Genomic DNA, 269236 nt, shown 5'->3' with positions numbered 1-269236 from the left:
ACTGGCAGTAAAGACAAAAAGGGGAAAAATAATGTCCTTCAGAATGTGACTGTCATGTTCAGAGGAGGAAAAGAAAAATAGATTGTGAACTTCTGGCAAGTTAAATGTGGAATCATAGGAGGGCAGACCAAAAAACAACTGTGGTAGGTAACTTCCTAACAGCATAAAAATTTAATTACAGCTCTTTTTTCAAGTGTTGCAGAAATACGACACCTTCCTGAGAGCTGGTGGGGTCAACGATGATGAAGGTGTAGAAGGAACACTCATGATAATAGGCCTAGAGTAGGAAAGTCAAAGTTTGCACCAGTGTTCCTGCAGAGAAGCCGAGGGAAGTAATTCAGCTATTTTCACTCAGAAGAAGGATCTCGGCAACTGTCCAAACAGTTCTTTGAAAATACCTTAGAGTTCAGTAACAAGGTAAATAAATATGAAAACTAGTGAATAAGACCACAAAAACAGTATTGCCACTGTGAATCCATGCTGCACTCACTCTCTTTGCTGCGGTGCAGAAGTCTTGAAAATAGAACCACACTGAGGCAGACAACTTGGATAATGAGGGGTCTGAGAGAGCTTCTACTCAAGTAAAAAATTTGACTTTTTCAGATAGAGAAAGAGGTAATTATAGGATCAGGGAAGGGATGGAGGGGTAAGAAAATGGTAAGTGGTATGGAGGTGGCAAATAAGGAATGAATTGTAACTATTCCTTTCTAGAAAACAACTAGAGGGCACACAGCAAAATGAGTAGGAAACAGGTACAAAACACAATGCACAGAAATAATGTTTAATGTAACACAAGACTATGGAACTCACTGCTGAAGGATATTGCAGGGGCTGGAAGCATAAATGGGTTGAAAAAGCAAACAGATAAATGGAGTATGGGTTCATCATGGGCTCTCAAACACAAAAGTCATACTGAAACCTTTGGTTAGAAAGTCCCCAAACCACTGATTGTCAGAAACTGGGAACACATTAACCAAACTCTGTTCTTAAACATTCTCCCCAGGTACTTGCTATCAGCCAGCATCAGGGGCTTTTGCTTTGACACAGCACAATCATTCTTCTGACAGTGCACCACAGCCTGCTTTTATTGTTTTAACTTTTAAAATTATTTTTAAATTTAAAAATAATAGGAACTAATAAGATTGCAAGCTGTTAACAAAAGATGAAAAATTAACCGCTTGTTTTGCAACTTTCACTCAGCAGATCAAACAAATAACCTGCTCCAATAGCTTTACCTGTCAAATAAGCCTTTCTGACCATTTGCTTTAAGCAAGGGGCAGCAGTTCCAGCAGAAATGGTATCTGAAAGCTAGTTCACACTGCTAATCACCCAGCAACTAACAGCACACCATGCCAGCCCAACTGACACCAGTCAATACCAGTCCCCTGGTCCTGCAACTCAATTGTACAAAAGTATCACAGATACTGAATAATCTCAGCTCTCCGCTAAATTAGGGCACAGCATTAAACTGGAGCCTTATCTTTATTCATGCTCATTTTACTAAGGTGCTCTCAATTCATGCCAAGCAACATAGGGAAAGGTAATGAATCATCTACCAGGCCACGATCTCCTCCAGCCTGGAGTCTCCCCCACCACAAGGATAAACACTTAACAAGCGGTAGTTCTCTTGGTCAGGTAACATCATCCCAGCGATGGCAAAACAGCATGCTTCTTTCAGCCTCAGCCACCTAAATGTAATCATTGGGATACTCACGAGATACCAATAGTTTCACGGACAGGTTTTGCTGCCTGCTGGAGAGGCTGGGAACCAGTGTGCAGAGCACCAGCCCAGCTCTGCCCCGACTAGCTGTTACTTGCCCTGATGGGCAAGGAAAACAGGAAAGCCTTAGCCCATCCGAGGCAGAAACCAGTTCAGGAATAACCATTGGTTTTAGGGGGAAGGGAGACTGAATAAGTTATTTTTTGAATGAAAAACACTCAACTTGGAGAGGAAGTCTTCACATCAGCCTCTGTTCCCTTGACCTTTCTGGCAGTTTTTACGTAGTCAAGTAGGGAAAAAAGAGATGGGAAGGGGGAATGGAGATGGAAGGAAGAAGGGAGAGAAGGTAAAGTAGAAAAGGGAAAAGCAATTGGAAAGTTCCCCCCCAATTGGGTGACAACAAATCAGCTTCTAAATTTGAAAATGATAATTTCTCCCAGAAAAATGACAGTATCTTTTTATTTACCTTTTTCTTTGATGCTGCCAAGCTCAGCTGCCAGGAAAATAAGTTTTGAATAAAAATGTTTTGGCCAGCTTTGCCTGAAACACTCGATGAGTGGTGAAGGGCAGAGCAGGACTGGGATGGGAAAAAAAAAAAAAAAAAAAGGAAAGAGGCCAGCAGCTGGGCAGCAAACAGAGCCAGTCTGACAGAGAAACTGGCAGCACCCAGGCCACCAAGCACCGGATGAATCTGTGTTCAAGTTAACACACCCAGCCCTTTACCTCAAGCAAGGCTTATCCTTTGAAGGATGCCCTGTGCCATCATCTCCAGAGAACCCCACCTGGCTGCCTAGGTCCCTCGGACCCTGACAGCTCCCCCAGCAAGGTCTGCAGGGCCTCTCAGGTACCTGGGTCTAGCAACAGGAATGGCTGGCACTGAAAATAAATCAGGAGGTTAGGAAACAGTCACCACATGACAGTCACCAAGCTGGGTTAATATGACTCCAACCATGCTTCATGCACTTCAGTAACTGCTCAGATATAGCTTGTAGGCCAGTTAACCTTTCAGTGCTCAGATGCACGCTCTTCCCTTCCTTTCTTATTCTCACTTTTAGTAATATAGTACATCTCTCTGGCATCTCTAACTTAACGCTCCATTTTGTTGGCTGGCTGACAGGTCTCAAAAAAGCACGTCTTTCCACTTCCAGCACAATTCTGTTTAATCTTGTATGAAGAAGGTGTATCACTTAAGTAACTTTTTCTACCCCTCCTTTTCTGAAGGAAAAAGGAGAGAAGTTTAAAATAAGAATGACAGCAATGTTTTAACCTAAACGGCAGCAATTTACATGCAAATCAGATTTTTCAGGTGCCACAGAAGATGTGGGGGCCCTGCCAATCTGGAGGAAAGAAATAAAAAGAAGGGTGAATTTGACACAAACACCATCAAATGATGAACCCACAACTTTTAGTTTCTTCCCTAGGGCAAAGTGTCCTGGAGAGACTCTTCATACTACCTAGATATTTATTTTCATTCTCATTGACACTACTATTGTAAGACAAAGAACATGCTGCTTCTTTTATTTATACGCCTTCTCAAATCCCCTTGCATGCAAGTCCTACAAATGTAGTCAATATGTGAGTAGGTGCAGCTGGATATAAACCCAAGTGGGAAGTGGTTTTCTTACCGAACTTGATGAGAAAATGAGTTATACAACCAATAAAGTAGCACCAGACTGTAGAGGAAGAATCATATGATGTACTAAACAGCACCCAGACATTATCACCAATAAATCATGGTACAATGAGAGTTAGCAGAGGCACAACAGGGGTGCTAAAGCTGCTGAGAACAGAAGAGCCGTGAGCACCCTAGGGAAGGCAGCAGTCTGCCACCAGCTCAACCAGCTTCTCCCAACAGTATTTCTACCAGCAGTTAGTGTTTGTTACAGATGGGGAAAAATCTTTACACTTCAGAGCTGGCACTCCTTGTGGTAAGTAGGGCTATTTGCACCTCTCAGACAATGATTCCTGTGGACATTTACGTTCTTCTGGCAGCACTGAAGTAATCTTTCTGGGAACCTGAACACACCGAGCCCTGTGGCAGGGAATGCCACAACACTCCACGCTTAGGACCACTGCAACACACCATAAAGGAGCATTATAGCCATTCCAACCAGATCCATACACAGGCAGACAACATTTTCACACGAGTCTTAACATCAAATTGACCAGTTTTATCTTATATTTGAAAACACAGCAACCAAGGAATACACCCTGCCTCTGGCTTCCTGTGGATTCTGCACAACAGAATGCCCTACCAGAAGAAAGTCTCCAACAACGTTAAGCAAGTTACAGCTGCCATTTCCTAACATGCACCTGGTCTTGGAAAACCTGTACTGAGTGCAAGTTTTGCAAGAATTTGCTTTCCCACTTTCTATTTCGACATTCCTGGTTATGCTAGTATAATGTACCACCACTGTTCTTACAAAAGTGTTACACCCTTTCTAAAATAAAACTGGGCTCTGTGACACATCTAAAACAGCGAAGTGCAACAGAGCAATTAGCGGTTCTGATGCTTTATGGCTCTGATTGGAATTCTGATCTCAAGCGAAAAGCCAGTTCTCCAGTGAGAAAATACGGTGGCTCTGCATACGGGCTCCATCTGCTGGCACGCCGCTCTCCTGGCTCTGCTCAGTGTATAGTAAACTGAAACAAAACCTACACAGCCATCAATTACATTTTTCTTCTCGCAGCCTATGAATTTCAATAAATACACCATCTGTTCATCTTCTGTGTGGGAGTTCAGTCATCTTCTTGGCAGCAATATTATTCTAGAGCAATTACCTGTGTCTTTATCACCTATCATTGTGCTTCATCATCTTTTCATCATGTGTAAAAACCAACCACTTTATTACTACAATTTCTGTAGGCAGCCCAGTCCTGTTAGTTACCATGGAGATGATCTGTCAAAAGAAGTCTACATTTAAAGAAGCAAAAGCTGAGAAAAGGAGGAGGAGAGAAACACAAAGAGCCTGAAATGAACTTGTTTCTCCAAGTCAGAGTTTAAACACAAAAGGCACATCTCAGGCAGCAACACTGAGATGCCACTAACAACCCAGTTAGGAATCCATCAACCTGCCAATACAGAAGATGAGTCAATGACTCACAGGCATTACAATTACGCTCAGAGGTCAGAGACTCGGCTTTAATCCCTCAGCAGAGTCCCATGACCTGCTCTTACAAAGGCCAATTTCTTATTACTATAAATCAAAAGATAAAATAGGGGGAGGGAGGACAGGCTGGAATGGCAGGCAGGTGGCAACAGCAATTTTCCCCTCCCTGGCAGTCACTAGCCAGACAGTGAATTTTACATCAGCTGCACTATAGTTTATAGCCATTCCTGCAAATGTCTTTGAATTAAACTCTTTCTTCCCCAACTTTACTCTGTGCTCCACATTCTCTCACTCCTTCCATGGATTCCTGCCTGGCTCTACTCTTTTGCTCCTTGCCTTGCAAGCAGGTTGCTCTCCTCCTTTTTCCATAAAACATCCACACACGTGCAGCTGTTCTACCTCTCTCTTTCCACATTCCTATATATTTCAAAAGCAGCTGTCAGTGCCAACTATTTATAGATGCTTGCTCCCTCACCCAGCCATGTACACCCCCAGTCTTCCCTTCATGAAATCCTGTTTTCCTCTTTGAATTTTTTCATCTCCTCCAGTCTTCCAGCTCCCATCTTTCCAAGCTGTAATTGCTCTCCTGTTACTGCAGGAAAAATATTATCAAAGTACAAAGGACTTGCTGATGCTCTGTGTTTCTAGGATGCGTCATTAGCAGCCTTGAGCTGAAACACACCAGGCTGCAAACTGCTTTGGTTCAATTCATCCTTGTATATCTGGAAGAAATAAGCAATCTCAGAGCTATCCAATTTGTTTAATATCAAGTACACATGCACTGAGTTTTAATGATGTGGACTGTCATTCTGAATTGCAAGAGTACAAAAAATGGCCACCTATGAACAGGCAAACTATGTTTGCAGCTATCTTCCATAGCAGAATTACCCCAATCTTGCAAATCATAGGAAGATAGTTAGGGAGGGAGAAAACATTTTCCCTAAGTTCTCCAGCATTTTAATTTCTGTCTGTCCACCTTGAGAGACAAGGTACTAAATCTTCCTAAGTGCTAATGCCCATATTTTCCATAGGTTTCTGCCTGCAGAAAACTTTCTACATTAGGAAGCTGAGTCTAGAGAGCATCAAATTTAGGTACTGCAAATGAGACAGATGTCTAGAAATCTGGGACTAAGCAACTACCAGGGTATTAAAAAAAGGCACTGTAGAAGAAATAATGCTTGGGTTCAGCAGTGAAAAATTCCAGTGCTTAACTTCAGAGAAAAGAAGGAGAGGACATAAAGTAGGAGGGGGAATTACAATAAAACAACAGGCGGGAAAGAAGAGTGACGAAAATCAAAAACCAAAAAAACCCCAAGGATATATCAGGAATGCACTGCCATCAGAGTTCAAAGTAGAAATCTCATGGACAAAACCAAAAGTATCAAATCCTAAAAAATCAGCATTCGCTGTGAAAATATGAACTAAACAAGAAAAATAACATTCTGATCTGAAATCTAATCTCCTCTGGAAGTTTATTGTGGAGCAAAAGTTCTTCCCAACTGTCCCCTTAGCAGAAGTGCTATTGAAGAGAGACTGAAACCACAGATAGATCAGACACTCCAACAGCTTCAGTTGCTGAGGAAATGGAACCCATGCACCCTTCTTTAACTTTAAAGGTGTGGGCCCTGTGTTTCCTCTCTCTCTTTAGATACCTTTCGCAGTCAGGTTGTGCCATCAGCTTCCATATGGTGCTTTACCTTCTACAAGACAGGCCAAGGGAGAGTCACATCCCTGTTCTTTAGCATGGCTGGTTGCTGCACAGATTGGATGTAGATGGAGATGTGCCCAGGCTAAAAAGTGGTTTCCAGCATCCTGGGCCAACTTGAGCCGCCACTCGGTAGGCATGCTGTAGAAACTTCTGCTAACCTCACTTCCTCCAGCCAAGCCAGACAGGCTCAGTGGATGCTGACTCCCTGCACAGGATCTCTATGTCCTTCCATGGCCGATGCCCTCAACCAGCAGCATCTGTACTGCCTCTGCCCTCTGCAGGTGCTGGCAGGCAGCCAGGGCAGAGGCTGGTTCTGCTCACCTTCTCCATTCCTCACCAATAGGTCTGCAAAGAGCCAGAAGAGCTGCCCTGACATGCCTGCCCTGCCTGCCCCTGCTGTTCTGTCCAGGGCAGCAACACCTGGCAGCAGAACATCCCGATAGTACCACCACACACAGTCCACCACTGGGACTTGGGACACGTTGTTTGCTCATAATAATCTCTTTTCTTTAAACCATTTGTGTGATCGTGACATATCATTCTCGAGTGGACTCTACTGTCCACTGGGGATTGGTGACAAAACAGTTTTAAGGAAACTGTTCTGGTTTAAAGTTAGTAAGGACAAAGAGAATGCACACAAATAAATCCAAAAACCACAGCCCCATGAAAACCATGGAGTCTGGTTCTATGTGAAATGCAGTCTTCAGAAACCCGGGAGAGAAGCTACTGACTCTCGCCAGGCCATCCATAATTTGACTAACCAAATACCAGTAGGAAAATCTTTGCAAAAGGAAGTCACTGTCCTAAAAGCATATAACCTTACAGCTTTTTCATGTCACTCCCATTCTCCAAAACCCTCAGCAGCTTTGCAAAAATTACTACTTCTACTAATTCCTTGGCTTGAACAGATGTTCCCCATCACTGCTGTGTGCTTGCACAGCAATCTGCCCTCTCTAGGGCTCCTGCAAGGGCACACAAGAGAGGGAGAAGGGAAAGCACTATGGGGTTTGTGGTTCGTCCCAGCCTGGCCACCCACAGCCTGCAAAAGACAGAAAGGGTGAGCAGCAGGTGATAATGAGCAGAAAAGAATAAAAATGTAGTACAGGACAAAGAAGGATTTCTTCTCTTCAGAGGAAATGAAAGCCAACTCAACACACATAATGCACCACCCCATAAAATGGCCAAAGCATCCAGCAGAAACAGGCCTTCCAGATCCCTTGGGGGGCAGAAGAGGGGGAACCAGTATGTCCCCTCTCGCTCCCCCTCCAAGGAGCCAAAAGCACATCTCCCCACTGGCACCCAGGAGATCCTGCAGCACCTACAACCCGGATTACTGGTCAGATCAGGCATGAATTGCTCCTTCAGCCAGGCCAGCACAACACGGGCAGGCTTGCCAAGGGGAAATGGTGACACACACAGCAACTCTGCTAATGCCAGCAGGCACTTTACAAGGGTCAGCAGGCTTGCACCTTGCCAGAGCAGCGTGCCACAGCCTGGAGCACTGCAGAGCCTACGCTGCTCCTCCTGCTGAGGATCTGTGCCTGGACAGTGAGCAGAAGGTATCTGCTCATCCCTCGGCAGCATCACACATCTCCAGCTTTCCTAACAGTCTGTATGACCTTCCAGCTGTGTGCACAGCCATCGCCTCCCCAGTCTTGAACTGACAGGGATGGGAGTAGAGAAAACGTGTGGTTTGGCTGCTTTCAGATGACATCTGCAACCCTACCTCCTCCATGGTCTTGTATGATCATCCCTTGGCACGATAACTAACATGTGGACGCAGCACAGATATTCATGAGCTGGACTGGCATTTGGCAATCCAAGTGTAAAACAAGCAATGGCTAGACAGAACAGGCTGGGATAACACATGGTACGACAGATGCTCATCCAGCACAAGGTCACTATTGCCTAATTTTACTTCACCAGTGGCAATCACACGGTCAGACCACCTAAAATGTGCTTTGAACTGTCATAAATTTATTCCATCCAGTGATCCAGCATCACTCTTCTTTAAACCAGAGGTTAGGGAGAGCAATGGGAAAGGCACACAAAGAGGAGCAGCACTGAGGGAGAAAAACAGATTTAATCACTTAACAAAGGGCATCATCAACTCTTTGTTCAGAATTGCTTTTTACCCAAGAACCAAACAGAAGGCAACCTTGTACCTTTCATGGTTTTGCAGGTATAAACAAGTCAACACAGCTAATCCAGTCATCCTGTCTGCAGGAGTAATCCAGAAACCAGAGCTCCTATTAACAGTACAGGCAGCTCTCAGTGAGAAACAGGTAGCCAAAAAGCCAGAGTCCCTTGCAGGCACAGAGGAGGCAGTCTGCCTTCTCACGGACAGACTCACTTCAGTTATCTGGAGTTCTGTGACAAATGAATGCAAATATTTTAAAAAAAGGAAAAAAAAAAAAAAAAGAAAAAAAACTTGCATGTCATTAGCACTTTCAAGATGTCAACCAAGACTGAGATGCTGCAGTTCAGGTGCTATATGGAGTGGCCGTATAGCACCTTTCTCTGTCTGTGTGCAGGAGAGCTTGCAGGTACAATGGAGATGGGGTGAAACACAGACCACACACCAACACTGGTGGTTGGGACAAAAACCAGGACCTAATACCCAAAATACCAGTCTGAAGGATTAAGTTAATGAAGAGGTATCATTAACACCTTTCACTTTTTTCCTGTAGCTCTGTCATATGGCCATACTCAAAGCAATCCATATTTCTGTGATCAAAGCAGTGTTAATTATTTCAGCTCACAGCATATTTCTATCCTCAGTTCAGCAGTAGCTTTGACTTGTCCCTTAAAAACTTAACAATAAAAGTATTCCTGGCCTCACCCTAGGGCAGCAGTTTACTGGCAGTGCTAGATAAAGTGTACAGTCAGCACCACCCACACCAGTCTGCCTGGCAGAGGAGCTGGGCTGGACTGGATTCAAAGGCAGCTCATGGCTGGGGAGATGAAGAGACTCAAATCATCAATTCTGACAAAAGCCAGGTGGAAAAACAGGAGCTCCTTCAGAGCTTTTGGGGAAAAAAGGTCAGAAGATCTTAGATGATCACATCCCCTGTTGTTCTCATGTCACTTTGGGAATGCACACGCTTTTTTATTTTTCCATATATATTACTGATTTATTGGTTGTTCCACAGGCTTTTTACAGCTTTTTCATTAAACAGCAATTAAAGTAGGCAGCCAAAGTCAAACTAGACCTGTGTGGTGAAGAGGCAGAAAGTCCTGACCAAACAGATTTTCCTTGCCCAGTACAGGTTTGAGGAAGATAGAAAGAAACACTAGATCTAGGTGACATTTTACCTTGTGTCTGCAAATAGCCACATGCAATCATAGTGCAAATTCTTGAAAATATCATTGACAATTCCCTTCAGATGATTTCTTGCCCTTGTTACTTACAGATATCTCAAGAACAGAATGAAGCTTTATGTTATCTTTTGCTAATATTGATGCACAGTGCCAGCAGAGTACTTCAGGGACATCCTGCTTTGTACCTCTCACATAAATACAAGCACTCATCTGACTTTCAGCTAAACTGATCAGCAATACATTTGCATACTTCAACACATGGGCTCCTGCACACGTCAAATCCAGGACCCTTCATCCCCAAGTTGTCAATTTTTCTTCTGCTTTAAAGCCGAAACTCAAGTTGAGATTCTCAGACAAGGGGTTGAAAGTCCTCAGAAAGCTCAGAGCATTCATCCTCTCCAGGGAACATCTCATCACACAAGTTGCTGCCAGCAATGAAAGGCAGCTAGGATTTTCCTGATAAATGTAAAAATAGTATACAAATACCTCCAGCAAAAACCATTACAATTGTGTCTCATTCTCTGGCCCTAGAGGAATCAAATTCTCATATGAAAAGAAGATGGCAGTGAATGGACCACCAAAAAAACCTAGATGAGTCCCAAGATAGACTGTACTTGCAAAAAATTTGGGACATTCTTGTATAAGGTGAACACGGTAGTCTTGGGGCAGTGCTGGGAATCACTCTTCTCTGTAAAAGCCTTCAGCTGTGGCAGAGCTCTAGCAAGGCACTCCTGGCACGACAGGGAACGATCCCTGCAAAAGAGGGTCAAGAGATTGGCTTGCTGTCTGCTTCGTACAGCAGAGGTTTCAGCTGGCTTCAAGCTAGTTTGCACAAGTAGTGGAGACAGCCTAGCCCTAGCAGAAATGCACAGCTAATTAATCATGCCAAGGATTAGTTTGCAGGATAGACACAGAAAAGCCTGCAAGCTTCTCTGGGATCTAGCTCTTTCATTTGTAGAGTTCCCTACAACTACAGTGCACTCACAGCCAAGAGACACCAGTGCCATGTCCAGCAGACACCACTAGGCTGCACATTCTTGCTCTTCCGCCGAGGTGAAATTTCACATGGAGGCATCCCATACAGTTTATTGCCTTTGCCAGTATGGAGCTGTGACCATCCCTGCAAGAGGCACAAGAAGCAGTTCCTCCTCTTTTCTCAGCACTGCTGCATACTGCATCTACTAGGGGTAAAGAAAACGACAATTTAAACACCTGTTTAAAAAAATACAAAAAAAAAAAAAATGTGGAAAACATGACACACAAGGAGATACAAAGAAAGGGGGACCGTTTAGGCTGAAAATATGAGAGGGAGGAAATAAAAAATCATTGTGGATAGAAGGGGGATTATCTGATCTCTGTATTTATTAGATACGACACTTACCTTGCAGCAAGAAAATCTGTCAAGAATGAGTTAGATACAGTTCATCTGGATGCGGGGCAAGGGAACAGACCTGTGGTCCTTTCCAGCTTTATTTTCTGTGATTATCTGTGCTCCTCAGCACTCATGGGTCAAGACAGTATCCTGCTGATTAGTGTACAAAGCCAGCCAAAACAGAATTTGGTTCCCATTTTATTCAAGCTAGACACTTTCTTCACAAAACAATAATGTCTCTGTTTAGCCTTGGGTTCTAAACATCCAAACAAAAAAGAGTAAAATTAACCACAACTCACAATGAAAGGAAGAGAGTAATTCTACAACAGGAAAGTCAGTATTAAAATCCATTAGACAGAGAAACACAGACTCTATTAAATTTATTGCTTGGTTTCAGGACTTGGGAAGAGTCTCTTCATTTCCTGTACCTCTTGAGTATTTACTATGTCCCCTATGAGCTAAGTCTTCCAGAGTAATTTTAATGTCATGTTCTAAGCACTTCTGCACTGTAAATCATCGATTTTTATCTCCTTCTCCCAATCAATGCAAAGATATTTATGCTGAACACATAAAAGCTCTTGACACTATAGAAAAACCAATTACACTCTGCAAGACGTTTGCTTTTGGTCATTGACATCATGGAATTATCCATTACACTTTGCACATGCCTGCCATTTACAGGAAAGCAGTGTGACCTTGCCTGCCTGAAGTTTGCATCTCTGCAACCTGGTGAAGCAATGTGGCAGGAGCTTGCAGCAGAGATAGTCATCCCTAGCTCAGGGAGTACCTGAACTGCAAATCATGAAAGCTGGGAGAAATCATGAAAGCAGAAGGAGGTCTCATGTCAGTCCCGCTCCTGTGCTCCTACCAGATGCTGCTTGCTGTCAGAGACAAGATGCTGGCTAGACAGATCTTTCTTCTAACTGCTACAGCCATGATTCCCACCACAGCCCCAGGGGCAGACTGAAAAACTTAATTATCTCTCCATGTTTGCCAGTGCTTTCAAGGACGGGTCCTGCATCCACCCTCTGCCAGTGTGCCCAGGCTGGGCCTTCCATCCCTTCCTACTCCTACTCACTGAGCTAGCAACAACCATATTTAAAGTCCAGGGCAAACACACACTTAAGTACCTGCAAACTCCTTTTATAATAATTGTCTAGAGCACACCATGATCTCTTTTTGCTTGGCCACCCTAATTTCCTTCTTTTGAATAAAGCTGCATCCTTCCTGGATGCAATCAGGACACTGGGCACAAAAATAGAGAGCACACTTGGATGGCTTCCCCACTGAATGCTACTGGCAAGACAGGTTCACGGGACGAGCCAGGAACCAGCCCTTTTATCTTGGCAAAACTGCAACAGACTTGTCAAGTCTCTGAGTGGTTTATGTTCATGACGCCCACCAGTCCCTGTCTTGCACTTTCTTCTTCTAGCAACAGCAATTCACACCTTCCTAGCAAAGCACCGATGAGTCTGTGCTCCCTGGAAAGGACCCACCATCAAAGGACCTCCCCAGGAGGTGCAGCCTCTCTAGCCTCAGCATCACACACTCTCTCTCTCTCCCATGTCACCAGCTCAGCAATGAAAAGGAGGCTTCCTGCTATGCTATGAGTGACACATGGATGTGCCCCACCGTCACACAACTTGATTCTTGCTTTCTCACATACTAGACAGGAAAGTGCTTCACTCAGTACTCAAACAGACGTATTTGAGGAACAAGCATGTTGAACAAGACCACGCAGGAGTGTGCTGTACCTTCCCTAGTTCTGATATCAACTTAGCCTTTTCATTTCAAGTGTTTGTCCAGATTTTATCTGGGGTTGACACATGCCTGTAGCCACAGCAGGTGAGGAATAGCCTTCACAACTAGCTCAAAAGAACTGCATTTCATTTTAAAACCTTTGTAAGATCTTCTAGTGTAGAAAGCTAATTCCAGTGAAGTCAGGGAGCTGTAATGATTATATCAGATCCAGCCTGTAAGCCAGGAGCACATCTTTAATAAGAGTATATAAAGAAAGAGAATAATAAATACCCAACGGTCATCATCAACAACTACAAAAGCAGTGACACCAGCAGAAGCTTTAGGGCCCAGAGTCATCATGCTTAATTCTCTAAGATCCCGACTGACCCAGCTGAGTGAGGCAGAAGTATCTCTCATTAGTATAGAACAATTAACTTTTTGTGTGTCCAGTAGATACAAGTTCCGGGTACTGCATGGGAAATTTATTCATTCATAGCCAAACCACTTATACTGAATCTATTTTAAGGTTTTGAACTTTTCCTTAGAGGGAGTCAGGGTTTTTATCTCTTGTTGTCAAAACAGGCAGAACTCAGCCAAGTTCACTGCAGACTGCTCCCATTAACAGGAGACCAAAATTCAGGGGGAAAAAAAGGCAATAAAAAGCCCCACTGTGTTTAAAAATTGACAACTTTGATTCTCAAATCTTAGGAAAAAAAATATTTCCCCCTACCCTGTTACTCACCTGTTTCTGAACATCTGGGGCATCATGCAGTCAAAGGAACAGTGTGAGAATGCCAAGTAGATACTGAGGGTAGAAGTGGGAGTAGAGAAGAGGTCCCTTATTTTAAAGTGGTTGACAGAGATGTGCACACAAAAGAAATGCTAAAGACAAGAACTTGCAGCATATCTGTTCAATGGCATTAGGCCCTTTGGCTATCTCTCTTATTCAAAAATCAAAGCAGTCTTAAATAATAACAGTATAAAATTAAGCTGAGTTCGTACTCTTTAATGTAAATCAAGTAAGACAGCACATGTGGCTCAGTTTTAATGTATAGAAGAAACAGCAACATTCATAAGGAGACTCTATAGCCAGGGATTTGGCATCGTTCTGTTAAACCACTTTACAGTCACACCTTAGTTAATTGGAAAACACACAGGGAAATTAATTGGTACAAACACAAATTAACAGTCATCTCTATGTAATACCTGTGCAACATTCATCAGGCAGCAGTCAAGACTCTTACCAGTAGGTCTCCTACTTGACAACACTACATTTCAGTGTCTGAAAAACAGGGTGGTCTGACAGGCAGTTTGTTCAGTTCACCTGGCCAGCTGAACAAACCAGTGCCACCGCCAGCCCTGAAAAACAGTCCGTACTTCCTGGGGAGGGGGAATCAATCAGACTGATGCATACCTGTTCTGTCACAATACCTGCCCCTGACCAGGCAGACATGGAATTTGAAGGAAGAAAACCCAACAGGGAAAGTCCGCTGGGCTCAAGTAAGGCCAAGGACAACATCTGAAGGGAAGAAAATGAAAGAAGGCTGTGTATTTGCAGTGGTCTGGAACAGACCATATCAAACAAAAATGCAACCATATTGCACGTCCAGTCACAAAGCACAGGTACCTTCATTGCGTTCTCTGCAGCACAACACATCCTCGGTATCACCGTGCTGTTCAACCATCAGTCTGCAGTCATTATGCCCAACTACAGCATCTTCCCTACAGGAGGCAGGACAGGACACCCCTGCACTTCACAAGCCAGGAACTGAGGGCCTGAGCCACATCACACAGTGGCTGGTGTCAAATCCTCTGCTCTGGCCACTCAGTGTTGACACTGCATGGCCCTGTGGAGGGTGGAAGAACAGGAAAGTCCCCTTAAATAGTCTGTGATCCCTCCGCTGTAACAGCTTTTGCAACAAGATGTTGTCTCCAGCCTTAGGCCACTAGTAGCTTCCAAAGACTGGAGAGATGGCAGAGAGGTATTGCTGCAACAAGAGAAATAAGACATGGCAGAACTGTGGCGTTTGTAGGTTTCATATACTTTAACAGCAGAACTGAAGAAAATAAAGCAAGCAGATAGAAGTGAGAGGGAAAATACTACTACTTTTTTTTTTTTTTTAATTACTATTCTGGAAGTATGGATAAGCAATTTTCCTTCACTCGGGTTGAAATGACAGCATGTTGCATCCTATTTTTCAGCTCAGTCATGTAAAGTCCTGTCCCCGTTATCCACAGCTCTCCTTTTCCTATCATCTCTAATTTGCACAGATGAACAATGAGCACTCTACTTCGAAAACAAACAAATAGGTATTTCAAAAGTATCAAAGAGCATTAAAAACATTTTGCACAGGGATATGCTCTATGTGATTTCCACAGCATATGTAAGGTAGCACCTGTATTTCATTACTTTATTGGAAGAAAGAGTCCCTAAACAGAAACGATGTATGGCAAAGCAGTCAGTTGTTTAATGCTGAGTCCACACACAGATTTTTGTATGCACCCAGAGCAACTATTTGGGATAATCTTCTCTTTCCTGCTGTGAAAGGCAGTCAATTTTAATTTGGAAGAAGCATTGCTACTGTGAAAGTTAACAGAAATCTATCATCCACTGACTTACAGAGCGATGTTGGTAGCACGATTCTTGCTCAAGCACCTGTCCTGGATTTCAGCACTGACTCCTCAATGCCCATCACTGAAGGTACCTGCAACGTGAACGAAGCCCTGACTGCGCACATCCCCAGTATGTGCAGCTGTGTGAGCAGCGTACAGGTGCTACACATGCCTGCAGTGAAAGGCAGCCTACGGCACCTCTGGAAGGACAGTGAAGACAAAGCAACAACACTTGCTGATGGCTATAAAACTGCAGATGTTACTGTACGTGCCTATTATTTGCTTCAGAGCTATCAGGGGAAGAGGGTCATGTAAGCCAAGTATGCCCTTCAAAACACCCTCCAAGATAAGTGTGTGCACGTGCACCTTTCCAAAGAGAAGCAGAGGCGTCTGACTGCGATTCCCCAGTTTAACTTGCTGCAAGCAAGTGCTCAGAAGACAACTGTGCTGCAAGGTCTGGATTTTGGTGCACTTTGCAGAGACATATAAGGTCACAGGCTGTAGATGTGAACTCTCCCATAAAGCAAAAATCCATGCCAAATGCTCATTAGATAATCAGCCAGCTGCACACAAACTGTTTATTGGTAGCAAAGAGCTACCGACTCCTTCTGACAGCATAAGCAGCCTCTAGGTTGTGGCTCAACATCCTTAAGAGCAGCTTGACATACCAAATCAACACCCTGTCATTTCGAATGCAACCTTGTAATATTATCTGTAGACATGTGTGTATGGCACATCTGAGCTCCCACCTAAAATTAATTCGAAACCTTCCAGCACAGAGAAATTTTGCTTCAAGCTGTGCTCTGCTGACACGATGATTTATTGATTTATCTCTCTACAAGGGAAACAGAGCACCTCCTGTCAAAGGATGTGTTACATTATGAGACTGGAGGAGTGGGGAAAGAAATGTGAAAACAAGTAGTTCTTTTGTGGACTGCTAGATGCACGGGACAGACGAGTTTTGGTTTCTTTGCTTCCTTAAATCATACACAAATATCCTACAAGCTTTTTCAAGAGATTAAAACCTTTTCAACATGAGTACATCAAGTCTAATATTCAAGGTTCCTCTAAAAAGAGGGTCGAGTCTTCCTGGTACAAAAATTTTCATTAATCAAAAGTTTCTGTGATAACAACAACTTTTAATTAATTCTATGTTACTTTTAACTATTTTAAGCAATTATCCTGCAGAGTAAAATCGCTATGAAAACAAAACCTGGAGGTACTCATATCACAGGGATGCTGCACTGCCCTCTAGAGTCTCTGTCACTCTCATTCCAGCATCTAGATGCAGATTCTTACAAAACTGTTTTTTAAAGACATCACAGAGGGGAGTGCTGCCTACCAGATATGAAGCACGGCCAATAATAAAGACGAGTTCAGATTCAAACTCTTCAAGTGGTTCTCGGTGTTATTTTGGACAATATCTCCCCTGCCCCCACCTCTGTTTAGAAAGGCATATCTATAAAATAAGGCATTGAATTTTAGGAAGGGTTTTCAATATCAGTATCTCTATATCCTACAGAAATACAGATGCTAACAAAGGTAAAAATAAATATTGTACTTTTTCTTACTTTATTCCTTCTCAGAAGCTACAACTATTCCTGTAACTCAGATCACAGAATGAAGAATCTACCTGGCTCCTTCCAAGATGAAAAACTGCTGCACTCAGACCTGCTGTGTTCAAACTGTGCAGTGCTACAGAAAGATAGATATTACTCCTATAAGCACTTTGTTTAGATTTTATTAGTTTCAGTTCCTTTCTCTCAAATTCATATTGAAATATTCCCCAACACAGCTCACTACTATACATACATATCCATCTGCATGCAGCTGATCACCATCAATTGTTTTTCCATTCACAAACTGGCAAGAGAGGACAAAACATACCTTAACGCTAGCGTATCAAAACTACATCAAGTATCTTCCACTGAGCCCACGTCCTAACAACCACATGCACACATTCGCATCGACCTTGTAGCAGGAGGCAGTCTAGATACATTTTGTCCTTCTACACATAATTTCAGAGCTCTTGCTTCACTCCCACTAGTTAGGCATCTGAGCAGCCCATATACTGTTCCAACAGGTGATGTCTGCCTTTCTACACAAATATATTCTTTGTACTTGAATAGTGCTCAAAGGCTGTAGCTGATTTCAGGATTCCCTGATAAAACTCCTAGTAAGAAAGAAAACCCTAAAAATCACCTAAAGCCTAAAGAAGGAACAAAAAGGGAATGAAATAAGGACAGAACCCATTTTGATTTGTCACTGTCCACACCAAATTGCAAAAATGCTGTGGGAGATGATTCATTTCAAATATGTAATAGATACATGCCTGAAGGTACACACACAAACTACCCTTGAAAGAACACAGGGACATGGCTGACCAAGCCTCCTGCTGTCCATTATCAGCTGACCTGCTGGCCCTTTCAGCATTCCAGCAGTAATATTGAGTTCAGCTCTGGAAAAGAAGATCTCAGCCTCATGAATCAGATGGGAGAAAGGGAGCAGAAGGGAGGAGTTCTGGAGAAAAAGGGGGGGGGAAGAAAAAAAAAAAAAAAAAGGAAGAAAAAGGAAGAAAGGACTGCCCAGTTGCCAAAAGACATGCTGCAAATTACAAAACTAGGACTGTCAGGACACCTCCAAAAGAGCATGGAGTTTATATTATGCAGCCATGGGAAATGAAGCATTGCTAAAAGATGGTTCTGAACACTATCCAGACCAACTACTAGATGGTAGTAGGAACATTGACGAATGTATTTTGTGTGTGTCATTTCTAGGCACAGAGGATAGGGGCAGAGAACATGTCATTTAGAGTTTCTCTGGCTACATGCCAGAGTCTGGAAGAGGATTGAGGTCTCCAGGAGACATCATGATCCCTTAGTCTTCAACAAACATCATAAAAGAGTGAAGAGGTTGGGTTTTTAGGGTTGTTCCTTGAAGTTTGGCTGTTTTCCCAAGCTCCACACTATCTTTGCTATTCCCTATCCCACAAGGCTTGAGGTTGCATGGAGATTACAGCACATTAAACTCACTCCATGCCCTAATTAAGCACCTTGCATGACAACTGAGGCTGCCCAGGGGATCTTCTATCACCTTTTCTATTAAAGTCAGAAAAGATGACTCATCTGCTACAAGGCACACTGTCCTGGATATCACAACCACAACGCTGAAGTCTTTAGCTTCACAAGGGTCAGTCTAACCAAATTCCTGCTCCACCTCATGACACAGTGACTTCCCAAAGGCAAACTTACTCTAAAATTACTCTCTCTGCCTCTCTCCTCCAGTCTAGGTCCCCATGACTGCCTTTAGCAGTCTCTAGGTTTGAGTTTGAACTCAGCTTGTTCTTCTGAGGCCTCTCAGATGGAAATGGGAAGGAGTTTCCACTGTCGGGAACAAGATGTGAATGGACAAGCATGTCCTGGTGTTTTAAATGCTTCCCAATGCTTCTGAAAGTGCTACATTCTTTTGGCCTATTCATCTTCACCTGCACCCTGTTTCCTGCACCTCTGTCCTCAAAGATATCTGGACATGTTGAATTTTGTCTTTCCAGCAGCAGCTCATTGGAGCTACAGGAACACAGCTGCCATGTAGATGTTACAGCAAGGGATAGCCTCAGTTCAAAATGAAGGCACCAAAACACAGTCTCCTGTAGGTAGGAATTCATTGAGCATCCCAGCTCCCATCTCAGTCAGTGGATTGTTACTCAGTACAGCCTGGGGAGCTCAGAGACTATGAGTCTACTTCAAAGTGAGCTGAATCACTTTCCAGGCCTCATGGACTGGCCTGACTAGATCTCCCTTATCTGTAATGGGAGATCAGATGCCTAACACACACCTTCACAATGCTTTATTCTCACAATGAATCTCAGACCCATCACCATGACATACACATGTAGGCTCTTTGGGAAGCCACACACCTTGCATAACATGCTGTGTACACAACATTATCATAATTAAACCAGTGCACATTTTATGCCTGGACATGACTTAAGTATACATTCCCTGTTTTCATCGTTCTAAAAAAATGGAGGATTTGTTTTGTGGTTTTAGTTTGTTTTGTGTGTTGGGTTTTGGTTTTTTTTTTACAAAAGATTATATTCCCTCTGCTAATTCAGTAGTGTCCCCCCAATGTTTTGTTACTCCTTAGGCAATGCTTTTGGAAACTGCTGAGCAAACTGCAAACACTGAGATACTGTTATCTCCGTCCAAGACCAAGTTGGAAAGCGTTTAAGTTGGCCAAATGTACATCACATTGAATCACACTCAATTAACCTAATCAAGTATTTCTCTAATGAAAACATACATTTCTAGGCTGGCAGTTTCTGACTCAACCACAATTCATTCAGTGTTAGGGAAAAAACATTAGAAAAACCATCTGTTCTCTTTAAATAGAGGAGCTATTTTTACCTTCATGATGAGCCCAAGTAATTATAAAACAAGTGGAGTAGGTTTCAAAAAGAAAAATAAAAAGAAAGGACAAGACAGCTGCTACCTTGTGATTATCACAATACAAACATGTTGTTAGCCATGTGCAGTTTAGGCCTTACACTCCTCACCCTGCTATGCATCATGTAATCTATTGTCATCCCATTAGCTGAAGCTACACAGTATGCTACAGGGAGGCATAGGGGTTAGGGTGCAAAAGAGTGAGATTTGGTGAATGAATATTTACATACTAGAATTGAATGCCAACAGAATCCCAAAGTTAAAGTTCTTAAAAAATAGTTGATTCTCAAAGGAAACGGTGACGAAGTCCCACACAATTGCTATTTTTAGGTATCAAATTCAAAATTTCAGTCCACAAAACCATCAGTCAGTTGACACCTAATCCTAGGGAATCTGACATTTTTTGCATTACAATTCCCCAGGCACCCACCTGCTCACAGAAACTGTGACAGCATTAAATGAAGCAGCAGAACTCCCTCATACCTAATCCTTCCCATAACACAGAAACTTCTGCCTACGTTTCCTGATGAGCTTATCTATTACCAAAGAGGTGAAGCACTGTATAACATCAAGTGGGCAGCACCTTTCCTCCAGCAGCTGCATGGCTATGGCTACAAGACAGGACAGCCCTGAGTGGAAGTCCTGGGTTTGCCTAGAAGAATGAACCCCAGCATCTACACTGCCCTAGCCTGAGGAGCCCTCCTGCAGCACAGTAACTCTTAGAATGCCCTGCTGAAGCTGCTCCACTGAAATGCTCAGTGGACCAAAGAGAAATGCCAAAAGAGCATAACTCCATCGGGCATTAGTGAGTTAGCTCACACAAGACAATCTTGACTTCTTGCTGGTGCTCCAGTGGTTGCTGATGATAACTGCTGAGAACATGGGCAACAGTTCAGGAGCCTGAAGGCTCCTCTTTCCAGCCTCATAAAGGAGCACATCACCATTGTATGCCGCTCCACGTTTCATACTGTCTGACAAAGCAATTCACACGCAGGCTGTTGGCTGTAGGGTTCCCCGTGGAGACACCTGGCCGACCACTGGATCTGTGTGACTATTCTGTTTATGGTCTCATCATGGATCTCGCTGCAGTGTGTAGGAAGGAAACATTCCTCCAGCATCTCCAACTCGTGAATGAGTACACCAAGTACAACTCCTAATTTTCCACTGCCCCAACTGTGGAACCATCTAGTTATGGATTTAACGCTTCAAATGAACTTGAGAAGTCTCAGACTGCCTATGACTCGTCTATTGGTTTCAGCAAGAGACACTCACGAATGATGCTCGGTGACTGGCAGGCAAGGGCTGCTGATCAGCATCATACGAGCAACTGCTCCTTCTCCTTTCCAAAGGCACCAGCTCTACTTGGCTCTCCTTCCCCTGGTCTCAAGAAAGAACAAAACACAAACTAAGGCAGCAGCAGAAGCTCTGATGGCATGCCTCTGCCAGGCAGGAGACAGGCAAAGTTTGGAGGAGAATAAAGAACTGAACCAGGAAGAGTCAAGAAAGCAACAGGAAGGCAAATGGGGAGAAGAATAGCTCTGGAGGTCTGTCCCTGTGCCTTCAGCACAAAACAAATGTGCTCACAAGAATCACTCCTCCAGTCCTAAGATTGACTATTGGGAAACCTTTAACCCACTCCTTTTCCCTTAAAAGGAGGACCTGCAGCTCTGTTGCCAGATTTTAGTTATTTGGTGTTCTGCTTAACTCTGTAACACTTGGAACCATGTAAGCACAAAACAGAAACTCAGCTTTGTTTTGTATTTTTGTTTCTAGCTCACATGGTCACAGGACAAATACCTAAAAAACAGAGATAGACAGATTAAAGCTCAAAGAGTCAGTCAGTATGTGTGCTCTTTTTGAGGCTCTAAACTAACTTTGCAACATTAGTTTACTGGCTTGGGAGGCCTGGATCATGGTTTTGGAGCATGTGGCAACCCTGTCACCTTAACCTCCTCACAGGGCCTGAAGGATACCCTTCAGACACACTCAAACCAATTTTCAGAGTGGCAAGGACACATCTCCTGCCTCCTCTGCCACTCCTGACCTTCAAAGTACACACTACAGCATGCCCCAGTGATAAAGAGGAAATCCATGAGCAGCATCAGACTGGGAAATCTTGAGTTATATCAGCATTGCCATACAACCATCAGTTTGAGGAATCCTCTCTCAGGGTAGCACTTTCCGTTTGTCTTTAGTAAATTATGACTCTGGTCATTTTGGAGCATTTTGTCATTTTGGACAGAACAGATCATGTGGCCAGCCATAGTGTTCTCAAGTAATCAAAAAGGTGGGAGGTTGCCAGTATTTGGGTTAAAATGAGAGGATCATCAGATACAAACAGTCAAGACTCTGTAACTGAGTGGTGGGATCACTACCTTTTCCCACCCATGAAGTGTCCCTTACCATGGCTCTCCATGACATTAGGTGCACATCACATGGTTCTCAGTTGCATGAAAACGTTGGCATGTGGCTTTTGGAGCCAGGCAGGTTGACCACCCTTGATGCACAGCATCAGGAATACCACAGACAGAAAAGCCTGTGGACTGTCAGATCTCTCATCGTGTACTGCCTTGAAAACATGGCAGAACTTCCCAACATAAATTATGGCAATAGAAATGCACCTTCATTTGTTCACAGGCTGTCTTCTGACTTCAGCATCATGAAATGCACTCTGCTTCCATTGAAAAGTCCATGATACACCATATACAACCACATAAAATCCACGTTACGGGGGGGAACACTTGTTAATTTTATACTGAAATGCAGGTAACAAATCAAGTAATTCAAACCGCAGTACAAAAGCCAAAGCACTGCTACAAAATGCTGTGAGCATTTGTACATGTCATCTATTACAGCTTCAGCAAAACTTTAACAAGCATTTATTTTGAAGCACAGCAACAGAACCGCCTGGATGCATTTCTCAGCAGGGCGCTCCACACAGTTATATCACCCACATGAGGACCAATGAACAAAACTGCAGGGTCAAAGATACAGAGTTTCTAAATTCATTTTTGCATCTGTAAAAAAAGTAACTTGTAACTCTACCCTCGTTTCACGGAGCATGCACATTTTTTTAAAGGATTGTTTAAACACAACTGTCACAATTTCACCAACTAAAATCTAAGCCTTCATCAAACAATAATAGATGTTTTACCTAAATGTGTGAATCCTGAAGTAAATGATGAGGTGACAATTTCAGTTGCTATAACAAATAACTTTCTAGTCCTTGTGGCAATGGAAAAAAATGCCTTCTTTCCTTTCATCAGCTCCTCTGGAAAGAAACTCAGAGGATTTCAAGTGCTGAAAAACAAGGAAGAGGACAAAAACCTCCCACACATTAAACATTTTGTGCATGATTTTTATGGTGATTGCATTGTTCTTCAGGTCTGACTCAAAGTTTTTAGCACAAAGCGTAACCATAGCATGTTATGCAAAATGGGCTTCAAAAAGCAAAGCTTTTAAAGTATTTTCAACAAAGGTTATTGATAGAAAATGTTTGGTTCTAAAGAGTTACTAGGAAACAAGAGAAGAAATACCCACTCTAGAACAGACCGCATTTCATCCCCCACTGCCATTCTCTGATAAAAAGTTTTAGGCTCATTTTGCTCAGTACAAAGGAGTACCAAAAAAATCCACCCCAAACCAACCAGCCAACCAACCCTACTGCAGCCTCAGTGGAGGAAAACCACTACATCTTCTCAGAAATTCATTGGAAACTCCTGAGTTCCAGATACTCCAACCCACAACTCTGATACGTGCCAAAATATTTCAACTAGCGCTTGTCATAGAAAGACAAGCCTCCTCCATACATAAGTCCCTCACTAACATCTCCCAAATTGATTCAAGCAGTGGCTTTGCTCCTGTGTAGGTAATTTTGAACTTTCCCCAGGATGTTTCATCTTGCCAGAGAATCCCACTTGCTAATTTCAAGGCTTGCCCTGTCCTCAGAGATGGAAAGTCTCATGACTGCAAGACCTCTGAAATAATTCTCAGAAACTGGGCCAAGTGAATTTTTTCATTTATTTAATACAACTCAAACATTAAACAAAGCAGTTACTTGGTTTGGAGATGCATGTAAAAATATTACAGAAAACCACATTTATAACCACACAGATCTTTTTCCAGCCTATAGGTAGGACCCTCACCCTAATTTCACTGAACTCCTTGGCTGGCAGAAGCAAGTATCTGTTTTCTCCAAAGGCTTCTGTTCAGTTCAGCATCTGTCCTCATTTACCCCCCCCTCCTTCCCATGTCTTTCTCCAATTTATAACCTCAGAACTTTGGAAATGACATTATAATACTTCCCCAGAGGTGAACTCTCTACATGCACTTAATTAAAACTTGTGTTTCCTGAGCATGACAAGCCAGGGTCTTCTACCAATGACTGTCCTGGCTCTTAGTTACTGATAGTTTGTTAACCAGTTATGAAAAAAACCTTTCCCCTTCACCCATCAGGCCAGCAACGTCAGTGCCTAACTTTCTTCTGCACTGCAAAGCACACCTTGTCTGAACACCTATGCACGAGCAGCAACTTATACCGACAGCCAAGAGAGGCTGTGTGTAGCTCACTGTTAGCTCTCAGAGCTACACAACACTGACCAAGTTAACTTCAGTGACAACTCACTGCAGAATCACTACAGCACCTGCTCTAAAATCACTAATGCACCACTAAACTCTTCAAGAAACAGGTTTAATGAAGCAGGTATATGGTATCTGCAGCTAATACAAAACACCGCAAGACGATGAGGTATCTATTATAAGTCATGCTTCTGATTCTTAAATAGTCCATTAAAAAGCAAGGGTCACCATATCTTAGCAAAACACAGACCCTGAAAAGCTCCAGAGATGTCTGCATCTGAAACTGCAATCCCACCTGAAATCAGAAAACACAAAGGTGAAGAGCAAACACTGCAAAATCCCTTTGGATGCTGCCACCTCCTTCAGCCAGCTGTGTGACAGTGCAGAGCACAGCAGGACACTGGACCTCTCTGCTTCCCAGGCAAGCCACACACATCTAGCCAGCACACAAATACCTGAGGCACACATGAGGTCCATGAACAAGGGCTGTGTGTTAATTAGTTAATTAACAATTCCCTTTAGCAGTTTAAGCAGTACAAACTATTGGAACAGCCTGCAACGAGCAAACCAGGCAAATGCTGCAGAAAGGGAGTGCCTGCAAGGCAGCCATAGACCTTAGTGTACCAGGCCAAGGAGCTGCCACCTCCTCCCAGGTCTGTTTGTTGTCAGGGCTTGTGGCCTCAACTAGCTGCTCCTGAGATTTACTCTTTGCTGCCAGCCTCACTTCCTTGTCTCTCTCAGTGAAAAATTAAATACTGAAAAAGAGAAAAGAAATCTGTTAGAAACTGCTTGCTGCCAACAACAACTGCAAAATCCTTATAATTACCTTTTTTAAAAGTGGCTCAAATGCTTATCTTCTGACCAAATTCACAATACCAGCAGGAATCAGCAGTGTGCAGATGCCCTCTATCTGCAGAATCCGCTCCCCGCTTGAAGAACTAATGCTTAGGAAAAGAGAATGTACCACACCAAAGAACAATAAATTCTTTTAGAAGGCTCTCGTCTTCCAATCACAGTGAGATACCACAAAGGGCTGAGTAGAACCGTGTAAAAATCACTGGGTTTTGGTTCAATCACCAAGCATTTTTGTTTCAACTGCACAAGTACTTGGTTCTCAGGATGATGTGATGGGAAACGTTTGGGGGATTTTTTTAAATTTATATACATTGTATCTGAATATGCTCTCTAGATACTTATGAGATTTAAACTGCATTCTGATTTTCCACATTTTCAAAAGAAGTTCTTAAGTGTTTCAGAACTGGGGTTTTTTTGACAAAAATAAGTAGTTTTGATATCCATAAAACTGTATTTTTTAAAATAGGAGCCATCTGAAAACATGTCTGCCAGCTGTAGGAATAAGCACTATCTGCAAGTTCCCAGATGCTCTCAAACTCTATCGAAGCCAAAGAAGGCTAATTAAGGCTGACACCTCCCACACACATACACACACACAGTCCTGGAAGCAACTAGTATCTTTTACATTTGAGTCACAAAAGCTCAATAATAATAATAATAATACTAATAAAGATAATAATAATACTTAGCTTATATAAAACTCATTTTATTACAAAGTACTACAGAAATAGCAAAGGGAAACAGGTACAGGGAGGGGAAGGAAAATGCCATGGTCTCTGAAGAAGTCAGCAACAGAGCAAGGACTGACGCCCAACAAAAGCCCCAGCCATGCCTCCTGCATGGGGCCAAGAGAGACTTGAAAGGTACTTGTGAAATGGAGGGGTCAGAATGGTGAGAGGTGCCCTAAGAAAGAAAATAAACCAGCCCCATTCCATCTTCACCCTTCCCCAGTGCTGCTTGGACCACCTGCACTCCTCTCACCGTGAGCTTCCATCAGGGAGCATCGTACAATTTATTCCAAGCCAGAAATCAGGACTGTGTTAATGAAAAGATGACATCCAGCTGTTCCGCATATGCATGCAATGCAGTGTGATCCCCCAAGCACAGGAAGGAATAAAAGTGTAATTTTGTGTTTGTATATGGAGAGTTGGCTCCGTGATATCCTTCCAATACCCCTTCTTCAGCCATCACTCTGTCTACATCCTCCTCGACCTGTCAGTTGCTTCTGATCCAATCATACACTTTGTTGTTGAAATCATACCCTCTCTTGGCTGATGCAACCCTCCTTTCACACCTCCAACCATTCCTTTGCATGACCTTCCCATCCTCCTCTACACCCTCCCCATCTCCCTGACCTTCCAAGGAGACCTATTCTTTCTTTTTCTCCCTTCCACCTTTACTTCCAGTCTCGGCCTCTATTTTTTGTTCACAACCCATCTGCCTCTGCTCCCAGCTTATCTCTCCATCCACACTAGATCTTGGCATGCCTTTCCAGTGCTCTTGCCGTACATCTTGTGAATCAGCTGAAACTTCAACGTGGCTAAAAGCACAGCTCCTAATTTTGTTTGGCCCAAAATCAGGACATCTTCCTCTCTCAGAACTTGCTCTGGGGCTTCACACAGAGGAAGCATCCTAGTTTTTGTACAATGTCTGTATGGTTATGCACTTTGAAATTTATCCATGCTCTTTCAACTCCCTTCGTAGTCTTTTCCATTTTGATTCCTGTGAGCTGCTCTTCTTGAGACTTCACAAATGGCGTCTTGTCTTCATCATACCCACTAAGGAGGATGCCGCAAAGGTCACTTTTCATTTCTTTAACCAAGTGCTGCAGCTGATCACACTGCTGGTGGATAACATTGCTGTTGGGAATTTTATCTAACAGTTTACCCACTCATTTAACCCTTCAATGTAAAACTACTCTATCTTACACATAAAAAGGAAGATATCCAAGAAGTCTATTCAGGATAGCACAGTTAACACGGTATCCATGGCTGATTAAAACATGTCTAATTGGATTTGTCTACAGCCACCACAACAGGTTGAGTACATACATATCAGATAAACGGATGATAACTAAATTCTCCTCTGATCAGGAATTCATCTCCCAAAACTACATGAAGAACAGCCAGTGCAAAGTCTAAGTGCTTAAATAGCAACTAATCACACCAGTTTGTAGAGTTAGTGTCTTCCCAGCCCCAAGACAGATTAGACTGAAGCCCATGCTGAATAATTGATCAAACTTTCTCCATGCATAATCAGATCACTCAGCAATAGATCATACAAATGGAAAGTGAACACAAGGTCTCCTTAATGACTACTTAACGCCACTGACGTCAACCTATCTAATGCACGTAAAAGGCTACTTTTCAAAATAAAGGTGCCCAATGTTTTTAGATAACTTCCCCTGATAATTAGGACTACTCTATTATACTTAAGAGTCATCTCTACAGCTGAGCAGCACCATGGAAGGACTTAACAAGGCCAGATGGTACACACTTGTTTCCCATGTGCACAGGAACCAGAACACTTCAAGAAAGTAACATGCAATAAATGTTATAGACTACTGCAGATGGGTCCCTCAGGAAGTGCTGGCATCACTACTTAGAGCAAAGGCAAACCACAGCACTTCATTTTACAAACCCTGACACAGCTCAGTGCTCTTGCCGCTGCAGTGCTTCTAGCACAGGGCCTCAGTGCATCCACAGACGCACCACCACCAGACTTCCTCCTTAATTGCCTGTCTGCACTGAACGGGACCCATTTCACGGTGACTTAAGCATACTAAATCAGTGCTACAGCCATTATCAGCAAGGCTCCAGGGCCAGATTTGATTTAAGGTTTCCTACATGCTTGGAAATGTTTGGTTTGGTACCTCACTTGTGTCTTCAAACCTCTAAAAATACTTTTAAAAAGCATGGCTCTAGGGTCCACAAGGCCTGTGGCCCTTCAGCTTTCACTTTGTCAAAGAAGAAACACTGCCTACACCTCTGCAACAGTATCCCAGTTCTTCAGCTGAAGCACTCCCCATCCTCTCCTCCCAGGCATGTAAAGTTGCCTGTCTTTGCAAATAATAACGCCCAAAACAAACTCTCCTCAGAGGCAGCGTCCCTAGAGAATAACCCCCACTTGAATCAAAACAGGAAGGAAACAGATTTAAAATATTCTCCAATGTATTTAGTAAGCTATTTTGAAGTCTGACTGTGTATATGAATGTTTTCTCATGGGGACAGGTGCATAAGCACAAGTACGAGCTCTTTATAAAAGTAACCATGTTGCGCGTATTTAGAACAGAACATAAAATTGCAATCAATATTTTCCACAAAGCAGGCATTTTCCAAGATTTGCTTTCAACATAACCAGATGTGATGCAAGTCTATTGTTAGCAAAATTTAAGCAACACTACATCAAAATGGAACAAAAGAGGTAACACTCAAAAAAAAAAAATCTAACAGCAGCAGGTTTTTCATACACACCAGTGTGGCAGAACTCAAGAAAGCTTTCCACAGTTACATGCAATTTTACAGTCAGGCATCAAACATACAGGTGCAGGAGGTAATTTCCTAGGGCAAGTGGCTCACAAGGTCAGCTGAGTCACGGCCTGGGGCAAGACACCCCAACCACTATGGCTTATTGTCAGAACAACTTCTCCAGGCTCCTTCCTCCCTGAGCAACTCAGGAGCACACATTGCAGGAGAGCTCACTCTCCTATGATGCCCTGAGAAACAGTACTGAGGGATCATCCTTGACACAAAACAGAGTTTTACCTGCACCTGAGAGACACTGAACTCCAGCAGGTAGATATCTTCCCAGATTGCACGTCAGGCATGCCAACTCCTAACACCACCATAAAAATTCAAGACCCCCATGTTCATGACATCCAGAAACACGTGGGAAGCTAATCAACAAGACGCCGGTTTGTTGTTGGCAGTTTATTCACTTATTTCTTTAAAGAAGCATCCACCAGTCTTGCCTGTATTTTCATATTAACAAGGATCTTAAGAGCCAAGAGGACAAGAGTATCCTCCTCTGGACTGCTATACCAGCCTCACATCCATTTCCTAGCATCTTCTTTAAGGGGAATAATTCACTCAGGATCTAGTTATGGTACCTTAATTATGGTTTATGGGTTTATAAGTTATGGGATCTTATTACTGCACTAATAAGTATTAATCCCACATTACGTCACTGTGATAGCTATATACATGAAATGATACAACACATAGGTATAGATTGTCTAATTAAGAGCTTGTTCAAATGACCAACAGACCTTTAACAGAGTGAAGTTGCCTTTTGGTGCAATACACACTCATCCATGCAACAAACACAGTGGCTGATGTGAAATGTGGTTAAGCCCAAATGCAACAGACCTGTGGTAGAAAACTTGGGCATCCCCTTAACACTGCCAGTTTCTCTATGCTCCCTAAGCCAGTACAAACAAAACCCAGACACAATGACATGAACTTTCAAATGAAAGTAAATATATTTCCAGTATTTAAAAACTACTCTGAACACTCACATGTAAATCCCCTCTTTTAAATATATTTTCTTAGAAGGTTTTTAAATTAAAAATGTTCAGAATATACTTGATACCATAAGGATACTATAGAATCACTGAATCATTTACGTTGTAAAAGACCTAACCTAACGTTAACCTAACACTGTCAAATCCCACTAAACCACGTCCCTAAGTGCCACATCTACACATCTTTTAAATACCTCCAGGCATGGTGACTCAATCCCTTCCCTGGGCAGCCTGTCCCAATGCTTGACAACTCCTTCAGTGAAGAAATTTTTCCTAGTATCCAATCTAAACTTCCCCTGGCACAACTTGAGGCCATTTCCTCTCATCACTTCTTAGGAGAAGAGACTGACAGCCACCTCCATAAAACCTCCTTTCAGGTAGTTGTAAAAAGCACTAAGGTCTCCCCTCAGCCTCCTTTTCTCCAGGCTAAACACCCCCAGTTCCCTCAGCTGCTCCTCACAGGACTTGTGCTCCAGACCCTTCACCACCTTTGCTGCCCTTCTCTGGACACGCTCCAGCACCTCAATGTCTTTCTTGTAGTGAGGGGCCCAAAACTGAACACAGTATATGAGGTGTGGCCTCACCAGTGCTGAGTACAGGGGGACAGTCACTTCCCTAGTCCTGCTGGCCACGCTATTTCTGATACAAGCCAGGATGCCATTGGCCTTCTTGGCTACCTGGGCACGCTACTGGCTCATATTCAGCCGGCTGTTGACCAACACCCCCAGGTCCTTTTCCACCAGGCAGCTTTCCAGCCACTCTGCCCCAAGCCTGTAGCGTTGCAGGGGGCTGTTGTGACACAAGGGCAGGACCTGGCACTGAGCCTTGTTGAACCTCATACAATTGGCCTCGGTGCATCGATCCAGCCTGTCCAGACCCCTCTGTAGAGCCTGCCTACCCTCAAGCAGATCAACATTCCCACTCAACTCAGTGTCATCCGCAAACTTACCGAGGGTGCACTTGATCACCTCCTGCAGATCACTAATCAATATATTAAACAGAACTGGTTCCAACACTGAGCCCTGGGGAACACCACTTGTGACCAGCCGCCAACCGGATTTTACTCCATTCACCACCACTCTTTGGGCTTTGCCATCCAGCCAGTTTTTTACCCAGAGAAGAATACACCTGTCCAAGACATGAGCAGCCAGTTTCTCCAGAGCAATGCTGTGGGAAGTGGTGTCAGAGGCTTCACTAAAGTCTGGGTAGACAACATCCACAGTCCTTTCATCCCCTAAGCAGGTCACTTTGCCATAGAAGATCAGGTTAGTGAAGCAGGACCTGCCTTTCATAAACACACACTGACTGGGCCTGATCACCTGGTTGTCCTGTATGTGCCATGTGATGGCACTCAGGATGATCTCCTCCATAACCTTCCCCAGCACTGAGGTCAGACTGACAGGCCTGCAGTTCCCCAGATTCTCCTTTCAGCCCTTCTTGTAGATGGGCATCACATTTGCCAACCTCCAGTCAACTGGGACCTCCCCAGTTAACCAGGACTGCTGGCGAATGATGGAAAGTGGCTTGGTGAGCACTTCTGCCAGCTCCCTCCGCACCTTTGGGTGGACCCCATCAACCCCATAGACTTGTGTGTATCTAAGTGGTATAGCAGGTCACTAACCATTTCCCCTTGGATTATGAGGGCTTTATTCTGCTCCTCACCCCTGTCTTCCAGCTCAGGGTGGCTGGGTACCCTGAGAACAACTGGTCTTACTTTTAAAGACTGAGGCAAAGAAGGCATCCACAGAGTTTTCCTCATACTTTGTCACTGTGTATCCCATATGTCACTATGCATCCCATAAAGGATGGAGATTCTCCTTAGCCCTCCTTTTGTTGTTAACGTATTTATAAAAAAAAATTTACTGTCTTTTATGGCAGTAGCCAGATTAACTTATAGTTGGGCTTTGGCCCTTCTTATTTTCTCCCTGCATAAACTCACGACATCCTTGTAGTCCTCCTGAGTTCCCTGCTCTTCTTCCAAAGGTCATAAACTCTCCTTTATTTTCCTGAGTTCCAGCCAAAGCAATCTGTTCAGCCAGGCCGGTCTTCTTCCCACCAGCTCATCTTTCAGCATATGGGGACAGTCTGCTTTTGCACCTTCAATACCATTAGAATTGTGTTCAAATGATCCACAGATCCCTTTAGCACTGACCTGAACTCTGTCCAACCTGTACTCATTTCAAATTGGGTTGAAGCCAAGTTACCAAAGTTCCCTCACTTCTGATCTTTCAGCCAGCAGGAACACTTAATTATTTAACAATAAAAATCAGAGCAGACTGTTGTAACATATATCTCTGATCACCCCAAGTCATCACCACCACCTCATTTGGCAGCCCAGAATCATAGAGGAAGAGAGACCCTCTGGCTATTATTCCCTTCTCCAAGGAACAGCTCTGACACAAGGACAGAAATTGACACTACCAGAACTATCAGGATGCCCCTGCTCCTCCCAAAGCTTCCCAATCAAGAAGAACTCCCCATTCTGCCGATGACTGCCACTGCTCCATGCAAGTACAGGCAGGGTTGGCATCTGCTTAGGTATCTGTTGGATATAAAGCTAAATGGAACAATCCAGATTTGCCCACTTCAATAAAAAACATAGTTTATATCTGAGTGGAATTTAATACAAGTACACCAAGTCCAAGGAATGACAGCTTATTTATTTTAATAGTAGGTTTCCCTCCAGTCTTTTTTACTTCAGGTCATGATTTCTCAATCAACACATTTAGTAATTTTCAAACAGATGAGGAACTGACTGTCAGATGTGCTTACCAAGATTAGATATTGCAAACTACCAAGTAACTTAATGAATGCAAAGCACACGGGTAGCCTTGAAATCAGGACACCCCACAGCAAGCATTTCAGCTCTACAGGGCAGGATAACCAAGGCTGAGATACACAGCGGGGTGGAAAAAAATAAGTTTGTCAAATCTGGACTGGTACACAACACAATGGGCAGTGCAAGATACCGGTTCTGGACCAAGTCAGATGAGTTTAGCAGGGTTTATTAGCTCGAGTCTCACTATGGCACCAGTGAGAGGCGGTGGCAGCCCTAGGACAGCAAAACATGGAAGGAACCACAAGGAACAGCAACCAACAAAGCACAGATTTTTCCAACTTTCTCAAGCAAAGCTCAGCTAAAATCAGGTTAGGAAATGATCATCCACACCAAAGCTTCAGCAGCTGAACCGTAAGACAATGCATATGTCTCCAGACTGCCTTCTTTACACTAAAAATCACTGTAACAACACTTCACCATTGCAGTGAACAATGCACTGATCATACTTCATGGTGAATTCCATCCCTCATATTTTTTAGGCTTATGAGGAGTCAACTTACAGCATCATAAGTAACTGCTTAACGTTCTGTTTGCTGCTCTCTTAGTTCAATTTCTTCACACTCACAATACGAGAAGAGCATAACATGACTTAAGTTAAAATTCTAGCAAAAAATTCCTCGAATTCCCCTTCACTAGAAAGAACACCGACATTCTGGGTGCCCAGGTCTGATCTCAAGAGCTACAACCTACAAAATGAACTCTCACTTGGTGCTCTTCTCACCCCTGCTACAATCCTAGGCTGGGAGAGCCTGTTCACACGGCTGATCCAAGTGCCCTGTACACCCAAAACCGAGAGCACAGGGTCAGGGAGGTAGAAGCTCAGCTGTCCTCACACCTTAACCAGTCGCCCCCCGACTACCTCAGCCCAAAGACTGAGACTACTACCAGAAGATGAGGTACATTAAACAAATTATACCTCTTGTAAGTATTTGGAGTTCTCGTTTCAGGAACAATGCGATACTTCTGCTGACTTTTGGGTCAGAATTACAACTTTTGGATCTAATTAAGTATTAATTTGGGTTAGAATTAAGACTTTTGGGTCTAATTAAGTAAATATTGTACAATTATCCATTTCATATTTGTGTAGCAGGAACACAGGTGAGAAGCCAACCCACAATACTTTTATTAATTTGTAAAATGCTATAAACCAATGATAATTCAATGATGTGCTGAGCACTATCAGTGCCTGTAGTTGTCTGCTTTGAGGATCTAACTGATAAAAGGGCAGATTCTGCTAGGTTCAAGCGTACTATTACTGTGAACAAACCAGGTCAGTTCCTAGTTCTCCTAAGGCCACCCTAAAGCACTGAATGACTCCACATCACATCAGCCTGGGCCTTGCCTGAGATGACCTCTCCTTAGGTACACAGCCTCGAAAGAAAACGCTGAACAGCAAACACAAATGAGCATCACCAAGTGACAAAAGGAAGAGGGAAACTAGACTCCCCATTAAGTCCAATGTTTCGGAAAAGCTCAAACCTAGGATTTTGTTCCTGGGAGCTTATCAACTGCTATGTGCCATTCTGACATCTCTTAAAGGTTCACATGATTATATTCTCCCAACCTGGCAAACAATACAGCAAGATCAACCTTGCAATCTTCAGCAAGCGTTGATGTTGGTGGTTCTATAGTAAATCTGAAGAAGACTGCCAGGACCGTGGCTAACAGCAGCGATACAGGTTTTAGCCCGCCCGTGCTGCCATCTGAAATACAAGAGAAGTACCTGCCCTCCGTGCAGCAGCAGCACCACCGCCGCGGCCAAGACCTAAGCCAGGGCGGTTTGTATCATCGGGCAACAACCTAATCGATCAAAACCACAAAGGCGATCATCCCTAAAATCATTTCTATTGCAGCTTGGGCAGAAAACCCAACAACTCCGAGTCTCTCGTAATTAGAAGAACACCTGCTCTTCGTTAGCATCTGAAGGCAGGCTTCCCTACTCCTTTATTCTCCCGAAAACCCCTGTCGGTGTGCACGCCCCTGCCCATCTCTTCCCGTGTGGGAGTCCCCGGCGGCGGGCGGAGGGGGCACGGGCGCAGCCGGGCCTCCCGACGGCGGACAGGCCCCCCGCGACCGCCCGCCTCCCGCCCAGCCGGGCCCCGCGGCGGAGCCTCCCCGCCGCTCCCGGGGCAGGGCCGCCCGAGCGGGGCCCGGTTTCACGCCGCCTCGCCCTCAGCCCGGCCCGGCAGAGGAAAAAAGCCCCTCGCCCGCAGCCCCGCAGCGCCCGCCCGGGAAGGGCGCGGCCGGCGGCAGGTGCCCGAGCCCCCCTCCCTCCCCGGGGAGGCCTCCCCCGCCCGGGCGCCGCCCGCACTCACCGTCCGTCGCTATGGCCGCGGCGGCGGCCCGGCCTCCCGCGCTCGCTGCCTGATGGCGGCGGCGGAGCCCCGCGGGGAGGCGGCCCGGGCCGCCGCCGCCAGCGGGGAGGGGGCGCGCTGACCCGCACGGCGCCTCCCCGCCTCGGGGGGGGGGGGGGAGCCGGGCGCGGCGGCGGGGGTCCCCCGGGGCTGCGGGAAGGAGCAGCGCTGCCTCCTCCCCGCGGCGGGGCCGCCCCCGGGGCAGCAGCGGGCGCGGGGAAGGCGCGACGGGCGCGGGGTGTGCGCAGCACAGGCGGGACGCCCTGCGGTTTCCCAGAAAAATGGGACTTGGGGAAGGTAAGCAGCTTCACCCCCTCTTCCAAAACGTTGCGCCGCCTCTTCTCACGAGTCCTCAGGGCTGTGCTGACCGGGCAGCAGGGGGGTAGAAGACCACACTCCGGTGTGTCAACACGCAGCTCTCTGCCAGAAACTAATCCGGAGGCACCGCAGGGTGCACCGAGCCCGTCACTAAGATTCAAATGCTACCGCACTTCTCGCCACACATACAAAACTGTTCTAAAGAAACAAGTTACTCCCCATCTTTGATAACCTCGAATAGCTGACAGCTGGCCCTTATGCCCATTTTATTTTCCATATCCAGGTTTACATTTCTATGACTGAAGAGGAAGCAGGTTAGTGTCCTTTACAGAAAGCTCAAGCTGTTGCAACATAATTTTGCTTCGCATATGTTGCTACTACAGCATAGCACAGGGAAGACTGACCCAAGCCCTCAAGTACAAGGAGCAAGATGGAATTTTAAGCACCTTTCTCAGCCCCTTCTAGCTCATAAAGTTCTGGCAGTCCTAGTCCAAGTGCTGGGTTGCATACAGAAGGAGGAGGGAAGTATTCCCTTACCAGGCTTAATCTGATTTGAGGACACAGTTGAGAATGGCTTCCTCACCCCAGGTCCACACAGCAGATTTGTAAAATCTGAACGGGCAGCTCCAGAGGTAGAATGAACTTAAAAATGAAACATTCCAGAAAAGAATATAACACCTGTCATTTGAAGAACTGGCTATGCATGTGTGATGAGAGAATATAAGCTCTCTGCATAGGCTCCTGTTATGTAAAACATGTAAAGTATAATATCAGAATAAACCCCAAGGTATCCTCTGGTCCATCTCCTGACTCCAAAGCAGGATTACGTTTATCTCAGACAACCAATGTTTTTCCAACATTGTTTTGAACTCCTACAGTGATTCTGCTGTTTAAGGCCAGACTGTTTACTTAACTGCAAAAATCTCCTATTAAGTAAATTCACGTTGCTGCAAACTGTATAGCTCTGCCTCAGTGAACATGGATCACCATTTGCATAAACACATATTACAAAGCTGTAAAGACCATTACCAGGAAGACTGTGCTATTCATTCTCAAACCCTTTCTTTTCCAGACTAAAGTCTTGCAGACTGTTTTCTTTGTTGCTCTTTTTTTTAGGATTCTCTAATTATTCTAGACGTGAGGTCTACATCCTCCCCGAACTATACACCACACAGATCACCACTGCCATCATGGTATTTGGAATTTTTCACACCACCACCATATTGCTGATCCACCTTCAGCTGGAGGGCTGAAAAACCCTCCAGACTGAGAACAGCTGCTTACATGAGCATGCCCGAGCTGGTATTTGCATTTAAACCATCCTTCCAAATGCAGCCTTTGGCACTTACCTTTACTTTGTTAGACCTTGTTGATTTCTCCCATTATAAGAATAAAAATTATACCAGAAGATGTCTTCCACTTAAACAGTTTCTAAACTGATGTAATCTGGTTTAAGTTTATTCTGCTTTTCCTCACCCACATTATACTTGTAAACATTGCATGGCACTAGCTCAAACCTCCACCTCAAGGATCCTTTAGTTTTGCCAAAGAAATGGCGATTACTGTAGTATGTAGTTCTTCAGTCAGTTGTATATCCACCTTAGAGAAGTCTCAGCTGAACCATATTTCTCTAATTTACTTACAAAAACTACAACAACATCCAGATACATACTGTCATGTTGCCTCACTCCCATCCTCCAGTTCAGCTGCAAGTTAGACCGACGTTACAGAGATGAAGTTTTCTTGCAGCCTTTGAGTACTGTATTAGCTGAGGCTATAACCAGGAGAGAAGTTAGATACTAGAAAACAATATTATTGAAGTCCTGTAGGTTTTTTGGTTTTGTTTTGGGGGGTTTTGTTTTGTTTATTTTTAATGACAGCTGCTTGTTTCAATTAAGTATTTTAGAAAGTCCCTCTCGTGTTTTTAAAAGCCTGTAATTGCCCATCAGACTGCAGCAAGGGATTTTTATTTTAAAAAAGAAAAATTACACCAGAGTATAAAACTTGCTTGCAGATGCCTTTAAATTCTCAGGATTGCTGTTTTGAAATATTACCACTGTGTATAGTCAGCAGTTCTAAGTTTATCCTTAAGCGTAACTTCCATTTTACATCTATGCAATTTATAAACAAATTAAAGAACACTTGTTTTCATCATGACAACGTTAAAATAACTGCTAGTTGAATGCACCCATTTTCACGCCTAGTCAAGCCTTTGCATGCTTCTGATGTAGACTTACAAATCATTTTCAGAAGTGTGTCCAGCAAACTCATGTCACTGAGTATTGAAAATTCTGAAAAATTCTACTCAGCTCTTAGGGCGGTTCAAAGATATAAGAAGCAGCAAACAAGATGGTGATGTTATGAAAAAGTGCCACTGCAGGGAACAGTATTAAACAGATTCCTTAAATACATTAAAATAAACTTATGCCATATATATGGGATAATAATTTAGCTGAAAATAGATTGTCAAGAAAGTGAAAAATAAACCTTTGTAGCTGTGTTTAATCTTTAGCTTCCTTGAGAAATATATGTGCAAGTTGGAAGAAAATAGAAAAAGAGGTCACTTTCAAGTTTCCCTTCAAGGGAAGAATCCAACACCATGTAGCTGCAAAGCCTAGCTCAACCTTGGTGCCTAAAAACAGTAGATGAGGATTGGTCCTGTAAAGTTCATCATTAAGCAACTTCCAAAGTGAAGAAACTTCAATGACGAATTTGAAGCTGCAGTCCCAATATCTGCTAGAGGGAACTCTCCCTCTTCACCTATACCTTTCTTAGCCATCCAGGGGTTTCCCAAGATGAGACTCAAGTACTCCACTGCACCTCATCTCCAAACTGCTCCCCTATTAGACCTACACTGCTATCCATCCCCTGCAATGTCAGGATGCCAGAAAGCTTCTCCATCAGCCTGCATACCCACACCCACAGCAGCACCTCAGACGGACAAAACTGACAAAGGTAGTATTACCAACAGGATCCTAACTGCATTAAGAGGAGCAGAAAATACTGACCAAAAAAAGTCCGGTTAAGTTTTTCTTGAGAGGTCTCTATGTCTCTTGTATCTGCTCACCAAAAATTAGGAGCAGAAATGAATAGAGGGGAAATGAGTTTGTGCTGGTCAGAAAAACAAATTAAAACTAAACTGTTCAAAATTTACAGAAATGATACCTCCTGTATCAGAAACCTTTCTGACTACAGATGAGCCTTTTTAAACAGACGGCATGTTCTAGCCACAGACTAAGCCCAGCAACCTTGGGACCAGAAATACAGTGGAGAAGTGAACATTAAACCAGGAAAAAGGGGTAGAAACTAAATGCATGTATGATTAAATTTAACTATATTATTACCACTACAGAGTTGGGTTTTTTTCTGTATAGAAGTATTCTTTTTCTATAATAAGTAGATTTGGACTAATAATGACTTTTGGATTAGACTGTAAAATTTTGATTATTCAACTGAATATTCGATTGTTCAGTTTACTATAAAGTTTTGGCTTTATTATAAAGTGTTTCCTCTTTTCCCATTAAGAAGGTTGAGTGCAACACTGGTGCTTAATTATTAGTTTTTCCAGTGTCCAACCTGCTTGTCATTTAGGCCCGTTCCTCCTTATCAACCAGTGTATTTAATACAGGCCCCTTTTATAGTCAAATCATTTATATTTCCACTTAGTGTTTTTTCTTCTAGGAAAGGGTACTTCAATTCCTTTGGCCTTTTTTTGAGTCATACTACTAAACTAATTCACTCAGTTTAGGTCCCTTCTATATTTAGAATCTTGCAAATTAATATTTTATATTTCTTCTTGTAGGAGAGGACAGCTCAACTCCTTTGGCTTTTCTTGATAGTACTGCTATGATCCACTGGAGAAAATACTAAGGAGAATAACTATTCATATTCTTCTCGAATTTTTGTGTCAAATGGGGTGTTTAAGGCTATGGCCTTTTAGGGCTGAATGACATGAATTCTAGTGCTTGTTATTGTTTACAGAAAACGCTCCAGCTTATGATTCTCAATCCGTTTGCTTTTTCTGCAGTACTGTTGCCTAGCAATCATCTCCCCATTCTGTACCTGTTCTCAGTACTGAACTTCATTTATCCCCACACCCACTTCTTCCACTCCTCTCCAATTATAATTTTGAATTCCTGTCCTGCCCTCATACAGCTGAAGGTCATCTGCAGAATTAATAAATGCACTTTACATTTCTTCATTTGAATATACAATTATTCCAGATCTGCTGGAGACAGAATATGATAAACTGCTTCTCGCGAAGTTCGTTTCCCACACCTGTGGGATCAAACCATGATAAACACTGATGAAGTTACACACTATGAAATGGAGCGAGTAAACTGTGAAAAACAATTTATTGTACTCATTTTCAACAGTCAGTAACCTTAGTTTTATGTTCAGTGATAAAGATCATAAACATGTCTCATATGGGCAAATATTTTGTGAGCTGTTCTTTTAAAACTCTCAGCTAAAACCATCATTGCAGATTGACATGAGTTCCAAGTGATAACTCACATTGTATAAGCTAAATACAAGAAGCAACAAATCTTCTCTTTCCATCTCAAACAAGACACAGCAACTTTGTCTCCGACAAGAAGCATTCACCAGGTGCTGTACCATAAGACAGCTAAGGTATACCAGTCACTACCAGTATTCCAGCACCACCTGTAGTTTCACTCCCACTCACCACTCCTTGTAGGTTCAAAGGCATCAAAATAAGTCCTTTGTGTTACCTCTGATATTTGTATTTTGTCATTAACTTAACATTAGTGCTTCTCCAACTGGATCCTCTAACATCTTCTTTTCTTCCTGGGGAGAGATACTTCTGAAAGGAAATAAAGAGATTTTTCTGACAAGCTTTTCAATCTATCTTCCCTTATGGGAATGATTAAAGTCACATTAATTTTGCCCAGCAAAGGAAATAAATTAGATGAGCTCTTGAGATCCCCTCACAATCCCTTTCCCCATGGTTTTAAATATGAAAAAATACCTTTCTAGATTCTACAGCACACTATCATTCAATACATCAATTAAAATTTTATTGTTGAACAAAATACTGTACTTCAAAACTTAATCACACTTGAGAGCTTTCTGCTCATTGTGAGCACTTTAAGATTTCACTGTGAATCTGACAAATGGAATACTCACAAAATTAAGCACAAAATACCTGAAGAGAGCGCTTGTGGGTATTTTTAATGCTTCAGAATTTGCTGGCAAATTCTGAGAAATGGAGAATGATCCTGATTTAGAAAGCAACTTTTTGTCCACCAGAACTTGAAGTAAATAAAGTACAGTATTAAATGCACCACTGTGCCTTCAATCTGACCATTTAAAATTGAACGAATTCACACTGTCTACAACTAAGGTGATCAGAAAACATAATCTCATTTTGGTACTACAAGATGCTATTTTACTTTTAAAAAAAGCAAATATAAATGTGCTACCTCACTACAAATGTATTTTAATAGTTATTATGCTTCCTTGTATGAAATACCCTTCCATTACATACAATTTTGTGTAGTAAATTAACTCCAAAAAATATACTCCTCACACTCATCTATGTCATTAAAGCTTTCCAGAAGTTGTACTCAACCCTTTGCTCCCCCTTTAAGCAACCTAATTAAATCCTACTCTTTTTAGGTTAAGAACCATTACCTCTGGTCTACCAAGTCTGCTTTCCACTCCGTAAGCAAGACCCACCAGTCTGAGACTAGCTAGAACTGCCAGTGGAAACTGCGCCTTTAGCTGGCCAGGTCCTCTTCCCAGGAATGCCACCTGTGTTTGAGACATGGCAGCAAAGCAGTACCCTGGGCTCTTCCCAGAGCACAGCTAGATAAGGCACCTCCAGATAAAGAGGATGCAATTTTCTTTGTACAGCGTCTGTTCCACAGTGTTTATGTTCTCCTCAAGCAATACAGAGAACAGACCCTGAAGCTTCTGAGTTGCACAGCACTTCAATATCATCTAACATCTCAATCTGTACTACTTGCATTTGGTGCGTCTGTAGAGCAACTCCAGCATCAGCTTTGAGAAACCTGCTTTGCCATTGCTTCCAACTAAAAAATTGTATTATTTCCAGTAGCAAGAGTGATAGCAAAGTCATCCACTCTTCTGCTGCAGCTCCCAGAATCCTACTCCAGCTGTATCAGACAACTTCTAATACTGCAGAGGACACCATTACTGTACATACAGGAACTTAATCCTTGAAGCACTGCCCAGCTGAAATTAAGGCTAGAGAGGAAACTTCTATGTCCTTTCACTTCCACAAAAATGAAGGCAGCAAGGGCTGTTCTGACCTCGAGCACAGGTTACCTAAGTTTCCAGAGCTACTGGAACAGGTCTCCTCTAAGTGAGAGAATGACCAAAACCATCACTTTTCCCTACACTTGGAACTCTTCAAGATAGATCTGTATTACAGAAGAGTAAGTCTCCTTTTAACTGGACCAGTTTTAACTCTGAACACTATAATGAAATCAATGTAGAAAAACATGACTCTCAGGATTTTGCCACCACATGTGTGCTTGTAACAAAGTCTCAAATCAAAGCTTCAATTCTCATGCAACAATTTACACGCTATAAACTAATCTAGCTTTTGCAAGGCAGCAACACCTGAGCCAAAATACCAGCTTTAGTTTCAGAGAAGTACAGCACAGTAGAGAACTATTAAAAAACAAGTAACTAGTTTGTTAAAATTTCATTGTACCTTCCTCATCTGAGTTCTCTTCTGTGATTATAGGCATCCCAATATGCCGAGTAACAGTTTCCTTTGCCACTTCTGTTTCACCTGCAAATAGATTTTTAGGAAAAACCATCAGCTGCTTTCTTTTTTCTTCTACATCTCAGGTTCAGCAGTTAAAAGACTGTTCACTTGCTGCTCTCTAGACTTGCTTGTCAAAGGCTGTAGAGAAGAAACACCTACGTTTCACATACCTTCATATGGCTCACTAAAGAAACCTTCAATAACAAGTAATTAACACTACAAGTTTAAAGCATATCAATCACCAAATCAGTCCCGAGATAATTCAAAATGCCCTTATTTCTCTTCAACACTTCATCTACTGTTTTAAAAGGAAGCAAAGACATTTCCTAATGCTCACCACTGAAGAGGGATGAATTTCTCAGTAGCTTTTTTTCCTAACGTAAATTGAACAAGTCAGAAAAGAGTCTGAAACTCTGAAATTAAATTCTTGTCTTCAAAATAAATTCAAAATTATTTTGCCGTTCAATTTCATTTAACCTTTAATAAAAAATAAGTAAATGAAAAACTTAAAACAGAACAACTTCTATCCGTTTAAAAGTTGGATATCAGAAAGATGATTTCCTTAAGAAAAGTAATTTCCCATGCTTTCAGAACTGGGAGACAGAGATCTAAAGAAAGTATTGGAAGAGAAAAAAAAGATGCATAAGCAGGGATGTGCAAATACCTAGAAAGTAAAACCGCACCAATCCAGATGACATAAATGCTATGATAGTAAAATAACTAAATTGATCACTGGTCCATATATGCGAAAGATCAGCAACACCAGATAGGATCTCTCCGACAGAGAGACAGAAAGCAATAGCTGACTTCCCTCTCTTCCTCACCTCCTCTTTAGATCTAGCAAAGTACTCACACCAGGTCTCATCTCACACTGAAATGAGTCGGTCCTCAGGTTCTGAGACTCGATCTCTTTCAGAATATATTAACATAAATGATGACACCATACAAGAAGAATCCATATAAATAGCTAATCCTTTAAGTTGTTGGTCTCAGCATCATACTATCAACAAACTTCAGAAATAAAAGAAATGAAAAAGGTATTAGCAGCTTGGGATCTGGTAAGTCAATTTTTTTGAAAAAACTTCTCATCTGAGGCAGAAAGGAGTCCCCAGTCCAATTTTCTTACTTTTAAAAACATTTACCATATCATCACTTACTCCATTACATTCTGTTTGTTCTTATTATCTCCATAGGCATTTTTGCTCTGTAGGCAACCATTCCTGACACGAACAAAACTCTATCCTCTCCACAGCATTCAAAGGGAGACTGCAGGCATTTGCATTTAATATTTCATAATATTTCTTGTTAAAAGTTTGAAGTCTTGCTGACTACATTAAGCAAGAGCACATACAGGGACATACCAATGCTTATTATATCAGCATAGATAAACCAGAAGGATATCGAGTACAGTTAAAGGTATTTCCTTCCAGGATGCATTTCAAAGTAAGAAAAAAGGTCCAAAGACTGGACAAAAGTACTCTGTACCTGTTTTAAAAAAGTTTGCTCCTTGAAATTGTTTTTATTCCTAAATTATAATGCTCAGGAGAAAATAGAATTACACAACAGAACCACAAAACCCAAGTCACAGGTGTATCAAAAAACCCTGCTGTGAAGAAAGAAGTTAAGTCTAGCTATAAACTAAACAAATCTCAACTGTTGTAATGTAATAATAGCAATTCTGAGATTAAGGAAACCATTTGAAAAGAGTTTTGAAATTACATGAGCTATTGACAACAGATTTGTATTCACATGGAAATACTGAAAGTTTCATAACAAAAGAACAAAATAAATAACAAGTATCAGATGGAAGAATGACTGATGTGACAGTGCAGGTACTAGTCTTACAAAGTAATCATTGTCATTAAGACATCAGTATCGTTTTCTCTTCAGAAATATTAGAAGATATTCCTTCAAGAGCTCAGGGACAGAATAGAAACAGGCAAGGTTTACTCTGGATTTCATGAAAATAATGTGAATGATCAAAGTCATCAGATAAGCTGATTTTCATCAAAAAGATAGCTTCAAAAGTAGAAGCCACCTGTCAGAGAAGAAACAGACACGTATGTTACTCTCCGGTATGTCTGTTATATGGCAATTGGAAAAATTAAGACACTGCCACACAGGGCATGCTTTTCCAAGGTCAGGCCTTTCCAGAGAAAAATTAGCAGGGCTACATACGAGACTTCAGACTAACAATAAACCGCATGCACTCATGTTGCCTTTCTACCTCACCAGACTGTGGAAAACAGACAAAAAGGTTCAATTATGATACCGGCATCACAGAACACTTCTTTAATCTTCTACCTCCACTGATCAACAATAAAATTTAAACCAGCTATCTCAGCTAGCAAAGTAATCTCTCCAGGTTCGAAAATGCAATGGAGAAATACCTTTAACTTCCAAAGCACCTCTTTTCCTTGCTGGCTGTGGTTGCCTGCTGTTTTTTTTACTTCGGCTTGGAGATTTCCCATAATTCGATCCTGATTCAGAAGATTCTAATTTTACTTGACGATGTCTTCTGGATTTGGAAGCCTAGAACCCAAACATATACATGGATGATACAAAAAAGCTGTACGTCTGTAGCCAGACAGTACTGTATGTCACCCAGTACTTCACAATTCAGCAAGGACCAAAGCATCAACTTCTATGTCAGGGTAGAAAAGGGATGGGAAGAGAGGGAGGGAGGATTCCCACTAGTTACTGTTCTTCAGGTTTAACAGGACAATGTGCCTTAATGGGAATCACTTAAAATTTAGGTAATGAAATACCATTTATTTTCAAACCATTCTCTGTTGGTACCAACCTACATCATATTGCACACCACTGTGTGCAAGCAAACAGAACAGGTCCAAAACCAGCTGCACCATAAAGCCTCCTTATTGTCATATTTTGCTTAGGTGCCTAGAAAACATTATCACCACATAGTCACAAGTCTGGACTGTTATGCTTTCCAGAGCTCCACTTCATTTAATAATGCAATTTTCAATAAGATATTTTAATAAACAATGAAAGTTGTGATGTTTCTCATAGGCCTGCTCTGAAAAAGACGAATCAACAATATTGTTAAAGTAGCAAGTTACTGAAACAATGTTTCCAAGGACTTCCAACTGACTTTAAACCCCTCAAATTCATATTCACAAACCTCTTCAGAGATTCCAATACCTAAGCTTCAAGGAATTTGAACAATTAAATTTGCAAGTATTTTTATTCCATCTACTTAAGCGGAGCATAGATGTGAAAAGATACCTTGTAAATGAGAATCCCCCAAACATAGATCATACCTGCACTGTTCCCACAATCTAACAAGAATAATAAGAGCTTCAGGTTTCCCCAATGCATTAAGAAAATTAGAACGTTCAAAGGTTAAATTAGCATGCCATTTTAACTCATTCCCTCCTGACCCAACGTTTAAAGTGGTACTTAAAACTGTTCTTTAAAAATAAATACAACCCTATCATCTAATTTTACACCTACCTCAGCAACTGCAGAGTAAGACTTGTATTTGATTCTAGCCAATGCATTTGCTCTTTCAGAACCCTGCAAAGAATCAAAGAAATTGGTCAGAAAAAGTTTTCATATTCTAGTATAGCAGTATTGAAATAGCACATCAGATAATCATGTGAGCAATATCTCCCTACAGCTGTAATTCTATAATCAGAATTAGACTGATATAATTAGAATGCCATTGAACTGTTACTTAAAAAAAAGTTCAAATTTCATTAAAAAGGTAGACCATAATTTTGGTTGCCTTCACTGTTACGAAGCCCAGGAGAAGAAAATCAAATCTGAAACGTCACATCTTGCTCAAATTCAAAGTTGAAATAAGCAGGTAAGTACCACATTAAATAATTTTGTAGCATAAAAAATGGACATTGCATTTAGTTGAAACTCCAGGAGCCATACAGGAGTCTGGCCAAGGACATACAGGGTCTTCCCCTTCCTTACCCAAAAGAGACTTTATTACAAGCATCCAAGAGCTATCACAGCAGTGAATGTTCACAGCTTAACAGAAAACAATACAATTTAAAAACAAAAACAAAACCAACCAATCAATGAAAAAACAACCAGCCCCACTAGCTATTCCTGGAACCTACTTGGACACTATCAAGACTTGACATACACCGCTTAGCCTGTGATCTGAAGCCAAAAAATAATAGATTTGGCCTGCACAATGTAGCCAACTAGTTCATTTTTCTTACCTCTGATTCTAGCAAAGTCCTTTCTTCCTTTTTGTTTGATATTTCATCAGTTTCTTTAGCATTTAAGAATAATTTCTAAAACAAAAAAAGGGAATCTTTTAAATCTCTGGCATATACAAGGCAGCTAACATCCAAGAATTGTGAAAAATGAAACAATTATTTACACATATGACCATTTTCTTCGCCTTACACTACGGCCTTTCCTTGATTCAAGAATAAGTGTTACAGAGTTATTTCGTATGGTCATTCTAATACTGACCAAAAGTCACACCTTCCAGGGCTTACCCCTCAGCAATCATTTATGTTATTACTGAGGCAGTACCACATACAACTCCAGACCCTTCCCCCCATAGCATAACTCTGCCTAGGGTCTTACTCATTCCATGTCTTCAGTGTTACAGTTCTACTCACATCTGAGATTTACAACGTATGTTCAGGGTAATTACACTAAGACAGACAGTTCTTACACATTCACACAGTCTGTTAAGTTATCAGAGCACAATGGTTAATATTACCTACCATTCTGTTCTGCTGCCATTCCTGATGTTCCAAAGTTATGTCTTTAAGAGTATCTACAAATTCATCTTTTATCAAGCTCAGTGCCTTGTCTGGCTGGGATTTGTCAGTTGAAATGACACACTTCATTTTCTGGTAGTGGTCATGAATATTCATCAGTTCCTAAAATAAAAAAATACTCTTTTCAGGAAAGAAAAAAAATAAAATACCAGCAGTAAAGCAATATTGGTCCTCAAAGAACAAAAACAGGGTTACACAAAGCATTCCAAGGAGACCATGGAACTAGCAGGAGTGTTAGAAACAGATTCTGTTTAGCTCAGCTCAGTTTTAGGGAGCCTAGCAATACTGCTACCTAGCACTGTCCCATCAGTCCACCAAAAAAGCAAAACAAGAAGGAGTATCTTGCATTATTTAAACTAAAAAGGAAGTCTCAGCAACACTAAGGATCAGTGTTCATAGAGGTCTCATTCTGATATGGTGGTCTATTTTCATCTCTTTAGAGAAAGCATTTTATTTCTTCCTTTTGAGGAAACAGGTCTTCTCATCCTGCCATTTCACAGATTTCTGATTTTTGTACCACTGTAGTCAACCTCACTGATGATATGTATTTGCTAGCAGCAACTGGAAAAACCCCTAAACAAAGATCTATTACGGAGTCATAATGAGCAATATAAGAAACTATACCCATCTTGAATTACTCCAGTTTTTATAAAATGTATTATAAACAAAAGCAAGTTTTAAAATAAGAAATAAAGGTTAGAGAAGGCTATAAACTTGCAGATAAGTAAATTCAATATTACCACAAGTATCAAGCTTTCAGCTGCAATCTGCAGACACATTAAAACATGCTTCCCCTCAACCAACATTTTCCATTTCTAAGTGACAATTAACCATTTATACCATTCCCCTTTTACATCTTACTGAAGCAAACCCACAAAACCTTAGAGCATATTGCAAGTACTGAAAACGGTACCACAATTTTTCCAAAATAAAAGCTGTGTTTCTGAGTGTTGGGTAAAGTGGCTGGCACAGATTATTACCCTTGGCTGGATTCCATAAGAGGACTTACAAAGGACAAGACTGTGCTAATTAGATAAGTTATAGCCCTTGAACAGCAGCAGAAGAAAAACAAAACTACAACAAAAAAAGCAGTGATTAATTTGTAGTTTAAAAGGTACTGTACCTCCAATACATCATTAGTGATGAGGCTGTTTACTCGGTTACTTGGGTCCTTAAATTCTTCTTTAAATTCGTTTTCCTGCATCACCATCTTAGTTCGGTAGTTTAGCTAAAACAAGAGACAATGCTTTGTAACTTAAAAGCAAACTTAAAATGGCACCTCCTCTTGAAAATTCTTACTGCATATCCAACCATCAAGAGATGCTGAAAGGCATAAAACCATTTCATCGACAACACCATGCAGCTTTACTTTCAAGTGCTGAGTCAGCCCTTTCCAAAAAATTATTCCCTAGTCAAGAATTTAATCCAGCATCCGGATTCAAGAGTTTGACATTTCTAGAAATTATAACACATCTCAAACCTAATTAGAACATTAGTTACTGGAAAAATATTTTCAGGTGAGAAGCTTGGTACATTCAAACATCCTCTAAGCTTTATGTCCCATACTTAGCTACAGAGCAAGATTTACTATGTTTCAACACAGCCTCAAAGCTAGACTAAATATGTGAGTGCTGCTGAACTGTCAGTCATTGAAAGCTGAAGATATTTTATTAAAAGGTAAGATATATATGTAATAACTCACTAGCTTTGGCATTGCTGTGAAATGGAATGCTCTGTCAAGTCGCAGTGTCCTAAAGATGTATGCTGCATCATAATGCTGGGAGTCTATCAGATCTTGTTGAAATCTTTGGATGTCAGGCCAATCCTTGAGCGCAATTCTGATCTGCAACAAAACAGCTCTATATTGTCATATCGACCTGCATATTTCAACAAATAAAAATGAATTCAGCTGATGACTGTGATCATGTTATACTATGCACAGTACCTGGATGCCTAGGGTGTGGCATGTCACACAAGCACAGAGCTACAGAGAGGATCCTACTATAACATTTGTTACTACTATCAAAATTTTATGCAGAGAAGTTTATTATACTGTTGTACTAAATATTCTCACTGCACTTGCTTTCTTTAACAGTGACACAGAACACAAGCCCTCTTTGACATCTGACAAAGTTAACTCTTCACATTCCAAGATACCTGAAACAATACGCACCTAGAAGACTCTCGCTCACTAGACGATTAGGAAATAATACTCCTACCATGATTTGCTGCCAGTGAAATGCTCATAAAAGTATCCTTGCTCCTTGCTTTCCTTCCTCTCCCATGTGCTCTGCCCGCTTCATTTTCTCCCTACCTCAGTTAGCTTCTTTGATAATTCCTGGGCTCTCTAACAGTTCCAGCAGTGGTTTTAAAATTCCCTAAATTCATCCCCATAAAATGGATTGACTTCTTTGAAGTTAAAATATGAGATATAATGGCACCATTGTAGAATACTTCAACTTTAGTTTCTTATTTAAAGAATCTGAACTCAATTGCACATATGCACACAATATACATCACACAGTTTCTAAGTTCAAACCACTTCCTGCACTGAGTTTTCAACTCCTTTATATACTGATCTCCTGTCCCAGAAGCAGCAAGGAGACACGTCATTCAGGCATTAGCCCTTTCAACTATTTGTGAATTCCATTTCCACTTCTGGTTAACAGGAATTGGAAATAATGCAGCCAGTCTTCATCATGTTGAAATTCTAAGGAATAGCTAAGGCTGTAATGGAGTTCTGCGCAGAGCTGAGCACATTTTCTGTCCCCATTTTGAAAGCTCATCTTTTTCATTTTTGAACAGAGAAGAGCTTCCTATCTCGCAGACAAGATTTCTGAGATCCAGCTACAATTTAGAAGGCACACGCAATATTTTAGTCACCACTGTGTAAATTCTCAAATCCAAAGGTGTTTGAACGGTGACTTTTTCCAAAGGGACCATCTGGTTCTAAATATTTTTAAGAAAGTGAAAGAAAACGCTCTACCAATCTATGATGACTGTGTACCACATATCCTACGTCTAGTATCTCCTGACAATAAAACATCAAGAACAATTACCTTTTGTTTTGGTTGGCAAACCTGCGTACTGTAGAGCCCGTACAAAAGGTACAGAGCACCAACTCGAATCTGGAAAGCATAGGGGGGTAAGAAGTACTGCTGTGCCAGTTCTAAAGTCTTCTTTGTGATCTTATTTCTTTCCAAAGCTCTTATTCTACCACTAAAGTAAACAAAAAAGAAAGCATGTTAAAAGCAAGTAACTATGAAAGTGCAGGCTTTAGAAAATCCATAATGCAGAAAAAAGTTTTAGGTATTTTAAAACATATTACCATAGGGATCAAGTTTTGGGAAGTTTTCAGAGATGGCCAGACCTTAAGCTCTCACACAACACTGTGTGTAATTTCTTGTATTAAATTAGATGTAAAAGGAAAAATTAAATATCCTTCAATCATATTTTTAATCGCATATAATGAACACTGCATCAAACTCCCTGAAGCATCAGTGTTCAAACCACACACATTACTAATATACAAAAGAAACTGAACTAGTAACCGTTTTTCAGTATTACACGGGGACCGACGCTTCATTGCCATTTACCTAGACACCAGCCAGGCAAACCTTTCCCAAAAACTCCACCCGGAGGGAAACACGGCTCACCAACACCCCCCATGAAGGCTCCCACACGCTACCAAGGGGCAAGCTCAGCAGCGGGGAGCTGTGGGCTTTGGGAGGGGGAAGACAGACTCCCCGAGGCCAGGCTCAGCCGCCGAGCTCGGCGCAGCGAGACGCCAAAGGGTGGCCGGAGCCGGTGGCGCGGAGGGCGGCTGGCAGACCACCGGGGGGGGGGGGGAGCTGGCGGGGGCTGGGCAGGCCGCGGAGGGGGCAGCCCAGCGGCGGCTCCTCACTCACTAGAAGATGGTGTGGAAGCGGCGCTCCCGCCACAGCTCGGCGAAGCGCTCGAAGCGGACGGTATCGGCCTTCTGGAAGGCACCGAGCAGCTCCTCGCAGTCCGCCTGCAGCCCCGGCACCGAGCTCATCCCGCCAGCACCCAGCTCGTCCCGCCGCCACCCAGCGCGCCTCGCAGCAGCCATCTCTCCCCCTGCGCATGCGCGGCCTCCCCTCAGTGCTTCGGGGCGCCTGCGCGGGTTCTCCCCGCGCATGCGCACTCCCCGTGGCCGGGGCCGCGGCTCGGGCTTCTCTGTGAGGGAAGGGGGGGCCGCCCCGACCTCCCTGCGGCGGCCCGGGCCCTGTTACCGCCGTGGCGGGGTGAGGCCTCGCCGGTGACAGGAGCTTGCTCCGCCTGCCCCGGGGGGCGCTGTCCCTCCTGCTCCGTCCGCGGAGCACACAGCCCGGCGTACCCCTCGGCCGGCCCCGGCGCGCAGTCGGGGAGCAGCCCGGGGGAGGCGGGGGTTTGAGCGGGAAGGAGCGGGCCGGCGGGTTCGGCCTGGCAGGCGCCGCCGTGCGACAGCCCCGGGGAGGCTGGGGACACCGGTGGGGCTTCGTCGTTCCCCGCCCCTGTCCCCGCAGGAGCACCCCCAGCGAGCTCGGCGGCCTGCAGCCCGGCAGGCCCGGGAGCGGCGGGGTCTCCTGAGGGAAAGGGGCGCTCGGTAGCGCCGCGGCGCGCCCGCGCTTCGCGGCCGTGTAGACGTGACGCGCCGCCACGCTCCCGGCCAGATGTGCCCGGCGAAGGGCTCCCGCCCGCGGTGCCCCCCGCTGCCGAGGGCCGGGCCGGCGGCTGCCCGCCCCCCCCGCCCCGCTCCCAGCGTTGGTAGCAGGCGGCGGGGAGCGGGGCCGGCCCGCGGGGCTCGGCGGCCGCGGGAAGCCCTATTTCCGCCTGAGCGAGCGCGGCGGGCGGGGGATCAGCCGGCGGCCGCCCCCTCGGAGCCCCGCATGCAGGGCCACACGTAGGCGGCCGGGGCGAGCAGGGCGTGCGGGGAGGGGGCCGCGGCTGCCGAGCCGCACGTAGGGTGGGTGGGCGCGGCCTCGGCGGCGGCGCGGAGCCGGGCGGCGGGGGCTCTCCGGCCCCGCGCACGTCGGGACGAGCGGCCAGCCAGGCGGCTGGGGAGAGCAGCGCTAGCGACGGAGAGTCCCCGCGCCCCGAGTGAGTACGGACCCGCGGTACCGGCGCAGGCGGGCGAGCGGCGAGCAGCTCGGGGCGGCGGCAAGGTGTTTTCTGTGAGCGAGGCGGGGTTGGTGCTGTCTTCCTCGGGAAGCCGCGCAGCCCTCCAGCAGTTCCCAAGGGGGTTTAAAGACGGGGCTCTGCTTTCAGGGCGTCGTTGCCGTGACCGGCATCGCATCTGCGGTCAGAGCTTGGCCGGAGCCGGGCTGCGGGCAGCCTGCGGTCTTGCGGGAGCGGGGCTGGGCAGCAGCAGCAGCACCCGCGCTGGAGAGGGGGTCCCGGACTTGGCAGGAGGGCGCCCGAATGCTGCATCTGTGGGGGAGAGGACGGGCTGTGAACTCAGGGTGTGGAAGATTACCCCTGCGCTGGGGGAACCTTAACGGATGAAAAACGGCATGTAGAAAAAGTACCGAATGTGCATGGGGTGGTGCGTCGAGTGCTGCCTTTAGGATATTTAAACCTGCAGGAGTTTCGCACTGTGACCGGGTTAAAAAGTCACATTCCGCTTTCTCAGATAATCATGCACTGCAAAACGAATTTTAAATTCTGCTGGCTCTGGTGCCGTGATGTTGTCCATTTCACCGTTAGCATCAACTAATTGACCCTAAGTTTGCTCCTTAAAGCTAGGCGCTTCAGGCTGTCCGCTCCTACAATGACAGTAGCTTCCACAATGCTTCAGGCACAAAAGCGTCTTTCCATATTTATTGTATTTCCCAAAAGGTTGCTGGAATCCAACCTTTAGCAGCCTTTATAGATGAGTAGGAAATGAATGGCCATCAGCTAAACAGCACCACTGATTGCCCGTCATTGATTATAGGAACAGAAGCACTAGCAGATCTGTTCCGTTTGAACTGGACAGGGTTTAGCATCTGCAGGGGGAGAGCTGCCCCTGCTGGGGTTTGGGTTGGCTATTTTTTTTTCCTGGAAAGACATTTTCATCTATCATTTCGATTATGTTTAGAGACATAGGGCAGCGACCCCGTTCATCCAGTATGTGACCCTATCTTCAATAGATTGTACTAATTTTGAAACGGAATGCTGTTGGGAAAACAGTGTACTCCCCTCCCCCCAATGGACTTAAAGATGCAAAGGACAAGCAAGTTAATAACTGACACATCATGGAGCCAGTTCATCATTACTTACAGGTCAAGCCAAGCCGTACTTAGTTACACGAGTTAATTTAAAAGGAACAGAGGAGCTTGGCTCTGGACTGATGGTCGAATTTGTAAGGCTCGAGTGTGTTTTCTGGTTTTTATATTTTGAGCGTGCAGTGAATGATGTGATTTCTCAGAGATGGTGTTTCAAGAATGCTAGATGAAAATATCATTTTTTCTAAGGCAGATGGGGCTCCGTGTCATGATACTTCCATTGTGTAAGATGATGTAAAATGTAGTGAGGATGAGGCTGCTGTGCCCGTATGTTAACATGTGCCAAGTCTCCTTGCAGAAAATTTGACTGTGTAATGAATGAAAATACAGAGGAAAAAAAAAAAATGCAACAGGGTCTCTTAGTAGAATTCCCCTTCTGTGGTGTATCCAGTGAAATAGAGTCAATTTTTAGGCTAATTAATACTCTAATCTTCTTGATAAATTGTGTGTTTTCATCTAGTGCGCCTTCAGATTTTTCATTAGTATATTTTAATTCTTAGTAGACTACCTTCCAAATGGAAAAAAAAAAAAAAAAGAATGGCGTAAGGAAGAGTATGGTGGTTACTGTATCTTTTTTGTATTTTTAACCCCTAAACAAAAGAATGAAGTCCTGTTTGCCCTATTTAAATTGAAAGTTAAAAAGCCATTTATCCTGCAGATATAAATGACAGGGTTCTCCAGTTGCACATGGCACAAGACAACTTTTTAAAAAAACAAAAAAGAGGTTGTATGATTGTATTAGAACACATTCTCAAATTTAAAACAGGAAAATAAATGTTTTAATGGATTTTCATGAAAATAAACTATGGATATCTTTTATTAAATACCGTATTCAAACTTCCGTATGTACAAACTTATCACTAACACCAAATAACACGATCATACTCTATGATGACAGCACTTGCACATGCCTTCTGCTTTCAGGCTTCCCAACCAACAAAAAACATTGCAAAAGATTTTTAATCTATGCAATAGGAAGAGACATTGATTTAACAAGACAGCAAGTCACAAGTTCTTGTCAAGTTACTTGCACATACTGAGAGCAACTGAAATCACCTGGAGACATCATCTTGGATTCAAACTAGTTTCTGTTTTGCTACTAAGGACATTCTTGATGTGATTACTCAAAGAGGTTTCATAAGAGTTCTCTCAGCCCCTGGCTCCATATCTGTTGCTCTCTTCTCTTTAGCTTCCCCCAGGAAAACCTACACCATCCCTAATGTCTGACTCCTTACATTGTATGCTTAACCTCTTTGTTCATGCAAGTAGTCTAGTTAATTCAGGGAGAATAACCATTGTGTCTAACGTGAACAGAGTTCAGCTGTAAGGGCAAGATGAAATTTATACAGGCTTTTGGAAAACAGACCACATCTATGCTTAGTGTCAAAGTTTGACTTCAGAAGCAGGCAAGTCAGACCTCAAACATGCAAAGTGTATCAGTTATGCTGCATAGTGGTTATTTAGTTCACTTCAAAAAATGGTTTTGCCACCAGCCATCTCCATCTTTTAGAACATAATCTTCACTGTGAGGGTGGTGGACCTCTGGTTGTGGCTGCCCCCCCCCCAGCAGTGTTCAAGGCCAGGTTGGACGGGGCTTTGAGCAACCTGGGCTAGTGGAAGGTGTCCCTGCCCGTGGCTGGGGGTTGGGGCTGGATGATCTTTAAGGTCCCTTCCATTCTATGAACAAAGGTAACAGATAAAACAGAAAGGTCACAGATGTCACAAATTAGAAACAAACCCTCTCTTTTATTGAATCTTTTACTGTTACACAATCAAAAAGAAATACAGTCACAAGTATGTCAAAATGTTTAAAGAGAAATATCAATTGCAATACGTTGTACTTGGTTCCAAAAAAAAAAAAAGTCCATTAAAATATACCACTTCTTAATGAATACTGCTATTATTCACAAAATCTACCATACTGTATAAATCCAGTAGCAAACTCTTTAACTTTTGGTAACTTGGCAAGCCTTGATCAAGGTAAACAGGGAAGCAGAAGGAAAATGACAACTCATTTCTAGAATTTAATCAAAAATCACAGTTCTCCAGAATGGAGTTTCTGAGGGAGTCAAGTGCCTAATTGCTAATGGTATTTTTAATGAAAGCTGGATACCCAACTCACATGAATTCCTATGAAAATGGTCTATGAAATGGAAGATATTCCTGGCCTCTGAAATGTTTCTTTTCATGCTGGACAAACACGGTTTGAATAATGTGCGTAAGTGCAGTGACATTTGAGTGAGACATATTCTGTTTGGCAGCAGCTAATCAGCAGGGATGGGAGCAGATGGCTGACCTTGGGCTTGTCCAGCCTGGTTGACAGTGGTAGGGTACTCACAACTCCCAGCTTCCACAGCACCATTTGCAAAGGAAAGCAGTGTAATGGGTAAGAAAGTTTGCCAACTGATAGGGGTGAAACACCCCACCTTTCTGCCTTTAGGTCCCCTTCTTTAGCTGTTTAATTAAACAGATTTTTAAAGAAAAATTACTATTAAATATGGGGTAATTTAACCTGTAATCAGACTTTTTTGATCCTACAGCTGTATTTCATGGGAAGCAGAGCTGATCAATTAATCAAAAATAAACTCTGAAGTCTTTAAATTCTTACCAGTGTTATGTGCAAAGTTTTAATTGTTCTTTCTGGCCTTCATCTGCAATTCTTTCCTTCTATAATTACTTTGATGTCTGTGCACAGACACACAGGAAAGGAAACTTAGTAGTAGATTGAAAACCTTTGGGTGAAACAAACAAAAATAAACATAGTCCAAGCTTATCTCGGTACATGAGAGCAAGGTATGTTAGAAGGGTGTAATTTGGACTCCAGGCTACCTTAATTTACTCAGTATGTTACACCCGAGATCAAGTTACTGGACAGCAGACTTCAGTGACTTCTTGGGAGCTACAGCTGTCGTTACATATAACTACTTTCAAGTAAAGGAATGATATCATATATACTAGTTTTAAAATTCCTTTACCTTTTAACAAAACCATCACTGCTGTTGATAAAAACATCAATTAGAATTCATATGTAAAAAATAATTGTGCTATGCCACGAAGAAAGCATGGCTTGACTACTGCTGAAGTTACAATAATCTTCTGGAAGTTTTGTTATTCTCCTCAGTTTATCATTTCCACATAGTCGAGCATATTTCCTATGCAGAAAGAAACACTGTATCTACCTATAGTTTCCTCTTTACTACTGGTGAAGAATAAATGCTCTAGGGTAATACCTCAACATCTTAAAATGTACTTGTCAGCGAAGAAATTACTCAAAAATCACTAAAGAAACATTTAGAAAGTAACGTGTTCTAGAAGTTTGTCCTCCAAAGTAGATTTAAAATCAGGATGTGTATTCCAACAGTCTTAAAAGAAAAAAGTAAAACACAAACAGGAAAAAGCAGCTAAAGGCATACATCTACATTTTGCAAACTCACATCTGCATTTAGCAAAGACTTTACAAGGCCAGAGCAACTACTGTTACTTTTCCATGCTTTCTTCAGTATCTCTAGGAGGTTTGGTGGGGGGGTTTTGGTTTGGTTTTTTCCCTAGAGTAAACCAATACAGCTACTGCAGTGCATGCCATTAATTGCTTGTTTCAGTCACTTTTACCAGGACAGGGAACAAAATACTATGCCTTGTTATTATGTACAATAACAAATATGAAAGTTGGGGAGATTCTTAGATGAAACATAGCTCATTTAAATCCACAGCTGCTGTCATTAAGACTAGAGATAATTCCAGCAGGCTCATAACCATAAATCATGTGGGTCACTTAAGTCTTCCTTCTCTTTTTAACATGGATTTTTCTCTGTGGAAATTTACTGCCCTCTTAAAGTACACTGAAGAGGTCCTGACACATCCAAACCAGTCAGGGTCCTCCAAAATAAGGTCAAGAGAGTAGCAGAACAACATCAAGCAAGATGGTACAAAGTGTCTCTTGGGAGATGAGAAGGGATAACCCACCAGGCCAGCAAGAACAGCAGAACACACCTGTACCTTTCACATGTCTGGGAGACTCTCCTCACTATCTCACAGAAGCATCATGTCAATCCATGCAGACCTAAGCATAAGGGGTGCCCCTAACAGCTGGTGCTTTACCTGAGCCTTCAGCAACTTCACTATTAAACCTTTTAACTGCTGACAGAGAAAAAAATGCCATGATAAGAATGTCATCCAGGAGACCTCATACAGGAGGCATGCAGTAGCTCTGCTGCTTTTATCTAGAGAACTTCATAAGCTTTGTACACTTAAAGGCCATGCTAAAAAACTTTAATATTCAGTACCAGCTGTATATATTCAAAGTGTTCTCTGCACAAAGCTACAACTCTGGCCTAGCACACCTAGACACTTTCTTCTCTCTTTGTGCAACTTATACTCAAACTTTAAGAATTATGCAACCATCTTCTGCTACACCAGTGCCTTAACTGTTTTTCAGTTGGTAGCTAATAGTCTCCATTTAGTTTTATATAGTTATATCAGTTTGAAAAGTGCTCATCTCAGTGAAACGGTAACAATTTTAGAAAACTTGTTAATCTTATGTGCCATTATATTGATCTTAAAAGACTCAAGAGTCTAATGAAACCAAAGTTTCCAAAATAAAACCAAAATAATTCTTGTGACACTCCACATTTGATTTCCTACATCAAGATAAGTTTTTTTAAATAGTTTGAAGAACACACAAAATATCTTGACCTCATTTACACATTACAAGGTTGTATCAGTGGCATTGTGTTTTACGACAGCGAAATGAGAAAAGTCACCTAGTCAAAGTTACTGAGTCAACAGCACAAGAATATAGAACAAGCTTTATCATCAAGCACCAGCTTAATTTTTAAATCATGCAGTTTTGTGATAAAAATCCATCTTGAGTTCATCACTCCTGTGAATTTTACTTTTTCCTGCTTTCCAATGTTACCTTGATAAAGCTTCCAGAGACAAGACTTTAAGCTGTTCATAAGGAAGAATCTTTCCACTCCAAAGTAACACAAATATGCTGTCTCCTCACTTTCAAGTTTGCTAACTGGTGTGATAACAGATTTAAAAGTTTAACATCTTTGGCGAGCGGTAGTACAACACTGTCTAGGAGACTTCAGTACTGAATAGGCTCAAATAATTAACGTGGAGATGTTACAATCAAAATAAGGAAGCAGTGATTTCCAATCAACTCTAAGTTAAAAAGGGAACACGGATGAACAATAACCACTAACAAAAATATAAATTATCTCATTTCTCTCAGATAACACACTCCCCAAGGGGGCCTGGTCCACATATAGTTTATTGATGTAAGAAAACAATACAGTTAGTGTTAGATCCAACCACAAAGAGCAAAAGAATGAGTGAATGAAGGTTTTGTACAGTACATATAGGAAAATAAGATGTTTGTGACAACTATATATTTCTAAATAAAAAGGCTTCTAAATATATTCAAGTTACTGAAATCTACATGAAAACATATGGATGTTAATAGCAACAAGGTGCATAAAACCAAAACATCAAAATATTGAGCAACTCAATGATGTACTAGATAAAACTTTGCTAACAATGCAAGATGTTTTACAATCTGCTTGAAATATCACCTATACCACACAGGGTAAGCTGAACATTTAAATTTAAGATCATACACAATATTAGCATTAACTTCAACAACTACAGGCAGGGAATTTTTTTTTTAAGCTGGCAAAGTGACTACTTTAAGAACATCAATCTCTCTCTAAATTGAGAACGTATCCAAATAAAATGCTGCTAGCCCTTTCCAGATAAAGCCTTTCCTTTGACTAACCACACTCATTTAAGTCAAAAGCATAAGACAGCATTTAAGAACAATTTATATTACAACGTGACTAAAATAATGACATAATCCAGGTTTAAACATGATTTCATAAGCGAACAAAAGATTCTTCTTAAAAACTAGTTTTTATAAATGCAGAATATATTGCATGAGGAACTGCTGGTATTTTTTAAGAAAATATATTGTGCGATTGTGGCTACAATGCACTGCTGCAAAGCATTGTTGTTTCTTATAAAAACTATTAAAAAAAAAACCTTATTTGAACATAAAGAGCAAGAGAGCACAAGTCTTCCAACTACCTATGAAAAGCAGGATGGAAGTATTGCCAGTTTTTCCTGTGTTGACATTTTACTCATGATAAGTTTTGGTGACCAACTCCCCAGCCAAAAAATAAATATTTTTTTAAAATTAGGTGCATATTTCAAAGCTGCTATTGCAAGTGTGTTTTAAATGTAATGGACTTAAAAGTGTATGTACCAAAGAATTATAAAAATGCACTGTAGTTTGAGTTATTGTTACATAAAGAACATATTAAAAAGACTGTCAAAATAAGTAGAAAGGGGATCAAAACTGAACTAACTGAATTAGTGCAGTACTGTAGCCAGGCTTCTAAAATCAGATATAGAAAATATAAATAGACTGCTTTAGGTGATGATTCACCAGTGTCCAAAAAAGGAACAAGTATTGTGAAAGCTCAGTTAACTTGATCCAGAGCTCTGAGCAATTCTTCCCCCTGTAGCAGGTTTCTGTTGCCTTGTATGGGAGCGTTTACTTCGCAATCATAACTCGTGAGTTGGGGTAGTCCACTTTCATCCATCGACTGCCCTAGAAGTTTACTTGCTATGTCTAAAGAGGGAGGGGAAGGAGAAAAAGCACACTTTATTCACCATGCTTAACCTTTCCTCCAAAATTGTTCATAAAGGAAGTAAGTTTGGATGTTGTTGTCACTCTGTTCTCTCTTTCACACAGCCCTCTCCACCCCCCTCTACATATTAAAAGAAGATACTAACCAGTTGATAGTAGAATGATTGTCTTTTGCTCCACTCCATTATGACCATTTGTTTTGCATCCCTTTACACGTTTCCAAGCAAGTGATGCATTTCCTCCACGGTCACCTGTCTGCTGGAATAAAGACCCCTAGAAAGAAAGAAAATAAATCTTCTTTATTGAATACTGTATCCTTCTAGCCCTCCACATCCCTCTTCCAAGCTAACAATTCCTGTCACTAATCACTGATATAGGCATTGTTACAATTTAAAGCGAACTTCATTCAGATCTTGGGGAGAAAACTATTTCCAAGTACACTGGCCTTGAAAACTATTTAAAAGAAAACTGAATCAAATTAAGACCTTACTTCCCTTACAGAAAACAATTACTGGTTATCATCAGTTACCATGCTTAAGATTAGCATGTACATATACACACCCATTTAATTACCACTGCTCTTGTGTAAGCATCAGGTTTTCACTGAAGTCCTGATGGTTTTCCACACTGGATTTAACAGCGTAGACAGGAGATTCAGAAACCTTGGTAGATTGATTCTATCTAAATTTAAGATGTAAATTCTGCTTGCACTCCCAGTTACTGCCACCAAGCCATCTGACCCAAGACTTGTGGGGAATGCAGTCCTAAGCCATTCTATTGCAGATACGGCTCCTTAGCATATTGTTTTGACAGCAGCATAGAAGATATGGAGATTAGAAAGCTTTTAAGAGCTCCATATAATTAGGATAAGTAAGAAGAAGCTGCCACTGAAACAGATGGGATGGAAGGAAGAAACGCCATCTTAGTACCAAGTTTGCTAGCAAAAGTAGTTGAACCTGCAAAGTTTTGTCTTATTAGTGGTACTGACTTGTAAAAAGAGGAGAAGGTATTTCAGAACACTGCCATTGTCCTGAACACTTAATAAAGAAGATATGTTTTGAGGTTATAAAGCATCCATGCAAGTCAAAAGGACAGTTGTATAATAGAAGCTATAGTTAAACAAGCTGCATTTCATAGTATTGTCAGTCACCTAACATTGTTGATGTTTTTGGGGGGTTTGGTTTTGGCTTTTGGTTGGTTGGTTGTTTTTGTTTTTGTTTTTTTTTCTCCTGTGAATTCAGTACAGACATTCATAATAAGAGAGATATAGCTCCTATCTTTTTCAATGTAATGATTTGTGTCATTATTTTATAATCTTACTATAACACATCTTGCCCTTGTCTAATTCTCCTGTTTTCTAGAAAACTAAAGCAATATTTTACTTTGGTCTTCACTTATTTTCACCCTTTGCAAAGTCCTGCTTCCTTATAGCTAAGCAGCTGTGGCAAGTTTTTGCACAGTCCCAGAATATTATAAGCCTGGGTTTAACATCATTTTTCTTCTGTCCATGTGCAAAGCCTAGTTCATCCTCTCAGAAATCCACTGTGGAGAAAGAAGGCAAACAACAAAAGCACTTGCTTGAAATAACATCCGTAAGACCCAGCTACATTGAAAATTCAGCTTCTGACTGCAGAAACCATCAAAATATTTATCACGCTTTTGTCAGATACCAAAAAAAGAAAAAGGTCTATCAAAAGATGAAGTTTGAACCTATAAGCATTAAAAAAGGCACTAAGCATAGAAGCCTGAACACTATTACAGCAGTTAAATACAGAACTGCTTAAGTTTTGTGTATATAATGACATCCCATGCTATTTTGAATATTTTATTAGCAACAGTATGAGACAGCTGTAGCACCATTGCATGAGAAAGGCATGGAAGGCAATAAAGTTTCTTGCAGAGCTGTGAATTCTCATAGGGCTACTGGAAGCAACAGAAAAACATGCATGAAAGTGCAAAGCATTTAGCAAATTAAAAGAATGTAAGTATGACTTTTTTTAATAGAAGTTTGCTTGCCTCAGAAAAAAATGGGACATATAAAAGCTTTCTCAGCTCTTCTAGAGGAGAACAATGATAAAGACTGTATACAGTTATTTGTCTCATGCCCAAATCAGAATGCAAATACAAGAATAATTCATAGTTCAGAAAAAAAATAATCCTGCACCGTAAGACACGATGGATGACGACACCTAGGAGATTGACCAGAGAAACAAAGAATCTCAAAGGCTACATTACAGTAGAGGACCTACCTGCGTAAAATTTAAGAAGTGGGAATTTGCAATGAAGGCAAGAAAAGAGAGAACCGTACGTAATGGCAAAACTCACAAGATTTAAAAATACTAAAAACTGACAGTAAGAGACAGACTATGGAGCCAAAATACCCTGGTAGAAAATAACAATCTGGCTAGCCCCCAATTAAGTGACACAAATTTAAGAATACCTAAAGAGTTTCTTTTGAATAGCTAGGACAGATGATGATTAGCTACTCAATCATACACACTAAATACTAGAGAGAGTGTGCATGAAATGAAGTGGTAGTAATACACATTTGTGAGGTTATATGAATTTTATTCCCTTATGGTTTAGATGGTCTTGTTATCTGATCAAATAAAAGAATCTCAGACTCAATGGAAAAATGAAAGCATAGATAGAAGCATAAGAACACTAGCTCCAGTATTGACAAATACAAAACTGAGTCTGAAATCAAAAGTGAAAGAAATACAGCAATTACAAATTCAAATGTGATGTCTTACATTTGTGCATATTCTACTGAAGAACATATATGTTACAAAAGAGTATCTTCTACCTAATCAAGAAATGTGCTTGGCTACACAGGGCACTTTTGAAACAGCTGACAGTAAAAGAACTAATCTCCATATATGTGGGAATTTCCCAATTGAACAATTATCTCTGATCCCAAGATTCCACTGCATACCAACAGCTAAACTCAGGAGTCTGCACTGGTGCCTCATTTCAGAAATTGCAAGGTTAAAAGTGAATATTTGAAAATGGTAAAACAAAACTCACAATTCCAACTGCCTGAAAAAGTGAACCATCATGTTCCATTTTTCGTTTTCTCTGAGCATTATGCAAAGCTAGCATCTTTGGATTTAGTTCTTCATCCATTGCAGTAGATCTAAGAAAAATTGATTCAGGCTGTTAAGACGTTTCTACTATCCTCAAGCCGTTCTTCTTTTGTGGACACTTATATACAATATCACAGAACTGAATTTATGAACTATACTACTTTTCTTCCATAACTGACTCATTTCAACAATCATTGTCTACGAGCATAACAAATGTTAGCTTTTAATCTTGCTGTGAAGCTCAGAATGAGTTATAACAAAAATTTTAAAGTCTTTGCAGAAAAAAGCATAAAAGTTCAGCAATTCACTTTCAACAGAAAGAAGGGAGGGAAGGGTGAGGAAAAGTCTATTCTGAATATTTCTATGTGCAGGTAAATCTTCTATGTATAAAAAATCTGATGTTGGATTTTGTAGTTTTCCATCATGATAAATATCTAATACATATGCCACAATCCATCATTATGAAAGACGGCTCATTTTAAAAGCAATACATGTAGCACACAGACTGTAGTCACCTCTTACCTCATAACGAAGTGAACAAGAAAAGTACCAGAAATACTGTGTGGGTATAACTGCTTGTAAATTACCTACTGCATTCTTTTAAAAAAGCTGCATGTCAGATACAAGAGCAGAACAAAATTACGAACACAATTTGCATGTAGTAGCTGCCTCTGATGTAAAATGTTTATGTAAAAGCTACTGCAAAATTAATTTTAGAGAAGCTTACTATAAAAAAAGCAAACTCGTTTGAAATGTCCAAATTTAAACGTATCAGTTTCTACTTTGAAGTAGAATGCCAAAGACAACATACAACAGTTGGAAGTACTTAAAAGCATATCATATCTAATTTCTTGAACAGATACTAGAGCTTAAGCTTCTCTTTTAAAAATACCTTTTATTCAGAGTGACTGTTAGCAAACTGGGTGCTCCTGGACAAGATTTTTCCGTCTGATCCAATGTTCCTTTTCCTGCTCTGATTGGAGACGCAGTTCGACTCCTGTTCCCTCCGTAAGGTGATGCTGGGGCACTACTCGTTTCATTCATTATGTGGACAGGAGATGAAGGAACAATTAGTGTCTTCACATCATCCACATGTTCCGTCACTGGTTTTATTTCATCAGCAGTACTTGATGGTGTCTGAGTCTGCTGAAATATGGTAATGGTGGCTGCATTTTGAGAGCCAGAAGAACTGCTTTCCAGTGGAGATAGCTGATCAAAGGATCGCAACTGGAAGTCATCATCCATTGGGATGTAAGGAGCCAACATCTCCAAATCTAAATCAGTTTCCTGAAAAAGACAAGAGTCAAGAATTAGAAATATGTAAGAACATCTCCGCTATGGCTTCATTAAGGCTATTCTTTTTACCAAATCCTTACAATATTTTTTTGCAGTTTAATGAAAATACTACATAGAAGAGGAAGGAAGTTCCTGAAGACATTTTAAGAGAAAGAGAAGCACATTGAGAATAAGTACTAAGATGATACAAAATTTTAAGTTATGTACATTACCTGAGTAGAGAATGGATTTTTTGCTTCTGTATCTATTGCAAAGAGTTTCTCCACTAATTCCAGTTTGAATTCATTAGCCATATCATTATCCACATCAAAGCAGTAGTCATTGGGACTACTGGGCTGTGAAAACATTTTGAGCGCAGTTTTAATTTTCTGTCATTACATTGTTTTGCATTGTATCTACAGATTCTCTGAAAAATGTTCTAATGTAAAAACTAATTCCAAGCTATAGTTGCACAAAATTAAAAAAAGGAAAACACATTTATCGGTATACATTCAAATTCACCCCCCTTGGGAAGCACACAATTAGCTGGAACCTGGAAGTAGCCTCTACAGTAATTTACTGGAACTAATTTGCTGTTTAGAGAAGTTGTCTCAACCATTCTTTTCTAGAAAGACCAATCCCAAGCTGCTCTTATTTCTATCAGGTGGTTTTGCATGCATCTGTAAAACTCACTTTAATGAAAACATATTTCTCAGTGTGAGATCCTCAGATCATGGCATAAGCTTAGGTCACAACATAGAAATAATTTTCAATTCCTGTCTTGGCTGCATCCTTAACCAGATTTGCTCCACAAACCCAACAGCACACACATTTTAATGACAGCACATCCAAATTATGTAACTAACCTCAGGCGAACTTTGGCTGGTACTTGCATCAGAAGGGCTGGTCGGTTGCTCTTGCACCTGAGGCATGGTAAAAGAAAGTTCGAGTGGCTCTGTGTTTGGCTCCAGCTTTGATACAACTTCTCTATTGAGTGCAGGATCAGCATTGCTACGAAGTGGCTTCGTAGTTTCAGAGGCAGGTAATGGGGACATTGCCATATTTATATTCTGCAATTTCTCACTGGATGAGGGGAGCATTACATCATTATACAAAGGAACTTCATCACATTGATGTTCATCAGACTCTATAAAAATTAAAAGAAACCATCAACCTAAGTAACAATACTGTGCGTGTCTATGGACCTCATTAAATTTAAACAGCAGCTGAAATACCACTAGGCAAGTGATACTGGGAGAATATTTTTCAAAGTTTACTGTAAAATACTAAACTTTACTAATTAGCATGCTCTCCAATTTAAATGCACACCCACCATTACTGCTGAAATCTAGAGAGATAATTGTGTCTCCAGCAGCTGGGGCCAACACAGTTAAAGCATCTGGTTCCTGTTTAAGTTTTTCAAATAGGTTGTTGGTATCATCCAGGTCATCTTTACTAAATATTTTGGTCATTTTCATATCAGGAGACTCCACTGGTTTCAGCATACACTCAGTTTGTCCAAGGGAAAAAATCAAGTCCTTCTGAACAATTCCACTGTCAGACAGAGAGGAAGATGACTGTTAAAGAACAGCTAAAATGAATAAATTCAGGCTTAACAGTTTCATAAATTGGAAAAAAAAAACCACACAAAAAAAATCCCAAACAAGAACAACCAACATCCCCAAAACACCACACCACAGAGTTATGAGGGTAGGAGCTTTAAGAATTGTATTTTTCTTACTCATTCTTTCCTCAAATATAATAGACAAAGCAAGCACTAATTGTGGTGCCATCAAAAAGGCTGCAAAAGCAAACATGTTTTTCTGAAAGCATTGAGAAAGAAAGATAAACAAAAAAAGAAAGTTTGGTATTTCCTAAAACACCTTCTTTGTTTTAAATGAATGCACAATATGTTGATAGATTGATACTGGTACATTCACTCAAGTTTTGAAAAAATAATTCAGGACTATTATACAACTGCACAAAAGTCAACAAGTCTGCCTTCAGTAGAAGCTTTCAATTAAAAAAGGCATTTTAAGGAATAAAAAAATAAACAGGATTAAGACAGACACCATCACTACTGCTCTGACTCCATGACTAATAGTTATTAGCAAAATTAACTGCTTCAGACTGCAGACAGAGATGAGAGAGTTGTCTAGAATGCACATAAATTCTCAAATGCTTCCATTGTGATAGTACAGAGGAGGCTGGCCCTACACTTTTGTCTGCAGAGATCTTCCTACTGACATCGCTAGATCAAAAAAGTGTTTTGTTTTCAAACACAACGCATAATCCTAGGACTGGTGGTATTCTAAGCAAAATTTCATTGGTAGGAAATAGTAACATCACAACATATTCAACAGGGGATCACATTCTCAGCAAGCTGGAAAAAAAAAAAGATGTGGTGCCATCAGAATCTGACTTTGTCTTCAATAAAAATGATGACAAAGAATAGCGACGTACGCTCAACTTACCTCAACACATAGTTTACACACACTATGCACTGTGGCTGAGAATTCTTAGTGTTGTATATAACAGTTGCTTGAGTTTCAACCCAGACATAGCCACCTTGTTTAGCAAGCATTCTGTACTGTCCTGTTGTCACCTGCCCTTTTGTGAACACTAAAAGCAGAAAGAACACCAAGTTTAATTACAGGCAGAAAAAACATAAACCATTTAAGATAAGTATTCACTGCAGATTTGTATCTGCAATTAAAAGAAAGCCCTCGTTCTTCTGTTGCTTTTCCCCGGTGCTGTATCTCATCTCTTGTAGTTAGAGGGCTTTAAATCCATCTTTTCACTTACTGTCGTGGTGTGTTTTGGTCAGATGATCAGAATCCAGCGCATGATAGTACTCATAGATCGAGCGACCCAAGAGTTCCTCTGGCTCATACCCCATCAACTCTGTAATTCTTTAAGACAAGTGAAAAAATTGCTAAGTAAAAGCAGACATGGACTAGCACAAATACTAGAGCATTTGGATGCTTGCACATCTAGAAAAATCCTATGAGTCCCTTCCATACACACTAGCAGCAATTTTGGTTTACTGCAAGTTTTCATTTTGAAATAAATTGCTATTTTTTATACTTCTTTTTAAAAAATAATAAAATAACAAAGATAAGCTTCAACAGTTTTAAACCTACAACTAAGAGAAGTAGGACTCAGATTTATTCTTCCCACTCAACCACTGCCAATTTTTCCAGAAAACAGTATTTTCTTCAGCCCCTAGAGGGCAGTGCTAACCAAGGGAATGCATTTATTTTGCCCTATTCTCCATGCAGAAAATGACCAAATAAGTACCTTTCGTGGGACACCAGCAGTCCTAGAAAGGTAGTTACTGCAGAGGGTGGAAAATAACCTGCACTAACATCTCTTTGCATGTAGCTGCAGCAACTAATTCGAAGTTCGTTTTTGTTACAAAAAAAAAAAAAGGAAACAGTAACAAATAATACGCAATTAAAAACACAAAAAAACACCCAAACAACAAAAATCTCAGGCCAATTATTTCCTTCGCTTCTGGTTTTTCATATTTGTCAAGCTAAGTTTACAAAGTACAGTAAAAGCGTCATGTATTTGCCTACATCCATGATCTGTACCATTACACAAAATCTTATTTTCAATAGCGGATGTATTGCATTGAAAGTACAGCTGAATTTCTGGGGATTTTTTGGACTGGACAGAGCAGAAACTGATCTCCTGAAGACCAGAGAGGGAGGGAAGTGGTAGCAATAAAATGCATCTGACAAGTATTACACACACATTCTTTTTGGTCACCAAAATGCACCACCATCTTTGACAAACCTAAATCCTTTCTGTTTTTTCAGTGTCCAGAAGAATCTTCTCATTTCCATTTAATCACTGCCACTACACTAAAGACCAGTTTGAACAGGCAGTTAACTGCAGGCAAAAGATTTATTCCAAAGTAATAATGCTGCAGATTTAAAAATCTAACTTTTAAAACAAGACATGCTGGCCAGTCAGTAAAAGCCAAAGTATCCCACCGATAATTCTCTTCGCAGATGAATCAAGTTAACAAGTAAGACTATGTAAATGTACAAGGCCCACATTAGCAAACATGTCCCAACCCTGCAAATCCTTCAAATGAATTTTTTTGAAGTACAAAATATATATTACCTTTCATCGCAATAGGAAAATTTCATATCAAGACTGTGACGACTGAGGAACGTTTTACTGTCCAAAGGGACCTCAATGTTTGATGGATGAGGAATAGGTTCACAGATCAACACCAGACACGTCATGGGAGGCTTTTTGTAGCCACAGTGAGTTTGATTACCACATGTGTCATATACACGAATGTGTCCAGTGCAGTGGAGTACCTATGGGAAAGTTGTATTTTATAAAGAGACCAGGTTCTTGTCTGTCAGACAACACAATCATGCCTCCATTAGCACACCCGGAGCAAAGTCCTTCCGCTCCCCACCTGTCATCATAATAGCAACAGAAAGGCAGCAGTGCTTTCAGATGGCTAAAGGAGAGCAGCAGTTCTCCTCACACTACACAGAGTGTGATGAACACACAGGATACCAACTCTTTCTTCTTGGGCACTGGCTGAAGCAACGTTAGACATTTCTGCATTTCTGTGAACGACACTAGTAAGCAATTCCCTCAGTATAAAGTATCTTACTATTTAAATTTAAAAGTTATGGTAATAGTAGCAATATCCATTTTAGATCTTCTGCAGAAGTTATGTGAGAAATCAAATATATTCTTCAAGAAGTTTTGCCTGTTGTGGTTTGGGGTTTTTTTAACCATTCATACGTAGAAATTGTTTACAGACAGCAGCAAAGAAGAAAAAAAGTTGTTTGATCCAGAATAACTAAATTAAGCTATAGGAGAGGATTGTGAGCCATAATACCAGTCGATACAGTAATAGGTTACTTTCTGTCCAAAGGAGAAAATGCATTCACTGCAGAAAGTTACCAGGCTGGGCTCTTTGTTCCAACTGTTGCAAAAGCAATAGCCCAGCAGCTTCAGAAAGAATGATACTGAAGTCCTTCAGAGAGACCCCAACTATCACATTTACAGTGTCAAATCAAAAGAAATCAGGTATCAGCATAAGTGGTGTTGAGTATGTTTTTTCTCAGAGGAGAAGGCTTTATGCAAACGTATTTAGTAATTACAATTTCTACTAAGTAAATTACCTCTAATTTAAAATGGAAAATAAAGAGTTTTGAAAAACTAATTTTAAAACATTGTTTCAGTTACCTCCATGATATATTCAGTATTAAAATTCAGCATATTGAAGCACAATTATTAAATTAGTTAAGTACTTAGTGAAACTCGAGCTCATTACATGAAGTAAAAATGTTGAAACAGTGTTACGACATCTGAAGAGGAAGCTGCCAAACTGCATAAATATTCCTTTGCATTAGTTACCTTCCATGTAGCAGACTTTATATTCACTGTTCTTCCCCTGCTAGTCAGTGTACACTTCATTCTGAGAAAAAAGCTGCGCTCCGTGTTTTGCTCTTTGCCCTTTTTCACAGGACCTAGCAAAAGCAAATAGTAAACCAATTCTTAAGCTCTTGGATCATCTTCCAAAGGCATTTAAAAAATCCACCATGTTATAGAACTCAGACTAGGGGAAGACCCAAAAAATAAATTTAAAAGGTTGATAAACCTAACAACACTTTTCAGAATGAGTTTTACTGTGAGGTAGGCAAAAAACTGAAGTTTCAATGTTTTAAGATCAGTATCATATTTGTAGCCAACTCCACACTCCCAGATTTCAGGAAAAAAGGGGTGGGGAGAAAGACAAACTGATAGAAAATTTATTCTATTTTAAAATTGTAACAGAGGACAAGAAAGGCATATGCAGAATGAGAAGTACTGTTGATGGTTTCCACTGAAATGAATCAGTAACTCACTGTGGGGAGGTTCAAATGAAATACATTTTGGCCCTGTAGTTCTTCGGGACCTCAGTATTTTAAGTTTTTCAATTCAGAATTAACAACTCTGCTGTTCACATGCATCCAAATATTTCCACAGTGATTCACATTCTTAAACACGGACCAAGTTTTTAAACACATTATTAGCATTCTTGAGGGGAAAAAAAAAGCCAAAGAAATCCAAACACAAATTAATATTAGCAGCACTTTTCCAGCCTTACTTGCTAACAGCAGGCTTTAAGTTACGTTTTTGCCTTTACAGGGGAGAACCTTTCAGAGTTGATTACTAGCTAGGCTATTCTGGGCAAAGAAAATGCAAACTGATCCTATCAGGAGAGCTGCAAGCAGCTCACAATGTGTGGAAGGAGGAAATAAAGCACTTAGGATAAGGAGCAGTGGAAGAGCGAGTTTGCCAAGGCGTGCTAAGGAGTGAGGACCAGATCATGGCAGATGGTGGAAGTTTAGAGCGTGTGAGCTTACTTCTGATACAAGTTCATACAATGATTTGCTCTTATCTTCCATAGACAACAGTAGCTATGAAATTCTTCATAGTGGCTTGCACTGCAGCTAGGTTTGACAAAATTCATTAGAAAAATGTTAAAGCTCCTATGCTACATTGTCTATTGCTCCTCACAGAAGCAAAGACTAACAGGGGCAAGCTTACTTTATGCCACATCAAAATGTCCTCAATAAAGGAAGGGAGGAAAAAAGAAAATAAAGCAGAGTTCAGAGAAGCAGCCAAAACTTACCTAATTCAGTATGTTTTTAAAAGAGTTAAACCCATCTATAAATTCAGAGTTGAAGATCACACAATATTATTGTTACCAAGTCCTGATGCTTAAGGCTCTGCTTTAACAAGCAACTGTAAAAGATGAGGCAACATTCTCAAGTCTGATCCACCATGGGACATTATTTTTTAAATCGCCAGCTTTGAAAGTTTTAAAAGCAACTTTGTAAAATCAGAATGCAGTTCAGTTTCTGCCAATCACATTTATATTCATTTGCACCTGTACAATCCCAAAGGGGAGTATTTAATACTCAATTCAAACCCAAAATAATTCCACTGATGTAATACCTGCAGTAGAATGAAACCTGGGAATATTAATAAATAGAAAAATTTACTATTATTACTGTAATTTAGACTTTTGTCTGCCAACTTCATTTGCAAAACAGATTTTGTAATAATGCTTTCCAGACATCTTATTCCAGCCTGGTCAGTTTAGACACACTAGAGTTGGTTTGCATGAAACTCGGTAATATGACATTTTTAACAATAAGCTTTTGCAACAAGACCAGATTTTCACACTGCTTTGATGAAGTTGTTTCCCCAACCCTCAGATGTATTCCAGAAGTGGGGGGGGGGGAAAAGTCTAATTTAACCTTAGAAACACAATTCAATACTAAGGGCAGACAAGTTTAGAAAATGCTTACAAAATCAAAGTCGGTCTATGATATCTTATCAGGTCTCTTCCATTGAATTAAATATCTTGACAACATAAAAGACTTCTGATTTACAGTGCTACACAAAAGCAGAGGTCAGGCTTGGTATTTTATCACTATCTAGATTCAGAGTCCATATAATTTCTGTTTCATCAAACAAGGGTTAAGAAAGGTCAGATTTTAGATTTCTGACAACAGAGTAAAGCAGATTTGTTTGGAGGTACGCAGGCTGCCAAGTCTTTATAGTCATTAAGAAACCTTTAGAAGACATAAAAGCAGTAATTTATGAGCATTTGTAACATTCAAAAGCATACAGAACATGTGAACACAGTGTTCTACTCCCTCAGATGGAAAAAGGAAGAGTTAGAAATCTGTGAAAAATACCAATTTCATGCACCAATTAAAAGGTGCAGAGAAGCATCAATACCAAAGCCCTTTTTCAGACTTTCCCAAGTATTCCCTGAATAGTTTTTCAGTATCCTCAATATAGTATCTTTTTGTGTCTTAAGAATACCATCACAGATTTTGGGAAGAAAGCATATGGTTTTAAGTTGTCCTGTAAAGGCAAGTCAAATACAACTTAACTTCTCCGTATCCTTCTATTCCAATTGCTTGAGATCATTCTCATTCAACCTATCTCTAATCTTATTCCTGTAGGCATGCTAATTCTTTCAACCCTCAATAACTCTGTTTCAGTCATTAATTTTGTTTTAGATTAAAGAATACTAACGAAGTCTCATCCCTTTTATAATTAGGATATTGACAAAACATTCTGGTTGTTTCTGTTGTTAGTATCTCTGAACAAGGTTTATTTTGAGATTCAAGCAGTGAAACATACTAGTTTGTTCTCTCAACACCTTCTTCTGGCAGATATCCAACTGTACTAATGCCAACACGAACTACCCATAAGTAAATTAAATCAATTTTTTCTCTCTCACCATTTCTGTGTGTAAGCATTTCTCTCAGCTCTTCATGATCACATGGATGAGTGAAATCAAATACACTATGCCCCGTCAACTCAAACTGCAAAAAATAAAAGGTATATGTGTGTCTAAGTTTACATACTCAAAAATGTAACAACTTTTACAGATTTGAAACAGTCTTAGAAAGTGTCAGTGTTTCACCTGAGTGAGTCCCATACACTTGTTCACGTTTTCAGACATGTAAATCATGTCCCCATCTTCGGATAGAACCATGACAAATCCATCAAGAGCTTTCAAGTAGAAACAGTTCAGTTCCTTCTCCATTTTGGCCTCTGTCTCCAGCTCACCTACAAGCAGTCACATATTTTTATTTAAGTAAACATCAGCCATTCTTCACTTATCATCAAGAGTGACTTCTGGCACCAGTCTGCAAGGACTCAGTCTTGCAGGACTGTTCAAAACCAATATAATTCACTTAGATAAGTGATCAGTTAAATTCTTCAAGCTCTAGCAATGGTATCACAAATCACAGAAAAATCAGTGAGGTTAACCCTCTGTGCTTTCATGTCTAAAGCAATAAAACTTCCACCTTAAGGAAGAAGTCTACATAGCAAAAATACTACGATTTATCTCAAAAAGGCACTATAAACTTTTCTCAGGGGCTTCCTAGGAGACATTTCAGAGTAAGGCTACCACAGTCATTCCTTCATATGGTATAGATAGGCATACATGAGTACAAATAACCAGTACAGCATTCATGGCATGCTGTACAGACACTGATTCATAAGCTAACTCAGATACTCCTGCAGCTGCATGGGTAGTGCAACTGCAGACACAGACATATCCTCAGCTAACTTCACCTTCAGTGGAGTATAAATTACAACAAAACTCCTTGCGGTTTATATTAAGGAGAAACACCTACAGTTAGCCACGCCAGCCTTGCACCAACCACCTACATTTTAGTAAAGCACAGTTGGAACAAACAGCTCTCGGGGGAAAAGAGGGTTAACTGAAAGAAAGTAAATTGGGGAGAAGGGGCAAATGAGACTGAAAATGGCACTATGGCTGTGATGAGCCAACTAGGATCATCAGATTAGAAAGGGAAAAACAAAGTCTGTTGAACAGTAGCCATGTTTTTCCTGTGTCATCACCGATAGCCTATTTCTGTTGTAAGGTCTTCCACTTTTCCACAGAAAGTATGCAATGATTCATGTATTTAACTGCTGATAGGTTTGAGAAACAGCTTCTTCCTCAATTAACCTCCAGCCCCTTTTTCCAGATTCTGCTACGTTCTTCACTCACCAGCATCTAGCAGCTTTCTCATGCGCAAGTAGCTGATGGTCAGTCTCATAATGGATGCCTTGTCCAGGTGTGCGCTCACGGTGTGGGGCAGGGGCAGCTGATGAGCAAGCTCGTAGAATACTTCTGATTCCTTGCTCCTTCGGCATCGGGCTGCATCTCTTGACTTCTCTTTTCTGCGTTCTGAGCTAATCCTATATAAAACAAAGTTTGGGGTTAATATGAAACAGAGTTCTCTGTGCAAGTTAAATTTGAAACTAAGCTGCCCAGTAGCTAATTAACCAGTTATCAAAGCTGAACAATTTAAAACCTCTGTTTAAAAGTGTAAATATAATTCCGTGTATAGAGTTCTGTCAGAACTAAATCCCAACCCAGAGTCTTCAGCTGTCTGAAGAACTGATCTTGTTATGTACTCAGAACCATGCCTGAAGTGCTTACCTTGTACCTTGACTGCTGCCTCTCTAGCCTCCAAATCCTGCTTCCCTCCTCTTTCCTAAGTCCATTCAAAATACTAACATAAGTAATTTCCAGCTCCATGGCTCCACTAGTAATGTGTATACTCTCCAAGTTCCTCCCTTTCTACCATCCTTACAAAACCCACCTAACAGGTCAGATAAGCAAGGATATTGATTTAACATGAGGTGTCCTGCTTTTTGAGTGATCCAAAAAGTCTCCTTTCCCAGCTCTCTCCAGTATAGTCCCTTCCACAGTCTCCCCTATACTAGAAAACTCTGGCTGTTAAGAAAGTTGCCTCATGCTCCTTCCATTGCCTCTGTTACATTCACCTCCCCTAGGACACATGAAGTAAAGGACAGTTCAACTAACAGCAAGCACTGAAACAACTGGGACTCTGTCAGTTGGTAATACAGACGATTCCCTTTTCCCAGTACCCACATTGGTTCATGTTTGTCTTGTGCATCTGTCACATGAGTTTTGAACTCAGCATTCTGAGACAGGAGGTCCAAATTTTTCTTACATTTGAACTAGAATTCAATGCTGCTTTGGTCCCCAGGGAAATTGTGCCACTGCAGTTAAGGGTGCTTTTATTTTTAAATAGATAATAAAAAAGCATATGGTATTGTTGTCCATTTTTCTTTTTATACATTTATGTCTTCTGAAGGCACCCTATCTTCATTTTGCATACACCTGTGATATAAAAGGCAGTTGCACTAATCTGTAAGAATCCCCTTTTCCCATGGACTTACGAGAAAGTTGTAAAATGTATGCCTATAAACATTGCTTTTATAATTCAAAGTTGCATGCTTTTTAATGTTATCAAAGAGATTAAGTGTCACTAGCTGGAAAAGACAGAAAAACAAACCACTGCATTATTTACTACCAACAGTTTAGGAATTACTTTTTCAAAATTTCACTATACTTAAAAATCACATACTACCACTGCCAAATTCACATCTCTCTGCAGATCTGTGAAAAAGCTCCTTTTAATTAGCACTCATCTTGTGAAAGGTACCACAAATGATAAAGGAAAGCAATTCATGAGCTGATATTGCCTGGGAAATAATGCACCAGATGCAATCTAAGAAGCCAAATATATACCCAAAAGAACACATTTTCAGTCCTTTACCTGATGTGCTTCCCCCAATAGCCAAACACCTGCTTAGTTTGTGCAGAAACATGCAAGCAACAATACTATTAAGACTGACACTGGAAGCATGAATGGCTCAAAAGACGGAATACATTTAGTGAGCTGTGATAAAGACAAAGCAAGCCATCAGAACCTCTTCTACAGTTATCTTCATTTTTTCTAACTTTGTAAGACTGTACAGAATCTCCACCCATCCACAGCCCCACCATCCTCTCCTCCTACCCGCTACCACTGCCAGCAGAAGGAAGTGCTAGAAACTTGGTTTTCAGAGTTGTAAGTTTTGTAAGAGCTAAGAATAGGATTTATCCTTTGGTGGCAAAAGCGAGGCTACAAGATCACAGAAATACTGTTTCTATGTAATGATAAACATTAATAAATCCACATAATAGTAACGGAGATCTTTGGAAAACTAATTTATGGGTATTACAGTTGTAAAAAATTCCGGACATACAATAGTTCTATCAGTTTCTGTGAGCATAAACTCATGTTCCTCAGAAGGGTAGCCTAAAACATCTGATAATATTTCCCATCTCGCAGATTTCTTCACATTCAATTTCCCCATGACAACAGATGTTCCTGCTCTAGTCATGGATATCTTGGTCTGAGAAGCTTGAGGCTCCTGACATACAGGTATATCCGGAAACAGCCATTACAGTAAGTCAGACCTTCAACAATACTGAAAGAATATTTTAGCTATATAATCTGATTGATTAAACATTTCTTACTGAAGATAGGCTTAAAGTACCTTTTCTCTTGGTGGAAAACTAAGTGTGGAGGTAAAAAAAAACAGCTGGATTCTCTCTGTCCTCTTTCTTGGACCACAGATTTCACTGACAAAGGTAACACAATCAATTATACTGCCTTAGGCAGATTCACCTTTATACTTCTGATTTTTCTTTGTCAGCTACTCATTCAAGATCCCTTCACCTGCAGAATGTTTGTCCTACAGTAGAAACTCAAGGGGGAACTACTGGAAGTAATCAGTCTCCATCTGCCTAGATGCCTGCAGTTTTGTCATGGCTTCCTTTTCAACTGCAGACACTTTTAAGTTAAAAACCCCAGGCTTTGGCAATAATGCTGCACACTTAAAGTCTTCAGGTTTGTCAGGCTTGTGTGAATCACAAAGGGCATGTACAGAAGGACAGTGCAAGAGATGAAAATAGATGCTAACCTCAGAAGTTGTGATTTCAGTCCTTTCCCTTGTATTTTCTTTCTGAAAGCCTAATGTTCTGGAAAATATTTCAGCTAGTTTCTAGATTTTTTTTGCCTGGTTTTAGCATGCTTCACAGCAGACATCAACATGAATAGTCAAAACTTCTCACAACTATTGAATTACTAAGTACTGACTGAAACACTGCTCAAACAGAGCTCTTAGTGCTTCTGCTAAAAATTAATCCTGGAGAAAGAGAATCAAGTGTTGCATGCTAGAGCGCTGCCGGACTTTGCAATGGGCAAAATGCAAGGAAAAGTGCAATGCTGGTACCAACCAGCGCTGTCCAAGCAGCAGAGTCTCCTCTCCCTCTTACTAGGTATTTCCTTTCTAGAAAGGCTATTACTATAGATAGATATTTAAACTGTACAGCACAACAGTTTGCTATTTTTAGATGCTGCTTAAAGCTAAGCTGTAACCAATCTGAGTAAAACCCAGCAATTTAAATAGGAAGATTAACTACCAGCTTCAAAGAGCATTTCTTTAATGGATCAAATTAATAGGGAAAACATCTTTCACAAATGAGGTTTAATTACCAAGTGAAGTCAGAGTTGCCTCAACATGGGAAGCCACCAAATTAAAAAAAAAAAGCCCCCCAAAATAAAATTCTTTACTGTTGCAACTGCTCTAAGCTTTGTTACTTACAGTTGCATAAAGTAAATGAAAAAACAAAATCAGCATGTGTAGCTGACACAAATTTCTGTGTAGTCAATTAAAGGATGTTGAATTCCTGTAAAAAAAAAAAAAAACACTTTTCCTAAGTGAGCTCTCTCTCTCACCTAGAGAAAAAACAAACCTGAGCTCAAGGAAGAGAGCTTTAGACAGCGAGATGTGAACTGCCACAAAATCAGCTTAAATAAATTGTACCATTTATGAGAGATTTTCAGAACTGCCCATGCATAAAGCTAATGGTCTTCACAACAAAAATACCATTCTGTAGAAACAGGAACCCAAGCACTATTTAAAACAAACCCCAAACTTAAGAGCCATATTGCAACCTTCTGCTATCAGTCTTGCATGAAAGAAAAACACCTAAAGACTCAGAAGAAAATCTCAGCTGAAGGGTGGATTATACATGCAATGAAAATATCAGAAATGCCGGTGCTACACAGGAAATTGCATGCGTTTTCAGGTATGATGTTTCCTGCACAGTTTCAGTGCCAGACATTCATTTCCATTTTGTATTTCTGTCACCAGAATACAGAAGCAGAAAGCAATCCAAAGCAGGTTATGCATCACAGCTCACAGAAAGCAGTGTTCCACTGACAGTTTTAAACACAACACTTTTTATATGGAAGAGATGTTTACATGCAATAGCTGAATAAACATCTGAGTTCCAAAAGATATTCAAGTTTGAGACCCAGAGCAAAAAAATATTTCACAATCAGGATTCACTGCAGCTGAACAGAGAGCTTGGCTGAAGTATATTACCCAGGCTCCTACTCACTGCCTCAAATCAAAAAGGTTTTAAAATACAGCAAGGAAAATATAAACAAAGTTTACAACAAGCAAGAATTGGCCCAACAGCCTTCAGAACAAAGCACGCCAGCAGCAAATCCCTACACAGTTACAGATGTTAAGACAGCCTCTCTCCTCGAATGTGCAGCTCCTGCCATATTGTCTCTCAGACAATATAGTTCCTCATACCATCACAATGACCCCTCCACCCACCACTGCATATTTCTACAAGCGATTCCCCAATTGTCTAAATAGAGCCCACAGTTTTCATCTTCTTGAATGTAAAACTAATCAATGACCACATTTAAAGATGACTTGTTCCTGCTTATTTACCACTGACAGACAAGGCCAAAAAGAACCCTGGAAAATACCATCAGTAACTGGTAAGTTTCAAATAAAAATAACTAGATTAAAAATGGTCAAAGGACAGATCTTAAAACAATGCAGTATATGAACTTTGTCTCTTTCTAGCTTTTTTAATCACCACCCAGTGTCATGAAAAATTTTACATTGTGTACACAATATTACATTAACTCAAAAAATCAGGGGGTTTCCTGTATGTTGTTTTACTGCTGTTATCCGTTTTCTAGCCTTTCTCCCATTCTCACTTACTGTATCTTTAATTAGGCAGACTTTGCCCTATAGGTGTTTTCAATTCCCATGTAAAATAACTATTGTGCATGTATTAATTAATCCAGACTCATCTTTCTTGATCCAGGTTTTGAGAACATTCTAAAAAAATTACAAGCATCTTCTGCTAGCAATTCACATTTTTCTCTTTAGAAGTGTTTTCTACAATCAAGTGGCTTTGTATTTAGCATGGTAACAGTTTCACAGAAGCATACCATGTGGAAACAATGTAATCCAAATGAATAATGTGTCTCAAATCTATTAACAGCTCATTATTGAACTAGTTTTCAGTTCTGCCATTAATTCCCATCATTTCCCACTACTTCGGTGTTAGATACAAGCTTTCTCCTCAGACTATAAAACTAGCATGGGAAATACCCGAGAGTCACAAAGACCATATCCACTATAAATACACCTTCAATTTTAATTCCTTAAAAAAATAAAATGCAGCTATTACAACACAATAATACATTAACAGCATATGTCGTCATGACAGTATTGGAACTTAGAAAGTAAGCAGCCTTGTATTTAGCTTTTAAGGTTGAAGTCATTGCTGCGGTTGGTACAAAACTTGGTCGTCTATTCATGCCTACCCTGAACCAGGTATTTCTGCCAGCACGGCTGTATGGGACAGAGGTGCAACTCCCACTTTGCAGCCATACAAACACCCTAACACTGGTAGCATTACACCAGAGTAACTTTAGACTGTGTTCACATGGGCCGTCTGAAGAGCTCAACCCTGGGCATGTCCATGCTGACCACTCTCACCTAAAGCACACCAAGAAAATACTGACCAGATACAAGCTCATTTAAAAGGCGCATGCTGCCAAAGAGTGTGTTATAACAGAGCTCTCCTCTTTTGACTGTGCTGAATATGCAGCCATTCATCTTTTTTCACTGTTTGTTAGATCTTTATTTTGTCCACAGCTGCTAGATAAAATACTTAAATTATTCTACTATAAAAAGAAGTCCCAGGCAAGCCCAGCACTTAGCACAAAGAAACTAAAACTGTGTAACAACTTCCCTAAAAACTTTACATTATAAACCCATTTTTCATATAAGAGAATACTGCTGAATCAAATCCAGTTATTTAAATATAATACATGGTGAGCTAACAATACAAGTATTCTTCTAGAGAAAAACAAAATCAAAATAACTGACCCCAAACCCAAAAGCTCCTCATCTTCCACCTGGCATAGATGGAGAACATGCCAGTGAGCCCTCTGACCCCCTTAAAAATACTTTTTATTTTAAGTTGATCAACTAGGGGCAACAGAGCTGTAGTGTTAACATTATGAAGTCGAGACAGACCTGCACAAACATTGCCTCGAGTTGCAGGCAGCCCTAAAAGCCCCATTTCCCTCTTGCCTCACAGCCCAGCAGTAGCATACTTGTCTGGCCTGACCAGCAGCCCAGCAATAAAATAGGTTACAAGTAGAGCCAACAGGGTCCACTACAGTTGGCCTTGCAAGGGAGTCCCAGTCTTTGCTGTTTAAAGATGAGAAAACCCAGGCAATGGGGTGGGGAGGAAAAGGGCCAGAGGACCAGCTTCATCTCGTGTGCTGGCTTATAGGACTATTCCTTTCTGGTATCCAAATACTCCTCCCCATGATGGGGGAAAAGAGATTTCAGCCTGCGCTCTCAAACACTTACTGCAAAGTGAATTTTCAGTTGAATAGGCAGACTTTCCAGGAAAAGCAATGTATTTGCAAGTTCTCCACAAACTACTTTTTACAAATTGGTAGGGGTGCTCCTTCCTTCCACAGCTGCTTTACAGAATTAGCACAATCTCTCGGCTACCAGTTCACAATGAACTTGGGGTTACAGCTTTCTCTCTTCTTGCTTTTGACATGATTTAACTATTATTGCTTTCACCATTATGGTCAATCTAACAATTGTGCTTATTTTACAGTTTGTGTAGAGAGTTCTTGTGAGGAACAAAAAAAAAAAACCCCACACCCAAATCTCATGTGTAATCACAAGCATGTGATTTTTCTAGAATAGAGTCTTGCTCATTATGAATTAATGAACACTAGAGCACAGTAATCCAACTCAGGAAAAGAAATCAGAAATTCCTTACATACAGTAAGAAAAATTTAGAAGAGATTTAACTGCAGAAACTAGCATAATATCCAGAGAAAACACCTCTGTATGTAAAGTATTAAAATTCATTTATTTGTATATTACCTTCTAACATAGTAATTTAAACCATTTTCTTTACATCATTAACTTGATTACCACCAAAAAAAACCCTGACTGAAAAAACCCTAACAAATTAAGAGAGCAAGCAGGCAGTTCAGACTGAATCAGCTGCAGCAGCACAAACGGACGAGCGAACATTGAAACCCACTGCCGTTTGCAAAATGACAGTGGGGAGAGGCAGCGAGAAGAGAGTCCACTGAGCTATGCATTAACTTACAAAGTAAAGTCTTACTATCAAGACCATGAAGCCTGTATAAACAGCCATTTTATAGGCAGGTAAATTATGGCACATAAGAGCCAGCAGCAGAGCCTGAAACTCCTGAAGCCAGCACAGGACCACACTGCCAAGATTAGCCGTCACCTGGTTTGGCCTTGAACTGACCTGAAACCCCACCTCCCTCCCCACTTAGAAAGTGTAAGAAGGTAAAAGCTTCCAAAATTAGTATTTCTAATTCAGGACGTGGTGAGGTGATTCTGCTGTGTCTTACTACACACTGTAACCCACTGATATTTTACCTTTGCATCATAATTTGCTGTTTTAAAATAACCACGTGGCATACAGTGGTTGTTTGTAGGAAAATTCTAACATTTTTTCAACTAGGTTATTTGGCTTTTTCCTAGAATACAGCATTATTCTTTTTTCTTTTAATTAGCTGTGCTCTGCCCTTCAGGGTGAAAGATACATGGTAGTTAAACTGTGTTTACTAATACAAAAACCCCACAGCTATTCAAAAGAGAGATCTGGACATGGGCTTGACAGAACTAGCCACTAAGTGCTCCCCTCCCTCCAGCCCTCCTGCTTTTGCTTCTACCAAGCTCACAGAAAGGATGCAAAACATATCCCCAAGGTATCTGTCAGGCTCTCAGTTAACAACATTTTAGTTAAAAACTAGTCTATCTTCAGACAGATGCAGACTATTGATAAAGTAACTAATTTTAGTCTAAATCATGGCTTTAAAATATATAATTTATGTCATCACATTCAGGTTTTCCAGACTGGATGCTGGACATTTTGCCTCACTGCTTTCATCCAAGTTCTCGTTCCTTCACCTCGCATTCCTCAACTGCTTTCAGTTAACAGGGTATTTTGTGATCAAAGAAACTAAACAAACAAGAAGGTTTAAAATTTTATTTTTCTGGATGAATAAAGAACAAAAAGATCCACTAAGCAGTCAAGAAAAATTCTTACAACAATAGCTAAGACAAAAAGCCTGCAGCAGTGTCTGCTCAATATCCAGCAGATTCAATAGGGTGCAAGGAAAAAGTCCTTTCTGAAGGACTGAACACCAAATACTCCCATCTCCAGCTAAACCATGTAGAGCTTCTCATTTCTTTATCTTTGCTAGTAGAGGCTGCAGCCTTTGTATCTGAAGTGGATTCTTCTGTTCCTTGCAGGACACTTCCATATCTTCCAATGGATGTGAGCAGGACACAAATGTAAGGAGGTAAGCCTCTAGTAACTCTCTCTAGCGTAACAGTTCATTTACTGTTCTCACTTGCAAGCAGCATGAAATAACTTCACAAAAACAGGAGCCTTGTCCTCAAATTCTTTTGCTTCTTGAAATGCAAGAATTGTCATAAAACCGATCTGGTTTTGGTTTAGGATTGACAGTGAAATGACTCATTCTGGTAAACAAGACAGGTCACCTTTTTCAGGTAACACTTCCAGGATTATTACAAATTGAGTTGAAAAGGTTATTTATTAAAGTTACTTGGTAAAGTCTTCCACTGTTGTAAATACAATAGCACAGTTCACTGCTGCTGATTCAGTTTCCTCAGTTCTTCACTTGAACTTCAGGCTCTATTTTAATGTAGTGAATTACAAGAGCAGTTGTAACAGTTTTCCTCAGAATGCTTAACAAGAACTCATTCACACCATACCAAATTAAACAGAAGCTGTGCAGTGTCTCTCCTAAAACACAGAAAGTTTCTTATGTATTGGGTATCTTTAAGGAATAACTAATGGATCATCCTGAAGCACCTGTTCTTCAGTGCAGTAGAGCCATTTCAAATGTCTTGGTACTAAAATATCTCAACATTTTAAAAGGCTACATTTTGTACAAGTCCCAGTACTACCAGTCTTCAGCAGAAAGAAATGACAGATAGTGCCTACGATCAAACTCCTCTATCAATGCACTTACTCGGAGATCTTGGACCAAACCCCCAGGCTGGTATGAACAGGCACAGCTTCAACCGAGGCTATGGCTCCACATCAAAGAACCCTGAAGTGTTCATCACCTACATAAACCGTATTTAAAAAAATACATATGCTGGCATGTATGTATTCACTTGAATTCATGTTGATGTTTCTAATCATTTCAGAACTTAATTTTCATAGAGACTTTTACTCTAAGCTTTAAATAGAGATCTCAGTAGAGGAAAACCTTAACAGCCCTTACATCCAATGGTAATTAGGAAACCTGTATCTTTCCTGAATTTTCAGTCATTAGTTAAAGTAAAAAGGCTCACCTCCTTTCCTGGGTGATTTTCGTAGTTCCCAATGTCATAAAACCCCCAAGCGTCTCCCATTTTGGAACAGTACTCAATGGAAAATTCAGATTCTCTTGCATGCTCTTCTGCCTGCTCTAATAGAAAGGAGGTTTCTCAAGAGAGGCTCAAAATGCTCAAGCTTTCTCGGACTCAAAAGAGAAAGGGCTGTTATAACATGAAAAGATGATTAAGGTCCAAGTTCTTTCCATGCATTACCTAGGTGGTTTTTTTGAGGCATGTAAACACCTGCCTATATAACTGTGTATATGAAGATAAAAGGAGCATCTGAGCTGATGACTTTTAACCTGGAACATTCCTTCCTTTTGGACATCAGCTTGCTAGAAATGGGCTACTGCACCTTCTTGCTATGGTTCTTGCAAGATTTGGTTTTGTTTTGAAGCTGTTTGTTTCTTAAAGAACACATCTTGTAATCAGATCAGTATTTGCATCTCCTTGAAAGAACAGTATCATCAGGAAAATCTAGATGCTCTCGTATACCACCAGTGAACCATGGAGTACTTCCCTCCTGGGTTTACTTAACAATGCATACTCTACAATCATGTAAGAATTATTTTGTTGGCATATCGTAACACCAAGCTCTTCAAGAATAAATTGAGATAATACTGCCAAATTCTCTTCCACAGTACAAAAAAAAAAAGGAATACTCAAAAATCAGTGGTTTCTGTCATTCAATGTCCCCTCTAATCAAAAAAACAATCTCACATGAACCTACTTGAAACCCAGCTTTCTAACATAAATTGGTGTAATATTACTGTTGATCAGTATGAACACACTGAAGAATTTAAGCCATTGTGTTACGTAGGCTCAGCAAAAGTCTTCAAGGCTTTCAGGTCAGAAGCACACCAAAGGGAACACATGCACTCAAAAGAACCTCAGAAGAGTTTGGGCTAACACTGCAACACTGCTGCTAATGTTATTAATATCTATTGACTTTTCTTTCACTTCACCATCAGCAATCAGTGCTGGAAACAGCCTTATAAACTCCACACATTATAGTTCAAGGATAGGGAGGTACAAAGGTCTGTGGCTGCTTCCACGATGTGCAGAGGAGGAGGCAAGCACCTGTAAGTAAATGCATGCTGTTACATTGCTGACTGAATTCTTACACAAGATAGCAGGACAGTCTTCTCCGGTGGCATGCAACTACACTGCTCAGCTTCTCAAGGCTTACAAAGTAAGGACATACTTTAGCATGATCTTAGCCTAACCTAAATAAATCCTTGACAGACATTTCCGAGAAGACAGAAATCAACCAGAAAATGGGGTTGGCAATTAAATGGAGTAAAATGGATTATCCACTTCACACCTCCACCTTTAAACCAATAGTTGACTTAATTGCCAGACTTAAATTGCTGATAACAGTGCGCAGCTACATTTGTGTCCACATCCCCACGCCCCCCTGAAATGGTCTAGGGCGTGCATCCATAGACACCAGAAAGGAAGGCAGAGTTGCTAAAAAAAAAAAAAGCTTGAAAGTACTTGAAATAAAAACTTCTTACCATCCCATCACCCCGTTACAGACCTTTCCTTTCCGGTGTTGTCAGGTGGTCTGTTAACAGAAGGCGGAGTTGTAAAAAAGCTTGAAAGGACTTGAGATAAAAATCTCCTACCATCCCATTACCCAGTTAGAGACCACCTGACAACCTGGACCATCTGATCACATCTACACTAGACCTCTCTGCTAAGTGTGGACAGGTTGTTGGTATTTCAGGCATGCCAACCAAGAGACCCAGACTCCACACTGGAGATACTGTGTTTTAAAAGGGCAAGGCAAGCATGACTGTAAACAAAAATCAGAAAAATCTCCCACTGCTTCCATTAATATACTGCCAAATACTCAGACCTTCACTGTTAAAAGAAAATCAAAGCACCAGAGCAAAATTATGGAAAGTATCTGCAGTAGGCAAATCCTCCGCAGCTATTCTTCCCTGATTTTCAGTGCCTCAGTAACAAGGAAGAAGGGAGCACTATGCTGTTGCCTTCATCTTTAGCAGTCACTGGAAAGTAATTTCTGACCACTTTTATCGAAGGAATTCAACACTGTTTCATGTTTGAGAAAATGGCAAAGAGCAGACAATACAGGCACTACCATCAGGTAAGCCCTACGGCAAGACAAACAATACAGAAAAATCCAGAAAGTAGTAAAAACACCATTCTGTAAATCAAAAACCACTCTGCCCTCCCCGTACCTGCAGGGAGACTCTACAGGATATTTACTGAAGGATTTCTCCTCCTCTTACAACACAGAGAGGTACAGTTAGAGTATATACACAAAAGGGTTTTGTATTCGTTTTTGACTCTAGTAATGGTGGCTCAGTTCCATCAGCACTGAAAGAAATTAACAGACAAAAAGACATGACAGGTACAATCCTAAAGACCTCACACAGGTTTAAGAAAAACCAGCAGCAGCCACTGCTCCTCAGAGACAGCAACACAGGACCTGGGCTTCTCAAGCAGAGTTTGGAGGTGGACCTCAGCAGCAGAGATCCAGCAGCAAAACCCTGGTCTTTGAAATCATCCCCTTAGATACTAGATGTTAAGTTTCAAGTCCCAACCCTGAGAAACTGAAAAGCTGAAGTTTTTCTGCAGGGCACTCAAGTCAGGATGTTAAATTCCACTGGTTTACACCATCTTAAGACTCAGAATGAGCACTCAGGAAATCATTTTTACAAATCCTCCCACTTCTCTTTTTTATTTAGCACCCATACCATTAAAAATATATATGCTACACATAAGGACTTAAGACTCATTTTTCAAGTGTATCTACCAGTTGCAAGCCACCATCAAATAACCCTAAATGGCTCGCTCACTTAAAATGGTACAAGAATTACTCTGCTAATAGAAGATGTCACACCACAAACCTGGGGAAAAACTTTTCATAGCATCAGCCACTCATGCACTAGAGTTTATTAAAAGAATAGAGAAAAAAAAATCAGCATACTTCCCAACAAAAGCCTTAAATTTGAATGACAAGCAATAAGCAAGCAAAGCTCCCAATAACGCTGTTTTATTCACTCCATGCACCAAGATAAACTCACCCCTTGTACCACATGGGGGAAAACCCAGAAGCACATGAAAGTGATATAACTCCTGAAGAATAGCTAAAGCCCAGATAACTCAATACCCAATCATGTTGCTGATACTCGGTTTCTTATGGAATCATGACCCTTGTATGGATACGAGAAGCCTGGGACTACATCAAAGGGTGGATTAAACAAAACAGTAAATGAATCCACACTTCCAGTTACTATTATGACTACATTTTACCTGTATAAGACTGAGACACACACTTGGTCAAATTCTGTAATTTCTGCATCTTACAGCACATAATTAAGCAAACAGGCCTTACTTTAACTATCAAGAGCTACACACTATCCAAACACAAACACAGGGAGAGACAAGAAATAAAAGAATCTGAACATATGCCAAAATTGAGGTGATCTATATATACCATCGGCCAAAGTTTTATCATTGAAGAACAGGTCTGGAAGGTCTTCTCCCTTAAAGGTATGCCTAACATGGACCCTGTCAAACCTAAACCCTTCTAAACCAACCCAGGTTCTTGAGAAATGCTTGAGATTTTCAATAAATTCTCTGGTGAACTCATATCCTTCCTTTTTTGCTTAGCCATCTTTGCTTAACTGCACATTCACAGCCCTCAGGATGAGCATACCAGATACAGCTTTATGTTTTCGATTAAAGGCCTACAACTGAAGTAATCTGAATATTCCTTACTGTTTTATAAGAAACATTCCCAACTTTGAACTTGGTCTACAGGAAACAGAAAACAACAAATTCTCTTTCTTAAGCCCTGCCTTTAGGAAGGAAGGATAAGCTTTGCATACTGATTCTTACATTCTGAAGAGAGCAGATTACATCCAGGATAAGGAAATTGCAAAAAAAAAAGTAACCAAGTGGGACAGAATGGTAAGTAAAAAAATAACAAATGCTCAAGGGCAGAAAAACCCTACAAAACCCAGCAACAGATAGCAACTTAAGTTTCAAACCCTCCTTCTAGATCTGCCACTAAATTAGGGCAGCAGAGCAAAGCACAGAATAATAATTTCTGTTGCAACATTTTCTCCCAGGCTTCTCAATAGCCTTTAGCTTCGAGTAGAAAAAACAAAGGTTACGGACTGGGTGCCAACCCCAGGTGCCCAGCTGCAGGGATTTCATTAGACTAAAAGCTGCTTCTCCCCCACCCCACGCCCTGCACCGCTGTAACAACTCCACATCCCCGCCGAGATGCTGCTGTCCTAGAGGTGAAGCGCTCCTTGCTCACCAGCCCGGCTCAGCACAAAGCTCACCATCCATTTTAAAAGCCAACCATTCTCCTCTCCAACACAACACGCTTTCACACTCGCTGCGTTTAACCTACTCAGATGGCCCTTTGATACAAGAGCAGAGAAAGCCCGTCTCAAAAAAATGAAAAAAAAAAAACACCTCTCCCAAACCCCTCAAAAGGTATCGATATCAATATAAACAAACGGCGTCTTCTGCAGATGGCGATTACGGCAATTAATCCCTCCACAAAGCGCGCCGGTGAAGCACCAAAGCAGAAATCTGGTCACCCAAATACTCAAACTCCCTAACTTCACCATGGAACAAAGGCTTTTAAGGCGTTTATTTTCCCCTCCTAATTTAAGCTAACAATCCTTGGTGAATTATTCATACTCAACTCACATTGTCCAGCCGCCATCCTCCCCGCCCCCCCTCCTCCACCGCCGTGGGTTTTGGAGGGGGTTTTTTAACCTTAATATTTCCAGATTCCAAACCGGCTCTTTTCTACAGAAAACCAGACCACCACGGTTCGGGGACCGCCTGGAATAAACCGCAATGAACTCCTACCCGCGCATTTTCAGGGGCGAAGGCAGCACCCCGGGCCGCTCCGCGGCCCCGCCGAGGCCAGCCGGTTGCCCCGGGCCGCCCCCCCGCCGCGGCCGCCCCCCGGCCCTGCCGCCAGCCCCTGGCCCGACCCGCCTGTCTCGCTGTCGGCGCGCAAGGCCGCCCGGGCGCAACGGCGCGGAGCGGGGCCCACGCACACCCCACGGCCGCGCACTCCCACCCGCGGAGCCGAGCGCCGCGCCCGGGCAGAGCAGGCCGGCGGGACAGCTCCCGCCGCACCGCAGGGAGGGCACACACACACACACACCCGCCTCCCCGGTGGCGGAGCCCCGGCCCGCTCCCCCCGCCGACAAAATGGCGACGTGGACGGCGGGGAGGAGGAGGAGGAGGGATGAAAGAGCGAAGCGCTCCGCGGGCTGGGGGAGCGCGGAGAGGGAAGGGAGGGGGACGGAAAAGACGCGGCGGTAACAAAGAGGGGGGCGGCGGGGTGCCCGGGGGACGGCGCCGACAGTACCGGGGAAAGGGGGGGGGGTTGCCGCGGGCAGCGCGCCGCTGGCGCGGGCCGAGCCCCGTCCCGGCGGCTCGGGAGGCCGCGGCGTCGGCCGGCGGTACCTCTTCTTGTCGGTGACGCCGCCGGGGCTGTCCATGGCGGCGGGGTGGCTGCTCCTCCCGCCGGCTCCCTGGATGCGAGGCGGGCGGCTCCAATGGCCGCCACGGGGCGCGGGGAGATGGCGGCGCGGCCGGGAAGGGGCCGGGTCTGGGGCCGCGCGGGCTCAGAGCATCAGGGCAGAGCTGCGGGGAGGTGCGGGCGGCGAAGGGCGCAGCGGCGGCGGTGGGCGGCGCGGGGCTGGGCTGGGCTGGGCGAGGAGGAGGAGGAGGAGGAGGAGGCGGCGGGGGCGGGCGCGGCCGGCCCGGGCCCCGCGCTGCGCCAGTGAGGAGCGGCGGCGCGGCCCAGCCCCTCGGCCGGCGGGGTCAGCTGAGCGCTCAGCTGGGAGGGGGCCGGCGCCTCACGTGTGGCGCTGTGTGCGGGGCGGCACCGGCAGGCGACCGGCCCGCGGGCCCCGCACCGCCCCGCACCCCGCTGAGCGGCCGGCAGCCAGGGTCGCTTGGTTTCACGCCAAGCACCGCCGGTGCGGATTGTTAAAAAAATCGCCAAAAAGGAGACCGCGGGCCCCGAGAGCCCGCCGGCGCGGCGGCACGCTTAGGGGGAATATCGCGCATTTTCTTTTGTTTTTGCACGGAACTTTTTTTCAGTGCTTGACTCCCTTCCCAAACGTTTAGTGGTCCTAAAACGAGGACGTTTTCAGTTAAAGTGTCCAAAACCTCATGTTAGTTAAAGGGAATAGACAGCTGCATCGCCGGGCGGGCCAGGAGGATAACGCACGGATAACTACGCGCGTTTCGAGCAAGTTTTACAGCTTCACCCCAACACGCAAAGGCAGAGCCGGACGGGGGCTGCGCGAAGGCACCGCGCCCCGATGCCTTCCCTCTCACCCAGGCAGCCCCGATCCCCGCCGGCCAAGCACCAGCTCAGGCTCTCGGGACGCGGGGCCTCCACCCGCCACATCGCGATCTCCGCCGGGGCGCGGAGGGCGAGCGTCCCCGGTGCCTCGCCGTGCCCGGGGGCGGTGGGCTGGCGGGCGGGCGGCGCTAGGACCAGCGCGGCCCCGTGGTGGCGTTGCCCCGCGCTGCCCCGTCCCCACCCGCGGCCGCTGGGGGGCGCCAGAGAGCAGCCGCCGGGCGGGGCTGGGGGCCGCGGGCCCGCTCCGCGCTCCCCCGCTCCCCGCACGGCACGGCCGGGCCCGGCCTCGCCAGACAGCCCCAGGTGCTGTGGGCACTGCTCACCTAAGGGCTCCGGCGCCTCCTGCAGCCGTGGCTGGCTCTGGATGCTCCTCAGGAGCGGCTGTACGGGGGACAGGGCCTTAACCAGCAGGCCCGGCCTTGACACGGCCACGCAGATGCTCACGAGTGGCCCGTCAGATTGGGAGCCAGGCCACAGCCATGGGGGCGCAGGGAGAGGAAAACTGAGGCCTGAGCCCACACATTTAAAATTAAAGGCTCCACAGCGGCCTTAGGTATGTCCCCTTAGTCATACGTGTCAGCGCTGTGGGGACACGGGAAAGGCGGTTCCAGGTGGAGGGACTCCACAGAACTCACGGGTTCCTTTATATCTTGTAGGCTTCCTCAAGCAAGGACTTTAAGTGATCACATGGAGCTGAACCTTACAAGACTACTCGGTTTGCAGCTCAGAGTTAACAATACCTATTAAAAAAGCAGCTTTGACAGCCATAAGTAACATCCTTGCACTGCGGTGTGCACATGCGATTGTTGTAAGAAACACCCGCAGGGCAAAGTGATGTCGTTTCAGTACTGCACCTTCCTAACACTTCTGCCGTGGGGTCCGAACTTCCAGGTAATGAGCAGTCGGTTTTGCGTACAACCATGGGTGTTTTGTGGTGGGTTTGGTTTTAATTTCTGTTGAAGAAAAAGCAGTGACCATGGCATTTAAGAGAAATTACAAGGAGTTTCTGTATGAAATGAATTGCTTCTGCCCGCAGCAGTCAGATAGAAGAGGCAAAGGTGCTATAAACTCCTTTTATTCCTTTAAGGTTTCTCATCCAAACACTGACAAAGCCCAGCTTTACTTAGCTTATGAGATGTGACAACACAAGGGCCCGCGGCACTGTGGCTGTGGACTACTGATATTTCTGTTGTTCTGTGTTCACTGGAGCCTCGAGAAGAGAAATAATCAAAGCAAGACTCAAATTCTTGCATAAGTACCAAGAAGCCCCACACAAGAGCTCACGGAGAGCTTCATCTTTCAAAATGAGGTGCAGGCGGTTTAAACATAGGAAGAAATTCACTTGTGGATGGCAGCCGTGCACTATTTTAGTGCAGTCACAGAGCCACCATAACAGCCCCTCACAAATTTCTGTGGTGAAATGGGGATCTCCTGGCAGGTGCAGAAATTACTTACCCAGCTCTGTGCTGCCTTCCCCATCAGAGCCCCTGCCAGAGGGAACTCATCGGGGGAGTTTCGGTAGTGAAGTGGTGCTACCAAAAGTACTTCTCTTGTCTCAGAGGAGACCAGTGCAACGCAGAGCAGACACAGCTTCTCTAATCTGAGTGCGAGGATGAAATGGTTCCTGGTAGCCCACCACACTCAGAAGTGAAAACCTCTTTGGCACTTCAACTGCAATCTCGGTGCTCACACTCCCTCCAAAGACCAAGTATCACCGATGCAGGCCAGACCAGAGACTGTCTAGCTGTAACACTACAGGACCCAACTTATCCTACCCAGTAAGGTCTTATTTTCAATCCTACAGCTGTCACTCCTTTGAATGACAATTTTGGTGCCCATAAACATGGATATCTTAAGATCCACTTGTGCACCTTTATTACCATTATCCAAATTCACATACTGTGCAATATGTCAAAAGGGTTCCTTGTTGAGTATTCTCACACTAGGTTCTGATTGTTTTAAATCATTCAGGCACAAAGGCTTGAGATGTGTTAGCAATCCCCGAGCAAAAGACACTGCAGAAAAATCTCAGTCTACAAATTACTAACACTGTTCGAGTTGATTTTTTAAAGATGTCAGACTTCCCAGCATGAACTGGCTAAGGAGCTGTGAGTAAGTGTTGTGGTCTCCTTACTAGACACATTTCTTTCATGCCAAGCATGCTTACCCCAAGCTCATAATAAAGAATACTGCTTCAAAAACCAACTGTGTTTCAGAAGGATGTTAGTGGAAACTTGTTCTGCAATTAAGCATTTCATACTATAGCAGTTCTAGAGAGATGTTAAACACTCTCCCCCACACACATCCTCCCCCTTATTAAACTTTTGCGTCACTCCACTAAAATTCTACATATACATTTTCTTTCCCGCTTTGCCAGTGGCTGATAACAGAAACTTATTGCAGTATATAATGGCTTAGTCACTTTTCTTGACCTTTATTGCTGTGCTAAGTTCATGCTCCAACTTACATCAAGAGAACTTCCTGAATAAAATACTGTTTGCTTATGACTAATTAGGTCAAATGCACAAGCTGATGAGTCAGCAAATGGCTTGGTGAGGAGAGTGGCAGGGATTCAACAGCAGAACAATGTGAAGGTGTGAGATATGCTCCTGCCTGTGGCTTCAGATCTGTCTGCTGATGGGTCAGATCTCACTGTGATGGGCTCTGTAGGCATTAACTGTCGGTACCCAAACGCATCCCCATCAGTAACGATTGGAAAAACTTCTGCTGACTTCAGTGGGAAGAAGATCAGGGGCTTAATTGTCTCAGGCATCTTCCCTCTGAAAAACACTTACCATTTCTGAGCATGGACTTACCAAGTGGAGGATGTTAAAGAGAAGTGAGGGCTCCCTCCATTTATCTCATTTGAGTTGGCAACTCGCATCACATGGAATGTCACTGTAACAGCCCATCTGCAGCACTGGCTTTCATGGGCTTTTGCTTCATAGCACAGTCCCTTACATTTAGGGAATTAATATGCATTGATTCAATAAATAAGCATGGTGCTATAATGAAGGGTACTTACTAATCTATTGATATTTGACCACAAAACCTCTGTTACCCATGGCACCCGTGTGGGGGTGTTTACTTGAAAGAGAAGTGCCATGAGGTCTCTAACGCTGCGCAGATCTGTGGCTCTGCTACACAGGCTGCCAGCAATCCAGTGCTCCTTACGATCACTTACTATGCTTAACAGTGCAAGAACCTGAGATTTCTAGTACTTAACTCATTTCACAATAGAAAATCAAATTGAAATTTGAACCGAATTCAAACCAAAACATTGGCGATGAAAGCCTAATGCTGCTGTTTCTCAAATACGAAACATTGCCTGAAACAGGGTACGTGTTGGGAGACACAATCTCTCTTTGGCAATTGGTCTTTCCTCTGGTCTGTTCTAACCTTAGTGCTGCTTCTCTCCTTCTTATGCCAGGATCTTATTTATTTTTTCTTTTTTGCATTTGCACAATCCACATTTTTTAAACTATGACCATCTCTTAAAGCTTGCTTGACTCAGTGCACATTCAGCCATTTGGAAATATTCTCTTGACTATGATTTCTACACAGAGACGTACACCAATGTGGGTAACAAATTTTGCAGTATAATAAAAACACTGTGTTCGGTTCAGTGTAATTAGATTTGGGGGAATGATTTTCTACCCATGAAAGGAATTTGCCAGATGAAAGCATAAGGCAAGCAGGTGCTCAGCAGACTACACCATACAGTTTCACCAGTCGGCTGCATCTTGCCAACACCAGGCTACTCCTGAGCAGATATTGCCAGTTGTGTGGTGGTTTTCCTGATGTGGACAAAAAGCAGGATGGAATTTTAAAATTGCCCTTACAGAAAAGATGGGTTTGTGGTCAAAGCCCTGAATGAAGACTCGGGGAGACGAGGTTTGGTTCCAGGCTTCCTGTTGGACTCTGCAATCACTTAGAGAAAGGCTTTCAGGTCTCGGTGCTGCAATCCTTTGCCACAGTGCCGAGCGGTGGAGCTGACTGCGTGCCGGGCGTGGAGTCTGGCTCCCCACGCAGTGCACCAGCAGATCTGAGGATCTGAGCAGGAGCCTCAGAAACCAGCTGAGGAGGGAGCAACCGAGATTACCACAATAGAAACATTGCAAAAAGAAGTGCTGCTTGGACCCATGGCCCTAACAAGGCCAGGCCAGTTTTTGGCCTTCAAAATACTTCTCTATACTCAGGATCCTCAGCTGGTAACTCCACCCTCCAGCTAGGCACAGTGATGGGATTTGGAAAGAGTAGCCAAAGTGCAGTGCTCTCTTGGAGGTCAGAGATGGTTGTTCAATCTCTGTCCTGTCCAGCTCGGACACACCTGGGCAAAGCTTCATTTCTTCTTTCCTCTGGGAGCTTTAGAACCTTACCTGTTGTTTACAGAGAGGCACTTGGGATCCTGAGGGAGCTGGGTTTAAATCCTCTCTCCAAACCAGGCAAAAGAGATTTGGGCACAGGTTTCCCCCATCTGGCGTTTGGAGGGTGCAGGAGTGACTAAACAGCAGGTTTGGTGCTCCTCAGCTCAGTCCTGAGTGCTCTTGAGCATACTAAGCGCTGTTTTCATGGCCATTGGTCTTACTGTGTAAGTGTACATTTCCTTTTCCTCCCCCTTGCCTGTGCTCACACACTCTAAGCACAACTTTCTCACGAGGCCATGGTGACGAGTGCAGTACAGTCTGTCGTCACACCGGTAAGCAGGCCACTGGCTGCTTTTGCTTGTGACCCACAAAGTGTTTTAACCTACATCTCTGAAGCCAGCAAGACACTCCCAATATGCCAATCAGCCCATAACACCTCATACCTACCAGGCTAGTTTTACTTTCTTCTTTGCCCAGCTTCCCTTTTGAAGGTACTATAAACACAAGTGAAATTCTTTGAGGACACGTAAGGGAAACCAGACAAGCAGTCAGCAGATGCAGCGTGAACTGTGCAACAGTCTTTGCATAAGTTAGAACCCAGAGCAGAGGGAAAATGTGCTTCTCAGGAGATGTGGTTTCAATTTCATGCAGATTTCTGACTCCTACAGCTAGTTATGATCCACAGGAATGTTCTGAAAGAGGTTTCTTTTTCCTTTTTTTGATCCTTTTTGTCCCTCCTAGCAAGCCCTTTGTTATTTTACAGCCTGGACCTCAAGTTTCTCACATGGAGAGAGAAAGATTCAGAAATAAATCAAAAGAGAAAAATTGAATGGGCTTCACTTGTAATTAAAATGTAAAGGGGACCAAACTATTTTACCTGATCCAAACTTGAGAACTGTTTCAAATTCTGGGGTTTTTTTCATGTTTTGACATTAAACCACGTTTTCTTTCCAATGATCCAGTTTAAGTGTTTCTATTTAACATTTCCCCAACTTGGATCTAGCTAAAACACAAAGGGCTTGAGGTTTTATTTGTTTGTTTGGTTGTTGTCCCGCAACACATTAGAAAATGCAGTGCAAGCTTTAATGACTATGTCTGTTTTAACATGCCTTTTGGAGGACTGTAGACATTTATGGGGGAATGAGGTAATTAATATATTACTTAGACATGCAAAGACAAGTTGGAAGCATCTGTCTTTCTTCTCTTGATATGGCAACACAATCATTAAAACAATTGCTTCTTACATCTTTTTTTTTTTTTTTTTTTTTCCCCCCTCTGTGTTCACAGACTACTCAAGTTGCTTGTTTAAGTCAAAGCTTTAAGAGTTCACCATATTTTCAGGAACAGTAATTTCTCTCTCAAACACACTGTTGTCTCTTACTTATTTGAAGTAGCAAATCGAAAATCAATATTGCAATCCCTTTAAGGAAATTTTGATATTCAAGTAAACTCAAGAATTCCCATGGTCTCATTTCAGGCTCTAAAAAATTACTTTTATAGTAGATCCATTTCTCTTCCAGACTCAGTTTTTCCATCTATTAAGCTAGAACCACAGCCTTCAGAGATGTGGTGAGAAGATGTGAGTTTAGCCGATCCAGCCAGCTGTGAGAGGTGTCAGTAGCCCAGAGTCTAGGATCCACAAGCAGATGAAGGAAGGATCAGGTCACATGGCTTCCTGCCTTGCAGAGGGCCAGGTGGGTAGGTGAGGGGGGCTGCCTAGACCAGTGTTTCTAAATTGCTGGGTCAAGGAACCAATTGTTGCTCTAGGCAAAAATAAGCACTTTGCCAGCTTGATAACAGAGCTGAGACACAGATTACAGTTCCTTTAATTTTCTTCCAGTTAATTAAATGATCAATTGCAGTATTGGCTTTCAGCCATAGCAATGCCAGCTGAAATGAGCTCTCCAGTTTATGAGAGGCTAATCAATAGGCATCATTTGCAGCACTGATACAGGTTTTTATTTTAAAGCCAAATATCAAAAGGCAAAGGCAAAATATTGCTGTTATTCACAGCAAATCGAGATCTTCTCCTGCCTCCAGAAAATCCCAGTGAGGGAAAGAATGGCACAAATAGTTACAGCTTTAGCTTGGGTTGTGTTTTCACTTCTCTGCTTACCATAGACTTCCGTCATGACCACAGACAAAATACTTAGGTCCAGATATGCGGAGATATTCAGGCAACTGAGATAAGAATCAGTTGGACTTAGATAAATAAATAATTTGTGGATCTGGTCCTTTGGAAGGGAGACTGAGTTCTCCACTTACGAATGGGATAATAGGTACTTTCCAGCAGAACTACAACAACTCCTGTCACAGAAGACAAAGGCCAAGCAAGAGCTGAGGAAAGGCAGCAACTGAACAGCTCCAGGGTATTTGACCACAAAGCAGCATCTGAGCACTCTTCCCAGAGTCTTCTCCTTAGTGCTACCCACCTTGGCCAGCAATAACAGAGACCGACGTCCCCTTTGATCGCTTTCCAGCTGTTACTTGGTTCAAATTCTTCATTCCCAAGGACTTTAGCTGGAGACACTGTAGAGTGCAGGAAGAGTGAAGTGCAAGGTGGTGAAACAAGGACTATCAGTGCTGGGTTGTTAGAGCACTTTGGCAGGGGGGAAAATTTAAAAAAAAATAAAATAGTTGAGGCATAGAATGGGCTGGGGACATTCCTATGTTGTTAGTGAAGAGTTTGGCAATCCTGGCAGATTACGGTAGGAGCTAATAAGCACAGCATTTCAGAGACCAGGAAAACCCAGGGTTCATATGTCAAAAGATGTCAACACAGGATGGAAGGATTTTGCCAACGAACTGAGTAAGCAAAATTCAGAACCATAATGACAAAGCTGGTGCATCAAACCTCTCTTTGCTATCTGAGATCACATGTTAAGTAATGAAACTGCTTATCAATAAGAGGCAATTCATGAGCGTGGGAAACAAAGATCTCATAGGAACTGGATCTAGATAAGAATGACCACGGACCTCACCATTTTCAGAACCAAATGAAAATTTGTTTATGCTGCCAGCTTTTGCTCAGTGCAAGCCTTTAGTACATATAGGTATTCATGCACCCAGAGAGATACACACTAGCTAATTGATTTTTCTTTTTCCTGTTGTCTTGGAAAGGAGAAAAAAAGTTAGTTCATGGATGTAATTTTCATTTTTAGACAGTTGAGAAGCCCTCAGTTCATCATGAACAAAATACCTCATCAAACAACTGCACAGCAAAGTCAGAAACCAGTTAAATTTCACCACTATTTCATGGCTGCTGCATTTATTTAAAAAAAAAAAAAAAAAAAGCAAGAGGACTATGACAATAGCTTTTCTACCACTCATTTATATTACTAGAACTGTTATGCAAAACTGAGAGAAGACAGTACTGCCTGCAATCTTCCCCAAGTAACATCAAGAGAAGGCCTGAGTACAGCAGCTCGTGGATTATTGATAGAACTAACACTGAATCATTTTCTTCTAGAGCAGCAGCAAAAGAAATTTAATTGGCAGAGTAGAGCATGGTTTCTGGAGAAGGAAGGATCCATTCTGGTGTAACAGGAACGCTTTTGCAGGGGTTTAAATTGATGTAAGCTTGAAAACAAACAAAAGTCAGCCCCTTAGGTACCAAGATTCATAGGAGACATCACTGAGGTGAACTGGGCCAAGGAATTCACAAGCCAAAGAGTCTCAATAGCTGTTAGAGGTTTATGTATTGGGCAGGAATGCACAGTCTGACATGTCTGGAGGACCTCACCCTCACCCATCTGCCAAACATCCCTAAGGCTCAGACAGAAGAAGTTCTTCAAGGCCTCTATCAAGTTAGGGGGAAAGAAACACCTCACTGACATCTCAAGCTCCTCTATAGCCAGCCTCCCTGACTGAGCAACACCTCTTATGTTGCATCTTGCCTCCCTGCAGTTACGCAGAGAGGAGGGGACAGAGGAGAGCCAGTGTGAGGCGCCTCCAGTGCATCAGGCTGCAGGACAGGCAGGGACAAGCAGGCTGCTCTGACTGTCTGGCTTCTCAGTGGAAAATTGGAAACATAGAAACATAACCACAATAATAAAACTCAACAGAAAACACCCCTTCCTCCCTCAAAATACAGACATGCAGGCTTGGCTCAATGCAAAGGTCAGCTCATTGCCTTCTTCAAGATCATGTAGGCAGCCAGTCAGCTTCTTAGGGATACGTCCCAAGTTTCCAGATTCACAGATCTGCGCGGTAACCACCAATCTTCCTGACAGGGATTTTTTACAGACAAAAAGTCCCTCACATGTTTTTACCCCAAAGAAAAGACAAGGAGCTTGCATTGTACAAATTTTATTATTTTTGCCTGCAAAGCAATCTCATATTGAAAAACGGGCTGAAAATTACTTAAACGAGCTGAAAACTACCCAGGAGCAATGTTTATTTTGCAAAACATAGTTATCTCATGTCCAGGAGCTCTCATTAATTTAAAAAGTTTCCGCATGACCTCAGAGTTTCTGTAGCTTGTGTGAGCGTCCTGCAGCCTCTGCTGCATATGAAGGCAAATAAATTGCTACTACAGCCCCTTGGAAAGAGTAAATTCTGTCTATCACATCTGAGACAGCATAACCAGTCCATTTTTTAATGTAAATTATAAAACTGCACATCTCAGTGCAAGTACTTAATTCGTGCATACACATGCTCACCTGAAAAATGCTGCTGAGCAGAGGTAGCTGCTGGTCACGGGGTGATGGCCTGTGTGAGACGCAGGTATGCTTTCTGAGATTGGATGTGGCCCGCTTTGAAGTGCTGGGTGTCAGTGAAACCAGGCCAAGCTCTTGCAGGCTCATAGGAGGGGTGTGAGGAAAACATAATTTCCTGGAGTTAGCTAACACATCTGACCAGAGAAAGTCAATCATCTCATTGATTAGTATCTCTTCTGCTGGCCCTCTCTAATCTCTCCTGCCTGGACAACTCCTCCCAGACACCTCATGGCTAAACAGCAATTAAAGCACACATAGATTAGCAACTCTGTATTATGAACTCACATACAAGCCACACGGTGCTGCCAAGCCTGGCCGTGATAGTGGGACTCTGCCTCATCGCTGGCTGCTTTCCCATGCCAGGAATATCGATCACTCACTCTGAAACAACATCAGAGTTCATGTCCCGTTATAACACGATTTTGACCTTTATGAAATGACTGTGGCCTCCACAGGGCGTGTGGTGTTAAATGGGATGGGTTCAGGTGACTGTCCTTGTTCCCTGCTCCCAGGCAGCTCCTGCCCCAGCAACCACTTTCTTCACTTTGACCCAGCCAGAAGTTGTCCTTTCTCCTTTCAGATGTCAGGAAGCATTTGTAGCCCATCATACATGCGATGGCATATTGCAACTCTCTGGTTAGTGCTCACTGCAGCACCCATGCAGACACTCAATGTGCTGCCTGCAGAGCTCAGCGGGGCAGGGAAACCCTGGGCTTTATCCTTCAATATTCAGCTTATCTACAGAAATATAGGGACCAGCTGTCAAGACATGTGTCTCCATTTACCTCGCTGGGTGTGAAGCAGTTTAGAGTGGGGTTTTTGTGAAGCTGAGGCAAAGGGGTTTTGATGGGGAACCATTGTCTGTGGTGCCTGAGAAGGTAACCAGCTGTGATAACCCCTGCAGAGCAGGGACTCTCACTGCGGAGTCGAGGGGATGCTCATGGAAGAGGGGAGGGTGGGCCTTGGGAAGGTGCTGACTCTGTAATCCCTCCCATACACAAATAATCTCTGCTTTCCCAAGTCAACTCTGTGAAGTTTTGCTGTGGCAAGTCATAAGCAGCAGTTCCCCAGGTACAAAACACCACGCTTCTCCAAAGCATGTGGAGTTTGACTCAGTGTGCCAATGCGGCCGAGTGCAGGAGCTTCCAGGCAAGCCGTTCCCCCTTTGCTGCTCCATTACTTCTGCATATCAGCATGGTCAGGTTCATTTCCCCTGTGGTGAAAAAAGCAGATAAAGAGTTATTTTAAAGTCCTGGAGACTTGTGTGAGAGCGGGGTGAGGGCCTCCTCGCTTGTTTACACACTGTTTTAGTGGAAAAGTGAAGAGGTGAGTCTGGGAACAGGGAGGCTTTCCTGGGGCATCCTGCTGAGCTGTCCTTGGAGGTCCCCAAGCTCCTAAACCACACAGAGGATGGGTAAAAGGACGGAGGCAGCTGGGGAGTGCAGGGATGGTAAACACATGACTCAGGCATGAAGTGGTTTCAGCAGAGGGATGGTAATGCACAAGCAATAAAATGGGAGCTACCAGCACAACATTTCTGTTAACCACATACCAAACTCGTTCACCTTTCCAAGGAAAAGACACGAGGGTGAGGAAGGAGGGATCTGCTGAGGAGCCATGGCTCAGTCTGTGCCAAAATATTACGCTAGATGTAAAAGATGAGAAACTCCCATCACAACCCAGAGGGGTCTGGGTACACACGGGAGTTGCAGCAGGCAATAAAAAATAAGTTGGGGGCAGAAACAGGGGCAGTGCTGGAGAGAACAAAGTGAAAAAGCCTGGCAAAGGTCTGGGCAGCGCTGGGAAAGAAACCCACCAGTCCTGTGCAGAGCTCGAGTGTGAGCTGGGGCTTTCCCAGGTGGGGTCCCCTTGGTTTTCCTCTCTAGAAAAGAGAATTTGCATTGGGGCAGGTATCTGGAGCCGGTTGCTATGCACTGCTGGTTTTGGAGCAGCACTGCCATCGCTGCCACCACAAAAGCCAGCCTTGTGGGTTGCTTTAATAAATGCTTTCTGCAAGCAGCCTTTTAATGGGATCTTTTGCCTCTGGAGGATGTGACGTGTGGTAAGAGTCTGTCTGCAGAAACACTTGCCCGTCTGTCTGCAGAACTAAGCCAAATGCAGAGTTTTTCTCCTCATTCATACAAAAAAAAAAAACCAAAACAAAACAAAAAAAAAACAAAACCCCAGGGTGGTTTTTTAACTTAAAAACTCACGTGCATTTGCAGAGTGCAGACACAGTGCTGTCAGCCGCTGGGGGAGAGATTTTCTCTCCATCACACACAGTGGGATCTGCTGCCAGGCTGCTGTATAGTAACTGCTCTGAGTGTCTCTGTTTATACTTGTGGAAGATATTTTATGCTTCCCAACGCCTGGATTTACTGAAGTCCAGCACTTACAGAAAGCCACCGGATATTAAAAAAAGGCACTAGGATTAAAACTGTAAAAATGTACAATATTAATAGCAGCACTGATTTTTAAAAGAGTTAACATGCGTAGAAAATATAGCTGACCACATTTCATAACTGTTTAAAAGATGAATGGTCTTTTGCGGCAAAATACTGCTCTCTGTGACAGGTGGGGAGGGACCGTTTAAGGCAAAGGGACTCAGTGACATAAATTTGTCTTCCTGTGTATTTTGGAACATGATTTATTTGTATTCATTGAAATGACAGATTTTCTGGTAATTTCTTCCTTTCCCAGCAAAGAAGCCTTAATCTCCTTACTGGAAATTGTACTATTTATGCAGAAAATCCTGCCTCTGAGATTGCTTGAGATCACAAGTTATGTAACCCAAACAGATGGAGCTGGAACCTTTTTTTTTTTTGAATGTCAATTCATATTATAATCCCAACAGGCTGCAATCATTTATCAGCTCATTTGTAGCACAGAAAAAAAAGAGACTGAGGATTTTAAATGTTCATTTAATAACATAGGAATGCTTACACCAGTGACAAGACAGTCGCTAAATACCAGTAATACTAATAACGCTTATTAAGGACTTTCCTCATTCTTATGAACAGAAGGACTCTTGTGTGATACACATAATAATATGTACATGATATTATGACCATCACCCTGCAAAGACATGTATATGATTGTATTTATGCATTGGATAGATGTGGTTATCTGCAGCTCTGGTATGAAGTTAGATCTAAGAGTACCTGGGAGATCAAACTGGTGAGTAAGCGGGAAGGAGGAGCTAGAGGAGAGCTGGAGAGAAGCAGGCCAGGGCAGGGCAATCCGTGTGAAGAACCTGATTTATGCTGCCCTGTTCAACTCTTGAGCAACAGTAAGTCTTATAATGATGAATCATTCATCCAGCTCCCAGCTGATCACGTGCATACACTGTAGAAGCCAATATATAATATACAATACCTAATTTTAAAATTCACATTAGCTTAATAGTCTTTCTGCCAACACAGTCAGGCAGATAAAATCCTAAAAGGCTCGATTACACTTGCAGAGATTTTATCCTGTTTTATTACTAATGTAGCTGTTCTTATTTCATGTGAGTTTTAGCTAAAGTGAATTAAGACCACAGGAAAAAGAGGATGAAAAGGGATAGGAGGGAAAGGTAGCAAGCAAAGGTTATTCCAAAATAGAATTAATATAAATGGAGTATCTGGGTGTTCTTGAAACTTAAGAAGGCTTGATCGGATGAATTTGGGAGGAAGAAGAGAAAGAAAGAATAATTTGAACACAAATCTGATTTTCTATCAAGCTGAAGTTCAACCAGGGCTAAGAAAAAAGCCAACAAGTTTTAATAGGGTCTTAGTCCAACCACATTATTTACTTTTATTCCATTCTGTGGGAATTCCCCATGTGACACACATGCATATTTGGGCCCAGACTGTAATCTAAGACTCAAACCATGTCAAGGAGCTTTGCTAGAGGAAAGCTTTCAAGAAAACCTCAGCAGAGCTCCTGGTATGAGGCAGTACTTTCTGCCAAAGCAAAACCAAAACAGAGGAACGGTGTAGCCACCGAGGCCAAGTTCAGGGGTCTGTGCACAAAGCTTGACCCCTGTGGCCCTGGCTGTGTGTTGTGTTCAGTTGTTATTGCACAACCACCGCTTTGTTCCAGCACCCTGCCTTATTATGCTGGGGCTTGCCAGCAAGGGGTGTAGGTGGCTGGAGCAGGCTCTGGTCCAGGGAATGTAATGGAGACCCCAAGATCTGGTATGTCTCCAGTGCTCTTGCTACCCTGTCACACATTCACATTGGTAGTTTTCCCTCTTTTTTAGGGCTGTTGTGGTGCTCACCCACTGGGTCATCATTCCCACGGGCACGCCTGAGTGGGATGCTGTGAGAGCTCACCTCTGTGCTGCAACCAGGAATGACGGCAACAGCCCAGACCCTGTTGCAAGGCAAAACATTATGTTTTAATCCCGTCTTTCATTTTGCTAGAACCTGAGCAGCTCCTCTGGTGAATGTTTTCAGTGAACCAACCTAGAAGACTGAACTTGAGAGCTGCTTGCGGCCAAGCGCTGCACCATCAGCTGTTTTCAGGTCTCCCCATCAACAGATCTTCCACTAATAGTATTTCTAAGCAGGACAATTAAAAACAAGTCTGCAGGAGTTAAGCATTTAAATCCTGATGTGGTTATGGCCTCTAAATTCCCTCATCTTCTCAAAGGTCAATTTTTTTCCTCTCATATTTAAGACTGCAGAGAGTACAAGATATTTTAATGAAGCATCAAGTGATGGGAGTTGTTATGAAGACAGTCTGACAGTAGAAGCAATGTAACATTTCAGAGACAGCCCAAATTTTAGCCAGGGTCTTGCCATTTCTTATATGCAATGCTATGCAACACCTTAATCTCCTTTCTTCTGGACTGAGGGCTTTACCTACTTGGTGCTACTAACATGAGAAAAATTCTAATGTGTTTTTAATTCATTCTGGATCTTGGCCAGTGATTAATTCAGTCAGAAGGTTTTCTGTTAGCTAAAACTTCAAAGATCCCATATTTTTTTTTCACAAGGAAAGAAATGAGCTTCTGCTCCTGCTTGTAAATATATGTAAATGTTTAACTGAGCAGGATTTTGCTCAGGCTTATAAAGTGTGCTTTCTTTAGAATAGCTTTTCCCTGGATGATGTAATTTACTTGACTGGGTATTTTCTACGCTTGCACAACTGTGTTAGTCGTTCTAAGCAGATTAATCTAAGCACCAACCTGGCACTTGCTTTGTCAAACGGTTATTCAGTGCTCTGCAGAGAAGCATTGTTATTTTAGGGAGGCAAAAGGATCACTCCTCTGTGCCCGAGATGACTTTCAGATGGATGTTAGTCTGTTTGTGTGTAAATAGGTCTAAAAGCCCCAAGGACCAATGGGCTGGATGAGCCAGATACTGTATTAGCAGTTACATAACAGAAGCAGCTCTAAGAGAAAAAAATGCTGGTTTTTCCCCCCATTGTTACAATAACAGTCCAGAGTCAGATGATTTAAAGGGCATAGAGATGATTTTAAAGAAACCATCCACAACACTGGCTATGCTTCCTAAATCTTCAGCCCCACAGAGTTCTTGACATTACAGTCTGGGTTTGTAGGGGATGGTGGATAAAAGAGGGAGAGAAGAAATAAGAAGGTTTATTTTTAGTAGAAAGGAGTCTCTGACAGGGAGAAGTGATAGACTGATAGCTTTCAGGAAACATTTTGTTTAAACCTAAAGCATAGACTGCGGGAAGTAGATTCAAGTCATCTCCATAACACGCTCCAAAATGCTTCAACATCACTCGGTCAGTCTGCCCTTCAGGGTGAGATAATTATGGCTGTGCTGTCTGAATGAAGGAGTTTTTGGTTCACTGATCAAAAATTTATTTTAACTCAACCTGAAACAAAAATGTGACTCCTTGTTTTGTTAAGGGTTTTGGGGAAGTCAATAAGTTTGGGGAAGTTTCCCTCTTTGCTCTCAAAATTATTGATGTAATTCAGGCAATATTCAAAAACCCACAATTTTTCATTAGGACTAAGGAGATTTTAGGGAAAAAACTTCATCATGAATACTTTTGCCATTGTAAAAGAGTACTCTAAATTCAGTTAAGGTACTTGGTCACGCCAAAACTACAGGCTCCTGTGATGAAATTTCTTCCTGGGCTTCTAGTGATCTCTGAATGAATATTCAATTCCTCGATATTTCTGCCTATTAAAGACATAGACTTGGTACATCCAATCACATCTCCCTCTTGTGGCTACTTCCCAGGACTAAAACAACCTGCTATTTCCTCAGCATTGTATGGGACACTTTGGTGTCCAGCCTCAAACGCTGTTGATGACAGTACATGGGTGTTTGAGAGGCTACACCATCATTTCTTGCCTTGTGCTCCCCAACAAGATGCCACTAACTGCAGCTTTGCACTTGGGAACACAGATGTCAAACTGGAGAGTCCTGCCAGCCCCACACCAACCAGCTCATCCTTTAGACAAGCCAAGAGAAATGTTACCAAAGAGAACGCTCCTGTATCTGTAGGATGGGCAGCTGAACAAGCCCACTAGCTAGACAATCCCGATGAAACATGGGCTTTATAAGATATTTTGCCCTCCAGAGCTCTTGCAGAGATTTCACCCTAAATTACAGCATTTTGCTGCTCCCCACTTGGTTTTTACAAATAGCTGCTTTTATAACTACATTTATCCTCCTGCTAACATTTTCACAGCAAATGATATTTCATTTTGATGAGAAAGCTTTTGAGCAGAAGCCAAATGGCTCCAGGCAAAGCAGATTTTGTTTTCCTACAGTTTAATCAGTAGGAAATTAAGAGGCCAATATTGTGCTGCCACAGACATGGAGGCAAGCAGCCACCTTTCCTTGGGTGAGTTTTTCCCCTCCCTCCCTCCCTGGGACATAACCAGGAGTCAGAAGTCACACTGTCTAACATAAATCTGACAGTCTCAATCCTCAGCCCATGAAATCAGTGTTGCTCCACTGGGACCAAATTTACAGCCTTGATCATTCAGCAGGTGCTCAATATCCATCACAGACTAGTCCACGATCAGCCAACCTCTCTAATTTGTTAAAAAGTCAATTCTAACTTTTAAGAGGAAATTGAAGACATAATACATATTCCTGTTTGTGTCCTTGCCTCAAGCATCATCTGGCAGCTGGTCAGACAGTATGAAAAGCCACTGAAATTATATATATGTATATTTTCATGCTGTCTGAAAGAGTCAAGGCTGGTTGTTCCAAGGAGAGGTGTTTCTAAGCAAACATTAATGTAGCACTGTTTGCAAGGGATGACTCAGCTACAGAAATATGTGCCTTTTATCGCACTTTTCTAGCTCTGTAAAAAAAAAAAAAAAGTTTAGGTGACTTCAGTCTCCTTATTCCACAGTGGCACTCAGCTCAAATTCTCCATCCAAAAGATGTTTATCTCACAGGCTTTAGCTAATGTTCAACTGTATAGACTAAATGCCTTCTGAGGGCTATGTAGTTTATATTAGGAAATACAATACCTGTGTTGTTTTAAAAAGGACCCAGCATTGTTATCTAAGTGATGGTTTTCCAGCACATGGCTGAAAGATGAACAGGGACCTGCAAATCCTGCAAAGATTTGTCCCCACAAAGTCTTCCTTTACAGCAAATGACCAATTATACATCCAGTGCCCCATCCTTGGGACTGAAAACTCCGCACTGGGACCCCAGGCTCCTTCCAGGGAAGTTTTTTGTGGGTCGGTAAAGAGGAATGCTGCCAGCAGCCACTGGTCCCTGCGGCTGCAGAGCTTTAGCACTCAGAATTTTACATGGAGTCATCTGAGGTTAAGAGCAACGGAGACCACAATGGCTGGGGCTCCCTCTGCCCTCTTCTAATCAGGATCAAACCGAAACTCATTTCAGTGCTGGGCCTGACCCCCCCTACTTCAGCCTCGGGAGCAGGGAAGGATTTCCCACCTGCTTTACCGGGTTTTTAAGGGAAGACATCTGCAGACTCCAGCTCTTGCCCTGGCTCTCCATGTGGAGTGTGTGTGTGTGTGTTTGAGCAGGCTCAGCCTGCTGAGACCCAGCAGGCTGGAGATGCCTGTGCTGTCCAGGCACAGGTCGGATGTGAATAAACGCCGTTGAAATGAAGGGGCGGTGCCGTGGCACTAAGCAAATCCAGCTGAGCAGCCTCTGATCCCAAACAGGTCAGCCCCATGCTGCCAGTGGTCCCCTCTGCAGCATCCAGAGCCCACGGGGGATCAGCGCATTCGACAGGCAAGGAGCATATTCCAACACTGCCTCAGCATTTCATGACTTTCCTGGGAAGGCATCTGCTGATAGCTCATCGTAGGAGAGGAAAGGGGAGGGTGGTGGCATAGAAAACTCTGTCACCTTTCTCCAGATTTCCTCATCTCAGGAGTCAGCACTTTATCATATCACTGGTGGAAAGTATTTCAAGGCTCCTTAATTAGTCTGTGGTCTCAGACAGTTCCGGTGCTGACTGCTAGATAGGCCTGGGTGATACCACAGGGTTCATTTTGCCAGATGGAAAAAGTTTTCATGTAAAACACAGCAAAACTGTGTGTTTGCCTGACTACCAGGCAGGCTGGGAGGGTGGCGAGTGGAGGTGGAGAGGGGACAGTCATGTCAGATAGGATTTGTTTGTGCAATGACCTGATAGGAAGTGACAGGCTCTAGAATAGCTGGATTTCAGCAGGTCTCACCTCTGAAGCACTTCTCTGCTCCTGAATCCCTTTGCCTTGTGCCACAGCTGGTGGGAGGAGGATTGGAACTGCTGCTCGGAGAAAAGTCGCTCAGCATCTGAAACAACCATTCTGTGTCTTGTCCACCACATCCTGCCACGTAGCTCACAGCTGGGGTAGCTGAGGTTTTTCCTTTTTTTTTTTTTTTTTTTCCTGACCTGAAGTCTCACAAAAGCCTTTTTCTGTAGAACCACCCCCTACCACAAGCCATGCCTCAGGTACCACCACTGCTCACCCCCTGCTCGCAGCAGACCTCCTGGTCACAGTGCTGGGGAACTGAGGGTCGGAAAAGGCCCTTTCATCTGTTTCAGATGGAGTTAAAGCTTTTAATCACTTGCTAAAATTATTGTTAAATTAGGTAGTTAACTCAGCTGTTTACCCAGCTGAGAAACCTGCTTTTCACCTGGGACACCTAGCTGCTTGCCCCTGTGTTTGGGCCAAACCCCAAGCAAATCTAAGCTACAGTTCCTGACTTAGAAGGGGATCCAAAACCAGAGGCTTGGGGACTTTTCTTTGTTGCTCCCCTCCTCAGGGGTATGCTCCCTGTTCCTTATTCAGTCCCCCCCATCTGTTGCTCATACCTCCGTAGGGGTGGCTTCCAGAGGTGGCTGATCCTGCCTGTAGCAAGCAGCCTCCTCCCTCTCCTAGCCCCCAGCACACCTCCCTCCAGCCCCCCAGAATCCTTCAGCTGGCATGGATATGTATCATGCAGCTTGGGGCTTTTCCTTACGCAGAGAGATGCCCCTGAATACATCTACATCTGCTGTTGTGCATAAAAAAGCAGTTGTATAGAAGTATGTCCACACATGTGAATATGGTCATATATTACAGGGAAAGTTTCTCCAACAGGTGTCCAGAAAAGAGTGATCTGGGACCGCCTGTTGCTGATTTTTTCTTATCTTTTCTCCCAAACATGCCAAAGAGGCTTTCACAGGCAATAACAACTGGAAATAGATTTCCCAAGAAGTTTAAATTAAGAATATTTTCCTTTGCTTAGGCAGGCGTTTGACAATGTAATTCTTAAATATACTTTATTGCTATTAACTTTAATACCTGTGAAGGATTACATATCTGCTTCATTGCAAGTCTTGCAGGATTAGTAGTGTCTGCTTAGTGTTTTTTAAACATCAAACACTAACAAAACCCTCAGCAAGAAGCCTTTTCTAAGGGCTGCAAAATGCCAAGGGTTCGGGGAATTGCACCATGCCAGGAAATCTGATGGAGCGCCTTTTGAGGAGCTCCATGTTTCAGCTGCTGAAGCGTGGTGACAGAGACACAGCCACTGCAGAAATCCTCTCTGCACCCAAATACTCCAAATTCTGCTCCCTGGCAGCATAAAACTGCTGGCTTCAACCCAGGAAGCTGTCTGGGAGAGTGGGAGCTCACACCCCTCTGCGGGATGAAGGATTCTAGGATTTGGGATTTAAATAGTATTTGCAATATTCACATTGCAAGTTATTGTTCGTGATGATCTCTCCCTTCCTCAGACCTACACATGGAATGAAAAGTCCATTTCCCTAGTCCTGAAACTACAGATTTGTAGTGGGGATGTTAAATCCTCTTTAGAGCAGGAGGTGCAGCCTGGGATAGGATGAGCCAGGCATGGTGAGGAGATTGGCACAAGGACCTTTGAAGGATCTGTCTCTTTAAAATGATCCTCAGTTTCTTAAAAGAGGCTGAAAGTCAATATTGTTTGCTCTAATTAATGGCCTTTCCAGCTCAGGCACTAGCCTTAGGCAAATCCACCCCAAAAATCCCCTGGAATAAACATCACCACTTTGATGATAGTGTATGAGGTGACTTGCCTTGTCTTACAGTAAATTGGCATGTGGGAAGAGTAAACCAGCCTCACCGCTTCCCCGCTCCCTCCGGAAAGCTCCCGCAGAGGCATGGGATCTTCCACCATCCATATCCACCGTGCCCTGCAAGTCACAGCCAGCCCTTGCCAGGCTCTGAAGCGCCCATAAGCACCACATATAGGTATAATACAGGGGCAGGGAAACACATTTTTGATTTGGCCGCTATTAGGGTGACTCTGGCCTCTATAATGATGAATTAGCTCTCGATATTTCCAGGTGTAAGGTTTTGGCACTGGAACCCATAAAAAAACCCCAAAACCTTGAGCTACAGCAATGGTTGGGTTTTTTATATTAATATTGTGTTTTCCTTCTTACAGTTAATGAGTATTTGCCCCTGGGGAAGGGAGCATGCGTGGTAGGAAGGCTGTGGGAGCTGAAGGCACCTTTGCAGGGAGAACTGACCTACAGAAGGTGAATGACAGGGAAGCAGCACCTCCTGATAGGTACCATAGAATCATAGAATCATTCAGGTTGGAAAAGACCCTTGGGATCATCGAGTCCAACCTCCAACCATCAGCCCTACTCTACAAAGTATCTCCAGGTAGCAAACCAGCAGCAATTCCTATCTCCATATAGACATGTTGAGGAATTGCCCATCTCTAGCAAGATGTAATGGCCAGGAATCCCTAGAAAGCTCATTTTCTGCTGCAAAGAAGAGATTAGAAAACAAAAATTACTCTAAGAGTTGCCTTCAGAACTCCAGCAGCAGATTTAAATGTAATCTCCAATTACTTCTTCACCTCCACAGCTCAGCTTAAATTCCTCATAACTGTTTCCTTTACATCAAAGGCACAGAAACTTGAAAAAAAAAATAATCAAAGCAGCAAACAAATTATGAAGGAAAAGGACTTCTTAAAGCAGTGAGAGAGCCAGGTCTCTCTTCATTTGCCTAAGGAGGGCCCAAAGACAGAGCCTTGCAGTTGCCTACTAAAAGATAGGGTCACACAGGAAGGCTCTTGGCTAAATCCTCCACCCCAAAACCCACAGGCAGGTTCAGGTGAGGGTGTTTTAAAGCCATGCTTCCAAACCCAGCTGCTTGCACTGAAAAAAAGCTGGGGGCACAGGAGAAATGCCAGCCAGACCCAGAGGCAGCAGGGCAGAGCGCTTGCCAGGGGCTGGGAAAGGGTCTGCCAGGGGCTCCTAGTGGCTGAACCTCACCGCAATTACCCAGCCCTAATTAGCCTGATAGGAAACACAATTTCTCATGAACAGGGCCCAGGGCAGGGGGGTGTCACCATATCACAGCTTCAGTGACACCAAATCATCAGCTCAAAATGAGATAGCAGCATCAGCTGAGAATAAATATTTCCATCCTCAGCTCAGATTTGTTGTTATTGGAGGCTGATGTGAGCACAAGAGGACTCAAGGCCACCTGATACGGGGCACAGCAGATTTTCACAGCTGGCCTGGTGGGGAGCAGACCTCTGAGCTACACTCAGGATTTGTGGATAATTCATTATCCAAACTGCAGTAGTAAATTACTGCACAGCGTAAGCGCACCCAACACAAGACTGATTGCTCTGGCAGTGACCAGCGCACTCCTGGGAAGCTTCCTTTGCATTAAGTGCTCTTGACACTAATGTTGGTGCCTAAGCAAACACATTAGGATGACTAAAACAGCCAGGCTGCAAGGAATGACAGAGCACACATGCTGGAAACACAGCAGCAGACCCAGAGCAAGAGGAGAGCAACGTGCTTTTGTTTTTAAGGCTGGCCCTTGGTCTCTCCTGCCTTTGCACAGTTGAAAGTTGGGTTTGGTAAAGTGCCTGTGGGTGAGACAATACTGCCTCATGACACTTCATTGCTATTTATGAAGCAGACCTAAATATTCTGCATTAAAAAGTCGCGTGTGTGGATTATGCTCATGTGAAGAGTAATTGTATCTGATTGTGCTTTTTACAGATATGGGAAGTAAACCTACAGCCTGCACTCAGTAGAGTTACAGCGTTGTAAGGACAGCTGAAATGAGAAGAAATTCAAGTTCACTGCCCATATTACTTGGTGCTGCCACACAACACTAAAGGTTTTGTTGCAGAGATCTGCAGCCCAGATACTCCCATTTGGAAGAACTTGAGATTCAGGGGATTATAAAGGATGCGTGGGAGTATTAGGCAGTTCTACATGTCGAAGATGAAAAAGACTCTCATAGAAATACTTAATGGCCTTTGAAACAAGAATAAAGCATGCAGGATATTTTTAGAAGCCCGTCTGCACTTGCCAACACCTGCATCTGCTGATGGCAGAGGATCCCGAATGTAGAAACCTGGCACCTCTCGTTGCCACACCACTCCAAAGATTTATATAAGATTATTTGCTGCAGCCAGAAGAAAAGGGGGAGTGTGAAGTGCACGTGCTTAGCTGAAGCAGGGAACGTACCCCGACTAAAGCATCCCTGAAAAATCACCTCTGAAAAACTTTGAGGATGTCGGTTCCCTGTCTGCAAACGGAGAACCTGTCTGAGCTTCGAAGATGCCTCCCTGGATCACCATGGTGGGAATATCCTGTAGTGCACGAGAAGGACTGAGGTGGGACTTGTCTGGCAAGACTGACAGTGCCCTCCTTTGCTCATCTCTTGTCTTGGTTAAGGACATCTCCAACTAGGTCATCTGGTTTGGACTTCTTTCTCGAAAGCCAAATGGTGGCTGCCACGCAAAGACACCAGCACTAGTCAGTTATGGAAATGCTGAAGTGATGCAAGTTAAAATTTCTTTGGAACTCACACTTCAAAGCAACATAAAAATACAGAGCGGTTCAGTGTTTTGCATGTTTACCTACCACTCCAAAGAATGATTAGAAGCAGGCTGATAAGTGGGGGTTTGTAATTATTCTGTGTGTTTTTCCTTTCACCCCATTTGCCATTAATTTCCTTAAAAATAGACATACATACTGGAATGAAGCATTTTCCCATGAAAGACTACCAGTGCCAGATTGTGTGAGTTCTTAGGAAATTACTTGTTATTACTTGTTTGGTTTTTGATATTAAAAATTTGTAGTGTCTGAATCTTCCATCAAGAGAAACTTAATCTCATTGTAGAATTATCCCAGGCCAGGAATAACATTTCTGAAGAAACCAGTCATGGAAAACATGTTTCTCAGAACTGTTCTCGGGACAAGAAATTTCTTAGTAAAATCAAAAACTCGAGGGGAAAAAAGCAGGAAAATTGAAACCAAGGGGTCAGGATAGAGGAATGGCAGGAGATGCCCTTCAGGAGTTGTACATGGGAATTTATCATGTTGCTGCTGCTAATAAGAGGGTTTTTCTCCTTCACCAGGATGGCTCACTGTTGTGCTTTAGATTACAAGGGGTCATCTCGCATAGGACTAACAACAGTAAAACTATTGGTTTATAGGGGTTGTGCCACAGAAATCCACACAGCACTACCCAGCACCCCTTGGGCTCGGTGTGAAAGTCCAGGATGGTTTTCTCTTTGCATGGTCACCTCTCCAGTCCCGAGCAGAGCTTTGGAGAAGTCACCTCTCCATCCCAGTGCCTTCTGCTCCAGCTGGGCGGGCAAAAGTGTCCCTGTCAGTGGGCCTTGGCACTGGGGAAAGCTAACAGGACCACTCGGGAAAGCTAACAGGACGTGTCACCCACTTAGCCCTTAGGGGTGCTCTGGTTTTAGGGGTACAGCCAGGCATCTCCCTTGACATCCACTCCCCACAGAGGCTGACTGGCTGCTCCCTGACACCCTCCCTCTCCCCAGGACCTCTCCTTGCTTAGCTGCTATGCAGCTCAGCATAGTTACAGGGATGGGCTCTTTTCCTACCCAGAGCCATACATGGAAAATACACTTTGCTGACAGTGTCATATCTGTCAATTCTTCTATTAAAAGAGGAGACATGAGTTTTGTCTCTGCTAAGGCTTGTATGTGCAGTAAAAGCCCTTCTATCAACAGAAGCACCAAGGAAACGAGCTGGCTAAAAACCAGCTAAACTGTACAAGATCCTATCTACCATCTCACGGCCTGTTGCATTATTGCCTGCTTGTGCTGAGGGTGTTCAGCTGGAGCAGGGCCTGGGACTAGGAGGCAGGGAAGAAAGGAGACACACTGCCCTCAAGCTCTCTTCTGGATTTGACTTTGTATCTGCCATCTTCCCATGCTTTGTACTCTCTGGACTCCTTTCCATGGAGGCAGGGCATCCCTCCTTTCCATGAGGGCATCCTCACACTGCACACTGAATATCCAGAGAAAGTTGGGAAGAAGACTAGACAAGGAGGAGAAAAAGAAAAATAATAGCATTGATAAATGCTGTTCACTAGTCACAGTAATGATTTGTTTGGGAAACAGATTAATTTGGAGCCAATCTGACACAGATTGTTCTTTTCCCCTGTATTTTTTTGTTACTGCTCAGAGTCTTTCGGTGTGATCTAAGGGCATGTTGCAGAGCTGAGCACTGCAATAAGCATGGCAGTCTTGGATTATTCACTTACTGAGCCAACAGGGAGGATCTTTGTAACAGGAGGCCAAGGGCAATTCCAATCCCATTCTGCAAAGCTGCATTTCATTCAGGCATCCTTTGAGGATCAGAATTTCTCCATCATCAGAAGCTATTGCCTTAATCTAAATTGTTGGTTCAATTGCTTTCCATGAATTTAGCACTTAAAGGGATTAGGGCAAAAAAAGCTCTAATTTTCCTTCTGACCTTTTAACATCATCAAATGGAAGTTGGGACATCAGCAAATGGATTTTTAAGTCAGTAGTTGTTTTGGTGTGACTGTATGATTGTGATCCAAACGCTGCCCCTGCCCTAATCCTTGCCCCCCGTATGGAGCAGAGTCATCTGCTGTAGTCTTTTTGGGTCTGGCTTTACATTGGCCTTACCAACAGGACAGAACTTGCAAACAAGGCGAGAGAGCAGTAATCCAAATAGAAATCAGAGAGATGAGGCTGCTCTGCTTGAGCCCCAGCAAGTTCTCTAAATGGGTTGTTGCTGAAATCCTGACCTTGTTTGCTCTTGGGCTGCCTAAGCTGCTGCCTACCCTGTAGCCAAGATTAATTAATTCTCATACTGATGTGTCGAGCAACTGCCATGAAATCATAAAACAAGCAGAAAGCTGTCGGCATCCTGTAAAACTTGAGGAGGAGACAGGGAATGAACATTTAAGGATTTATAGTGCAGCACACCAAGCTAGCACAGCTATAATCTCAGGTTGTGTTGCCTAAAAAGAGGCAGATCAGGTCCCTCATTCTGCTCTGTGTTACCCTGGGCAGAAGCTAATGGATTTACATGGGCATAAAGCACATGCAGGTGAATGGAGAGTAACCAAGGGGGCCAGATCCTTATTCCTTTGATGTTTCATCTCTTAGACCAGGTAAGAAGCTGGACTGTGAAGTTTGATTTTTGCAGACAGGTTTAGCTAGTGTTGAGTTGCAGGTTTAGATTTCCTTTTGGCCCTTGGAGCTCATCTTTGTCTCTTTCCTGGGCCTGTGTGGCTCCCTTTGCTGTCACTTCAAACAGTCGTGATCACGCTGCTGGAGTTAGCAAAACTATTTTAGAGGTGTGGTTCATGCTCATGGAGGGGATGGAGGGGAAAGCTATGCAGTTGTGCAAGCTGTTAGTGGTTGCAAGAAACAGCAAGGCTGGAAGGAGGCATAACCCATGGCAGGAGCCTGTCATCACCATCCCCTCAAAGGAGAAGCTCCGCAGGTCTCTTGGGCAGCATGTGGCAGTGCTGGCACATGTGGTATGGGGGTTGATGGCTCATGCCACAGTGGGTCTGTGGGGTTGGAACGAAGACCCAGATCCATGGCAATATTGCTTTGCAGAAGGCTGCACACGAGGTCAACTCCTTTCTGCTTTAGGAAGTCTCTTAGACCCTGCCTCCTTGGGAGGGAACCGTCTCTTGCAACATCTCTGCATTTTCTAGCACAATGAGCCCCTGACAGGAGTTTTCACTTACTCCAGTACCAAAGTACAGGGGAACCACAAACAAGAACTGTAGTGTTGCAACACCATTGCACTGTCACAAGCCATCTCAGATAAAAATAAACTGCCCAAATAGACTGGCAGTCTAAGCAAGCTTCAGATGGTCTTTCACCAAACGCCATAAGGAAGACACCCATCAAGAGCACTAACTCAGAGCGTGAATAACTTCAAATACTGTGATGAGTTTAATTTTTTGCTTCTTTTCTGAGTGTAAGTGCGTGCCCCCTAGCCCTCTCCTGCTTCTCTGTCCTAAGCAAGTAACCTGGAACCCCTGGGATTTCTCCAGAAGCTCTTCAATTTGCAGATTATTTTCCCTGCTCTCATCACTTCAGAGTATTCATGTAGCCCCCAGGAAGATAAATCCCCATGTGGGGATGGGAACAGCCTTCACCTTTGCTTTAAGTTGAGTTCAAGTGACCCGTGAGCTCTGGTTCTTAGCTCACCCCTTCACGTTTTGTGGCAATATGCAAGTTTTGCACAGCTTTACAGGGAGCAGGGGAACCAGCCTTGCGGAAAACTGCCCACAGACAGACAAAAGCTGGCAACAAAGCCTAGCGAGCTGTTTTGTCTGAGCCAGGACTGCTCTGTCTCTGGCTTTTGCTGGGACTGGCAGCAGTCGAAAGCCTGGCTAATTTTCTCAGCTGATCTTGCTTTAGTCTTACCAGGTTATCTAAAGTTCAGCTCTCCACGCCCCCCCTCCCTGCTCCCCGACCCTGTGTGAACTGAACGTAGTGTGATACCTGCCCTGAATCACAGCCACGCCTGGCTGCCCACAGCACCATCCTGTTGTTTGTGAAGAGCCATGCTAGGCAGGTTCTTATCAGCTTCTCACCTTTTAAGATGAGCTGGAGAGAGTAAAGATGTCCTGTGATTCTCCTGAGGACACTTTTGCAAAGCCGCTTGGCGTGCATCAGGCTCGGTCCGGCTGCAGCAGCAGCTTCCCACGAGACCAAGACAACAGCTCCCAACTTCAGAGGCCACACCATGTGTCTCACATACAAGATTTTCCTTCCCTCTCCCCCACACTTTCTTTTGCATGTTTTCCAGCTCTGTGAGAAAGCCAAAGAGGCTGGAAACAGAAAGCTGGATCTCTTTCCCTCCCTCTCCTGCAAATGCAGAGGTGGGGTGCAGGCTCACAAGACCCACCAGCTTCACGAAGCTGCCACGAGGCTCAGCAGGAATCCTACAATCTGCCTTCAGTACCTCTTTAGTCCTGCCCTCCTACAGAACTGCATAACGACACTGGGATGTGATACAGAAAGTTTCTGGATTTCACCAATCTAAAATTGGTGAGGGGTCAGCACAGACCCCACCTCAATCCTAACTCCAGCGTGTCCCCATGAACCCCAATGATGGCAACAGAGACATCCCCAGTGCCCCTTGCTGGGTCCAGGCACACGTGGCTGTGTCACCAAAAGGAGCCATCCCTTTACTGCTCACTCTTGTCTGCTTTGTGTCCAAAATAGCTACGCTCAGGTGCGCAGCCCACAGCATCACTGAGCCATGCCCAGGAGGAAATCCCCCACCCTTTATCCTCCCACTTTGCTTTTTGACCATATAAAAAGACTTGGACCAAGTAAGGGGACAGGATGCTGGCAAGTGGAGATAAGAGCAGGCTGCAGGTGGCAAGCAACAATACTTTTTTCCTCTAATATCAATCAGGCACGGAGCTGGGGGGGCAGGTCAGGCTGCCTTCCCACGCCACCCAGACACTTGCAGTCCCACACCAGGGAGAGGAGACGTTCAGTCCCCAGCTGGACCAAGGCTGGCAGCAAAATTATGGGCTGGCTTGTGCTGATACAGCACGTGGATTGCTGTAAGAGAGAATGCACACTGGCTCTTCATCTGTCCTTGTGCAGTGAGTCTCCTTTATCAGTGCAGAGCAGTGGTGGGCAGTGCAACAGTGGGAGATGCCCATGCGTCAGCATGGGTGCCCAGTTGTCAGGAAAATTTACACAACATACCCAGTTTCAAGTGGGACCAAGTTCTGGAAAATTTTTGATTCAGAGATGCCAAACCACTTCTAAGTTAAAGCAAAGGTATTGTTAATGATCCCTCATCCAAGGGTTGAGTTTTTTAGCTTAGCTCAGCATGACACCTCACTCGGACACCACTGTGTGAGGGCAAAGTGGGCTTTGGTGCACAGATCTCTTTGCTGCGGGGCTTTGGAGCTGCAGGTGGGATCATTTGCAACTTTGTCAAAGCAGTTCATCACCAGAGTCCCTCTTGGGGCTGCTTGGCAGAAGGCAGCACTGGGCTATGTCTTGGGGTACAGGGGATGGGGCCAGACCACCTCCAATCACTGCTCCCACTCCAATCACAGTTGGAGCAGGCACAGGTACAAGCTGAGACAATGTTAACCAAACAAAAAAGAGATTTGACAGGGGCCTAGCGAACAGCAAGTGAGGGATGCACTTCAGCTCCTTGTAACAAACCATTTCAGCTTCAAACTTTCAGAAAGGTTTGCTCTCACAGAAATTGCAGAAAAAAACAAGGCACAGAAATTCATGGGCAAGTCCACCTGTGACCAGCATGCTTTGAGTCTCATTTCTTCGAGTTATTAGCAGATATTAGAGAATATTAAAAAGAACTCAGTCCTGTGGTGGATTTGGGAGTGAAACCATGCCCTGGTTGGATCAGACCCTGAGAAAGGCAGAGGCGGTGAGGGTGCAGGAGCGGGCTCCCATCTGCCTGTGCGTGGCTCCTGAGCTGCAGCCAGCCCGAAAGGCAGAACAGAAGACTATAAAGCCACACACAGCTGATTATGCCTTTCACTCACCTTCATTTGCTGATTGCAAGGCTGGGAAGAAAGGAGGCAGACAGTACAATTAAAACAGCTAAAAGTTGTTGTCAGAGATGCAAAGCAGAGATGCAGTTCCCCAACCTCCTGGCTGGCCTGTTACACCCCGGTCCTCTGAGACCTCTGGGGACAGACTGAAAACCACCACCTGACGGTGCTCTGCAGCATCAAGCCCTTGGTCCTTACAAGATAACAGAGACTGGGATGTGCCTTTGTAATGATCCTGGAAGAAACAAAGCAATAGCTGGAGCTGGCGCTGGTGCTGGAGCTGCCGCCCCCTGCCACAGATGAGTTATGCCTTGCTAGAGAGGCCCATGCTCACAGTGTTAATTCACACTAACAGGAATTTGGGTCTGTGTTTTTGAAGGCTCTGTACCCAATCCCTCACTGTTTGTTGGCTGCAGATGTAGCAGCAGTGCATCAGCACCGAGGGGTGAAGCAGGGTCCTGGCCTTGAGCAAAGCTCCTTCAGTGTCCAGGAGAGCAATCGGCTCCAGTTTGAGCAAAGCTCAGCACCTTCCAGGTTGCCTATAGAAACACCACAGGACTGCAAACAATCCTTGGGTTTTTGCATTTTTTCAATCAGCAAACAGCTCAGCCTGGCTTTTCCCTGTTTCTGCATAAATGCTTAAAATTCTCCTGAAATGGCCTTTTAAAATTTTCCATTTTAAACACAATCTGGTGGGTAAAAAAAATAAAATCTGCTTGTAACCAAGACAGACAATATTGGCTGGCTATAGGATTTATGCTGCATCATTGTTATATTTGGCTCTTCCTAATGTCAATACCTACTGCGCTTTTAAGGCTGCATTAAAAAGACAAAAAAGGAACCAGACAAGGACAGTTCAGGCCAAACTTTGTTACTGTTGATTTGGTCAAATATACAAAGCAGCTGCCTTAAAGTCCAGAATCAATATTTTCACATCAGAGCGCTGCACAGAACCCAAACCAGAGAGATCGGGGAGGTTTTGACAGGATTTTCTTTAGAAGGTCTGGCTGGGCTCAGGCGGCCCTGGAGGCTGGGCTGGCAAGGAGTCAAGGCTGCAGGAAGCCTTTACAGGAGCTTTGTGCAGGGAAATATCCAAGTGTTTTACAGCTCCACAGCTGTATGGGCCAAAGTGGAATTTGCTGGGCTACAGCTATTTTCCACTGGATCTACTGGGAGCTATAGCTGCTACTCTGTGGGACAAATTTGGTCCTGTGGTGACTTGAATTTCCTCCCATGAAGAAAAACATTTCCCCTCTAGTTTATGTGTCCTAAAATATACCAAGGAGGAGAAAGTCATGCCAGACAGTGCAGAGTAGATAGTAACCCCATTGCCTGCACCCCACGTTATCCTCCCAGCTGACTGCGCTGCTGAGTAAGTGGTGCTGCCAGGATGATAAGTTGTGATGCCACCACTTGAAGAGTAAATTACTGCTTTGTGAGTGAAAGCAGCAAGGTTAGTTCATCAGATATAACTTGTTTCTGTTAGGAAGGCAAAGCTCAAGCCAAAGAGCTTCCCTCCACAAAAGCAAAATTTGTAAAATAATTCATGTCAGCAAGTCATTACTTTTAAAGTGCGTTTAAGATTAATAGAGAATCTCTCCATATACAACATGTATATGCACATGAATACCATGTCTCAACTGCTCTCTAGCTCCAGGAGATGGGAAGGTGGGGCAGCAGTCAGAAAAACTGGATTCATCTAGATGGAAGCCAGCACAGCACACAGACAGTTGACTTCTGAGGAGAAAAAAAAAAAAAAAAAAAAGAAGAAAAAGCCAAATAAAACCAACATCAAAAATAAAATAAGCCCTGAGATGTGAGAGGGATGCTCAGTGCCCTGGTCCTAGGCTGGGGTCACCTTTCCTTCTTTGAGATTATCTTTTATTAGTTCACTATTGCAATTTGAAAAAAAGTCCTTGAAAATAAAATTGGAGTGAACTCTTAAACTGTAAGAGCAAAGCCCACTTGGCCATGGTCCACTTCTGCCTGGATGCCTACACGAGGAGGGCCAGGCTCTCTGGAGGCTTCAAGCATCCCTGCCAGGAAGGGAAGACACCGCTAATTCAGGGACACAAAAAATCCCTCAAGTCCAGTGCTGACCAACACAAACCACTACTGGAAATCACCGTCCCATGAAGGTGACCCAGCAGCTCAGGCTGGGTATGAGTTGGTGTGAGAAAGGCAGAAACAAACCCCGAATGCACCCCCAGATACTCTCCAACAAGGTCGAGCAGCTCCTCTCCCCAGCCTGCGACACACCAGCACCTCCTATTTATACACCCTGCACCCTGTAATTGCCTCGCTCAGAGCTTTAATCAGCTGCAGCATAAATTCATGGGTGCAGTAAACTGATGCCAGCAGGGAGGCAGCCTCACCTTGCTCAGGCTCCCTGATGGCGGGGAGGAGAAAAGGGGCTGTGTAGGGTAGCCAACACTTTGGTGGGGCAGGGGGGGAAGAGTTGCACCCCTCTAAGATGCTGCAGGGGTGCGACCGTGGCTCTGGAAACATCTGCTCTATAAATACCTGCTCTACACACCAGCCTCTTCAGGATACGGCAATGGCTGTTCCCACCTGCCATCCCCAAGGGGGAAAACACTCCATGCAGTTTCACCTGGGTTAGGGCTACATCCGAAATTTGGGCACACTCCTGCTGGGATGGCCTGTGAACCAGCTGAGGTCTTCCATCTTGAGAAGGGCAGCCATGAATCATGCTCCTGAGGACACTATCCCTTTCGCCCTGTGGAGGGGAGAAAAAATGAGACACTGGGCATGTCCACATGCTTGGTGTTTGGGCCCATTTCAGGGTGAGTTGAGCCTCTGGGATACTCTCACCTCACACCCCAGACATATTTTGCTGGCAGAGCACACTGAGGGGCATCCAGGATGCTGTGGAGGGTAGAAATGTCCCAGAAGAGACTTGACTGGAAAAAACATGTATTCTGCGGTCTCCTGTCCGCACCCATTCTCGGCTTCTTGAGCAACTCTAGTTGCCCGATTTGCCCTATTCCTGTTCCAAAACAGCGGTGGTTGATGTGCCAGTCCAAGCTGAGGGGGTGTTGAAGAGGTCAGGGTGAGTCAGTGGGTGCAGAGGGCCGTGACTCACATCGGATGGTGGATTTCACCTGAGCCCTTGATGCCTCGCTGTCTGCCCGCTGCTATGCTGAAGGTGCTGGCTCTGCACTGGGCAGCTGCCGGCCTCCCAGTCAGCACAATGATGCCAACTGGGATCAGTGGCATTTTGCACTGATAACTTGGATTTGCAAACCAGGGGCAAGAAGGATCAGAGCACCATGGGAGTGGCAATGCCAACATGCAGGGTGGGTGGGCAGGAGCCAGAAACATGCTGAGTGCTGCGGCTAAATCCCCTGGGACAGTGAAGCAGAGCCCTTAGCCAGCTCTGACACACACCACGGGAAGGCGATGGGAATGCCGAGCCTGCCCGCTAACAGGGCCAGGATGGAAACCCTGGCAGTTTGCAAACAGAGCTCGGAAATGCCTGGAAGGTCAGGAGATGAACCACAGTGTTCTGGGAAGGAGGAAACAGAGGGTCAAAGTAGTAAAAAGCTCAGATAAGAAGGGCCTTGTAATCAGAACAAATACCGAGTGATTCAACAGCAGCTGATCAAGGAAGGAGTAAAGTATCCTTCTTGCAATGTTTGATTTGCTGGCTGCTACAGTGCAACAGCCTTGGATGAAGCAAAGCAGCAAATGTGGGGCGCAGGCAGCTCCCCTCTTTGCCGTGGCACCTGCTCAGCTTTTGTAGCATTGGCCCCCAAAAAATGGCCTCTGGGCTTCCTTCAGCTGAAGAGATGCCTCCTCCTGTGGCAAGTGTGGGTCCTTGTCCCGCAAGAATGGCAGCAGTGTCGGCACCGGCTGCCGGGGCAGGAGGCCAGGACAAGCAGCCGGGTTGTTCGCTGCATGTCCCGGTAGACAAATACTGCTGGCAAGCCACATTACCTGAGTGGGAGAAGTTGCAGGAAACATAATCCCCACCTAGCCAAGCCTTGCAACAGGAGTGAATGGCCAAGCAGCAACTAAATGGCCCAACAGCCTGTGATATTTGCTCACATCGGGGAGGTCTGTCCTTAGCCCTCATTTCACAGTGCTGGGGTGTGGTACCCACGGTGCTCACACCACCTCAGCTTGGCTCAGCAGCTAGGTCAGTGCTCAGCCTGTCTATTGCCTTTTATTTACCCCAAATCCCTGCAGGTAGTTAGGAGAAGACTCACTTGCTCTCTTCCCTGGGGAGGCACCAGGAGGTGTCACATAATGCTCCACGTAGGGCTTTGCTGGGCTCAGTCTTTGAAAATCCAATGGTGCTTGAGGTCATGGGTGGGCTTTCCAACCCCTTCACCAGGAATACAGGCTTGGAGCCCAGGCTAAGCAATCCCCATTCAGAAATTCAGACCTCTTGCATGAGACCTAGAGCTGCAACGGAAGAAAGAAAACCGGAGAAAAAAAGCAACCCAACCCCAGCACTTTCCAAAACCATGACCCAAAGTTTACTTCTGAAAATCCAAGCTGTCACCCCATATATAAAACACAACCATGCTTCCTGCTGGCTCCACCCTCTCGCTCAGAGCACATCTGTTGTTTCACAAGACCCATCTTGCAAACAAATCTTCATCTTTCTGAGCAGAGACAGACAGCTGGGGATCTCCGATGTGCAAGACCCCCACACCTTCAGCCCCTTTGCTCTTGGCTACCGCACATGGGCCATGACTTGGAGGAAGGCTGGTAGAACACCTCTAGTGCCTATGGAACACCAACAAAGTCAGGGGGGGAAACCAGCCTAAACCAGCAACAAAAAAATGGTGGTGGATCATATGGATCCCCACACCATGACATGGTGGAGATCGAGGAGGTTCCCTGATTGCACAGGTCTTTCCACATTCCCTGCACCCTTTGTGCCAGCACGGGCGGTTGGAAGAGCCCAGCGGAGAGGTGCTGTGGCAGGGCTGGGCTCTGTGTGCAAAGGGGCTGGAAGCTGCTCCGCCACAGCAACACGGGAAGAGTGGAAATAACTCCCTGGGCTGAGCGCACCTACCTCCTTTCACGGGAAAAGGTGAACGTCTCCAGCCCCACTATGGTGCTGAGTGAGGGGCAGCGCCTGCTGTCCCTGCTGGCAGTGGAGGGGGCTCCCAGCCATGCCATCATCAAAGCTGGCATTTCAAAACTCTGCTCATATGATGCAGACCCACAGAATCACAGAATCATCTAGGTTGGAAAAGACCTTGAGGATCACCTAGTCCAACCACAGCAGACACATCCCTACCCAGACAGGCAGAGCTGTGCTTATTTATGCCAGCTTCCAGCTCTGACTGAGCACAGGAGTAGCTTGGCAAGCTGGGTAAATGAACAACAAACCCCCCTCACAAAACAAAAACCAGGCACAAATAGTTATAAAATCAACTTCTCAGAGATCACATTTATACTTTCTCCTTGGTACAATGCTCCTCCTCCCCGGACAGGGAGCCAAAACGCCACTGAAGGATCACAGGTGGACAAAAAAACAAAAGAGAAAGAAGGATAAACAAGACAAAACAAAGATCATGCAAGTACTGAGCAAGACATGTCCACGGGCTGGCATTACTTAATGTGGATTTGCAAAGACCTGTCCAGTGATTGACCAACCTGTGAGTGCTGAGATGCAGCTGGACCTGACTTGCTAACCAGATTAGTAGGAGAATGGAAAGTCCCTACAAGACCTGCAGTCACTGGCTAAGAAGTAGGGAAAAAAAAGCAAGCAGCAATTTTACCCCTCTGAAGAGCACAGCTCATGCAACAAAAATGCACAGCCTCACTGCTGCCTGACCATTTGAGCTTTCCCGTCAGCATAAGTCAAATATTATCTGGGTTACGGCAGCCACGACCGACTGCAGCTCCTGGCAATACTCGGTGCTGCTTTGTGGCTGGGTTCATCACTGCTTCTCCAGTCCTGTGCTTCCCACCCCACCATACCTCCCCAGCCACCTTCAGTGGCTTCTCCAGTGAAGAGCGAGAGCAGTAAGTGGGACATGATGTGAGTCTGGGAATGTGTTACCAACGTGCTGGTCTGCATGTTAGGAAAACACAAAATGTTTGTCACAGGCTTCTTGCCATGGGTACTTGCTGCTAAATTCACTCTACATCAAGATTTTGTGCTCCATCGACAGAGTCCCTTGTCCACGGGAAGACAGATAGTGAAACCCGGGATCTACCAAGAAAGCCAATAGCTCTGGCAGCCCCTCTGGAGCCTGGTGAAGAGCTGCTGCCATGCTGCATATCGCCCCGAGACTGCCCAGTGCCTGCTCTGGCCACCATGGCCGCTTTCCCTGCCCATGCCCCAGCCCCAGCTGGCTGCCCAGGCTCCTTGGCAGTGCAAGAGCTGTGGCCCATTGCATCATCTTCTCTCCACCCCCTGGGGCAGGTCTCCATCAGTCTAAACCTGGCAGCTTCTCCTGGGGCATCTTCGCCAGCTGGCCCCAGTCAGCTGAAAGGAGCTGGGGCAATGCTTGCTCTGTGTCCCAGAAAATACCCAACGTTTTGAATAATTTCCAGGCCATGCCAAAGCTGAGACTTTTCCCAGTTCCTGGTGACCAGCGCCCATTCTTGGTGTTCTCCTGAGACAAAGAAGGAACACCCTCCTTCAAGACCTCTGCGCCTGCTCCTGCCTGCTTGCAAAGACTTGCCCCAGAGGGACAGGATTGATGAGTTTTCAAGTGCATGGAAAGGGTTGTTATGGGCACATATTCAGCTTTACCCATTGCAAGTAAGACAATTTTACTCAGATTCCTGGGAGACCAGAATTGCAAGCAGAAGTGGAGCAATTAGCTTCTGAGGAAAGGATGGAAAGGTGAAGGTTTAAGGGCAGGGCGGTTGTTTCTCAGCAAAGTGGGGCCCAGGTGCTGCCAGGAATGCCTCAGTAATACTGTGAGAGAAAAGCTGGCCCAAAGCAGTAGCTCCTCTTGGACTGGAGAGCAACCAGAGATGCTGCACGACCTTCACTGCCACCCGTTGCCTTTCTCCTGGTCTGGGAGGCATTGCAAAGCTCTCTGTTCTCCTGGCCTCTTGCAGTGGGATGGCCTGTGGCTCTGCCACCAGCCTGACACAGCAGAGAGTTAAAAGCAGATACAACCCCCTTCACATAAAAATAAAGTAATCAAGAGCTTTTGGCCTCAGGGAGTCCATGAACTCTTGTGGTGAACCAGCCAGTACCGAGCAAGCCGAGGACCTTGGGGCACCCAGCTGTGTCTCAGGGGGTGTGGGCGGAGATAGCAAAGCCATCACTGGGCATCACTGTATCACACCCACAATTTTTCAGGCCTTCCTTTGTGGGCTTTTCTATTCTTGATCTTTGATCTAATTGCATAAGCCACTTTCCAGAGTAACTACAGCATTTGCAGCTTTCATCAACTTCCTCCGAAAATGAGAACGAGGATTGCCAGGAGGGAGATGCCAGAGCTGCCCTCACTTTGATGGGGTTTATTCACCTGGATGGTCCACAGGCTTCAAATAATGCCAGGCAGGCAGGCAGATGGGCTAGTGAAGGGCTAGCAGTGGCCTGGCTGGCATTTGCCACCACTTATTTTGCTGGCAACTAAGAAGCAAAACATCTGATAAAGAGAGCGAGCTGTTTGTTTACTACTCTCCCCATGCAGCAGAAGCAGAACTAGAAAGCCAAATCACTCTCCACTCCACAATAAGCAGTGGGTGCTGGGTTTTAAAGAGCATCTCTCACCATGACCTCGATGGCCCATTTTATGCGTGGTGGCATGGAAGGGAGCCCAAAGGTGAAAAGGCTTAATTAGTAATACTTCAAGCTGATTACTACAGCCCATATATAGGATGACCTGCATCTACTATCACTTAGCATGGTAATGACTAAGTACAGCATGCGGTTTAAATATCTCCCTAATGCTAAAGCTAAATGCATCTATAGCTCTAACCCTCTAATTGACTGATTCTAAATATGATAGATTAGCTTTCCATCTCATTATATGTATCTAATCAGGGGATGAGGGCGTGTATACCCTCGGACACATGGTTTTTCATTTCTACGGCCCTATAACAGCAATTAAAAGAAAATTACTTGTCTAGTTGGGTTTGTTGCAAGCTTATCTTGTACCCTGTCTCAGAAAGCTGCAGGATTCACTTCATGATGGTAATAAAAATAAGCTGCAGAATCCTGCTTCTGTGTGGACACCAAGATTTAGAAACATAGGTGCTGCCTGCGTGACCTTTGCCTGATGACCCTAAATCAGTGCGGGGCTCTTGCTGCCTGTGGTCATTCCCCCATCAACAACCAGCTCATGGGCAGCAGTACCCAGTGAGAGAGGCTGGGAGCAATGAGCAGGGGAAGGTCTTGGCAACAGCTTAGGCTTCAATTGCCCATTCTCAACTAGGATGCTTATTTAGATATTGTCTAAAAGAAGTTTCCTGATTCCAGCAACCAGCTGGACAGGGTGCCTTTTCCTGTGGCCACCATGCCCAGCTGCAAGGTCCTGCACATCAGGTCCACTCCCCTAGGAGCTGCTCACTATAGCCTCAGCCTGAGGACACAGGTGAGTGGAGGACTAAGACAACGTCCCTGAATGACCTCATGTGCATCCTCCAGCCCAGCTGAGCACTAATAAGCTTGCTGCATTTAGGCTTTCACTCCAGGTCTGGGTAGCTCCAGGCCCCTCCTTGCTCATGCCCTGTGTCTGTGTAGGAATCAGTCGCCAAAGCAGGATGCCATGGGCCAGCTGCCTCGTGTTGAACTCCAGCTGCTGCTGGCTTCTAAGCCATTTGTTAGTGCTCAGGAGTCCACATAATATACTCATGCTCCACCAAAACTGAGAAACACCTACACAAGGTCACCCCAGAATCTCACCACTGTCATCAGGCCCCTTGGAAACCTCCCTCTGGCCTAGGAGGCATGTCCCTTCCTGCTGGGAGGAGAGAGCCTCCATACGTCCCTCCCAGCCCCTCTGCCCGGGCCTGGCTAAATGGGAGAGAAGAGGAGGTCATCGCCTTCTTGCCCAAGAGGAACAGACAATCATCCAGGTCTAACAACCCTCTGTAGTCAGCACGGTCATGGGTGCTTCACTTCCTCTATGTTTAACTCAATATAGAGGCTACAGAGCCAAAACAAAGGCCCAGATACCTTTATGATCATGCTTGCAGGTCCAGACCAACTGCAATAGGTCTATACGCAGACACAGAGTAATTCACCACGGGGAGATGAGCCATGTTATAATTTTGTCATTTTCCACTCAAGTGTCCCAGGCACTGATTGCAGTTTGGGGATTTTCCATCTCAGACAAATTACCGGGCCCCACCAACATAGCTGAGAGACAGCCCCATTTTGGGTTACATCTTCACCCGATCAGCACGAGCACAGCTCCCCTCTGCATGTGTGAGGGAAACGCCTGCCGTGGGCAGGAAACTTGGGGCCATGGTAAATTGTTGCAGTGCAAGGAAAATTAAAGGAATCAGGGTAACAGATTAGAGAAGGCATCCCAAGCTGGCAGGGGAAATTCTTGCTCATTAGAAGCAAAAATAAAAGACAGCCTCCAATTGCCAGGGTATAATTTAGACGCAGGCTCTACGTGGCAATTTTTGTGGGTCTGCAGGGAGCCCTGGTGAGACTTGGTGATGAAGGTTCCCACAAGTAGAAGGATTTTGCTAAAGTTCAGGCCTAGCTGACCAGGTTTAAAGGTCACACTTACCTCTTTTCCTCCAGTTAAAATTGAGTTTTAAGCTACTGAGATTAGCATTTGAAAGGGAATATTATCCTATGACATATGGCTCACTTGACCAGTTTCCTTAAGCAGTGGGAGGTAAGTTTTCTCCACTTTCCAAGGAAGAGTCAGGAGCACCAAGCTGAACAAAACCACCACCCAGCCTTCCCCTTGGAGAAAGGGTTAGCGATGAGTGAGAATAAAGGACCTGAGAAGTGGCAAACAGAAAGGTTGCCCCAAGGAGAGCAACATGTTCAGATACGTCTATCAGATAACAATACTTAAGCTCAAGCCCCAGAGTGTCTTCACACAGCTTAAAAATAATGGTGACTCAGCTCTAGGTGAAATACTTACTCACTCGTAATACTGTCCTCCTGCCTCAAGTCAGAAGGTTTGAGCTACTGAGCCTTCACTTCAAGTTTGGGAGACACCAACATCCCAGAAGCCAGAGGAGACATTGTCCAGAGTCTTGTTGGCATTTGCAAACCCAACAACCCAGTTCTTAGGGTGAACATGACGCTATGTCTTAGTTCAGAAGAAATCTGTGGTTAGCACCAAACTCCAATAAAGGTTCTTTACACCCTCTATCTTCTAGACTCTGTGTTTAGGAAAACAATGAAAGACTTCTGTGCAGAAGGTACCTTACAGGCCTGTAATGACTAGGAGGCCTGGAACTGCTTCCTGTCTGAGTCTAGAAGCAGATAAGATGAAGATACATAAAACTGACTCTCACTCCCAGTCCAACCACAGCACACCTTGGCTAGTCACACAAAATGGTTTTACTGACAACTCTTGCACTGTTCTTCTATCTTGGCATATGTGGTGGCTACAGTGGTGATGTTGCTGTTGTTTCAGTAGTTTGAAGATCTTGAGATCTTGTTCCTGGAATCAAGTGAGATGAAGGTGAAACATGTTTCATTTAAGAAGAAACTGTTCTATTTCTCACTGTTGTGAAAAAAACTGAGGCTTTGACCCCAGTCCACATTAAATGTTTGGAAATGAGAAACCAGGTGATGAATAAACCCCCCATTTGAAGGATCAGGGAAGAAAGCTCTGATGTAACTGAGTCACTAGTTTTGAGCAATCCTGAACTCACTGCTAAAATCTCTCATCTCCACTTTTATTAGACCTGTTGCCAACAACAGCCGTGGGATCTCAGAGCTGGGGTGGGAGAGCTGACACCACAGGCAAGTTAAAACTGTTTCAGGGCTAAAACCTTCATACTGACATGTTACCAGTGGGAGCCCACGCAGCAAAGCCTCCGTCTCTGTCTGACCCAAGCTTGTTTCGAGCTTCCTTCTTGTGATGAAAGGGTTTGGGAATGTTCCTTGGCAATTCTGCCTGGCAACCTTTGGCCACAACAGCTTCTAACTCCCACCATCCCTGAGATCTGTGGTCCCCAAGTCTCCTTGATCAAACCACCCTCATCGAGGCAAAGGCATCTGCCTTCCCCAGTGTGAATGGGGGCAGAGATGAAAGGGTGACTTTCTCGCATTCTTCTCTAGCTGCCTGCAAGTGTCCTTAGGCACTTCGAAAATATACTGCACCCTCTTGCTCACAGCCCAGAGTTGTGACCCCATTTCTTAGAGAACACCCTCCTGTCCCCTCTCTTTTCTAGCTTCTGATACAAGACCTGAGAGGGGAGATAGCCTGACCTTCTCCCATAACTTCCAGTCATATATAGACATCACTGGGACACTGGCTATATCAGAGTCCCCACCACTTCACTCAGGACCAGAAGATGCCCAGGTAGCCAACTGCCAACATTACTTATCGTTCTTCCGTGCTTTTTGACCTTCTGTTCTTCCTCCATCAGCAGGACACTTCCAGAGGGTGACGGCCCGAGGGGCGATGCAGAGTGCTGTGCCCAGGGGAAGGCAGGACAGCAGGTGTGGGTGGGGAACAGCAGCACAGGCTGCAGAAGGCAAAAGGTGACAGGCTTGTGCAAGGACTGATGCACAAGTTCAGAAATGCTGCTAAACAAGCCCTACACACAGCGACTATACAGGGTGTAAATGCCTTCCCCAGCCTTCCTCTTCTTTTTCTTCACTCCTGTCCCTCCTGTATGCTGCATGGCCTGTTACATGGGTTTTGAGACAGGGAGGCAAGGGACCACACCTGTGGTGACTACACAGAAGGAATAGGAAGAGGTGGGCAAATACATAAACCCCATGCCCTCTGTTCTTACACCCGTCTCTTGGCATTTTCCTCCAAGCCTGGCTTCACATCAATTCATGGACTACAGCTTTCATCTAAAAAAATTATAATTACATGACATTCCAGCTACTATTGATGTGGAGAAGAAGTGCAAGTCAGAATATGAAATACTCGTAATTCAGATGTTAAAAAAAAAAAAACCAAAAAAACTTTGACATGTATTATTTTGGAAAGCTCTTGATTTCTGAGCAAGCCATGATTTTCAGACAACCTGACTCATCATTTCTGAATGCTTCGGTTTGGCAGCCCTGTATATATTTAGTAATACAAACCCTGACTTGCAGCTTCCAATAAGAATCCTAATGGCATGATAAGACAGATTTTCATCTCACTCACGTCATTTCCAAATATCAGGAAATTTACTTAACAGCAAGAGTTGTAAAAGCTGTGAAATGGTCTCCCTGGGGAAGAGCAGCAGCCTCCTGACTACACACTTGAACAGCTGAACAAACCAACAGAGAGCAGGCAGCGGCAAATGGCTCCTTACTTTCTGGCCAAAGGACAGAGCAGATGATCCCAGACACGTTTTCCTCTTCATTTCTCCTGGCTCTGGGTATTGCTAGTCAAGTCCTCATACCACAACCGCTGGAGCCTCTCTCATATCCAACTGGAGAAACGGCAACTTCTGCAGGAGGAGCACGCAGCTTCAAGGGAAAATACTGTTGCAAACCACTTAGGACTTCACAAGGAGTAAGGAACCTGTGCCAGTCTTTGAGAATGCATTCAAAGCATCTTCATCCAGCAGTTAGGATTGCATTTTTTTATGTTAAAAGCCCTTAGGCACTTGGAGTCTGTGAGATTTTTTTTTCCATTGCCTATCAAGCAGTGGTATTAAAAAATGATGTCTTTGGCAGCACAGCCAGCCTGAGTAGGTGCAAGATGATTTTCATCTATTCATTCTAGACCATCTGTTTCTCACCCTTAACTTTCAAAGGCCTTGAATGAGATTTAGGCCACTGAATTTTATAGCTAAATTTCATGAACCTCTTTGAAAATGAAAGCATTGCACAGAACACAAATTTAGAGACATCAAAAGGACCTTCCCTTTTCATGCAAGCACCAAAAGCAGTGCAAAGGCAACTAATTATAATTTGCTCTATTGCCAGTTTTCACACAGGAGCAAATACAAGCATTTTATGCTTTAAACCTTACAAACTCATGGCTGCCAGCTTAATATACTCCTAAAGTAGGGCCAAATTAATAGACTAGAACTATCTTGCAACCACTCAGGCAAGCAATGGAGCCAAAAGATCTGGCAGGCTAGCTCACAGAAGAACTCTTTTTTTGTATCCCTGCTTTGTTTAAGAAAAAAAATAAAAATATTTCTTTACATGTTCAATGGCAGTGTAAACACTAATTCAGCTTTTTTCAAAAGCAAAGGTATTTCATAGATACTTTTTAATGAGCTGATCTTCATCCATGCTGCTGACAGAGTCTGGAGGGAACACGACTGAAATTGCAGCTTCTCATAAGAAGGAAGGGAGAGTTCTGGGATCTCAGCCAAACGTGGCTGACTCAGGATCTGCTGACTCGAGTGGCTGAAATCATTACGTAGACATGTGAGTTCCAGGCAGGCAATGGAGAGGAAGAGCTGCCCTAAATTATGAAGCAAGATCCAGGTGAAATTGTGAAAATCAAGGAAATTACTTTATAGCAGAACATTAGGCTTCTAGTCCAAACACAGATCTGCACATGTGCTTTGCAGTGAGGGTGACGGTAGGGTGGAGTGACCATGACGCCACTTGAAATCAATGAAAAGTGAAGCTGGCAATGAAAAGTAAAGCTGGGGAAGGATCTCCCTTTGATATTTGATCCCTGCCCCATCAAGTCTATAAGCCCTGGGCCAAAGCAGGTACTGGCTGGTCAGGGCATGAGCTTTTCCTGCTCCCTAGGGTGGCCTTAAACACCATTTCATATCTTCCAGAGATCTACAAGCTTTCTAATTCAAAAATCCTAAAAGAGCACCTACAGAGGTGTCTTAGTTTCCATTCCCCAAGCTTTCAGGACACAGATTGGTGGGTATTGCTATACCAGTAAAGGTCTCCAAAGGTGACTACTGCACATTCTTCATACTGTCAGTGGTGTAAGCAAAGCTGCTTGGATCCTGGGGTCATGGAGACAAGATCACATTTTGATGCTGAAGGCAACAAACACTATGGCACTAACTTACGCAGGAATGATTCCAGAAGGTGTCCAGAGCCCCAAGGAATAACACAACCAATGAAACCCTGGGATGATACCAACATGCTGACAAAAAAGTTCTGCACTGATCTCCAGGGAAGGAGAAGTCATTCGTAATCCTTGACAGTGGGGGAGTCCAAAAGCACTAAGCACAAAATTCATAGACAGTTTTGGTGGTCCCACTCCGGGTGGCCAGCTTAGCTGCACCTACCCCTTGCCAAGTGAGCACTGCTGCAGTTGTAACACTGGGAAACTGAGTGAGGAGCTGCCTAGGGTCATGTCTGCACCAGACAGCTGAACACTCCACTTAATTCACACGTGAGTAAGATGCCACAGTGGCCCACTCATGCAAAAACATTCATCCCTGTACCATTTCTTCCTATATGGAAAACAATTCAAGCTAGCCTGCATGACTGGTTCTTGGATCATTTTTCTGGATATCTGCTCTTCCTTCTCCCACTTACACAATATCAACCTGTCTTTCCTCCTCTCTTGCCCCACTTCGAAGGAGCTGGGTATCTACAGACTAGCAAAGAGACGAGAGGCTGACTGGCTGCAGTGTGGCCAGAAGATGCCCATGGAAGGGAGGGAAGACCAGTGGATGGAGCTGTGCTTACTTGGAAGTGGGAGAACTGGTATAGTACACAAGCACAAAAGGAAGAGTCCAGAGGTAACTGAACCTCTGCCCCACCTGCCAAAGAGTTCAGTGGATGGTTTAGGGGTAGAAGTAAAAGGGACTCAATCGAGTAGAGAGGGCTTGGGTGGAAAGGGGTATCACTGGTATGTGGATCTCAGCTTTGATTTCTTATTTTTGTCTTGGTCTCACAGAAGGTGAGCACATACATACTGGTGGGTCTGTGTTGTAACAGGGGTTGTACCTGTATAATTTCCTTGACAAAGGCTTATGCTCCCCAATGTCACGTCCACAGTTAGAGCGGTGCAAGGTCTGTGCAGAAGCGTCCCTCTCTGCTGCACCTCACCCTTCTCTCAAGTTAAAACATGTCACTAGCACTATCGAAACATGATCACCTTTGCAAGAGGTTAGAAATCCTTTTTCTCCAGTAATTCATACCTGCCCAAGGAAGAGATTACAATCCTGACGTACACCTTCAAGACTAGCAGGGAGTACAAAGGTGTGCCATGGAGCCACAGAAAATCATCCAAATTCCAGAAGAGCAGGGATGGCACAAAACCGTCTCATGGAGTGTCTGGTTTCTACAAACAGCACTGAAAAATTGTCCCAGTCTGCCTGTAGCAGAGGCTTGAGGCTGCAACTGATTAAGTGCCCTGTGAGTATTAAGCCCTTAAATCCAAACCAAACCAAGTCACCCTATTCCTTAGATAAGGTTTGTCGTTCTCATGGAAGAAAGTCATCCTTTTGTGTTACCTGTTGGCCAACAACTCTGCTTTCAAGCAGTTTTCCAGTTCTGCAGCTCCCATCGCAATCATGCTACAAATAATTTAAGCGCTACCACTTTGGATCAAAATTTTAATGAGGCACTAAACCCACAAAAGGGGCTCTGTATAGCATAATTAAATAGAATGGGCCTAAATAAACAGTAAGGTTTTACAAGTTACATTATAGTCAAAAACAGCTGGGAGGCAAAGAAAGGAGCATTGAAGATGCATGATGTAAAAAGGCATTTCACAGAATGCAAACACTAAAACTTTTCATATCGCACAAACAGTAAAACACTACGAGCATGTGACTTCCCTTTGATTTGGAAGAATCTGTGTGGGGCACAGGGCATTTGGTTTTTTCCTTCTGCTAGTCAGCACAATGAAATATTTCACGTGGAAACCCAAACAGTGGCAAAAGAGAGCCATTTGTCCTTCAGAAAGAAATAAATACTGCAGAAACAGGTAAAGTCAGTAGGAACATCTGGTTCAGTCAGGCCATGGGATGCTGGGTCATGGCTCCAAAACGCTGGACAGTGCAGGGACTCCTCAAAATAGTCTTGCAAACAATCAGAATTGTAACAAGTCTGTTTGGCTCAGAGCTGCAAGACACTTGTTTGATGCTCACACCCACTCCTCAAATCCATTGCAAGCGGTGGCATTCAGGCTGAGCCAACTAGCTCAGCATTCAATTTTCTGTCTGCACCAGCTACTTACAATATCATGTTTGTTCCACCCCTGTCAATATTTGATCCAAGAGCTGCATAAATCCTACAAACACAGGAAGGTTTCAATTTCACATTAAGGTAACATTGACAGTGGTGCTCTTGTATCGTGTAAAGTCAGTGCATGGTTACTCCTTGAGAATGAAATTTCTGGTAAACTTGATTTTCATTTCATTTACCCTTAGTCCTCTCAGCAGCCCTTCCCCAGAGCTGTAACTATTGCTGCAGTTCTGGGCTTGTGAATGAAAAGTTTCTAAATTCATCTTGGTTTATCATTGGAAGAATTCCTTCTTCAATGGGAGTAAGAATGGGCTCCTCTTTTATAAAATCTGGATCAAAGTTGCTCACGTCATCTTTGGACTTCTGTCAAACAGAAAAGACAAAGGAAAGATATTGCAAAAGTATGTATCATCTGCTTGATCCTTGCTCTGCATCTTTAGTCTAGTCTTGAGTGCAGTAAACCATCAACCCAGGCTGAGCTTACTGAAAGTTTTTTCTAGGGTTGGACTGAGATGCAGCTGAGTGCCCCCACAGAGCCTCTTACAGTGTCAATGATTTTAGAGCCTCTGCAGGCTTCTGAAAGGCAAACCCCTCTCTGATGAACTGACACCACCTCTGACGGGTCGTCTGGCAGGGCAGGGCACATAAATCAGTTCCTGTGGCAGCACAGACCCAGCCGTTCAAAGCAGTTATCAGCCACATTTCCAATGAGCTGACTCCACACAGTCCCTCCTCATCTGCAGTGTCTCAGCCAGGTTTTCGGGGGGGGTGGGGGGGGGGTGCATACACTCCTCTATGTGCGAGCCGTTAAACTTGCACAATAACTAATTACTGGGCCGTGGGAAGACAAATGGCTTGTCTCCAGGTGCTGGATTCCTTACTGTGCGCCACAAAGTGGGACTGTTTACAATGCACACACACAAACTGGGTCTGTGGCACATTTTGACAAGGTGTGTGTTTTTCCTGTGTCCAGAACAAGATGTTTTATTGACTCTGAAGTCTAACGTTCCTAGATCCTGCCCAGCTCATGGTGGACTGAGGAGGCTCTCTTAGCCTTTGATTCAGGTCAAGAAACAACTCAAGAGCCTGATCTTGAGCTGCCACAGCTCCCCTGAGTGCCTGATCCTGCACCCAGTGATCTTCATGGAGCAGGACTGGGTTGACCATTGCCACTAAGAGCTTGCAGAGTGACCACAGCATGAGACAAGGCCACTCCAGGTGACAATTTCAAAGGCAAGGAAGCCACAGACACAACCTTGGGAAGGCCCTCCATGGAGAGCAGCACTCTTCTATCACAGAGCATCCTTAGGGCTGTGTGGCACTGCTGGGAAAAGGGGCAGCACTGTGTCCTCTGCAGCCTGTCTGCCAGTTGAACCACTTGGCTGACAGTGGCCTGAGCAGAGAACACTGCACTGGGTGCTGTACAGAGACACACAAGAGAGAGACAGCCCAGTTGTGAAGAGGTAGGTGGAGTGGGCAGGATGAGGATTACTTACCCTGTTTTATATTTTGGGCAAGGCAAAGGGTAGTTAGGTGCCTAATCTGGTGCAGTTGTGTTTACAAACCTGCACCTTTTGGCTGAGCTGCCTTTGAAAATCCAGCATGGAAGGGAAAAGTGACCTGTACAAAATCAGGTGGCCAACCAGCAGCCAAGACCACAGACCTCACCGCCTGGCTTTTGTGTCAGAGTTGCCCTTCCTTCACCTCCTTTCCTGTCTCATAGCAATAAAAAAGGGTTCCCTTTCCCCCCACCCCTCTTTCCCACGTACAATTCGGGGCCTGAACGGTGGCTCCATCTGACGCTGGTTCAGCAGGTCCCAGTCCAGATCTTTGAAGTAGGGGTGCCGCAGAATCGCGCTCTCGCCGCCCAGCCCCAGGCTGCCCAGCCGCATGTTGGGGTTCTTCGTCATGAACTGCAAAACAAAAAGGGCTGTTTGTTTCCTCCCATCCGGCAGGGCCACGGGAGAGGGACCTATTAGCAGTCACACAAAAGCTTGTCCTCAGCTTTCCTGTTGAACCCAGTTGCTGGCCAGACTTCTCGATTTCATTCTACTGGAACTGCATGCAAGGAACTTGACTCATTCCCTAGAGGAAAAAGTCAGGGTGTATTTCTCCTTGGTCCTTTTTCTTTTGGTCAAATCCTTGGTTACCATAATAAGAAAATAAAGTTGAATTGCATCATTTGCAACATTATAAATGTTGCATAGTGGGTTCGGTGGTTATTTATTTCTGTATTAATTTCTCAGGAATACAAGTTTGTTCTCAAATGTTGCTCACCAGCCAGCCAGGCTTTGGACTGGAGTCAGTCCTGAGCTGTGTCTTTTTCCTAAACCTCAGCCTGCTGAAGTGCAGCCAGAAGCCTACGCTTTCCTTCCTGTCATCTCAGGAAGCAGAGGAAAATGAGCAAGGCGCTGGCTTTTAGGGCCCCCCAAACCCTCAGCAGATGAGAGCAGACAGGTGAAACTTTAAAAGAGGATTTCTTTTTGTAACATTTTTACACTGCTACCAGTGAAAAGAAATCTCAAACCTCAGCCAAAGCACCCTGATTTGCCAGGGAGCAATGAGAAAAGCTGTACGTCATGCACACAGCACGAGAGGGCCCTGGCGGGTGCCCTTTAGGTCCCAACCAGAGTGATGAAGTGTGAGTGCTGCAGATATTTCTTAAGGGGAAGGGAAATATTGAGAGAGGAGGGGAATCCCTTCCCCAGGCAGGAAGAGAGCTAGTTGGCTTGTTAATTTAGGATTAGAGTTCTTAAAAATTCAGAAAAAAACAATATTTCCCCTCCCCTCAAGTATTTCTAATTCATTAGAGAAACCAGGTTATGTTTAAACTGGGAAAATAGCTGCTTTTATTTGCCTATTGAAACAGCAGCATAAAGCAAGCCCCACTCTGGTGGAGGTGTCCAGACGATTTCCTCGAAGATGAAAGAGCATTATGTTTAGCAAATAGCTAAACCAGCTAAACCAGACAATCGGTCACTGTTTCAGGAATGACCAAGTCTGCTGCATCTCAGCAATGGGGAAATGAAAAGAAGGGGAGGTGCAGCAAGAGACCAACTTCATTCTGACTGTAGGAGATTTTCAGAAGGTACAAATTCTCCCAGGACAAGCAGATAAAAAGTCTAGTCATTCCCTACCTAGAGAGAAGATGGGGAGAAGAAAGATGACTGTCAGATTTATTTTAGAAGTCTCCCCAGTACCATCCTGAGGGGGTTTCAGAGCTAAAGTAGACGGGACATCTGCAGCTGAGACCTTGCAAGATCCGAGACTCTGATGATATTAGCACAAAAACTCCAGCTCCAGCCTGATCTCCTGTGCTCTTTGAGGACTCGTGTGATGCCATGGGATTCCCTAACAGCAGAACTGTTCCACCATTCCACCCAAAATATCACTAGAAAGAACTGCTGAGTGCATCCGGGTTTGTAAGAGCAGTCACCAGGAGGGGAGCAAACCTGACACAGCTCTCTACAGCTAGGGTCTCCCCATGCTTCTCTGGACTCTTCAGTCCTCAGTTATGCAGAATTTCCAGGGTCAGGCCCAAGCAGAACTTTTCTGCCTCCCCAACTCTTTCAACCTGTTCTTCTCCCTTTTTACCATCAGAACCCAAACACAATTTGTTTCCCAAGAGACTCTGCCCCAGAACTTCTGTGGGATACTGATCCCCAGACAACAGCTTAGTTTCCAAACAAGAAATGGGTCAAGCCAAAATCTGCTTCAGACAAGCTTTTGCAAGTCTTGAACTAAACTTCTTTGGTTTGCAAAACAGGCCAGAATTCCCTGGCAGCTCTGTCTTTTTCTAGAAATTCCCTGCCCAGCTTATTTGTCCCCACAGATGGATATCTGCACCTCTCTAGCTCCTATTTGCATTGCTGGAACACTTAGAAAGCTTAAACAAGATCAGAGCTTGCTGGTGCTGGGAGCGGTATAGACCAAAACAGTCCAAAAAGACAACACAAAAAGGAGAGAGAACTGGGAATAAGTCTCATGTCTCCTGGCTCCTGACCTACCACCACCTCCATTGTACCAGGAAGCTTCTGCTAAATGTGGGAAGGAAAAACAAAATCATTAAAGCAAGTGTCTCTGAAAAGGGCTAGTATCACAATTTGCTTGGGTTCCCGTTCATGCTCAACCATATAAGACCAAAACCTAAACTGGACCGCCCATTCCCAGACCAGTTCGGAGCCCTGGGATATAAAAGCATGTTTACATTCCTAGTTGTTTGCTTTATTCCACATGATGCCAAAATTGCATGAAGCAAAGGCATCCAATGCAACAAGCTGAGAGCCAATGTAAATGCATTCCTGGCTGCTTAAAACACCCTTTTTGTTAGGACAATGAGGATTAGGCAAGGGCCATCCCTTGAGGTGGGCTGTTTTGAGCTCTGAAAAAGCAAAACATTACATTCAAAACAAAATGTCTCTTCAAATTTGACCAGACAGCTCCAATTTGAGCATTGGACCCACAGATTAAGAAACCTCAGTTGGGTAACTCTAGACACCATCTACTCTGCATCGTGTGCCCAAAGGAGGCAGGAGGAGAGCAGAGGCTTCAAATTCACCTACTGCTGGATTATGTTCCCCTGGCTCAGTGCTGTTGCCTCTCTTGCTCTGTAAAATCAGGGCTCTGAAGCACAAGATTATCAAGGGCTGGAGTGACCCACCAGCACCACTCTGGACAGGTTTCTCTAAGCTTGTTTCCCAGATACTGCAAGCACCTGAAGTGCTAAGGCTTGGACAACCGGCCCAAGCCAGAGTTGACCTATACATGAATCCTGTATATTTTATAACTGAAAGCCATTGTGCTAGTAGGTATTGTACTAAGTTATAACAACCCACTTATGCTGATGTAAAAAGTGCTAAAGCATTGAAGTACTGAAGCCTGAACAACAGGCCCCAAGCCGAAGCTGTTTAGTGTGTAATCATTAACCAAGTACGTAAACTCGCTAGTGAAAGATGCAGCTTAGACAAAATAGAATCAGTAGTGAGGAGAGAATGTATCCAACTTCCCTTGTTTAGCCTCGTCCAAGGCTGAGAACCCAAGTGTTTGGCCTTGTTAAAAACTCCCTTGGTTTCCCCCCCTGAGCCCTGGCCAGGCTTTGGGTGGAATCCAACAGGAGAATGAAACCAGGAATCTTCCGCTCAAAACAAAGGTGCCAGCTATTCTGCCTGTCGATCTCTGGTCTATAAGGCTGGGCCCGTTTGCAGCGACTCTGGCAGCCTCACCTACGGGTGGAGGCACCGCGTAGGATTTCCCCCTTTCCGGGACAGGCTCTGCAAACCCTCGCTGTGACCGGGGCTGCCCAGCCACTGCGGGTCTGGGTGATGGTAATATATGCAAGTGGTGATGTATTTTTCTTAATCTCCATTCTCTCTCTCGTGTAGTAATGATTTAATGCATTACTCTGTTTTTTGCTGTTTGCTGCTTTAAGTGCACTATTCTGCTTTTTCTTACTGCATGCTTTCTGTATTACACTGTTATCACTAGTAAAATATGCCAGCTCTTTTCACTCTGGTGTCTGAGTGTAATTGGTATCCTTAATCAGCAGAACAGCACCTAACACAGGTGCCTAGCAGGACCTTGAAAGTGAATATAAACCATGCACTCTACAAAGAGTATCAACACAATGCAAAGATGCCTGCCTTTCATGGCAGTTGAACTCATATTAGTCTGCTTCAGCAAAAGGGTGGGATATCATTTCAAAGGACAGCCAATCTCTTATCCTTAATTTACATCTCTAATAGACATATTGTATGCTGCACTGAGACCTCTCAATTGCATCTGCGCATGGGAACCAGCACTGAAAATGTTGCCTTTAAACAGCATCATGCAGTACGTGAAATATGTTCCTGTATTCTGGGCAGCCACAGCATCCCGTCAGGGTACTCAGCCTGTGGATGTACACACACCTCCACACCTGGGGGCTGTGACAGAAAACAAGAGATTGGCCATTGCTGCTCTTCCCTTATATAAAATCTCCTGGTGAATTCTGGAGACAGCAGATGCATCATAGGCTGGTGAAGGTGAGGTGTTTTCTCTGGGAAGCGGTTCTAGTCTTTATTTGGCAATTGGGCTGAAAAGCAGGCATGCTAACAGTACTCCAACAGAGACAGTACTGATGCTTTACACTGGAACAGTTACCTGCCTTACTGTGAGAGGATGAAATTTTTTAAGCCAGTTTCCACTCAAACAAATAACTAACCCTCTCAAACACTATTTGGATTCACCAGAAATTATTGCACTGACAAAGAAACAGAGGAAGTTTCAGTTTGTGTTGTCCAATATGTCAGGAAAACCCAAAAGACTATAATGACCTCTCAAAGGCTCAAAAGCCCATGAATCCTCTCTCTCTGCTTTAGGCTGTACTGACGTTTCTCTTCTTTTACAGGGTAGCACCTGATGGCCCATCTCATGCTGCCTCTGCTATCTGACAGCACTCCTAGCAAACAAATAACTTGGGATTTCTGAGGAACTTGATTACAAGCTCAGCCTTCATCCCTGAAATTAGTAGCTGGAGCCCATACCCATGTCTCTGACCACATAAGAGACACTTCTGCAGCAGGAGGGATAAAGCTGAGTGACCAGAGCACACAGATGCTGCCCTCTGCACACCTGCAGGCTGTGCAGGTAAAAGGCTTTCAGAAGGGCAGCTAATCTTTCACCTGATCCCTTCAGCTGCATTCAGAAACAGCTGGAAAATGTCTTACAAAGTGTTGACTGTTCTTGGCATCCATGGGGAGGCCAGCGTTTGGCTCCTGCTTCACAGGTTGGATAGCCGTAAATGTCCTGCAAAGTACAACCCTCCAATGCTTCTGCAGGTGATGGAAGATGATGTTCACCAGAAAGTTTTTCATGGCAAAATGTCATCTCCCTACGTTTATTGACTATCTCTAATTTTGTATGATGATCCAGAACCCAGCAGGAATCTCAACCTCTGGCACACAGAACTCAGTGAAGAAACACAGAGGAAAATAAAAGCAACAGCAACAAGGCAAACCAGAGATGCCCCTCAGTAAAAAGAAACATGTAATCACCCAAATCCAAGATGCCTCCCAAGCAAAACCAACAGCAAGACTATTCAATCTTAAACCTGAACCAAGCCATCAAGTTATTGCTCTGTGATCACATACAACCATGGGGAACAATCCCATTCCCGGTGGAAAGAGCCCCTTGTGAGCACCCACAGACTGGGTTTCTCTGGGCCACACCAGTTTGCCGAACAGCAAACTTGAGCAAGGCTCTCACCTCAACTAACCCTCTCAGCATCGTTGCAGCCAAAACCAGCAGCTGGAATGAGCCAAAAACATGACTTCACGAGATCATTTGAAAACATGTACTAAAAGAAAATGCAGCAAGCCATGACAAGAAATTAAAAGTTGGAGATTAGTCCATGAAGGGGCTGTGAAGTTACAAGGAAAAAATGCAGACATAGCAGTGCCAACCATTAGGAAAAATGTGCGTCAGCCCTGGGAGCTCAGCCCACGAGCAGGTGAGGGAGAGCAGGGGACTTGCACCAGTCCTCCCCTTCACCCACTACATGGCTTAGACCATACTGGGAAGGGCTCCAGGTCTCTCAGTCCACTGGGCAAGGCTGTGCTGGACCTCTCTGGTGCTGCTCACCTGCAGCATTGCAACTTCTGTCTCAAGAGGCTGAGTTTACAAATCAGCCTGACAGCCTGGAAGTCGGTGAAGGGATGTTTGCACAAAACCGACGTTTCCAAGCATTAATTTCCTTGAATTTACAAGTTCCCTTTTCTCAGTACTGTAATTCCTGGGAGGTTTTACATAACTCATGTTTGTGCTATTTGCATCAGGATAACTAATTTCATAAGTGATATCGCTGTGACTAGATTACGTAAAATTGCATCGTGTTCTGAGAAAACACTAACAAGCCCAGATCCCTTCACAGAAGTAATGTACTTCAGGAAGAGAAATACAACTTTCTCCTCAGCCATTTCCTTCACATCTTCAGCTATCTGTACAAGGAAGAAATCACTATTTCTTGTATTAAAGAAAGTCTTAAGACGCACCAGCTCCCATCAGGACTCTGTTGCCTTGGGCAGGGTGCATTTACCTTGTTAGAGAAAGGCTGTGCCCCTGAGCAGATCGTCTTTAAAATGTAAACGCATGGCAGAGATGGAGGCTCTCCTTCATCTTACAGGCAGGGAACAGAGACCTGAAGAAATTAATCACTTTATTTTGCCAGGAACCCAATGGCAACCTGTCACAGATACAACAGCAGACCCTCAGTCTCACCTCCCCTCCATCACACCACATGCCACAGAGGACACCTATTCACGATTCTGCCAATGCAATAGTCAAGCCCAAACTGTTAAAGGAAAGCAAGATTTCCCTGTTCATGGTACTAGCATCTTCTGCTTGTTGATGTTTCTCCTGTGTTGCTACCAAAGTGAAAAGCAGCAGCAGCACAGGAGATTAATGCCCCACACTCTCCCCTCTAGTAATGGGGAGAGCAGGGAGATCAGGAGATACCCAACATGCCCATCTTCATTAAGATTCATGAGCTAAACTAACAGGGCAGAAATTAACTCAAAAGGAAATAAGATTTCTCAAAGATCTATTTGATCTCAGACAAAAGGGAATCGTTATATAAATAGAGCAATTACTCTAATTAAGGCTTCCCTCCATGAATCTCTCGACTGAATGCTGCAGTTGCTGAAAACAGTTTGGCCGCCTATTATGTAAGGCAAACAAACTCTCAGTCTGGGGTTTCATTAGCCTTCATCCACGCCTAAACAAAGGAGAAGAAAGATGGCTCTATGGCTCTGTCTGTTAATGTCTGTATTATTTTTAATGATTGGAAGCCTCCTGGAATTAGCATAGCAGAAAGACTTTTTTTTTTTTTTTTTTTAAATAATAAGCTGCTTGTTTTGAGCCAGTCTTGTCTTTTGCTCTCTTGGGCAAGGGTCCTATCATCCTCCATCACAGCGCTGCCGGGGCGATGCCCACAAGTGTGCCTCCCTTCCCTGCACAAGAGCAATCCTGAGCTCAGACACACAAGTGGGTTACAGGGAGCGAGAGAGTCAGCACAGTCCGACTTCTCTAAATGGTGTCAGCTAAAGCTCCAGGGCCCTGGGAGTAGGGCAGTCAGAGAGCTCTCCCATGGAAGTCCTGGTACTTAGGGCAGCTCAGCTGATGCCCGGTAACTTAAACTGCAGTGATTTGGCTGTGGGTGTGAGCCAGGCACTTGGGAGCCGGAGTCCTACCGACCTTCAGTAAGGACTGTGCTGCTGAGAATAGGACTTGGAGTCATTGCGGCTCTCTCGAATGCTACCTCTGTTTTACATTGGGGATTTGCTCTGATTGCAGCCATTAGAGGCCACATGGCATTTCAGCTTCAGCAGGATCGATTGCCGAAAGCCCTGATTTGTACCAGTGCAATTCTTTGTGATGCTGAGCCAGAATGTGACCCATGTGTGCACAGGGTGCTTCTACCCCTGTGATGGGGTCCCGGCTACAGAAAACTGTGAGCAGGTGAAATCCTTCAGTGGAGAGAAGGTCCAGTGAGTGCGATACCAGGCTCAGAAGTACAAGACTGCCCTGAAAGCATTTTAAGGAGGGGGGGGAGGAGGAGAGAGAGAGTGACATCTCCATTATCTTCTTTTCCAGATAAAAAAAGGAATAGGAAGGGAAGTAAAAACCAGTCTTCAGCCCTGCTCCTAAAAGCCAGAAGACTGTAACAATAAGCATGACAGAAGTCACATGTTTAATGTGCCAGCCGCAGGCAAGAGGACCAAATGTCAGTGCAGTGGATATTAAGCAGATAAATTTGATCTCGCTTTCCCCTAGTGTAGAAATGGCTGCTCGATGCTGCCCAGCTAAAGCTCAAGGGAACAAGAAGGATTATCTGTAGTGTAAACAGTGCTGAGCAAGAGAGACTAGCAAAATAAACCAAGGTAGATGGAGCAACTCATGTGTGGGACAGACAAATCTGGCTCCAAATCTCCTGGTGGTGTAAACTGATGTAACTTTGCTGACTATCACCAGGAGAAAACTTGGCCCAAAATATGGGAATTAAATGTTGTCTGAATAGCTACAGACTTCTTGTTGTGCTGAAAACTCCCTGTTTCCCTGCCTCTCCCCACTCATCAACACTAATACAGAATGAAAAGGCCACAAGTATCAAAAGCATATTGGCCCCTGATGATAGCTAGTGATTTTCAACACTTCCGTGTCTGGTACTCCTGTAATAAATGATAAAAAGCAGAAATTAACTTTAGTCATTAGATACATGGAATATTTAATGTAGGTTTTGGTCAAGATGTCACTACAGAAATCTGTGTTTTCAGAACTGATGAGTCAACCCCAGTTCCCACGTGGGTCACCAGCTGCATGGGCTGCTCAGACAGTATCAAACTCTGGCTGCTGTTTTTAAATTACCCCAATTGGACAATAGGTACAACATGGGAATATTCAGGTCAATTACTAAATCAATACATCAATCAGAGTAACACAAACATGGAGGGAGAATGAGCATCACACTTATTAACAGACTAAGGGCATGATCCCACTCGTTTTAAGCAGTGGTAAAGTCTCCCTAGGGTTGCCTGGGAAGACAATTAATCCTTTTCTGATAGCCTTGTCAATAGGAACCAGGAATCTATTACACAACCCTGGGTGGCCTATTTACATAGGGTCAAGTACAAAGGGGACTAAAGTGTCCCAGACAAACCTGTAAAGGCCAATTAAGAAAAAAAAAAAAAAAAAAAAAAGAGAAATCACAGGAAAATACTTCAAAGGAGCTTTTTTGTGGTCTTGGTTATATTTTGATTCTTTTAAATTTTAAAGTTCCTGAAAAGGCACAGCAGGTTAGAAAGTTCAAAGCTCGAAGGACAAGTAAGACCTGAATAGCTCGGACAGTTGGAGATTTGTTACCCCTGTAGCAGTGCTGAGACCTCCCAGTTAGACAGACCTTCCCGCTTCACTGGGGGCTGCACACCAAGAGCTGGTCCCATCATTCAGCCATCACTCCCATCTCCAGGCTGAACCCAGGTTCTCAAGGGAGATCTTCCCTCAAGATTGGATTTGAATGGACTTCACCAAAACCCCTTTGAGGGTCTATAATTGCACTGTTTAACTGTGGCAGAGCTGAGAAGGGAGCCCGGGCCACAAGTCTTAGGCTTGGCCACAGGAATTTCTTCTTCCTGAGCACCCAGGAGCAAGCAGAAAAAGAAGAGGGGAAAGACAAGTCAGCACAGTGAATGGTCCTTCACTTTTTTTCCTCATTCCTGGCAGGAAAGAGGAGGATGAGTCACACCTGACATTACAATAGCCTGGGTTAGGAGCTTTTGGTATGAAGCAAATCTGAGCCTGCACCCTGCTGCAGACTTAAACAAGAAACTAATTTCAACCTATCAGAAAGGGAAAGGTAAAAGATCTAATGACTACTTCAAGATGAATTTGGCCTTGGCAAGCTATATAGAGATGGGTTTAGTTTTCTTTCACAGTGAATTATTCAGAAGCATGGGACTACTACTGTGAGTAAGAAGAGCACTTCAGAAAGGGGTGTGATCAATCAACAGAAGAGATTAAAATCACTGGGGAAAGCTGTTTGTTGTTTGAGAATTAGGAGGCAAAGAGTAAGAGACAGCATATTACAGAGATGGATATGCAAGCTCAGGCAAAAGAGGTAAGAAGGCAATCTGTGGTGGAGCACAGCCTTGTCACTTCACCACAGTGTGTGTTATGGCAAAAACGGTCTAGACAAGAGACCATTTAAAACTGCAGAACTCCTCCCCAGCTGGGAAACGACAGGGTCCAGAGTCCTGCTTTTGCTGCAGAGGCTCCGGAGCCAACCAGGAAATGCAAGATGAAAGCATTTCTAGAACACAAAATAAAGAAAAAAAAAACATTTGCACAGATCCGGTAGAGTTTCACAGAGAGATTCAAATATTGGCCTGACTCTGGCAGCCAAAGCTTAATCAAACTGTGCAAGAGGATTTATGAAGCTTGCCAACTCTGAAGAGATGCCAAAGAGAATAATTTGCTGGCACATTTGAAGGCATTTTTAATATCTGCCTTTGTTAGCAGGCTCCTCAGCTCTGAGGACAAAGCAATGAACTCATCTAGTTCCCCCTCTGATTTCAGTGGGTCCACCATTGTGTTGTTCCTTTTCCTTTTTATCTTTGTCTAAAAAATACTCCCAGCATCTGGTTCATTCAGAAACAAGTTCATTCTGGCTGTTCCAGCACTGCATGTGAAACAGATTATCTGCCTTTTTCTGTCTGTTGGAAAGAAAGAACCTGGCCCAGATCCGTAGGATGTAAGTGCAAAGGAGAGACATATGCCTTGTGCGGAGTGATGTAAAGGAAACGCAGGCAACCTTGCACCAGCAGCATATGGCTGCCTCTTTTCACACCTTGTAACTGTTCAGGAGAGAACTGGGGAGCACAAACATGGGGGCTTGGTCTAGCTCACACAGTGGCCAAACCGACCGCCCAGGATGTAAGAAAACAGGTGAGGTACAGAGGCAGCAGGAAGCACACATGCATTGTGCTTGGATGTGCCAAGCAAAGCATGGCCCAGGTATTTTGAGTCATGTGTTGCTTGCTGTAGCGTGCAGGGAGGATGCAGACACCTACCGCAGCGTCTGCGCTGATGACAGCTAGTTCTGACTGCCCAGTGCCCAGAGGTGCTGGAACCAGAGCAAGTGCAGTGTATGACAAGAATTAACTTCTCCAAAGAACAGTTTAGAAGATCTCACCCTCTGTGCTGATGTTCAGGGTGAACAGGGAGTAGGCAGCTTGGACCATCCACATCTCTCCTGAACTTAGACATCCTTGCCAGCAGTCCAAAACCAGCCCTTTCCCCTTCACTCTTCTGTCACCGCAGACTGTTCACTTCAATTACGTTAAAAAATCTGCCTCTAAGTCTTTCTGCTGTGAAAACCCTGGCCTCTGACTTCTCTCCTCATGAATGGCATTTTCAAGTTGCTTACAGCAGTGGGGCCAGTCTGGTTCAGCACAGAGCACTCACCATCCAGAAAGCCCTTCTGAAAATAAGCCACAGCATACGCAAAAGTGGTCCTCACCAAGGGCTTGGGCAATCATGGTGGCATCCCTTTAGGATGGGTAGTTTACTCCTCCCATAGCACAGCTCAGTGATCACTTTGCTTTCTCTCCTTCAGCTGGGCCCAGGTGAAGTGCCCTAGGGAAATTTCTTTTTTGTATCTTTCCAATCTTCTTTCTTCTGACCCCGTTATGGTAAGTACATGCAGCACAGCCCAAGTGTCCAAGGGCTCTGCTGGAGCTGTTATCCTGCATCCAGCCAGACATGGGACATTAGTTCCTCAAACTTTCTTTGGAATGGCAAGAAATAACCACCTGAACCCTGTACTCCCCAGGGGTCCTGAATTTAACTCACACATGCACACAAACACAATAATCAAATTTATCTCTCATTAGGAGCCATCACTCAGGATTCCTGAGCAACGATGAGCTTGTTTTTACTGGAAGGAGGGACAGAGGAGGGTACGATTCTGATTTAGTTTTTCCTCATCTAGTATCACCTAGAAATTTAGAGAAGAATAAAACCCTAACATACACACACAACTGCTAACTAATTTATTTCTACATATGCATATGGATACAAAAAGCATTTCTACTCTTCACTATCGGTGCCCTCTAACTTAACCTCTTGTTATAAGATGGAATTGGGCCACATTTTGAAGTCATATACACAGGCTTCCCCCCCATCAACTTCAGAGAAATTGCTGGTGGAGCAATACACCACTCATCATAGTACCTTGTGGGGAAGTCTGTGTCTGATGGTTACCAGAGTGACTGAGGGACCTAAGGCAGCCTCATATTCACTCTTCTGGGCAGCAAAGGAATGACAAACTTCTGTAGAAAGTTTTGAGTGGCTTTTTTAATTAACAACATGAAAAGTGGCTGAGCTGTTGTGGAAAGGCTGCCATACCTCTCTCCTGCTGAAGATGAAGTCGCTGGTTGCCATGTGCACTGCAACATTCCTGTGCCCTTTTCTTACTCTACAAAAAAACCAACGTGTGCTGCCTCCTAGCAAAGGGGGATAAATTACATGGCTGGTGAGCCCTGGGTCCTGAATACTGCAGTGTGTGCTAGCTGTACAAACAAGCCAAAAAACCTAAGGAACAAACTGAAAAGCTCTAGTTTCTGGGTTTCAATCTGTGACATGGGCTCACAGGAATGGGAGAAAAGGATTTTCCTTTCTAGATCAGGGCTTTTTTGACTTCTTGATCAGGCTTCAAGGCAGTCTGGATGCAAAGGGGTTGGATTTAAACTGTGGCACATTTAACCATTCTCCCTCTGGCTGCTCCCAAGAGCCATGCACGCTCCCTCCTGGCTGCTGGCAGAAGCTGGGGAGGAAATCCCAACTCCCTCACCTTGCACTCTAACAGTCAAACAAGAGTCCATAAAGCACAGGTCATCAAATGCATCCATAAAGCACAGGTCCTGCTGGCCCACAGAGCATCTTTATTGCTGCAGCTGAGTTCAAAGCAGTAATTCCCAGACACAGCAGCCCCTCGATGTTAACATGGCAGAGCAAAATGCATTTTAAAGCAAGTCTGCAAGAGAAAAGTCTAAAAGAGGATGGGGAAGTGGTGGTCTGTGTGTGTGTTAAGACTCAGTGGTGTTATCGGGGTGCAGAGCGTGCCAGGGTATCTGTAGGGGGGAAGTGAACTTAGTGACACGAAGCAGCAGAGCGTTCACTAAACCTTTTGAGAAAGCGTCACTTCCAGGCTATTGTTATCTAGAAAAACAGATCAGCTTCAAGCTTTTCTTTTGCATCCCTGGCACTGTTTTGCCAAGGATGCAAATCATTTTTCTCTGAGATACGGGTCATGTTTACTCTCCGCTGAGCTCCCTCACCTTTCAATACCTCTAACTCTTCGCACTAATCCACCCGCATTTGGCTTCCCCTGTGCTGTTCCACCTGCACTGGGCAGGAGCACAGGCTGCTAAAACCAGAGCCAATTTCCTCTGCCCCTTTCTCTTTTCTTGTCTCAAGTTTATTTTTCACATGAAAACCACTTGGAGGGGGACGTAACTATTTTTGCCACCCCATCTCTTATCTCCAGTAATGTTTTTTTCAAAATGCATGTTTTTAACCAGCTGGAGGGAGAACAGGCTTTAGTCTTATTTGTGTCCCCAAAATACAAAGCTACAGGCAAAGCTGCCCGAGCCTCACTTTTGGAAGGAGCGATTCAGCTAGGCCAGAAGTGTTTCAGAGCTCATATTAAGACTGTAGGTTGGCACACAAATGCCAAGACATAGCCTCAGCTTTAGCAGACTGAGCTGTGACAGGAGTTCAGAAATCCAGGGTGAAAAGGCAGAGCAATTCTACCATTTTTCTGGGGAGATGCTGCTTTCTAGCCCCTTGCTGTTACCTGGCTCTGCACGTAAAAACATCTAAGCTGCAATTGCTCATCCAAGTTTCCAAGCCTTTGGGCCAGCCATTGCTACTTCAGATCATCAGTCCATGGAGCGACTCAATAGGCTTAGCCCTTCTCTCCTCATCTGAAACCAGACTTGGAAAGGAAAATCCCTGCAGCTTTCTGTGTGAATTTTCTTCCCATTACACCATCGACTTTTGAGACCCTATTTTCACTATGTCCCTTCATTCTCCCCTCCAACTAAGCCTGACTGTGAGCAAGACAGCGTGACTGAATTGCATTTGAGAAAGTCATACACATGAAGCGAGTGAAACATGCTGCCAAAATACCACCCCGCTTATGGGAAATGAGAGGATTGTATTTCATTTTGCAGTTCACTCAGCTGAATCCCAAAGCCTCTGGCTGCCTGGAAAGCCACCTTTTTGCTAGTGACAATTTACAAATTCAGAACACTGACATGCTGTAACAAAGCGAACTCCAGCTGCACTCTCACCATAAAAGATATGGTGTGCCAGTCTGTGCTCCCTGCCTGCTCGCAAAGTTTCTCCTTCACAGTCTCTTCATCATCAGGCACTGCTGACTACTCTGTCAGCTGATGGCAAAGAGTATTTCAAAGTACTTCTTTTACAGACACAAACCCAATAGCTCCTCTGGCATAAACTCCTTGTGACTGCATTCAGGTAGGGCTATAGAGAAACTTTTTTTGGGGGGGAGGAATCAAAATCAAAGCAAAACTTACATTTAGAATGAGCTGAAGTGGTCTGAATCCATTCATCAGCAATTCTCCTTTTTTGCACTTTTTTACTCCCACAAGCAAATACATGCTCAGTTTGACTTGCTCACACAAGCAAGGGGAGACCTCAGTTTGAGTTCTCTCTGCCTGACTTGAACCATCAATACCTAAATTCCCCAGTGACACACTCAGATGGGACAGGGTACATGAGTGAGATTTTCTACTTCCCTCCTCTGGGAATATCAACTCCAGCAAAATATTGATGATTTACACTGATTTAACTCTGCCCTACTCTTTCCCAGCTGTTAAGGGAAAATATCAAGGACAGAAAAAAAAAAAAATAAAGAGGGAAACGGATAAAAACTTCTTTTTCTAGAACACAAACATTTCTGCTTTCAATACTAAACAAGGTCTCTGGAGACTGAGGTTGGTTTTGTTTTCCTTGATACCAGTTCTCAAAAAAATGCCAGGAACACCCAGTGACCTAAATGAGGTCCTAAGGACATATTTTGGTTATTATCAGGAAACTGCAAAGATGAACAGGATGCAACCTTCAGAAAGCATGTGGTTTCTGATGGGGGAAATTGATGAAGCACATTTAAGGTAAATGAAAGTAAACCAAAACAGCAGCATCCGTGAAATGGGTCCTAAAACTATAATCCTTGTTTACAACGAAGTTCTTCATGAAGGCAAACAGATCGAGTGCTTTCTAAACCTAGATATATCCATTTGTAGAGCATCTCTAAGCACCTATGCCTAATTGCATCTTCCTGGAAGAAGAATTTGATTTTCATTTCAGAGCTTTTTATCACTCTTGACTAAGCAAATTCTCTCTAGTCCTGTTCAAGGTTAGAGGCCAGAACTTTTAGTGAGGGGATAATCCAGCTATTAAGGCTATTAAGGCCTTAGCCTGAAATACAAGAGACCCCATGTTTAATTCCCTGGTCTTCCATAGCCTTCCCATACCATGCAATTACTTACAATCATTTATGTCACTGCAGTAATTGAGTGGTCTGACTTTCCAGAGCTCTTAGTATCGTGGGTTAGAAAGCACTGTCACAGCTGTAAATCAGGGAGCTCGAGTTCACTTTTTCTTGGAGGTAAACACAGCAGTGATTAGAAGATGGTCACACAGCAATAATGCTGTATCGAAGAGAAATAATATTAGTCTGTGAGATAAAAATCTACACATTTAGCAGCTAGAAAATCTACTGTCTTTTCATAGAATAGTCATGAGGGGACAAAACAGCCAGGTTCACCGCTCTGTGTTATAGTGACACCTAAAAATACTGACCATACGTTATCAGTACACTCAGCAGTGATCGCATTTGTTATCATTCTAAAGAAATCAAAGTGTGTGGGTTTCTTTCCATTTTAATCTAGAGCCCCAGACAATCTCATGACAGGATGTTTTCTTCCTGTTAAAACCAACATGTTCTGATGCCTCTAAAAACTCAGAGGAGCTCTTCTAGTGAACAGCTCTTGATCCCAAAAGCAGTGGCTATAAAGCTGCAGAAATTCAGGCTGTAGCCTATAAAATAAGATGCAAGTGTCACCTCCTGGTAGCGGCCACCCAGGGAACAGACACACTGAAGAACTGAAGGTCCAGTAAAAATTTCTGGTGCAACTTCCTACAAGTTATCATGAGGCTCCTTGTGAATGCCCCAAATTTCAACCTTTTTCTCAAAGCAGACACAGCATAGTTCTTCTCTTGAACAACACGCGCATTTCAGAGAGGTAGTTTTGCTTCCATTTGGGTTTCACAGCACACAAGCAGAATGGATGGAGAAGAGACCCTTTTTCAGACAAGTAGTAACCAGCAACTGCGAAGTTGCCTATGCAGTTTTGGAGACACTCAGCTGACCTTTATTTAAATTCTTAGCTCCCTCCTCAGTTCTGGCCCTCTTTCTCTAGTGCTTCTCATCATGCTGCTTGCCTGTTAATCACAAAAGGGACTCGCTGTTAAAAGTCAGGCTCTGAACATGGGCTAGAGCAGCCTGGGGTGACTGCACAGCTTGCCCTGGCTATCTCCATGAGGTTCCTATCAGAACTAGGAAAATAAGCATTTCATCAAGAGGCTAAAACACAAATCATATTTTATTATATCCTGAAATTCCTGTTATGATAAGCATCTATCTGACCACATTTTACCTCCTTCTCATGCTTATGCAAGATACCTGCAACAAATTCACTCTATTACTTGTCACTGCAAAAGAGAAATTGGCTCAGGCATTCAAGAGTCCCAATCCAACAACATGAACGCTGCTCCAGAAGCTGCAGAGTCTGAACCTTTTTTTTTTTTTTTTTCCAAAATAGATGTTGCAGGTTATTTCCAAAACCCAAGGGGGCCTTCAGCATGACAATCACTCCTAAGCACAACCTATGACTTCAAAGCACAACCCTTTGCCTCCTCAAGAAGTGGATTTTATTCTCAGTTGATTTATGTGGAATTTATTAGATGCATTTTCAGATACAGAAAGTAGTTGCTCAGTTTATACACAACAGAAACCTTTCAGATTCTTGCTACTAAGGTTCTGATGGAAACAAACTCTCCTCTTTCCTTTACATGGCCCCATCATTCATTACCCCATTTCCTTGAGTCAGCACTCCACAAGTTACTATGAATTACTATCTTACACAACTATTTCTTAGATCCCTCTATCACCACAATAATTAGTAGTATCCAGTCTTAAATGCATCTTTGTTCACTCTGCTTTTGCAAGGAAAGGGAATACTCTCTCTCTCTCCAAAGTGTGCTCAGAGATATTAAGTGATTTGATCAGGGGCAGGAAGAAGTCAGCAGCAGAACAGCCAAGTTAGGTCTCCAGATTCGCATGTTAACACCCTCGATATTTAATCACCTTATGATTCATTACAGTAAAGCCAGGCAGTTCCAGTGCACTAGGTGCTGTTTGTACATACACAGCCTGAAATCTCAGAAAGTTTCATTCCCATGTCACAGGCAAAGATGTGAGGCACACAGATAAGATTGGTCCTAAGAAAATTCAGGAATACATGGCAGAACAAGGACTAAGTGTAGACAGCAACAGCTCTCCTCAGCCTCATTTTTTTCCCCAAACACACAAAACTAAAAAACCTGTCTTTGTACGCAGGTAGACAGCAATTCCTGTGGGAAGGCTGATATCACCAACAGTCACAACAAAGGATTATCACAAAGACTTCACTTGTTCGCCATTCCAGTCTCACGGAATTCATATGGTCATTACTGATTAAATACTGTGCATACCTGCTGCTTCTGTTCTGGAAGATGACCATATGTTGCAAATTATTAAGTCAGCAGGGGAATGCCCAGACACACAGATATGCACACATCTTGCTTGCCAAGTCGGCTGCTGAACTGTATAAAGGACATAACTATACAAACACACCTAAGCGTGGCAGGAAATTTTTTTTTTTGTTTACCCTTCACTCCAAGATAAGAAAAGGGTCAGGGTAACTGTGATTTGTGAGTGGCCATACGTCAGACCTGTTTTCTTTTGCTGGATTTAGACTGAAGAAAGCCAGGACAGGAATCATGCAAACAGCCAAAGAAACTCACTGCTTTGAGGATTGCCACTGCGTCCTGCTGGAGCCAAGTTGGGTAGACAACTTCATCGTTCAGAATGGCCTCAAAGAGGTCGTCCTCGTTCTCTGCCTCAAAGGGTGCATGGCCACACAGCATCTCGTACAGCAGCACGCCCATGGCCCACCAGTCAACATCAGGGCCATACAGCATCTCCTGCAGGATCTGAAGGAGGGATGGGAAAGAAATATCAACCCCGAAGTTTCTTAAACTGAGCAGAGGAGGAAAAAGGGTTTGGAAACATTAACGCAGAAGTTTTTGCTGTGTCCTAACAGTGCTCTCTGCTAGGCTGGCTGGATGTCCCAGAACATAGAGGTGATCTCAAGCTGGGAACCCCCAGATTTGCACTAAGGTACATCAGATCCATTAAACAAGGGCTGAACTAGCTTGGCTGCTCACAGGGGAAACACGCCCTCAGAAATAATGCTAGGGGCTAATCGTGAGGAAAAGGGGCATTTCAGCAAAACTGTATGAGCATCCAAAATGGCAGAACAGCCATGTGTGTGGGTTGACACCATTTTTTCCTTGCCTCTGGGAAGGAAATATTTACCCAGCTCCAATGGCAAGGCTTTCAGCTGGAGAGGGGAAGGAGCACAAGTGTGTGAGAAAGGAACAGACAGCAATCACAGACAAAAAATCAATTGTGTTGAAGAAGGATCTGAAACCCTGTCAGAACATCTGGCAACATCTGGAGGACAGCTGTTCCTTAAAGAGGTGTTTAGTAATTTTGTAATGAGATTGGGGAATGACAGGGAAGGGGAGGAGGTAGAAAAAGGAACTGGGAAACAAGAGAGAATTCAATCTCCTTTCAAATCAAATTGGGTATTATCTGTATGTGCCTCTCAAGATTTTGCAGCTGTGCCTCCATTTTTCACCTCACATTTCTTAAAGAAAAACACAGACTTATCTTGATGTCTACAGCAGCCTGAAGATTTACTCGTGCTTTGCTTGCACAAGGGACTGATAATACAAGCATGCACCTAGGAGGAAAGCTTGCACCCAGCAGTCAAAAAAGGTGTAGCTAAAAACACCCGAGTACACTTGCTGTTCTAAAGCTAACCTATGCTTTTCATATTGTAATCAAGTTTTCCTGGCCAATAAAGGTTTCTTATACCTCTGGAGCGATGTAATCTGGTGTACCACAGAAGGTAGCAGTGGTAATGCCATCATGAATGCCCTCTTTGCACATTCCAAAGTCTGCCAGCTTGCAGTGACCCTCGTAGTCCAGCAGCACGTTGTCCAGCTTCAAGTCCCTGTAACGAGAATCATTCACCAAGTTGCTACGTGCTTGGAGCAGCCACAACACAAACGGAGGCAGCAACCCAGGCCTTAGAAGCTTAACCTGTAAACTGGACAAGCCTCATCATCATAAAAAACCAAACAGAAGTCATGCAGGAAGGGTTTTCTTTTGCTTCATCTCTTACAAAAGGGAGGGAGGAACAAACATCATTCTTCCGAACTGTGTTTAATATGGGCAGGTGCTATATAAGTTCGCCCACATGGCTTTCCAAACATACCACAAGCCTGGCTGGCAGAGCTCCTGCTCATTTAGCTCTGGGACCCACTGGAGCAGAGGTTGCCAGAGCTGTCAAATTGTGTAACGATGTTATGATGCAGCAAAATGCACCGCACAGGACATGTTCTGATTCAGCAAAGTGCCACGCTGGAAGCACACAGCAGGGAGGCATGCAAGGCCTCTGCAGAGGAACAGCAGATCCCCTCTTCTCCTGAGGTGTTGGGGGTTTAGTCCCAGACTTCCCTGTATCAGGCAAGCCCGACTGATAAACACCACCTGGAGTGTTATCCAAGCTGAGAAACCCCCTGCCAACACCATGCCACAAGGGCAGGGGGAATCTTTGGCCAACATGGGGTGCAGTCTTAAAGTCCTCCCAGATGTATCAACTCCACAGGACTGCACTAATGTAAGATATTAGTGTCCCCCATAGTGCTCGTTGGGGTGGGGACCTCCTTGTGACAGTCACAAGAGACCTGCAGCCAAACAAGCTGCAGAAAGGCATGTTTTCCGATACATCACCTCTAACAGCCTTGGAGCTCCTTGTCAAAAGCAGAGCTGCCAAAATGACAGAGCCCTAACAAAGCTTATCAGCTTGCCTGACCTTGAGATTGCTTGAAGGAATAGCCCACAGCCAGAAGTGCCATCAGGAACATGACCAGAAAGCACAGGGTCATCTACAGACTTAGGTAATGCCTTCCTAAAAATACAAACCAGCTAGCAGCACCTCTGCTTTTCAGCTGCCAGACAAGCTCTAGGCACCATCACAGATGGAGAAAAGGAGTTACAATGAGAGCGCTGTGCAATACAAATAGGTCACAGTTCATTTTTTGAACTGGCTCAGGTATCAGTCCAAGCACTGCACTGAGCCCTCATAGCAGCTCTGAGGCAGGGAAGTGCTACCACTGACATTGTAGGGAGATGGAGGACACCTTAAAGGCCTAGACAAAGGCACTTTCCAAGTCATTTCAGATGCCCCTTTAAGGATCAAATAACTACATATACTTGAGGGTCTTGGAGCCCCTTCATGGAATCCATGCTGGAACTTGATCCATTTTGGTCTCTGGTTGAACATCTATTTCCCCAGAAAGAGGGAGCAGCAGGGAGGGTGGTAACATAGGTGGTGGCACCTCCATATCAATATGAAAACCTATGGGTGAGCTGAAATCTGAACCCAGTTTGATCCTGTTCATCCTCCAACTATAATCTTAAAGTGAAAATCAGGTGGCCGATTGCTCTGTTATGCATTGGCATTTCTACACCCCACACCACCACTGGAAGCCTCTCTGGAGCTTGAGACAGCTCTCCCTCAAAGTCACTGTTGCAGTGGAAAGATCAATGAGTCACTGCGCTGGACAATCAGAGCCACATCCTGTCCTAAGAAGTAAGAAAAATTATTATTAGCCTCTTTTGAATGGATGGAAAAGTGAGGGGTAGAGGTTAAGAAATTTGCCTGCGTTCCCCAGAGTCAAGACAGATTCAGCTTCCTGAATTCCAGATCCTAATCACAAGATCATACATCCTCTCTTCAACTTTAACATGGCACGGCAACACAAGCCAACAAAAAGTCCTCTGCAATGATGCCTGATCCCAGCAGGCCCACCAGCTGTCCGGTGGCCAGTGAAATCTGGATGCTGAGGACGGTGCCTAAGCCTGTCTTATGCTGCAGTGTTTACTCTAGGTGGAATGTTCAGCAGAAGACACTTATTTTTGCCCTTCTGAGAATTAAAAATGGCTGTTAAGGCATGTGGGCAAAGGCTCATCCTGGAAAGGCTTTAAGTGAGCACAGTGAGAGGTATTGTATGTGCTCGCCCATGACAGTACCCCTTCAGCAGCAGTTTACAGCCAAAGCTCCTGTTGCTCTTCCTTGTGGTTCCTGGCAGAGCAGGGAAGCCCTCCAAGCATGAAGGCAGGCCTTGTTTCCAGGAATCTGCAACGATGCGATTGAAATGCGCAGTTTATTCTTGGCTTGGTTTTAAATCCAGCAAACATCTTTTTGGTCCTGGGCAAGTCTGACTGTTGGGGGTGCCCCTAAAGGTGCAACTGGAAGGGGAATTTTGGTGAACTTGCTTGGAGATCCCCCTTGCAAACCTCCCCCCACTCCGCAAAACATCTGCCATGTCCTGGCATGCTTTGGGAATATCTCAAAATACACCTTCCTTATATCTGAGCCAGCAGGAACACAGTCACATACACTGAGTGAGGCAGGTTGCAGTCCCTCACGGAGAGCCAGAGGAGCAGAGGCAAGACACAGCTACAAGGCAGGGCCAGTTCTGCAGACCACACCACCAGGCACTCTGCCACTTCTCAGTCTCTGCCCCACAGGACATGCTGCAAAAGTCCCCAGATCCCTGCTAGCTGTGTAACGCACCATGCTCACTAGAGCACCAAGATGGCATGAGCTTCTGCAGGTGCAAGCACACTGCGCTTGCTGCGTCCTCCCAGAGAGCATGTACATAAGTAACTGCCATTAAATTTAAACTGTCTTTCACTGAGTGAGTACAGTTTCAACCACACAGGCAAACCTCCAGCCCTTTGGCTTCTCTACATGGCACGTTAAAGCCATTAAGAGCGCCTGTTGCCTCCTCCTGCAGTTGGGATACCAGCTTCTCCTGACTTCTTTCCAGCAACATGAAACCCAAAACTTGCATTTTTATTTTCATGTAACCTGTAATGTGACATCAATCTGGTTTCGCTTGCTCAGGTGCTCTGGCTACATGCAGATCATTTTAGAAGAGAACCTCCCGTGACCAAAGAAGACTTCTCAATGCTCTTGGCTTGGCAGGGCCACAGAAGATGGCCCCACACGCCTCTCTCAGAGTAGGTCATGTACACTCAGCCATGCAGCTCCTCCGAAACCTGCTCTCTTGAGCTGCACTGTAAGATAATTTTCTGGGAAAGTTGTGGTTTGGTCTCATGTTTGAGCATTTGTCTCAAACGATCCCAGCAGTCGTAAGCTCTGTACTTGCTGCTCAGTGTTGACAGGTCTCCCCACGCATCGTAACCTGTGAACCAGCACAGCCACATGAGAGGAAAAACACTGACAGGTTTCTGAGATTTACAAGCAGCTCTTCATTTTTGCAGCAAGGATTCCGGGAAGCTGATGAAACTGGGAAGTCATCCAGCTCAGAAAGCCCAAATCTACCTCATTTCCTTAATACTTGCATTTTCCATTCAATATTTTTAGCAGTTCAATGAAGCAATAACAGCGGAGAGGTTTTCTGAGGGCTGCGTTTCTAAGGTCCGGCTGAGGTTCTGCCTTTCACTGGCAAACCTCCACTGGAAAACAGGCTTCATCCCGACTCAGAAAGGCCGCCTTTGTCCTCACAGGCAGCTACAGCACATCGGCTTAACGGCCTCAGTTTAGTCTAGACCCAGAAGAAATGACAAAATGAGCTGCTTCAGCGTCACTCGCTGGAAGAGGTATTCTTTACACATCTGCTGCTTGAGTTTAACATTCGTAAGAAACCCAAAATTACAATTGCAGATGATCCTGAAACATCTGTCAAATACAACTTCCCTGCACCAGGGAGTTTTGCCAGTGAATAGGCGTTACACACGTACCTGCCACTCACTCTACCCCGATCATCTTACTCATGATATAGAAACTATATTTGAAAGGATGAAGTTTTGGTTTTGGGTTTTTTCCTGCTTCGGTTGTACCACTCTGTGCAGTAAGGATCTTCTTCACAGAAGTAGGGGTAGCAGAAACTGGCTTCCTGCCTCAGTTCAAGGTTCTCTCAGGTTTGGTAATCCCAAAGAACCAGTTTAAAGCTCATGAAAGCCTTTTGTTCCCATCTCAATACAAATCATTTATTCATGAAAGACGTAGATACAGAACAGTGGGAGCTAGCCACAAATGTAGGTGTGACTAATGAAAAACCTCAGCCAAATGTTTTTTAAAAAACACACAATTAAAAATAAAATCTCCAAACCTGGATTTAGCTAAATTAGTCATTTTGGCATATCTGAAAGGAAAACATTTTGCTTTTTCATGGCATGCAAGGCCATTTAGACACTCCTTGGAAACACGTTTGGGTGAGCAAAGGCGCTTTCAAACCCCTTTTGCAAGTAGGGAGTAGATTTTGATTTTTCTCCACCTCTTCTGCTGAAGTCATTTTACTTCACAGAAATACTGAAATCTCCATCACGATGAAGAAAAATGTGTTTCTACTGCCTGCTCTGGTAGTCAAAGCAGTACACATTTCCAGCTCCTGTTCCAATGAGATTGTAATTACTTTTTGCAAAATGAAGCAACTTCAACAGAGGAGAACAGAAGACGCACAACCTGCAGAATAGCACAGTTGGTAAGATACTTACTGAAGAGATAGGATTTTTCAAGTTGAAGGCCTTGCTCCAAATAGAGTGGACAACAGATTTAAACCAGTATACTGATTAAATAAGGAGGAGAACAGATGGAGATTCTCAGTTTTATGTAAAGACCTAATACTCATGTGAAGCTAATATCGTTTCCCATTTTCCTTGGCATTCATTAATAACATCCAAAGCAAAATATTTTCTTTTATTTGAAAGCAATACTCTCAAGTTGCAAAAAAATACTGTTGCTTTAAAAAGGCTCTAGCAATTATTTCGGGCCCACAAAATCTGAAACCATTTCCTATCTTTCCACACCAAATTTTGGAGACTCAGTTACCAAACTCAAAGCAAATAATTATTTTCACAATTCCATTCCCATCAGCTTTAGACTAGGGACCTCCATGTTTTGTTCCCAAGATTTCATACAATTTAGGGAATTAAGGCTATTTCCAGTCTCTTGTGCCTTGGGTTGTGGAGAACTCACTTAAATATTCCTTCACAGAAGATGTTCACATCTCCCACATTTTTCTACTAACAACCAAACATTATTTATTTTTATGGTCAAGTAATGTTTTATAACCAAAAACTTATATACTCACAGCATCAAGGAAGCGTCAAGCAGATTTCCTAAGCAGTGGTAAAGCTGAGTGTCAGCAGGCAGCAGTAAATATGGGCTAAAGAACACACCTGAAATATATTCTATCAGAGCCAAGACATAAAAACACAGGCTGAGCTGCTTAGTTACTACCACATCTTTAGGGCAGGGGGAAATATTGAAATCACAAATGAAAAAAAAAAAAGTTACTGGCCTTTGAAAAAGGGAACAACAAAACAGAGATCAGAAAAAGATCAAGCTGCTCTGAGCTGGAGAAAAGAAGTCTGAAATCCTGCATTTTGCTGCCAAATAAAAGGACAAGCTGTTGCTCCCTTCCAGCCTCAGAGGTTTCCTCTAATTTGACTCCTGTCATACCTTAAAGGGCAAAATCGGGATAACTGGAGCTTCCAGAGGGCACTCTCTTGTGTGCAGAACCAAAGGTAAGACTCAGTGCTGTTACACGGCACATAACCAACATGTAGCCACTTACTTACACCACCACTCGGGGCTGACATGCTGAGATGGAAAGTGCTGCTTTACGCACCCAAAGCTTCACAATGCAGCCCCTAAACCCAGTGGGATTCAGTCCATGTGCTCTGTCCGTCCAGGCACTGAATGATGTAACATTGAAATACAGTGTAGGGACTGCAAAACATAACTTCAGCTCCCTGTTTTCTTGAAAAACATTCTCCTAGGTAAAGAAAATGTTCCTTCTAGTCTCCAATCAACTTCTGAGGCGCGGACCCATTCAGACCACCAGTGTGTGTGACAGCCTGACTACAGCAGGTGTACTGCAACTTGCAGTACAACGTAAGGGGATGGAAATGAAAGGAAGATCTCTCCAGGTATTTGTAATTCAAAACTACCAGAAAGCAGGAATGAAACATAGCAAGGTGCCCTTCTCCACTGTCCCAACAACCAGAAGTTGTTTTCAAAATCTGACCACACTTAAGTGGTTAGCGACTGTAAATACAGCCACAGCAGCTCCAGACTGAACTTCTGCATTTCTCAGAAACCATGAAAAAGCAGAAATGTGACTTAATGATTCAAGAAACCATCTCAGACCCAAGATAAGTGGTACAGGCGAGTGAAACTCCACTGCAAATTAACACCCATTGCTAGGCCATGTAACAGGAGACAGCTGCCTGTCCTTGCCAGCTGCTTTGCTCATCTGGGAGGCAGAGGAGGCTCGTGGGGAAGGGCGATACCACAGGCATCTCAGCACCTGAGCAGTTCTTCAGCCAGGAACCCAGCACCATTCCTGAGGGTTTTACAGCCTCATCTCAAGGGCAGCACATCCTACAGACTCCGCAGAGAGCTATGGAGGGGGAATGTGGCAGAATGTAACAGAGCTTCATGGCTTTCCTCCGCTTCACCTAGCCCACCCACACCGGCACACAGAGCACAGGCCTTTTGAAATGCTCTGTGCCCATGTGCTAGGATAAAGGCATGATGGATTACAGTCACACAGCCTCCAAAGCAGGCTCCACCGCTCTTGCAGACACCAGGATGGCAGAGGGTGATGCAACCTGTGCCCGTGTCCAAGGTCAGACACAAAGCCAGAACGTGTGGCTGAACTTTTCTGACAACTCATGTCAGAGCACACAGACAAGGACTGCTCTGGAGGGCAAGGTGGATGTTTGAATGTGTGCAAAGCAGAGGGAGATCCTCACACCCACCTGCATGTGTGCTCTTCAGTATGTCCAAAGGCACTCTATCAGCCTTACACACTCACAGGGATAAATCAGATTAAGCTTTAAAATACATTCTTGCTCTGTCTCTTGGGCTTCAGACTAAGCTCTGATTGGCAAGCACTTGTATCCAGAAGTGCTGTTATTACATTTTAAATTCAAGCAGCCCTTCAAGCATAAGGACAAGTTTCTGCAAGCCATCTGCCCAGGTTAAGGCAGCACCATGGGTTTTTTGGAGGAGATGGGCTGGAACCCAGTGCTGCCAGCTCCCCATCTGCGTGACCCCTTCCTGCTGGCAGGGTCTCTCTGGAAGCCGGTTTCCCAGACCACATCAGAGCACTGGTTTGCTCCCAGCGCTCACCAGGCTGCTGTTCCAGAGATGAAGCGGTGCCCAAGGCGTTGACTTCTCTTACAGCAAAGGAGCTGGCATTACCAGGATCCAAGACCTCTCTGATGGTTTGAAGTGCCAGCAGTCCCACCTACCCTCCCTCTGGGCACTTCAGAAAAGCGTCTGTGGAAGCTAACACAATTACTGACATGATTTCATTGCTATTGAGATGAATGGGCATGATTCATCTGCCAGTTAAATTAGAGTGGTAGGCTAAAGTACATAGGCATAGAATAGAAAACCCCTCAGCATACCACAATAGATTATCACAAAGCTTCCATCAGGTTAGTGGGTCTGAACCCAAGTGGTACAGATCCAGTGGGACCCCACGGGTGCCCCGAGTCGCTTCAGGGTCAGGCACACCTATAAGCTTCCCCTTTATTACACGCACAGCAGCTGTAAGAGAGGTAATGATAGTTTCCAAAGGCAGCTTTACAAGGTCAGAAAGACACTCTTGTGAAATGGGGCGGCCGAGAGCCGGAGCCATTACTGCTGAAACACAGACGCGCTGGAGATTGCTACGTTGGAGTAATCCCAAAGATGGCGCAATCTATATATATTTATATGTCCACATTTGTGTGCATACTTTTTTTTTTATATACATATATATAATATATAGATTATTTGCTACTCTTATGTGGGACTCTAGTCAGGAAAGAGGAGTTACACTTGAGGTATTTGCCCGAATCCCAGAGCAAACGTCCTCCCATTTACTGCGGGAAGGGAAAGGTGGACAGAAAAAGGCTTCGTGTCCAGGTCTTGGTATGCACGCCACGCACTCCCTCTCCGGATGAGCCGCCAGCCTAGTCCTGTGATAGACTCCTCGGTCCCACTGGGCAGCGACACTGGAATTTGCTGGCCCTGAAACATCACTTGCTGAGTTGCTCCCAACAGAGCTCCTATTTTACCCTTGCCAGAAAAAGAGGGAAAGAGAAAAAAAAACCCAAACCACAATGCTTCTTTCTGTAAGTCCCCTTGCCTGACATCTTCAGAAGAGGCATACAACAGACTCTAGGCCCAAATTCATGAACATGAATCAGATGTGGATTTATGACTGACAGTGCCAAGAGAGGTTAAAAAGTATAACCCTGTTATGTCACCTTGAAAAAAAATAGACCAACATTGATTCAAAACCCAATATAGAAATTAAAATTAAATCAGGCTTGTGCCCACAGTACAACATAGTCTCAGTGCTTCAAGATGGAGTGAAAGAGTTACCCAAGGTTAACGATCACCAACTGCCCACAACCCACCGTAGAGCTGCACGAAGGCCCTGTCCCAGATCCAAGCTGTGCTGGTAGGATCAGGGTTGGACTGTGCTGCTGAAAAGGCTCCTCTTTCCATCCTCACAGTGACATGTCCCCATTTCATCACTGTGTGCCACTAAGCCTGCCCTGAGGGAATTAGACAGTAGCTCACACCAAAGCCACCCTCCTGTGCTCTCACTGCTGATCTCACAGCTGCCATGAAATCCACCCTCCCCACACTTGAAGTCTTCGGAAGAATGTCTCACTCCAGGAAATATCAAAGAAAAAAAAAAATAAAGGTGGCCCTACTCATCTCAATCATGTGTGCAGACTGCCTCTTGGCAACAGCTTGGGCAGCAGACCAACCTGTGCTAGTATTAGTAATGTCACCAGGGCTTTGTGGGGAAGACACTCCTGCATTGAACCTGTATGTCTAGTCAGGCAAACTTCTCCATATTCATCTGATACAGATAAAATTCTCTGCTCTGAGCCTGATCCTGAATCCAGGGAAATCAGTGGAAAAAAAGTCCTTTGAAGATCCATTGATTTTGGATTAGGCCCTTAATAAAAAAAAAACCAACAAAAAAACCCAAAAAAACCATTAACCGTATTAAGGCTCTGAATTACAGATCCAGATTTATAAAGCTAAGGCTATAGGTGCTAATCTCCCTTCCATCATGGATGGAATGAACAAAGCTGAAGGCAGAAGTACTGTATTTTTAGATGGGATTTTTAAAGGTACTTTGCTTTGGCCTATAAGATTTCCACTGCCAAATTTACTATTAACTTTCGAAGGAGCAACACTGGGTCAGCACAGATGCTTTTGAAAATCTCACCATCTGCACTAAATTTTTATGCAAACAGCGAAAGAACAGTCTCCGTGCTAGTGACACATTGTGGGCACAAAGGACACAGGCACCCCAGCACGCTGCGGGGTGGGTACTGCCTAGCTCCCCTTGGAACAAAGTTTAAATATATTTCCTAGGAGATGCTTTCTTGAAAGGTGTTTCTTAAAAAAAACCTGAGACCATCACTGATATAATTGATTCTCTTTTTTCTAAGACTCCAAAGAACCTGCGGGCAAACAAAGTGCTTTTCTGACTGCTCTGATCTCCCTGCTTTTCACCACAACAATCACTTAAATAGCAGCAGTGAAATCAGATGGAAGAGGTATTTGTAGGTGCCTAGCAAATGGGTCGTTATCCCAAGATTTAGTTTCTCATTTCATGTGGATTACTGTTGCTATTCACTCATTACAGGTGATTCATCCAGGGCTGTGTGAAGCCCAAGTATCCTGGATAAGCAGGGCAAAGCCAGGTGAAACTCCTGGCTGGGCATGCTGAGCTCTCTGCAATCCCCCTCCTGCTTCTGGGGACTCCTCCCAAGCTGCCTGCCTGCAAGAACCAGTGACACTGAGCTTTGTGCCAGGCCAACGGGGCAGACTAGATCCCAAGTGTCACCCCAAATGCCATACAGGCAGCAAAGAGACCCCAAATTGCCCACGACCAATGCTGTCCCCACATCACAAGTGTCCCTGGTCAGAGCTCCTCCCCAGCTAGCACGGGGAGACATGGCCTTTCCCAAGGCAGTTCAGACCCTCTCAAATTCGACTCACCAGCTGGCAAGGCTAAATTCCCAAATTAGGTGCCTTAGCTGGTTGCCCAACTGAAAGAAAAACAGAAGTAACTTAGAGCAGAAGTCAATCAATGCTCAACTGACATGGCTACCATGCACAAAAAGCTTCCAACTCCCCTGCTTCTGTAATATATAAAACAAATGAATCAGAAAATAAGCACTGTCTCAACTGACCTCATCTAGATAAAGGATAGAAATGTGATCTGAATGAGGAAAGTCTGTCTTTATACTGCTCACCTCTTGAGTTTTTAGCACATAGATCTGTCAAGTCCCTGCATGAGAGTCACTGCAACCCCCAGTGGCACCTCCCCAGTGCCATAGGGCACACTGGCCTCTGCAACATGCGAGCATGGAGGAGGATACCCAGTGGTACACTCTGTCTTTGGGAATATGCTCCCTGGCACGACTTGGCTTTCTGTGGCACCACACTAAAAGACTGCTTTCCAGACCAAATATTATAGTCCTTCCCCTGACAAAACTAGCCAGTTCCTCCATTGACAACTACAGTCACATCTTTGTAACATGAAGAACCCGTGCCCCTTTCCTTTCATCACTCAATATCAACTCCAGGGAAGGAACTGGGAAGTTTGTGTAAGAGAAGCACAAGGAGCATCTTCAGGACAGGAATGGGAATAATGACTAACACTAGCGTGCAGCAATCTCCAGCTAAGATGGAAATTTGGGGGTGTTACCCATGAGTAGCATGTGCCTTTCAGTTGGCTGATTCAGAGTCAATTCAACGCTGTGACTCTGTGTGTTCACTCTTCTTTCCAGGACGAGGATGCCTTGTTTACTGGAAGGTACCTGGGACAACCATCCTAATGGCAGCCTTTTTCAGGCCAACACCACAGACTACAGGACACTCAGATTTTGCTATTTTAACTGAAGAAGATCTGAAGTTGTCAGGTCCCTCTTGCTTACACAGGCCTTGACTATATGCTTGAGTGTCTTGATCATAAATGCAGGAAATTTCTGCAGGAAAAAAAGATACCACAAATCCTCACTGAAACTTACTTCTAATCTAGGGGGACAAGAAACAGGCAAACCAGACAGAAATCTTTGCTGAGAGGTGTGACAGTACCAAATCAGATCAAAACTCAGGATTAAAGATTCTACATTTAAACTTCTCATGTTTACACAGGCAAGAATTGCACAACAATACACATTTTTCATCACAATACAAAAGTTAGTCAACTTGAAGGCAAAACATATTTCAAAAAACTCCTTGTCTGTGCTTGCTAAAGGTACACTTGGGTGACATCTAAAGCGCATTGGTTTTTAGCTCATGTCCTCATCAAAGTTTAGCACACTCCACCTACAAGGCTGTATTTTTATTTTGTGGCAGGAAAGCAGCTCTTAATGTTATTGACGATTCCATTGGGTTTGGTCAGCAAGTACTTCAAGCTCATCTACACAGTCAAGTGCTGCTACTCTCAGACTGCTGTTTTCAGATACTGTCCCCATGAATAAATAATTGATTGATGACTAATGGAAGACCTTAGAGGCTCAGGGAGAACAGAATGACTCTTTACTGCCCTGAGAAAAAGGAACAAAATGTGAATTATTTTAATATTAACACGCTGATGTGCATCACCCACAAAAGATACATTAAAGCTAATGAATTCCTGGAACTGTTCTAGGTAGACTACGCAGACAAGGAGCAATAAATGACCTGTGTCCTTCTCTGTGCTTTGGGGACACCATACACATGCAGTTTACCTGTTGCCCATTTCTGTTTTTAAGCAGACTTCACAGTGCTTTACTATAAAATGGTTTGCAAACCTCTTCATGGTTTTGCATGAGAAATGGTTTCATGGTGGGGTTGTGAGAGCAGAGGACACTGCATGGGGGATGGTGGTGTGGGTGCTGCAGCATACTTCATGCTAGACTGTAAGAGGAAATCCCACCGTGACATAGCAGCCACTTTCACATCAAGATTACATCCATGTGCATCGGGAATCAGCTTTTAAACACAGGGTTACTTTCACTTCCCACACCACATGGCCCCGTGGTGACTTGGGAAGCACCACAGTGATATGCGTGTAAACCCAACTTGCTTCCTTTCCAGCCAATTTGGTAATTTTGTAGCACTGGTTATAAATCTCTGCATTTCTATCACTCATGCCTGTGCCTGTACACCCATCCCTGCTAGGAACTCAACCTTTTGACATCTGATTTGCTGCCCCCAGACCAAGCTCTCGCTGTCACATGTGGCATCACTGGCAACCTTCACCATGGCTGGAATGACTCAAAACAGAAAATGCCCAACAAGAAGACAACCCTTATGAACAGCCTTTCCATTCCTCAGAGCAACCAAAGCATGCTCCCAGAGCAGCTCTGCCCAGACACGGAGCGGGTGCAGCTGACACCCACTATGATGTTTGGATGCAGCAGGATCTGTCTCAGAGTTAATCCAAGCTTCAGGGACCAGGCCGAAACTCCTTCTGCTGCGCATCCCCAGATGAGCCTGTATGGTGATTTTTTCGCCAAGTGCTTCTCCACCCCAGCTTTCTAGTTCAAGGTGAAGCGCTCCACAGCCCAATGGCTCTGGTGCCCACACCTTCATACCAGAGACGTCAGAGCTCTGGCACTAGTGACGCATTACTCAAACATGAGGTGACTTACTGTTAAACCAGCAGACAAGCAAGCAGAGCTCCCCTGTGTCCTCAGTTGCCCTGGGCAGCTGGGACTTTTTCTGGCATCTGACTAGCAACCCTGTGGCTTTTACCTCATGTGCAGAAATGAGACAGAACACGGATTCGGGCTTAGCTTCTTCATGCATCTTTAAAGGAAAGTGTTCGGGTGTAGCACTGGCCAGCCACTAAGGTGCCATCAGGGCTGCTTTTTAGAAGCTAAAGACAAGCAAAGTCCCTCTTTCTGGTGATTTAAGCCTTCTCCAGCAGCATGGCCACACTGCTTTCCTATCTGAACCTGCCCTTCCAAGCTCCGTCCCATTCGTGCTTTTTGGGGCAGCAAGGGTGCTGTATGCCGGCTACACATGGTGCCCTGCACGGATGTACTGCGATGGAGGGGGCAACCAGCGCTTCCCCACGTGCTACAACCACCTACAACAGCAAGAAGAAGGCCCTGTGCATGGCACAGCTGCAGCCTTCACCCTCGGTGGAGAACAGCACTTCACATTACTCGTGTCACAAGCAGTTATAGGAATTGAGAGATTTCCCAGGTCGCTCTGTCTGAGCTGTGTCATGGCTCTCTGGGGTGCTACCACAGGACTTCAGCTGGATGCTGTCCTCCCTATTGCACCCGCTGGTTTTTGCCAGATTCCAGCGCATTTGCTCACATCACACAGTCCCCTGCTCTGCAGCACTGTCCTCTTACACAGGCTGAGCTATTCCTAGGATCAAGTACCACTCAGATGAGCAAGACTGGAAACATTTTTCCCTGCTCCATGAGAGTCTCATATATTGGCCTGCTGTTGGTATAAACCACAGTTTACTTCATGACTTTCTGGCACCCACAATCTACATCATCAGCTAGTGAGTGGGATGGGTCATATACGCATGAGAGCGCCTGGGCGAAACCACAGAAGGGTTAACCCTGCAGCAGGCTGAGAGAAAATGCAACCAGTACAGAGAGCTCTCAGAAGAGCCAGAGGCTGTGACTCACCGGGAGGGGCTGCACAAAACAAGGGCTTTCAGCAAGGCCCACAGGAATTTCTTTAGGGAGATTCTTCCCCCAGAGACAGGCAAGGCAAGGCGCCTCACCTTTCCCATCACAGAGCGGATCCGGTGACTGCCCTGCCAGGAGGGGAATTACTATTGTCCAGCCAATTGTTTTCAGTCTAGCTAAAAATGGGATGACAGGAGACTAATGGCTTCACTAGAGGAAAAAAACACAAGTCTGGAGTGACCGAATTATTTTGTAGACTGTTGTTGTTTGGGTTTGTTTCCATCCTGGCTTAACAAGCATTAATGACTTTAATGGCAGGAGGATGGGGGGGGGAAAGCTATTAGGGTGAGAACATGATCCACATAGACATCTCCCAGCACACACTTCTGTCCCAGACAACCTCTACTGCCGTGCTGGCAACAGTGCATTGTGTCTGTCCATCCATCCCTCCCTCCTCCGGCCCTTCAGAATGAGGAAGGTGACTGAGAGCAAAGGGAAACACTAAGTTTTCCTTTTTAATCTGTCTGACTGGAAATGCCAGCCTTCCTGCAGCTCAAATACTTTATCATGTTAGCAATGCTCGGCAGCATCTCCAGAAAAACTACTGTCCCTTCTCAGTGGCAGGGAAACAAAGGGAAAATGTCCCAAAAGAGCGGATGCTCCCAGAGAAAGCTATAGAGCCCAAAGCCTGTAAAATAAAGTTTGTTTTGTTTGCAGAAGCCACACTGAAACTTCTGAGACTACTTCTGGTGTCTGGAGAGACAGAATTATACCTAAAGCCAAGACACGTAATTAATGTTGAAATTCTTCCTAACATAACAGTGCCTGGGTCACAGCCACTCACTTGGCTGATGCTGTGAACAGCCCTGCCAACACAGGCCAAGGAAAAGCCTGCAAACAAGTGAGCGAGTGATGCCTGGGTTATACACAGCGGCTACAGGCATCTTCATATACTCAGTGTGGGCTTCAGGGAATTAGGGATCAGGAGCCTATGGGAATTATGTGCTCACATCTATAAGCCAACTCTATTGAGGGACAGCCATCTTTTAACTGGATGCATCCCCCAGAGAACAGAACAGCTTGAACCACCCCAAACCACAGCAAGGTCTCAAGGAAGACACAAGCAGAGCAAAGACTTGGAAATTAGGAGCTTCCCTGGAGAAGAGGTGGAGAATTTCAGCATGAGTCTGGCTGTAAGAAAATGAAGAGAAAGCAGGGAAGGCTCTCAGTCAGCCAATTAACCTGTCCTAGACATGACCGAACATGGAGATACCCGATACTCCATGCCACATTCAACTTATGCAGAGGTAACAGCTAGGCCTCCTGAAACAGTCATTTGACATCCCCTCCCTTTCACACATCCGCAGTCCAATGTCAGCTTACTGGTTCACGGCAACACAGTTGGAATTTGCTGTCTTGCTTCCTGGCCAGTGGGGATCCAGAGATGCCACCAGCTGATGCTGGGAAGCAGCACCCGACAGCTCTGGCAGGAACTCCTGACTGCTCTGTGGCTTGGGGAAAGCTGTCAGTCCTGAAGGTCCCCAAAGGCAGCTGTGACTGGAGATGACGAAGTGCAGTAAATAGGACAGACTGCAAGACAGTTTTCCATTAATTTTATCCCAAAATACCTGTCTGTCCCCCTGGGGCTATCCCTGTCAGGGTAGTCACCAATTTGAGCATCAGTGAGCAGGACAGTCAAAAGACCATAGGGGAATGTGCAACACAGACTCTCCACTCATGAATGAGACTTCAGCCCACTTGAGCTGCAGACATCTTGTGGCTTTAGAGGTTTGAAAGCCTATTTCACTTTGCTCTGATTCCTTTCCAAAACATCATGATTTCCAACAAGAAGCACAGGTTAGTATTGTCTTTCTGAAAGCAGACAGAAAAGTATGTTTCAAGTGGCTCAGTCACAGATAAAAGCTATCCATTTAACAGTGCAATAAAGGCTTATTTGTGCATTTTCGCTTTGTGTAGGGGTAGGGAAAAAAAAATAAATCGAGAATTCAGGTATGAGTTACACTAGTCTCATCTCAAACCTACTACCAGCAGATTGGCTGCCATCGATCATCCATCACAACACTGCAATTAACTGCGATTCAATGCATGAGTTGGACCAGCTGAAGCTTCGCTGGCTTGCTGCATCTTCAGAAACACAAAGGAGATGGAGAGCTGCAACTCTCCTGTGGGGGTTGGCCCTGGCCCCAAAAAGCCCCCAGTGGGAACAGCACTGACAGGGCCAGCTCTTGCTCCATGCTCCGGGCAGTGTCACACTCTGACCTTCACAGTGGGTGGGCTGTATCTTTGGGAGCTCGGCCAGCTGGCACGAGTCAGAGCAGCTCCTTGGCTTTCTCATTTATCAAGGCTGGGCAGAGAAGCAAGAAGCAGGAGCCAGCTGCCAAGATCTTTGCTCCCTTCTGTGCTCAAGAGTGGCTGAAGGTAGAAATTCTGGCTGTAAAGCTGCTCTTTGGGCACCAGGTTTCAAACTAGTGACATGAGAAGTACTGAAATGGGAAGCTCCAGCTGGGAAGAATAGTTATAAAAGAAGAAGGAAAATCTAAGAAAAAGTGCATGCAATGGCAAAGGCTACATTAAGTTGATAAGATTGTGTCAAAATCCTCAAAACATAGACAAGCATACAATTCCTCAACTTACGGTCAAGAGATACTGACAACCAAAAATAAAAAGGACACTAATTCAGCTTTTAGGCACAAGTCAAAAAGGACATGCGACCTTGCTACATTCTCATACTCAGGTAAATGTCAAAAGGAACGTAACCAGATCCAGAGAAGGGAGGAGAAAACCCAAAGCTCGCATGCTAAATGTCACAGACACACACACACGTTTTAACATGGGTGCCACGGAGCCTGCACACTGCAGCCTCGCTACAACAGCACATGCAGGCTTATTTGAAAGCCCATAAAGAGTCTGAAGTGATCACTTCCTACCATCCTTTCTACCACACAGGTTTGCACTTGGAATAATTTCCCCCCCGCTACCTTGCACAGCTAACCCTGCTTTTGCCAATTTCCAGCCCTCCACCCCATCCCCTCCTTTTTCCAACACAATAAACAGAAGCCATGACCCACTTTGGCAAGGCACCATGACACTGCTGCCTTCCCCAAAACAGCATAGATCAGAAATGGTTCAGATGCAAACATTCACATCCTTACTGTATGGACTTTGCCACAGCAGTATGCCTGGATCAGGGATTTAGCTAGTAAATAACTTCTCCTAGCTGGAAGTAATTTCCTGATTCAGAAGCACTTCTTTACTATGCTGCCGAGAGATTTGTGAAAGCGGCACTAGATGTTAATAATAAATCATATTTGTGAAACTTTAATTGATTTGGAAGAAATCTGCTCAGAGCATGGAGGATCTCTGTGGCTTTGAATATATCACACCTTGTACACCGTTGAGACTTGAAGGGTTGCTCCCATTTCCATTGTTGTCAGCTGGAATACCGCCACCTGCTTTAGTGGAATAATAATCGGGTAATACAATTCCGAGACTAAATTGTGCCTTTAGGCACAGCCTCATAAAAGGGGAGGTTCTTGAACCTATTAACAGCAAAGGTGTTATGACTCAGAGGCCAAATGATGAGTAATGCTTTCCCCTTGCTCCATGGGAACAGGCTTCGCAATCTGCATCCTGGCCTGCACCAGCAGCTAACTACAAGCCCCAGCACCAGCCCCACTGCGGCGCAGAGGGCAGAAGCAAAGCTGTGCCCACTGTCCTGCCCAGGGTACCGCTGGCAGGACACGGAATTTTCTCCCACAGAAATTCTGAACTATAAACCACAACTATTACTGCAGTGTTGCAATGTAACAGTTGAAATTTTCTACTGTGTTATTATTTTTAGTTCATTTCTAATATCCTTAATTTATATCATCACAGGCAGTTGATGACTCTGAACTAGAATCTAAAGACAAGGCATTACAATGGTGCACCACTGATATTAAAAGCTGCTGAGTGACCTTACAGAATTCCACTGTTTGCATAAAACCAGAGTAACTACGTGCTCACTGGTATAAAAAAACAAAATCTAAACATTGGGATTATTGACCAAGGAAACATCAGGCACTGATCTTGCTACAGGTAAAAGAATAAGTCAAATTCTCCCTGTATAGCTACGGCAGCTGCTGCAGGCCAAGTATGTCAACAATACTGATTTTCTCATTGTCTCCTTTACATATATAGTAGCTTCACCCACCGCAGCATGTCATGTTGAAAGAGATCTTCCATTTCAGCAAGTCAAAAGGAGCAGATGCAACTGCATTTTGTTGGCATAATCTTTGTTTTAAAAAATTGTACAAAACATTTATTAAGGTTGACAGAGACCTTTTCCTCAGCTATATATATCAGCCTCCCTAATGTTAACTCAGGGGCCATATTCTCTGACATTAATATTGAAAGCTTCTTCAATTTGAGATGGGTGCAAAGATCAATAAAATGACAGGATTAATGCTGGGCAATTCTGGAGATCTCAGAGCAAAAGTTTTGAAAATTATGTCCTTAAAATCATAGGCCTGAATGCCCTTGATCTCAGGAAATATGTTAGAAGTCAGATGAGCAGTTCTGGCTAAAAAGGCAGCAATAATATTTAGGGGCAGTTTTTAAAAATAAATTTTACTTAACATCTTAAAATTTATTTCAGGTTTGGTTTTTTTTTTTTCCTTCTCATGACCTTCATACCTTTAAAAAAGAATGAAGAGGGCAGGAAAGGTAGAAAAATGGCCTTTCTGTAGAAAAGTTTCTTAGTTTCAGAAGTTCTAACCTAAATATTCCCAGGTGCTCTGGGATTTAGAGATTGAGTCTAATTCCAGGCTCCTTTCTTTAAGAACTTGTCTATAATCATCGTACATATCTATCTCTGAAATTGCATCTGCATGCTTTTTAATTGTGAAATACCATCATAAGGATGTATTAGTCAAGAAAAGAATGACAGAACACAAGTCATGTCTAATCACTTATCCCCTCCACAAATGAGCAGTATTATTTTTATTGCACCAGTACCAGAATTCCCAACTAACACTAAGCTCTCATTTCAAACGTTCAGTAAATGAGAGTCTGTGCTGGTAAGAGTATAGCACACAAGTTATTACATGCAAATGTTAACAACTACACCAAAGAAGAAGAGTGAAAGTACAAGAGACTTGCATTTAGGTAAAGGTTACCCAGCCTTGGGGCAGGTGGATGAACTAGACAAACTTGAGGCCCCTTCAAGCTCTGGGTTTTAATGATTCATACAGACTCATTATGTGCAGGGTTTGCAGGTTTCAAATCAATCCTTTTATATAACCATAAAGGAAAAGTAGGCACTAGCAGAGCCAATAACTTCTGTAGGCTATTCAGTAGTCCTTAGTCATGTGGAAAGTTGCATTAAAGTTCACAGACTATATACAGTGGAGTCAATGGGGCACAGAGATCTGATATGTGGATCTCAAAACAGGACTGCTCTTCGTAAGCATAACTGTAAATCAGGACTAAACTGTCCTCCACAGTGACTGATTAAACATGACATGGAAACGTGAGAGGCTGGGGTTTTTTCTCTGCACTTTCCATTTGATCAAGTGCAGAGAAACAACACTTTAAACAGTGCATGCCAGAGGCTGTAAAAGCCCGGCTTGCAAGCGTGCAACAACCACATTTGAGTGGAAAACAATGTGGAAGATGCACTGTCTAGAAGCATAAACCAGTCTACATGAGCTGTTGAGTGTCAGATAAGATATCCACAGACATTACTACACTCCTGACCCTTAGAGACATTCCTTTATATTTTCCAGAGCTGAATGAAGCATTTCCAGAGACTCCAGCATGGCAACTTCTTTTCTGCACTAAGCAGTTGTTGTAGGGATGGGGCTGCTGGCATGCTATTCTGTGCCAATTTGCAGCTTTTAGCTGATTTGCTTCACTCATTCACCATAAAATCAGGTTATATTTAGTTCTTTCCACTGTCCTCATAACACAGCACATCCTTCATTTTGTTCTGCTTACATATATCTACTCTCATCTTCAGGGCCCCAATCCAGGAAAGCACCAAGCCTAGGAGGTCTCAAGGTGATAGGGACCAGATCCCACGGCTGAGGTTACAGTACTCCACAGAGTGGAGATGCACACCCGTTTTGGCACTGGCTGAGCTGTTTCCCACCCTTTCCTCTCGGATGCAAACATGCCTCTGCTCACATGTTGTCGAATCAGGGACAAGAGGGAGGCATCAAATACAGCAAAGACTACCTACAGGTGCATCTACTGTAGCATATTCAAGCTAAAAAGCTTTCAGAAAAGCTTAAAACCATCTCATTAAAAAAAAATACTTATCTTTATTTGCTAAGAAAACAAAGCTATGCATAGCACCTAAACAAACGAATGGTAATCCCCGGATAGCCCCCTAGCCAGTCAGTTTGCCTTGCAGGGCACTATCAGTCACAGATCCAGTTCAACTGCTAATCTGCCTCCCTGGGGAAAGACCCTTGACCTCAGGGGAAACAAGATCTGGCTCCAGATGTGAAAAAGGGCATGACATAAGAATAAACAAATTCACCAGTTGCCAAAAAAAAAACAAAACAAAAAAAAAATCAGAGAGAAAACAGTGGGGATCCCGTGTCTACAGTGTCTTGACCCATGGAAAAAGCAAACAGCACACTAATAAGAGTTGCTCTGTTAACAGTGGCTGTATGTAATTAGGAAAAGCATTCAGCTTCTGTTTTCATCATGTAATTTTTAATTGATTTTGCTGAAAGGAACTTTAGTGCTGTTTCAGTTAATAAGAGTCTTTCCTGCAAAACTGGTCTCTGTAAAAGACTTAAGTAAACCTTCCTAAAAGTGTCACAGGCTTATTGTTTGCATTGGCAGAGAATTAACCTGTTGCAAAAAACTCATTCCCTATAAAAGCCAACAGTCATGAGACACACAGCTGCAGACCTGATGGGTCTCCTACACTAAGGAAAGGTGATGATTTCACAGACTTGGTCAGTATCCAGCAATCTTAACAGATCCCAGAGGAGACGGTGCTTTTCCCTGTCATAAGGAGTACCACACACATGAAGGTGATGCTTTCAGGTAACACACAGAAAAGTAAACACTTCTAGTTAATGAGCCTATCTTATCTTCCCCCCCAAGAGCTACTGTTTAGTCCCAAGGCAAGACCTTGTTCTCATCTGGTTAACTGTATAATTATCTTTTGCCTTCCAAAGGGACCACGCAACCTATTAAACACAATCAAGTCACGGGACCTACTTAATGGTGGCTGGTGCCAGATCAGAGCATGAGGACTCTGTGCACACCATCCTACATTCAGAGGTAATGGAGCACAAGCAGACCCAGACCATCTCTAGAAGGGCCAGTTGCATTAAAATTATTAATACAGACATAAAGACCAGAATAAGCAAACTAGCTTGGGCCCTCAGGCCAAAACCAAGGTTCTTCAGCCAGCCAACCACCAGTCCTTCTTCCAAGCTCTCTATCCCAGCCTTTTAGCTCCCCTGGCACTTGATCAGCTACATTACCTACATGCTACACTGCCTATACCCTTAATGATGTATCTGTCACTGTGCTGTGCCGAGCAGTGAGCTGGGGCACACAGGTATCTCTACTACCCAACTCCATGTAAGCCAATCTTATAGTAATGTTACATGGAAGGAAAAGTCCTGCTTTCAAAATAAACCCTTGTAATCATTTACTATCTCTTTGCTTTTTAGAAGAATGAGTGGACTAGCTCACTTGCATTGAGTAAGCCACTATGCAATCTAATACTGCTCAGATGTGCACACTGTTTTGTTTTGTTTTGTTTCCAGCCTGCCAAGAAGCCAAGACACGTTTCCCTTACCCTGGGAATTGCTGAACTGGAAAGTGAAAGTCAGGAAGAGCTGCCTCAAGAAAAATAGTACATACAGACTTTAGATAAAAGTCACAAACCAATCTCTTTATCTGCACCAGGACCCAGCATACTATTTTCCTTTAGGAGAAAGCTTAAAGAAAGCAGCAGTGCAAGAACAGTGCCCCGTGAGCAAAGATTTTATCTACAATAGCCTTGATTACTGCCTAACATTTTCCTGGCAACATCCAGCATAAGCTGATCCCAAATATGTCCTTGTCCTACTCCTCTGTGGTTAGAGGTGCACAACACACTATGATTTGACGTGTTGAAAAGCTTGCTTTCATGGGCTGGATGCATTCTAGTCCTACCCCCTGTATGATGGGATAAGGAACCACGCTGTGCTTGTTGACATTTTTTTAGGAAGCAACTATAAATAGGCGCTGCTGAGTTGACAGATAAATCTCAGCTTAAGGCAAGACAGAGATGTTTCCTTGATAAGGCCAGAAAGCCATCTCTCATTTGCAGTGTTGTAAATGGGAAAAAAAAAAAAAAAAGTAAAACTGAAAGCTCTCTTTTAAAAAACCCCAAATACACAGACGTACATTTATGGGATTTCTATTCTGTCCAGGGCTTAGTAACAAAGAGCAGAGTTTCCTCAAAGTGTGAAGCAAACTTACTGAAAATTTCAGTTGCATCATGAAAACCATCCTATGAGAGCATCAATCCAGCAGTAAGCCTGGTTTTAATGTTAAAAAGTCACATATAACCAAAATACATCATCTGCCTCAGGAACCCCATTCTCACAGACTCACAGTAGCAATTGCAGAAATACTGCAGTATGGTTATGTCAAAGTGTTTATGTGTGGCCAGAAAAGGAATCAACAAGCACCTGATTTTTGCTGTTACCAGCATTGTCACCCCATGCCAAAGTGACACAATCCAGCTACTTCTCGATGAACTTTCACTGCCAGCTCTCAAGCCTCTCTGGCATTTCAAAGCAGAGAAGACCCAGCTTTTGGCAGCACTTGTGGCAAAAGCAACTTGACTTACCAGGAGAACACTCATTGTGTTGGTAAATGAAGACTCTCTCCTGAACTGCTTAATCTTGAAGGGCAAAAGTAAAAATACGGTATTATTATGTTTAAGTTTAGCCCAGAAGAAAACAGGGTATTCTAGGCCAGGATTGACACTGGGAATCCAGAAAGTATGGGGACATTGAACAGCTTGTGGCAAAATACTTTCTGGTCAGGTTTTTCCTGGAGTCTCTTCCCCAATGCTCCCAGCTTCCTAAGCAAGCATTCATATTCTGATCATAAAATCTCCAAACTCTCTTACACAAGTGCAGCGATTCCCTTCTGAGTATCTCCTTCCATCCTGCAGACTCCCTCCTGGAGCTCCGTGTTCGTGACCTGACAGAAGCAGCCTCAGCTCAGTACAGCCGCAGCCAGCAGCTCTCTCCCCTTACAACTTCCAGAACACAGTCACTCCAACTAATTTTAAAAAACCCAGTCATCCCCCCACAAATCTGCCGCATGCAGCTGAAGCTACCTGACTCCACGGCTCAAACAGTTTTCCAGCAAGTTCAAAGACCATGCAGTTGTTCAAGGAGCTTTTCAATTACTCCTCCAGTTTCTATCATGAATTACAGCAGCACTTGAAGAGTGCCAAAACCCAGAGGGATCGATTACTCCTGCTCTGTGACAAGCAGCAGGCTGGGAGGATGGAACAAGCTGTAAGCACAGTGGCATTACATTATGCACAGACACAGTTTTGCTGCTGAATGATTGACAATAACTACTGGATGTCACTATTTTAAGGATAATGTCATTTGCGTAATTATCTGGCAGGGTCTCTCTTCAGTGGCTGGCATTATTCACAAGGGAAGAATCAGACTGAAATCCAGCTGTAGAGTAAGTAGATTTGTTATTCTATGCAGACAACCACGGTGCTTTAGAAGCTCAATACATTATGGTATACATCACTACCGATTTTCATACTCTTAGGACCCAGAGAATATTAAAATGAAACTCCTTCTCTATTTCACTGTACCACATATATCATAGGTTTTTATACTTAAAAGTAATTTAATATTCTCTGTCCTCACCTGACCATCTGTTTCTTACTAGAGTTCAAGCTAGGAAGAGAAAGACAAGTTGCTTTTACTTGATCTGTCCGAAAGTGTCCCCTGCACAGGTCCCAGCCCTTTGGCCACTTTAATCTTCAGATATTCTGGATTTAGTGTTCAAACCCGGGTTTATCTGATACTGGAGGACGTACTACTAAACACAGAACTACATCACCTGGGTTAAACTATGCAAAGCCCCAAACCAAACAGCATTTGGCCCAACCCACAGTCTGAAATGGTACTAACAAAGCCTGCCTGTGATCAGAACTGGTCCCATCCTGGACCCAGTTGTGGGTCCCGGCTGTACGACTGTAACCAAGCAGCTAAAAGAGAGAGCTGACATTATTTTTTGCAGTGCTGGCATGCTGCAAGCAGGACTGAGCAGGACTATAGCTGACCATACCCACATATGCATGCTTTGCTGCTGGAACCCAGGTACAGTATTCCAAAGAAAACAACTGACTGTTCCTCCTTTCCAGTGCTCTGGGCAAGAGGATGCCAGAAGTGTTCTACAAAGCATGTCAGAAAGAAACTTTTCTGTACAACCAGACTGTCTCAGTGATGACATCTCCCTGCTCTAGCTGTCCTGTTCTACCCCAGAAGAGGTCTTGCTCTGTCCCATGCATATATGGGACGATACTGGTCAAAAGGTCATCTTGGCCAGGAGGCCTCTGCAAAGCAGACTGGCTGTCTGATCCATGCTGGCTGGTCTATGCCTTGATGACTGAGCTGACAGGAGAGCACTTTGGCAGTGCAGAAGGGAAAAAATATAACCCAACTGCCCCCTCTGAGTACAGAATAATGACAAATAAAAAAAGAGAGCTACGTATGGTAAATAGCTTCCTGAGAACAGCCTTTAGATCTGGGAGTGGAGGCTGACGCAGGAAGGCAATGATGCTCCAATCCTGTCACAAATGAAAAGATGTCAACCATGGACAGGAAGGAAAAACTCCTGCTGTAGGAACATGGCAGGAATGAACAGACTTTTCGTGGCTGAGTGACACTGGATAGGTATGTCAAATAGATAGGGATTAAACACAGATCCATAGCTAATAGAGACATAAAGAGGCTTGGGCGTAACCAGCACATTTTAGCCTTTAAATAATGAGGCACACAGTGGCAAAAGCAACAGTTCCTTGTGTTTTCTCCCAGAAAATCTGGAAGGTTTCACTTGATGCCCCTCCCTGTGTCATCAGTTTGACACATGCTGTCCAGCAGCAGGTCAGGCCCAAAGCAGCACGGCAGAGGCTTCTGTCAGTCAGCAGCTGATGCCCAGCAGCCAAAAGGCACCTGAGGTGCAGACAAGGGGCGGTTCTGGGGCTGACATAAACCAGCTACGTAAATTGACACCAACACAAAACCTAGCCCCTGTTCCTCAGAAGGAAAACCTGTTTTTCTATGTGCTTGCACATACATCATAGGAAAACCTTCTCTCTATTCAATACTGGCAGCCAGAAACTTCACTCCTTCCCGGAAGCTGCTGCTGCACCTTGAACAACGTGCGGGGTGAAAGTGGAGGCACTGTTAATCCCAGCTGACAACTAGTTCCTAGTGGGCACTAGTTATTTATTCAAGCAGAAAACTCAAGCTATCATCTCAGCCGTGGGGTTCAGACAAAGAGAATGAATGAATGAATGAATGAATGCAGAGCTCACCGATAAATGATGCCTCTTTCATGGAGAAACATAAGGGCTGAAATAATTTCTGCAGCATAGAACCGGGCCCGATCTTCATCGAAGCGACGCGACTTCTGAATATGGAACATCAAGTCCCCGCCATTTACGAACTCCATCACAAAGAACAGGCGATCCTTCACACACGCAAACACAACAGATATGAACAGCATTAATCACATCCTCTGTCAGGCTTAGAAAATTCTAAGTAAAACTATTATCTCCCAAACAAAAACAGATTAAACACCCATGAGACATTGGGGTGGAAAAAAACCCCAACCCAACCCAAACCAAACCTGACTTTTTCAGGAAAGATTAAGTCAATACCAGGAAGATCTGTTAGTATGTCCTTCCCCTGTACTCTTCCCAAAAATTTTGCCCCCAAGTAATTAAATGAATTAGGATTAGGCATATCAGTAGGTGTGTGCTCACCACTAACTGTCTCCTGGAGGGTTTCCCAAACTTTCTTTAGCCTGTATCAGCAGAAAATGATACCCCTGAGTGAGCACAAGATAAATCTGTAAAAAGTCACTTGCTCTATACTAAACACTGCAGGTCTCTAGGGAAAGATGCTCCATAATATAATGTGCATAACCAGACTGCTCACACGCTGCAGCTTCACCATGACAGCACGATGTCTCGAGGGTATCCCAACACTGTTCCTGGGGAATCTGCATTGTTTTCCAGAATGGGATTTCCTGTCATACGCTTGCACAGCAGCTGCTTTTTGGGCCCTCAGATTTTACCTTTCCTCTGATTAATGTTCAGAGACCTCTGGGTGATGAAGGAACTGATAAGGATAAAGCATTAATCGAAGTTTCTGCTGGGCAGAAAAGCAACCTGTTCAGTAAAGTTCACCTCGTTAACCACAGATGCTGGTCTCTGAGGTTTCTTTTTTGGCTTTGTTCTGGTTTTTGCAAAAGTCTACAGATAGGGAGACACTTGCTTAAGCTGCATGCTTCAACAGTCTGGGTATGAGTTTAATGCATGTAAAAGGAGTGCTCACTTAATTGTGAGAGGAAGGACACACAGTGATTTGTCACAAAACTAAACCTCAGAATTATTGCAGTCTGGTTCAGAAATTTCTCCTAGTAATTGTTTCAGGACATTCAGTATTGATTATTTCAGTTTTACTCTGAATATCAGGAACAGCAGACCAGAAAAGAGGCGTACAATTCAGTTGAGACCAGTCAGCCTTTTAATGGTACTATTGCACTTCTTTCCCCACAAGCCCCTTCCCAAGTCTTGACGTTAATCATCTACAAGCTAGTTTTAAACCCTAAGTTTAAGAGGATAAGCATTGTTACGTTCCACTTTCTGGCAGCCAGCCAGCTTGAAATGACTACTGGTATTAACATCTTGAGATGCACACAGCTGAAGAAAAGCAACCACGAATCCTTTCATTCCGCTCTGGACATCAGCAGGAAAGCAAATGGCTTGTGACACATGAGGACAGCTTGCCTCTTGTCATCATCCCGGGCTCTGCTCGACAACTCCTTCTGGGCTCCTTCCAGAAGCTAAGATAGATGTATTCCCAGCAATCTCACAATAACACTGCATGTAGCAACAAAGCCACATTTCAAGTGCTATCTAAGTCCACATAAACAACAATACTTCACTGTTTCACTCTGCCTTTATTACAGGGCAGCTGAAAGACACCCAAGCTGACTTGTCTATGGCAGCAGTGTAAGCCAGAGCAGCACAAACTCTGCAAATCCACCAGCAACCTTGGCTCTTCAGTCCACATCAGATCTCTAACACCACCCCTTCACTGCAGTCGGTTAAATATGCTTTGCCTACCTGTTCAGCAACCCTTCCTCCAGCCACAGCGCAGATATCGCCTCTGCCTTGCCAGTCAGGCCAGATTTTACATCTTGTTATTCTTTCCTGTCTCCTTCCTCACTGTTCTCTCCATATGTCACATGCTTATCTAGCCCAGCTTGTCCAAGCATCTCTTCAAGCTCATACTTAAAAAAGAAATCCCTCTTGCCAGATCTCCAACAGGAAGTAATTTAATTTACCAGCCACATGACGATGGATGTGTGTGTATTTAGGTAAGTAATATATGTAATATATATGCTTGTATAAACATGCATACGGGTAGGTGAACATGCATATATTTTCTACTCTTTCCTTAAAGGTGAGCTTCAGGGAAACAAAATTAACTCTTCCTAACTTAAAACACATATGTTCTGCTTCTCCAGTGCTGCCAAAACTCCATGGCCCATCTCAGATTTCTGGATGTACTTGTCTGCACTATGATCCTTAAAGGAAGATACTACTTCTTTCTCAAATGTTCAAGTGAGCACAGAAACAGCAAGCTCTAAAATTCACATTACTGCTGACAGGGAATTAGCAGCTTTTTGTTACAAACAGTCTTGCTTCAGTCTAACTGCAAACCTGAGCAAGTATCACTGCATGTGTTAGGCGGTGTTTGCAAGCGTAACAGCTAACACCTCACCTCCACCCATGGTCTCATTTCAGGCATCAAGCAGAAGCATGGCTTATTTAATTACTGAAACTCTTCTATTTAGGCCTAACAGAACGTTGGACTACCCAATATTTATTTTTTTAAAAAGAGGTCCAGCAAATTATCTGCCTGGTTTCCTAACAGTTAGAAATCCCATAGGGTTGCTGGCGAAAAGAGTAGGATGGGTATTACAACTTGTTTAGAATACAATATGTGTGTATTGGCCTGCTACTACCTGGCAACAATTATTAGAAAGATCAGCATTAATGACCACCCTCTGGGGACCAGGATCTGAAAGCCAAGGAAGTTATTCCATTTTTACTCTTAAGCAAGGCCATCAGCTCGCCAAACTGCAAAGGATCAACCACTCTCCCAGGAATCATTGAGCAGTGAAATAAACTATGATATTTTATGAAAAAAAGGGATTTGCAGCAGGCAGAGTAAGAGTGAATAGATAGCTTAAAAAGGGGCCAGGAAAAAGAAGTCTTAAACCAACAGATAGTTCAGATACCTACAAATTTGATGGGACCTAGAGTGATGTGACTCCTTTCTTGGGGACTAACAGCAGGAATTAGGAGGAGTTGAAAGCTGGAGTGTTTTTTCACAGAGCTTAATGCTGAAATCCTCACATTTCTATTTTTCTATTTTGCACTGCTCAGAAGTCTTCCCTGATCTGTTATCTCTGTTTGACGTCGGCAAAAGTAAGAAAGAGCATTTGAGTCAACAGGAAATACTGACGCGAAAGTCTTTGCAGCAGCAGCAGCCACATGAGGAAATCACATTGCACCATTTCTGGACTGGGATCAAGATGAATAAAGCCGCAGAACAATTGTTACTGGAAATTAAATAAAAACTTGGAGGAAACAAATAAAGTCTGTAGGATCAGGTGAGATTGTTTCAAGGCTGGCCTACATCTAGAGATTAGCCCTGCCAATTTCACTGCAAGAGAACTGTTTGGGGTTTTTTTAATTTGTTTAAGTTTCAGTTTGCCATCTGTATTTGTTCACCTACTAGCAGGGCAGGAGCTGTTGGAAGAACATACTATGTCCTAAGGATAGTGTTTGATAGCAATTACATATACCCCCTTTATTTATTTGTTGTCTTAGTGAGGTGTTGATGAAGCCTGAAGAGAGTCCCTGACTGCAAAAGCTACTGGGTGGGAACAATCCACATACTGGTTACTGCCCCTTGCAAACACAAGCACCCACTGAAATCTAACTCAAACATCACTTTAGCCCTTTGTCCTCACCAGCTCTACTAGAAAGCTATTTTGAACCCTCATACCTTTCCTCTTCATCATCACAGGCTGAAAACAAACAATAATGCAGATTTTATTAAAAGAGCATCCTTTCCCTCCCCATGCCCCCAAAAGGCCAGTGTGATAGCCAACTTCCACCCCCTTCTAGTTAAGAGTCATAGGTGATGTCCATGTACAACTCACATAAGACCAAAGACCTCTGAAGAGAGCCAGGGTGAGACTCTTATCTCTGATCACAGGCTTTTATGCTAAGTCAATGGGACTGGGCAGCACCATCGCTGTGGTTCAGGCAGTATGGAGGGAGAAGATGGAGAAAGACAAGTGTTTCCTACGTGCAGACATGCAAGAAGATAACAGCAAAGCTGCCTCCCTTATCTGCCACCCTACAAGAACTGCTGTGCCAAGGGCAGTGTGGAGGTCAGAGTGGACTTCTCTCAAGAAAGCCATCAGTGGAGGCTCAGGAGACACACTGGATAACACCAGTGGGGCCTCTCCAGCCCCCAGAACCACCAGGAATAGGCTCGGACAAACTGCACATCCCTGTCACAGCAGAGCTCTCCCAGACACTGCTTCTGCCCACACTGATTCCTCTGCAGGACAAGGGACTGAGCTGCCCCACCAAGAACACATCCCAGCAGTAATTTCACCCAAGCCTCCTCTTTAGCTGACAGCGTATAAGGCAGCATCTGGAGGATATGGAGACCTGGCTAAATGCTGTTTAGAGCAATGATCCAATTTCCCCCCGTCCTTCTCCTCCAAAGAAATAAAATTTAAAAAAAAAAAAAAAAAATTAGCCTGGCTTGGGAATTGTGCTAAATTTGCATTTCAGCTTTTTGGAAATAACTCATGCACACAACTCCTTAGAAAATCAGCTTTGGGCTCAATCTGAGTTTACTGAAGCCAAAGGGTTTCCCCAAGAAAATGGTCATTTTTCACTGTTTTGGCAGTTTATGCTTTGTAGAGCAGAAGGCAGGCTTTCAAAATTATCTCCATACAGAGACAGCTGTGTCAGTGCTTCCCAGAGAAAGTTTATTGTTTCCAAAAAGAGTAGCAGGGCTTAGGAAGCTTGCAAGCAAATTATTACAAGATAATTACAAGAGCTGGCAGTCTCCCTTCGTGCTCCCAATGTTCCTGTTCTCCCTTCGTGGTCCACAACCCCCACACAAAGCAATCTGCCTCAGATCTTGCTCGAAGCGTGCAAATAAACCGTGCTGTCTCAGTACCCAGCTTCAGAAAGCCACATGTCCAACTCCCCCAGCAGCGCGAGTGGCCATCCGTATCTGGGTCAAGCCATGCCAAAGCACAGGACCCGGAGGAAGAATAATAAACAGGTTTGTTTCTAATATTTATCTTCATAGGAGTAACACAACCATGAAGCGTCTTCAGACGCTGCTCTGTGCCAAAACGCCTCCCCTCCATACGGAGCCCCTTGACAAGGCAGTGCTGCATCCTCACGAGCTGCCTGCTGCTCCCCGCTAAGAGGTTTATAGGAGGGGAGGCTGCTCAGGGGCGTTACGTGTGGCAGCGTTTCAAAACCAGAGAAGAACACAGGTGTCATAAGAAAGGGCTCACCAAGACGGAATCACCAAAACAACCTTTGTACACACACGCACACACGTGTGTGCACAAGAGCTGAAGCAGATCTGATTAGCTCAGCCCCAAATTCCCAGACACCGTCAAAGCCCCACTCACCTGACCGCGATGGAGCAAGACACTGACTTATGCTACGTGAAGATTTGGTCCTCTGATTTCAAATCAGAATAACTACATCAAGCAGAGGAGAAGAAACACCTCCGCACCCTGATTGCTCAGCTGGAATTACATGGATGTGTTAGAGATGCTCCTTAAACATGGCCGCAGCGATCGCTGCCACGGCACCTGCCACCACTCCGCTTGTCGCCGCGGCCCGACTCCCGGACAGACACGGCGGCAGCAGAAAGGCAGCAGGTTTTACAGCCATCTGCTAGCTGACTTTTGGTGCTCTGTTAGCCGTTCTACCTTTCTGCTTCACTGACTGCAGAAGTAGGTGCCAGTCTCAGGAACCACTTCTGCCTAGGAGAAATCAAGCCGTGGCGAGGGACCATGCCACAGATGGCACATACAGCCCTGGGGCTATCGAGACGGGAGATCACTGTGCGTGGCGCCACATCTGAAAGGCTAAGAAAGGGAAGGTTTCTTTCTTCCACTGGTTTTGGGGTGTTTTTTAGCTAGAAGTGGGTGAATATTCAGCAAACTCAGGAAGGGGGTAAGGCATATGAGGCGTCTTCTCCAGGCTGGGAAGCTGATGAGCACACTTCTGAGAAGCACAAGTCACTTCCCCACACCAGGCTCATTTTTAGCTCCTTTAACAGAGCCACCAGCATCACTGTCACAACTATGACAATGGGGCAGTTGTCACCAGTTATCACTGACAACCGCGCTCTCCTATCTGACGCTGCTGATAGCGGGCACAGTGCAGGCTTCCCTAAGCCGCGGCAGCGAGGCACATAAACATCGCCTAGAGAACAACAAATTGGCTCTTGCTATTTGCATAAATAAACTCTGCAGGGTCCCTCGGGGTAAAGCCTGCCTCCTGCACGCATGTGTGCACAGCACGGTATTAACGCTGAGCTCATTCCAGAAGAGCTGAACAACGACAACCACAACCCAGGGCAAGCTGATGGGAGTTGCGGGTTCCCACCTGCCCCAGAAAAAAAAAAAAAAAATCGCAAATCTAACTACACCCTCCAAATTTCTGCCCCTGTTTTCTTAACCATGTGGTTGAAATTTCAAGCTCACCAGCTGGACAGATTTTGTAACACACAAATTCAATCGTTTCTCTGGAACAATGCATCCTTTGGGATATGCGAGTAAACCATACCTGCATCCTTCCATCTCATCTCCTCCTCGCAAGATTGTCTAATTCACAGCAGGATTACATGATTAGCTCATCTTATGACCAGAAACTTTTACTCAACTTACATGTAAAAGTCTGATTTTTATCACTCTTTCATTTGTAACTGTTCCATTGGAAAAAAAACAAAAACCCCAACTGGGGTTGAGGGGAAAATCACTCTCAGGTACTAGATCAACCAATTAAATCATGTACAAAAAATGTCTGTGTAATCCAAATTAAAAAAAAAAAAAAAAAAAGCAAGCCAGTTTGGCCACCATTAAAACAAAATATCAAAAAGATACAGAACAAATTAAAAGAAAATTAAAAGAACAAATAAAATTAAATTTTCCCCTCCAGATCTTTTAAAATTGCATAGAAAGCTACATAAACACTCCTTCCCACTTGAAAGATAAAAAACAAAGAGCTGAATGAAATTAGAGGGGAATAAATTAAGGAATAAGGAACTAGAATGCATCAAGCTGTAGACATCACCTATTAATCAAAGATTTATGGGACATCTGCACCCCTCAGCTGGCTGCTGGTATCATTGTATATCCGAAGAGCATAGCTCTGAAAAGATCGCTCTTTTTACAGCCTTCAGTTCAGAAAAAAGCTACTGGAATTGCTGTTTCCTGTTTGGAGTGACCAACTTGAGGCAGCTCTAGCCTGTTTTTAAAAATACTGAACTCTGAAGTATGTGCTGGCCTCAGACTGTGAAGGGGAAGGCTAGAGACCTCTACAAGCTCAGCCAAAGGTCTTCAAGAAAACCAAAAGTGCCAGAACACCCAAAGGCTGATTGGAAACAGCTTGCTATGAGGGTTTTGTGGATCCATCCCCTCACCTTAAATATCATCTGGAAAGCAATACAGATGCAAAGAGACTGAAACCTGAAGCACCCCTGGGTCATACCTCAGGTGGTTACCTCTTCCCAGAGCTACCCTACCTTTCCACACACCCCCCCCCCCCACCCCCCTCCTCAATACTGACTGGCACCTGCTTGCTCAGGCTATTTGTGTCTTGGTTCCACTTTGACCCCTTTTTATGTCACAATTTCCCCTATTTGAAGTCCAAAGAAAAACAGTTTCACATACTGTGGCTAACCATAAGCAACAGCATCTCCTTCAGCTACCCTTGCACTAAACTCGATAATTTTGCTTAACAGTTACAATCTCTCTCATAAGCCGCTGCAGATGGAGACAGGCATTTTCTCAGCTTCATAAAAATGCAAGTATCCAAAGTCCCTCAACAACCAGGGGTGGGAAAGTTATGCTCAGGGGCTACAACAAGATGATGGCAGCTAACCCTTCAATTCATATTTTCACTTCAGCTCGTGTCACCTCAATGTGCAGCCTAAGTGTGGGCACCCAGTGTTTTCAGATAAAATCAGAAACGTCACTCTGGCTACAAAAAAAACCCTGACCCTGTATGTTCCTGCAATTAAGAGACCACCACAAGGTATGCATGTCAGAGAAAAGCCGAGCCTTTCAGACTGGGCTTTGGAGGCCTCACTCATCTGGTTTACCGGCAACTTGTGTCGGCAAAGATGTCATGGGGTTTGGGTGGATGTGAACACTGCAAAACCGCAGAAAAACGCGGTTTTGACCAGTCTGCCTTTATTCAGTGCTGGACAGGACAGGAGCCAGAGAAAGGCAGAAACCAACTGCCCCTCCCATGGTTGCAAAGCCAACATGAGGGCACCGTGGCACACACCTGCAGAAGCTGCACCAGAGAGGGAAGGTGAGGAAAGGAAATTCCCCTGTACCTCTCTGTCCAACAGCCCCCCAAAAAACCTAACTCAGTGCCTCTGCCTCAGGGGCCCAGGTAAAGCACAACTCAAGGTCCTTCAAGCCTGACTTTGGAAGGACTCTGCAGCAAGCTCCCAGGAGGGCACCTGTGTTTATGTTCAGAAGGCATCCTAGACTGTACCAAGCTCTTTTGAAAATGCCAGGCCTAGAAACAGGATGTCCCCATCAGCATGTTTGCTTGATTTTGACTGCAGCAACAAAACTGAAGTGTGCACTGGTCTTCCAGCAGAGTGGCTTGAAGCTAACAAGTCTCAGTGCTCAAGAACAGGGGAAAGAGTCTCAGTGCCTGCAGAAAAGCATCCAAGAATTGCACTCGTCTGTCGGGTGTATGCACATATGGAGTTGTGCCTCCCCGACGTGCCAGAGAGGGAGGGCTGGGTGTTTAAAACCTGGGAGGTGATCAAAGCTGTCCTCTCTGCTCCCAAGGGGCTCCCTCTACGCGCCTTTCAAAGAGAACATCAAAGAGGCTTCACTGCTTCCTTACCACCCACCAGCAGCCTCCAAGGCCTGTGTCAGGACGCTTGTTCATCTAACCAGAGCCCCAGGAAAGCTGCCACTGCCCTTCCAGCCTTCCTCACCTCCACCATGCCAGGCTCTGCCCCAGGGCTGCCCTGTGCTCTACCCATTTGGTGACAATAGAGTGGCTAATGGACAACCAGGCTGGAGATCCCCTGGAGGAACCACAACTAAGGGACTCCCCTGGACATACAAGGGCACCTTGACCTCTTCTGTGGCATCTAGGGACCAATGGGTGGGTAAGCAGCCAGCCAGCTGCCACTGCTCAGTCCCACCACTTTGGCTGGTGGGCCCTCACTTGAAATTACGTCCTCATCAAAGGCTCCGGGTTAGCACTTCTACAGGCTCATCTCTCTAAACACCTGGGTGATCCATGACAATGCCCACGCTGACCCTGGGAGAATTGCTTAAGTGCCCCAAGAGCCAGCAGAGACATGGAGAAACCTCTCCCTTCCATGTCAAGAGCATGACATCAGCCTGCAGCTTGTAAAGGGAGCAGAAAGCTGCGTGCCGGACAGCAGGTTGCCCTTGTAAAATGGGACCAGTTCAATGATTATGCTCCCCTGGAGGCCCTGTGCCAGTCCCTACTGGCTTCAATAGCACCCCTGCTAGCTATTATCTTGGAAGGACACTCATTATAGAAAATCACGCCCCCTCTGCCAAGTTCTCGTGTCTCACTATTTTTGGAACAACACGGGCAGGCTCTGTGCCTCAGCAACTGTCAGCAGAGCCACACGGAAAGCAAATCCATATAACGATCAGGTTAGCAGGGACAGTGCTGGAAACAGCATTGCCTGGGGGACGGTCCCTTGGAAGCACCCTGCAGTCATGAGAAAAGGATAAGGGCAATAAACATAAAACCCAGAAGCTATCTGACACTATTTGCATGGGAAGCTGATCTCCCCCAGCCCTTTTCATTCTCATGCATACAAGTGGAAACAAAAGGATTTAAAAGCAAACCACCTGTGGAGGAAAGATGGTTCCTAAACTCCAAAGAAGACAGGACCTACTTACTACAAACTCATTTTAATTAAAACATTCCAGGATCCACATTCCCAAGGGTTAAATTACTGACTTTGCTATTTATATATATAGCCTCTTTTACCCATTCTAGGACAGTATTGTTGAGGTGTTGGATCACACCAGTGTCAGGTAAATGGAAACAAGCGTTTTTTGGTGCTTGTGACCCCTAGCGCAGGATCCACGATTACCCGTAGGTCAGTTCCAGCACCTGTCAGCAACTCACAGATTACTGGAGCGGGAGCATAATCCTCTCTGACACTAAAGGATGAGTCTAAGGCCGTAGAAAAAGCAGAGGTAAATGGCTTAGGCAAAGTGGAAAGTTCCCAAGGCAAGGCTTTCAATTGAAAAAAAAAAAAAAATTAAAAAAAGATGTGGTGAGCAAGGAAGACCTCACACAGATGCAGCTGGAGCAGGACTTAAACTGCCCGCCCTGAAAGGGAGCAGCAGGACTCCTTCCTTGCCTTTCACAGGAAAGGAATCTGGAGGTGCAAGTCTAAAACTGCCCAGCCCAGCGCCGGGCACGCAGAGGGCCATGTCCAGCCTCTGCCAGCCTGCTGTGCAGCTAATATTTCCTCTTTAGGCTCCAAAAACTGTGACCCATACCAGGCAGAGACAACCCTTGCAGCTCCTACCACCTAGTGGCTGCAGTATTTCTCTGCAAGAGAGCAAGGAGGCTGTTTGGAGGTCAGGCAGCCTCAGCCCCCCTTGGCAGATAAAGCAGCCCTTGCTAGTGGGTATCACTTATGCTGCAGCCGAGACTAAATTAGGACCACAGTGAGCACAGAGGCAGCACAAGAGAACAGAAAACCTTTCTGAAAACCATCAGCAGCTAATGTAAGTACAGAAAAACCTCAGCTAGCTCTAAAACAAAAGTAGCAACAATATAGATGAACTCAGGTAATGCGCTGCTGTTTCTGTACTTGTGCCAGCTCAGCTAATGTTAGCTAATGCACTACACAACATCTCACCATGCAGCACAGACATGCCCCAGGCTGTTTAAGTTACCCCCAGGCTGCTTAAGTCAGGGGAAGAGTTTTCTGGTTTGGGTGGAATATTATACAAGAGTCAAAATTCAAATGGCTCTAGATCCAGCCAAACTCTCAAACCCTTTGAGCGCTCTGTCCTCAAACTGCTGCAGCATTTCAGGTATTTCAAGGTCCTTCCTCTCCAGTTTTCACAATTTCCTTTTATACTGGGGGGGGCCCATAACTGGACACCTCTAATCTAGGTGCAGCCTCACCAGTGCCAAGTAGAGTGAATAATGACTTCCCATGAGCTCCTGAAGCAGCCCAGTACATAATTAAACTTACGTGCAATGAGACTGAACTGCTGGCACCTACCATAAGCCCCAGGTACCTTCCAGGTGGGCTACTACCCTGTCAGTTAGTCCCAGACTGTCTTGATGCATCTTATGGGATCAGGCTCCGACTTTGCTTTGACAAATGGTAAAAAGCCTCAAAATGACTGGTTCTTGAAAAATTCCTAAAGGCAGGCCCAGTAAGTCATTATTTATCCAGGATCTCCTCAGAAGACTGGAGTCACGCTTTGTTTTTTATAACATAAGCCACATTTTAAGAGTGTGGACTGTGTAATACATGAAATGTAGTTTCCATGTAACTGCAAGTGAAACTAGGTATTGTTTTGTGTAACCTTGCCCCCAACTCCAAACATAAGTAACATTTTAAAATATGGCTGCAGGCCGATATTTTGAGTAAGTGGTTACTCATTTAATATATGTATATTCTTTTCTGTCAAGTTTGTGCTAATGGAGGGGATAACCCAATGCCATGTAAAGAATGAGCAGACACCCTAAGTACTGTATCAACCTGGTTAAGCCCTCCTGGAAGGGCTCTGTCCAGTGAATACCCTGCTGTTGCAATCATTCCTCTACTATAGCAAAGGGATTTAATTATGCTTTTATAAGCAATTTAAATCTGGTTATTCTGGATTGAAGTGGGTGTCACTGAGTGCAGAACATGGGCAAAAGACACAATGAACCACATTAGTCTGAAATCGACTTTTTTCTTTTTTAAACACTTCCCTTTTTGGTTTTGTTTATTATTGAAGTGGTTTTATGTTACTGACAATCCAGACAATGAAGAAAAATGGGATTCAAGTAAAAGAGGAACCTGGGAAAGACTGGAAATAGAAGGGTCCTCCTATGACAAGCACCACTCCCTTGGCACCCTTCCAGAGACTGACCAGCTCTGTGTTCAGGGCAGCAAGGGCTGCGGGGTTCTTCCCTCTGCTCCTCTGACAACAAGCTGGTCCAGAAATTCCTGTTCCAGGCTGCTCTACTGTTTAGCAACCTCCTTTTCATTTCCAGTCTAACTGTAACCATGGCCAGTCTAGACTCATTTAATCTTAGCCAGCATCTTGACAGTTTTGTTTCCCTCCTCAGTGTTCAACATCTGCAGACATCAATCAGATCCTCTTTTTGCTTTCAATTTGCTAGTCTAAACAGGCTAAGTTCTTCCCTTTTTTTCCCCCTTTGCAAAAGACTGCAATTACTTCATGAGCCTAGAAGACCTCATCTGCACCCATAGTAGATTGCTTCATTTTTTGAACATGATGGACAGTACTAGCACAGTGACCTTAAATCTTCACTAAATTCATGGGAAATACTCTGCAAAGCCCAGAAGAGCACAACTGCTATTTTCACATCTACATTGCAATTCAGTAAAACCATAAGACCATAGCAATGAGTGACAAAAACCACTGCTATTCTGCATCTGACCTCAAACAGTACACATCATTACAGGACATTTTTGATATTTTACATGAGAACTTCAGGAAATCCATTCAAATTCAGGCCCTGTGTCCTCATATTATGAAATAAAAGAGGAGTTTCCTTCATTACTAGTGACAATAGTGAGCTTTAAGTTTTGTTTCTGCTATACAGCACAGCTGCTCTGTGAACCATGTAAGCTGTATATAAAAAAAACACAAAACCAAACCACTTCATTTCTATTATGTGAGTCTACTCAAGGGTTCCACCCTGAATGAGCACAACTCAAACTCCGTAACTGGCTGTTGCATCACCCCAGTGAGAAGAGAAATGGGTAGGTGGCAAGATGCTGCTTTTTTTTTTTTTCTTTCAGTATTTTGGGCTCATGTAGGAGGACTGAAGCCACAGTTAAAAGGGCAAGTTTCTCCTGCCTCTTAGGAGAGGAAAACAAGCTCTATTACCATTTAGCAATAAAGCAACCGGAAAGGAGCCCAAGCAGTTTGGAACATCTACACTGCAGAAAATGCTTTACTCCTAATAACAGCTTAGCTCAGGGACTCCCAAACTTACCTTGCTGGGACACGGCTGTGACCACTGCCGCCATCACAGCCACTCCTTCCTCCATGACCTACATCAGCAACTAGCTCCCACCCACATGCACACACCAGAGGAGGCTCTAAGCTGGATCCGCAGCACGTGTGCAGTTCCTGGACAGGCAGTGCATGTGCTGAGGTGTACATACCACAAGTGACAGCAGTGCTATCATTTGTCTTATCTACATGAGAAGAAATGCCAACTGTCTATAGATATGATTCAGTGTCCACACATGTCGGAAAGATCCTTTCCAGTAACCCCAGAATGATCTTTTATTCAGTTCTGAGAAGTATACAATGGCTGGTAGATAGAGAAGGCTACTCTTGCTTCCAAGCACAACTCATTAAGTTTTCAGATAACTCAATGCAAATACAGTCCTTTTAAAATTCAGGTAGCCATACAGCAGCACCTGAGATCTCACACCAACTGGAGGACACTGCAGGTCTGTACACATTTGTACACATGCATTTGGAAATGTTCACTGGCACAAAGATGTTTCTAGGGGAGACACAAAGAAAGGCTTCCCCGTTATTACCGTTCTGTTAGGGAGCCTAGAACAAGCCAGGATTTTGTTTGCCAAATGCCCAGCAGATGTTAGAGGTGGATTATAGCAGAGTGCTCTGTTCAACCTTGAGCTGAGAGTTTCTCCTGTGGCTAAGGTAGATAGTTATAACAGGCCAGGCAGCAAATATACAGGAGAGAGCCTCTCTGTCCTGAACATGCCAGCCAGCATCAGAAGGAAGGCTGTCCACTGCCTGGGCTATACTTACAGGAGTCTGGAAGCAACAGTAGAGCTTGGTGAGGAACGGGTGGTTCCTTGCTAAGGAAAGGATGCGTTTCTCGGTCATGGTGCATTCAACATCGTCATCTTGAAGAATGACGTCCTTCTTCAACACCTTCACTGCATAGAGCTGCCCACTCTCTTTCATCTTGGCAAGCATCACCTAAACCAAAGGGGAGGATGAATCGCAAGCGTTGAGCCCTCAGTCTCTATGAGCAACATGGAATGTCTCGCACCTTCTCACACTAGAAAGGTCAGTTATCTCGTGACCAGGCTTGTGGATGCAGGTGAGTCAGCCTGTTGGCATTGGCATCAATAGATGACACATACGTTACTGCCTGCAGCAGGCTTCTCCTGATAGAAATACCCACACATGTTGCTCCAGTGTCTGGTGTGGAGCTATCTGATCAAAGCTCATCCACTGTGCCAGGGCAAGCCCCCTGAGCAGTGCCATCCATCCCACTTCCCTCTCAGTGACTGAATTCAAATGCACCATTTCACATTGGCTTTGTGGCAAAGCAGAGAAACGAAATCCCCATCTCACTGCATTTGAAACCACTGCCTTGTTTCCTTTAAAGGAAAAGTCTTTACATGCTCCAAGAAACACTCACAATTTCTGGTATGGGCCCTGGCATGTAGCTATTCTTTTGGTTGCTAATGTTTTCTTTTTTTGTGATATCCAATTCTTCGCTTTGCTGTCAGCTTTCTTCCCTTTTCCCCCTGCTCTCTGTAACCAGCTTTGCTGCACAAAGCACACTCCACTGGACAGCCTGTGTACCACATTATGAAATAGCTTCACCTGTCTTGGAGCTTCTTAAATGAGGAATGCGTTTTTCGCCAAAAGAGCCACAATAACTCTCACCTTTCCAAAACTGCCCTTTCCCAATACACGAAGGAAGGTTAAGTCTTTGATCCCAAGTTTGCTCGCTGAACTTTCACTAACATTGTTGACTTCTTTCAGGCTGCCTTTCCCCTGATGTCTCAAAGTAGATCTTGAAACCAGTTTCTGTGAAGGAAAGCAAATAAGTATCAGTCTGCATAGAAATTGTACTTTTGTCTGAGAGGTGTACACAAGTAGTCAACCTACCAACCTGGGGATTTAGGACCTGTTCAGATGCACTGCAGGGCCACTGGAACAGAAAGAACATTGGTACCACCACCCCACATAGCTGTTACGTGTGACCAGCCAACCTCAGCACTGCACAGGGCTGTGCTGGGATGTCATTGCTGGTTCCTGACCTGGGCATTTTAAGTTGTAAACCCAGCAGATTCAAGAGGCAAGCCTGCCTCTCTCCACCCTCACTCCTCAGAAAAATAAGACAATAAGTGTGGAAATCCAAGTCTCCTATCTAACATCAGAGCAAAGAGAACTGCATCTTTTCCGCAATTTGTGAAGTACTGATGAGATATAAAATCCAAGCAGCTTTCATCTGAATCTTTTTGGTTTCTGCCTGATTTTAAGACTCAAAACCCAGATCAGTGGGACCCAAACTTCCAAATATTTTTCTTTCCCACAACCAGGCTGTAGCTTCCTCCACTGCTGTAAATTCGACAGAAGGCTGGTCATTCCCACGCCAGCGGTGAGGTGTCTGCATTTTACCACTATTAGCACACATTTCTGGAGCTCCTATATTTGCAGTATACAACGATCAAGTAAACCTCCAGTGTCCCCTGTTCGCAGCCCTCCAGGCACGAGTATGCATATAAACCACGAGTACTTGTATTCAGTTTATTAGCCCGAACAAAGCCACACGGACTTCTTGAGCTCCACCTTGTGACTACTTCGGTGTAAAGCAAAATCCTTCCTGCACACAAGACTTGTCCGACTGCCACAGAAATGGCAACCCCAGCCATGGGGAAAGAACCAAGAGCATTCAGGACAGCACCCAATATAACTCCCAACAGATTTAAGCTTACAGCACAGAATGAACCCTTACCTAGAGCCTTTAGTTCATGAATAACGAGAAGTGACTGTTAAACACCAAGCAGAGATTTTTATTTTCCTGGTTCCATCTCCTTTTGACGTGCAGCTTATGCAAACAACAAATGCTAACGAGCACTGATTTTTACAGAACTGAGAAGGGAATCTGGGACTTGTGTTTCCCTGTATCTCCCAGGATAACTGTCCTCCTGAACTGCTGCTACAGCATGAAGAGCAAAGATAAGAAAGTCTCATTTGCTACAAACCAACTGAAATCAAAAGGGGCAGCACAGCCTAAGGTGCAAGCAAGGCTGATACAGGATCATGAGGTCAATTCATGAAGCTGAGTAACTGTGTGACAAAATTTACCACATCTGGGCAAGTATGTTTTGAGTTTTAATTTTTATTTTTTTTTGTCAATTAAAAGTAAATAGACTACCATTTCATTATGGGTTATTGTGGTTTCAAGCAAACTCACTTTTCAAAACTACCCACAAAGGAAACATGATGAAAACCTGTTATCAAATGACAGCTCTGATTTACATTACCCTTTACGAGCATTTTCACTCAAGCTCTTACAGTGTGTTTTAAACTGTCTGAATAGACTCAGATATACAACAGCTGGACTGTACACATATGTCCCAACCCTGGTAACAATCTCACCGGGACCCTGTCTCGGACAGCAAAGACAAGAGATGATGTTGTGTTGACAGGGACCTGGGCCCTGTTGAGCTGGGAAAACTGTAGCAAAGAGTGAAACAGTTTCCCCAAAATCACTCAGAAAAACAGTGACAAAGTGGGGAAGAGAACCTGGGCCTCTTGCTGAACTCTTCTTATACTCTATTCCAAGCCATGTGTTGCAGACAGCGCACTTGTGTTTGCAGGAAAGGTAGAAGAAAAAAAAAAAGGTATGGCATGAATTAATATTGACCATTAATTAGTCTGGGTTCTTATTCTCCTCTCATTCATGCCAAACAGATAAGAGTAAATGGAGTCACACCACTGTGAAACACAAGCAGACAGCAAAGCAACACCTATAGATAAAGCCTCTGTCAAGGTAAACATGGCTATAAGACATCCATTTTCCAGGTGAAGTCTTTGCCACAAGCCAAAGACAGCAACAACCTGCTCATGCAGTCCACCACCCAATGTCATCTGCGATAACTGAAGTCTCTGACTTCTCCTGCACCCATATAAAGATTCAGTTGTAAATGTTTTCAATGGGGGGGTGGGGGGCGGAGAGAGAGAGAGAGAGAGAGAGAAAAAAGACTCACCGAATTTGGGGAAATGCTTCCTGGTTGCAGACCCATGCATGCCAAGGTTTTAGCAAGCTCTGCTGAGTTCACCCCACAGTTCGGTGCAACATTTGCTTGGCATCGGATGTGGACGTTCATTTTACAGACTGACAGGGGTGATGGTAAGGATGGAAAGTAAAAGCAAAGGAACAATTAAAATAACTTGGAGGGATTTAATGCTGAGAAATAATTTAGCAATTTTGCTTCAGGAAATATACCCATCTGTATCTACTCTGCATCTTTAAACTGAAGAGATTTTTGCACTGATCTCAGCAAACAAAATTAGGACTCTCATAAGAGAATAAACTCCTAAAAATCAGGAAAATATCCCAAACTCTCCAAGTAGGATGCCACATTGCCTGAAGCTATTCACTAGCACATTTGACATGTATATAAATACCATTGCAACTATGCCTGCAGATAAAATTAGCATTTATAATGCCACAGAATTTGCAACAGACTTCCCCTGCATTTGCAGGCATCTAATTTTAAAGACATATTGTTCAGTGGGAAACTAAAATCTTTCTTGCTCTCACTCATGGACGCACACACACCCTCTTGTGGGAGATGAAGGCAAATGGAGACTGTTACGATTTTACAGTCTGGATCACTGAAACAAAAACATAACACCAGGACATGCTTTGTCATCAATTAACAGCATGACAGACAGGGTAGTCAGCCTAAAGCAATGACCTTCTTTTCCCCTTGGATGCCTTTTCATTGCCTTATCTCATTAGCCAAGGAAAAACCTTCAGGTAAAGGGAAAAATGAATGCAGGAAGCAGAGATGCCCAAGAATATTTTCAATAATGGAAGTTAAACAAAGCTGTGCTGAGAGCGCAAAGGAGAGTCCTCTGGAAGACAGAGATTAAAAAATAGATCAATGTTTTTTTAACTCTTGCAAAGATGAATATTCATTGCATGGTTTTCTCTTGAGGGTTACACAAATCAAGCCCACACAGTGCATCAAGAGTGTAAAAATATATGTATTTTGTGAAAAGGCTACAGTAAGAAGCTGCTCACTTTTACACTGTAGGCCCTGTCGCATGATTCCCCAGAGCAAGGAACCGCAGTGGTCACAGAAAGTCGGGACTTTGTAGTTGTGGACACTGAACTTATGAGGAATGTTGATTCCAAACCTCTGTTCGGTCACCTGAGGCACCAAAAGAAAAGCACAGATTTAAAATTCTTATACATATATAAAAGCTGATGTTCATTTACATACAGGCATTTAAGTGCAGAACTATGAAAATAATTCCAATCAGAAAAAGTCCCAATCTGTCACCTCACTGAGGTTTTACTGCAAGTGAACAGAGTCACCAACCTCACCTGCTGCAAGCCTGCTCTGGTTTCCTTGACGGGCAGGCTGAACAACCTGACAAAGCAGATGTTAAAAAAAGACTGCCTACCTAATTTTAAATTCTTAAAACCAAGTTAGAATTACAAATGTGGATTACCTCACCACAAACCTATCACACTGAAGTGCCACGTATAAATTATGTCAGCTACAGCATTTTGCAACTAACCAGTTTTCAAATTATTAACTTGCATACTATGTGCAAAGATGTAACTTTAGGTCAAACTGTTGATTTTACTAAATTTAATACAGAATGCTTTTCCCAGCTCCTCCTAAAATTCTCATTCCTCTTCTCACCCTACTTGTTATTAACAGTCTTTCATTTCAGGCCCAGGTTTTGCTTTATCACTTGCTCTCATCCCCTTTTTAACCTTGTTCTTTTCCAACCGTGAATCATTCAGACCTCAAAGACACCATAGAAAATGTTACATCGGCTGAAGAAACCCATCCCCATTGAACCTCTTCATTACTTTCCATTTTGTGTCTCAACAGGCAGATCTTGGAAGACTGAGGGTGAACCCACCACTTTACAAAGAAAAGTCAAGAGGAGTACTGAAACAATGAGTTTAAACTGAGCAGTACTTCCTCACCTTTGTCTTCTTTTAAAGTAGCTTAGAGGTGTTCAAAACCCTTCACGATCCTAAGAGGTGTGAGGAGACTCACCATTTAACTTGCACTTTAGCCTTAAGCACTTTAACTTATTTTCATCTGGTTTGGCAAAGGGTCATTTTAAGAAGTCTAGCTCAGCAGTTTGGAGGCAAGAAATAATGAGCAAAGGCAATTGTTTATCTGCACTGGAAAGAAGATTTCTGTATGGCACACCATAAAAAGCTACATCCCAATTAAAAATATTTCAATTGAATTTCCTTGCACAGTTATTAAACAATTTCCAGTTATAGAAATGAGACATGCAATGCACAGGACAGTTTTAGGTAGGGATGCTACTCCCATCAAATACAGCCAAAACTAGCAAGAAAGAAAACCTTCAGAAACAGAAGTTATGCAAGGGTTCTTTATTACAACAGAAATAATTTCTTAGAGTTAAGGTGTGGAGCAATGACTAAATGGGCACTTTAAAGTTACCAGAAGAGAAAAAGGAGGCATGACAAAGACCAGTAGTTTGACTTTAAAGCCAGAGAATTCCACATTAAGAATCAGGCACCAAATTTTGATGACAACACAGTTAATCACTCAAGAAAATTACCAAGGAAAACAGTGGTTTTACTGTTTCTTGATGACTTTCAATGAAGACACCCTGCCTTCCTAAACTATGTGCTAATCCAACCAGTTACTGGCATTAACAGAACAACCAGATGACATTGCACGACCTTTATACATGTCCTTATCACACTCTCACTTTTAAATCCACGAATAAATGTAACAGAATAAATTGTTATAGGACATCCCCCAGCAACCCAGTCAACCCTGAAGATTCACAAATTATGAAGACCCAAAACATGACTTTACCTTGAGATCGGTCTTCTTAGTATTGTTTTGGCACGTGCAAGCTGTAACAATTAGATGATGGCAGCGCTTGTGTACAACACAGGTGCATACTAGGAAATAAAAAAAGGCATGCTGAAAAGAGTTCTTGAAAGACTGAACAAATCAATCCACCAGCTGGGTTCTTTGAGGCTCAGCTGTATCATCAGGACACAGTAAAGATATGAAAAATAATCAGTGGCTTGAGATTTCCAGATCTGGAGATGCATTAACAGATCTAGAGATGCATCTCCAACCCATTGCAACAGAAATTCTGCACTGGACCATTGATATAGCCTGGAAAACAGCTACCTACATAAAATATGTGTGATGCACACAGAAACAACAGTATAACTTCTCAAATGAGCTAAAAAAAACCCCCGTTGTTGAAATAATTATCCAGTGGAGAGTATTTTGCACAACATATATACAAACAACATTAGAAAACACAGGTCTGAGCTACCCAAAGTCATCTCTGTGTCAGAGTGCTTCTTACGCTGGATATCCAAGTGAGTCCTGCCAAGGTTAGTTTGGCACTAAGGCCCAGTGCAATGCCTGCGTCTGGGAAGCTGGATAAATGCAGCAGAATGGTGCTGTGTCTGGGCTAATTAGTGAGTCCCCATCAAGGGGAATAATCAGCCCTAAAGCAGGGTTGGGCTTTCTCCAGGTCTAAAGCTGGGCTGGCTGGAATGAACTCCGATTCCTCCACTCCATAACCCAGTGTGCACAGTGGACACCACTAAGGGCTGTAGCCACTGCCTACATAAGGAGTTCTTTGTAATGCAAACTGCAAGTTGCAGGTACATTGCAGGGTCCCACACTATTCTGTTTGTTGCTGACTTAAGCTTGTGCTCATGAAGGGCTATCAGTAACGTTCACTTTCACCCAGAAATTTTATGCAGGATATCCATTTGGTTTACATGCAGCTTCCTTTCATACGAGGACACCAGTGCCCTACTATATTGCACAAGAAACAGGCTGTATTAGGTGGCTATACTGAATGACCACGCACCTGCAAAGCGAGTAATTCTGTCATCTTACCACAGAAAAAGGGAAAGGCAGAACAATAATTAAGTGCAAACAAGCACCACATTCATTTACACAGCCATTCAGACAAAGACACATTCAGACAAAAGTGCTGTGCCAGCCCACAAGGCTGCCCTTTGAAGTCACATCCCTAATTTCATTTTGTTAACTTCACAGGGAGAGAAAGGAAGAGGATGGCCATTCCAGCAGGGTACTTTGTGTCCCAGTACCAGCTGAACACTGTCCCGAAGGGACCTGGATGCCTCAAGCCTAGCTGGGAGTTGCATGTACTCAGCAATTCAGTGGATCTGCACAGGGTGAAGCGCAGCAACTGGACCCCTAGGTATCTGTATGAATGTAGGTGGTTGCTCCCACACGCATGCAAGCAAGCCGTCAGCCTGACAGCTGCTCAAATGCACAGCTTTGGCTGGCTGGGGAGGAAGAGAAGCGGTGGCTTCAGAGAAACTTGTCACCACAGGATGTCCCAGCAGCACAGGAAAGCACTCCCAAAACAAAACATCCCACAGACACACCACGCAGGAGCAGAGCACCTTACCTTGGCACTGGTATCCCTGCTTCCCAAATACGCCCCTGCCCAAAACAAAATATGAACATAATTTAACATCAGAAAGCCAGTCCTCTTGCAGATTGTTTGCAGAGGAGAGAGCCAATTTGCAAACGGATCCCAAATGACCAGATCCCTGGGGCAAAACTACCCAGCAATAATGGTGCAACTCAGCACAGGGGCGTGAGAGTGTAAGCACAAAGCACCGCAAGGCCGTAGCTTACAGGGCAGGCTGTCAACATGCATGTTATTCCCCATATTCCCCCTCACTCTAGTTTCTGAAATACCTTGTTTAATTACAACACACACCACACTTATTAGACTGATCCCAGCAGCCCACACCCTGTTATTACCTCTCCCACTTCATGCTCTTTTGAGACATATCTAAGTTTTTCTCTCTGCTCTGCCTACTCCCCCACACGTATCACCTCACACCTCTGATAGCTTTTCTGTTCTCAGGCATTTTGTCTAGTCTTTCAAGCAACTGTTTGTTCTCACTGTAATCTCAAAACTCCACTCAAGTTAATATCTGGGGTCTTTCTTCAGATTGCCTGAGTTACTTTTCCCCCACCCCGAAATAACATCTGTGCTTACAAGTGAGGAACATTGCCTCACCCCCACACCATCCCAGATTTTTTCCAGCATCCAAGATACACACCACCTCTGGCCTCTCTGCAGCAGACTCCAGTTTGCAGCATAAATATACCCTGCTACATCCGACAGCCAAACGGAATCCCATCGGTGGCCCTTGGTAAAGTGCTGGGTGACTGATTCAGGTTCAGGGATGTCATTGTCAATCCTCAAAACACAAAGGGACAGGCAGCTCCACACCACCACATCCGAGCCATTCTTACCAGATGAACTCCCTGCAGTGTGAGCAGTACGTAGGCTGTCGCAGGTAGGTAGCCATGAATTTGTGCCCATTCACCTGATGCACTCTCCTTCGCATTGCCCGCTGGCGTTTCCGAGTGAGGTTCTTAAAAATTCGATCCCTCTGGAGGGTCCCTGTGCAGGGGGCAGGGAAAAAAAAAAAAAAAAAAAAGAGTAACAAAACATTAACATTATCATGCGCAATTATTACTCCTGCTTTTGCTATGGCACAAAATGCTTTCAATTTACCACAGTTTCAAATGCCACAATTACATTCTTGGTTTAGAAGTCATGGGACCATGGTCAGGAAAGAGACTAGCATCTGGGACAGGCAAAGAAGTTAATTGCAAAGGCCCCTTTAGCTCAAAATTACATTCTTCATTTAGAAATAACTGCCTCTTCCCATCATCTTCTCGCTACTCTCCCACGTTGAGACATGTCACTAACCCATTAATTCACAAGCTGTAAACAGACTAGAATCTCAAGGCTAATGAGTTTTTACAACTCACAGCTTTTTGGGCAGTAACTCCTGAAAACATGAATGCATACAACCAACTGACCAGCACCACACTTGCTGAGTCAAAGCAGTTGCCTTGCTCAGTGAATAGTGTTTATCCACCTTCAGTGTTCTCATGCTACACTTCTGTATCACACCTGTAGCAATTTTGTTTCCTGTATTGGATAAAAAGGCATAGCCTAATTTTTCAGGGACTGTCAGTTTTTTGGTATGTGCTACTCGGTTTTCTCTAAAGGGCTCATTTTTCAAAGGGTAGATAATATTTTAAAGTTCTGTGAAGCAGGAACCCTAGAATTGCTGGCATTCAAATCTGAATGGTCTCAAACTTTATTTTTTTTCCTGAGTTTAGTTCAGCCATATAACAATTTCCTAGCAAAGTTCAATTCACACAAGTCATTCCTAAAAGGCAGAACTGAGCTCTAGATCAAGAAAGTCATTCCCATACAGCAGCAGCCATCTGACTTGCAAATCACAGCCAGCTGGTCTCTGGGATCCTTGCACAGACCAGGTCACTCAGCTGAGCTTCTCAGATCAAAGCCTCATCTGGGGCACACTCAGCTCGGAAGAAAGAAATTATATTTGCAGTTTTCAAGTCAGTTGCTTTGCAAAGTAAAGGCCCTGCTAACAAATGCATTTTGGGGACACACACTGGAGTTTGCTAGAGGTGACTGTGCACTGATGTATGTACTTAGGACTCTTGTTTTGAGCATGGACTGGATGGAAGACAAATGACAGCTATTGCCAAACCCTCTGCACGGATATAATGACACAGGAAGGGACAGGCGGTCTGTGAACTCCCCACCCATCTCATCATCCCAGAGCAGTGGATCAGCAGCAGTACCCAAACACAGCTGTTACCATCCCACTTCATTTACCCATAAAAAGAGGGCAGAGCATTTCCTTACTTTCAACTAGTTTTGTTGATTAACCACTGGGGGAAGAAAAAGGGGGGGAAAAGCTGTCAACCTGATCAAGGCTTGAAATGTAAGAGTCCCACATCACAAGCATATCTCCCAGTCCTCTTTGTAGGAGTGGAGATAAGGGAAGCCATCCTGTCAGTACTGAACCCAGCCACTTCAAAGGGCCACAAGCCACACGATGTATCCCTCTCAGTACTCTTGCCACACAGGTTTAGAAGCAAAGCTGGTCATAAAGCTCAAGGTTTATTTTTATGCTGCCGTGTTCTGCCAGTCATTTGTGTGTGCATCTCCTCCACAGGCACTAATGGAAACCTCTTACCCAATGGCATGACTGCAACATGGAGCATGGCTTGACTTTAAGAAAGCTTGCGTTTATTTTTAAAATGGAAGTGCACCCTATAAATTAGTATCATCCCATTAAAACAGAAAAAAGGATGTGGTAGGGCTGATCCAAGCACTTAAAAGAAACCCGCCTTCACTGCAAAGCTTCACGCAGCTGGGCAGAGACTGGCACAGAAAAGCCTGACCTTCTAGGGAAGTGCTTAAACATGTGTTTAATTCTCACTGAAGTCAACAGGACTCAGGGGACCACAGAATTGCCAGACTGTATCAAGACATTGGTCCATCTAGTTCAGCATCCTGCCTCTGTCAATGGACAACCAGAAACACATGAGAGCAAGATGGAGGAACCCTGCAGCTAGGAGCTAATTTGCCTCTTTCCCACACACAAGATGTCATTTTGATCTCCAGAAGTGAGAGCTGATGTGCGGAGGTTTAATATCCCTTCCAAACATTCAATCATCATCACACAGTTTCAATAGCCTCATTATCAACCGTAGGAAACATGGCTGAGAAGAACTTTGAGGTCAACCAGTTCATGCTTCTTTCCCAAAAGAAATATCAAGACCCAGTTGCTTCACTGAGCCCAAGACTCCTGCAACTTCACAGGACTTAAAAATTAAATAACTAATCTAGAGAATTAAAAAAAAACTTATAGTATTAGTATATAGTATAGAATTTGCCCACCTTTAAACTCAAGGGAACATCTTGATCTCGGTTTAAGCACACACTTAATTTAGTGTTTTCCTGGATCAGGGCCAAACACCTCAACTGGCAAAGTATCCTGACTTGGTGTACAGGAGAACTTCCAAGACATGGAAAGGGAAGAGCAGGGTTTGTGAGTGGGTGATGAGCACATAAGTAAATCATCTAAAGAGGCAGTTTGGTTACCACCTTGCTTCATACCAGCTGCTCCATTAGAAGCCCAACAGCTGATGCTGATGCCCTTTAAGTTCATGCACTCACATTTACCAGAGTTTGAGAGCATGTTCCCAATTTAGCTCATGTAGCTCCTGGTTTTGTTACGGTTTCCCCTCAAGGATCAGTGTGGGGTAATTGCCTCCCTGGTGCTCTCCCATGCACTGAGAAGCCCACACACAGCCAAAAGCAAACCCATCCTCTGCACCAGGAGTAGGGGACACCTGAAGGTAGCCCACAAAGCCACAGAGTGGAATGCTGCTGTGCATCCCTGTAGTTTGTCTGGCTTCAGAAAGACTGCAGTTTTGAAATGGTTCTGGAAGACCAAAAAAATGACAGGCACTCGCTTTTTCATAGGCAGTAGGGGAAGTCTCCATGCTGCCTGCACTGGTGGATCACATCCACAGCCAGGCTTGAGCCTTCTCCTCTGAGCTGTACTTGGCCTCCATCTCCCATTCCCCAGCCACCGACATCTCACACAGCACAACGACTTCTGTCTTACAGACCCACTTTTCATTAAAACACATGCCACAAGCTTTTTGTCCTTTTTTCCTCTAAAAGCACAATTCATATTCAAAACATTCCTCAAATTTCACATTTTCCCACACTACTTGGCTGCACTACCCTGCTAACTTTCTACATATGCTGCACATCTTCCTCACCCATGCTTACATCCACCTCACATTGCACTATAACAAATCTAAGTGTTACTAAGCAGGAGACTGACTTCAGCAAGGCCTGGATTACTTTTCACCAGCAAACAGCTCTTTTGGGCACTGCTTTTCCCATTTCCTGATGCTGTCTTAAGTGAAAACAAGAGAGAGAGCACAGCACCACTTCAGTCACACCTCGGGCCCAGGCACAGCTGCTAGAGACCATCCCCCACGTGATCTGGTGGATCTACATATACGGCCATATCCCACAGAATAAATCTCTTTCAGAGAGCTTGGGTGCTCACCCATCCCACACACCACACCATGGAACAAGCTAGTTCAACCCTTCAACAAGGCACAAGTGATTTTGAAATGGTGGAACATATCACTACCAAACCCACCTTCCTCCCAACCACCAAGACAGCAGCTCCTCAGCTCACACCCATCACGTCTGCTAAACAGCTCCCAGCACTGCTGGGGGAGAGGTTGTGTACAGAAACCATCAACGCAGCGCTGAAGTCTGCTAGTGGACAGGGTGGCCAAAGCAACAGCCCCTCATGCCTCTCACCTTTAGTGTCAGAGGATGTAAAGTTGACATAGACATTTTCCCTGCTCATGTTCTGCATTCCAGCCAGTTTCCTACAGAATATATATTTTCCTTCTGCATGTGGAGAGCATTTTACAAAACAAAGCAGCTCTAGACCACTTTAGGAGATCCAGACTTTTAAAAGCCTCTAATCTCTGGTAAAGCAACAACCACCATGAACGGTTCAAATGTCCAAATATTGCTATAAAAACAGGCAAGCAATTGTTCAGTGAAGGGAGTTTCCACATCCGTGGTTAAATTTGGACGTCTGTAACTATGGGGTATTTACTGTGCCTGGCTATGTGCAAAAGTAACTACAAAATTAAATACTAAAAAGCCTCTTCCCCTTTCCTCCTCTCCACTCATGCCTAACACGTGTTTATGACAGTGGAAATTATGCATGCCGAGGGAGAGGAGAATAAATAACCCACCAAGTCATCTGAGGACATCTGCATGCACTAGCACACTAGTCACCCACTTCACAGCCTCATTACACTGATTACACCTGCCCCCTGAGCTTACCTGATCCTGCCCTTCATGGCCAGAGATCCCCCCTTTCTCTCCCCCAGTTTTTTATTCTGGGGGGTAATTTCAAGTAGGTCTTTACAGTGGTGGCGTAACTACAGCAGTAAGACAAGAGGAAGAGCTGCAGGATGAAGTGCTGTGTAACTGTTTGCCTCGAGTAGCTGAAGCCTGTCAGGTCTCATCTATCGGAAATCAATCTCACCCTTGTGCTACCAACTGCTGCTGTAACACCAGCACAGCAAAGGTCATTCAGGTACATCCTGATACATGACCTTTTCTAGTGGTATGCTCCCGTACCCATCAATGGAATTTTCCTCTGAAAGAAAGAAAGATATTTAAAAAGCAATGCAAAACGCCTTAAGGCAATAACGCTAACAGATTAAAATTTAATTAAGCCTTTTTTTATTAGTAGCAGTAAGAGTATACATGTTCTCCCATGCTCCCCTGAGAGCACAGCAGGCAAGATCCCATTGTACTGAGTGATAAACAGGCTCAGAGCAGAGACCAACCACTGAACTTATCAAACTGTAAAAAGCAAGATAGCGGATTGACAGACCCCTCGCCTCTCAAGCATCGTAGCACCGAACAATAATTTCAGATCAGGCTAAATGCTCATCTAGTCCATGCCCTAGCAGTGAGTAGTGGTGGGTATTTTAGGAAAAGAATATATAAAACAAATCAAGTAAATGGGGGGGGGGGGGGGGGGGAATGAATACACACACACTCCTGGCTCCAGCCATCAGTATGTAGGTATTCTCTTAATATTTATCTAACATTCGGCTTCCTCACATCTACTGAATATAAACAGAGGCTAAACCAAGATGCACCAAGATGTTTATTTTCCAAGCTGGAAAACATGTATGTTATGACAAAAATCCCTTACAAAGGCTTGGTATCTTTTAACCAGGAGTTTTATCACTGTAATCCCGTGGATGGTCAAAACCACAGGAAGCCTGACTAATTAAAACATTATAAACCTAACACAGCATTGAAAAAGAGGCTGACAGCCTGACTCTGAAAAGGGAAAAGGATTTAAAGGCTATGACCCAAAACGGTATTTCCATTGCTTACTGTTCTGCTTCCCACTTCAGCACTGAAGAGGGAAAGCCTTGCCTTTCCTAATTACTGCAAAGTTTTTTCTTCAGTTCCCCTCAAAAGTCAGTTAGATGCATGGATCAGCCAGCTGGAAAACAGCCATACCCACAGAGATCGCGTTAACCACATGGGGCTTGTCTCCCACTTCATGTCTGTTGAAGTTTCTGTCCTTCTGCTGCTTTTGCCAGTCTGTGCATGAAACCAGAGTAGTTCAAAACCCAGGAGAGGCTCACTGAAAGCAAACATGTGGCACATCAAACACAGGCTGGGGCTTATGTTTGATCCAGTTGTCGTTTTCCCCTCTGAAACCAAAGTTTTGTACAAAGACCAGAAAAAGAGCCAGCTAGTGCTGGCAGGACTAGGTTGTCTTCTAGGACTTCACAGAAAACTCATGTTAATGGGCAGTTCATCTTTTAAGATGTCAACACATTAATATTTTCTGAAAGAATAAGGAACAATGATGCTCCGAATCAAAAAAAAATAGTTTTCCTACCCATGAGTATGAATCAGCGTTATCAGCAGTCTTGGAAATGCAAAAACATGTAATCAGCCCTGCATCAAATCACACAGAACTTCGCACTTGAGACAAGGTTTCTGTTTCTCGTCCAAGTGCTGAAGTAGGGCAGATCCATCTTCCTTGCTTCCCTACTAGGTCTAGGACATAAATTCATCTCAGCTGTCACCCCCAGTTCTCAGTGTTTAGTAGCACTGAGGACGATGATGTTTCAGTGCAGCAGCAGCGAGAACAGGATCAATGAAGTTCACACAACAATATTAGTGAGCGTAACAGTGCTCAGCTATTGCTGCAAAAGTCCATCATAGGTTTATTTCTAGAACTACACAATGATGCCAAAGCTGTGGTGGCACCAGTACATGAGATAGCAAAGCTGAGAGGAGATGTCTCCATGTTTCCCAGGCTTACCACCTACAGCTCTGCTCCATCCATCACTGATACCTTCACCATTCACCTTATCAGTGTGGAACTGGGGTCCAGGACCTTTTTGGGGGGTTCAGTTTTCTTCACTCACAGTCTCTTGCCCTTGGATGCAGCAGTGCCAGGGGCAGCAGGACAGCTCTGCAGAGCTGGAGCGACCAGTACATGGCTGCTGGGAGCCATCCACATGAGCAGGAGGGGAGAGGGCTGCAAAGCAGAGGGTAGAGCCTAGTGCTGCAGCTGAAGAGGAATAGCTGCTTTTTATCTGTTTGCATAAGGTCTGTGAGAACGTGAGGAGGAAGGCGGCAGCTTGAGAAACTCTTAAAATAGATATTCTGCTGCCACTTCCAGTCTACCGACCAGTTGTGAATACCATACAGGTTATTTTGCATAGAGTTTTAATTAAGGCTGTCACGCAGGTTTTCAGATATGTACAGGGCAGCTCAAAACTATTATTCCCCACATCTGTTTTTACAAGTTATTTCTGGGAAAATTTTTGTAGACGTCTGCTTGTGGATGTGGACAGCTACGAAGCAAGGCACTGCAGCATGTTGCGCAAGGCTGAGGAATATGAATGGAAAGGCCTTCCCATTCATTTCTGTAGTGAGTAACAATGAACTGAGCAAATGGGTTACTGAGGATAACAAAAGACTTCAGTGAACAAGAACAACCCCATGCCATAAGAGACCAGGTTCTCACACAAAGCATGTTGCCTGCCAGCCTAGTTGTGTTTTCCAGGCCACAGGCTGCAGAAATGCTGCTGGCTGCCAAGGAGGATGTGTTTGAAAGCAACAGCCACTTCACTGCACTTCCCTCTCCCTTCTCTTTACTGCCACACCACTGTGAGAGAAGAAAGGGGACAGCCCCATTTTTCACCCTCTGCTAGTTTCTCTGCCAAAAGCAAGAAAGGTTTTACCTGTGCTTCATTTTATCATTCTATCTATGCAAGTTTTTGCATTCATTTGGAGATGGTAACCTCATGATACTTCTACTTGCAAGAGAGACCAGGCTGGGTTGCTAATGGCAGAGAACTGTCTCAGCTTGCACAAAGAGGAGATGCCAAGAGAAAAGCATTACATTTAAAATTAGAGGAGGGACTTGAGGGAGGCAGCAGAAACCTGAGCACTGAACTGAGCCCTTCAGAGCCCCAGACTGGCACTGTAACTGGAAGGCCACCTTATATCTGCCCCATACCCAGCAGGAGACACACAATACTCATGCAGTTTGGATAAGCCAGATAAATTAAGTCACGCTGTAACCAGCGAGATAACAGATTCATGCATCTCTTTGGCTGTAACTGAACATGGGCTTCCAGAAGCAGTAGAGGTCCAAAAAGACATCCCAGCCCTACTACTCCCTCCTCATGATGGAGTCCCCTCCCTACCATCTCAGACCTGCCAACATGACCCCATCTGCAACTGCTCCGTAACCCACTCCTGTCACATTGATCTGGTGTAAGACAGGCCAACAACAAAAAAACCCACCCAAAACGGAAATCCCCTATTATTAAAAATTTAAGTTGACCCACACAAACAGTGAGAAACAGGCAGTAATAACTGCCTCTCCTCCTCAGCTTCAGGCAGAATGGCACATCTTCTTGCAGTCTCAATTTTATCGTAAGATGGGGACAATCCTCCTCCTTACTTTAATATGTGCAAATAATACTAGTACCTCGTACTTCTTACTGCATTGCTCATTAAAGCCATAACGAACTGATTCCTCTCCCTCCTCCCCTTGCCAATTATAATCATTATTATTTCCTTGTGCTTAGGCAAGTGAATTTCCATTGTAAAACCTCCTGTTAGTCCTTCCCACCTATTAAACTAAAGAGAAAAATGTTGAGATGTGATTTATTAGGGAAGGAAACCATTTAAATACATTATTCATTAAAAACAGGAAAATAAAACTAACAAAGCAACTTTGATCTTTTCCATGATTAATTCATGCACCAGAAGCCCTCCACACCAAAAGTTTTAGAAGATTTTGAACTATGCTGGCTACAGAGCAGAACTAGCGCTAACAGAATAACAGCATTTATAGGTCAAAGCTACCAGCACTTGAGCAAAATCCTTGAGAAAAGCAGAATTGGCAGCCTGGGCAAACAGCAGGGAGATCCTGAACCCTCCCCTGCTCCTGATGCCTGGGGCTCATGTGTGTTGTAACCATCAGCAACTCACACGCTCGTAGGTGGCTCCGTAGTGGGTATCACAACATGCTATTAGGAGGCCCTACCCACACAGGGAAGCACAAGCTCCAAGTTAAACCTATTTTTAACCAGATGCAGTTTAAAGCTATTTTTAAGTAGATGCTCTAAGGACATCCTTCTTTTGGGTTATGTGGCCAGCTTCAGAATTAAAATCAGCCACTTCGGTATTAAAACAAGAGTGTTCACGCAAGGTTTTACACTCAACTAAATCTGCTTAAAATTCACACCTGTATGCTTAGGCAGTGCAATTTTCCAAAGATATGGGCTTAACATCTGTCTCAAAGAAGGAGGGCCAAGAATATATTCTTTGTGTAACATGAGACAAAACACACAAAGGAACCAGGATCGACAGAAAGACAGTTGAGAAGAGAGTATCAAGCAGCTTGTGTCCAGAGGGACCCAAACTTTTACAGAATCTCCACAAATGGCAACAGTGTTCCTCAACACAGCAGCCATCCCTAGAACAAAACCTTAAGCCTTCCTCACCAGGGGCACTGCACCTTTCGGTGGGAAAGCAAATTGCAACCCAAAGCACAACAGGAATCTAGTCAGGAACAAATTAATTTGGAGAGCTAATTAAGTAGGACAAGTTAAACAGTCCCCTTTTTCTGCTGTCAGGGCCTCGGACTGCTGTCGTGCACTGCCTCAGCCTTTCCCCAGTCCCTAGAAGCGCACTGGCCTTGTGCTCACCTGGGAGAATGACCAACACCTGAATCACCACCCTGCAACCCCTAGATTCTCCTGGTCGACTGGTCACCCAACAGTGGCACAGACCCAGCCCAAGTGGTCCAGCCACATACTCAGCTCTGATTACACAGCCGATCCCCAGTACTCATGAGATTTCCATGTGGCAGCTTGCTAATAAGTTCTCTAATTGCAACAGCCTTAAAAAGCAGGTTGTTTACCATGTCGCTCTCCCACGCAGATTCCCACACACCATGGGCTGAGCAAGACGCTGCCACAGCAAAGCATCTGTCAAAAAAAATAAGTTCAGCCTCTTGTATTCCAAGCTTATTGCTACCATGAAGACATCTGCCAAAAAAGCAGCACTTCTCAAGACAGTCTCCACCTTGGTAATGCAGCTAGGAAACACTCGCTGCTCGAGCACTCAGGCTAGCAGTTGCACTTGGCTTCATTGCAGAGCCCATCCTAAAACACTTCCGCAGATGGCACGGACCATTACTGCCCTGCCATGCACCCCTCCCACTGCTGGCAGACTACTATTATTTCCCAGAGGGATTTCCCAAGGGCTGCAGGCCAGGAGGAGTGGCACGTTCAGAAAACACAGCTGTCCCTGACAGCTTCCCATGCAGCTAACACAGCTAGACCTGATCTATCCCCCTTCCCCATCTTTTCCCCAACAGGGTTTTCACCCTGCAATACGTTTTTCTCCATTTCTAAGGTTTCAAGAGTAGATATCCCAAATCAATACAAATACAGCTTTGAAAACACCAGGTGCCACGTGGAGAGGGTGTTGTTTGCCTTGGCTCAGTACCTCTTTACACACAGAGAGGGAAGGACCCTACCAGTTTCACCAGCTCTGTAACGGCCACCAGCACCACCGACCAATTTGATTCTTGCAAACAAGTGGCTCTTTCCACCAGGTGTAAGAGCAGCAGTAATAACTACATATTCTCCTCCCTGCGGGCTCTCCCATCTCACTCCTCTCCATTAATGAACAAGCAGAGGTGGGTGAGCAGGAATAAAGTCACTTTCTCCAACAGCTTGTGAGAGACACCTAAAACCTGCGCTTCTTTTCATCTTTTTTTCCCAGTCCCTCAATGGAGAAGGAACACACAGGGGAGGGAATTTGTTTAGGCTCAAATGACAGGAGATGAAAACCAGCCTGTGGTTTGATGCTCAGAACAGTCCTTGTGCAGATTTAAGCGGTTCTATCCCCACAAGGCACCCTGCCTTTCTTCCAGCACTCCCTTCCACACAGCCATTTTCCAGCACCCTAATCTGGTTTGCCATGCACCCCCCAGTGTTAACACAATGTGGGGCATGAAAGCAATCGGGGGGGGGGGGGGGGGGGAAGAAAAAAAAAACAAAAAACAAACAGTCAGACTTCCTTGTGCCACCTGCGGTGTCTGTGTCCTTAGCATCCAGGCTCTGCACTCCTCCTTACAGCACGGCCGAAGCCGTGTGTGCTGCCGGACTCAGCCCTGCGTGCCCACTGCACAGGACACAGGGTGCCTCTATAGATAAGGTAAGGCTAACGTGCATCATCAGACCTTTTGGATGCAACACTGGGGCCTTTAGAGAAAGGACTTGTTTTTCTTTCCTTACCTCATATTCACAAGTGAAATACAGGCCCAGAGACAACGCAGGTAAAAACCTGCATAGGACCAGATTGAGGCCCCAGACTCCTCACCTACCGCTTAAGCACTCTGAGCTGGGCAGACTGGAAGAAGTCTTTCTGCCTCTGTTTTTGCTGATCTGTGAGTCTGTATCGTGAACATATAGGAAGGACAAATTTTAGACACAAAAATTCAGCATTTCCTGACTTTTGAGAGTTTGATTTTTGAATATTAACAGTATCTTTCATGTGAAAAGGTTTCTGGGTTTAAGACAATTTCCTAAGTTTTCTGAATAAAGAAAACTAATTGGAAATAAGTTCATCCACTGGAACTGGAGCAGCCTTCCCCCTCCATGGTCCTGGTTGCCCGGCACAGCTGGTGGTCTCAAACACACAGGGCCAGGGAGAGAGGGTAGCACCAACAGGGGAATACTTCACAGAAAAGGACTACGCTCTGCTGTGCAGATTCAGTAGCAGCGACAGACTGACACACTTGCTCAGCAAGTTTGACAGCTAGACGGCAGGAAAGAGCTGAGATTCTGGGATTGAAAACTTGGTTCCAGATTCTAGAAAGAAATGGGTTTTGCTTAGCACAACTCTTCTGCTGCAGCCTTTCCTCGTCATCTGCAGCCCCCTCTATCATCCATCTGTCCATATTCTCCCCTTCCCACCTTCTTTAACCTGCTTCTTCCTTATAGCTCCTGCCCACACTCACCCATTGCCACTCCCCAGCCCAGTCTCCTAATTCCTTCTATCTCTCCTTATATTTCTTCTCTGTTCTCCTTCCAGACTCTTACAGCTCTATCAACTCCTCAAGAGAGTTTTCCCAGTGTTTTCACTGTTCACTGTCCTTGCCCTGTGCCCCAGCAGACAGGGCATGGAAAGCAGGACACACACTCAGCCAGACCTCCTGCCTTCCTCCCTGCTGCCCTGCCACAGCAGCCCAAGCCCATGCTGAGCTCAGCCAGAGGATAAATCTGGCCCAGAAACCAACCCAGACCCCTGCTCCAGATTTGCTCAGCTCCTCAGTCCAGCCAGCCAGTGCAGAACTGACCCCACACAAGGCCAGCCCAAGGGAATCCCAAGATCATCCTTTTCAGACAGATTTACGCTCAATTATGAAACCACCTCCACCCCTTATCTGCAGTGGCCAGCAGTGTCAGCATTGGCAGGAGGAACAGTCACCAAAGGGAACCTGCTCAGTGCAGGTGGTGTCCACAGCCCTCAAAGCCAGGCTGATCTCATGCAGTTTCTCCCAGAAGATCACACATGGGTAAATTTTCCCAAAGACAGCAAAAGGCAGACAGAGTTGGCAGAGGCTCTCATCCCTCCCACCCTCTCCTCTGTCAAGCTTGAGGTCACCCTAGCAAAAAACCATCAGGATCTCTTTGTTCAAAGCTGTATTTTGATTCAGCATCTCATTCTGGAAAACAACCAAACCATTTCAGCTGAAGCACTCCCAAAAATAAACCAAACTTTTTCAGCTGGCACCGAAGAGCAGGAAACTTAGTATTTTATGTTGGGCACACTCAGGAACAGCCCAAAACAGGGGCATATAAACTGCAAGCATGAGGATTTGCTTCTGGAAGCACCACTAGAAGATGAGCTCTGCTTCCTACTGTGCCAGCGTGCCTAAGGCTGAAGACCCCATTCTCCTTGGCCATCAATGAGATCTTGGCCCGCTCCAGTGAGCTGTGGGAATCGACTGCCACAACACAGAGCAGACTGATGCTGCTGGCCCTCCTTGTGTCTGCAGGGCCAGAGGGAACTTTGCCCCTCACAAGCACTAACAATGCACAAATACTTTGCAGGTAAATTGAGGTAATTAAACACTGTGACACAACAGCATCTTGTTACCTTGTGTACCCTCTCATGACAACAGGCCCAGCAGATCCACTGTTGCACTGAGTCCAGCACGGCCCCATAGAGCACCCAGGTTACAGGGAACCAGGAAAACCCTTGCCTGTGGTGGTACTGCCTAAGCTGGGAGTCTCCTCCAGCAGCCAGTGTTGATAGACCCAGATATTAAATGGGACACAGCCTAATTTGATAGTTGGCAGAGGTAAGGTTAAGAAAAAAAGTGTGCAGTTTTGTTGGTATTTTTTTTTCCTCTAGTTTCTCCTACAGATTTACAGGATGACCCTAATTAAACTACAGAGGCTTTTGGATAGCCTTTCACCTATTTCATCAGTCAGGCACCTCACAAATTGTGGCCTAGGGAAATTCAAGTGCAGCCATGAGGTGTGTTGGTGTGTGGGGCACCCGCTCTTCATCCCAGCCTAGAGTATCATCCAGGTGCCCTTGACCACAATGGGTGCATGATGGCCATGAAACAGCATCCCCCAGCACAGGGCGCAGCAGTCAGGGACAGGGCTGTCATCATCCCTGGCCACAGGCTCACGGTCCCAACTTGCAACAGCTTCATGCTCTGCTCCTTCCAGGCCACATTTGTCACCCTGCTTTGCTGCATCACAAACACCTGCAGTGCTGTCCTCCAAGGACAAAGTAGATACATTCAAGCTCCTCTGGAACCAACGTCACTTCTTCCAGGAATCACATTAAAATAAAGTAAAAATCTCTGTTCCTCATTACAGCCAGGAACACTGAAATCCCAGAGCAGATTGCAAGCTTGCATATTTATATCTAGGTTTCAGAGCCCAGACAAAACACAGGCCACTGAGGAAGTAAAGTTAACCCTGATACTGCCATTTGTTGGATTTTTACAGTGCCTGGATATCTAAGCAGTTGGCAGATCTTGGCAAGTAAAAAATTACTGCCAAAAACCTCTCAGTATTAGACATGCTGCAATAGCTGTGGAGCTTAAATGGATGGTTTTCCAAGAAATAAAAGGTGGTCTTGTGGATGTGTAGTGGGATGTTCACCTCCTGGCTTTGTATTAGACACCCTCCATAACATGAAGCAAAGCATTTCCCAGGGTCTAGATCTTATCAGGAATAAACACTTTTGTTTATTTGCTTGGTTTTCCCTGTTGAAATCCTTTTTTCTTGTGAAAATTCAGAATTTACCAAACTTGCCTTTTCTTTCTTTTTCCTTTTTTTTTTTTTTTTTTTAAATGGAGGAGAGGCATTTGTGAGTACCAGAGTGCAAAAATACTTGGGTTATCTCTGCAATATTCAAATGTGAAATGCAATATATACATTTTGAAGGCTTCACTTTAAAAAAAATTACACTATCCTCCCACCACAAAGAGTAATAATTATTCATTATCCCCAAGTTCATCCACTTTGTCTACCTTGCAAGGCAGAGTTGCCTCTCATTACAGTGGCCCCTTCTCACGTCACTGACAGCTTGAACAGGGCAAGTGAAAGGCAGTGCTCAGGAAGATGCAGTACAGCCCCTTCTCCTAAAGGCAACTCGTAGCCCAAAAGACATTTCTCAGAACACCCAAACGATCCTTCCTGTGTAAAGGATCTCCAAGAGGTTTTTCATTAAATTCTCTCCCGAGATCTTCAGTGTCACTAAGAAGTTTTATCATCCTTGTGCTTAACTCACAGAGAATCCATAACAAGGATAGAGCCGCTCTTGTTCCCCTTGGCTCGGCTGACACATCTCTGTTGGAGTGCAGGGTTGCAGAGTCTGACCTCCAGAAGAGCCATACCTGATCAGGACTTCCAGAATTGCCTTTTATTTTTTAACTTGATTGACATCTTCCAGAAAAGTTGGGGATCCAGTGAAGTTCACCTGCCTCCCACGCAGAGATGCACAACATCTGTGAATGACATTCCTGGTCTCTTCAAGGACTCAATCTTCTCCAGGGTGCATTTACAGTTTATTTTCTCCCCCACAGGACTTGTCATTGTTCTGACCTATTTCCATCTGGAAATACAGAGTTGAACCAACACGGAATGTGTCTGGAAATCCCTTGCCTGCAGCATGCACATGTGTGACAAGTGTAAAGCACCGGAAAAAGCACAGGCGTTGAAAAAAAAATACAGGGGTACAGAAAAACACATCTCCTGTTGCTCACTGCCACATAAAACTTTGAACTAGCTATTAAAGACTTCCATGTTCTCAGACTATGAACGACAAATAGCAAACCTTTCTTTATCCTATTCTGCACTGATACTGCCTATGCAGATCAGAATGTTCTCTGAACGATGTCTACTACATGTCTTAAATTCTCCTGCTCGGGCTAGTAACCCAAAACAGAAGAGTGGCCCAACTAGCCAGGGGACCAGAAGAGGGCATTTTTCATTCCTGGTTCCTATTTTCCAATAATAATTCACTTAACTATAAAAAACCAGGCTGAAAACATCATTATTGTAGTCCACAGGGTACTGGTAAACACCTTTATCTCGCTCTCATGCAAGAGCCTAGTAACATATCTGCAAAAAGAAGTTTTGTGGGGCTGAGAAGCTGTATTACAGTACAGAAGAAGGATCTTCTTAGCACAAAGCCTATGTATCATTTAAGACTTTAAGCCTGCAGATCTTTATTGGTGTTATTTCCTAAGACAAAAGCCGCTTCGTGTTAGAAAAAATGTATTCTAAGAAAAAAAACAGCAAAAGACTCAGAGTCTTTGTGCTTGAGAACAAACCATCCCAAACTCACGATGTGACAGCTGCAAATTAAAGACGCATTTCCTGCTCTAGAGTTCAGGCTTCCTTGCTGCTGCAAAGCCTACCAGCATTAAATATTTAGCAATGGGTGCTATATCTGCTCTACCAAGTCACTTGGCTTTTCAATATTCTCATTGTTCTATTTCTTGCCCAGAACTTAAATTTGTCTTTGTCTTTCCTGACAATGAAAGAAAAGAAACAACCATTACTTACCTCACAATGACAAAATTAAAATTAAACTTCAAGCTAGAATTACCACTTTAAGTGACAATGTAAAAAAAAAATGCAAATTGAAAGAGTTTGAAGCACTAAAATACAAGCACTTTATTTTCTATTTTCTACAGGACTTGCTTCATTCATTAATTCAGTCAAATAATTTATTTGCATTAATTTAATTAGCTTTGCTCAAAATTAAAAAAAAGCAAATAGCAGGAGAGTGGCAAACTGAGGGCAGAGCAACACACCTTGCAGGCAAAGCTGGGAGGGGACTCAGCTTGCTCTAGGACTCCAGTGTTGCAAGGAAGAGAGGTTCATGCCACCCTTCAGGCACATACCTGGGGCCTCTCAGCGTGCAGTCTGACCTCGCTTCAGCCAGACACCCTGACCCACACATAATCACCTGCTCTTGAGTCTCTCTATGATTTTCTCACACGTGTCCAGAAGCACCAATAATGGGAGTAGTTGACCCACACTCATTGCAAAGCTTTTTATTTCAAATCAATCACTCCCTGTCCAAGAAGAAAATAATTAATGGCTTGCCCTTTCACAGCTGAAACTGGTATTCAGTAGCAAAGGGCTACAAGTAATGCAGAGCAGGTCTGAATTCGTACCACCAACACCAGCTGTGCAACACCTGATGGGGCACCCCAATAGCATCAGAGTCACTTGCTATGAACAGCACAAGCCCCAAAGGCACAGTCTCCTCAGAAGCACCAGCTCACCTTCAACCAGAGCCAGGGGGACCTAGATGACACCTCAGGAGAGCACAAAGAAACGTGCTGGAGAACCGCAACGGCCCCCAGTCAATGGTGTCTTCCTGCCAGGGTGCTCCCAGGTGCCTTCCAGGAGTGGTGAGGAAGATGACCCTACTTGGAAGCTGCCCACCTGGAAATAGCCAAGGTTAGGAGAAGAGGAACATTAGGGAGCTTCACACCCTACACAGCACTACCTGTTTTAGAGAGGAATAAAGCAGAAATCTTCCTTTAAAAGAGGCTTAAAACAGAGCTGAGATGTCGTGGATTATCCCGGAGATCCTATCACACATAAGGGTCATCACAGGAAGGGAGGGAGGCTGAACACTAACGGTTCAGCTAAACCACACCTCCTGCGGTCCCCAGGGCTGGGCAGAGCTGAATTGCCTTCGGACAGCTACGGCTTTGCTTGGTCCCACACACAGCACACTGTGCCCTCCTCCCATCCCCAGCTGGCAACGCGCCTCACATCCCTGGAAGGGGCATGTCCATGGCAAAGACAGGCCTTTCAGAGAAGGCACATTTATTATTTTTAAGAGAGAAAGGTGCAAGTAAAAAGAGAGACAGAGAGACGTAAGAAATGCAAAACACACCACTGGGGTAAAAAATGTCTTAATATCCAGAGTAAAAAGAATAAGGAAAATTTAAGATAAATCATAATTTTGACCACTTGAAAAAAATGCTATTATCTGGCAGGGTGAAATAAAGAAAACCCAGGAAGAAGTAAATAAATTCATTTGAGGGAGGGAAGGAAGTGTTGGGGGAAAATCAGTCCCTAAGCAATGCCTGAGGTCTGGCAGGCAGAAGTCAGTCCTCACCTTTTCTATAAAGCAGCCTGGAGTGAAACAGTTCTTGGGTCAACAAGGGAGCTGGCTGGAGGAGAGGGTGCTTCCCTTCACCCCAGGCAGGTGCCGGGCCCACCAGGACCCAGCATGACCAGCAGAGACATGGTCACGCTTGGAGAGGTAATCTCCTCTCGACGTAAGGAGATTTTCATTTTAATTTTGTGCTGGTCGCTTTACACAGGAAATGTCAGCTGAATGAAGGGAGTTAATATAATCAGATATAGCTTAGCACAGCAACAAATATATCCAGCAGAGAAAATAATATAGGCAGGGATAATTTCGCTAGACCTCCCTTGCTTCCTATTGCTCCATTCTTTTCTCTTCCTAAAAAATTACATGTATTTTTAACACATGAATAGGCATATTTCCCTGCTTCAAAAGAGCAGGTTAACACTGATGGACAGAAGAGCCATATGGGAACCTACAAAGGACTGTACATTTTCTATACTGTCCTCATCCCAACAATACACGAGTGCTTCTGTTGGACATGCTGTGCCTCTCGCAGGAGCGCCACCCTTCTCCCGCATCCACACCGTAAGTAAGCAGAACAAAATTAAGTTTCTGGTAAAAAGAATTTTTGATCAAACCAAAAAACCAACCACTCCTGAAGCTAAAGAAAGTACAAGCTGCCAACACCACTGGGACTGTCTATTTTGGGTAAGCTTTCTAGGACAACAAAATAATACAGTCTCAGGTGGACTTAACACTGCAGTCTTTTTTCTTTGGTTGGTTTTTGTTGGGGTTTTTTTGTTTTGTTTTTATCCCCACTCTCTCCTCCCTCTCTTTGGCCACTTTTTTGGCTTTTACTTTATGGGAGTTAGATGATGGTGACTGACACCCTGTGAATTTTGCTATTTCCATAAACAAAACAACTAGCTTGGAATAAAACCTCTCAGAGATGAACAACATGTCAGCTGACCCTCCACCTTTGCTCAGTGGAGCTCTCAGAAGCTTCTCAAAGGAAGATGCTCCCAATGGTTCAGACCAACTCCATTATGTTATCCTTCTGTACCCATGGTCTACTGAAAGCGGTGAGGCAGAAACTGCTAAAAAACCCCATATGGGTGGCTGAAGAGACACTGCCATATTATTCTTTTTACTTGCTGGAATCTGGCTTTTTTTTCATCACCACATTACTACTGCTTGATCCCTTCCAGAGCAGGAAATGCCCCAGAGTTACACACTTAGCCATTTATAAATTGTAAGAAAATGACCAGAAGTCTTAAACATCATATTGCTTGAAACTCCACGTGGGTCTACATGCGACCCTGATGGGGTCTAACATGAGCTCATAGTTGGGTTCTCTGTGCACCTATAGACACACACAGGCTTCAAGCGGTCTCTGTCACGTCAGCCGTAACTAGCGGGGAGGATGTGGTAGCAGCTGCCCTTCAGATTAGGGTAAACAAGTGGGAAGGCACTTTTTGTGCTTTCAAGTTGTCAGTTATTCTCAGACGTCTTTCAAAAAACCACAGATTTCAAATACAATTCCGAGCCTTCACATTTTCAGTACAAGAAGAGAGAAAAACAGAATAAAACATGATGTTATGGAAGAGATCTCACCATTTTTCAGAAGGAAACCCCTCCCTGATGGATGCCTCCACTATCCAACAACTGCAAGAAGTCAGTATCTGCAATCAGGCTCGCCCGGGATTATGTTTATTATTGGAAACTCTAAATGTCACCGCACATGGGACTAACCAGTCAAGAAAAAAACCCCAAGAGCTGTCTTTGATCTTCCTGTTCTGTAAGTCCACACATCCTCAATAAATGACAGAGGAAAGGGAAGTAAACTATTTCCAACATTTCCCATTTTCCTCAGAAAGCAGTAGCAGTACAAACATTTGAGCTGTCCATCTCTCGTCTTTGAGACCTTGTTAGCAACATGCCTTAACATCTTAGCCACCAGCACAAGTTTGAAGCACACTCTGAATTTATGCCCAAAACCACCATCCCTGCTCAATCCTAGGTTTAAATGTCCAAGCATGACACACTTGCACATGGATACAAACTGGGATGCACGTAAGTAAATGCCCTCTAGTTTCTTCTCTCTTTCCATCATCAGCTCTGTCACAGGCAATTAAAGACAATTTCTAATATCCTTTTCACCCCCAAGAGCCATGGCCTCTGCGCCTGCAGAGAAGTCCTCCAGGCCTTCCTAGCACACCTTTGTACTCTTCCTGTTCTCTGGTCACAAATAGAAAGCTTTTCCCAAATTGACTTGAAAAAGTAATCCTCATGTTTCCCTGTCAAAGCACAGTTGTAGGGAGCATCTCCCTAGAGGAGAAAGGGTAAATGATATGTTAACATTTTAAGCATGGATAAATGAGACAGTCGTTCCTAGACCACAAAGTTGACACCTAGGCAGAGAAAAACATGCATTCCTACTTGACAGATAAAGAACTGAAAGTTGTACCAACAGCATATGGCCTGACCAGCTTTACACAGCATGTGATCATCACTGGAAAAGGGAATTCTGGTCCTCTCTGCCCTGCAGAAGTGCCAGGGTGTGATACCCCTCATCTTCTCCATGACTCCAAGACCATACATTTCTTTAGGAGTCAAAGTCAGGGTTTCTGCTCATGTTTCCCTCCTAATATGTGGATAATAATAATAAGTGGGACTATGCCCTGCCTGTGATTCCTAGGGGTAAGAGCAGCCGCAGCCACACAGGGAAGGATGTCTGCAAACCCTGCCACCACTTCCACACCACAGGCTTGGGGTGCTGCTGTGGAGAAAGACACATCTCTTGCTGGGCCCTCAGGTGTGGCTCAGCTGATCACTTCTGTGATCAGTTCATATGCTTTAAAAGGCCCCAGCCATCCTGCCAGGAGCACAGCACTCCTGGGTTGTAAACCACTCAAAGAAAACTGAAAGCTTCACCAACTCCTCTGATGCACCAGCTCCCCAACAAGCAACTTTCCAGGCCCCAGCACACACCAGGCTGCAGGCTCAGTAAGAGCGAGACAGCTCCCCAAAAGCATCCAGTATTTGAAACCTGTATTTGAAAAAGTCAGGGGCACTGAGAGGTCTGGGCACCTACCACGAGGCAGGAGCTAGGGGAACGGCTATGCAGGAGAGCAGAGCTCCCCCATAACCCTTGAAGCAAGCACCCCTCCAGCTTGCACCCTCCTTGTGTCCAAGACAGAGCATGGCAGGGCGGGTTATTCATGCTGCAGCCCCCTGGCACAGCCTTTGTGCCAAATAATCAGTATCTGGGGCAGAACAAAAGAAAACATCAAAAATCCAGCTCCCCCAGACAGCAGAGCAGATCCTGATTCAATTATTGGCTTCTGTACAGAAAACACCTCCCCAACAAATGCAGTTTGAGGCCACAGCTAAAACAAATAAGAACCATGGTATAGGTCTGAAGAAAACAAGCTTCTTCTGTGCCCCATCACAGATTTCCTGGGTTACTCCAGCACAGCTCACATCCATGTTCATAGCTGGTATCACAATAAACAACAGGGAAATTAAAAACATCACACTATAAAATATAATTACAGAAAGAAAATAAAATCTGTCCGGATACTTTTTTAGGGCAGCTGTCACACTAAAAACTTCTAAGTTTCCTGTGCAAAGTGAACTTAGAAAACAGAAATGCACATGAAATAGATGGGACTCATTATGCAATAAAAACCATCCAGATGTTTTAAACATGTTCTATTTTAAACATGTTCTACATGCTCCTTAGCTTGCCCTTCAAGAGGCACCCAGGTGAAAAGTACAGGTGACAAAAACAATCTGTCTGAAGGACAACTTCAGATAAATAAACCAGATAAAGCACGAATCAGCTCCCTGGATCCAAGACCAGAGCACCAGAGGAGCAGAGGGCACACACACAGAGTGAGCCATTACGAACAGACCCTTCCAGATTTCCCCCATTGCTCAAGAAATCTCCAGCGTGGAACAGCACATGGCCTGCATGAAGAATGCCATCCACTTATGTATTGCTTGGTAACTGATGGCAAGAATATACACCAGAGTCCAGTTCTTAATAGAAACAAGCCAAAATAATTCCCTTACCTTCTGTGAAGCTGCCTGTAAGAGTTATGACAACAAACACTTTGCCTTCTGGCTCCAAATCCACCTGAAAAAGTAAAGGAAACTTTAGAAGATTGTTTTTCAAGGCAAAGACTCTTCTTGGGATTTTGCATGATAAATCTTGCTAACATTTGATAATATCTGAAGCTCTATATATATCCTCATGCACACCCATAATTTAAAAAAAAAAAAATTTAAAAAAAAATCAAGCATCCAGGGCTCAAATTGTTAAACATTCAGGCCCCCATAAAAAGTAAGGAACTTAATTCCTTCTTTCTCCTAGAAGTGCTGAACAATCTCAACCTTGATAGAAGAAATGGAGATTAAAGAAAAATAAAATAAAATATGGTTAATAGTGTTCCAGTTTGTCAGGTAAATGAAGTGGGAGTGAGATTTAACACAAGCAATTCTCTTTAAAGATCCATGCATATCTGTTTCGTGAATTAGATTAATATTTCCTCCCTATTATATCTTATCTCATTGTTTCAGTCTCTCAAAATGCCATCAGCGCTGGGATAAATGCTGATTTCTTACATAAATCACCTTTTGACCTTAAGCCATAGAAAACAGGACTGTTAGTGTTGTTACCTAAGGACTTGTCATTTAATCTAAATTAGATAGAGATACAGAACATAATTTTAGGGATCAGAGATTCAATCCCAGTGTCGGTCAACCTGTCCTTGAAAGAAGGTATTTATTTTTAGGTGAGTAGATTTTTCATTACATTTTTTAGTTACATTTTTAATTAAGGTCTTGCTTCTGGTTTTGGGGTGGGTTGGTGGTTTTTTTTGTTCGCCAGCTAGTTTTTAGCAAAAATCACAGCTAAGGATCCCTGAAGTTTGAGCCAGTCTGTCACACAGAAAGCTCACTTAAAAAAAAAAGGCAGCAACCCCCATAGACCCCAAAATTTTCTAGGTAAAAATTAGCAAAGAGGAGCTTCCCATCTTGCAGGTATCGATAATCTGCGCATAACAGAAATTCGGAAAATAGAGCTCTCTGGAGGAATGACTAAACATGATGGTTCAAACCCTCTCTGCTCTTGTACAGCCACCTTTCCTTGGTCTGACAGAAACAGAAGCATGTCTTCTACATCAGTAGCACCAAGTTTCATCACGGAGGTACCCAGAATTAACACACCTTGGCGTGCACACTGTGGAGTAGAAAAATATTTCCCAGTTCTGCAACAACAAAAAAAGATGAGCCCAAGATCCCTCTTTTTTCTTGGGTAATACACAATGTATCCTGCCAACAGTTTGATTCCTCTCCGGTGTTAACACACATCACATCATTCAAATAAACCTCTAACCATACGCCTAAACTCCCAGAGCAACAGTGTATACATCACCACTAATCCAGACAACATTTGTCCCTGGCATGCAAAACCCTGCCATGCACCAACTGGTCCTTTTAAGGGAATAACATTAAGATAGAGGTAAAAGAGAAAGTTGAACTCCATGTATCTGACAGAGGAGGCAAACAGCCATCCTACAAATGGACAGAGAGGGCTGTGGGGTGGGTGAAGAGGTGTCCAAGCCAGGCTGGCTCTGCAGCGTTAAGGTATAGCAGCGCTTTCTGCTGGCACCTCTGCTCCTGGGGATAATAACTGCAGCTCCACTAACATAAGCCGAGAGAAAACAATCGCTGGGGTGAGGTGGAAGCAAAGACAGCACACACCATCACCATACATTTCCCTAGCCTACACTGTGTTGTAGAGGTAAAGAAATTGTTTTTTAAACTATTGGGAATTCATTAGGATAGGCACAGCAAATATTTTCAGGGAAAGGACAAGAGAACATCCTATTCGCATGACTCCAGCTGCAGTCCAGAAGTGACACACCTCTATCAATGGGATACAAAACAGGGAAGTTAGAACTGCTTAGGAAAATCCTACCAAAATGTTCATTTTATGGTCACTATTTTTTCCACTTAAAAAAAAAAAATCAAAAAAAAAAAAAATCAATCTCACTGGGAAAATTTAATTAAATATTTAGCATTGACTCAATATTAAATTTTGCATTTGCTTGGGCTGCTTACTACACTGACTTTAGGAAGCTGTGTTTGAACAGCCCTCTGTCTCCATTAATACAGAAGACATTCACCAAATAAACTTCAACTCCAGCTATCTCATGAATAATTTTTTCCTAAATTTCAGTTCACTGATGAGATATACAGCTTTGTAAAGAAATGGTTATTTCAAAAATATGTAATATCTATAATATATACATATACAGTCACCCAAATGGATTTATGCAATATCAAAAATTTAGATTTTATGGGAAAATCCTTACTTAGGTTTCCAAAATCATTCTTCAGTGCTTATCATTTTTCTGCCAGTCTCCATACACAGTGATTCACAAAGAGGATCCTTCTTCTCTTCTCCCAACATACACGGTCTTTGGTGGGATACAGAACGAACCCTGCACTCCTTGTTTAGTCTTAAAAGCAAAGGCTTGTCAAGACATGAGCAGCTGGGCTGAGAACAGGAGATGCAACAGAAGCATCATCCATCTTCAACACAGGAAACAAACAAAAATTGGTCCCAACTCTGTGACACACCTTGCTCTCCACCACTGCAAATGAGATTCCTCTGCCCAGAGTAGCATAGTCTTACAAAACAGAAACAAAATACTTCTCTCCCCTCCAGACTCCAAGACTAAAGACCAAGTCAAATCCTCTACACTAAGCAGCCATGCTCGTATTATAAATTTCTAGAGCACTCAATAAAGAGGATCTAGCTACACTCGATCATCTCACGGCACATGGTAGCAGGGTCTAATGAAAAGTTACAGTTGAAAGGCTCAAAAATGAAGACTGAAGCCCCAGCATACCAGGAGCTGCTGAAACTTTGGCACACTGGCACCCCACTGGATGCAGGACTGATAGTGAAATCTTGTCCTATACAAGAGGTTAAAACAGACAGTCTTAAGAGTTTCTCTGGTCTTAATTTGATAGCAATAGCAACAACAAAAGCTAAGATACAATGAAATTAAGTAATTAAAATTAATAGACCATTGGTAAAAGTCCGGCTTTTGGACCTGCTATGATCTCCTTTAAATACAAAATTTGACCAGTTAAGTAGCAGCCAACACAATATCAGAGATCAGCTCCCAGTTACGTGGAACGTGCCTGAAACAGAAAATAATCTCTGACCTAGAAAACTGAAAGCAAAATGTCTGACCACAGACCTGCCCTCCCATGAGCCTGCCTGAGATCAGACAATTGAGCAGCTCCCAGACAGCAACACTCCCCTGCTTCCTCTCGGCCATTGCACGGCCCCCCAGTACAACAGCCACACAACACGGAGGGCCCTCGTGCTGGCGGCAGTTAACTCCTCTGAGCTCATCACACTTGCTGGACCACAACCTGCAATGCCCGTGCAGCCAGAGGGATGCTCACATGCTGCTCTGGCGTGCACAGCCAGCGGCTTGCTAAGCCCAGGCCCTAGGGCTAACCTCAGCTATCCTTGCAGCTCAGTTCCTGCCACTGCTTTACATCTTCATTACCGCCTTCACGCTTTGTGGTGCAGCTACAGAAACAGCATGTGCTTCGGGATTGCTTTACCAACCCAACAAGCAACTGAAGCCACATTTGGGCCATAACCATATGAAACCAGATGCCCACAAATGAAGACTGTGGTACCTTACTTCTTCCCCAAAAGGAGGAACTCTGAATATAAATGCTCCTTCAATCTCTTCAGTCACTGAAGAAATTACATCACTAGCACCTACTTTCACAGACTGAGGACTTCTCACTAAGCTCTGTTATTTTATAAGATTTGAGTATGTGAAAAGGAAGCAGCTGCCAAAGGACTGGCCCTCCAGCCATGGAAGGAATAACCTTATCTAGCAACGGCTGGCTGGCAGCCCAGGCCCTGACGGCATGCCGGCAAGGCTCCGGCAACGTCAGTACCTCCCAGCATCAGTGAACACCCTTGGGATCCAGCCTCACAACACCAGTGCGGGTGTAACACAAGTATCACGCATACACCAAGTTTTGCTTATTGCTTCTTTTCTTCCCACAACTGACCATGGCTGCTTAAAGGCAAAAAAATATGTTTTTACAGAGAAGCAAGGGCCACGGTATTATTCTTGACAGAATTATTAAAGTCCAAAGCAGACCAAATCAGTTTGGGTCAACAATGCAGCTGATGCTGATCTTCTTTCTCAAAGAAAGCAAGAGAACCTCGGAGAAACTCAACTGTCTGATGCTAAGGGAGAACTCCTATATCATAATATAGGAGATGATACAGGAATGTAACCATGTGTACATGTTTGAGAACAATATTCAAAGAGTAATAAGTACAGAGAAAAGCCTCCTAATGCCAAAATCTATCTGGCACAGGGTAACTTCTTTTAGGGAATTGCAGAATTCTGCCTGGAAGGTTTAGTATCAGAGCAGGAGATGCACTGCAGTGGGAAAAGTCCTGTTGTATTGGGAGAGGCAGAGGACGTCTGAATTTTTATTTATGCATGATATTGTGAATGCTATGAGGTACACTGATCTCCAAACAAATCAAACTAAACTGGTGGTATGCTGCATCACACCACTGGCCTGCATAGCTGTAAACAGTAATCACCCTCCTCACTCTCCAGCGCTTTCATCCCCAGCCTGGTCCCTCAGAGAACAACCAGGAGGAAAAACAGACTTTCCGGCTGGTTTAGAGGTGACTTGGCCAAGCTTTAGCTAACTGGGAGAGGAAAGTGTGCTTATCAGCATAGTAAAGCCTTTAATCGCTGCTCTCTTCTAGTTCAAGGAAATGGAAGGCAGCACGTGCCTCCACAGCACAAAGGGTGGATAAGATCAACTGTAGGAGCTCAGGAACCCCCTTTGTATCTGTAAGAACAATACAGGATTTTGGCCCACAGCTAAGCATACACTTTAACTTCTGTTGAACTTCACAGCCGTATCTAAGAGAAAATAAGCGCTGGAGGATTTTGGCAAGCAAGCTGGAAATGAGCAAGGACTGTTGAGTTCAGCCACGGTTTCATTACCCTGCCATTGTGAGATGCAACACTTTGGCAATGAGGCTGAACACACACAGGACGGAGGAGGACTCCATTCCTAATTCAAACCACTCACATGGTGCCCCATGCCTGAACTTGCTGAGATCACACAGCTCCCACGTGACTTCAAAGGGAGCTGCAAGGGATCGGTTTCCCACAAGAAGAGGCCCCAGTCAACCACCTCACACACCTTATTCAGAAAAGGACTGTACTAACACTGTTCCCAACAACTAGGCAAGTGTCATTAACTCCCCTTCTCTGCGTTACAAAAAAAAAAAAAAAAAGACTAGTTCAGGAGTGAATGAGAGAACAGATTCAGGGAGACCGAAACAGGGATCCTTAATAATATGCCTTCACACATATAATAAAAACTGGTCACGCGTGATTCATCAATGGAAGAGGTTTGGAAAACAAATTCAGAAGGAGGGTAATCTCTCAGGCAACATATCAACACCCAGTTAAAGCATCCACTGAACTTGAAGAGCAGGTATAGTCAGTCAGCCTCAGAGAGCCAGGCATGTCTCTGAAAAAGTCACTGTGGATGGGAAGAGGCAGATTCGAAGGGTGGCCTGCCTGCCTGTGAGTTGCTCACTCTCCAAAAGAGAGACAAGGTGGACCTCCAGGATGAAGAGACATCTTCAACACTGCATGAGCATTAATTATTGCAAACACAAGTTCAGAAAATTTTTTCTTCCTTCCCTCCCCTATCCAGTCTGAAAAGCCTGATTTGAAGTATACTGAAATCAGCGGGAATCTTTTTATTGTCTTTGGATCAGACACAAAAGACGACTGCATTTACCCTGAAGCCCAGAACATCATTTCTCCCATTGCTGCTCCGTCCTTCCTTCCCCACAGGCACAATTACTAAGCATCCTAAAAGTACAACCTTTTTCTAAGCCATGTCAGTGCTGACGTGGCTTCAAAACCAGAACAAGCCAGACACTTGCAGTGAATAAAGCAAATATAAAAGCTACCTGGGGACTTAATTAGCTTAATTAAACAAGTAGCTATATCTTTTGACTTCCTACACAATTTTTAAATTTAATTAACAGAACTGCACATATAATCAGTCATTTGTAGAGGCAATTCCCAAGGCTCTGTTCAGTCAAAAGAGCTGAAAGTCTGGGGTAAGCTAAAGCTGTTTTTTCACATGCCTCTAGTTATTTCTTTTAATCTTTCTTGTTAAAGCTCCTAACAGATCATGCCTATGGAATGCCAAATCTTCCTTCATTTTAATAAGGTAGCACCTCCACCTGAGCATGCTTTTGTTGGACAGGTCAAGTAGCAACTTTCTCAGCCAATACATGGTGTTTGGATAAATCAGTCCCTCTTGCACATTTTGAGGCTGACAGACACTTGTTTATCAAGTCAAGCACCTTAGAAAAATCCTTAGGGCTTCCTAGTATAAAGGAGATTTTGCATTTCCAGACCAACAGATTAAAGTATTTTTCCTACAAATGCACAGCAAGCAATTTTCAAGATTCAAATCTGTGTGACCGAAAAAAAAAAAAGGTGCCAAGTATCTTCTCATTCCTGCAAAGGCCAGCAAGTGCTTAGGACAGTAATTTCCATGGCAGAGATGCCAAGGGCAGACATGGACAGTTTCTCAGTGACCCATGGCAAGTTCTGTGCAGGAGAGGCCCTAGAAGATGCTATTTGGTGAACAGCAGTGGCCCCAGCTCTTGTTCCACCCAAGCTCTGAATATGGTGCTGCCAAACAGCAGCATTTCCCTACTCCCACCAATACCTAATTTTGATGCCAGCTCTCAAAACAAAGAGTGAGCACAGGGTGACCCAGCTGCCAATCCCACCTCTAACTGGCAGGTCCACACACTGTGCTGAATTCACAGAGTGTTGAAGCCCTTACAACTCACTGATTCCAGCTGCAGAAGATGCACCATTAGACCTATAAACAATACCTGGTCCCTTGTGGGGCAACCTGGTCACCTCCTGGTAAGGGACAAAGGCTCAAAACTTCTGTCCCCTGCAACTGACAGTAGCTGTCAAAGTTTCAAGGGTAAAAGAAACCTTTCCAACAACTGTTACTGCCATATGTTTAACACTCTGGAGGTAAACCTACAAATGGGTGTAAAGTTAGTCTCTCTCAGAACTCCTATAACCAGTTATTCCAGCTATTACTATAATATTGTCATTCTAATTTTTTGTTCCAGGACAGCTGTTTAAAATATTACTTTTGTTTTCAGTCAAGCAGCATAATTATAAGCTGTGCACCAGCCATGAACAATCATGCATAACTAATGACTCTCAGCCAATCCTGGACTCTTTAATCAATTTAAATCTAGTTTAATCCAAGAGATTACCCACTTTAACAGGAGATTTGCTCACACAGGAAAAGCAAAGGCTGCAACAAGAGTTATCTATCCCATGAAAATTTTTGCCAAGAAAACTTGCTTGAAGGGCAACAAGTAAAATACAGATAAAAAAAGGAGGTTTCAAATTTTCAAAAAATAAAATTTTCAAAAGCATGAGACAAAGCCTGCTCCACTGGAGTTATACCAATTTATATTACTTTTGAGAAATCCCACCTCTAAAATAACAATTTATTTATAAGTAATAGTTGCAGGTGGCTGCTCTTTAGTATATTTGAAAAAAATTGTAGGGTTACAAAGCTGAAAAGATACACACACACAACTGGTTCAAGGAATGTTGTATTTTTGTTCTCCTTACGTTTTTAAAGAAAACCACTCTCCAAAGGGATTTCTGATCTCTTTTTCCTGAGTTATGTGGCAGACGGAGGGAATTCAATCACCAGTTTATCAGTCCCACAGTACTAAAGTTTCTTGAAGACCAAGCATTGACCCCAACAGCACCACCGCTGAGCAAGAACCTGTTCCTTCAGCAATGTCAGTGAAACTCAAAATGAAATAGGGGAGGGGGGAAGGTCTAAGAATCGCACGCACACACTGGCATCTGCAACGGGGGAGGGCTTTCATCCACAACCCTAGAGAGGCTAGAAAGGACTAGAGTGGTAAATGGGCAGAGAAGAAAACATGAAAGATGTCCAGACCCTAGCAGCGAGGGTCCGTTCTCTGAGGGCACAGAACATGCCAAGCGTGGGAAGACTGCAAACTGCCCACGAACAGCAAAGCAGGTGCTGAAACTCCCGCCTCAGCTTCAAAGAGGTGGTTTGTTGTCAACCCTCCCTGCGGGTCAGGGGAGGAAGGTGGTCTCGCAGGCGGCCGCCGGCAGCTCTCGAAGCGGCGGTGGAGCCTGAGCTTTCCGCGGGCGGCTCTGATCGGCAGGGCGCAGGCACGCTGCGGTGCATGGCTTCCTGCCCTGCACGGCTCCTGCAGCCCCGCTGCTGCACAGGGCCCGGCCAGCCAGACGGCCTGAGCTGGGGGAGCAGTGCTGCTGGCATACAGAGCCCTGGAAGGCCAAGGTCTCCCCTTTTGGGCAAAGCCTTGGGGAACGGGTAAGAGCAAGGCGACAAAAAGCCTGCTCTGAACCAGCTTCGCACCCAGGAGACATCAAGTTGCAGGCAACTCGGCTCCGTGGCTCCGCTTTCCCACCTGGCTGACAAACAGCATCTCCTTTGCTCTAGTGACTGTACGTGGTGGCCAGGGGAAACGTCAGGCTGAGAGCAAAGGCTGCTCTGTGCCTCCCTGAAGAGCCTCTGCAACCCAGCGAACCGCAGAGAACAGGGGCAGGACACCACTCCCCGGGGGGCCTCTTGACACCTTCGTGTCACCTCCCCTGGCCCTTCCACAGCCTGTACCACCACAGCCTACTTGAAACCAAAACCGCGTGGGCAGGACACATTCTGCCCTTCCCTACCACATGCACATACAAGCAGAGCTTTAGCTCTGCTGCACACAGATTATTAAACATACATCTTACTTTGTAACACCATGCCAAATACCACCACCGTGGTCAGTCCATCACTCGATTTTCCTCTCAACTCCTCTTGCCTTCCTCCTAGAGCTTTTTTTTTAAAAAAAGGGATTTAGGAGGAAAAAAAAAGTCACAGATTACTCTCAGTTTCTAACAGGCAGGTATGAACATCAATGTAGGACCATTAAATTAAAGGATGGCAAATGCAGAGCTTCATTTTCAGCTGTTTGAACACTTGATTACAACAAATAAACCCATGTACACATTTGGTAGCTGCTATCAAGATATCGGCTTTACATACGCAATGTATGGAAATCTGCCTGCAAACACCTATATATGCAAATGCAGGTAAAAGAAGCTGAAAGTGGGACAAGGTCTCTGCTCTTGAGAGGACTTAAGAGCTTTGACAACAAACAAAATTTTCTATTTCCATTCAATGAACAGTAACAACAGATCAATAAACCTCAACAACCAGTTATTACCAACAAAACAAAAATCTTTCAACAGCTATAAAGCCCTGGGACACCACTTCAGCTATTACACTCTGGACACATGAGTTGTGAAGGGATGATGCTGACAGCCCATGCTTTAGGTCTCTCACCAAGTATACAATGCAGGAAATGCCATTTTCTGTCTCCAAGTTCTGGAGATGATCAACAAACATATTTTCCATCACATATATTAACTAAATATAACTTGGCAGAAAAACCAGGAAGTTTTTGCCAGTTTTGCTGTTTACAGTCATAAAGAAATAAATCACTGAGGGGTGCCAAACAGGCAAGTTGGTGGCACTTCCTGTCTGGAAATGCTCCAAGGGCCGTAGTAACGAGTTGGTAAGCGGATTTTTCTCAAAGTAAAACACTGACATAACTGAGCTGCACACTGATGCAGTATGCCCCGACAAGGAAAGGGCAGGTGTGTGCTAGCAAGTGAGCAAGCCCAGGTAGCCCATGTACCAGCCAGTGCACACCAGAGACCTGGGTTTTGCCCAGAGAGGAACAGAACAGGCATCAGGCAGAAATACAGAAGCAGAAAGAAAAAGATTAGGCAGAGAAGCAGTAACAATGCTCTTGGTCTTCAGAAGTCTTCCAAGGCACGGCATTCACCTGCAGTTTTAATTAACCTTATTAACAAATCTACGCAGACTTATGAATCATGCATGACTTCACATTAAGCAGCAAAGTCTGCATCGTTGTCTGAGGTTCTGTGGTCAAGGTACTCCTGGTCACCCAAGGACTGTCACTGCACAGCTACAACAGGAGAGCACTACGTAACTTAGGAGAAATCCACTGGGTTGTACAATGTCAGACAGGGCCCTCAATATCCTGTTCATAGATCCAACTCACAGAACTGTGAACCCCTAAACCAGCTGCAATACTCTGCAAAGAACCCTGTTGCAGTTGTCTCCCCAGCACCTTGCTCATTCATATACTTGCACTGTTCTCCAGTATTCCATGCTGGGAAGTATTTCCTTGTTATTCATAGGTTTTATAGCATAATCTTAAACTTCCATGAAATTCTTCCCATTCAAGTCTCCATTAGGTATGTCACTATTTCTAAAATATCTTCCTACTACATATAATTCATTTGGTGTACTGCTGCTTTTCCATTTTTGTCCAACAGCTCTTTCTTCTTTCTAAAACCAGGCCACAGCTGATGAGATCACGTACCATTAAAATCCATTAGTCTTCCAAATATAATCCATCAAATTTCTCAGCACTCCAGGTAGAAAGGGGAAAGGTCACAACTTTCTGCTACTCCAACCATTTCTGCCAGAGGTTTACTTTTGAAGAGCCAAATCCCATCTCTTTAATAACAGTTAAAAAGTTAAGTTCTGGTGGTATAGCAAAAGGCAACCTTATGGAAAAGTTCAGTTATTTATGATGCTTAATCACTACTAATGGGTGCTGTAAAAAAAAAAAGAGGGATCCCAGAGTGAGATGCACTAAGCATCTCGATGCCTGCAACTTGATGGCAGGAAGCTGGGGTTCTGTGATACAGAGATTCAAGAGCAAACCAAAAACTCGGGAGAGGGCTTGATTTGCAGATACCTACTCTCTTCTTCCCTTCGACACCAAGTGCCAAAAAGATCTGTACTTAGTAGAGGGTCTTGCAATACCCAACGCTACACTGTTTGGTTGGCAAATGTTTTGTCTGCTGCATGAGGAGCCAACAGCTATTTGTCCTGATCATCACTCACCCATCTCAGCCTGATTTCCAGAGCTGCTGTAACACCACACTGGGAATAGCTGGAACCCGAATACATGGATGGTAGGGCTAAGGGAAACTCCATGCCAGGAAGGCCCACGGTGCTTGCTTTCAGCCAGGGAAACCTCCCACGCAGGCTGCCATCCCCTTGTTGCAACCCTGGTATCACGCTCCTACAGTGATGTTGCTGTACTTTCCCTAAAGGCAACGTGATGTATGAAAGCAGCTGCATATATGAGATCGCACATATCTCCACCTTTTCAACCGAAAACCACAAAGCCCCTTGGGGTGCTGAGGAAACCTCACACCATCAATTTTATAGACAAGGAAAGCAATGTATGGGGATGGCAGGAGCTAAACTAGAAACAGTGCTTGTGGTCTCCAAAAGCCCGGCCTAGCACACAGCACAGCAGGCACACCGCCTTGAAAAAGTGCAAGGAGGATTCTGCAGTACCCATGAAAGCAACACATGCTGGGGTGCACAGTGGTCCAGACGTCAAGAAGAGTCAATTGCTCCACTGCACCAGAACCCATCATTGTTTTCAGGGACTAGAAAACCTCACACTAAGTGCATGGAGGGGTGGGGGTGCACACACCACAAGCACTCCTATCAGTATCACAATGAATTAATTTATGCACAAAATCAAGGTATTGCCAATATTTCTGACAAAACATGTCTCAGTGGCATGTTCCCATCATGGATAGCCCCTGCATTACTCATCCTTAGTGAGGATACAAAAAGGAGGGAATAATTCCAGCAACTTTCGAAACCCAGATCCTGGCATGGGCTGTAACACCACAGAGAAGGCTAAGCACCTATACTCTGACATTCTTTCCAGATCTTGAGTCAGTCACTGTGACTTCTTTCCTCCTACTCTCACTTCCTCACCTGGCAGTCCCTTAACACTGAAACTATTAAGGACTAACATTTATATCCAGCCAGTATTAATCTACCCCATCTCCTCTCACACTGCATGTTGCAAGATGATCTGTCAAATTATTTGAGACTGAAGGATGAGAAGTGAACTATCAAATATGGGTGCTGTCTCACAGGAAAGAATCTGCTTGGGACACAGGGAAAGATAGAGAGGAAGGTTAAAAGTACTTTAGCCAACACACTAACCCCTCTCCCATTCCCTGTCAACAGCTTAGTGTACCCCTGGTACACTATCCCAGAACATCATGCAAAAGCAGTAGCAGTTTCTGGCCACATAGCCAATTAGATGTTTCTAAAGGTACCAAAAAAAAAAAAAAACCCAAAAAAAAGGAGTGCCAAGGCATGCACACCCCCAGCATTCCTGAAGGTATGATGCTTACTCCTGGTCTGCAGATGTTACCACTCATGTCTCTGCTCTAATCCCACAAGGTCCAGTGCTGGGAGTCACAGTCAAGTCTTCATGAAGCACAAAGAATGTAGGTTGGGATCCAGTACGCAGCTGACAACACCCTGTACCCATTGCCAACACTTGCTTTGCCAAGTTAGATCATATCCTATTTGTATAGTGGCTTTTGTTTGTGGGTTTGTTTTTGTGTTTCGGGTTTGGGGTTTTTTTGGTGGAAGAGAGGGAACAGAGTACAATAAAAATATTTCTGTAAAACAGCAGTTTAAAAAAAAGGGTGCATACATCAGGTTCTTCATAGTGAAGGACCCTGGGTTGTAGTTGAGAAAGGATTAGGAAAAAAAAAGTCCCGAAATCCTGAAGCCAAGCACTGCAATAACAGACAAACTGTCCAAGACCAAGTAATTTTTAGTCGCACCAAGTCAGTGATTACAGTTTTCCTCATCTACCTCATGAGAGAGATGATCTCACTACCCACTTGTGACAATAAAATCATAGCTGTGACTCCAGCAATTGAGACAGGAAGGAGATGAAAAGCATCAGTCTCCAGCCTTCTCCAGTCTGGCGGATGGGTGACAAGATGTCATGCCACTGGGGTATGCTGTTCAGCTGAGCCAGCCATCTGCCTCCATCTGAAGGAGAAGGCACTTCTGGGGTTTGCAACTGCAGGCTGACAGGCAGCTTGCTGGCATCTACCAACAGTATGTTGTCATGTATTTCCCCTTTCAATATCTCTTTTTCCCTTTCCAAAGTGTGGTTTCAAGATAAGGAAGCACTTCTTAACCAATGTGGCCAAGATGTACCTTGAATTAAAAAAAAAAAAAAAAAAAAAGGGGGGGGGGGGGGGGGATGTGGGGTAGAGGCCGTGGGGACAGTGGAGTGTGGGGATCCTGAAAGGGTCTGTGGAGGAAAAGGTCAGAACATGGTTGGAGTGGTTTTGTTCACATGTCAATTGACAGCATTACCTGATGCTGACCACATTTCCCATCCAAAGCTCAACATCAACATCTGCAAAGCTGCAGATAAATGTTCTTTTCAAACAGAGATTTTGATGGGGATCAGCACAAGTCCGAGCACATGACAATCCTAGGTAAGCCAAGAGCAGGACAGGCTCTGTTACAAGGCCATCATATTTAGGACAACCGCTGTCATGTTCCCTCCTTGATAAATAATTTGTTTCTTTGTGAATGGAAGGCCTGGCCTGGCATTTTTCTGTGCCACAGCCAGTGTTGCATGTGCTTTGTATTACAAACACACATGCTTTTAACTCCAAGCCACTAACTAATACGCTTAAAAGTATAAATTCCCTTATGGAAAAAACTGCTTCCCTGCCTGGGTGGTACTGCTAATGTGGACTTTATGCTCCTCCTCCTCTTCCCATTGACAAACAGCCCTTGCTGAGGGGGGGAATATGCTACCTTGCTTTCCAAAGCAAAGTTTTATTCATTCCAGGAAAAGTCACATCAATTTTAGTCTTTTTAGTCAACTTTAATCTTATAACCTTAACCAGAAAGTTTTCACCAGCCAAGGACTGAAATCCCCTGGACAGCATTTATCTTCTTTCAAACTAAAATCAAATAACTTCCCTTCTTTAAGGTTTACCGAGCCCTTTAATATAAAGCCAAGAAGCCAGTCAGACAGTTCCTCTCTGTACAAGCAGGATGCTCAGTAACAACCTTGGGGGGAAGAAAATGAAAGAGATGCAGTCCCTCTCATAACTGCCATACATCCAATTAACTGATCTCTTACAAAGGCAGTCCCCTAAGAATTATAATAAAACACCTAAGGCTGTTCTCTCCTAATATGCATGATAGTGAAAGAGCCCTAGATAAGATTACAGAAGTGAAGAGTTAGATCCTAAACTGCATTGGAGCTGCTGGCTAGATCATCACCACAACTGCACCATCAGTTTCGGCTTTTTATGAATCCAAAAGATTCCTCTTGCAGCCCACTAGCACTTGAAAGGTTTCTGCAACATTACCACACACAGTAATATGAAGCACTGGGGTGGTTTCGGGTACTGAGATAGAAAGTCTGAACAAGTAATGACCCACTGGAAAATTCACAGTGATAGACGGAAAGATCTGGTACTCTTCAAACACCTACATGTTCCAACTGTGGCTTTGAAGCAAGCCACAACACTGTCTATTGTAAAGAGCACTGTTTCTGTGGAAATAGTTGCTTAATATTGTTAGAGATGGAGTAAGAATAAATACTATTGGTGTACAGCATTTTGCAACTACCCATTTACTGGCTAAAAATATATAAATTTAAAAGAAGAAAAATAAAAGGGTTCTGTTCTTATTGTTGACAGTGAAAAAAATTATCAGGCACGGATAAAGAGTATTTCTGTGCAGATGATTTAAAAAAAAAAAAAAAACCAAACCACAAACAACAAACTCGCATTTCTCTGCAAATAAAATTTCATATGCCCAGGACTATTAACATAAGGAGACTGTTGAGCCAATCTAGAAATGAACCATAAAACTTATGCTGAAAAAATGTTAATGAGCTTTTTCAAAGTCAGGAAGATTCTTTCAGGAGCCAAGCACAGGAGCACCAAAGGTTATTTAAAACCAACAAGCCCCAGTTACTCTTTTCTCACCTAAAGTTCACGTTCAAAACAGGAACAGGCGCTTCCAAAATGTTACTAAAATAAGCAGCAGCATTGCTTAAAAACAATGAGTACTGCATATCCATTGCTGAGGCAAGTTTCTTTGCAGTAAGCTTATTTATATATAGAAGTAAATCCACTGACCTCGTATTAATCACACTCCTTTCTCTACGACAAAGGGAAATGACAAGCTTGCAAGGACACATCAGAAAACTTCTGAGATTGCATCCACACAAGCCAAAACATGTGATAACTTGAACAATCATTGCTTCTCTTTGAAGATATCCACCCAGACCCTACAATTTTATTCTTGATAAAGTCAGAAGAGTGCAATTCTAAAATGAACTACCTGATGATTTTGGATATAGCTACAATTCTCCATTCTAAGGTTCTTCTAAAATTCTGGAGCTCTGAAGTTCTTAATTCTTTTACCCAACAAAGCAGTAACCAGAGGAAACACAACCAGCTAAAGGGATTTATCCTTGTTACACATAGCACTAAGCAAGAACTGAGTGTGCATTGTGTCGTCCGTCCTACAACACACACACGTTCCAGCCATTTCTACACCACGAGCATTAACATCCTGCACTCCTGCAGATGTGCAGCCACACACAGCAACTAGACAAGCTAAAAGACACAGCTTTCGATACCCCTTCAGTGGAGCTTAGGTAACATCAGAGAGGGGCTCTGTGTATGTCCAACAGTGGCTGTAGTTCACTGCTGGGAAGAGCATAGAATTGGTTATGAACCGATAAATCATTAACAAAGTTATTCAGCAGATATAAAATACAGGAAAAAGCCATCTTGGTATCAAGCTTTAATCAAAATGAGATTACTGTACCAAGACACACACACACACCCCGCAAGTTTTCCCCCACTTTTCTTCCAGGCATCACCACTCCTCTGCAACTGCAGCAGGATGGACACTGCCGTCGCACAACTCCAAAACCACAGTTCACAGCCCACCACATTAACTCCTTCGGTCTTTGACTGATGTTTTATTTAGGACGCTTGGCTGTGAAATGGGGTAGGCGAGAAGCAGAGACATGAGCAGGAAGCACTCTACCTCTCCTGCTGCACAGCAACTGTCCATGGGACAGAGAAGGACAAAAACCTGCTGGGTGTCCTCCTAGATCTGCCCTGTACAAGCTGCTAGAGCCCACAAATCACAAGCCTGCTGTGGTTAAACACAAATCCCATTCCTAGTCTGGATGACTTTGTAAGCATTAGCCCAAATGAAAATGGTTTAATCTGTACTAGCACATGAATGCATTTTGTCTACAAGGGGCTGAAAACTGTTCTGTGAGGATGTGCAACATATCCTGAATTTTTGATGCGCTATTCCAGAGCCTGCCAGACACTCCAGAATCCAAGAGTTTCCTCACCATTGCAACACTGTCACTCCAAGACGATGACAAACCCTAAGGATTTGGATACAGTGAGATCTGGCCTGCAGAGTGATACAAAGAAATGATTACTTGTTTTGAGATTTATTTACTTATAGAAAACTGCTTAGCAACTTATTTACTTATTTATAGCAAGTTATAGTATTTTTTTAAATATTGCTAAGAATCCTGCTTGCCCAGACTGTTCTGTGGAATTTTACCAAGGACTACTGTGTTTATCAAAACAAAGCAGTTCACTGTGAAAATCTACCAAGGATTACAATGTTCAGCAAAATATTATACTTTTGGCCTTGAGTAACAGGTGGCTCTAAACTAGTTGGAATTTTGCTAATGAGTAAAGATAGCCATATACGAACAGTAGAAGTTCTATTGGTTCTCTTGGATAAGATAGAAAGTAAACCATCTGAAAAACACTCTTGTTATTCAAGAAATTGGCCAAGAGAATCTGCGCATGCTCCAGGGAAAAAACAGTGAGAAAGACTACGAGCCTTCCTCCCAAAGACCCCTGAAGACGCCCACCAGGAGGCAATGGGCAGGTGCAAAGAGGACATAAACTGTTAACATCAGCCTTTCTAACTAACCCAGCCTGACTCATGCATATGTATGTTTGTGTCATGTAATCCAATGAATATGGATATCCACACTCTATGAGTTTTTGGTAAAATGTGCGGTGGGTGTGCAAGCTTTGTGGAGAGATCCCCTTGCACCCTGGTGCCGGAGTAAACATACCTGCTTTATAACTCAATTCGAGTTGTAGAGTCTTTTATTTCCACGAATCAAGAGACAGCACCATAACAGTAAATGTGGGGGTCCTACTGTCCTTCAGGGAGAGCTAGAGATCTTAGCCTCAACCAATAGAGATCTGGAACAAGAGAAGCCACATCTGCAATATTGCTGCCCATTTCTTTTGTCTGCATCATACCCCTTTTGTCCCTCAAAAGGAAAGTATAAGGCCCTACTGTCTGGGCTCACTAGTGCAGCTTTAGAACTTGCTCCCTTCTTGGACATGAGCACAATGAACTTGATGCTCTTCTAGGCTCAGACCAAAAACCACTCAGCATGATTTTACAAAGGAAAGTGAAATATGTTCCTTCCTAGAACCGAGAAAACGGGGAAAGATTTTATCATATTTACTGGCAAATGTTACTTGAGATAATTATTTGCAAATGTGGTCAAAACGAGTTATTATCATTAAGTACTGATGGGGTTATTATAATAGGGGCTAATTTTTGAGAGGAAGATGGCTTAGTTGCTTGTATAGTAGCTACTAAACCACCACAATTACATCCCACTATGTTAAGAAATATTTAATAAACCAGTATTTTTTCCTAGCATAGTTCTGTAAGCTATCATCAGTAGTCCCTGGCAGGAATAAGAGGCTGAAACTTCTAAGAAAGGAAATTGACTGTAAAGTCATTTCTAACAATCTCCAAAAAGTCACCTTCCCTCATAAGCTAGTCTTGTGAACGATTCTTGTGGGAGTACCCAAAGCTCCTCTTTACTTTTTACTGTTATTAAGTAAATAAATAATGAAGTGATAGGCGTGGGGCTCCATCTTGCAAACTGATTATCAACAGCAATACTCCCACAAAGCCCTGTTAGGAGATATAGAGGATCACCCTAAATATTTGACACCACTGTAGCTTTTGTATTATTGTGTTCCAACTGAGTAGCTTTGACAAGAAATCCCACCATGGATATGGACCGCACAGCAACATTTTCCTCACATGGTTATATTTTCTTCCAGTCTCAGGAGCAAATGCCTTACAGAATAAATTTTCATTGAATATATTAATGTTAGATGCCTCAGTCTGTGAATGACCTAGATAATAAACTCATTGCGCAGAAGCCAATTCCTTCCTCTTTCTCGGAGCTCCATGAGCACTCACTGTGCTCAATAAATAATGTACAACCCAGCCATCATTATAAACCATTTTTGCGTGCAAGGAGGAAGAAAGAAATGTGTCCAGTTCTTCTCCCAATCAGACCAGTGCAGAGCTGGCAGTGTAACTCCATCGATGCTGTTGGGAATCCGCCGATGTAAACCTGGCAAGCAAAAGCAGAGGCAAGCACCAGGCTCTTATTCTGCTGAAATCTCACAGAAGACACACTTTTTACAGTGACATTTTACAACAAGAAATGAGGAAGACAACTTCCACATCAGTGTTATTAAAAATAGATGCCAGAAAGAAGTGAGGTATGGAGAGCAGCTTCTCACAGAGCGTGCCAGTCAACATGTGAGGAAAGGACAAGAATTGGGCCCCACTGCGTGAAAAGTTTCTCCCTCTCTTTTTCAGATTTAAAGCATTTAAATTTTAAAAGATTAGAGGATGAGATAGAAGAAAACATTCAGTAGATCAATCCCCAAATTTCAACACTTTGAACTACATATTTTTCCTCTGCTCTTCAAACCCGGGAAAAAAAACCAAGCTATATGGACTTATTTACCAAGGAAAATAAATGCAGGACAAAGCAGGAATTCACAGAGGTTAAGTTAGTCTTTCATTAATTGTTCTTGATCTAGAAGACTGTCGTTATTCTGAAGGATCTTAGCCCAGAATTAATACATTTAGCACAGGATGAGCACACTGACCAGTCTAGGTGGAGAGAATCACTCTAGAAACTAACTCACACATAGACAAGCCAACTCCAATGCTATCAGAGACAGCATTTATTTGCAATTGTTTTGTCAGATACTTACAGACATCCCATGCTGATTTTTACTGTCATAGTAAACCTGTCACCCTCTTTCCTATCCAGACCATAGAGCCAGCCAGCTCCAGCAAACTGACACAACCCTAAATGATCTGACAGTGTACATCTCTCTCTGACTCATACCTACAGCACTCGGCATAGTTATGACTGGTCCCTGCTTCAACTTACAACAGCATCTATAAAACTGTGAATGATGGCAAATATTTTCTATCCAAAAGCAATAAAAAGATTTCCAAACTAAGACCAAACATTGCTACCATAGGAGGTTTAAGATACTAAAGCAAGTGGAGATGAACATGAAGACTTTATTTTACAAGTGATGTCTTTCTTACATGACAGGGTAAAATTAAATTTACTTAAGAAAAAAACACAAAATACAGTACTTTGCTAAAATGGAGACCAACGACAAAGACCTAAAGAAAAAAATAAGAAACACGCAAAGGAAAAACAGAAACCACAGAGCAGGCCAAAGAGAAGGCTAGAAACCAGAAGTGCTGTAGGAAGGTATGAGCTGCTTTTTCAGAACAAATCAGACCAGCTGACAAGTCAAACTCCTGCCTTTGAGGATAGCTGATACTAAACACATGAGGAAAAGGCAGGAAAAACATCTTAGTGTTCAGATGTGGAACTACAACCTCAAACCTCTCCTCAGCCCCTAGGTGCACACTGTCAGGCTGTCAGTGTAATTCTTACTATTACGTGTAACGTCCTGGGACAGCACAGATATGCAGCCTGTTTCTCACATCCTCTCCCTCACTCGCCTCTATCTGAGAGGTTACAGGGCTCTGCTGATCTGTAAAGTGATTTCACACTGCAAATGATTTTATCAATTTTTTTTTTTAAATGCACAGCAGACATGTTAATACTTATGCACCAAATCACATGTTTAGAAACATGTCTTGCATGGATGTATTTTTTCCTCCTCTCCTCCTTTTGACACGCATATCTGTATTGCAATAAAAAAGTAAAAAAAAAAAAAAAGTAAAAAAAGATTCCACTAAGGCCTACAGAGCATTGTCATGTTCATTTAAAAAAACAGAGTAAGTAATCTATCTCCCATCTCACAAACTGAATTTAGCTACCAAAGCTGCCCAACTTTTGTTTCTGCACCAGTACCTCATCTCCTGTCTGTTCAACAGCAAGGAGACCTCTCCTGGAAGGAGTCTGGAGAGCTGCCACCATATCACTGATACAAATACAATCAACTCACTCATGAAACTCAATACTTACGAAACTTGGCAGGTGAACACCAAGAAAAAGTCTTTATGTAATGTCATCTACAGGTTCGCACTCCCTTCCCTCCTCCCCATCCACATTTTTCTGTATTGGCAAAGCTCACGGGTAACTGCAGTCATAGCAGCACGCTCTTACTCCAGTTCAAGCTGTGCCAACAAGAAGGGCAGGTCTACACCGTATAATGGAGCACAGAAATTCCCATCTGGCAACAAGGAGGGACCATGGACAAGCTGAAATCTTATCCCAGACCTGAGGTCCCAAATGCCCTGTGTCTGTGCAGCCCAGGGCTGCCATTCTTCCCAGGCTGGGCTTCATTGCTTTGCAAGGCGGCACTCAGAGGAGATAACCCCGGGTTGACATCCATTTGTCACAGACAAGACACATCCCCTGTCTGCTGTAGATGCACCTCTCCATCTTGAGAGCTGCACCCCTCCATCAGGACACAGATCACCGGTGGGCTAGAGAGCACGAGGTCTTCTGGAGATGCAGTGGGTCCCACAAGGAAAATGGTGACCAAAACCAAGCTGGCAGCTTCCAGAACAACTCTTCTGCCTGCAACCTGTCCCCTGTCCCACACCTGAAGACCCCCAGGAAAGAGAAAAGCAGGGAGCGGGCCATCAGCTCATAAAACTGCTCTGACAGGCCAGTGGGATAGATCTGGTCATCGATTAGATGCCTCTGGTCTAGCGTAACAAGAGCACAAGGGCACACAAGGCCTCACAGAGGCAGTGAAAAAGCAATTTTTTCCATCACCTTGGGCCCAGCACAGATGCTGAGATTTTAGCACTGAATATCAGCAGCACTGCTCTTGCACAGCACTACACTAACGCAACGAAACCTGGCTTACATCTGTTCATTGCGCTGCCTTTCAAAATAAAGCACAATGGTTTCCTCAGCAATTGACTTCCCTGAGTGATGAAAACATCTCATGATATCAAAGAATTTAAAAATATCATTGGCATTGCAGAAATTTAAGTCATTTGTCTGGCTTACCCTAAGTGGCTTAGCAACATTAATTGGACGCTTCAGGATGTACTTTGTTTTAGACATACATTTGCTATCTTTGATATAATTATAAAGCAAGTCTTTCCCTCGCAACCAGTCAGGGCTTCTTGTACCAGCACAATCAAGGGCATGGCTCGGGAGAGGAACAATCACCTGGTGAGCTCCATCACTGCACAACACCAGGTTAGTTATCCAGGACTCCAGCCTTACTCACTGCATGGCCCCGCAAATAATGCAGGGGTGGAATAAGCAATCAGAACAAAGATTGCTCACTGTCTCCAGAAGAAATTAAGTCTGCAGCATGGTTTGACATAAATTAACTGCATGCCTAAATAGGCTGAGATTTGGGAGGCAAGAAGGTGTGATGCCCAATCCAGGATTCTTTACAAAAGCTGCCAAAACCTCATTTCACTTGATAACTCTTCTGTTTGTCTTTTTCTCCATGGTTACACAAAAGGTCCCCAATTTCTTGATTGTATTAGCGAAGCACAATAGCTACAATCAAGCCTAAAACATCAAAGGAGCTTTAATAGTTTGCAAAGAAAGGGTGAGAGTCTTATTCACTTCAGTAAGGGATATGCTTTCATATTGAATTACACTGTAAATCAGTAGACTTTCTAATGGCATTTCAATAGCTTAAACAGCCCCCTTGACAGTCTTTTCTGCAGTTTATTGCCTATAAGCTCAAAATGGCCAGAAACTAAATCATTACTCAGAAAATACTCTAAACAGAAAGCCTCAGACAGTCTGGATGAAATGCATTTTTACAGAAAGACCTGTGGTAAAAGCTAAATATAAAATGTGAACAGAGTGAGGTGAGGCCCACAGAGTGCAGAGAGCAGGGCTGGGGACAGAGCTTCCTGGGGTGCTGGGCTCACTTGTGCTGCGGTCACCTCACTGGCCCACTCCTCCTCCTCCGCACGCAATCTCTCGGAAAAGAACAACCTGAGGGCTGGGGGCATGGGTCTACAAACACCCTCAGGAGCTTCTTCTGACATGATAAACACTGCTGAAGGAGACACAGGCATCAACCCTTGTCCTGCCCCCTCTCCCTCTTACCAGTGCTTGTAGGTAATTCAGTGGCAACACCACCCGCTGACCAACAGGCAGCGGCAGAATCAGAAAGCTAACCCTAGCATCAAAGTCAACCCCACACCCCAGCAGCCACATTAGCAACAGCTTCAACAAACAACTCCAGAAAACCTTGTGTGACTATACGAGCTGGGGCCTCTCCCTGCTGCCCGCTTCACCCCATGCCAAGAAGCTGCCACCAAGCCAGAGAGCCAAAGCGCCGGTGCATGGGCTGGCCGGCAAAGGCAGCGCGGGCTGACAAGCCAGCTGTGTGGGGAGTGGACCAGGCTCCAGCTAGAAACGTATGTGCCCACTGTGTTGTGGAACCAGACGACTTGGGTACCTTCCAGTGGGGTCTTTTGGCCCAGCAGCTGCTTGCAGCCAGGGAAAAAGCGGTGATACTTCCACAGCCTATACCAGTCAAACTGCACTGGGTGAGAAAGCGTGCTCCTCTCCCACTCACGTCTCCAGCATTCCCAGAAGCCTTCCCAACTCCAACAGCATCAAAGCAACAGTTCTCAAGACATAGCTGTGGAAAAATAAACAAGGAACACACTAGAAAGATGGTACTGCAGCAGGACCAGGCACAGCTGCGTGAAGGACAGCCAAACTCATATTCTGCTGTACCCAGTTTAAAGCCAGGGCACGAACTCCAGTCCCACAGACCACTACTGGCATCCCAGTGGCTCTGACCACTGGAAACTGGCTCTTCCTGTGCTTTGACCTATCCAGCCTAACACACTCTTCAGCAAAATGCCTATGTTATCTGCAAGGATGCTCACAGTTGCCAGATAGGCCATTTACTGGGGAGAAGCTCATGGATGAACAAGAAATAGTACTCCTAACTAGCTCAACTTCAGATGCTGAAACAAGAAGGTAACTGTGCAGCCCTTCGTGACACAGTCGTTCTCAGCTGCCTTGATCAGTAAAACTGTTATTAGCATCACACGCCCCAGGATTATTTAATACCTGACAAACAGCAACCAATTTTTCCTTTATTTATTTATTACAGCCTTTGTTTTAGGCTGCAGGGCACTCTTCGGTAGCCTTGGTGCATGGGACTCTGCTGGCATTTTGAAGGGTTTGTTCGTAGGGCTGACAGACAGCTTTATGCTAAAGAAAAGAAACAGAAGACAAAATTCTGGTAGCTTTCAAAAGCCATCTTACCTTCTGCAGTGGGTGTTTCTCTCCTCTATTCCTATTCAACATCGTAACTGCATATCAGTAACAATAATTACAGAAATGACTTAAAACTTATCAAGAAATAGGGAAGGAGCTTACAGAATCACAGAATCATCTAGGTTGGAAAAAGACCTTGAAGATCATCCAGTCCAACCATTAACCTAACACTGACCATTCTCAACTACACCAGATCCCTCTGAGATATGTCAACATGACTCTTGAACACCTCCAGGGATGGGGACTCCACCACCTCCCTTGGTAGCCCATTCCAACCCTAACAACTGGTTCTGCAAAGAAATGCTTCCTAATATCTAGTCTAAACTTTCCCTGGTGCAACTTGAGGCCATTCCCTTTTGTCCTATCACTTATCACTTGGCTCAAGAGACTCATCCCCCCTCTCTGCACCCTCCTTTCAGGGAGCTGCAGAGGGCCAGGAGGTCTCCCCTCAGCCTCCTCTTCTCCAGACTAAACCCCCCCAGTTCCCCCAGCCGCTCCCCAGCAGACCTGTGCTCCAGACCCTGCACCAGCTCCGTTGCCCTTCTCTGGACATGCTCGAGTCATTCAATGGCCTTTTTGGGGTGAGGGGCCCAAAACCGAACACAGTCATCAATGTTCAGCCAGCTGTCAATCAACACCCCCAGGTCCCTCTCTGACTGGCAGCTCTCCAGCCACTCCTCCCCAAGCCTGTAGCGCTGCTGGGGGTTGTTGTGGCCCAAGGGCAGCCCCCGGCATTTGCCCTTATTGAAACTCCTCCAGTTGGGCTCAGCCCATCACTCCAGCCTGTCCAGGTCTCTCTGCAGAGCCTCCCTACCCTCGAGCAGATCAACACTCCCACCCAACTTGGTGTCGTCTGAAAACTTACTGAGGGTGCACTCGTTTATTCAAGTCTAGTTTGCAGTTAATGTGCAGCATGACCTTCACACAGATCACAGATCTGCGCTATGTACATGGTTGCCATGTGCATGGAAACAGAAATCATATGGACAAATTGCTATTGCTCTTTATCTCAGCCTGCTACTGCCCTATGGAAGAAACCACCATTTACTTCCACTCAACAAGCTCATTCTTCCACTTCCACTCAACAAGTCCATTGCTACAGGTGGGCACAGGCTGATGCAGACACAAAATACTGCATCGCAAAATCCTGCCAACAGGTATAAAGTATTTTTGGCTTCCTGATGAAAGTTTTGCCTACCTGAAGAACACTCTGAAGTAAAGCAGGAGTCAAAACAAAAATCAACCATATCCTATCTGACTTCCAGCACCCTGGCTCTCTGCCAAGGTCATGATGCTCTGGGGAAGAAGCTGCATTCTCCTTCACCTATTCAATTTAACATTTAATAAATACAATTGCATATAAACATGGGTAAAATATAATTCTTTTTGCCTTAAAGAAAAAAAAATCATAAAAACTATACAGGTGAATGAGCTCAAGCTAAGGAATTCATGAGAATTGTCTTAATCTCTTCCTGCACACATGAGCAAATGATAACAAACTCATCAGGAAGTTGCAACTGGCTCATTAATCTTATAGTCCATCTGTTATCTAATTTCCTTTGATATACTCTGATAATTTGCTACTTCAAGATCAAGGTTTAATTTTAACTCCTTGTTAAAGTTCTAGAAAATATGACATCTTTACCCAGGGACTAACAATTTTTACAATCATAATTAAATAATTCCCTAGTAACAATGCAGTTCAGTATCTGTAAATAGTGTTTCCCCACACTTAAAAGTTACTTCAGCTACTACATAAAACTCACAGGAATAATCCTATGTATTGTAAACATCTCCCCTTTCAGTTACAACTCAGTACTCCAAATTATTTCTGTTGTTTCACTGACATATGACTGCTTCCTATACTGCACTCAGAGACAGTTAAAGAGAAGACACTACCTTTTAAAGGTGGATATGCTGAGTAAAAATATCGTAGCACATGCTAGTGCAAAAGCAAATGCTTTAAAAGACAAGTTTCAGTCCTGATGTAAATCATAACAACTTTCGGTGAGCAGCCAGCTTAATTCTCTACTGCGTTGCACCTGGCAGGGTCATGTGCACCTGTGTAAAATGCTACCATTCAGGTTTGCACAATTTCACACCCACACAGGAAAATGCCTACCAGAAAGAACATGGTACAGGAGAGATCGCACCCAGTTTTAACTACATTAAAGCATGCTGAAGGCAAGGCTGCGTTTAACTGACAATATTAATAAAAACTACTGCTCTGCAACTTGACAAGTAAATATAAGAAATGAACAACAGAGAGAAGGATCTTAAAGTTAATAAGCTCTTACAGATGTGATCTGTGTAAATATTAGTCAAATGTGTTTAACAACCAATATGCAAATTAAAAAAATATCCAGACCATACCAATGTGTTTACTAGAAAGACTTTCAAAAATAATCAAAATGGTTAGAGGAGAAAGGGTCAGTTTTGAAGAGTTTCTGGAACATGGATTTCAATGCAAGCCATGAACAGAGAACTCTGTCCCAGTACCCAGTGGGATGACTCAGATGTATAAGCATTACTGATGAGACAGTTCACATCCACACGCTTACTCATCTGCATAAGTGTTTGGGGTCATAATTGCAGTGATGTACCTGCAAGTCATCTGGGAAGCACCAATGCTTACACACCAACTGCTCCTACTTGCCTCTCACTGACACTTCCTACAGTTCTCACAAGAGGTGGTGAGCAATGTTACAACACTTTTTTTTTTTTTCCAGCAGGAGAAAATCCACGTTTATAAACATAACAGCATGAGCCTGAGAGCTCACACCAAAACTTGTAAGCCAGCACATGAGCTGAGGGACTGTCCCAGGTAAACCCCAGCAGCTCGGCTCTCAGGAGAGCTCAGAGAGCAGAGGCAGCCAGCTGCCCTGCCCTGTTCAGCTGTTAGGAATCCAAGGAGCATTTGGAGATTACCAGTATATTGCTGGCCTTCTCTCTGAAAATTGAATGTAAAAATTCTATTTCAAATCAAAATGAAAAACTGTGCACAGCCAAGTAAAAGTGTAAGCCAGGTTAAACTTTGAGGATTCACCAACTTTCCCCTCACTCCATTCACTCCTTCCTTGCCTCTATGTGCTTTTGCTCTGGGGAAGGGAAAAAGGGCAATATGAAGGATTTCAGAGTGGAGGTGTTGCAAATCATCCACAAATCCCCTGTGGTGTCTTGTATCGTGCCAGCAGTTCATGGACCTTGGGTTAGTACAAACCAGCATTTCCTATCCTTCTGATTACACAAAACCCCGTGACAGCCTTGCTGGATTTATCAAGACATATTAAATTATCAGGGCAAGATGCTGTTCCCCGTCATCATGTGATCCTGGCTGCACGCTATGCGAGATGCTAACGAAGCAAGTCAAAAGGGAGGGGAGAGGAGAAAGGGAACAGAAGACAAACACTTGCTCACTCCCTGCTAAATCCATCCCAGTTGTAATTTTTAGGCATTAACTGAAAAGGAGAGCAGCAGCTCTTAGTCTCTGTCTACATGCCCAGATATAACATCAGTTTACACCAGTGTAGTTAAAAAAACTCACCGATTTCCCACCCCATTGTACCCATCAACACACAGGTACGGGAGTTCATAAAACATGTGCCTACCCACCAGGCATATGAAACTTTTCCCTCACCAAAGACCAAACAAGCATTTCAGGCCACAGACTGCATTGGTCCTAAAAATTCAGCACTGCTGGATGGATGAAATGAAATAAACAGTGGGCCCCTGGCCATGCACGCATCCACACCAGAGGCAGTATTATTATAGATATTTTCGTAATGTAAATAAGGCCACCACCTTTGCAACAGAGCAATCCAATCCCACTTGTAGCCAGACCCAGTGTGACTGGGACTCCAGCCTCCCGAGAGGATAGGGCCTCCCTCAACAGCCAAGGGGAAACACCCCCAGCAAATCAAACACAGAGAAAACCCTCAAAACCACAGCTCTCTATCCGGAGCTCTCTCCTTGCCCTGGCCCACACGGGTCGGTTCTGTATTTAAAACTGTTTTAGCTCAAGTCCCAGGAGCAGTTTCTCTCCAGCAGCACAACCAGCCTGGGCAGTTGGGTACGCACCCACTGAGCAAACCCCCGTGAACTCTGCTCTGCTTGTGCTGTCAGCAGCAATACCTGAGCTAACTCGTTTGAGGCTAGCTTGGATCCCTCTGCCCGACACAAAAATGGCTGTCAGAGAGACCACCTTTACTGTATGAACCTCAAGCCTATCCATAGGGTACCTAAGTACACCATGAGAAGAAAAAAACCTAAAACAATATACACGTATTAATCAGTCCAGTGACTGGTATTTCCCGGTAATCACCCCAGAGGTATAATCTACACGTCAGTCACTGACACTGGCTGAGAACAGAAAGGACGAGCATTCTCCCCAGTGATACAATCGATCGAGATGCTTATCTGTTCTCTACAGTGTCAGCTCTCTTTCCTCCACGTCTGATTTCATTGTGGTGGTTACCTGACCACGCGTGCTGAACTTCCTGGCTTCAAAAAGTTAATATCTACCTTAACCTCGGAAATTCTCAGCTCTCCTGCACCTTCTCTACCCAGAAGAAATGCCTCTTTCTCCTTCTCTTTTCTTTTTTAACCTAACACTCAAGCAAACTACTGTCTGGATCAATAGTCACTTCCTCCTCCTTTACAGTACTGGAAGCAAAAGTACAACTTCAGAGCCTGTTCTATTTAATTTACCATTAGGACTAAGGCATAAATGAGGTTCTCTGTGCCGGATGCAAGTGACATCTACTTGGAAATAACCTAGAATTTGCTGTGAGTGAAACTGTGTTAAACCAGCACAGCAGTGTACATAACAGACACAAGACTAGTCCTGCCATTCTGTTAAGAAGTCAAAGTCATTTGCATGCACACATCAGACAATTGTGCAAGCATGTGTAGATCTGAGCAGAAATACATCCAAGCCCAGGTATCCAAGTATGTCTCTGTGCACAAAGCAAAAGAAGGAAGGTGCATGATCGTGTGAGCCTGCAGGTGTACCGTGCTGGTTGTGTGTCACAAGCCTTTTCCCTGCTAGTCTACACAGAGGAGACTTCACAGCCCTCAGCTACAGGGTCTGGACCCTCAGCTGAGACTTTTTCTTCTCAGGGTCCCAAAGCGCGTCAGTTGAACCAGCAGTCTAAGCAAATCTAAAGCACAGGGGCGTAAACAGATGCACGAAGCTACACCTGTGTAAATGCAGCCACACACGCTGGGCTGCGTGCGTCTGAGCACAGGCGTGCAAGGACAAGCCCCAGCTCCGCAAGTACCTTCGAGCACCTTCATTCATTCAGAGAGAGCCCGGCTCCAGGCTCTCCTGCAGGCGGCTACTCACCCAGCCTTCGAAGCTGTCGCTGGGGCCCGCGGAGCGCAGGAGGTCCTGGAAGTGCAAGGTGCAGTTGGCCACAAAGTCATCGTAGCCGATGGGGGTGTCGTGGAAGACGGACAGCTCGATCTGATGCCCGTCGGTGACCGTGGCGGAGAACTCCTCGTTGTAGGTGGGTTTGTTGGTCTTCTGCTTGGTGCTGGTCTGCCCAACACGCACCTGGTCCACGCTGACGGTGACATAGGGGTCCAAGAGCTGGTAGCCCTTGCGGAAGAGCGAGTGCCGGAGGGACCAGCGGGTGGGCTGCAGGCCCACCGCCTCCCCAATCCGCACCTTCAGGTACCCGTTGAACTTCATGGCTCCGGACATGACCGCGCCCCCGGGGCGCCCGGGAGCCCGGAGGAGAGCCAGACCCCTGTCCCGCGGAGCCGGGCCGGCAGCCAGCCCCGCCGCGCCTCTTCAGGGGGCCGGGCGGCAGCGGCGCGCCCGCCCCCGGGCCATGCCGGGGCTCCGGAACCGCCGCCCCCCGCGCACCGCCCACCTCCCGCGGCAGCGGGCCGCCGCTCCGCCACCGCCGCGCCCGGCCCGGGCCTCTCCTGCCGGGAGGGAGCGGCTCGGCTCGGCTCGGCTCGGCGGGGGACACCTGGGGCGTGGGACGGCGCCGGGCGGGGAGGAGCCGCGAACCCGCGCCGCGAGGGCGGGCCCGGGGTGGGGAGCGGGCGGGACGGGCGCTCGCACGGCTCGGCCCGGCCCGGGCGGTGCCCCCCCGCCGTTCGCACAGGTGCGGCCGGGAGCAGCCCGCAGCCCGGCCGAGCCGCGAGAAGCGCGGCGGGGAAAACACCGCCCTTCCCCGGCAGAACAGCGGCGCGGCCCCCCCGAGGCTCCCAAACACCCCCCCCCCCGGGGCTCCCAAACACCCCCCCGCGCTGCCGCGGCCCCTTCCCGCCCCGTCTCACACCCCCCGGTCCTACCTGCGGTGCGTGGAGGGTCCCAGTGCCGGGGGGGGGGCAAACCGCTCAGCACCCCCTCTGCTACTTCGTGCCCTGTTTCTCAGGGCCGGCGTTTGGCAGCGCCCTAACACTGGGGCAGCGCAGTTAACTAGGAGGACGTGGACCGGGAATATAAAGATACGTTGATTTTGCTGTTGAAAAGTTTATTGTTACAGCTCTGCTGTTTGGGATTCATTACATACAATTAACATTCTTGGCACTCGGCGTGCAGGGTTTGTTTTGGGGTGGATTTCTTTTGCTTTTTCATTGCCCTTAATAAAGTCAGAATTTAAATACTCCTAATTACTTTCCCAAGTTCACAGTGAAATGGTGTGGACTGGGTAGGGGAGCAGTGAAATTCTTCCTTCCTGGTGATACTGTTTGGCCGGCGTCGTCTGAATTAGGTTGCAATCCCTGCGGCAGAAGATGTGGTCATTTGAAGGTCACCACCAGTGGATGATGCCAAGGCTGGCTGAGAGCATGCAGCCTCTTTTTTTGTGTTTCTATCATTTATTCTTCTTTACTTTTCCAGCCTGTTTCTCTTAGCCCTTCATCTTTCACATCCTACCCATTGCCTAGCAGACCACCTCAGGTTTTCCACCCCCTTTCCTCCTTGTCCTCCTCCCCACACCCTTTTCTCCCTCCGGACACTCCACATTTTGCAGGAGCAGCAAGCGAAGGCTCCTTCCAGCCTCAGACAGAGAAGGGCTCCTATTGCCTCCTCAGGAGAGAGCAGGTGGAACAGGTTCAGTAATGTGATCATTCCTCACAAGGAAGCAACAGCTCTGCCAGAAAAACTTGTAGACCCTTAAATCAGACTTTTGACAGGTCTCCTTCCAAGGTTTTTAACTTCCTTGATCTGTCACTATTAGCTGGAGAAATTAAGTGTTTCAGAATTTCTTGAGCTTGGTTAGGACAGTTCATCCTGGGGAGGAAGAACACAGACTTAATCATAGAAAATGCCAAACTGCACAAAATCCAGCTGCCACAGGGTCTGGAATCTTGTCTCCAGGAGTGACCAACTCCAGGCCTTTTAAAAGAAGGTTAACAGAAGGCCAAGCAAGCACAGACTAGTCTGTTCTTATAAAAGAATTCAAGATTTAGGAATTTTTTTGTTGGATCCATGTTCCTTCTGAAATGCATTTTAGCATTAGCTGTGATCATTCTGGGTAGTTTTCTTTTCCCTACAGAAACCCTGTTTATAATCTTCATAACTTCTCAGATTCCTCCATCCCACAGCAGCAAGCTGGCCAGAAATAAGCATTTCTTTTTATCAGCTGTATATACTTTAATTCCTTGATTCACCACTGTTCGTTCTTCTTTCATGACACTAGAAAATAAAAAAACCTGTCACTTCCCTTATCAAGAGCACCTTTATTGGCCATTTTGCACTTTCATCACCTTTGTCCTTCCTACTCATGAGCTGTCCCTTGGAGTCCATAGTGACTATCATGGGCAACCCACAGTTCTTGGAAGATTTCACCAGGACTCTGTAAAGGCTGCAGACAAGACTTAAAGACAGCCTGAACTTTAAAGCATGAATGTCCACAGAATGAGACTGAAGGCCTGATAAAAGCCTGGAGTGCTCACTCTCTGAACTCCAAAACATCAGATTTTATTTTGCTTAGAGGCCTTCCAAGAGCTCAGCGCAATAGCAATCAAGAATGTTTATTTTAAAAGAACAAATTTTGGCTTAGTGCAGTATGTGTGGTTTGCCTCTAAGTTTCTTGTGCTGGGTCTATTTGCCTCACGAAAATTAAACCCTCTGTAGGCTCCACCAACAGTGCAGATAAACCCTTTTTAGAAGTCTGAATATCAGTTTGGATTCATGAGAGCTGTTGGAGGTTGGAGACTATGGTTAGTAGATAAACATGAATTACCACAGTAAACTGCTATAATACTGTTAACATTTTTCTCTTTACCTTTTCCTCAGCTTTCTGAGGAAGCAGAGATAAAAGTCTTCCCGAGGAACTTGTTAGAAGTAATGACTGGCTCACATATTTACTGGCAGGAACAGGGAGAAAACCAAAATCTGCTAGTTAAAAGTTCAGCCAGTACCATTTCCTCTGCTTAATCACACAAGGTGAAGTACTTGCTGAACATTTATAATAGCAATAGGAAAGGGGACTTAGAGAACTTTTTCTATACAGTGGTTCACTGGAGTCTGGTGTGATTCCTGTACCTGGGCCTTTAGAAAAAAACAGAAAGAATTGTAAAACTTAAGGAAAAAACAGGTGAGCCTTAGTTATAAATATTTCTGATATGCCGCAGTACCCATTGCTAGCCAGTTTTCCATTGGAAGTAAAAATCAATCCTGTGGACTCGTATGATGTGAATCCAATTAATTTTGTTTATCCACTTGAACCAGTCTGGAACAGATCATCTCAAACAGCATCCAAACACACCCCTATCCTGAACTCCCAGCCAAAGTCCAAATGTCCTGTTCTCACAGAGAACTGACTAGTGACATGAAGTCAGAACATACCCTGCCTACTCTCCAGACATCCAAACAACGGAAAAACATCCCCAGTTCAGTATTTTCTTCCAAGAATCAAAACATCCCTGCACACAATGACCTTGCAAGGCTGAAGGCAGCAGCACCATCTGGTGATGGCTGCACTGAACCTCCTTGCACAGCTCTCGGTGCCAGGCAGGTCTGCAAGGAGTATGACTTCTCCTCCCCAGCAGGAGCTCAGAAACCAGGTTCCATGCATTGCAAGTTGATTTATTTTGTGCCCTCAAGTGTTCAGGGAGGCTGAGCTCTTCTTCCTGCCAAGCTGCATGGTTTCCTGAGCCATTGGCCGATGACACATAGCTGTTCAAGAATCTGACTGAGAAGAATGAACACATCTCCTGATGTTGTGCCTGAGCAGCAGTTTGCAATGGCAACACATACAGAATAAAGCACATGAGGGAATACAATCTGAATTATAGATGAATTACAGGATAAACAAACAGGTAATCAGCAATCTTATTAACCTTCTACCACTCTAGGAGAAGATTTTAGTGTAGTAGTGGAGAAACCCCTGGAAAAAACAGCTTATTGCTCACTATCAAAAAGACAAATAGACTATTAGCAATTATTAGAAACAGAACTGAGAGCAAAGCCAAAACTGTCATTCAGACACTGTATAAATGATACACCCATATCATTTATATTGTGTGCAAGTCTGCTTCTCCCTCCATCTCAAAAAATGCAAACTAGAGCTAGAGAAGGCACAGGAAAAGATGATGAAGGTGATCAAAGGCATGAAACAAGGTTGTGAAGGGAGAGAGGTTGTCTAGTTTAAGATTTTGGGTGTAGGAAAGAGTGACTGAAGGGGAAAATGTGAGGGAGATCTGTAGAATCATAAACCATATGAGCTGGATGAACGGGAAAGGATTTTTCATTCTTTCCCAGGAAAGACCTAAGGGCACTCATTGAAATTATGAGGTAGCAGGTTTAAAACATACAGAAGCAAACGCCTTTTCACACAGTGCATAGCTACAACATAGAATCCCTTGCCAAAACTGGAGGCCAGAAATATAAAGAGCCTCATAAAGAGGCTAGACATTTATAGAGGATGGCCTTACTAGTAGCTACTGACCATGAGATAAACCCTGGCTCAGGAACTTCTTAAACCACAAATTGCCAGCTGGGAGGATTGAACAGAGGAAGGAGCACTCTGTGGTTCTCTTCTTTCTTATCCTTTTCTGCTTAAGCATGTTATTTCTTACTCTGAAACCTCAGTTACTGGCCACTCTCTAGAACAGCATGGCTGAGGTATGATGAATCTAGGAGGGACCCAGTTGTGTTCCTCTGGATTGTAATTTCCATATCTAAGTGAGAAAATTCAGGAATGACACTTCTTGAGACTGGCTTAGCCACAGTTCCCTGCAGATGGGTGAATGAATGGCCAAAGACAGGAACAACTCTCTGAGTTTACTCTTGCATTCTTGCTTCAGGTCACAGTAACCTTAAGGGTAAGTTTATGCAAGTTCTCTCTTATGTTTTTGGTAGTCCATCTGGAAAACTTTTAATTCAGCTCCACAGACAAAGCCAAAGAGCTTGGCTAAGCCCAGTTGCAAGTTTATGATTTAAGCTTGGCCTCATCTCACACTACATCTATACACAAAATAGAGCCCATTCATGCACCGTTTAAAAGCCCCACTTCTTTTTCCTACCAAAGTGTGCATTATTCCCTTCACCAGTAACATATAATTCTGTAATAATTTAGTATCGTCCCCATTTGGCAAGTTAAGGGCAAACGTTTAAATTGCTCCACTTTAAATTTCTACCAAACACTGGTTACATTCAGAAGTGAATCTGTAAAGCAGTGGAAAAACTTTGGCTTTCACAACTACCATTGCAAAAATGCTACTGACATTTCTTGTAAATGGAACTGCAGTTAAATACACTTTAAAAATACAAAAATTAAAAGAACTGTAGAGGCTAGTGAAGCAGGAACTAACTCTATTTGGTTCCTCTATTAATTTTAGTCTATTTATACAACTTCCCTTTTATAGTTCTTTCTGTAAGAGTCCTTGTTAAACCTCTAAATAATGACAGCTGCTAAAAACTAAATATCCCATGTGTGGAATCATTTGTGGTCTGGGGAAAAAAAAAAAAAAAAAAGATCAAATTCCTCTCTAATGATAATAATTATGGGATCAATCCAAACCTCACTGAAGTCAAAAGAAAAGCTGACACTGATTTAAGCTATACAAGAATCAGCCCTAGTTTGTATGTCTGCTGTTGCTCCTGAGTTATTCCAGTGCAAACTAGAAAAAGAGATTTAGCCTAATATCAGCTTTTCTTGGTTAGCATGCATACTTATTTTCCATAAGTAAATCGGCGCTCACCTGATCCTTATTATTTTTTATTTTTTGGAAAACACCAGGTCAGTTTATAAAGTGCTGGTATTATAAACTGCAGAATATAGTTTATAAGAGCACTAACTCCTACAAGCCAACCATTAATACAACTAACGGCCTGTTTGTTGTATTAAACTGCTCTCATTTGTCTGGGCCCATTAACAAATGCAGTGGTCATTAACTGTTAACAGCAACTCAGTTATTAGATTTTATTACTTGTACAGGAAACACTGGAGAACAAACTGATTGTTTTGGTTTACTAGGGTTTATTTCTTTCCCAGCAGTCTTGCCCTATTATCTATAATTTAGCTCCTCACTTATTCCCAAACATGACTGACACACTCAGAAATGGGTTCAAGCCATCCATGTAGACAGTCAGTTCACATGCCTGCCCCTCCTGCCAGCCCCACCTAGCCCAACAGACCACTCCTTTGAACCAGAGAGCTCACAGGCACCAGGCATCTGGAGTGGACTCTGCTTTTCTGATTTTTCTGTATCTTTTTGTTGGGCAGCAGCTTCCACCCACATACATTATAGTGAGGTTTAAGTACGCAACACATTAGTATGTATCTAGGAGCCTGTATAATCTTCTGCTTTGTTCATGGTTGTCGCTAATTCACTGAAATCAGCATTCAAGTTTAAAAATAACTTCTACTTCCTCTTCGTTGGGACTGATGCATCAAGTAAGGGTGATCTCTTTCTGTCTTGCGCAAACATTTAGTCCAGATAATTGTAGAGGTCTCTTCTGACCTTGTGGTTTACAAATAAGTTTAGAGCCACAATCTTGTAAACACGTGTCTGTGAGGAATATTACACAGTATTAACAAGAGCTGAAAGACCTTCCACGTTCTGAATGCTGAAGAGCCCCGATGCACACCTTCCTTGGTCTGCTTTCTTCACCCTGACCGGTTCAAAGCAATAGAAAAACAATACCAGTGTCAAATTGTCACGAAGAACCAACAATGGCTTGTCATGAAAGTGGCTTTCATCAAGCAGTCTGAGCAGTTTTCTTCAACCTGCAGTGCCATGATACACAAATGAGGGAGGAGACACCCAGAAATGTGTTGTTAATGCTCTTTGGAAACAGGATCTTCCAGACTCCCACCAATCAGTGTTAGACCTTACTGGTGTGGCAAGCCAACTATCAGTACTTAGGAGGTGGAGATATGTGAAGTGACTGTGGTTTACCCTCTGGGGATGGGTACACACGTTGCATTTGAGATGCCTACCAAACCTCTCTCGTTTGGCTTGTGAAATAGGGTCTTATCAATGGTTTGATTACACACAAAGTGGTCAAGGGATGATCATGGAGTGCAAGTTTGACCAAATTACATTAGCCCAGTGCTATCTGCAAACCCATTTGGATGCTATAGCAGCCAATGGATCCAATGCAGCACGAGAGGAAAAGGGTGAGAGATTTTGCTAAGAACAGACTCAAGACACTGCTAGTTTGTATGACCAACACAGATGATTGGGAAGTGCTTCTATTAACCCTGAGGCAGAGGTTAAAGCCTCTTCTGTATGACCACGCCTGTGTCTTACGTGGTATGTGCATGGGGATGTGTAGGGCTGTGGTGCTGGGAACTCAAAAACATGAGTCAGCTTATCTGCTCCTGCCTATAAACAAGGCACTTCTGATACAACTTCCCTCCTATCAGCTTCTGATAACAACTTCCTTCCTACCCTCTTTCCCAAGCTAGCACGTGCTAACATGTTGTGCAACAAAAACAGTCAAACAAGACATTCAGAAGTCTTTAAGAAGCCCAAGGATGTGCCCATTATGCCATTATGGAGCAGAGACTTGCTAGGAATGGCCCCAGATCATCAGGCATGTATGCATTCTCCTTACCTTGAGGTAACAGGGTAGAATAAAAAGAGCATCTCTGCCTCTTTCAGCTCCTTGTGCAGCTCAGAACATAATAAATCCCAGGGTTTTCCATGAACAGCAGGCATGTTCAAACACAGAGAATACCCCACAAGCTTTGCTTTACATACAGAAAGTAGGTGTCAGAGCTGTGATCTGGACCCTTGTGTCATTGTACCAACCTCCCTCTCCTGTTTCATCTCCTTCTCCCTCAAGCTCCTCTTGCAGAAATGGGGCTTTCTAACAAAGTCACTGTGCACTTCATGCAGCATGTTATTCCTTCTTTTTGCTCCCACTGGATCATTTTTCTTTCTCCTAGGATCAGGGTGTCAGCTCAGCAAAGAGGTCCTGCCAGAGCAACTGAAAAGCACGTTATGATTGAGGTGTGGCTGGCATGCCTGAGGAACTGGATGTGCCATCCAGAGGGACCTGAACAAGCTCGAGAAGTGGGCCCATGTGAACCTCATCAAGTTCAACAAGGACAGGTGCAAGGTCCTGCACCTGGGTCAGGGCGACAGCCAGTGTCAATACAGGCTGGGGGATGAAGGGATTGAGAGCAGCCCTGCAGGGAAGGATTTGTGGGTACTGGTGAATGAAAAGCTGGACATCAGCCAGCAACGTGCACTCACAGCCCAGAAAGCCAACCGTGTCCTGGGCTGCATCAAGAGGAGTGTGGTCAGCAGGCCGAGGGAGGGGATTCTCCCCCTCTACTCTGCTCTGGTATACTGCATCCAGCTTTGGGGTCCTCAGCACAGGAAAGACATAGACCTGTTGGAGCAGGTCCAGAGGAGACCACAAGGATGATCAGGGTGCTGGAGCACCTCCCTTATGAGGACAGGCTGAGAGAGTTGGGGTTGTTAAGCCTGGAGAAGAGAAGGCTCCGGGGAGACCTTATTGCAGCCATTCAGTACTTAAAGTGGGCTTATAAGAAAGATGGGGACAAACTTTTTGGCAGGGCCTGTTGCGATAGGACAAGGGGTAATAATTTTACACTAAAATAAGAATTAGACTAGATATAAGGATGAAACTTTTTCTAATGAGGGTGGTGAAACACTGGCACAGGTTGCCCAGAGAGGCAGGAGATGCTCCATCCCTGGAAACGTTCAAGGTCAGGTTGGACAGGGCTCACAGCAACCTGATCTAGTTGAAGATGTCCCTGCTCATTGCAGGGGGGTTGAACTAGATGACCTTTAAGGATCCCTTCCAACCCAAACTGTTCTATGATTCTACAGTTTGACAGTGCACCCAGCCACAGCACACCGATGGGCTGATCCTTCCATTTGTAAGATACCTTTGCTTGTACTCTCCATACTACTCTGGTCAGGAACTGCTTGCCTAAGCCAAGTTGAGAAGCCCTAAATGCATGTGGTAATAGCTTCACATGCAGCTCAGCTCATTTTAAAAGAAAGTGAATTAGGAAATTAATATTCAGAAGGGAGAGTCAGGCCAGGGTCCATCACTGCAACAGTATGTAGCTTTATTTCAGATCAAGGAGATTTAGCCCCAGTGTTCCCAATCAGAGAAGCAAGATTTCAGTGAGCACAAGCACTCAGCTTTCAAACTTGTGGTTCCCTTGTCTCTGCAGCACACATCTCTGAGGTAAAAGATACCAAGATATCCTGGAGGAAAGATAGTTTCTGGAGGCAGGTACCTACCACAGCCAAATAAAACTTTCATGCCTCTGGATCAACAGGACAGACTCCCAGTTGTGATAGACCTTGTGCAAGTGGCAACCCAATGTCTCTGGGAGAGGAACTCTGCTGGCTGTGGAGAGCTGGGGGCTGCGTTGCTAAGGAGATTCGGAGTTTAGTGAGCAGCTCCAAGGGCTGCCATGCTCTGGTCCTGAGGAGACAAAGCGACAATCCTGTCTGCTTGCATTGAGTGATGAATAATCTCTGTGAGGTGAACTGTGCTCACCTGCCTGGTCCTTGTGGGAGAGCCTGAAACTGAAATAGGTGAAACAGCAAATGATGGAGAGCTTGGTAAACAAAACCACTGCAGTGGTTGCCAGAAATCTGTCCAAGAACTAGCACTCCAAATGTTCCCCAAAAATTTTTATCTAACATGAATATTATTCCTTAAGAAGTAGGACATTTTTCTTTTCCTGAGTAGTTTAACTTTGAATTTAAGTCCTCCAAAGACTGAACTATGACCTGTGCTAAAAGAATAGTAGATATTGTTTAACAGTAAGTAGGCTAAAGAGGAGAGAAAAATAAATGTATTAACGTTATAGGACCATTATGATTACATGTTGCAGACTCATTATATTAGCTAATAATACCTGAGTTGACTCCTTTAACGCTGGCGAAGGATCAGCAGGCCCTCAAAGTTCTTTTTTGAGTCAAGATATATCCTGATCATGCAGTTTTCTGACATGTCTCTCATTGAATTCCTTTTTCTCCTTTAAAAAAGTCCCATCTGCCAAGAACTGCACATTCTTTTCTTCATCTCAAGTGCTGAACTCTGTTCCACTGAAATGCAGTTCACCAATAATCTCTATTGTACATTTACTAGTAACCACAAGAGCTATCATCTTTAATACCTATAGAGAAGATGGAAGATGAAAAGCCAGCAGGAGAGGGTTAGAATGAATGGAATTAAAAATATACTGAGGTGGGTGTACTGTAGAGAATATAATGATGATGAAGAATGCTCAAAGGTGGAAGGAAATAATTGCCTGGACTAGGTGACTAGAAGTGAAAAAAAAAAAAAAAAAACCAACACGTAGGAGGTATTGGGAATTATTAACCTTTAAATACTACATAAGCAGTATCAATTTTTATTCTTCAGTCCATTACAAAGAACTCTCCTCTTAGTTCAGAACCAAATCCCAAACCACCCCCCAGCATACGATTACAGTGCTGTGGCAGGCCCGCACTCTGGGATTTGCTGTGCATCAGATGTATCTCTGTGTTTCTGCTTTAATTATTACTGATAGAAAGAAAACATGCTGTGTGTGCAATTTTACTGAGATCTTGAATATCTCACTAAATCCTAAGAATTCAGTAAGTCCTAAGAACCAAGATGCCATCCCAAGTACTCATTGAGACAAACTCTTAGATTCCCAATTACTTAAAAATAACACCTCTGTTGGTGCAACCTACGAGTAAAAATTACCTGCATGTCCCCATCCCCACTCCATGGTGGTTATCACAGTGATACTCTCCCCTTCTTCTGAATCAGAGTGTAGGCTTAGCCAGCAAGTACCAGTGTAAGTTCAAGCACAGTCCTCTCTCACATACCGCACTGAGAAATTCTGAGATGTCTGTGAAGAAACAGGGAGAATTAATGGTCAAGACCTCCCCATCCATCCCATTTCTGCCCTAAACTCTGCACACAGGAAGCAAACTACACATATGGGTGCTCCTTCTGAGCTACAACTCACTCTGAATAATCAGCAGAGGAAAAAAATAAATATCTCAGACCTAAAACTTCAAGGCCCTGCTCCAAAATCTTAGAACTTATAAAACATCTAAAACCAGAAGGTATAGCCACACTGCACAAGAGAAAGGACTCACACACACACAACACTGCATCAGCCAGAAACTCTTTAGTGCAGATATGAAAACCAGGTTTTCTTCCTTATCAAAGACCTCTAGATGGAGCTACCTCTTCTGTTTTCAAACCAAGCAACAGCTAGTGAAGTACTGCCAACCGCAAGGCAAGGCAAGAAAAATATAATGCTATGTAAGGGAAGGGAGCTTAGGCATTTGCAACAGTAGTACATGGGAGCATCATTCTGCATGCATGTTGTGCTGTCGTTAGCTGTTCTAAGCTTTTTTCATAATCCTTCGAGAAACCAGCTGTGTTGCCAATGCCCTTGTATTGCTTCAAAAAGTCACCCCTTCCAGGAAAGTGACGTTTGGGAGTGAGAAGAGAGTCAAAGTGGGCTGCAGACTGCTGAGAGCTGAATGTAAACAACGTGCCAGATCCCCAGCTGGACAGAAACCAGCCAGACCACTTTATCTCAGTGCTGTGGTGCTGATATACAGAAGCATGGGAGCTGAGCTCAGTGCTGGACTAGGTCCCTATGAAGAGGGAAAGGCTGCAAAAACTGGGACACGAAAGGACTCCTTTGCCTCCCGTGATGGGGGGGGCTTCATTTCTGGAAGGTTTAGCCCTTCCATGGACAGCGGTAGCGATTTTCCCAGCAGGACCAGCCAGTCTGAAGAGAACTGACTGTGCGAGTGTCATGCCCAGCCTGCGTGATCCCATAAGCCTGGAGAACGCCAACACTATGCACAGGAGGAAATACTAACGACATTGTGTCCATCTTTGCACTACCCTAGTCCCACCAGGCCTGAGGACAGCAAAGCCCTGATTTTGGAAGGGTTAAGGCAGCACACATCTCCATTTCAACGTGACCCCTAAACCCACCTGCACCCTTGCACAGGCTGAAGAGCACAGATGGGCAGGGTCCAGAGTCAGCATTTCATTGCCCCTAATTTCTCATCGGCCCTAAAAAAAGCCCCTGGGAAGACAGAGCATCCCTGTCCTCCCTCGGTAGCCGCTGGCTTTCAGCATGGACGGTGCCTGTTCCGCTAGAGGGTACCCTCACCCCGTGGTGTTACCGCGCAGGGAGCTCTGCTGAAAGCTGCTCCTAATGAAACATGAAGGCCAGGCCCAGGAAAGTAAAAATCAAACTTTACAGAAAAGCATGCTGTAATTTTATGATGCACTTTAATTTGATTCTGTTTACTTAGAGCAGCCCCCTGGGCAGGCTGAGACCGCACCGGGCAGTGTAAGACTGTGCTTTCAACTAACAGCTCCAGCCTCTTCCAAGGACATAAATGTTAAAGCCTCCTGTGCAATCAAAGCTGAAAATTACTCTGGGGAGTACCAGGAGGCCTGCAGGAGCTCCCATTTAAAATACATATTTAATCTTATTAAAGGGATAAGAGCAAAAATGTTCAGATCTCTAATATTACTTGCATTATAGCAGTGCCTGAAGGGAGTCAAATAAGCATAGGACTGCCCTGGACAAACACCTAGTAAGGAGCACACTGCTTGTCCCACAAAACTTGCAGTCAAAACAGACAAGGCATAAGGAAAGAAGGAAAAGAGACCAAATTGGGAAAAAGTTGTGGCCCGAGACTACCCTGCAGATGGGACAGAGCCAGGAGCAGGACCTAGGTCACCCAGTTCCCCTACCAGGGTCCTCCTCCTTGGCTCACACCACCTCAAATGCTCTATGTTCACGGTGTGCCCTGGTTTCACTGTGGTTTGTTTTTTCCAGCTGGGTTACAAACATGGACGCACAGCTCTTCTGAAAGCCAGGTCCCCTGCAGTCCAGTTTCAGCTAGACTAAAGCAGGTCACAGGAAAGACTTAGCATGAGTAAACATTAGCCTAAACTGTGACCTAGCAAAAACAACCAAATATTTGGAAATGCCACCTATTTTCATGTCAATGGAAAAGACACCCAGCACTTCAAGCTCTGCCTGTTCCAATAGCTCCCATAACCCCAGAGATTGGTGGCTAAGTCTGCACCTGCCATCCTCTAAGGGAAACTCAGAAGGACTTAGTGAGAAGTTTGGCTCACATAACGGGCTATACTAACAATCAATTTTTCATCCAAATTAGAGGAAATTCATCCAAATTGTCCTGGAATTCTCATGCAACTCCATCTCACTTCCATGGGAAATGACAACTCTCAGCTACAGCGAGTGAGCACCCTGCCCCCATTCTGCTCCATACTGGTGCAAGACCTGGTTTGCTCTCTACTAAACTGGGACCTTTCAGCAGCCTCAAACCAATGAAAATTGAAGTTTATGTGAACATTTGGAGTTGCTGAAGCGGTGTCACTGATGTAATGGGATCAAATTATGAAGGAAATGTTGAGATATGTGACAGAGAGCCTGAGGTCTCTCACAGCAAACACAGTACAAAAATCATTAACTGGTAGAGCAGAAGACAATTGTTGAGCAAAATGGATTAAAACATTCCACCAAAACAAAGCCCTCTGATGGGAAAGGTGCTGCTTTCCACCTGTCTCTCAGAGGGAAAGCTGGCTCAGCCCAGGATGGGATTTTGGTCGGTGTTAGAGATGGGTCAGCAGACAAGGCACTCTCATGGGACGTGGCACACCAAGGTATAAACCCTAGGTTTACAAAAGGACTTTAACTTGGGTCTTCAACATCTCTAGGGACTGCCTAACCACAGGGCTGTTTGCTATTTTGGTACCAGCTCTCTTACTCATGAAGCATTTTTGTAGTGAAAGGAGAAAAGAAAAAAAACCTCTGAATTAATAAAGTTTTCTTCAGAGGGCTGAAAAATTATTTGCTTCCCTGTACTAATTACTTAGCATCTACCTTGCATCTGCCTGAAACTGTCCCTGGTGTCTAAAGAACAAGTTGAATAGAAGGGATTTTTTGTGAGCTGAGCACTATTGGACTTGACTTGAGAGCCAGGAAAACCTGTATGCAGGTACTTCATCTGTCCATACTGCAGAAATTATCAAAACCCCACTGATGTTGTGGGGGAACTTCCCTGTCTGAATAAGGGATATGAGGATCTGCCCTGCAACATTAAATGTGACAGTTCTAAAACTTGTCCAGATAGAATTCGTGGTTCATTTTTCATTCAAACCTTTTTTGTCCTTTTTTTGGGGAGGGGGGTGGGGGTGGGGTGGGGTGTGTGGAATGAGGGGAGAAGGGGGAATAATAAACCATGACAGATTTCTCACATAAAATTATATTATGTGGTTTTGACTAATACAAATATTTCTGATGGATACGTCTATACAGCTCTGCCTGTAAAACATTTTAGGAGCCTTGTGCACAAGATGTGTTCCGATATAGGTGGATTATACACGAACAAGCAGTGCAATGAATGCATGCTCACATGCTCCCCAAAACCCCTGTGGGTTGGTAGATATCAAAACCAGAACCTGAAATTCCCTTTTGGAAGCCTTACGTACGTGCTTGGAGCTTTCTCCCAGCATTTGATCGACTGATTTACAAAATTAATAGCAGATGAATGGCTGTCATTTCCCTGCTGATTTTGACAGTGGCTGCACCCTGTGGCAATCAGTGTTTTTTAATGGAAAACACCATGTATTTCAACTGGATTGCTTAGTTATATTTTGGCATTCTGTTTATGACAGAGAATTATTTGTTATTGAATCCTTAGTGGTCCATAGCATCAACTTCATTCTAATTACCAAGGCAGTCAAGTAATAGTTTTCTCCATTTACAGATATTTGTAGGATTATAACCAGAAAGCAAGCTATGAGTGACTCGGCCAGTAAACAGTGCAGTTTGCTGACTAGTGTTTGTTTTATAACCTTTGGCACATCTTGATATGTACATAATAATAGTTCTTAACCCATAAATAATATTTTACAGAGGTCACACTATAGTTATTTAAGTTCAGGGGTTTATTTCCCAGAACACTAAGTAGCTGTGAATGAATTATGTTTAGTCTGATCTGCCACAGAAGGGTCATAAACTTATAAGTTGTAGCAAACCATGGAATATTACTCCTGTATGTCAGGCAAACTGTAAATGTAAAAGAATAATGCTTGATAAGGGGAAAGTCTTTTTATTTGTTAAAGTAATATGTGTTCCTAGGGAAAGACTATAAAAATTCATGTTAACTTAAGTGACAATTTGGGCAATCTCTCCACATACAGCTTGTGAATTCTGCTTGCTACAGGGGACTCTCTGCATGTCTGAGAGGCTACAAAATCCATTTGGAGCAGGCAATCTTTCTCTTTCTTGGCTCCCTTTGGCTTACAGTGTCCCAGAATCCACAGGAGGTGATGAGACACTTTTGTGCCTTTGCATAGGGCTAATAAAAAAA

The 269236-nt window shown here is 44.0% G+C and overlaps 3 protein-coding genes across 4 annotated transcripts; all 3 read right to left on the bottom strand.

Annotated features, from left to right (window-relative positions):
- Nucleotides 1-39831: 39831 nt before the first annotated feature.
- SNAPC1 (small nuclear RNA activating complex polypeptide 1) lies at nt 39832-51145 on the bottom strand. The gene is made up of 10 exons (XM_074909324.1): nt 50939-51145; nt 50090-50249; nt 48733-48873; nt 48154-48258; nt 46974-47132; nt 46455-46529; nt 45730-45792; nt 44646-44787; nt 42199-42279; nt 39832-40320 (listed from the first exon to the last, which is right to left on the bottom strand). Exons 1-10 carry the CDS (start codon nt 51118-51120, stop codon nt 40286-40288), a joined length of 1143 nt encoding a protein of 380 aa, XP_074765425.1. The 5' UTR covers nt 51121-51145; the 3' UTR covers nt 39832-40285.
- Nucleotides 51146-55022: 3877 nt separating this feature from the next.
- HIF1A (hypoxia inducible factor 1 subunit alpha) lies at nt 55023-89188 on the bottom strand. Of its 2 annotated transcripts, none has more exons than XM_074908830.1 (15): nt 88955-89188; nt 73884-74074; nt 72783-72928; nt 72597-72681; nt 69707-69819; nt 68444-68646; nt 67115-67221; nt 66784-66931; nt 65643-65863; nt 65176-65456; nt 64543-64665; nt 63927-64321; nt 62976-63084; nt 60095-60221; nt 55023-59930 (listed from the first exon to the last, which is right to left on the bottom strand). In XM_074908830.1, the coding sequence occupies exons 1-15, from the start codon at nt 88987-88989 to the stop codon at nt 59779-59781; spliced, it is 2436 nt and encodes an 811-aa protein (XP_074764931.1). In that variant the 5' UTR covers nt 88990-89188; the 3' UTR covers nt 55023-59778. The 2 variants fall into 2 exon arrangements, with proteins under 2 accessions (XP_074764931.1, XP_074764930.1); XM_074908829.1 differs by lacking the exon at nt 88955-89188 and adding an exon at nt 83456-83676.
- Nucleotides 89189-133791: 44603 nt separating this feature from the next.
- Nucleotides 133792-254208, bottom strand: PRKCH (protein kinase C eta). Its single transcript, XM_074909323.1, has 14 exons — nt 253737-254208; nt 224746-224809; nt 203316-203466; nt 202453-202487; nt 200856-200944; nt 199055-199184; nt 198012-198139; nt 195679-195822; nt 194806-194979; nt 180749-180903; nt 155248-155386; nt 154110-154298; nt 136196-136339; nt 133792-134789 (listed from the first exon to the last, which is right to left on the bottom strand). Exons 1-14 carry the CDS (start codon nt 254094-254096, stop codon nt 134643-134645), a joined length of 2049 nt encoding a protein of 682 aa, XP_074765424.1. The 5' UTR covers nt 254097-254208; the 3' UTR covers nt 133792-134642.
- Between the last annotated feature and the right edge of the window lie 15028 nt (nt 254209-269236).

The sequence above is a fragment of the Athene noctua genome, chromosome 6, assembly GCF_965140245.1.
Source record: "Athene noctua chromosome 6, bAthNoc1.hap1.1, whole genome shotgun sequence".
NCBI classification, from domain to species: domain Eukaryota; kingdom Metazoa; phylum Chordata; class Aves; order Strigiformes; family Strigidae; genus Athene; species Athene noctua.
The sequence above is the reverse complement of the archived record's forward strand: the minus strand, read 5'-3'. Positions and strand labels throughout refer to the sequence as shown.

Coding starts and splice junctions, on each gene's coding strand:
- HIF1A (XM_074908829.1), bottom strand. CDS start 83,556: ATGCAAGAGAATCTGAATTTTCCATTGAGTACTGTTCCAAAATGGGAG. Junction 65,457..65,642: donor TCTAGATTTCAGCAGTAATG/GTGGGTGTGCAT, acceptor TAATTTTTATAG/AGTCTGATGAACATCAATGT. Junction 64,322..64,542: donor AAAATCCATTCTCTACTCAG/GTAATGTACATA, acceptor TGTCTTTTTCAG/GAAACTGATTTAGATTTGGA.
- PRKCH (XM_074909323.1), bottom strand. CDS start 254,096: ATGTCCGGAGCCATGAAGTTCAACGGGTACCTGAAGGTGCGGATTGGG. Junction 224,810..253,736: donor GCGACAGCTTCGAAGGCTGG/GTGAGTAGCCGC, acceptor TTACTTTTTCAG/GTGGATTTGGAGCCAGAAGG. Junction 194,980..195,678: donor GAAAGGGCAGTTTTGGAAAG/GTGAGAGTTATT, acceptor CCTTTGGTTTAG/GTGATGCTTGCCAAGATGAA.
- SNAPC1 (XM_074909324.1), bottom strand. CDS start 51,120: ATGGCTGCTGCGAGGCGCGCTGGGTGGCGGCGGGACGAGCTGGGTGCT. Junction 46,530..46,973: donor AATGGCAGCAGAACAGAATG/GTAGGTAATATT, acceptor TTTTTGTTTTAG/AAATTATTCTTAAATGCTAA. Junction 40,321..42,198: donor AGAGAACTCAGATGAGGAAG/GTACAATGAAAT, acceptor ATTTCCTTTCAG/AAGTATCTCTCCCCAGGAAG.